This window comes from Lonchura striata, chromosome 27 (assembly GCF_050655825.1).
Source record: "Lonchura striata isolate lonStrDom1 chromosome 27, ASM5065582v1, whole genome shotgun sequence".
NCBI lineage: Eukaryota > Metazoa > Chordata > Aves > Passeriformes > Estrildidae > Lonchura > Lonchura striata.
In genome coordinates, this window is record NC_140729.1 from 9,860,455 (window position 1) to 10,139,217 (window position 278,763).

General features: G+C 51.5%; 7 protein-coding genes across 13 annotated transcripts; 4 read left to right on the forward strand and 3 right to left on the reverse strand.

Moving 5' to 3' along the window:
- Positions 1 to 31,159: 31,159 nt before the first annotated feature.
- WNT9B (Wnt family member 9B) lies at positions 31,160 to 54,605 on the reverse strand. The gene is made up of 4 exons (XM_085562055.1): positions 54,497 to 54,605; positions 43,960 to 44,216; positions 37,540 to 37,805; positions 31,160 to 36,590 (listed from the first exon to the last, which is right to left on the reverse strand). Exons 1-4 carry the CDS (start codon positions 54,583 to 54,585, stop codon positions 36,114 to 36,116), a joined length of 1,089 nt encoding a protein of 362 aa, XP_085418181.1. The 5' UTR covers positions 54,586 to 54,605; the 3' UTR covers positions 31,160 to 36,113.
- Positions 54,606 to 80,825: 26,220 nt separating this feature from the next.
- WNT3 (Wnt family member 3) lies at positions 80,826 to 132,988 on the forward strand. Its single transcript, XM_021539883.4, has 4 exons — positions 80,826 to 81,026; positions 121,251 to 121,492; positions 129,128 to 129,393; positions 132,366 to 132,988. The coding sequence occupies exons 1-4, from the start codon at positions 80,947 to 80,949 to the stop codon at positions 132,843 to 132,845; spliced, it is 1,068 nt and encodes a 355-aa protein (XP_021395558.3). The 5' UTR covers positions 80,826 to 80,946; the 3' UTR covers positions 132,846 to 132,988.
- A 3,313-nt stretch (positions 132,989 to 136,301) lies between these two features.
- Positions 136,302 to 214,040, reverse strand: NSF (N-ethylmaleimide sensitive factor, vesicle fusing ATPase). Of its 3 annotated transcripts, none has more exons than XM_021539884.3 (21): positions 213,998 to 214,040; positions 201,051 to 201,136; positions 193,982 to 194,081; positions 191,119 to 191,158; positions 186,228 to 186,394; positions 184,402 to 184,509; positions 183,727 to 183,802; positions 179,126 to 179,281; positions 166,932 to 167,131; positions 163,700 to 163,865; positions 162,770 to 162,844; positions 161,037 to 161,224; positions 158,003 to 158,098; positions 157,269 to 157,425; positions 156,031 to 156,164; positions 154,541 to 154,607; positions 154,272 to 154,351; positions 144,362 to 144,496; positions 143,439 to 143,552; positions 138,334 to 138,389; positions 136,302 to 137,742 (listed from the first exon to the last, which is right to left on the reverse strand). In XM_021539884.3, exons 1-21 carry the CDS (start codon positions 214,007 to 214,009, stop codon positions 137,724 to 137,726), a joined length of 2,232 nt encoding a protein of 743 aa, XP_021395559.1. In that variant the 5' UTR covers positions 214,010 to 214,040; the 3' UTR covers positions 136,302 to 137,723. The 3 variants fall into 3 exon arrangements, with proteins under 3 accessions (XP_021395559.1, XP_021395560.1, XP_085418183.1); XM_021539885.3 differs by having other exon boundaries at positions 136,302 to 137,942; XM_085562057.1 differs by lacking the exons at positions 193,982 to 194,081; positions 201,051 to 201,136; positions 213,998 to 214,040 and having other exon boundaries at positions 191,014 to 191,132.
- Positions 214,041 to 220,339: 6,299 nt separating this feature from the next.
- MEIOC (meiosis specific with coiled-coil domain) lies at positions 220,340 to 237,809 on the forward strand. Its single transcript, XM_085562058.1, has 8 exons — positions 220,340 to 220,425; positions 222,203 to 222,328; positions 226,884 to 227,041; positions 227,169 to 227,273; positions 228,628 to 230,467; positions 231,978 to 232,112; positions 234,175 to 234,355; positions 236,242 to 237,809. The coding sequence occupies exons 1-8, from the start codon at positions 220,420 to 220,422 to the stop codon at positions 236,532 to 236,534; spliced, it is 2,844 nt and encodes a 947-aa protein (XP_085418184.1). The 5' UTR covers positions 220,340 to 220,419; the 3' UTR covers positions 236,535 to 237,809.
- A 1,574-nt stretch (positions 237,810 to 239,383) lies between these two features.
- Positions 239,384 to 248,071, reverse strand: CCDC43 (coiled-coil domain containing 43). Its single transcript, XM_021539886.4, has 5 exons — positions 247,832 to 248,071; positions 245,091 to 245,178; positions 242,704 to 242,839; positions 242,101 to 242,156; positions 239,384 to 240,796 (listed from the first exon to the last, which is right to left on the reverse strand). Exons 1-5 carry the CDS (start codon positions 248,060 to 248,062, stop codon positions 240,609 to 240,611), a joined length of 699 nt encoding a protein of 232 aa, XP_021395561.1. The 5' UTR covers positions 248,063 to 248,071; the 3' UTR covers positions 239,384 to 240,608.
- Positions 248,072 to 248,289: 218 nt separating this feature from the next.
- On the forward strand, positions 248,290 to 261,497 carry DBF4B (DBF4B-CDC7 kinase regulatory subunit). 5 transcript variants are annotated; one of them, XM_085562065.1, is made up of 12 exons: positions 248,290 to 248,451; positions 249,175 to 249,351; positions 251,306 to 251,497; positions 252,822 to 252,872; positions 253,483 to 253,552; positions 254,396 to 254,466; positions 255,162 to 255,198; positions 257,069 to 257,111; positions 257,979 to 258,092; positions 258,256 to 258,382; positions 259,010 to 259,119; positions 259,617 to 261,497. In XM_085562065.1, exons 4-12 carry the CDS (start codon positions 252,861 to 252,863, stop codon positions 260,992 to 260,994), a joined length of 1,962 nt encoding a protein of 653 aa, XP_085418191.1. In that variant the 5' UTR covers positions 248,290 to 248,451; positions 249,175 to 249,351; positions 251,306 to 251,497; positions 252,822 to 252,860; the 3' UTR covers positions 260,995 to 261,497. The 5 variants fall into 5 exon arrangements, with proteins under 5 accessions (XP_085418191.1, XP_085418185.1, XP_085418187.1 ...); XM_085562059.1 differs by lacking the exon at positions 249,175 to 249,351; XM_085562061.1 differs by lacking the exons at positions 253,483 to 253,552; positions 254,396 to 254,466; positions 255,162 to 255,198.
- A 3,321-nt stretch (positions 261,498 to 264,818) lies between these two features.
- ADAM11 (ADAM metallopeptidase domain 11) lies at positions 264,819 to 275,789 on the forward strand. Its single transcript, XM_021539887.4, has 26 exons — positions 264,819 to 264,980; positions 266,235 to 266,425; positions 267,927 to 268,003; positions 268,353 to 268,419; positions 268,951 to 269,036; positions 269,113 to 269,179; positions 269,328 to 269,376; positions 269,458 to 269,525; positions 269,806 to 269,880; positions 269,969 to 270,040; positions 270,557 to 270,723; positions 270,799 to 270,883; positions 270,964 to 271,054; positions 271,398 to 271,449; positions 271,583 to 271,682; positions 272,327 to 272,398; positions 272,483 to 272,575; positions 272,680 to 272,760; positions 272,841 to 272,891; positions 273,451 to 273,514; positions 273,580 to 273,679; positions 273,751 to 273,870; positions 273,950 to 274,118; positions 274,188 to 274,302; positions 274,859 to 274,949; positions 275,395 to 275,789. Exons 1-26 carry the CDS (start codon positions 264,923 to 264,925, stop codon positions 275,438 to 275,440), a joined length of 2,307 nt encoding a protein of 768 aa, XP_021395562.1. The 5' UTR covers positions 264,819 to 264,922; the 3' UTR covers positions 275,441 to 275,789.
- Positions 275,790 to 278,763: the final 2,974 nt, after the last annotated feature.

The window sequence follows — 278,763 nt, forward strand, 5'->3', positions numbered from 1 at the left end:
GCACTATTAACCCTGAAGTGGATGTGCATAATGTAACACTTACATAGGAAAATCTTAAAATCTGTGAGCAATACCATGTACCATTATCCTGATTTTTCCAGGGGTCAGTTCCCTGACAGTCAAATCTCTCTGAAATGTGTCAGGTTAAGAATTCCATTGAAATTAGACAACATCATCAGCTGCTTTGAGAAATTTTAGGAGCAGATCTTTTATGTTCTCTTTCCCACTGAATAAGCAGCCATTTCCTGGGTCTAATTTTGGCAAACCAATCCGGATAACTGGAGTTTATTAGCTTAATAGGTTAATGCTGAACTGTTTCCCAAGTCAAATCTGGATGTCAATCTGCCTCATACTCACATTTTGTCAATATGGGGGATCTTAAAATGAAAACAAAAACCCAAAAACCCCAAATTGTTTTCATCTGCGCTTCATCCACGGGGTAATCCAGGCATGCGGAGCCGGCCCTGCCGGGTCCCTCTCCCCGTGTCTCCCCGCTGGCTGGGATGCTGCAGGGGCTGTGCTCTGTTTGTTGTTAAAGCAGCCTGACACAAAGAGGCCCCGGGAGCTGCATGCACCCACAGGATGGATGTCGGCTCCTGTCAATCCAGCCCAAGTCCCCCAAGAGGGAAAATGGGATTGTCTGCAGCAGTGGGGGAGAGAGCTTTCTCAAGCATGTCATAGAGGAATTTTCCTGAAACCTTCCCCAGTAATGTGAGCAAAACCTTCCCAAGGCTCTTGTGTTAATGGAGACCAGGAAAAAGTGTGGGGACAGAATGGAGGCATCAAAGATGGAATTCACTATTCAGTCCTGCCTGGCAGCTCTTGTGCTAGTCACAGAATCATGGAATCCCAGGATGGTTTGGGTGGGAGGGAACCTTAAAGCCCATCCAGTGCCACCCCCTGCCATGGGCATGGACACCTTCCACTGTCCCAGGTTGCTCCAAGCCCTGTCCAACTTGACTTTGGACACTTCTAGGGATGGGGCAGCCACAGCTTCTCCAGGTAGCTGCTGTAGGTCCATAGTTGCTCAGTGCAACCTGGTGTTGCTCAGTGTAACCACAGCAGGGTGGTGCTTTCCAGGCCATTTCCCAAGGCCCAGGTATGTCAGGTGCTCTGTGAGAGGGGTCCCAGGAGTTTCTGATGGCTCAGGAAGCTCTGGACTGTAGTGACACTCAGGAATGCAGAGCACAGTTGAAGATAGGGATCCCTTTGGAGTGGATCTCTTTACCAAGTTTGCACACAGTACCCAACACACCCCACTGAAGAGAAGATCCTGCTCTAGCGCTGACTCGCCTGATGCTCTTACAAACCTTTTCCTCAGGAATTTAATTTTACCATCTTCTCACAAGACAGTTTTGATACTGTGGGTAACATGAAACATATTTCCTTGGGGCTGGAAAACACCTGCCAAGGGATTTAGAGGCAGATTGTGTCTCAGGAGCTTTTATATTCCCTGAGATTGAGGCTCCCATCAGAGGCTGAGGTTTGCTGTGGTTTGGCTCAGCCTCCTTGGCAGCAGGGCTGCCCTAGGCACTGCTGCCACAGCTGGAGCTGCACATGTCCCCTGGGCCATGAGGTCACCCCTTGGTGCGGTGGCATTTCCCCACCTGCCAGGCCAGGACATCTGCAGGGACAGGGACGGTGCCACAGGGGGGGCTGGGAGTCTGCCTGTGTTGCAGATCTTATCTGCAGTGATTAGCTGGCCCCGCTGTACTGCTCCTGCTATCCTGAGCCATCTGTCAATTTGCTGCTTCTATTTCAAATTCAGAGAAGGGCTTGTTTTCCCTACAGCTTATCTGCTTTTTCTGACTAGACTAAATAGTCTAATCACAAAAAAATCTACCTCCAGCAGCCAGCCTTGCACCTCTTACCTCACATTTCAGACTCCTCCCAGGTCCAGTTGCATTTCCCACTCCAGTTACTGATTCCACTGGCAGCAGGGTTTTATCTGCCCCACTAAAAGGCAGATGGGTTTAACACCAAATGAAATCTTCAAAATGAAATCTACTACTCTTCCCTGTTTTAATGAAAAAAAATTTCATAGCTTCTTCAAGTTTGCTAACACTGTCCCACTACCCTAAGCATGATGGTGCAGCACTGGGGACATGACAGCTGGCACAAGAGCTCCACAATTTATTTCTCTCTCCAAGTATCTTGGATTATCCCACAATAATAGTCCCTGATAAACCAATGTGTCCTGAGCCTACTCAGGAGTGCTCGCCTCCCTTTTCACACTGCCCACAGCCAGGGCAGCTCCATTGACAACAAATGAAGAGCACTGACGTGCATCCTGAAGAGACTGATTTTTTTATAATTTTTAACATAGTTCTTATAGTTTTTTCTTCTTATTTTCGGAAGGTATCTGAAATTCAAGAACACTCTGTTGGCCACATCCACCACTGAATTGGCTGAATTGGCTATAGCTTACTATCCTTGTCGATCTGAATTTTGCAAGATAAAGTTTTAACCCCTGCTGGATGGTTTGATGAATTATAAAAAATATGCAATATTATAAATTGATATGCTATAATTGCATTACTGTACAATATTATAAATGTGTGTTGGTAACGAGCACTCACAGCTTATCCCTACCTGTCCAGTCACAGATTTTTCTGCATCACTTCCTTGCAGCCTCCAAACGAAGTAAGTTCTTTGTTCACAGCAAATGATGCAAAATCAGCCCATCTTCACTGATGGCAAAAGACTGGTGCATTTCCACCTGCTAATACCCTTTTCCCAGTGTCCATAGCATGAGCTGGTTGGGAGAACCACTCTTGTTTCCCCCAGTCACTTTACTTTTCTGCTACAGCCATTTTAAAACACTGAATTTTTGAGTGTTTCAGATGCCACAGCCTTCACTTGCATGACTATGAGCTAAAATCAGAACTATCACATGTATTTTTTGGGAATTTTTATACTCAAAATAAAAATATCCTTTGCATTGCAGGTTAGTTGCTCTTGCCTGTGTCAGGTGAGGTGATACCTCAAACCTGTGTGATAAATGCCATTATCTGAGTTGTCAGGCTGAACACAAGGATGCTCACAAAGTCCCCACTTTGAATCTCCAACCCTCTGTCTGAAGGGAGACAGAGGAACAACAGAAAGATGAGCCAGTCTTATGTAATTACCAAGCACATCACCCTCAGCAAGGAGAGCTGGGTTTGCCAAGACCATAATAATGATTGTGCTGGCCCCGGGTGCTCGAGCTCAGCCTTGTGTGGATTTGCAATGTAAATCCCTGACCCTGCTCCTGCCAGCACTGCCTCCCTGGGATCCACAGCAGCAGCAGCAGCAGCAGCAGCAGCAGCAGGGCCATTCCTGCATTCTGGCAGCTCTGCCTTCCCTGTGCCCCAGCTGACTCTGCTCCTGCCTGCACTGCAGAGCTCGGCACAGAGAGGCTTGGCAGGCAGAGCAAGCTCTGTCTGCCTGGGCTCTGCCATGGGCAGGCAGGACGTGGCTGGGGGTGATTCAGGGTGGGGTTCCCCGCTGCCCAGTGTGGAGTGGAGCTCACCTTGGGTTCCCCTGTGGGGGCAGAGCTCACCCTGGGGTCCCCCACTGCCCACAGACGAGGACCAGGGAGGGGCCCCACCACGGCAGCACAGCTGGCTTGGCATCAGGAGGTCACATCTGCCTGCAGAACCGTTCATGCCTCAAACTAGTCATGAGACTGGCCCGGAACAGAGCACCTTCCCATCTTGGGAAGTGGGGATGCCCATGTCACCACGCAGCCCCAGGGTGGGAGGTTGCTGGAGTGAAGGGCTGGAGGTGGAGCTGGTCAGCAGGGTCCTGACCTGGGTGACACAGTCACCTTCTCCCCAGTGTCATCCCTGGCAGTGCCTCAGCATGTAAGAGAGGGGGACAGAGCAAGCACAAGGGCAAGGGGAAGCCTTTGAGAGGGGAAGCAGGGACCATCAGCTCCATGAGCAACTGGAGACCAGTGGTGGGCTTGGGGCTGAGGGGTTTGTTGCAGATCTCCAGCTCTTCTTCAGCTGCTGACACCTCCTGAATGTTCCCAGGGAAAGGCAGAATCACAGAGTCATACAATCTCTGAATTATTTGGGTTGAAAGGGACCTTTAAGCTCATCTACTTCCAATCCCCTGCCATGGGGAGGGACACATTCCAGAAGAAAAAATCCAGATTGCTCCAAGCCCCATCCAACCTGACTTTGAACATATGCAGGTGGGCTTCCACAACTTCTCTGGGCTTAGTTTTGGTCTGCTGGTTAAGGCCTGCCTGCACTGGGTGGAAAGAACACAACAAAGCGAGGGACACGAGATTTCACAAGCATGTTCCCACTGCCTGTTCCTGCTGTGCTCCTGTTGGCAGTGTCCATGAATGGTCCTGAACAGCCACCCTCCCCTCATCTCATCATTACACTGCCCACAGCCATCCAAGTGCTCTCCCGCAGACAGCAAAGTTCTATCTGTTTCCTTGTTGGAAGTTTTGAGGCAGGAGGAGATCCCAGTTGCCCAATAGTATGTTTGAGGAAAGACTTGGGCACAACTCTCCTGGCCCTGCTGCTCTGACCACTGGTCCTCACTGGTGTCTCCTCCTTTCATCACTGAGGTGCTGAGGGTACCTGCAGCCCTGACTGGGATGTTTTGCCCAGTTGCAGACTGGGGAGAGCAGCACTGCAGCTCCTCCCAGGGAGCTCAAGGAGCGGCAGTGCCTCAGGGCACTCGGTAAATGAATAAAAAAACAGTCAGGACTGATTAGGGAGCTCAGGTTTTGGCTCAGACTCTCTAGAGCCTTCAAGGCATTGCAGAGGCGCAGAACCTCATTACTTCTATAAAGTGGATTCAGTAATTAGCTCAGGTCAAAAGTTTACAGCTTGGAGGCTGCTGCTAGGATATGGCTCCTCCTGGACATTAGAAGCCAAACTGCAGAAAGCAGGAATTGGCATTAAGGCAAAACACTTAATCAAGGGTCTTTGGGATAAGATTGTCTTGCTGTATAGGCTGACTGGACAGTGATGTGCCCTCAGAAGGAGAGATACTACACTAGAGAAGCAGACAGGACATGGCCACGAATCCTTGTGAAGCTGGGAGTCACCTCCATGGGTGCAACCTGGGTTAGTGGAGCCAAAATCCTGCCATGGCCAGAACAAGGTTTTTCAAGCAGGCTGAAGAAAGCTGCTGCAGGCTCAGTCCTGCCCTGTTCCCTCCACACAGCCCAGCTGAAGAGACCTAAAGCAAGAACTCATCCCAGTGGGACAGGGCTGGCATCAGTGTAAGTAGCCAATCATTGCTTAAATGTTTCTATGTTCCTGATTTCAAATATTGCCCAAAGCAGCAATTCCACATCCTTGATTCATCTGACATACAAAAGGCTTCCAGTGACTGACAATTTTTTATTTTCCAATTTCATGTAATGTCCCCCACTAATATGTTATGAGACAGGAAAGCCCAGCACCATTTGCTGTTCAATCATTTTGGTTCTGTTTTAAACGATTCACCTGACTCACAGACAATTCATTTTCCTTGTAACGATCAGACCTCTGGGTCTCATCCCAGTCTTAGTGGCTTCTGCACCTCTGCTACATCCCATGGGTGTAGCAAGTCCAAATTGCCAACAGCCAGAGCTGGGCTCTGGCATGGAACTGGGGGATTTTCCATCCCAGCCTTTCCCAGAGCTCCCACATCCTGTCCACCTGGAGACCAGGACACAGTGCCCAGCAAGACACCCTGCCTGCTCTCCCCTCTTCTGACTGTGCCAGAGAGAAAGTGGGACAGGGAGGAGGGAAGGGAGGGGCTGAAGGATTAAACAAGACAGACCAGAAAGCTTTGCATTTTTCCCCTAATACTCAGCTATTTAATGACTAGTTTGATGATAAGCATGAAATTAAATAGACAAAGAAAATTCTCTCATGTCTAAGAAGTCAGCAGATAATTAGGCTTTGATGGGGACATTCTGAGGCAGTTTCTACTTATTTTGTGAGGCTGATTTAATGCAGGGGCTTTCTCATTTGTCCCTGCAGTCAAGCTCTGCTGATCTCTTGTGGCCAGAGCTCTGAGAGATGCTCATGCTGGCTGATGCCTCCTTACCCAGCAGGTGCTGATTCCCTCGAAGAGCCTTCTTTAACAGGAAAAAGCTTTCTGACCCTTTCAGTTTCCATTTCCTATCTTCATCCTATTTTAAACTCCACAGAGCTCACTTCACCCAGAGCAATAGTAACAGAAAGCTGTACAAGGAATTGGAAATCAGATTTGTCTTCTCTCCTTGTGATGGTAAAAGCAGCAGCAGTATGAGGAACAGTCTTACAACAACTTTAAACCCAAATTCATTCATTCTGTACCTATTCACAGATGGAAGTCCTTCATTTCAAGTCCAAAAATTTTGAAATCCAGAAAATAATGAGCTCAAAGTTTCAGGCCCAAAACCATCAGCTCTGAGGGCCCGAGGACCTAAAGAAGAAAACCATTGCACATCAGATAGTGGGAATGCACAGCACCCTGGTTCCTCCAGAGGCAGCCAGAATCTGAGCACTCCTAAGTGTCAGGAAAAAAAAAAAATCCCTTTTCTCCCATGTAAGCACTCATAAGGATATATTATGCTTTAATTTCAGGAAAATGCTGTTTTGTTATGGCAACACTTCAAGCCCAAATCACAAATGCAAACTGTCTCCCAGGTAGGAGCCATGAAGTCAGAGGTGACCAGGGCTGCCAGGAAAGTGAGGTTCATCAGGCATCTGCCAGGAACATCTCTCAAACCTTGAGGTAGGACAGAGGTGGTTAGAGGAGGGAGAACTGGAAAATAGGGGAGAAAGGGAAATATGGAGAAAATGCAAGAAATCCCTTTTGTGAAGCAAAAGGGAGTAGGGTGTCTTTACACATGGGATTTAAAAAACAAAGCAAAGATGAGAGCATGAGAGAGTGAACCAGGGCTGCTGCTTCTGCACTGTAAACTTTGGGGTTGGAGAAAAGGAGGAGGAAGTCAGCACTGACAGCCAAGGGTCATCTGAGAGTGTATGGAACAAGCTGTGATAAAATCACTGTCCTCGGAGCAACATCTCCCCAGGATTTGAGAAAAAGTTCTTATCATTCCAGTTAAAATGCTGGAACTGGATCCAACTCAGTGTTAAATTCTTAATTCTGTCCACAAGGTTTCTTTGTTTTTACAGGTTAGAGATTAGCATGTATTTTAATTAAACCATGTTTCTATTTTGACTGAAATACAACAATAATCACAATAACATTAATAGCAACAAATTGTTGTTATTGTTTTTATTGCTATACTTCTCTTCAGGCCTAAAGTGAAGCCTCTATTTTATTGCCATATCCAATCCCATACAGTAAAAAGCTTTAATGGAGCCATAAGCCTAATCTTAAACGTTTAACTCTGATACTGAGTCAGATCTTGAGCTTCTTGTTCATTCTTGAGTGTGGCAAAGCTCTCCCTGAGCTCTCTGCAGCTTTGTCAGATCCTTTAGGATCTTTCTCATAAGCATTTTCCTTTTCTCTCCTTCTCACTGCGGATGTAAAGCACCATCCTGTGCTGTGCTTACATCCACCAAGTTAAATTTAAATGACAAATCTGATAGACCCCCCTGAAAAATCAAACTGACACTCCATGATATCTGCTTTGATCACAATATATGATGAGAAAAATTCCAAATCTTTGAAAACCTGCCCCACAAAGGAAAGAAAACCCATTAAAAACCATTTCCTTCTTAGCCCCGATCTCAAATACATTTTGCTGTTTATTTTTGGAGGGAGAAGACCAGCAAACTTGACAGTGCCCACAAGGAATGTCCAGCTGCCAGCAAAGCTGTTCACAGCTCTCAGGCTGCTGGAGGAGTGATGGGAGGCAGAGGGAGCATCCCCTCCTGGAATGCTGCTCCCCTGGGCTGGACAGGAGAGACCCCCTGGGAGGCAGCGAGCCCTGTGCATGGCCTGCAGCTATCCAGCCACTCAAAGCTCAAACATCTCATGGAAAGGTTAGCTTTTAATGGATGGTAAATGTTTGGGGAGACCTTTGACCAGCACTAATACTGCAGCTGACCGGGCAGGAGTGGGGAGTGAATGACCCGCATTAGGCTGGGCTGCTCACTTTAGTGAACAATATCTGTCAAACCTCCTGCTTAACCCTCCCTCCCCATCCCCTCCTGCCCTCAGGTGCTCCCTGGACAGATATGGACGGGCTGAGAGCTGGCTTTGGGTCACCCTTCTTCTGTACAGCCGTCAAACCAGCTCAGAGCACCATGCTGAGTTGGAGAAGGTCCAAGAATACTTTCAGATGCCTCCAAAATTTCCTTTTAACTGATTTTACAAGTGTCCAAATTTGTTTCAGTCCTGGATATTGTCATCTGCTCTGGCAAAGATAAGAAAGCAGTGAGTGTTGAGGACTTGGTTCCTGACTGGGTCTTTCTGAGGAAGGCCTCAATGGAGACATTTTGCTTCCTGTGTCTTAGCATACACCACTGGGCTCAAATTCCTCTGAGCATCTCACACTTTAGGGTGTTCAGCATTCCCTGAAAATATTCACAGTATTCTCTGCCAATATTCCCACAAGTATTTTTTTGTCAAACTGGAAACTCCTGGAGCCCCTACTTAAGACATCACTCACAGTAGCCCTCTTATGGTGCTCTCTTCACTACTTTTACACATCAGACATTTCAGGATTTTCCTCTTTAAAAATTTAAACTCTTTCAAGACTTTCAGCTTGGCAAAAATAATTCTGATTATCTGCAAAGCCATTGATGCAAAATGAGTGTCCTTGTCCCCACTGCTAAGCACTGCACAGGGCAAGGAGGGCTCCAGTTGTGATCCTGTGGCTCTGAGGACTGACAGGCCAGCAGCTTCCATGGCTTCCTGCCCAGTGTCTTCTATGAGGAATTTCAGGGGAAAATATTTCACAGAAAGGGAGTTGTGAATGGCTCATTAGGAATTAATAGGAAAGAAGGCACTGTATTACATGATGATGTATCATGGAGGAAATGTGATTAAAATGAATGTGAAATAGCAGAAACAAGGCTTCAGACCTTGGGCCAGTTCCTCAAGAGCCCCTTGAAGCAAATCCTGGATTTGTCCTCTCTCTGTGGTTACAGACCATTGTGTGGGTTCATGATCCTGTTGCCAGTTTTCCATGATCCTATTGCCTTGGGAATAGGAGAGAGACTCTGCAAGTCTTCTGAAGTGCCACTATGGGAGCAAAAAGAAGAGGCTGGACTAGGGTCAGGGAATTCCCAGCTCCTACACAAGGTGTTGTTGAGTGTCTCTGGTTTGAAAACAAGGAAGGAAAATCATCATGACTGATTTACAGAAACACCCTGATGAATGCTATCATAACCTGACATTTTGCATAGAGTGAACAGAAAAAGTAAACTTGTGATTCTGCTACATTTCTTATTGTCAGGTGGTATTTTCCCTTGCAAGCCCCTGGATCAACCCTGCAGGTTCTGCCAACTGAATCCTTGTGACTTTTAAAATCCCAGTCACAGAAATAATCTCAGTTCTCATGGGAATTGAAGTATTTACTGTCATGGCAGTGCTAGAACCAAAGTTATGCCCAGAAGTTCACTGGAGGGAAGAAAAGAGCCTGAAGGGTCAATCTGCAAGAGTCACTGCAATGAATGCACAGAGCTTTGTGTTGTCTGACTTTGTTTTCCGAGCCCAAGCCAGATCTGACAGTAGGAGGCACATGAGATACTGAGAAGAGAAAGGGTGATGTTCCTATGGAAATATCCCATATCAGGCTGTATCACAGTCAGAGGTCAATCTGAGTTGGATTCAAAGAGCTCTGAAATGCTTCAATTTTTCCAGAAGGGACATAGGTTCACTTTCCCATGGACTCATCATCACAGGTAGCTTCTTCCTTACTCCAGAGGTTCTCCACACAGACTGCATCCACTCTGGGACAGTGCATCCCAGCCACAGGTGTCACAGATCTTTAGCAAGAGAATGAAAGTGGTCACCAGAATCTTTACAGCTTGGGAGATGAATCTTTCCTCTAGGTAGTCAACGGGTCCCTCATCATGACCTTCTTTGCTCCATTTCCAGCTGGGGTGGTAGCAGGTCCTATTTGGATGTCCCTGAAATGAGTAAACCTTAGGTATGGGAACGTCTGAACCTGGCCTGGACCTTGGACCTGTGCTTGCAGGGTGAGTCCTGGGATGGATCCCTGGTGGGACACAGATGTCTCCACACACCCACGGCCCTGACACCTCTGCTGCTCAGGGAACTTCAGGGGCTGGATGCCATGGCCCTGGTCCAAACTAACTATGGCATGGTGAAGAGATGACCAGGATGAGAGTTATGTCCTGTCCCAGGAATCCTGTGGGCATTGCTTCCAGGCATTGCTGCTGGACATGACACTGCAGGTTCGGGTTTTTTCAGAGAAGGGAAGAATCCAGGGAGATCTTAGAGCCCCTTCCACTGCCTAAAAGGTCTCCAAGAGAGCTGGAGAGGGACACAGGACAGGGACAGGATAAAGGGGAATGATTTCCCACTGCCAGAGGGCAGGGCTGGCTGGCTGGGATATTAGGAAGGAATTCTACCCTGTGAGGGTGGGGAGGCCCTGGCACAGGGTGCCCAGAGCAGCTGTGGCTGCCTCTGGATCCCTGGGAGCATCCATGGCCAGGCTGGGCAGGGCTTGGAGCAGCCTGCGATGGTGGAAGGTGTCCCTGCCATGACAGGGGGTTGGAGTGAAATGGGATTTAAGGTTCCTTCCCACCCAAATCATCCTGGGCTGTGATATGTGCCTGTATGCATGTGAGTGGCTGCACATGTGCAGGTGTATGGTGTGCATGTGTGTAAATACGTGTGCAGGAACACACACGTGTGTGTGGGTGCGTGTGGGTGGGTGGGTGTGTGTGTGAGTGTGTGCACGGCCATGCCTGCATTGTGCACAGGCATCTAGGTGCACATTTTGGAAAAGAAAAGAGGAGCTTCTCTGGGTAAAGGATGACAAGTGAAGCTCTCAGCAGAGCTCTCAGTGCTCTCAGTCTGGAATTGCTCACTGTGGTGGGAGGCAGGGGGATGTGGTACACCCTGATCAAAGCTAGGACAGGAACAGAAGCCCTGTCCCCCAGCCTGGCACAGGCCCTGGGAGCAGCAAAGCACACAAAGATCTGGACAGTGCATGCAGAATGGTGAAACAGGGCAACACATCTGGCTGGGAACAACTGAAAGGCTTTTGCATCATCATTCCCCACAGCATCAGTGGCAGTCTGGGAAAATCTGTGCAGGAAAAGCAGAAAAAAGCAGAAAACTCAGCTGAACCTGGAGCAGACTGGCTGAGATGCAATCCTGCTGCCAAGGGCTGATGGTGATGGAGGATGCCAGCGTGAAAATGAGCTGGCAGTCGTTCTCTGCAAACAAGACAAGCTGCCTGCTGGAGTCTGTGTGGAGGAGAACAGCTGAAAGCAGGAGGAAGCTCTTGTCATTGCTCAGTACCCGTGGAACACAGTGTTCAGTCATGAGCTGCCAGGTCAGAAACAATGGGGAGAAACTGCAGAGGGACCAGGGCAGGCAGCTGAGATGGCCAAAGCCTGGGGCACATGGTCTGCCAGGAGAGGTAGAGGGAGAGGCTGGTGGGGCAGAGAGATGGAGGGAAGGCATCACCTCTTCTGCTGGGCAAAAGGAACTGAGAATGTCTTAGAACAGCCTGTGACCTTTTGAAGTGCCAATACACAAGGATGACAGAGCCAAACTCTTGTCACTGATGCCAGACAGTATAGGAGGGGTCAACAAACACAAAGTGGAGCTTGGGAGGTTCAGGTTAGGCATTAGGAAGCATTCACTGTCCAGGAGGGTGGTGCAGCCTTGGGCCCATTGCCAAGAGTCTTTATCCCCCAGTTTTTACAGGGTTCAGGTGTCAAGCCCTGGTTATCCTGATCTAGTCCTGGGCTCATCCTGCTCCAGGAAAGGCTGGCCTGGACACTTCCAAGGATCTCTTCCTACCAGCACTGTTTTAGTTCCTATAGCTCAGTTTCTTTGAGAGCTGCTTTCCCATGGATCTGCACTCTTCCCAGGTTGTCACTCTCTCATGGAGGTGAAGGAGTTTTTTTTTAACATTCTTGCAAGGCTTCCCACACACTCTCCATGCAAGATCTCCACCCTGTCACAAATTCCAACCAAGATCCTTGTGGCACAGGCAGTAATGAGTGGCCACCATTATCCTTGTCCTTTCTACAGGCTTTCCCATGGGTTTCTTCTTGATCCTACACTTCTCCAGTATGGCTCCACAGCAGCACCCACACGTGACACTCTGCCTGGATGCCACCAGGGAGCAGAATCCTGTCTGCAGGAGGTGGAAGAGGGATGTTTTTCCCACAGTGGCTGGGAGTGGGAATCTGGCTTGGGAAGGACATGGTTGGGAAGGTTGGTATGGTTGTGACAGTGGAGATGATGAGGGAGCACCAAGCCAGGCAAGGCCCACATGAAGGTCCATGACAAGGACAAGGAATATCCATGACAAGGACAAGGAAGGTCCATGACAAGATGTTGAATATGAAATGGAAAGAAACACAGAAGGTTGTGATCTGCATCTGGTGGAGGTGACGATGTGTGGAGGCAGCAACTTGAAGGTTCCATGGGTGGGAGGAGAGCACCAAAGGCTGATGGAAAGGCCCCCAGACAGGCTGAGCAAGGTCCAACAAAACTCTGCTTCTCTTTGCATGCTGATGGCACATCTGACATGAAACAGGCTGGCACACAGTTAACCAATCAGCCCTATTTGAGCAAACCTGAGCTGGCACAAGAAGTTTATTCCAGCTCAGCTCCCTGAGTCGGGAGTCTGGATCACTGTGAGCCCTCAAGTCAGATTTAGCTATCGCTGAACTGCAGTTGTAAATCACAACCTCCCATGTATGCCTTCCTTTCAGAAAAAACAAGCATCAAAGGATTCTCTTAAGAGCTTCTCCTCCTACTCCTTCTATCTCATTTTTCAATTTGAGGGAAATCATTGTATGGTAATTTCACCTCCCTCCTCTCAGTTTCTTCCATTAGGCTGATGCCTTTGGACACTGCTCCAGTGTCGGTGAATATGCAAATGCCACTTTGTTTGTCTTGCCTTGGGACAATGAAGGCTTTGAAATGTAGATGTGGGAGCTTCAATTTGTCTTGCTAAGAACCTACTTTCTCTTTAACTCTTATGTTTTTATACAATTCAATTGAAGGACTCTTTCACTCTCACTCTCAACTAAGCCATTCACCCTCATTTAGACACAGTGGAATATATTTCATCTGGTCACTGGTTTTGTTTGCTGAACTGCATCACAAATTAGATGTTTTTAAAAGCTGTTTCATTCAATCCTGGGCAGCATGACAGCTGTCTGTTTTTTCCCAGAATTACACAAAGTGTGTACATTACAGCTAAATATAGCTGAGAGATGCACAGGGTGTTCAGAGCCCTCCTGGTTTAGACATGAAGACGTAGGATTGTCAAATCTCAATCAAGCCCAAGATCCTTTTAGCCCAGTGCCATTTCCTGGGCTCTGCCCAGGTGAAATCCCTAAGGAAGGTGACAGGAACAAGTTGGTTAGAGAATGAAGACAGTCAAAGAAGCGCCAGGGCACTTATGTAGCAGGAGGTACTTATGTTGTGCTCTAATCCCATACAGAAAATAAACATCCCAGAGCCTCTCACTCACCCCACACACACACCCAGCAGGGAGGAGAATAGAAAAAAGTTAAAAACTCAGGGGTTGAGATAAGAACAGATTAATAATTGAAACAAAATTAATGTAATCAATAATAATGATAATAATAGTAATGAAAAGGGGACAAAGGAATAAAACCCAACAAAAGCCAGTGGTGCACATCACAATTACTTATCAGCCACTACCCACAGCAATCATCAGCTCCTGGGCAGCTCCCTCAGTTCATATCCTGGAAATGACAGTCAATGATGTGGAATATCCCCTTGGCCAGTTCAGGTCACGTGTCCCAGCTCTGCTCCTTCCCAGTTTCTTGAGCACCTGCTTGCTGGCAGAGCCTGGGAAAGATTGATTTGATTTGAGGTAAGCACTGGTCAGGAACAGCTAAAACATTGGTGTGTAATCAACATTACTGTCACACTAAATCCCAAACACAGCCACTAAGAGGAGAATAAATCCAGCCCAGCTGAAACCTGGTGGGCCTGTGAGTTTGGTGCCTCCATGAATGCAGTGAGTGTGTAACTGAGAAGGGGCCAGTGCAGAACAGAGCCCTGGGTGTCAGCAGAGACCTGTCCTGCTGGCAGGACCTCACCCCTCCAGAAACCCCCACCTAGAAGAGCTGCTAGTCCCCATGGTGAGAGCCATGCCCCACAGTGTCTGGTTGTGGGGTACACCCTGGTGCCCTCAGCACAGCCCTGTCACACCAGGGGAGTGGTGACAGTCCTGTTTGAATTAACAGTGAGAGCTGCATGGCTGCACTGAGACTGAAGTCCCTGTGCTCATGAGTTTCTCCCCATTTTCACGTGGTTGTTTCAATCCCTCTGCTCTGGGACACTTCTGGTGAGGTACCTCAGTGTGGTGGAGTTCAGGATGAGGAGCTGCTCTGCAGCTGCCACCTCAAGAAGGAAGTTTGTCACCCACCCTGTCATGACTGTCCTGATCCAAGCCTTCAGTGTCACCCACAGCCTGGTGACACGGCCCCAGTGGCCCAGGGCTGGCTTCCTGCCCTGCTTCTGCAAGCACAGAACAACTTGCTACAAACCATCTCCACTTTGCCCTTCTCCAGAGCCACTCTGACCACCACCAGTGAATAACTCAGTCCTTAACATCAATTTTCACCCAACCTGCCCATGTCTGATCACTGTGATCTACTTTTACTCTTCAATGACAAGGTTTCTGCTACTCTAGAAATGTTTTCCTCCTTGAGCCCCTCGACTGGAAGTTCTGGATACTGGAAGATCAACCTGTGGAAGTCTCCTACTGCTTGCCCTGCTCACATAGTCATCCCTGAGATCTGTAGGTGTCCTTTTAGTCCAAGGTAACTGTTAGGTTCTTATCTGCTTGGCTAACTCACAAAACATTCTGACAAGCACATGTGCAGGTTGTTTTTACTCTTTGGGAGAAAAATTTGTCTGTATGTCATCATCCCATGCAGAATATTGTCTTAGGTTAATTCGGTTAATTAAAGAATGCCACAGATTGAATTCTTAACTGAGTTCTAGATTAATTTCTTTTATAACTGCTTTCCTCTTTCCTCTATGTGGCAAACCAGGTTTTATTTGAAATCCAAATTTTACTTGTGTGTTCAAATGTTCTAAAGCAAGATTTTTTGCTTCTGCTTATGTGATGCAGTGTTTGAGGAGGCTGGGGAAACCCAGACATGGTCCAACAAGGACTGCAAAAAATACATAGATTGAGATGCACAGCATATATTATGGTTTGACTGCCAGAAATGAAGTTTGCCCCCAGAATCTCCAATAAGCTTTTCTCCGCCATGTTGATCCATCATAAAATCTTAGGTTGAAAAAGTCCCTCTTACCTTTGATTCCTCCATGAAGATGCACTAAATGCAATTGTTCAAAGCTCCATGGTAAGCTTTGGCCCACACAACTGACTCCCCCACCCAGACCTTTGAGTGATTGAGCCTTGGAGGAATATTTTTGATATTTTTGAACATAAAAAAAACCCGATTATACAAATGACAGTTGGTGATTGAGCAGGATGAGCCCAAAGTGGCCCCTGTGGAACAGCTGGGTGCAGATTTGATGAAGGAATCTCTTCAAAGGTGTTGCCCTTCCACATCTTCATTCTGAGCCCTGTCAGTGGGTCCCAGAAAAGCCAGAGGAGCTTCTGAGGGCTCAGAATTGTACTGAACACAACTCTGCCCTTTCTGCAACTCCTTCTCCTCCCTGGTTAATGGACACCCGCTGCAGGGGCATTTCTGCTGCCAATTCACAATGACCTGCTGGGAAATGCCAAGACAATTTGTGGTTTCAATCTTGGCTTTCAACCCCCTTCCCGATTCCTGTCCCAACTTGGCTCACGGTTTCAGTGCTGTCCCCATGTTCTGTGACCCCAGAGAGAGAATTCAGCCCACTTCTTTGCCCAACCATTGCCTGTTGCCTGATCCATCACCCCACGATGTCCTGCTTTGTTAGCAACTCCTCAAGAATGCTGGATTTGGGATTGTGAGTGACTGAAATCCCAAATCACACACTGCACAGTTGAGTCACCACTGCTTGAGACCCTCACAAATCTCACCAGAAGTTTACAAAAAGACCCCCAAGCAGATTTCCAGCACAAATCAGGACTAGGGGAAACAAAGACTACAACAGGAAGCAGAAACCAAAATCTGACAAGTAAAAATGGTTTTAAATTAACATACAATAGCAGATTCTTTTCAAAGATAATTTAGGGAAAGTTTTCATTAGCTTGTTATCTTTTAATTTCTTGATACATTTGTTCACTGTTGCTCCAAGTTCTCCAGGATTTAAGGATGCTTGGAACACACTCCTTAAAATAAAAGGAAATGCTCTGTATCTCACAGTGAAATTACAAAACCTCTTAAATATACTTTCAAGAATAGAAACAGCCTTGTTAAAAGAATGAACTGCCAGTGCACTGAAGGGTGAAATGCAATAGGAAACTGACTTGATAAAAGGATAATTCCAGTAAATGAATAACACTTCCCTTGTATCACACAAAATACATAATGCTCAGTTGATAAAAATAGCAACGGCAGCGCATGTTCTGAGCAGCTTTTCTGGCAAACTCGGGTGGGAGCCTGTTGAGAGGAAGCTTTACAATCAGTCCAGATGAGGAGTAAGAAGTGTTATGATCCAAAGCAATCCTAGACGATCAGCAGAGCTAAAAATTGTTTCAATTAATGTCATTTTTGTGGTTGAAAACATTCATTCATTAATGTTATTCTTGCCCCGTAGCACAGGGAGGGTGCAGGTGAGTGTCCAGGGCCTCATGTGTGTGGATGGGCTTCAGCTCCTGTCTGGGGCTGGGAAGGCAAGGATCAGCCAGTGACCCTGGGCTCTGCTCATGCTCAGAGAAGGGAAAAGGCTCAGGGCAACTCACATGGCCCTTCTTAGAGAGTGTTTGTCCTTCGTGGGCCTGGTTCTTCCACTGGCCAGAAAGGGAGCCCAGAGTTCAGGTGGGGTCATTGAATGAACTGAGGAAGCTCTGACAGAGAGCCCTGACCATGTCATGCAGCCACAGAACCACAGAATGTCCTGAGTTGGGCAGGACCCACAGGGATCATCCAGTCCCACCCCTGGCCCTGCCCAGACACCCCCAAAATCCCACCCTGGGCATCCCTGGCAGCGCTGTCCAAATGCTCCTGGAGCTCTGGCAGCCTCGGGGCTAGGACCATTCCCTGGGGAGCCTGGGCAGTGCCAGCATCTCTGGGGGAAGAGCCTTTTCCTGAGATCCAACATAAACCTTCCCTGGCACAGCTTCATGTCAGGACCCCTTAGGAAGGATCTCTGACTAAATGGCAAGTCTTGAAATGGATTATCCTTGAACTTCTCGCCAGAAGGAATGGGGAGTGCCACCTTCACTTCCTGGCTGTAACTCTGATCTAGCACTGTACTGTGGATGAATCTTGTCCTCTGCTGTTCCCTTTCTAATTGCCCAAAAATGGCTCTGAACCTGTGGCTCAATGGAAAGCTGTGGATCTGGACAAGTGAAGGGCAGTATGTGCAGCACGTCAGTCAGCCAGCACTGCTTCCTCAGCCCACACAGCTCCAGAGAGGGTCCAAAGTGGCAGACACACCTTTCCCTGCCACCCTCCTGTCACAAATTGTGGTGACAATTTGTGGGCACTCAAAGCCAGATATGAACATGATCCCACGGTCACAGGAGTCAGAGCAGACCCATTAACACTGGACATTAACACACAGATAGCCCTGCAGAAGAGGAAGGTGTAGGAGCTGCCTGCCTGAATCACCATCGAGACTGACTCCAATGTATTCAGAGCCATGGGATCAGCCCGTCCCACTAAGCATACCACAAATGGAAAGTGAATTCCAAACTAATTTGAAATGAAATTTGGAATTTCCTAATTCTATGAAAATATTTGTACTCCAGTGAGGAACAACATACTGATTTTAGAGGCTGGAGACATTAGGAATGAGCATGGCAAGCAAGGGGAACACTTAATCCTCCCATCTTGGAAGAGGTGTCCAAGTCCTACAGTAAATCTCCATGGCCTGGTGCTGGCAGGTGACAGGTACTCATGGGACAGTAGCCAATACTCTGCCACACTGTGTGAGCACGTAGGCTGAAGTGAGGAAGATGAAGGCTCTGTCCTGCCAGGCGCTCTGAAGAAATGGGTTTCTCTTTCAGCATGGCCAACCTCTGCAAAACTCTTCTTCGAGCTGCTCCGTTGGTGGCAGAAGCAGCTGGAGCCCTTCTGAGGTCAGATAGTGGAATTTTAGCTAGAGGCATTTTTTGTCTCAACAGAGATGCCGCCAGTTTGTTCGGCTGAAAGATCTAAAGTTGAGGCCGCTGCAGCAGAAATCCACTTGCTTGGGCCAACCGCTGCCCACCCACCCTGGAATGACTCCAACGCACTCCCTAGACCCCCCAGCTCTTGTTTAATCTTTAATGCACCTCCAGTCGCCCTGGGCTGGACAGCACAGCGAGATAGCAGTGATGATTAGCTGCTGACCCCTGGGCTGTGCTGGGCACTGGGAAATGCTGCTGACCCTCCGTCGATCCCACCGTGTCCTCCGGGCAGGAGGAATCATTAGTGCTGCCGATGGAGGGGCCTGCAGTGCCTCTCACTGCTGGGTGCAGGCACACGGAAAAGCCACAGGCACAGCAGACCCGTCCTACCTGTTCCTGCTGCCCTGGCTCTCAGCTGGGCTGTTCCGAGGTGTCTGGTGGAGTAAGGGATGGGGGAGGGATGCAGCAGAGTGCCCTGTGCGCAGCCCCTGCGGTGCTGCCCTGCATCCTGCTCGCCCTGTGCCACCCGTCCCGTGCCGAAGGGAACCGGCACAGCTGCCCTGCCACAGCAGCCCCTGGCAGACACAACACCTCAGAGATCCCTGCACTGCCCAACCCCTGCCATCTGCACTCAGCTTTGGTGCTGGGATGGAAACACACACAGGGAGGAAAAAGGATCAGGAGAGCAATGGGCCCACCAAAGATGAACTTCTCCAAAACAGGAGAAACCCAAGATGTAGGGTCAAGCATCATTATATATGACAAAAGGTGGGGTTGACAACGACAGTGTCAACTCAGATCAGACAAAGCAAGAAAAAATAGCAAAAGTAACAGATGTTATGGCCAACACATGAAAAATAGGAACTTCTCTCTTCCTAGTGAATAAAAGGAACATTTGGGACAACAATAGAAGGGGTTGAGAACCCAACTGTAGAAGAAAGGAAATGAAGAGATGAGAGAGCTTAAAGATAACTGGATAATTCCAATGCAATCATGTCCCATGGGCTCAACAGGGCAAATGCTTCCCCTTTTTAAAAATTCATCCTTAGATGAATTTCCCTAAGGGAAATGATTTCTCTAAGAGTAAGCAATGAGGAGAATATGTTTTGTGCAGGTTCTATACAGGATCCATCTGGGGGAACTGCTCTGGGTGGTGATCACACCTCAGTTGTGATATGAGAATTGACTAACATGACAGGAAGAAAATCCCCAACTGAAAATATCATTCCAAACACCAGTGCAGGAGCCTGGAGGAACAAGGCCTTTGTTGTGAGAGATTTACTGAAGTCGTGCGTGGCAGCACCTAGATCAGTGACACCTGAATCACTTAATTGGCTGCTGAAACAGAAATGAATACCTGGAAATGGTCCTGCCCACAGCAGCCTCAGGCAGACAGGCCTGGCATGGGCAGGGGGATGTTTCCAGCAGGTGCCAGACCCAGGAGAGGACACGTCCTCCGAGGTGAGTGCCCATCCCAGGGCAACGACTGAGCCCCTGAGGATATGCAGGGCACAGCCTCTGATTTACTCAATAATCTTGGGGTTCTCCACACTCAGTCCTTGTCAGATCAATGTCACACCTGCTCCTCTGCTCCTCCTCCATGTGAAAAGGGTGGTTGGTGATGGCTGGGCCCTTATTTGTTAACCAGCAATTTGTCAACCCAGAGCAATTGCCAAAGGTCAGCCATGATGCATTGAAAATATTTAGTAGCAGTATGTTCATAGCCTTGTACCAGAGAACACAAGAAATTACCCTCCTCAATCCTATCATATGGATGCCAAACTTAATAACGACAAGCCACCACCAGACTGAAGGGATCTGATGGTAATAAACCTTCTACGTTTGTGTGGTTTCTCTCTTCTTTCTCCTCCCCTGCTCTTTCCACCCTCTGAACATCTCCCTTCTGCATTTCATGGCTGCAGCATGATCTGCTCAGCAGCTGGGTGTACTCATAAGCTTTTTTTCTCTTCTGATGCTTTCCAGAGACAGACTCCAAACTGGCAGCAGAATGGGCTTTTAGGAGTTTGTAAATGTGCATCATCCCATCCTTTACTCCTCAATTAGAGCTCTCTGCTATTACACAGTGTCAGGGACATGGAGACCCCCAGGATGCCACTATTGCTTGTCTGGACAATGCCTCCCACCTTGGGGCTATTTACACATTATATAAAGAAACAGCTGACATGGATTTTTCAAGAAGAGATGCCACCAAAACTGCTCAGCTCTGGGGTGAGGGTTCTGTTCCCTCTCTTACCTGATGACTGTGAAGGAAGCAAGTGGATTTATAGATATTGTTCTCACTTGAGTAACTGAAGTAGGGTAGAAAAACTTAGGTCACTCTGATAAGGAATCACAAGGGAATGATTATGAAGCTTCATTATGAATCTTCATGCAACATCCCTCATATTCTGGTATTATGAGAATTTGTAAAAGTTAATCATTAGGATCCTTAAACAAAGAATTTCTTTCTGAACTTGTAAGTAATGGAAGTCAAAGGATCTTCTTCCTCCATGTTAGAAGACAAGAGGTTAAATTCATTTCAAATTAGTTTGGAAATCAGAGCTTTTAGGAAAACAGATGTTTTATCTAACACTTTGATTGGTCTGGCACAACTACCCTTCTACTAATCAGTTTTAGCCCACTCCCACTTCTTCACTGATATATTCCATCAAAATCCTTTGTTTAAATACTGATTCAAATATCCAAACCTACAGCCACTCACACCAGGTTTTTTCTCTGTTTTTATCCCAAGTACTGATCCTTCCAAGGCATGTGGCACACTGGTGTGATAAAACCACCCCGAGCCTGCGTGATGTAGGTCAGCCAGCACAGCTCCATAGTTCCCTCCAGGATGTGGATAATGCAGACACTGGAGTGAGGAAGAGCAAGGACAGGGACTCAGCCACAGCTGAGAGAAGATCGAAGGACTCATACCTTGATGTCCACATTGCCCACAGCCCCAGGCTGTTCCCCAACAGAGGAATTCTCTTTTTCTCCCCACCTACTTGTCCAGGTGATGCAACTTGACCATTATTTTATCCTCCTTTATCTGACCATCTCTTCCAACCATGCAGTTCACATAAGAATCTCTCAAATTTCTCTTCCATCTCTCGCTTGGTTTGACATTTGTCTGAGTCACCCTGGGCTTTAGCTCAAAAGGATTCCCTGCACTTTGGTTTATCTACTGGGAGGAAATTGTTTTCAATAAATGCACTCTGAGGATGGAACATCAAAAACCATTCTCACATCATCAAGTCTGATATTAGCTGTGGACCTTGATTTTATTGGCACAGTTTGCCCTTCTTCCCAGAAATGGGAATTCTATTCATGGCCACCTTCATTTCTCTATGGGTAGGTCCTGCTTTGGCAGGAGAGATTCAATCCATGCCAGCATTGCCAAGGAGAGTGATGGATACTTTTATGCCCCATTATTGTTTTTATCAGCCTCAAATCTACATTTCATATTTCATCCTCAGTAGGTGTAGCACTTCTAAATTTTTTTGAAACTTCTTTAAAGAATTACCAACTTGTCAAATTCCCAGTTAGAAATTAATCTCCAGTGCATAGAGACTGCAACAGAATTAATGTAGAGATGTCAACTTAAATCAGGAGAGGGTTTGCTCTGTAAAATACAGGTGTTCAGTCTACTCCAGTATCAAAATCTGAGGCTGGAAAGTGGAAAAAATATTGTCTCAGTTAGCAAAGCAAGCCTAAATGGAGTTACAGCAAATATCCCTCATTTACAAGGAACACAGATGCAGATGGAAAGACAAAACTTCACATGAAAATATGTCTGAGACACTGGGAAATAATATTTTAAAAAATCAGGAAATGAGGTTTCAAAAAAAGTAAATGCCACATCTATGTTGTCTCCCACAGGAAAGCCAGAAGGCATAAATCCCATGAGATAAATGTGGCATGGGTTCTTCTCCAGATATGTGATTTACAATTGCTTCTGCTCTGAGTTGAGGCAAGTTTGGGATCTTATACAATTCAGAAATTAGTTTCTGAGCTGCAGGAGTTGTAGTGGCAGCTGATATTGTGAAGTCAGGGCAGAAGCAAGTGTGTTGCTCCAGCAGAAATCACTCAGGATTTCTGTGCCCATGTCCAGTCACTCCATCACTGGAAATTTCTTCCTGTCACAAAGGCAGTAAAAGGCAAGGGACTTGCATTTCCATAAAGCAACTTTAGCAGGACATTCAGTTCTGTTTTAGGTGTTGGGTGGGGGTTCTTTTCTCTAACTGGAATGACAGAAATTGCCTAGATAACTGTAGAAACTTCACTGTTATCTCTGCTCAAACCACAGGCTTGTCTTATCTCTCCCACAATACCACACTATGAGCTCCCTGTTCCCCCTGTACTGTTCACTCCCTCCCTATATTTTTGCTTTTCAATATGTCCTGAGGAATCCAATAAAGGCTCCTTCAGGAATTTGCAGCAACACATTCCTTTTCCATCATCATCTGCACTTTGAGAAAAGCTCTTCTCTTATATATCTCTTCTGACAGAATATGAAACCACAAGTATTTTAAGCTGAGACAAAGAAGGCAGAGGGCTGTAATCCAACCTGACAGCAACGTTATTAATTGGGGAAGAAGAGGTTGAGCAGAGCAGATTGCTCAGAGATCTAAGAAATGGCATCTTGTTGGGAGGGGGCTCACAGGTAGTTCTGGGCACTGTGGATGGGCTGCAGAGCCTCTCACGCAGAGGACACACAGCAGTCCCCAAAGGCAATGGTGAGAGTGGAGATAGGAGACCACACAGGGCTGAAGTGCACCCAGTCCCAGCATCTGCTTTCCTTCAGAGCCCGCTTTGATCCGGGGGAAAAGGGGGGCAGGCACTCTTTTCAGGATGTCTTTGTGGGATTTTTGCCAGCACAGGGTCCTTTTCCTCACAGTGCTCAGTGCTCTGCTGGGTGCAGGTTGAGGATCTGGGTGCAGGTTGTGCCATCATTGACTGGGTCAGGATCCATGGGGGAGGTGGCTGAGCTGTGCTGACCCCACAGCTGGAAGGGGATGAGCCCTGCAGCCCTGCAGCTGGACAGGGACTCACCCTCCACACTCCACATGCCCAAGCACTCGGATAAAACCCACTCCTAAATACTTGTTACAGGTGATGGAGAAATAAGGGAGTTGCATTCAAGACTGGGAACCTGGTGAAGAAGATATTGAAGGGTCTGGAGGGTGCTGGCATGATGTGGATGGTCCTCAACCATGATATTTAAATAATTTGGTTGTGATGTAATCCTTCTTTAAAACTAGCTTCCAGTTTTTAATTGCACAAAATTATTTGGGTCTTCTGCAACTTTTGCTGATAATAATTTACACCAGTCCCAACACCAGTAGGAACAAGCCCTGCAAGGAATGTTCTTATTAGAGAATAATTCCCTTGCAATTCCTTTATCAGTCTCATTTATATTGATTCATATTGGGAAATCTTTATTTTGGATTTTTAAAACAGAATATATGCTGTCACTTCATCAAATGAATGACAGAAAATATCCTTCTTACCTAGAAAAAAGCAGCATATCCTTCTGAATTGATCAAAGAGGGAGATAAATGGCAGACCTGGAAGAAAGAGACTTCCAAGATCTGTTTATTCTAACAGGGAATGGACGATGTGAGGCAGCAGTTTGCAGCTGAGGCTACACAGATTTATATTCTATCTCCTGTCAGCTTTTCAATCATCTCCTGGGCATCAGTGAAATCAGCCCATGATTCCACAGGACCTTTTCCCCTCCTCCCCACTTCTCCAGTAACCCAAGGTTTGTTAAACATCATTGCTAATGACCCCAGGCTTCCCAGACATCTCCTTTTAACTTCACAGCAGCAAATTACTTGGCCCAGTCAGTAGAAAAACACAGGAGACCCTGTGTGGAACCCAAAGGGACAGGAAGGAGCTGGCTGCTGCAAGTGAAGGCAACTGCACCTTCACATCACTGGTCTGCAACTCTGGCCTCAGAGAAGGCTGTCAAGTTATTCTATTTTCATTTATTAGCAGAGAATTATTTCAATTGAGAAGTGAGTTAAACTCTACATTTGCCTCTCTTCTTGTCAAAGAAGCAGAAAGTGAAGTACAGGAGAATTAGGAACTGCTTCCAGTCACTACAAACTTCTTTGGTTTCATGCTTTAGAATCTCTGTTTTTCTTTTCTTACACCTGATTGCTTTTTAAATGACCAAATTCATCCCTTGGGAAGAGCAATACAGACAGAGTGGTAACCTGAGCAGTCTGTAGGTGGCTGTGTCACAGGCTGTACCTTCTCAGGACCATGAGGACTTCACATGGTGGATGCTGCAGCCAAGCCAGGCGAGCCAGGGTAAAACTTCCAGGGCAGATGAGGTTGGAAAGTTGTGCCTGTGTTGTTCACAGGCTGAGGTGCTGGCCCAAAGCACACTGCCAGCTGATGGAGGAGGCAGCGAGGGTGGTCCTCTTTTCCTTCAGAATCCCTTCAGCCACTGTGGAAGTTGAGCTATTTTGGAGGCTTACATGAATTCTTACTGAAATCATGGCAATGGTAGGCAGCCCAGGACCAAGTGCTCCCACAGTCTTCATTACTCTCCCCAAGCCTCAGGGTGCTTTTAGGCCAAACGGAATTCCACCCGCACACAGATGCAGACTGGGACAACATCACTCCTTCAGCTGGAATTCAGACTTATCCTCCAAAACCTCCACAGGAATGCACATGCCCTCACTTACTAGTGCTAGAGGCAATTGATGTCTGTGTTATGTGAGCCCTGGAGGCCTCTCATGAGCCTGGGCATCTTTGTACCATCCTGCCCAAAACAGAGCAGGGCCTGGAGGAGCTGCCCACAGTCCCAAACACTTCAGCAGCAGAGCTGAGGAGGTGATGTTGGAGTTTTGCCTCAGAGGACACGAGGGTGGCCCATCCTGCTCATGCCCAAACCTCTGCTCGGGGGGCGTTGGGTTATCTCTGTGAAAGCAGCCCAGTGGGACATGTCACTGTCTGTCTCACAGAAATCTCATCTGACCTTGGGCTACGAGCCCCAGACGAAACCTCCTGTTCAAACCTGACCCAGCTCCCTCCAGAGCCGAAACGTGAGCCCTGGCGCTGGCAGCTCTGGTTCCTGACGTGTCAGCCCCTCCAGCAGCCCCCCCATCCTTCCAGGGGCCGGGGTGGGAGCAGAGCCCTCCGTGCTCCCAACACCTGCACGGGCTGAGGCTCCGGAGCCCCTGGGCACTCGCGGGGAGCAGCGGCTCAGGGGCGGGAAATGCGCTTAAGGAGATTTAAAAAAAAAAAAAAAAGTAAAATGTGCTGGTTTCAGGTGACCTCAGGGTGTTTTTAGATAGCAGGGAGGGGATCCTTCTCCCCCTCTCCCAAGTCAGTAACACAAAAGGCACAGCCTGGATCAGTACAAGCTACTGATCTTTATTTCCATGTCTTCCATGCTGCTAGGCTTGTCCAGGGAAAGAGTCAAGGCTGTCCTGGCAAACGTGGTTGGGAAAGGGTTTCCCACCTCATCTGCACTTGTGTCCTGGCTCCTGGTCTCCCTGGGGATCTGTTGTCTCCTTAGTTGGGTGATGTTAGAGTTCCTTAGCCAAGAGGAACTTCTGCTCTTTTTCTTTTCCTCTGTTTCCTTCCCTCCACCTCTAGACCTGCAGAATTCAGGGAGTGGATTAAACACCAGGAGAACTTGTCCCAGAACTGAAAGAGAGGAAAACCAAAACAAGCTTAATTTTGGACAGCAGCTGAAGTTCTCAAAAGGGGACAAGTACCTGTTTCCACCTCCCAGCTCTGGCACCAGGTGACTCTGATGGGCACAGAAGTGACTGTGTGAGTACTGACACCGACCCTGCTGACAGCTGTGGCCACACCAGGAGCTGAGAGACCCCCAGCAGTTCTCTCTTTCCCCACAAGGCCTTTTTCCAGCTGCCTGTGTGTGAGATCTGGCTGCAGCCCTGCCTGCCCTGCTCACCCCAGCCATGCCCCCGTGCTCCCAAGGTATTTTCGTGCTGGAGTTTGCCTGGGGCAGTGCAATGCCATGAATAACTTCCCTGCTAAAAGCAAGAGGGGATGGAGAAATGGAAGAGGCAGGTGGGTTTTGGCAAGAGCAGCACAGAGGGAAAGATAAAGAATTTGGGTTGAGATGAGGGTGGGGGAGGAAATATAAACTGGATAAAAAACAAAGGGAGGTAAAGGACATTGGAGGAAAGCCAAATGAGACCAGGCTGCAGGCAAGGAAAAGGTGGAATTGAGGCAACACCAGGGCATGGATTTGTGGCTCTACAACAGGATCAGGCAGGATCAGATCCATGGCAGAGCCAGCAGGTGACTCAGAGTAACTGATTTAATGAGCAAGAGCTGAATCCAAGAGCTTATGGAGACATTTCAGCAGTGTAGGGTCTTGCCCAATTCTCCATCCTGCCCATCCATGGAGTTGTGTCTCCACACCTACCAGGGTCAGATGGAGACCAGAAAAACTGCAGAGGAAACACCTGGAGCAGCTGGGGGGATGTGGGGTGGGATGGGGGATGCAGCAGAGCTGTTCAGCAGTTTTCCACAGCCACATAACCACATTTCTCCACATAAGCACCGGTCTATCAAGGTGCAAAGCAGTGGAAATGTGAGAACTCTCATTCCCCATCACATGACACTGCACCTGGTGCTGCAGCAAATGTCTTCAGGCTCAGCACATGTTGGGCCTGGGATCCAACAGCCAAAATCCATTCCCAGCTGCTTCTAGAGCTGTAGGAAAACAGTTGGCAGCAGATAGAGCAAAGGTGACAAAATCTAAGGGCTGTGTTGTACATTCAGCTAAAATCATCCCTGTAGGTAGAATATCTGCAAGGGTTCTGCCAGGGCTCCAAAACAGGGCCAGCAGCTGAGCACTACTAATGTGCCATTGAGGACCTTTCACATGGAGTCTTGCGAGTTATTTCTGCATCCACAATGTTTCACCAATAGCTATTGACAAAATCATCAAGATCTGGTGGATCCAAGGCATCAGATTCTACAGACCTAATACCCACTAACCAAGAGAAAAAGGAGAAGAATCTCCAAAATCCTCTGGAAAACATTCGTAACCCTGGGTTAAAAAAATAGCAAAGAAATTTAATTTCATTGGGAAAATAACTAATTGGGAAATAAAGATTGTCAGTAAGAATAGAAAACTTGGGACATGGACAAAAGGTATACAAAGGTTTCAGCAATTTATTTCATTGGGTAGTTTCTGTCCCGTGTGGCTGCCAGGATTTCTTACCTATAGCCATTAATTATTTCAAATTGCTGTGTCACAGGGGATGCTGATAGGAATGCATGGTTTGGCAGAGGTGATCCCTCCAAACTCACATCCCAGGTTTCTATCCAAGGCTGGAGGCCAGAGCCAGGCCAGGCTGAGCAAAGCTGGCAGAAGGTTTCATGCATTTCAAAAATGAGGCCTGGCAGAAACTTTTACCCAAAGCCTTTTGGACAAGTGCAGAAGAAAGGCATTAGCAAACACAGAACAAGTTGCAGAGGCCATTGTCCCAGGCACGGCTGTGGGATTTAAAACTTGTATAAGCTGGGAAAATTAGAGTGGAGTTTATTTGTCTTAAACCTTTAATACACCATCTGCCTGGGAGGTGCCTCCTTCTTTTCCTGGACCCACTCAGACTTGCAGCTAGAGACACCCAAAGTTAGGCTGGAAGCCACAGAAATGGTCAGTTTTAGAAAAGTGGAGCCTGGAGCACAAACAGACACAGGGTCAGGGACACATCCTGGGGCCTGGCTTTGCCATGACACAAAGCAGGGCACAGAAAGGGGTTTTGCAGGAGCAGTACAGGGAGCAGAGGATGGGCACAGGGATCTCAGCCAGCCAACACCCCCACATGTCAGAGCAAACAGCTTCAGGTGGTGTTTCAGCAGCCAGGCTGAGAATGGGGACAGTGGTGGGGCCACGTGATGGACACACAGCTCACACTTTGCTGCTGGACTTACACAATAATGTAGATGCAGTTGTGGAGGAGAGGGAAAAATTGCTTGACTGGGAATTTCCAGAGCTCCCCAGTGATGAAATGAAACAGGATTGTGATTTGTGCTATTTATTAAATGTTTCCATTGAGCTTCTTGCCCCCAAAGCAGTGGTACTTTGCTCTTTCATGATGCTGCTTAAAGAAGGAACCTGACTGGGAAGACACTGATGTGTCAAGATAAGACATTTCCAGCATTCCCTATATTTAAGGTGTGAATTGCAAACGACCTTGTGTTTTCTCACAGAATCACAGAAATGTTTTGGTTGGAAGGGACCTTAAAAGCCTTTCTGTGTCCAGGGTTCTGCTGCTCTTCTGTGGCTTCAAAAAGCTCCCTGGCGTGCCCAGTGCCTGGGGAAGAGGTGGCAGGAATGGCTGGGAGCTGCCCCAGCACATCTCCCAGAACACACACCCAGCCCCACAGGTCCTGACTTCCTGCACCCAGCAAAGGCCGGGGATTTTCAGCGTGGATGAGCAGGGATCCCTCTGGCCTGCTTTGCCAGGAACTCTTTCCCATGACACTTTAATCCCACTGTGACAGCAACAAGCAGCACAAGGAGGTTTCACTGCACCCACCCAGTGCTCACACAACCTCTTCAACACCACAAAGAAAACAAATTCCTCACATCATCGTTCTCCCAGGAGCAGATGATCTCAGGAAAACCATCCCCCTGCTAAGGCTGGGCTGGCCCCTTGTGTGCCCAGGCTCTGTGCTGTGACACTGCTGAGGAAGGGTGGACCACCTCCCCATGTTCTACAACCCAGCTCCCCACCTTTCCCTCTAGGACCTTTCCCTCTCACAGCAAGACCTGACATTTCTGTTTAGTTTTCTGACCTAAAGCCCTGCTGCCTGTTGGTGCCCTGGAAGAGCTGAGAGGCAAAAGCAGCCTGGAAGGTTGTGCTGAAGGTGACACTGGGACAGTTGGGTCCCAGAAGAGAAGGAAAGCCTGTCTCCCCTCAGCTCCTCTTCCTGATCCCTCTAAAGCCCAGCTTGTGCTGTGCCCTGAGCACCCAGGAGAGCCTGGAGCCACTGCTGCTTCCCAGTGTGGGAAATGGATTTGTAGAAAATTCTCAAAACCTGACAGAATGCTCACATAGTGTGCATCTGTATGCAAACCTTGAATTAAGAAATGCTGACTTAAATATGCCATGGAATAGGACAGACATTGTTGAGAGAGAAATGGAAATAGAAACAAGTTTAAAGAATTTTCTACAAATCCACTTCCCACACCCAGGGCAGCATGGCCAGGCTGGGTGGGGATTCCTAATGCACCCTGGTTCTGTCTGTCCCAAAAAATCACTTGAGCCAGCACCCTTCAAACACCCAGGAGGTTCTGTAGGTGCCACATTGGGGCAGGAGAAGCATTAACTGGAGATAACTGAGGATACGAAACAAGCCTGATGCTCATCCATGAGGCAGCTGAAAAGGCTGATACCTGGGACCTGTGTGGCTTCCCTGAACCTCCAGGGAAATGGTGACCCCATTTCAGTAGTGCTGGTTTGGGGGAGAAGGGACATTCCTGGGGACCCCAGGCTGGCCCAAGCCTGAGCTGTGCTGGTGCCTGTGACAGACAGACAGACAGACACAGTGTGAGGTGTGAGGTCTGCTCCCCTTGGCCTCATCCAGTCCCCAAGACAATGCCACTGACCCAGTTTAGCCTGTCCAGAGAGTTCTGCTGCTGCTTTTGCCTTCCAGAGAAGCAGATTCTTCACAAACTGCACCACTCTGGGGGACAAGCTGGGCAGACCTTAGAAAACAACAAGGAAAGGTAAAGTAGAGCCTGAAGAGTGGGTGTGGGAAGAGGGCTGGGAGAGGAGCTGTGAATGCTTTGATATATTGATCATCTTCAGTGCACTGGGGCGCTTTACCCAGGAGAACCCAGCTCCTCTGGGGGTATTCCTGGCACACTTTCACTCAGTACAGGCCAAAGAGCTGGACAGCCACGTGCTGACATATAGAGCTGGCAACACCCTTCTGACAGACCATGAGGGAAATTCTGTGCAGAGGATTCAAGTGGTGGTGGGGAAAGAGGGACCAAGTAATAGGATCCCAAGCAGAAGGAAAACCACAGTGTGAAGTGGCTCTGGTGTGGCCACAGCTGGCAGCTCTGGGCCCGGGCATACACTGGATGTGCCCTTAACCACACCGAGCTTGGCCTGGGCATCAGACACAGCCACGGCCAAGGCCCTTCCTCTGGCCTCGTGGTGTTGTTGACACCACAATGGGAGGAAATGTCACCCTGCCATGGTGGCCTGGTGCCAAACCAAGGGCTGGAGGAGCTATTTGGGATCACCTGGTAAAGGCATTCTCAGCCACTGCCATCAGCAGCTCCTGTGTGCCCCAGATAAGGGCAAGGGGGCCCAGGGAGAGCCCCTGGTGTGGCACAAGGCCAGTCCATCCTCCCTCCCTGCACAGACTGAGCTGGGGTTCCACAGCTCCCCTGGGAGAGCCTGCAGAGCACAGGGCACCTTGCAGTCACGTCTTTGAGGCTCAGCAACACCTGCCCCATCAGCCCAGTTCCCAAGCTGCACAAGCTGTCACACCCAAACATGTGCCGCAGCCGAAGGACAGCAACCAGCAAAGGAGAATTGTTTGTTTTGCTGCTCCAGGAAAGCTGCCACTGACATGTCCTGGGTGAGGTTTGGCTCACCAGAGTTGCATTTCCTCAAGGCAAAAACACCTGAGCTCAGCCCACCTGGGCAGCCCTTACAGCTGGGTGGGCAGGAATGGGCATTCCCAGTTATCTCCTGCACAGGGTGTGTGAAAAGGAGAACTACAGGAATAACATCATTGTGACTGTGGAGGAATGGGGTTAATCAAAAATGCTTCTCAGAGGTGAGAGGCAGAAATGAACATCCTTAAAAACAAGTAGTATTTATTGGCTGACAAGAACACAGCAAAGCAGACACTTGTGCAACACTGGACAACACAAATATGCACATTATCATCAAAATGAATATATAAAAATTAACACAAGGTACAAACAGGACTGTAATGCAACTTAAACCCCATAGCACCACTTTCTTTCTAGAGGAAATACAAGAAATATAAATAACACCCTAACTTCTTGTCACACAAGTTGTACATCTTGAGGTAGACAAAAGTTTTGTTTCCCTTAAAGCACAGACTTTTTTTTCCCCCAAGTGATATCTTTATTATATTGCTGAAATGGGCCTCCAGGTCTGACACAAGGTGTAGAGGGACTCTTGAAGAAGTGGGGTTTGTTATTCCCCTCATTGGTGGGGTTTGGTTTACGTGGCCCTTTCTGGTGATCTAACAAAGCCCCCCGAGCACTGCCCTACCCTTCCATCAGGGCAATGGATCCCTGGATAAGCCTCCAGGAATTACTGGGGTATAACCATTAGATGGGGCAGCCTCCCGAGATGAGATTTCTTCCCAAGCAGGTTCAGCTCTTCACTTGGGGATGGTGGGACCCATAAACACCAGAAATGGTTCAGTAAAACATTTTATAGAATCCCAGAATGGTTTGGCTCAATCAACCATAACGCTCATCCCATTCCACCCCTGCCATGGGCAGGGACACCTTCCACTACCCCACGGTGCTCCAAGCCCCATCTAACCTGGCCTTGGGCACTCTCAGGGATGCAGCAGCCACAGCTTCTCTGTGCCAGAGCCTTCCCACCCTCACAAGAAGGAATTCCTTCCCACTATCCCACCTAAGCCTGCTCTGTGGCAGTGGGAAACCATTCCCCCTTTCCTTGTCACTCCAACCCTTGTAAAAAGGGATGGAGGGATGGATGGATGGATGGATGGATGGATGGATGGATGGATGGATGGATGGATGATGGATGGATGGATGGATGGATGGATGGATGGATGGATGGATGGATGGATGGCTGTTCCCAGGTTATTTGGATTTTAGTTGCAGAGGAAAAGATTCAGTCCAAACCAAAACACTCCCAGCAAAGCCAGTGCAGCTCAGACTTTTACCATCAGTAGTCAATGAGGTACATTTGCACTTGGAAAAGGGTTCTTTATAGGCAGGGTATGAGTTTCAGTGTTGCTGACAAGAAGATTTCTTTGTCAAGACTTAATGCAATCCCCTTGTCATTACAGTCATTTACACATATAACCAAATCCACAGGATTTGCAGTACATTGTAAGGTGTGTGCCACAATTAAAAAGCTCTCCCAGGTCCAAATGGACTTCCAGATCTTCACAGCCCAGATCTCCAGGAGGTGGCAGAAGAGCTTTGCTCAAAATGATGTTTGGTCTTTGTTCAGAGGAAAATACAATTCAAGCCTAAGAATACTGAAGGTCAAACAGACTCAGATTTTGCTCCCTGCTCCCACTGCTGTCAGTTGAATTAAATCACATTTCAGAATATCAACCCAACAAAACAGCCCTGGACAACTGAATGAAATAAAAACCTCAAAGCCACCACAATATCTGTCTCAAGCAAACTTTGTCCCTCCGCTATCCCACAGCACCATCTCTAAAAAACTTGGTGCTGAAGGACACCAAAAGGATTGACATCAGTGTTGCCTCAAACTAAAACTATGCTCAAGTCTTTTCCCAATCCTCAAATTGGGCATTTGAAATTATTTATTTCCCATCAGTGTTCATCATTTGGTGTCCAGCCCCTGAGGTTGTGCTGCCTGGCAGGGGTTGGACAGGAAGATTTGCAGCAGTGTCAGGAGGGGCTGAAGAGGACTCTGAGTTAACCAGAGCAAAGCTGGGGGACATCAGATGTCCTTGTCCAGACCTGGCTTCACAGTGAACAACCCAAATTCACTCCAGCCCAATGCCCAACCTCCACATCCCACTGAGCCCAAACCCACCCCAGGGTACCAGAGAACGAACCATCTCTTCCTCAGATCTTCTCAAGCAGCTCTAAGCCCCACAGGACCAAGAACTTCCAAAAGTCCCCTTTGGTACACGAAGAAACTTAATTTTCCCTGAAATTTGGTTTTGTCCAGTTCTTATTCAGCAATTCCTGTGCAGCTTTGATAAGAGCAAGAGGACAGAGTGGTGTCTCTTCCACTTGCTTCCCAAGGAATGGGATCCAGCTCTTTCCACTGAGCCACAGTCCCTGTTTAAATGGAATGATCCATGTAATGGCATGGGATCCCAAAGGACCCTCCTGAGATGGGGTATTCCCTTCCTGTCTGGTGCTGGACAAGGCTGCAGGTCAGTGGGGCAGAAGATTTGGGATCAATAGTTCAGCCAGAGCGAGTTTCCTGCTCACTTCATCCACTGTGCCAGTTTTAGCTTATTTGGAAGGTTTTTCATTGAGTGCTCAAAATTGAGACTCGTGGGAAGATTTCAACTCCAAAAGGATTAAAAGCAACATATAAATAATGGTCCACTCTTGGGTATTTAGGAGGTAAAAAAAAGTAAGGCTAATTAGGCCTATTTGCAGTAATACATCTGTCATAAACTCTTTAGTTCAGTTCAAGTCAACTTGAGCTAGAAAAGGGATAAAAAGGAATAAGCCCTTTAAAAGACCTGTAGCTGGTGAGAGGGAAGTGGCCTCCAAACAGCCAGTTTGCTTGATCTATTCTGAGACTGCTCTGTACCAGCACTGGGGGGAGCAGAAGTCAAAAACAGTTGTAAAAACCAAAAGGGAAACAAAGTCAAGGTAAAGGGAGTGTGAGCACATGCTCCTCACTGCGGGGAACTGCTCAGAGCAGCTGTAAAAGTGGCTGAGCTGTCCCACTCCAGCAGATCCACACTGCTGAGCTCAGCACCCAAGCAGATCCCACACCTCTGAGGGGAACTCCATCCTATTGGAACTCAGCCCAATTCTGCCTGTGGATAAGCCCACCTTGCTACCCAAACCAGCATCTTCACCCCTTACACTGCCAGGGAATTTGGATTTGAGCTTTAGGATTCCCATGTTCTTTGCAGCACCAGCCCATCTCCCCTCTGGGTGGTTTGTACCCATTGCCAAGAATGAGTAAATACAGCAGGTTTGTCACCTCAGGGACAATCCAGAGCTTCTGCAGGATTAACCAGGAAAACCCCGGAGCAGGAAAATGAACTGTGAGAGAGCTGAACACCCAGAGAGGCTGTGCTACACGACATTTCCCTGTGGTCAGGTCAGGGGGTGCCATTCCCAAAACTGCTCCCTAAATCACAGCGAAAGGAACTGAACAGGCTGTGTCTGGTGTGTTCAGCTAAAAATTAAAGGGAAAAACAAGGTTCAAAGTCAGGTGCTCATGACTCTGTAACAGCCTGTGCTCTTTTCCCTGGGTCACCTTCCCTCACCATGCAGGGGCTGGATAGACCCAACTTTTCAGTGCAGGGATTGTCACTCATGACTTGCACGTTTTTCAGATGCCCAGTTCCCATGGTTCCTGATTCCCTTTCAGAGGCTTTACCTGTCATTGGCACAGGGCAAGACTGTGGGATGGGACACACCTCAGGCACCAGGCAGAGTGTGCTGCACATAGGACAAAAAGGTGATTGATTGATTGATTGATTGATTGATTGATTGACTGGGAGGGAGGAGGAAGAGCGATGCATAACTGGCACCATCACCCTGGATCACCACCAATAAATACCCCTGTGAGGCCACATGCTGCAGAGGGGTGACTTCACAGCCCTCAGCTGAGTTCCCGTGGCTCAAACACTGTCACTGCAGCAGTTCCAGGTGACCTGGAACAGCAAAGTTAAAACATGGTTCAAATGCACTTTGAATCCAATACCCGAACTACAGACCTGGGGGGTGATGAACGTGAGCTCTCTTCATTTGTAAACTGGTATTCCTGAGGCACAACTCATGGGCAAAAATGAGATTATTCAGCAGTGTTTCGGTGAATTGACAGCAGAAAGGGTTCAGCCAGCTCCCAGGGCACAGCACTGGCAATCCCCACTGCCAGAGTCCTTCTGCCTCGTGCAGGAGCACGGCTGGCCCTGCCACACCTGGAGCCAGCCTCTGGTTGTGGCCTTCCCAGCCCCTTAATTCTTTTCTCTGCAGGATCCAGGGCACGAGCCCTCAGTGTCCCAGTGTCACCACCCCAATGCATCTCCAGGAGCGCACCTGAGGGGTGCAGAAGGAGGATATTCCCACATGGGTGAGTACAAGTTTGAACTTGAGGGACATTTGTGGCTGCATCAGGGTTTCTGCTGTCCCCCCCCCCCATCCCTCCTTCCTGACCCCATACCCAACAAAGGCTCTGGTTTTCCCTGCTCATGCAGGAGCTCTCCCTAGGCTGGAGCATCTCAACACCAAGGCTGGAGCATTTCAACGCTGAGGTTTGGAGCATCTCAACGCCGAGGTTTGGAGTGTCTCAACGCCAAGGTTTGGAGCGTCTCAATGCCGAGGTTTGGAGCATCTCAACACCAAGGCTGGAGCATCTCAACGCCAAGGTTGGAGCATCTCAACGCCAAGGTTGGAGCATCTCAACGCCAAGGTTGGAGCGTCTCAACACCAAGGCTGGAGCATTTCAACGCCGAGGTTGGAGCATCTCAACACTGAGGTTTGGAGCATCTCAACGCCGAGGTTTGGAGCATCTCAACGCCGAGGTTTGGAGCATCTCAATGCCGAGGTTTGGAGCGTCTCAACGCCGAGGTTTGGAGTGTCTCAACGCCGAGGTTTGGAGCGTCTCAACGCCAAGGCTGGAGCATCTCAACACCGAGGTTGGAGCATCTCAACACCGAGGTTGGAGCATCTCAACACTGAGGTTGGAGCGTCTCAACGCCGAGGTTTGGAGCATCTCAATGCTGAGGTTGGAAGAGCAATGCACACATTTGGTGCTCGCCTTGGCCCTCATCCCACCGCAGAGAGCCATGTCCCTGTCCCCCTGCTGCTCCCCTGGACTCGCCTCGCCCCTCAGGGCTGTCCCTACTGCTTGCAGCTGTAGACCACCTCCTCCTGCATGCACTGCTGGCACTCCACGTAGCAGCACCACTGCACCTGGCAGTGGCACGAGAAGGTGACCAGGCGGCTCTGGGTGTTGTAGCCCCGGCCGCAGCACATGCTGTCGCAGTTGCCCTCGCGGGAGCAGGTCCTGCCCGCGGTGCCCAGGGAGTATTTGCTGGGCCGGCAGAAGCTGGGCGAGTCCTCCACGTACACCAGGTCGGTGGGGCGGGGCAGGGCGGGCTGCTTGGCCGAGTGGCCGTGTCTGTGCGGCCCCGCCAGCTCCGAGTGTCCCACGGCGTCGTTGCTGGTGCTGAAGACCTTGACAGCATCGTCGTAGCGCAGCTTCAGGAGCCGCCCGATCTCGTGGAAAGGCGAGAGCTGCTTCCAGCACGTCCGCACCGCGCAGGAGCCGGACACGCCGTGGCACTTGCAGGTGGTTTTGAGGCCGTTCTTCACCGCCTGAGGAGGAAGAAGAGTGGTGGTTATTACCTGCCAGGACCTAGTTCTGGTAGAGGCAACACCTCAGATCATAGACAAGTGCTGCAAGTACTTCAGTTTTGTTGGCATTATTTCTATTCAATGGAAGAAAAAATATAATAATAATTTTTTAAAAACCCAAACAAACAAAAATAAAAACCAAAACAAAAACACACCAAAAAACCCCCAAAGAACCCTCCAAAAAAAAACCACCAAAGCAGAGGAATAGCTACAGAGTTGACAGATGAGCCAGAGAGTGGATAGCCTGAGGCCAATTAGCTGAACACCAAGTAAGTTCTTAAATAAGTTCTTATTAATTCTATTTGGCACAGTAAGAGTAGTAAATCATAAAACTGAGTATCTCCAACATGGTGGATTCCTTTTGGTATATTCAAATGAAGACAGTGCTCTAATTAAACAATTTGACTCAGTAAATGGAAGACAATGATGAGTCAGTAGTCTGTAACCTACAGATCAAAATGTTCAATCTGACGGTCTCTCTGACCCGAACCTGTGACAGGACTTGTTTCATAGCAAGTCACCAGCAGACTCATAATTGATCTCAAGAGTTTCAGCCTTTAATCTGCTTCACACATGCCACCAGCTCTAACCTGCAGCTGCTCTCAGAACCACCTGTGGCCCTGGCATAACCCCTGGAGTCATTCAGCTGTGGAGGTTCACAGCTGTCACTGTGCTGTGTCTCCCTGTCACCCACCCTGGGACCACTGGAGGACACAGGATGTTCCTCTGCCACTCAACTTGCATCTCCTCACACAAGAGCTCAGGAGACTTCCCAGGGACTCTCAGCACCACAAGGCCCAGGACACACAGGTTAACAGGTCTGGTTTGTGAGCAGGGCAGTGAACAGGATGGGTTGGAAGACTCGCACTGTGTCCAAACTTCATCCCAAGCCCGCCGGTGCAGCTCCTACCTTGATGCCCACATTGGTGTTGTGGATGTCCACCTTGGCCCGCAGGTCTTTGCCAATCCTCTTCTGCCCCAGGAACTTTTTCAGGAACTTGGTGCTGTACTTGAGGTTGTCCCCACAGACGCCCCACTGCCAGGCCTTGCGGTTCTCCAGGCCCGGGGAGTCGTCGCAGGTGCAGCGCTCCATGCGCCCCGCGCTGCACGCCCGCGCCAGCGAGTGCGTCAGGGCGGCCGAGGACACGGCGTACAGGAAGGCTGTTTCCTTAAAACCTGCACGGGAGAAGGATTGGGAGATGGGAGGATCAGCAAGGGCCTCTCCCGTCTAAAGCCAAGCACAATAATTACAAATACCAAGTGACCAAACTCCTGCGGCGCTCCCACACCGTCCCCAGCAGAGGAGCAGAGGTTGAAGGGAGTGGTCTAGTGACATCCCAGTCTCACCCATGACTGCTTCCATGTGGACAAGGCAAGGGTGGCAACAGACAAACAGTCCTGGGAAAACACCCAACTGCAAAAAGTGACAGCCACCAAGCTCTGTTTGTCCCCAGCACAGAGGTGATTGGTGCAATGACAGACCATCATTGAAATCACATTTTGTCACAAGGTCAGGAAATCTGTAATAGAGGCTGAGAAAGTGTCCCAAATTCAACCTGTTATTTAAAAATGTTTTTAACTGGGACTATAGTGGTATTTTCTATGAAAAGACCACATGTAGTTGGAATGGGAAGGGTTCCATGTTGAAGGACATCTTGGCAAGAAGGAAAATCACACACGTGTGCGTGTTTTCTGAATTCTCTGTAAATTATCTACTCCCAGTGACTGTGGGGGTGTGTTCTGAAGCTGTTCTCCTCCCCAAAGCAGGATTCCCAGCTTGGCTACAATCCCTGAGGTCATGGTGTGACTGTGACCTTTTAACCTGGAAACAAAGTACACTGACTGAATGAAAATTGAGTGTAGAGACATGAGATCAGACAGGAATAGGAATATTGATACCTATGAGCTTCACAGAAGTTTCACAAACTGATTGACACAAACCTGACTCAAGTGCTAAAATATTTTTATTTATTTATATTTACCTCCTCTGCTATTCAGTCCTGGGGAAAGTCTTAATATTTCCTCTAGAGTTCATTTTCAGGGAAAAAACTACTATTGCAAAATTGTTTAACAAGTCCAAAATTTAGGAATTAGTGCAAGAAAGAGAGAGAGAGGTGACTGATCAATAGCTCTGAGTACAGGAACGGATAAGATCAGTCAAAATAGAAAAAGTTTGGTTTATGGAAGACAAAGCACTTACACATTGCATGTAAGAAAACATAATGAAGTAGACAAATATTCCACATGGGAAAATTCCAAATTTCCTTCCACATCAAAAGGAAAATCTGGTTTTCCCAATAATGGAAGAGAGAGAGAGACAACCACAGAGACTTAACCTGGACTTGCACTGAGCCATGCCTGGAGCAAAGGTTGGAAGCCACTTCTAGAATTCACCAAGTCCAACCTCAAACCTCTCCATCATTCTGTTCCCTCAGAGAACTCACCCCGCTGTAATAGTGGATCAGAACACTGAGTGCTGAAATCTGAGTGATGTCCACCATAAACATGACCAAGAGAGTGGGACAAAGAGTTCTCCTGATGGTTGCCAGCAAGAAGAATGAAAAATGTGACTAATCATGAACATAATGAAGAGGCTTCATTAGCAACTTCAATAGACTTCATAGGAGCTCTTTGGAATTGAAGAATTTTAGGTAAAGATCTACCAACAACATGAACATGAGGAGAGAGCTGGAGAAATATGGAGAAGACAAGGAGATCAACCAACAATCTGCTTCCTGCCTCACCCTTTTGGTTACTGTAACCACTGGGGCAATAATTTGCAATTAATCTTTCTGGTCGATGATCCTCTACAAAATTTCTCAGGGTACTCTAAAGATAATGAAAGAATATCACAAAATCCACCAAAAGTTTTGTAAAATCTGGAATGGGACGTTGTCAATGCAGGCTGTGGACAGCAGCATGATGCTCACACATTTTCAAACAGTGTCTAACCCTCTCCAAAGAAGCTAAGAGACGATAACTGATACTTGAGATCCTAAATCTGCTAAACCATTCCAGTAGCCAATCCCTAAATGCTTACCAGATTCCCAACATCCCCTCTGACACACTGATCCCAGAGGTGAGGAGAGCATTCCAGAGGTCCTTTCCCATGCCATGAGGAGCCAGCAGGCCCCGTCGGCTCCACAGCCCCTGCTAAATCTGACTTTGTGGATCACCACACTGCTCCTGCTATTTCAGATGCTTTGTTTTCCCCATGTTTTCCTGGCCAGTTTTCAGCCCACTGGAAATCAGAGGCCATTGCTGTGGTCAGGCCACTGCAGACAGCAGCAACTGCAGATACCCAGCAGACTTTGAAATGTCTCCTTCTCCTTCAAACAAGGCTTCAACATCACCAGGTTGCCAAATCCTTGTCTGAAAAGTCTAAGATGATTCCCTCCACTCTGTCATGAGGAATCGATCACCATTTAATTGTTAATTCAAAAAACAAATGAGGGAAGCAAAATCTGTCCTTCAGCCCTTGTGGGAAGTGTGGCAGAGCAGCTGCTGGAGCTGGATTTTCAGGAGGACACACCACAAATGGCAGCGACCAGCTCCAAGGAGCACAGTTTGGGACCTGAACAGAGGCTGCCCCATGTGTCCTGCTATCTCTCCTCCCACGGTGACAACAGAGCTCCTGCCACCACAGGCAGTGGGGCCTGGAGCCAGTTCTGGGCTCTCAGGTTGGGAATGGGTCACTCCCCTGACCCCACTGAGTGTCTTGTCAGGGACAAAATGGACCTCAAAGCTCTCGGTGCAGGGGAACACCTGGGTGCAGATGTCTCTGCTGGGCAGTTTGGCTGCAAGCATGCCTCACAGAGATGAATTTCAGGAGGCAGCAACAAACCAGCTCCCTCTTGCAGGGCCTTCCATGTGTCCAAGCCTTGCCCTGAGCTCACCAGCAGGATTTCCTAGCTCAGCAGCCTATAAATACAGAAGGACTTCTGCTGCAATGCACTGGTGTGTGCTGTGGTGTGCTCCAGACCACAGCGAAAATTTTAACGGGAGGAGTTTCACTGTGGGGTGACTCTGCCAAAGGAAAGATGCTCAGGGTCAGAGTTTTCAATGCTGTAGTGAAGGAGTGAGAGCGTTTCCGAGCAGGTGGAGGAGGCATCTCCCTGAAAACAGCAGCAAAACCAACCAACCAAAAAAAAGCTACAGAAAGATTTAGGATGGAAGGAGTGTTGAGGTCTTCAGAACAACCTCTTGCTCAAAGCAGGGCTGGCTCCAATGCCAGCTGCTCAGGGTTTTTTTGCTCAGAATAATTTTTTCTCCAAATCTCCCGTCATGGAAATTCTGTGTCTGTGAGTCACCACTCCTCTGCTGTACCATTCCTGGATTCTTCATGACAACAGTGAAACCACTGCTGGAAGGTCAGAGTCCAACCAGCAGGAGGCAAAGGAGTGGATTAAGGGATGGAAGGATTGCAGAGCACTCATTTCTCAAGAAGGATTTTGTGAGTGGCTGGCTCTGACCTCTTTGCTAAAGGTATTCCTTTCCCAGATCACTGAGGTGTTTGAGATGAAATCCTGCTTTACCTGACTTCCAGCAGCCCTCAACAGCACACCCAGGACATGAAAAGGGCATCACTGCTTTACATGTTTTACATAAAGACACCAACTGCCCCTGTGTAACAAGGTGGCTTGAAATAATTTAAATTCTTTCCATGGATCTTTAAAGAAGTGAAGAATGCAGGAGGATTTTGCATGGATCACTGAGGAGTAATAGGTGTCATGAGTGCCACAGAAAGGCTGCAGGTAATGCAAAAGGAGTTTCCCAGCTGTACCCAGAAAACTATCAAGAGCAACAAATGGTGCAGACTGGTAAAGTAAATCTGGCGTTTCCAGAACCAGAAAACTTTTGGCTTATTTTTTGTTTGTTTGTTTGTTTTCTGGCATCTCTAGAAGCAGGAAAAGCACTGATGACCCAGATCAGTCACAGAAGTTTGTCAGTTGTGATTGCAAATTGAATGTGGCTTTTCACCTGTTACAAAAATGGCCCATCTCACTGGGAAGGACCTTTTTCACTCTCTTGCACTCTTAAGACCATTTAGGACTGCTAAAAATCTGTATTTTTCTTCATGGTTTCTCTAAGATCATGGAGCTATCAAATGATTTAAACATTTCTAAAATGCCTCGTCACAACCTGGGTGACAGGGGAGAGTTGCATGATCAACAATTTCCAAGAAAGTTCCAACAAATGTCACAAACAGATTAAAAGTGGCAGCTGAAAGCCATGTTCATGTTCTTTATGAAAGAAACAAACCCCTTTGCAAGCTAAAGGAAAATGAGAATTAATAATTGCTCCCAGCCAAGTGTCCTGTCACACAGGGGTGCACACAGCATACCTGGCTGTATTAAATCATCATTTGATCCTTAGGATTGTGTAATAAAAGTTTTCAAACACTTATCCCATCTGCCAAAACAGGTTTGAAATTACAGGTGATATTTTATTTTGTCAGTCAGGAGCCCATGGAAATGTTAAGGCATGCCACCGCCAGATAATTAAATGTTTTCCAGCTATTTGAAGATGAGGATTATTCAATTGTCATTTTCAAGTTCTTTGAGGTTGATGAAGGTGCAGATGTGAGAAAGACACTCAAAATGATCATGAAGAGTTCCTTCCACTGCCTGCTAAAAAATTCACAGTAGAGCCTTGGAATGAAGAAAATCTGATCTTGCATGTGCTGACTTAATTAAATATTAAGTTGATATTTCATGTAATAAAAACTGATAATTTTAAAAGGAAACATTAAAAAGTTTTTATCTCAATGTTAATTAAATTTAGCATTTATTTTCGTCAAAATTAATATTGTCTTCTTCAGGTCCTTTTTTAAAATCATTAAGTTGCAAAATATTATCAAAGCACTAAAACTCAATAAATCTGAAGACTGAAGCTTAGTAAGTGCTAATAGAAGTTATTGAAGTGTTGAAACTCTGTAACAGTCAGGCTTTGGTTGGATCAGGACAGGTCTGGCAAACCCTATTGCATTCTCTGGAAATTTTTATTAAGAAATAATTTGAGTGTCCATCTTCATTGTATTTTTCTCAAGCATTGGAAGGATTTGTCATGTTCCCTTCTACCTCAAATCCAGACCTTACAGGACATTTTCTTCATCTAAAGCATTTTGGGAAACAAAAACCCCATGGGTATTCTGTCCACTGTGCCCAAATTTCTCCAAATTTATGTGAAAGAGTCTTAGGAGAGATTTGTCAACATGCATTGAGATGTCTGCCTGCAGATAAATAGCTTTTCAAACAGTAAACAGGTTTAAATTTTGCATTTGAGAATCACAGAGGTTTACATACATGAATATCCAAGGCAGTAAAGATTTTTTCCTTTAACTGACCCTGTTTTCCCACAGCACCACCCCAGCTGAGGAGGGAGCTCAGTGTAAGGAGCCAAGGATGTGAACCTCCTCCCATTTTCCAGTCCCTGACAAACCATGCTGGGGAGATGAGCACAAGGATTATTTTGTGTCAGAGGAGCCCAAACTGCCCAGCTCCCATCGCTGGGTGAAACAGAGATCTCAGCACTCCCATCACTTTGCTTCATGTGAGGTTTCATCTGGGACATCCTGGGGGCTGCAGCCAGAGTTTCCCTGCACAACAACTGTGGAAGAGGTTTTACAGTGACTTCTGTGAGCCAGAGGGAAGTTTGAAAAGAGGATCCATGTTCACCCCTGAAAGAATTTCCTACCAAGGTCATCGACACAGAAACCAAGAAAGAAAGAAGGATAAATAAGAGAAACCTGCAACTGCCTATTCCAATCAGCACTTTGAGTAAGGAGAGTGAAGTGTAAAACTTAACAGTTTTGTAATAATGTATAAAAAGATGGAAGCAAGGCCTGTGCAGGGCACAGAGGTCCCCAGCTCTGCTCTGTCCCCAGCACTTCTGTCAAGCACAGTTTTCATCCTTCCAGAAACAGCAAAATTCAATCCCCTCCATTTGTCCCTGGAGAAAGGATGGTTGTGAGTGTTGCACTGCTGTGATAATCAGGATGGCTCCTCTGCTTTGTACCCCCACTGCCTGCAAAGGAGGTGGCAGAAATCCCCAGAGCATCCAGCCTATAAATCTCAATAATAAATATTGAGATTTAACAGCTGATATCAAAACCCTTTACTTTCCTCCCTCAGAGCTGTCATTTCAGCCCCTCGGGCAGGTGTCTCTGCACCTGTTATGCAGACTGTACTAAAAACAGTTTGAAGCCTTCTGGAAATGGAGCGTGTTGCTCTGTGCCGTCTCCATCTCTACCACAACATCGTGGGACATTTAATTTGGGACATCCCGGGGGCTGCAGCCAGAATTCCCCAGCACACCAACTACCTTGTACCTCTCTTGAGCAGGCTGGGCCGGCCCTCCAGGCTGCAGTTCCAGCGCTCGCTGCGGAACTGGAACTGGCACTCGAGGATGCCCAGGCGGATCGCGTCCCGCAGCGTCTCCGCCAGCCCCGGCTCCCTCCGGCACAGCCGCTTCTGCTTGCGGGACAGCTGGAGCAGCTCGCACTGCTTCACGTGGCCCTTGCCCGGGCCAGAGCCCCCCGCGGCGCCCAGCGACGGGAAGTGGGTCAGGGCTTCTTTCCCGGTCAGGCTGGAAGGAGAGAAGCAGGAGAAGAGGCGAGTTAGGGAGCACATCCCTGGGACTGATGCCTTGAGAAGCTGCCCTAGAACAGAGACTGGAGGAGATAAAGAATAAAGCAGGGATTTGTCAGGAGGCCTCAATGGATCCACCTTGGGCAGCACCAGAGCCCAGCCAGGGCTGCACCCCACGTGAACCAAAATGGTCACAAAATGCCCCACAGGTCATGGGGTCTCTCACTTTTATCAGTTCTGCTCCATTTGCACATTGGAGTTCATTGTCCAATTCCAGCTTTAGCCCAGACAGTTCCATCCTGCTTGTTTCTCTCTCTCCAGCCCACATTGTTTGTGCTCCTGGGCTCATCTGTCCTTGGTGCCCAGCTGGAGCAGGAATTGTTTTGTCTCCCTGCTCTGTGCAGAACTCACCATCCCCTCATATGAAGCCCAGACCCACCCACCAAAGCAGCACAGAACCTGAAAAATATAAAAGCAAAAACCTGAGGCATCAGGATCATCCAGGGTCACTCTGGGCAGGAGCTCTGAGCCACCCTGAGGTGCCCCTGCGCATGGCACAGGACTGGACTGGGTGCTCTTTAAAGGTCCAACCCACACCAGTTTGGGATTCAGTGCTGATTCTAAGGTTACCATCATGGGAAATGTGAAGAAGGGAAGGATATTCAGGAAGCTGCAGGCTGGGGCATTTTACCAGCTCAGAAGACTAATCAATACAGATTTATTAGATCTGGTGTCCCATTCCCACCACACAGCAGGGCAAAGTCCCAGACTGATGCCATGGGGAGGAGGAGGAAGCCATGAGTGTTGTCACCAGCAGCCCCATGGGAAGTTCTCTTGGCTCCATGGAGAGAACATGACAACTGCCACTCATGGGTCACAGGACACCAGTGTCACACAGACCACGGCTGCTGCTCGCTGTGTCACAGCTCTGCGTGCCTCCTAAAGGCAGGAGCCAGCTCCTTCCCAGGGTCTGTGTGTCCTGGCACCACACCCCACAGCATGGAAAGGCCATTTGGGAGGATGTTACCAGTGACCACTTTCCTCCTCAAGCATGAGTTTTGCTGGGAAAACATATCCTTGCTGAAAAAAATACAGGAAAGGTCAAATAAAAATGTCCTGCCAAATGCAACAGCAATGCATTTATGTGTTAATGCAATTCAGCTGAAAGACATCACAAACATTGGAGACAAATTGTTTCACTTTCCATGGCAAGACAATATTTTTCTTGCAAAACTCGTCTTGCCTGATATCTTCAGGATGCTTAAAATCACGGATAAATTATTTTACTTTGAAGCAGGATTTGGGGGCTGCAAACTGGGAGCAGCACTGACCAGGAGTGTCACCTGCTTCCCAAACCTAGGCTCACCCAGAGCCTCAAAAAATGCCCAAACCAGACAGATCAATGGAAATACTCTGGAACCTTTACTTTTGGGCACTTTCTCTTCATCATGGAGCGTGCAAGCCAAGCACTGCAGCTGTGATTTGAGTCCCCCCTGTACTTTGTAGATGTTTAAAGTGTGTTCCTGAGCTATTTTCTAGATCTCCCTGTAGTCAGCCCAGCCTGTGCAGGCACAGGAGCTGGAGCACAGCTCTGCTGACCCAATCCCACAGAACCCTGTGCCCATTCTCACAGGAGCCTCAGCACCCAGATGTGCTCACACATCTGTAATTAAGAACAAAGGTAATTACCTAACACACCCAGAGACCTGCAAACAACCCAAGAACCTTGGAACCCTTGTGGATCACACAAGGATTCAACCTTGGAACCGAGTGGGTCAGAAGAATCTCTCCCTCCCATTGTCACTGCTGAGCTGGGGGACAGAACCAGGAGATGTCCCAGTGAACCAAAAAATAAAGAGGCAATGCTGGAAACAGAGACAGAGCTTTGGGGCCAGGTCCAGCCCAAGAAACTCAAATTAACACAGCTTGATGAACCTCAGAGAGCAGCTCAGGCTGCTCAGCTCAGAGCCCTGCCTGGCCCCAAACTCTGCCCAGAGGCTGCTCAAGGCAGACCTGAGCTGGAGGAAATGCCCTGAGGGACACGAGATTGACCCAAGGCACTGAGACCAGCCCATGGTGAACCAACTTGAGGGCTTTGCTTGGCTCACCCTGGTGCTTGAAAGCCAGCACACACTGGTGAACCAACCTGTTCACAGGGCTGGGATGTCCCTGGGAGCACAAGCACAAGCTCTGAAGCTCAAGATGTGCCAGAATTCACATGGGCAGGCTCAGAGGTCAGCAAAAGTCTGATTTAGGGATGTTCAGACAGTACTCAAAGGGACAGTGGGACAGTGCTGGTGTTGCTGTTATGTCAGAATAACAACCCTCACCAGAATCTGGCTGCCGTGGGATTCCAGCACTGACATTCCAGAAAAGTGCCACAAGTGGAGTGGGAATGTGGCTCCTCTCCCTGTGCCATGCAGTGTTTGTGCCCCCTGGCACCAAAGTTTCCCAAGTTCATGGCACAGAGAGAGGAAATAAGGAAGGGGGAGGTGTCACTGAGCAGTTTAAGAGCCTGATATAACAACACAAATCACTCACTGCTTGAAAGCACAGCTGCACCATTCCCAAATTCCACGTACCAAACTCCTGACTGGCCACGTACCACCCATGCTAGGCATCCTACCCCCCCAAAATCCCCTCCAGAACAAAAAGATATCCCCTCTTGCCAGTCTCCATCCTCATTTTAGTGTCCTAAATACCAACTAAAACATCTTTAATCCCTTGCCAGGTGTTTCAGACAGCAGCAGTGGCTTCAGTCACTGTTCAGACCAATCCTCCCCCTCCTGGGGAAGGGGTGATCAGCCCTGAGCCCTCCCCAGGGCTTCGGAAGCAGCAGGAGCTCAGTGCAGAGGGTGGCTCTGACTCCAGAGGAGTCCCAGGGACAAAACAGAGAACTGCAAGATAACTGCTCACTGTTTGTTCTTGCCATTACACTTCCTTATCCCAAGGGCCCAGGAAACTGGCCAAAAATCCATGAATCCCTTCTCCTGGGGGACAGGGAGAGCAGGCAGTGCAAAGCCAGAGCCGTGGGCTGAATGTGAAGTCAGAAATTCAGCCCTTGAGCAGACACAGTTTCACTAAAGGCTGTGTGAACCTGGGTTGAGCTCCCCCAGGTTTGTTGGGGGGTTGATGGATTTCAAGTGCAGCTGTAAAGCCAAGACCATGAAGTTTTCTGTAGCCCAGGAGTGCCTGATTCACATCCAGGAGAACATGGTGCAAAGGTATTGCTGAAAGCTGTGTGAAAGGGAGGAAAGGTGGCAAAGGGATCTGCAAGATTTACAAGAGACCTGATGAATGACACAAACCAGGGAAGAGCTGTCCTGGACAAGCTCAGAGAAACTCTAAAACCAGAGTAGAATTGGTGGGCCAAGGTTAAATGCAGAACAGTGGTGAAGAGTCAACACAAGTTCTGTGGAAGGTGGTGATGCCTCTTACACCTGCAGGAGTCACTGCACACACAGACCAAGGGCAGAGGATACTGCCTGCCTGGACATGTACAGCTGACAGATTTCCAAAAAACCTGTGCAAGATGGGCTGGACACCTTCCACAATTCCCACCAGGAGAAGAAGGGATAGCAGAAGAACACAGGGCTGTGGAAGCAGGACTGTCCTCCAAGTGAGTAAAGATTATTCTGATCTCTAAAATAGAAGAATCAGGGGGAATTGTGGTAATTTGTTAATTTTTAGACTTAAAATAAATGAGGCTGTAGTTAAACTTGCAGCCCTTCTCAATGCAGGTCACAAGGAATGCTGAAGCATCCCTGTATTCATACAAACCATGGAAGACAAAGTCATAAAGGGACCAGAAAACACAAAAATACTTTGGCACAGGAAGTTCTGGATGTGCAGGCTGCCTGAAGCTGCAAAAGATTCTGAGGGAGCATCTCAGTCTGCCACCCTCCTTCTGTTCATGCTTTTGTTTTCAAATTTGCTGTTACCCAGGGCTGGTGAAGGTGGTGAAGCCACCTCAGACTTGGCCTGGTTTTACAGCCCTGGGCAGGGATTATCCCAAGGATGTCCTTTGGCCCGCCAGTGGCATCTGGGAGAAGGTGGCATTGCCATTCTCCAGGCTCTGAGGGATGCTGGGTGCTGATATTTGGAGAAGAAAGGCACCATAAAAACCTTTGAAGGATTTGATTCCATTTCCAGAGCAACCTCAATAGTCCACACCAAATACAGCCTGGGACCATACACAGAGACACCGAGTCTAATTCATCATTTTTACCAATCAAAGCAAAAGCTTCATGGGAAAAACACTTCCTAAAACTGGATCCAGCAACACTTTAAATTCTGAAAGAGGAAATGCAGCATCCTACACAATAGTTGGCTGCACAGGCAAACCTATATTATTAGTATTAGTATTAGTATTAGTATTTATTAGTATTAGTATTAGTATTAGTATTAGTATTAGTATTAGTATTAGTATTAGTATTACTGGTGGTGGTGATGGTGGTGCATATTTTATTATTATAATTGTTGTTGAATTTCTGAAGCAGGAACACATGGAGTAAAAACATTTTTTTTCCCTCTAAAAAAGGAGGTCAGAAATAACCAGATGGATAGAACACAGCTGATGAAACAAGCAGTAAATTGTTAAATCCAAGTGGCTAAAGCTACCCAGAACACACAGTCTCCCTTGTGCAAACTCTCACCCTTGTCACCTGAGATAGGACAAGTCAGCAGGAAATAATTTTAGCAATTATATCAATAATTCCAGCTCCCAAGATCAGGAGTCTCACAGTCAGAGCACAGACACAGCTCCCAAAACTCAAATTTCTCGCACTAATTGCTATTGAGACAAGCAGCAGAGGGATTCAAGGAGGTGCCCAAGGCCAGGCAGGTGGCACAGCTGGAGCAGAAGCCTCTCCCAGAGCCAGGACAGCCCCAGAGGTTGCCCTGGAGTGAAGCTTTGCAGGCTCCCACCACAACTGCATTTTATCAGGGCAGAGCCAGCACAGGATCTGATGGAGATCAGAGTGTGCAAACATTCGTACAAGATTAAATATAAAATATGCAGATATTTGCAGTCAGGCAAACTGCATCGTTTTGGGTGATTTAGAGTTTATTATCTACAGATCATACAGGAAAGAAAGTGAACTCTTTGAATTAATGCACACCTGCTTGCAATCTGAAAGAACAATAAGGATCTCCAACTTTATTTCTCTCTCCTTTTCTGTCTAAGCCCTTTGCTAAATTCATCTATTTCCTTTAATCTCCTTCCAGCCACATTCCAGCTTCTTAAGAGACTTTTAATGAGAGCCTGTTCCTGTGCAATGCCCAATGTCCTCTGAAAGGATCTGAAAGGTCTTAAAAACCAGTAAAAATATGCCTTTCCTACCTCTCCCAAGTAAGGAGAAAATCAAAGCAGCCCACAACAGGACTCCATATCTGATTTCAGGGGCCTTTCATGTTCCACAGGAATATCTACACCCCACAGAGAGCTGCAAGAAGCCTTCAGGAAGGGCTGAGAGAATGTGGGACAGGACAGATGGAAGCAAGGCCTGTGCAGGGCACAGAGGTCCCCAGCTCTGCTCTGTCCCCAGCACTTCTGTCAAGCAGTTTTCATCCTTCCAGAAACAGCACAATTCAATCCCCCCCATTTGTCCCTGGAGAAAGGATGGCCCGTGAGTGTTGCACTGCTGTGATAATCAGGATGGCTCCTCTGCTTTGTACCCCCACTGCCTGCAAAGGAGGTGGCAGAAATCCCCAGAGCATCCAGCCTATAAATCTCAATAATCAATATTGAGATTTAACAGCTGATATCAAAACCCTTTACTTTCCCTCCTCAGACCTGTCATTTCAGCCTCTCAGGCACATGTCTCTGTACCTGTTATCCTCCAGGTTTTCTATGAAGTTTCTGCTCCTCACAATGAGAAAAAGCTGGAATTAAAACCTCAGATGAGTTCACATGATGCTGTGAGTCAGAATCTTCTGAGATGGATTGTTTGCTGCAAGCCCTGTCTGGGAGCAGTAACAGATGATGTGTCCAGGTCCAGACTAATTTTTTAAAAATATTTATCTTGAAATTCCACAGAGAACAGGATATAAAATTCCTGCATCAGAAGAGCTCTCAGTTTAGGAGGAGAGCAGTACCCAGGTGAGGCTCCTGCTCTCCACCCTCACCTGCTCTGGGCTCCCACAGTCTGGGCATCCTTGGTTTGACTCCTTCCACCTCCCTGCCCAGCCACATGAAATATTTCCCTGTGGATCCTGATTCTAGGGCTGATCCCAGCCCGGGGCAGTGCTGGGCAGTCATTACAGGGAGAGCAGATTTTCACTCTAACTCTGAACTGGCCACATTCCCCAGAGCACTCCTGGCATGAAACACTCAGCACCCAGTGGGATGGGTTTTTAGAACCTGTGCTACACTGAGATAGTGACTAAAGAGAGTCTGGGGGCTGAAGAGAATCAAAAGCATCCATGAAAAGCCTTTCCCTCTGCAATGCATCTGCAGTCTGCTGTTTCACCACAGAGTCCATCCTCAGCCTTCCCAGATCTCAGCTGAAAGTTTCCCTCCCTCTCCATTTCTGCTCTTTCTCTCTCTTTTTTAAAACCCCAGTATTCTGTGTGACCGACAATGACAACAGCAATGCTGTAGCAAACCCTCCTGAAAAAGCATTTGTCCTTTGAGGAACAGGAATGCAGCTTGTAAATAACATCAGCATTTAATTATCAGCTCAACAGGAAGAGAAATATCCTCAGAAACCTTTCCAGGAGCACTCAGAACTGGACATCAGAGTGTCCAGTTATTTGAGGTGTGTTTGGTCCATCAGATTTATCAGGGAAATGCTGCAGTAAGAGATTTACCAAGGAAAAGAATGAAATGTGGGTAACTGAGTTAATGGGTGGAAACCAAGGCTTGCTGGACACCTTAAGGATACAGGAGATGTGAGGACAGCTTTTTTAGGGATGATCATATTTACTTTAAGGTATCATTTGACACATGATGCTGTTTCCAAAACTTTGCAAGGCCCTGCTTCAATAGTCTCCAAGAGCCCCAAAAATCCTTTCAGCAGGAAAGGAGCAAAAATTGTGCCTTTGATGGGTGGGGTCGAATCAAGAGGAGCTGTGAGCCCAGCCTGCACATCCTGTGAGATCCCAGGCACCTCTGCAGCCAGCACAGGAATTTCTGGGTGAGGTATAAAGAAATCTGCCCATGGAGCAAGGGCCAGCCTGGCCCATGGGTGAGACACGTCCCAGCCTGCTCACAGCGGCCTCCCCAAGAGAAAGCTTTGATCACGTTCCCACCAACCTCCTACCTGGGGTGGGTCTCTTCTGGGTTCTGCCCTGGGAGAAGCTCTTTGCCCTCCAGCACATCCTAAATGCCTTTTCACCTTGTGAAACGTGAACAAGGAGACAACAGGAGGCTTAGAGCTTTTAATGAGGTCTGGAGACATTCCCACCACCTGAGGAGCTGAACATCCTGAGAGGAAGAGCATAAAAAGGGAATGCTTTACAGGAGGCTGCAGGGCTGGGGAGGATTGAAGCAAAGGTGGAAGCAAAACCAGCTCAAAGGGAGTCAGGAGGTGAGGACACTGCACACTCCTGGATTCTTGCATCCAGAGAGCCAAGCCCAACACAACCCCAGCAACAGCCAGGCCACCTTTCACACAGAGCTTTTCTCTCCCTCTCCTAAAAGCAGAGTTTCATTTCCCCCCTGTGACCCAGCTCCAGGAGTTCAGGATCTGCTCAAGCACAGCCAGTGCACAGACCCCAGTGAGCCAAGAGCTCCAGGTCCTGGGAATGAGCTCAGAGCTCTGCCCACAGCTGCTGTCATGTATTCCCATTTGTCCTAAAACCATAATAGAAAGATTTCTTCCCACTGCCAGAGGGCAGGGCTGGATGGGATATTGGGAAGGAATTGTTCCCTGTGATGGTGGGGATGCCCTGGCACAGGGTGCCCAGAGAAGCTGTGGCTGTCCAAGCTGGGAGTGTCCAAGGGCAGGCTGGACACAGCTTGGAGCAACCTGGGACAGTGGAAGGTGGTACCTTTGCCATGTCCACAGCAGCAAGGGCTCAGGTCCTGTCTCTGCATGCTGCCACCCGAAAGCCTCCTTTACTCGTTCTTAATCTCTGCAGGTTTTCTCCATTAAGTGTTTGGGAAGCCAATATTTGGCTGATTTGCCTCAATCTCTCCCTTTTGGCTAAACTTAGAAGCAGACCACTGACCCAGGGTCCCCAGTCCCCTCCAGTTCAGTAATTATTTAGGTGTGAGATTGGTTTTCTCTCAAACCAAGCCACATCAAATATTCACTTCTAAAATACTCAAGTTCCTTTTGAGTCTATCAACTCAATTTTCTATCTGGGTTTCTTCTTTTGATTTTCAGATTAAGAGGTGACAATATGAAGGACACACCTGTGCCAGACCCCTCAAGGGAAAAAACCCACACTGAAAATTGAACCTACAGCCCCAGATCCTGAGCTGTGCATGGTCAAGAGGCAGCACACACAGATTTCACGTGCTTGTACCACACAAAAATTTTTAAAGCACATTTAAAACCAAATAAAGCACACAATTCCACGTGCTTGTACACACAAAAACCTGCTTGTACCAAAAAAATCATTGACACGGAGCAAAGGATCACTCAGGCTGCTTTAACAGAGTCACTGACAGCTCCGTGCTGTTATCTGGAGGGCAGCACAAATTCATTCACTTCCCTGGCACAGCCAGGGCACAGCCCTGTGGCTGCAAAGCCGAACTCCCCCTGAGCCCAGCCCCTTGGGGAGTGAGGGAGCGCTGCCACAGGCTCCGAGTGCCTGAGAAAGGAGAGCCCCCCAGCAGGGGCTGCGCTGCGAATTAGGCTGAACGATACAATTAATACATTTTAAATCCAGATGATTTTTAAGGAGCTTTGCAGCAGGAATGAAATGCCAGCCGTGTCCTGGGTGAGAAGTGGCAAGGCAGCAGACACTTTGAGCAGACACAGAAAGAAGTGCTGGCATGTGCTGGGAGGATCGGTGGAGAGGGAACAGGACCCTCCACGTGTGCAAGGCAGCACAGAGCAGTCCTGAGTGCTACAGTCACTGAAATGCAAATGCTCGTGTCCGTTCTACCCTCACCGATCCGTGCACCAACAGCTCTGTTTGCCATGAGACTCTGGAAATCCTGCCTGAGGAGCAGCTCACACAGAAAACAAGACAAAAACCCCAGAACACTCGGCATGGGAAATTCTGCATTGACCCAACCTGTTATAAACCCATCTTTGCCTTTATCCCAAGCAAACTAAAACATGAGAGGAAGACACAAACCCAGGGACAGCTGTGCCCAAGTGATTCTGATCCTAAAGCAGCAGCTCTGCCTCCGTCCCTGTGCTGCCTTTAAGCACCTTCACGTCCCCCGTCCCTGCCTGCTGAGCTCCGTGTGCCAGCCCCAACTTCCCACCTTCTCCCCAGGGGAGCAGGGAGGGATCACTGCCAGCCCCTCTCGGGGTTAATTCGCACCCTGAGCAGACCCGGAGCGCGCTTCAGGGCTGTCATCCGGTTTTTTTCTCAGCCAACAGAATTTCCCACCCGTTTCCACATCCCGCTCCTGCACGGTAAATCCTCCTCTGGTCACCTCTGTCCGGGCGCGCTGGTAGCTCGGGGAGATCCTGCGACCCCAGGACCCCGTGTCCCCTGTGTCCCCCGTGTCCCCTGTTTCCCCTGTGTCCCCCGTCCCCCTGTGTCCCGTGTCCCTGTGTCCCTGTGTCCCTGTGTCCCTGTGTCCCGTGTCCCGTGTCCCCGTCCCTCCCGCCCTGCCCGCACCGCCCGCCGGCCCGGTGCCAGCGCTGCCCGGGGCACTGCGGGGATGCTCCGGGCGCTGCAGGTGCGCGGCTCGCCCGGGACCCCTCGCAGCGACCGGGACGTGTCCGGGCACCGGGGCAGCCCCGCGGAGCCCCCGCTCGTCCTCCGCCGAGCATCCGCGGGGAACTGCGCTCCCGCGGCCCGGCGGGGTCCCGAAGGGCGCTCCGAGCTGTCCCGGACACCCCGAACTGCCCCGGGACACCCCGACCTGTCCCGGACACCCCGAATTGCCCTGAGACACCCCGAACAGCTCCGGGACACCCCGAGCTATCCCAGGACACCCCGAGCTATCCCAGGACACCCCGAGCTGACCCGGACAACCCGAGCTGCTCCCGGACACCCCGAGCTGCTCCGGGACACCCCGAGCTATCCCAGGACACCCCGACCTGCCCCCGGACACCCCGAGCTGCCCCGGACACTCCGTCCCCGCCCCGGGTCCCGGTGCCGCCGCTCGGACCCCGCGCTCCCCCCGGTCCCGCGGGCGGTGCTGACCCGAAGTAGGCGGCGGCGGGCGGCGGCGGCAGGAGGAGGAGGAGGAGGAGGAGGAGGAGGATGCGGCGGAGTGTGGCGGCGGAGCGCATGGTGCGGGCGGTGCCGGTCCCAGCTCGCTGCGGGCCGCCCGGCGCCGCGGCTCTTTAAGCGGGAGGCGGGGCGGCCCCGTCCCGTCCCGTCCCGTCCCGTCCCGTCCCGTCCCACCGCCGCCGGGAACCCCCGGGGCTCCCTGGGGACCCGCCGCCCCCCCAGCCCTCGGGGACGCCGCGCCGGGTCCCTCCATCCCCGCGCAGTTCCTCCATCCCGGAGGGATCCCTTCATCCTCGCTGGGATCCCTCCATCCCCCCGGGATCCCTCCATCCCCCAGGGATCCCTCCATCCACCGGGATCCCTCTATTCCCCAGGATCCCTCCATCTCCCCGGGATCCCTCTATTCCCCAGGGATCCCTCCATCTCCCCGGGATCCCTCTATTCCCCAGGATCCCTCCATCTCCCCGGGATCCCTCTATTCCCCAGGGATCCCTCCATCCCCCCGGGATCCCTCCATCCCCCCGGGATCCCTCTATTCCCCAGGGATCCCTCCATCCCCCGGGATCCCTCTATTCCCCAGGGATCCCTCCATCCCCCCGGGATCCCTCCATCCCCCAGGGATCCCTCCATCCCCCGGGATCCCTCTATTCCCCAGGAATCCCTCCATCCCCCGGATCCCTCCGTCCTCACGGGATCCATTTATTCCCCCAGGATCCCTCCATTCTCCCGGGATTCCTCCATCCCCAGGGATCCCTCCATCCCCCCGGGATCCCTCCATTCTCCCGGGATCCCTCCATTCTCCCGGGATCCCTCCATTCCCTCGGGATCCCTCCATCCCCCCGGGATCCCTCCATCCCCCGGGATCCCTCCATCCCCCCGGGATCCTTCCATTCCCCCGGGATCCCTCCATCCCCCGGGATCCCTCCATCCCCGCGGGACTCGGTGGGGCTCGGTGCCAGGCTCCGGGGTGCCCGCAGTGCCCCTTTCCAAGCCTCAGCATTGCCTTCGGGCACTTGTTAGGGCAGGGAAGCGCCAGGGAAGAGGGGAAGGTACCCGCTGTGCCCGGGCATCCCGCAGCCCCCAGCACACCCCTCGCTGTGCTCCAGCTCGCTGCTCTGCTGTGCGTGGAGGCAGATCCCGACACAGACACGTGGAGCTGCCTTGCACAGGTGACATCTCCTGGAAGAGCTGGGGGGAAGGAGAACCTTTGGAGGTCTCCAGACAAACCTCCCATCCCAAGACAGGCAGCTGTCAAATCTAGACAAGGATGGCTGTGGCTTTGTCCAGCCAAGTCCTGCAGACCCCCAAGGATCCCCACACCTCTCGGAGCACTCGTCCTACAGATGCAGAGCCCTCCAGGGAAGGGTTTAACACCCAGCCTGATCCCTCCATGGAAGGGGGTTTAACACCCAGCCTGATCCCTCCAGGGAAGGGCTCAACACCCAGCCTGAACCCTCCAGAGGAAGGGGGTTTAACACCCAGCCTGATCCTCCCAAGTGTAATGACACAAACCCTCACAGAAGAGCTCAGAAGCCAATTTCCAGCACTCAAGAGTGGCCATTGGGATAAAGGTGCAATGCCTACCCTTGAAAACACTCCCACAAAATGCCAGGAGTGTGGAGCTGCAGGTGTGGAAGGGTCTGGACAGGCACGTGAAACCAGCCCCCCCAGGCAATGGGTGAGTGTAGGAAATGGATTCGTAGGGAATGGCTTTGTATTGGAATTAAGAAATAGTTGGCTTTTGATTGTGATGGCGTGAATTACAACGTCTGCACTGTCTCACCTTCACGTGAGACTGAAAATGGACTAACAGTTTTTAAAATGCGTCTCAGTTGCCCCGTCTCTAGATCAGACAAAGGCATAGTCCAACAGAAGAGAAGGGCTCTGTGCCCAGCTGGAGGTGCCCTGCTGCCCATCCCTCTGTGTGAGAGGCTGGCAAACTCAGCACGTCCTGGAGCAAAGAACCCAGCAGGATCCCCGGGGGCCTCAGGATGTGGGGGGACAGGACCTGTTCTCTGCTGCTGTTCTCCAGTCTGCACCTGGGCTCGTCCTTTTTGCTCCCCTTCTGGCCCACCTTTGAAACAATAGTTCAAAAGTAATGTGTCCTTCACTGAAACACTGACAGTGATGTGCTGGGAGAGACTGAGCACATGTAAATTAAAGCCACATTGCAAGATTTGATCAGTCTTGTCCAGCATTTATGAGCATTCTTAAAAGATGAGATCTGAGCAGACATCACCTATCTGAATAAGTTTGTTTAAAGTCAAAGGTTGTTTATTAAATATTATTTATGCACCGTTAAACTTCAGAGGAAGAAATACTTAATGTGTCTGGGATTCACAAGCACCAAAATTGGCTGAGCATCCCTGAGCACTGTCCCTGCCTGGCTGGCAGAGAGGAGCTGTCAAGGACTGTTGATTCCAGGAGAGGGGCTGAGGTAAGCAGGGACAACATCACAGTCACCATCTCACACCAGTCCTGCTACGGGAGGAAGCCCTGCACTCCTGCCCTGCTCTGTCCTGAGCTGGGCTGTGCCCCTGGCCCTGGTGGCACAGGGGCTTGAGCTGGGCTGTGGTTTGGGAGGGGAAGCAGAGGAAGGTGCATGACTGACTCACAAAAGTCTGTGGCTTCATGAAGGGGGTGAGATGGGAGTAGCAGATACCATGAAAAATGGGGTGAAGAAGGGCGGTGTAACTGTTTCAGCCCTTTCAGAGTTCCCCAAGACCCAGGACTGACCCATGAACTGCTCAGCTGCAGCCTCATCTCAACCTTGTTGCCTAAATATTCAAGGAGCAGCAAAGCTCCATTTCTGTGCCCCTCTGAAAAGCTCTTCCCCTTCCCTGCCCTTGGCAGGACTCATCAGGTGAGACACAGAGATTTGCTGATTTTGTCACCCCTGTTCAGGGATGTTTGCATGAAAAACACTTTTGATGCTATTTTTCAAAGGATCACAGAATGGTTTGGGTTGGAAGGGACTTTAGACCCCACCTTGTTCACCCCCCACCATGGCAGGGACACCTTCCACTAGCCCAGGATGCTCCAAGCCCTCTCCAGCCTGGCCTTGGACTCTTCCAGGGATGAAACATCCACATTTTCCAGAAAATTGTATAGGAATGACTGGGAGGGGGTTGCTTTTGATAATTCTCTCATTTTTGACTCCTTGCTACCACAACATTACGCAGAGGATACAAGCCTGGTCATCAAGGAATTACAGACATCAGCATTTTCTGAGAGCACCTCAGGGAATGCATTTGTGCTTCTGAGAAGATTTTTCAGCCACAGTGCCAAGATGTCCCCAGCCAGCTCAGGAGGAGGCAGCCCCTGAGGTGGAACCAGGTGGAGAGCAGCACGCTGTGGTCCCAGTGCCACATCCAGACCTTGCTGCCTGTGGCCAGGGAGGTCAGAGCAGTTCTGCTGGGACTTGCTGTCCACATCTGTGTGCTCTGGAGCCACAGCCCCAGTCCTCTGCATTCCAGAGCAGCCCAGGGCCCTTTCCTCAGACTCTGGGAGAAGCTGGGACACCTTCCTGGGTGCTCAGTGTGTCAGGGACCTGCCTGGGGAAGGGAGCTCTGCTGGGCAGGGCAGAGTTCCCACAGCCCCTCTGCCAGGGCACCAGAGGGAATGGGAGCAGTGGTGGCCCCTGGGCAAAGCTGTGGCAGGTGAGGGGCTTCCAGTAGTGCTGGAAATTCTTGGCAGTCCAATACTGCTCTGCCCAATCCCCAGGAGAGCCATGAGGCCTCGTGGAGGAAGGAAAGAGTCCTGGACCCCACAGGGCTGTGCAGCTCCACCCAGACCTGCTGAGGAAGAGTGAAGGGGACCCAGGGGATGAAGTGCCCACAGGGGACAATCCTGGGCTGGCATTTGAGCCCTTCAGCCCCACACAGGGAGTTCCAAGGATGGAGCAGCTCACGGGGGGCTGCCAAGGGAGGCAGCTCAGCAGTGCTGGGCAGAGGGCCCAGACACCTCTGTGGTGCTCCCTGTGAGTGAGGTGCCTTCCCATACCGTTTGGAGGCCACATGTTCACACCTCCAGCAGTATCTGCTCATATTGGAAGAGTTATGCTTGGCAGGACACATTTTCCCTTCTGGCTGGGGTGAGGGAGGGAATTCTGAACGGTGTGGAAGTGTCTCAGAGCAGACGGAGCAGCAGCCCCACTCCCCGGTGCGGCAGCTGGGGCTGACTGTGCCCATCACAGCCCAGCTGAAGCAATGTCTGCACTCAAGAGCTGCCAGCAGAACAGGCTGAGCTGCTGGGGAAGCTGAACACACCCTGAGGCCATGGAGGGGGTCTGTGACCTGCCCTTCCAGCTCCTGGTTCCTTCTGCCAGCAAAGGGAGCCTGGCAGAGGGGCTGGGCTAAGGAATACAGCCCTGGCTGTGCCTCCTGCTCTTCTCATGGCAGGGCAGCTGGAGATGAGGCTTCAGCAGGAAATGACAGCGTGTGGGACAGTGTGAGTGCCCTTCTTGTCCCCAGACCTCTCTTCCTTCCTGGATTGTTGGGCAGCTGCTGTAGCAGGACCTGTCCCCATAATTCCTGCCTGGCCTGAGCTGAGGGAGAGCCCAGCATGGAGGGGAGGTGTCCCAGCAAGGAGAGAGGAGCACAGACCTGGAGCTGCTCCTGGGGAAAATCCAGTGAACCTCAGGGGTCTGCCTGGCCTGTGGAGGGCTGGGTCAGAAGGAGGATAAGGAGTGTTGGAACTCAAAACGTCCCTCAGACATTTTTGGAGGTTCCAGGCCCTGGTCAGAAGCATTTGAGACCCTGGCAGGCAGCTGAAAACAGCTGGGATTTTGGGTTTGAGCCATAGAATGATTTACCAACCTTGCAGGAAGAACAAGCAGTCACAAAAGTTTAGATATTATAGTAGAATTAGTTACAAAGGAGAGAGAAGAAGAAGACAGCAGACAGAGAGGGTGTCAGGGTGTGTGTGTGCCTCTGCCTGAGCAAACCACAGCAGCCAGAGAAGAAAATCTTTTAGATAACTTACAATAAACTGCTTTGAGACCGAACAAGAGGTTGCTGAGTTTTCTTTGGAAGCACAGGTTGGAGGAGAGACTTTGCCACCACACAAAACCCCTGAACCAGGCCGGGGTTCCAACAAAGGAGGAGATGAGTTGGTGTCTGAATAAAAGATGTCAGGAGAGACACCGGGCAGAGCTGGAGGAGGACAAGGTGCTCCAATGAAGCAGGTCCCAGAGCAGAATGTGAGTGGCTCTGCACTGCCAGGACTGTGTTCCAACAGCACCAGGGAAAAGGCTTCACCAGAGGCAGGGCTGGGGCTCAGCTGTGCTGAGGACTCTGGAGAACAAGGCTGTGACTCCTCAGGGCAGAGGAAAATCGGGGAGAATAGGAAGGCAGCAAGAATACCTGAGGACCTGAGAGGGTCCCCCAAGGCTGAGGCTGCTCTCACTGTCCCAGGGCTCAGGCTTTGCCATGGAGCTCCCAAGCCAGAAAAGCTGTTCTTTCTAAAGCTCTTACAAAAGAGCTGTTCTTTCTCCAGGCTGTCTCTGTGAGAGCCTCCTGTCCTGGCAAGTTCCTGTATCCCAATTCCTTGGGTCATGCTCCAGGGCTTGTCATTGTAGATGCTTCTCCAGCTCAGTTATTTTATTTCAGAGCTGATTTGACCTGTGCTGGTTTGACAGCAGGTTTAGGGGCATTTCCCAAGGCACAATGGTCATGTTTTTTGTAAAACAGATAATTTCTGAGACAGCTGCTTGTTGCTGTGCTCACTGTGCCGTGGCCATCTGGGCAGGTACCTGCATCATCAGTGATTGCACACCTACCTAGGGGTTTTATCTAGGGTGTTTCCAAGGGCATTTTAATCCAATTTCAGTTGCCACCTGGCTTCATTTGATTCTCCACAAAGAGCCAAATATTGTGAGATTTTGGAGAAAAGGCATTTTGAGGGATTCATGAAAATGCAAAAAAATATTCCCACTCAATGTTTCTTCTATGCTGGATTTGACTTAATGGGAATTTCTGATATTCAGATATTGATTAAATGTATACTCACATTTTGCCAGACAGGGCTTGGCAAAACCCACCCCTCTCCTCATCTGAGCTGCAAATTGGTCCATACAGCTCAGAGAGCCTGGCAGCAGGTCCCACACTCCAGAGAGGGTGTCCAGGACTCCGTGGAATCACCAGGGCTTGTACAGCCCACAAAACAAAAGCCCCTTCCCTTCTCAGGAGATGAAAGCTTTGGCATGGGCAGAGAAAGGGTTTCAAGCCCCTTTCTCAGAGACCCCAGAGAGGAGGAGGTGACAGGGAAGTGACACCACCATCCAGGCTCCCCTCTAATTCAGATGCAGTTTCCTTTTGGCTTCTGTGCAGCACAGAGTTGGCAGGTCCCATCCCTAAGAACTGAGCATATTCACATTTCTGTCATGCTCGTAGAAGTTTGTCCATCCCAAGTGACAGATCCTACTTTATGCAGAAATTCATAATCTCCTTCCCAGCATTGCAGCACTGCCTGGGCACAGCCTTTTACAGGCACCACACAACAATAAAAACCAAAATCCAGAGGCAAGGCCTGAGGGATTCCCTGATATCCCAACTCCCTCAGAGTCTGGGGTGCCCCATGGCACTGCCTGCTCCAAACGTGGTCCAACAGGGAAAAGAGCCCCCTGTCCTCCCCTGGAGTGTGAATCCCTCAGGCAACAACTTTGTTAGGGTGAGGAAAAACCTCCTCCCAGCATGCCTTTCTGTCACATGCAGATACAATGGATCCCATTGGTCCTTCCCCTTTGCTCCACCCCCATGCCCTCACCCCATTGGTCCTGGTGTTCTGCCCCACCCCTCAAGATCTCTATATAAACCCTGATTTCCTTGGTGTGTCTTTGTGCCTGGACTATTTTGAGGAAGAAGCTCAATAAAGGCTCCCCTTGCAAACCCCAAAGACCCCGGCTCCCAGAAGAGCTGAAATCACCCGGCGTGAGCCCAGCTGTGCACGTCCCCCCCAGGTGTCTTCTTCCAGAAGCTTCTTTGGGAAGGTCATGGTGCTCTGATGAGACACCCAAAGACTCCTCCTGAGGCACCTTTGGCCAGCACACGGTCCTCTTGCTTCTGCTGAGCTCAGTCCCTCTCCCAGCAGTGTGGGAGACACACCTGGAGTGCCCCAGACTGTGACTCCAGGCCATGGAGTGCCCTGAGTGTGCCTGGACTGCCCAGGCTGGGAGAGATCCTTCCCGTGGCTGCCAGGAATTACAACCAGCCCAAGTCAGAGTTGCATTCATCCTTTTGAGAGACCCCATCTGAGCAGCCCCAGCCCCTCCCATCACCCAGGACCTTTGGTTCCCTTCACCACAGCTCCCAGCACCTGCCCTGGCTCTCCTGAGTCTTCACTGGCAGTGAGGAGAACACAACGGCAGAGATTCTCTCTATTTTTTCCTGTTTGGTCTCCTCATGTCCTGTTCTCCTTGATGACCACCTAGGAGGTTTGAGATTGTCAGAATCTGAGGTATTGATGATTCTGAGATTGTAGAAAATCTCTGTCTGTCAGCCCCGCTGCCAAAGCAGAAGCCATCATTGGTCTGTGCTGGTTTCCAGGTTGTTTATTCTGTTGATCTCTCACATGTTCTGCTGCCCTGCCCAGCTCTGTCCTGCAGGGCAGCGTGTGGGGCTCTGCCCTCAGTGGGATGTGACAAACATTAAATACCAGAAACTCCCTGGGCTGGATTTACAATAACGTGTCAATATCTGTCACCTACGTTGGACAGTGTGTGCCCAGCCTGAACCAACAGAAAAATGCCAACACCACAGTGAGACATGGAGGGCATGAAGGGGGAGAAAAAGGACAAGGCACACCCAATTTCCTCCATCTTGTCCCCTTTGGACCCCTCATCTAGAATCCTAAAATTTTACTTTTGCACCCGTGCCACACTTAATTATTACTTATATCAAACACTCAGAGCTGGTAATTCATCCTGTAAGACTGAAAACTTTTTTCCATGGGCAGAGATCACAGACAGTGTCTCTGGGGCTCTGTCCAGGGGGGTTCCTGACCCCTGCCAGGGTCCCAGGGCAGCCAGGGCAGCCAGAGGGAAGCCCTGGATTCCCACGTGAGATGATATGTTTATAGAAGGTTGTGCTTAATTAAGCCCTTGTTGTATCCTGGAAACTCATTGTCCATAAGGAGGTGATGAATTCGCTCCCATGTCAATGTTCCCTTCACAGACGTGAGGCAGATCTCTCCTCCCTGCCTGCTGTGCTGCATTTTCCTGGGACAGTGGTGCTTGTTCCACCAGCTGGAGGCTGAGGAGGGAATCAACCCTCAGCTCACTGCAGGAATGTTCTGGAGCACTGCTGCTTCTCCACCCAAGCCTTGCTCTGCAGCTTCACCAACACTCAGTGACCCTGTGACCTGGGTGGTTTGGGGTGCTCCTCTGCTCATCCCAGGGGGAATGGCAAGGAGCAGCAGCTGTTGCCTATGAGCAGCCTGATTTCATGGTGCTTTAATGGAGATCCAGGCACAGATCAGGCTCCCTCCCAGCTCCCACCTCAGCCAGGGGTGCTGTGGAACAGGAACAGTGTGGAGTCACAGCAGCAGGATCAGAGATCTGGAGAAGGAGCTGCAGGGTTGGGATCCCTCAGTCTGGGTGAGAGACAACAGAGAGCTTGTCCAGACCTCTCTGATAGAGAGTGGACAGGAACTTACAACTGACATTGAGTTAAGCAATTAAATGGCATTTTAAATACCTTATTTAAACTAAAATAAGCACACCACACCCCCCCCCCGCCCGATGTTGTCCCTTACATAGCCACGATATTGTCACCGGGAGCTCTGGGACTGCAGGTGACACCAAGTCACAGAAGCCAAATGTTCACATGCAGTTTAAGGATAAACCATGTAGATTTATGGAAGGAAAAACCCCCCTGTTACTAAAGCCATCAACACTACCTTGGGCTGGGGAAGTCCCTAAGCTTCAAATTCTTGCTGTCTGGGAAATTTTTCAGGAGAAGTCTTGTTACGTGCACATTCTGTTCCTGTGATTTTCCCAAGGAATCTGCTTTTGCACAGTGTTGCTGCTGGGCAGGAGCCAAATTTCAAAATCTAAACAGAAAATTGGGGGAAATTGTGAAACAGATCAAAAGAAAAATCAAATTACAAAGGTGGCGAAAATGAAAGCGGGGGACATGTCATGGATCAGAAACATGCAACCCTGGGGAAGATGAAAGGCAGGAGGGAACATGATGAGACTCCTTGGGAAAAGCCCATGCTCCCCGACAGCTTGCAAGTACCTGGTGGGGATTTCCTGCTGTGGCTTTGTCTGGAGATGCAGCAGGTCAGCGTTGGAGCCGCAGTCCCGGTGGGGTGGGAAGTGCCCCATGCTCCTGTTTGTGCCATGGAGAGCAGCAGTCAGGGCAGGGGACACTGCTGCAGAGTCCTGGGGCCCTCAGGTGAGGTGGCCAGAGATGACAGGAGAAGCATCAGGAGTGTCCAGAGGAGCTGAAGTCCAAGAGTCAGAGTCCACTCGTGTTCCCCAGGGCGTGCCTCTCCCCAGCAGGAGCTGAGTGAGGGGTGCCATGAAGTGCACTGTGAACACACCCACACCACAGCACAGCAGGGTCCCACTGCACGCAGCCAGGACCCGACTGAAATCCTGCATTTCCAACTTCTTTTGGCACTGCAGAGTCCCAGGATATTCTGGTCTCAGGATATTTTGTAGTGAGCCATGGAGGTGTCACTTGGCCTGATGCAAAGGACAATGGCCTGTGTTGGGCCACCCAGGCGGGGTGGTGAGGCTGCAGCCTGACAGTGGGGCACGAGCAGGTCCCTGCCCACAGCGTGGGGCTGGAACTTGATGATCTGCAAGACAGAGAGGCAGAGGAGATGTGGGGAGCAGCTCCCTGCTGCTGCCAGTGCTGGGCTGGGAGCTGGGCTCCACCACCCCAGGAGCTTCCCCTGAGATGGTCCTGTCCCACACACGTCCTGGTGGCCAAGCCCTGAGCCAGAGCAGGGACTGGGCAGGAGCAGCCCTCAGCCTGAGCCCTGCACTGCCACCAGGCCCTCAGCTGGGCTGGGCTCACCCAGAGTGGCTCCAGCTGCACCCCAGGGTCTCCAGATGGGTCCTTTCCCCCGTGAGCCCAGCTGGGCCTGCAGCTCCAGGTGCTGCCCTGGGACCAGCTGGTGGCTTTGCAGGGAAGAACAAATTGTAATTCCCAAAGCACTGAACACACACCTCATAAATCAGGTGCATTTTGGCGGATGAGTCAGGCTGAGGAGAGCAAAATCCAGGGAGTGCAGCCAAGTGGGGCCTGCCTGCCCCTTACCCATCCTCAACCAGTGGGACCACATTCCAAGAGAGGGACCAAGTCCTGGATCGTTTCTGAACCCATGTCACTTCACAAATGCTTTTAGGAGCTGTGTTTTGAATCCTCTGGGTTTGCTGTCAACCACAGTTTCCTGGCCACAGCCTGTGGGCCAGTGGCTACGTGCTCTGGGCTTCCTTTGCAATGAGCTGCACCCTCCAGCCACTGCTCTGTGGAATGGAGGGGACAAACGGGAGCAGGGAAGTGATTAAGAGGAAACAAAGTGGATGTGGATGCCAGACTGGAGGGTTCTGAGAGAAGGAATGAACTACAAACAGCCTCAAATCGATCATCTGCTATTGCTTCAGCAAACAAATGCAACTGGGGTAGAGCCTGGGAGCCTCAGAGGCGACGCAGGGTGCTGAGAGGAATAGAAAAGGACAGAACAGGAATAAATTTGGGCAGAGAGGGAAGACAGGGAGTGCTGATGTAATGCACACCCAGTAAAGAAGAGGTTAAGGGTTGAAGAAATTTATATTTAAGCTACAGATTAGTAAGAAACTGAGGGAAAAATTACTATAAACCTTCCATACGAGTTTGACAAAGTGAGCTCTGTCTGGGGATTTTCTTCCCTTCCTACTGCAGACGGAAAAACATCAGAGCCTGAATTCGCCACTCCGAAATCTCCCCCTCGCAGGGACGCGTCGCACTTGAAGTCTAAATTTGCAACCGAAACGTGTTGGATAGAAGTGAATAGTCAGAAAACGCGAGCCCTGCCCCGGTCCGGGTAAAGCCGAGCTGCAGCGCTGCCAGCAGATGGTACTGCGGCCCCGGGGATGCGGCTGCTCCGCCGGCATCCTCCGGCGCCGGGCAAAGGGCTCGCTGCCCCTCCCGACCCTCCCGACCCAGCCCACCGCCCTGTTCCGAGCCCCCCAGGGGAGGGCTCTGCGCTCAGGGACCCCTCACTGCTCCCGTGCCAGGGGAGAGCCAGGGGAGAGCCAGGGGAGTGCCAGGACAGTGCCAGGGGAGTGCCAGGACAGTGCCAGGGGAGAGCCAGGGGAGAGCCAGGACAGTGCCAGGGGAGTGCCAGGGGAGAGCCAGGGGAGTGCCAGGGGAGTGCCAGGGGAGTGCCAGGGGAGTGCCAGGGGAGAGCCAGGGGAGAGCCAGGACAGTGCCAGGGGAGTGCCAGGGGAGAGCCAGGGGAGAGCCAGGACAGTGCCAGGACAGTGCCAGGGGAGTGCCAGGGGAGAGCCAGGGGAGAGCCGGGGCAGTGCCAAGGGAGAGCCAGGGGAGTGCCAGGGAGAGCCAGGACAGTGCCAGGGGAGAGCCAGGGGAGTGCCAGGGGAGTGCCAGGGGAGAGCCAGGGGAGAGCCAGGGGAGAGCCAGGGGAGTGCCAGGGGAGAGCCAGGGGAGAGCCAGGGGAGTGCCAGGGGAGTGCCAGGGCAGAGCCAGGGGAGTGCCAGGGGAGAGCCAGGGCAGAGCCAGGGGAGTGCCAGGGGAGAGCCAGAACAGTGCCAGGGGAGAGCCAGGGCAGAGCCAGGGGAGAGCCAGGGGAGAGCCAGGGGAGAGCCAGGGGAGAGCCAGGACAGTGCCAGGGGAGTGCCAGGGGAGAGCCAGGACAGTGCCAGGGGAGAGCCAGGGGAGAGCCAGGGGAGAGCCAGGGGAGAGCCAGGGCAGAGCCAGGGGAGAGCCAGAACAGTGCCAGGGGAGAGCCAGGGGAGTGCCAGGGGAGTGCCAGGGGAGTGCCAGGGGAGAGCCAGGGGAGTCGGGTCCTGCTGCCCCATCACCTGGGGCAGCCACACCCCGCAGAGCTGCGGGAGGTGGGGTACAGGGGGCTTGGGGCAGTGTAGGGACACACCACACACACACACACAATCATATACACACACACAATCATACACACACACAATCACACACAATCACACACACACACATACACACACACACAGACACACACACACATACACATTCACACACATACACAATCATACACACACACATACAATCACACACACACAATCACACACACACAATCATACACACACACACACAATCACACACACACACACACAATCATACACACACACACAATCACATACACACACCCCACACACACCCACACAATCACACACACAATCACACACACACTCATACACACACATACACAATCATACACGCACACATGCACATACACACAATCACTCACACACAATCACACACACACATACACTCACACACACAATTGCACACACTCACAGACACACACAATCATACACACTCACACACACTCACACCTGCACACCCCACACACACCCATACACACACACACACACACACTTGTGCAGTGACAACAACCACTTCCTTATTACAAGTTTTTCTCAAATTTTATACCTCTAACAAAGCATAAGTCATTAGTTACACCAAAACATTGGACAAAGCAATAGCTCATTGTATTTTATTGGTACCAAGCAATTAACATCAATAATTAGTTGGCAGGAGTTTACAAATATTAAGGCAGGCATGATGCTCACTAAGGTAAATATCCTAACTGCAAGTATCTCTTACGTGTCTATTTTGTTGGTTTCCATGCTGGCCTTGCTTTCTTCCTTGCTATGGATAAATTCATATTTTATCAATTTCTTCTGCAGCTAACTCAGTCGTTTGGCCTGCAGACCAGCTGCTGAGCCCATCCACAGGCTTGTCCTTCAGGTGTGGCTCTTCCAGGCTAATTGTCCTCCTGCACCCTCAGAGCTGGGACACCCCAGTGATGGGCACTGCCAGGAGCCCACAGCCTTGGGGAAGATGTTTTTGGAGACAAACCCTCTACTTGTGCTTTGCTGGACAGCCCAGGCTTGTCTGTGGTGGGGCCAGGGGAGAATCAGTGACCCAGGTCTCCTGCCACACCACAAATGGACACAGAGCAGCTGTGGCTGCCCCTGGATCCCCGGAATGTCCAAGGGCAGGCTGGACAGGGCCCCCTGGGATAACGGGAGGTGTCCCATGGCATGGGGAGCTCTGCAGGGTCCCTTCCCACCCTGTGACTCTGCGTGCCCGGGCAGCTATCACAGCCCACTGGGTGGCACTTGTGTCCCACTGTCCCCAGAAAAGTCCCCAGCAGCCAGGGTAGGAAGCTCAGGTGGGAGCATCTGCTCGGCAGGAGGGACTGCACCACCCTCGCTGCATTTTGGGAGAGCCTTCCTGTCAAATTAAGATGGTCTTGGAGAAACTCAAGTGATTTGGGGTCAGCCAGTGGTTGCAAAAGGGTGAGCAGGACACAAGATGCTGCCGGTGCCATTTCTGAATCCCAAACTCACACTGTGATCGCAGACAGGGAACCTGCTCCAATACACAGAAATTCTCCCTCCTGAACGCACTTTCCAGCAAAAATGTGATGATAATAAAACAAATGGAGCAGTAGATAAAAGTGATACTGAGGTAAATAGAGATTTCCCCCCAATAAAGGTTATTTTTACAGCTGTGATTCACACTTAGACTCACAAACAGGACACCAGGGTAGCTGAGGGGGTAACCCCAGGGTGGAGGACATGTGGATGTGGTGACACAGGGACAGAAAAGCCAGAGCAGTGACCAAGGAGAGCCTGAGGAGCCCTCACCTGAGAAACCCTCACCTGAGGAACCCTCACCTGAGGAACCCTCACCAGGGAAACCCTTACCTGAGGAACCCTCACTTGAGAAACCCTCACCTGAGGAGCCCCCACCTGAGGAGCCCCCACCACTCTCTCTGCATTGGGAAAACTGTGGGATGGACACAGAGAGGACCACACTGATGGGGAATGCTCCAGTTGGCTTTTTTGCCTTGTTATGGAGCAGAAGTGGATTTACAGGGATCAAAAGTGAAGCTCTGGTGTCTTTTTTAGCTCCATGAAGTTCCAGCTTCCCCTGCAGCAAGTCCTCCAAGGGCAGCACACGTGTCAAGCTCCATGATGGGAAGGTTGATGCTCAGACACTGAGGGGTGCAAGTTCCTTTGATTTTTCTCTGAAGACAGCAGGCAAAGCTCTGCAGAGCTGCCAAGCACAGATCCTGAAAATTATCAGCTGCTCTGCAAAGCAGGACCGTGGAAGGAGCTGGAGAGCAAGGGGCAGTTTGGGTGGCAGCAGGGTGGATGCAGGGTGGGATGCAGGGTGGTGTGTCCCAGGAGCACAGTGGGAACAAGAGATCCAGCTGCCCAGAACACAGAAATTTGTCAAAGGCAGCACAAACCTGTCTGCAAACATTTGTCCAGCTGAGTGTCAATTGATGCAGCTGCTCTTCATTTAAAGATATTAACCTGCCTTCATTAAAGGTCAGTTCTTCCTGAGCAGGAAGGTTCTCCACTGGGGGTAGGGTGCCTGAAGGGTGTCTAAGGTTGAAAGGTGTAGCTGGTGTGTATTCCACTGCAATCTGTCACAGGTGGGGCAGTTATCTGCTGTCTTCAGAGAAAAATCAAAGGAACTTGCACCCCTCAGTGTCTGAGCATCATCCTTCTGTCATGGAGCTTAACACGTGTGCTGCCCTTGGAGGACTTGCTGCAGGGGAAGCTGGAACTTCATGGAGCTAAAAAGACAGCAGAGCTTCATTTTTGACCCCTTCCACAACCAATCCTCCTGCCAGGAGAGATCTTCTGATCATGGGCCATTAATTATTAAATACCTGCTGTTCATGGCCAGTGAGTGTCCCTGCATGGCTGAGAAAATTCCATCATCCATGGGGAGATGCTCTGCCCAGGGGAGGAGCCAAGCATTCCTACCTGGACCCAATCTGACCTGGGAACAGCACAGCAGCCTTTGCCCCCTGCATTCCCAGAGGAGCAGCTTTCTGCCCACTGCATCCCCAGAGGAGCAGCTTCCTTCCCCCTGCATTCCCAGAGGAGCAGCTTCCTTCCCTCTGCATTCCCAGAGGAGCAGCTTCCTTCCCCCTGCATTCCCAGAGGAGCCCAGGCCCATCTCCCCCAGCCCTGGAGCTCCAGAGGAAAACTCCCCCCTTGTGCAGGATCCTGCTCCAGCAGAAGCACAGCTGGCACTGCAGGAGGGCTGAGCCACCCTGGGATGGGGCTGAGCCACCTCCCTGATCCACAGGGGACAGGGCTGCTCTGACTCTGGCACTGGTTTTGTTTGTTTGTTTGTTTGTTTGTTTGTTTGTTTGGGTTTTTTTGTACTATTGCAGTTGTATTTTTATTTTTCCTAATAAAGAACTATTATTCCTATTCCCATGTCTTTGTCTGAAGGCCCCTTAATTTCAAGAGTACATTAATTTGGAGAGAGGGGGTTTACATTTTCCACTTCAAGGGAGGCTCATGCATTCCTTAGCAGATACCTGGCTGTTCAAACCAAGAAAACTGGCATCATTCAGCTGCTGCTGAGCTGGCAGGGTCCGTGTCTGAATCCCTGCTGGGCTCCCAGTGCTGTGCCCACTCTCAGGACAGCTTTTCAGAGGGTGTAATTCTGCTTGCCTCATGCACAGAGTGCCACTGCCTTACCTTGCAGGAGGAGGGAGCAGGGTCCTGGCTTTGTAGCTGGGATGATTCCTGTGAAGGTGCTCTGAACTGTTTCAGTGTTTTGTGTTATTATCATACAGAAAAACTGGACTAAATCAATATTTACAAAGCAATACTTCTCATAGAGTTTCTGGTGGGAAGGAGCCTTTGGAGGTCTCTAATGCTGGAAGGTTCCCATGGTCTGCCCCGGTCTCCAGAACCTCCCAGGATGGAGATCCCACAGACTCTCTGGCTAATAAGATCCCTTCAAGCACCGCTCTGGATTTAAAAATAAACTCCACATTGCCATAGCCACTAAAACCCACGTGTTAGGCCTTCATTAGGGTTGGGTTTTGGGTTGTTGTTTTTTTTAACATCTCCTTGGGAAAAGAGAGGAAAGATCTAAAAATCTAACGGAGGTTGAAGGAATTGAAGTGGATGACAGTGAAAGAAAAGTGTTTTTATTGACAGTCTGAGCTGCTCCAGATCATGGGCACCCAGGCTCAGAGGTGAAGTGTCCTCAGAGGATTCCTGGCAGTGCTGGAGGAGCACTTCCACTTCACTCATTTCCTGTGATCCCCAGGCCACAGAGGATATTTGGGACTAGAAAGGAGAAGAACTGAACCCTGGGCAGCACCAATTCTCCTTTTTCTGCCCTTCACCTATGAACTCTGGGGCTCCAGTTCTGCTCCTCTGCTCAGAATTTATCAAGCCTGTGATTCACAGCTGTCCCAAGGTGTTCCAGCTCAGGGCTGCACAGAGGGGGAGGCAGCTCCTTCCTGGAGCATCTCATGGGATACACACAGAAAATGTAATTTCCCCAGATTTACAAGAAATCCAGGGGCAGATAAAGAACCTGGGACAGGAAAACCAGGTGAGGAACTCTTGGGAAAGTTGAGAACACACCATATAAACCTGTTTTTCCCTTGCGTGTGACACACCCTGGGCCCGAGCAGGACTTTGTGCAGCACATCCCCTGTGGGCTGGCAGTGCAAGCAAAGCTCAGCTCTAACCCCAAGGTGAGGAATGTGGGAAATGGATCTGTAGAAAATTTTTCAAGTTTGACAGAAGGCTCGCTTAGCATGTATTTGTATGTAAACTCTGAGACAAGAAATGTAGATTTAGAAATGTTATAGAATAAGATAGACATTGTTGAGGGAGAAATGGAATTAGAAATAAGTTTCAAAGGATGGTTCTGTAAATAAAGTTAGATACTTTAGAGAAATAGAACTGTGAAAGATGCATGCTTAATCAAGGAAGACCCAAGAGCACAATCTGACCTCTCCAACACGAGTTGAGTTGAGTTATGCAACTGTCACTGGAGAAATCGGGGGTGGCAGCGCAGAGCTGAATTTATCCCTTTCACTTCAATTCCTGGCACTTGGTCAGCCAGATCCCTCTCGAAGCCCAAGAGCTGCGACAAGCCAGGAAGCTCTGTCCAGCTCCCCTGGAAGAGGCTTTCAGTCTCCTTCCTGGTGGAGGCTGCTGGGCAGCCGGGGCTGCTGCGAGCACAGGCTGGGCTGTCATGAGCCCTGAGCACAGAAACACCACCGAGTGCACAGGCAGCAGGGGAGGAGGGCAGTGCTGCTGTGCTGGGGGAAGAATGGGCTGGAAGAGGCAGCAATCTGCCCTGTGGGGATGGGGCCCGAGGCAAAGGATGCACAACTTGTCCTAGATTTTTTTTCCCCCACACTTTTTCTTTTTTTTCTGAGATCTGAATGTATAATTGCAGGAGGGTTTTTTTTTACAATTACAAGAGAGAAAATGAGCTGAAGGCTCGTAACTGCAGAGGCCGGACCCTGTGAGCAAAGGGCCACATGTCCCCTTTTATCGCCAGCCATAATTCCCTCCTTGGCTCAAAGGCGGCTGTGAAAAGAGCAGGACTGGTTCAAACTTCCTTGGGGTCTCCGTGGCAACCAGCCCTGCAGGAGCCTTTTCTTCCTTTCCCCTCTTTCCTCTTTTGTTGTTGTTGTTGTTGTGTCATTAAAACTTCCCGGACTGAATCCCCACCAGGCTCTCGGCAGGCAGCGCTCCAGACCTCCTGTCTGCCTCCAGCCAGCTGCCCTCGCCTCTTCCCATCCCTGCACCAGCAAAGCCCAGCCCCAGCTCAGTAAAGCCCAGCAAAGCCCAGTCCAAACCTAGCCCCAGTTCATTAAAGCCCAGCCCAGTAAAGCCCAGCCCCAACTCAGCCCCAGCTCAGTAAAGCCCAGCAAAGCCCAGTCCAAACCTAGCCCCAGTTCATTAAAGCCCAGCCCAGTAAAGCCCAGCCCCAGCTCAGCCCCAGCTCAGTAAAGCCCAGTCCAAACCTAGCCCCAGTTCAGTAAAGCCCAGCCCAGCAAATCCCAGCCCCAGCTCAGCCCCAACTCAGTAAAGCCCAACCCAGCAAAGCCCAGTCCAGTAAAGCCTAGTCCAGTAAAGCCCAGTCCAGCAAAGCCCAGTCCAGTAAAGCCCAGTCCAGTAAAGCCCAGCCCAGCAAACCCCAGTCCAAACTCAGCCCCAGCTCAGTAAAGCCCAGTCTAGCAAAGCCCAGCCCAAACTCATCCCCAACTCAGTAAATCCCAGCCCAGCAAAGCCCAGACCAGTAAAGCCTAGTCCAGTAAAGCCCAGCCCAACAAAGCCCAGTCCAGTAAAGCCCAGTCCAGTAAAGCCCAGTCCAGCAAAGCCCAGCCCCAACTCAGCCCCAGCTCAGTAAAGCCCAGTCCAGCAAAGCCCAGTCCAAACTCAGCCCCAGCTCAGTAAAGCCCAGCCCAGCAAAGCCCAGCCCAAACTCAGCCCCAACTCAGTAAAGCCCAGCCCAGCAAAGCCCAGTCCAAACTCAGCCCCAGCCCAACTTCACATCAGGATATTTTTCCTGTCCCACTTCGTTCCTGCCTGGTATTTTGGCTTCCTGCAGTTGAGGCCATCCCCAGAGTGCTCAGACAGAAATGGGGACTCTGCTCCCCCCAGCCTGGGCTGTCTCGGGAGCGGCGTGGGGCAGCCCAGCCTGGCACGCCCGTCCTGGGGCAGCCCAGCCTGGCACGCCCGTTCTGCAGAGCCCCTCTTGCACCCCATGCTGGGGCTGAAGGGGCTGTTGGGGACCTGCAGGACCCCTGCCCTTCACAGCCAGTCCTGGCCCAGCACAGCACTGCCAGCTCCAGCACGCACTGGTGAGAGCTGCTCTGTGAGAGCAGGGGACAGCCCAGCACGCAGGATCTGTGAGCTGTGCCACCCATGCCTCCCTGGCAGCACCCATGGCACACGAGTGCCGTGACTTGGAGCCAGGGGAAAAAGCAAAGCCCATGGATTAGAGCTTCTCCTGTGCTGTGCTGGGCTCTGACACCTCCCCAGTGCACAGCCAGGGCTGGGGTGGGAGCAGATCTGGGCTCTGGGGAGCAAGGCTCCATCTCTGCTCCCTGTGACAGGGACAGGATCCAGGGAATGGCTGGAGCTGTGTCAGGGGATGGGGGATGGATCTCAGGAAAGGTTCCTCCCCCAGAGGTGCTGGCACTGCCCAGGGACTGGGCACAGCCCCGAGGCTGCCAGAGCTCCAGGAGGGTTTGGACAGCACTGCCAGGGATGCCCAGGGTGGGATTGTTGGGGTGTCTGTGCAGGGCCAGGGGTGGGACTGGATGATCCTCCCTTCCAGCTCAGGACATTGTTTGAGTCTCACCCTGTGGTTCCAGGTGGGAACAGCAGTTTTCTGTGGGCACAGCAGCTCAGCGAGGAGGAGCTCTCCAATCCTCTCAGTGCTCCAGGGCACTCACAGCCAGCCACAGCCCGGGGAAAGCACAGCACGGATGGAAATCCATGAATCTCCTTTTCCTCCACTCACCCACATCACAGGGCTCCACAATTTCCAGCTACAACATCGTGGAAAATCACAGCCTGCAGCAAAAAATAGCTGGTCTCATTCTTTTGCCAGTCTCCAGGATACTGCTGGGCTGGAGTCCTGGGCAAGGAGAGAGGGAAGGGGAGGAATGACTCTGCTCCTCTGCTCCCCATCCCTCCCCCATCCCTGGGATGCATTCCTGCAGATGTCAAGGTAGACAGAGCTGCCTCCAACAAGCCCAGGACCTGGGGCGTAGTTCCTTCATGTGCTCAGCTTGTCCAATTATTCAGATTTACTGCAGCCCTGAGAGGCAGCTCAGCCTCTCCCGTGGATCCAGGCTGCCCCAAACACGAGGTTAAAACTTCTCTTCACTTCCAGCTTCAGAGGGACACCAGGAACTGGCCTTACAGTGCTATTTGTGCAGTGGGATTGCTCCAGGAGACCCCTGAGGCTGCTCCCCCACCAGCCAGAGCTGTCACACCTCTGGCACATCCTCACCCCCCCACCCAGCCCTGCTCCCTCCCATTCACCCCCAGACCCCTCACACACACCTTGGCAGCTGGGGCTCTGCACAGACTCCCCCACCCTACTCATGCTTCCCCTGTATCCCCAGCTACTGCTTCAAACTGCTGCAAAAATCCCATTATTGTGCAAGAAACCTTCTGAGACCTTTCCTTAGACTGCCCTAAGTGGCTCAGGTGAAGACTGAACAGAGCCCTGGATGGCATCTGGAAATAATTTCCCACTAAGAGCTGATGGCTGATGGGGAAAGTGTCCTAAAGGACCAGACATGGATTTCCCTTTACTCCAGGAGAGAGTAGGGATGACTTGGAGCAGGACAGAAGAGCAGGAGGTGAACAGAGAACATTTTAAAGCTGCAACCCAGGCTCTGCCAGTGACCCCACATGATGCCAACACTATTTCAGGCAAATCTATGCCAGTCAAACATAATAAAGTCCTTGTGTTTGCTGAAGTTTGAGATGGGTTTCACTGCTCACTCTCCGTGCTCCACGTTGCCATAGCCACTAAAAGCCACGTGTTAGGCCTTCATTAGGGTTGGGTTTTGGGTTGTTTTTTTTTAACATCTCCTTGGGAAAAGAGAGGAAAGATCTGAAAAACTAACGGAGGTTGAAGGAATTGAAGTGGATGACAGTGAAAGAAAAGTGTTTTTATTGACAGTCTGAGCTGCTCCAGTTCATGGGCACCCAGGCTCGGAGGTGAAGTGTCCTCAGAGGATTCCTGGCAGTGCTGGAGGAGCACTTCCACTTCACTCATTTCCTGTGATCCCCAGGCCACAGAGGATATTTGGGACTAGAAAGGAGAAGAACTGAACCCTGGGCAGCACCAATTCTCCTTTTTCTGCCCTTCACCTATGAACTCTGGGGCTCCAGTTCTGCTCCTCTGCTCAGAATTTATCAAGCCTGTGATTCACAGCTGTCCCAAGGTGTTCCAGCTCAGGGCTGCACAGAGGGGGAGGCAGCTCCTTCCTGGAGCATCTCATGGGATACACACAGAAAATGTGATTTCCCCAGGTTTACAAGAAATCCAGGGGCAGATAAAGAACCTGGGACAGGAAAACCAGGTGAGGAACTCTTGGGAAAGTTGAGAACACAACACAGGTTTCTTGATTTGGATCTGAGAACAGGTACTACAGCAGGTTACACTGCTGATGTTTTAAAATGCAACCTTTTAGGTGCAATAAAAATATACCTTTGTTTAAAAAAATCAAAATTTTAACAAATATATATATGTTTGTATGTTTGTTTTCCTTTTTAAATAAAAACAAGAAAAACCAAATAAAAACAAACAAACAAACAAAAACCCTCAGTAAAACAAAACAACCAAAAACAAAAACAAAACAAAACAAAAAAAAAAAACAACCAGAAATCCCAGGGTCTTGGCCACAAAACTGGGATATTGCAGGAAATTGGCTCAAAAGAGTTTCTACCATCACTAGTAGACAAAAAATATCACTAGTGGAGGAATTCTACTTAGAATAGTTTATAAATAAATGGAGTGAGGTAAAGGATATTTGCAGGGGGTGAAAAAAAGCCATAAAGTTTTTGCTCAGGCAATAAAAGCAGTGGCAAAGGGTTTTGCTAATCTCAGAGCTGTTGTCACAGGATGGCTCTGCCCAGGTAGGACCAGCCCAGGGAACACCAACTCACAGCATCCCCAGCAGAGGTGAAGAGGAACAGCACAGGGGCAGAGCCTGAAGAGCCAGAGGGAACACGAGGATCCAGGAGAGAGGTTTGATCAAGAAAAAGGAGAGCAGGGAAGTTTAGAGGGAATGTTAATGTTACCTGTCACAGGTTAGCAGCAAACAGAGCCCTCAGGACTTCAGCAGTTTAAGATGGAAGGAGTCAGACAGTTCATCAGGCTTTGAGGAAGGATTTCCTCAGCTCTTTACAGATTTTCTATAATTATTTACCCTGGGGCTGATGAGCCATCAGAGTACTTATGTCCTATTTTAAGTCTAAACCTCCACTTTAGACTTTAACAACGAAATTTAGGTCTTCAAACCAGCAAATGCAGATTGTTTTAGGACTTGCTAACCTTGAAAGACCATTGTCCAAGAGATCCACCTCCAGCTCTGCTCCTGGCCATGCCCAGAACTGCAATTCAACCTCAGCACCCACCTGTGCCACCCTTCACCTGGGGTGGACCTGCAGGTCAAAGCCTCTGACCCCTGTCACTGCTCGGGGCTGTACCACAGGCCTTGTGCATCCCCTGCCATCCCCAAAACTCAGAGCCAGGGCTCTGAACCCCCTCTGAGAGCTCATCACAGTCATCCATCTTTCGCCCTTGGCTGTGAGGTGTGGGTTGTCCTCTTCACATCACCCTGAGCCTGGGGTGACTCCACCAGGAGGGGTCTGGGCTCCTGGAGCCTCCCACTCCTCAGGGGCTGCACACGTTGAAATCCACACTGAGCACAAATCCAGGAGACTCCATCACCTTCCCCAGGCACTCAGCCTCTTCCTGCTGGCACACTCAGATGGAGAAAGAGGAAAAGCTAAAAGAAGGCAAAGTTGCACAGTTAGAGCCCAAGGGGAAGCAGAGGCACATTTCCAATGGGATCACAATGCTCCTTTGCTGAGAGCTGCTGGAATAAACCAGAGGATCCCCTCCAGCAGCTGAGTTTGCAGTGCCACAATGTCCCACGACACACAAGGACCTCTGTACTGACATTGTAAAGGCAGCAGGACTTTTCTTGAGCAGCCAAACCTCTGACTTCCTCAATTCCTTTCATTTCTGGGCATATTGAAACTGGGCTATGAGAGTCAATATTGCCAAACGAGACAGAGTGATGTGATTGAAAAGCCCCTCAGTTAATAAAACTGTCACTCAGCAGCACAAGGAGGTATCTATGAGTGAAATTTTGAAATTGTACTCTTTTGGGTAACTGTCATTTGCTCTTAGAAATTACATTTAAAATTAATGTTTGCTGTAGAACTTATAAATATTTGTTCAGGCTAGCATGAAATATGCCCAGGATAATTTTAGCATGTACGCATCAGATTTTCATTTCACATCAGAGAAGACTCAAAGTGAGTCTGTTCCCTTCAGAGCCAATGGAGTCTTCATCCCTGGGAGACAGGTCCCCCTCCCTGGGGAGCCGTGCCTGCTGCCTCAAGGCTTTGGGGACCAAGGCTGACACAGCCAAAGACACAGCTGAGAACTGCCTTTGGTTTTCTGCTCCTTCTCCTGCTCATTTCACTGCGAGAATTGGGAGTCTCCTGTAGTTAGATCAGGGACAGGCAAGACCTTCTGTTCCCAGATCTCCAATCCAAAGCAATTACAGACACACCCCAAACACAGGGCAACACAAATTCCTTGTGATGCTGGGACAAGCAGATATTTAGAGAGCAGTGGAATGGACAAGTTAAAGGATTTGGGGAGATGAGCATCTCCAGAAACTTCCTCAGACACCTGTCAGAGCCATGGAGAGCATTCCCATGAATTCAGTGTGCCTGGGATCAGCCCTTCACTGTGCATCTTTGAGGACCTGCCCGTGGCCACATCAGTGTGTGGGATCTTTGTGTCCCTGCTCTTGCTGTAGCACAACCTGTCCCAAGGCACACTGAGAGCTCTGCCCCACCACAACAGCAAACAAACCTCTGAATTTGGATCTGGGGTCACTTTGCCTCCTAGTTCCTGCAGAGGAAGCACTTTGTAGCTCATTATTGGCTCGGTTTATAAATACCAGCACCCAGAAATGGATAAGGAGCATTTTGTGTTCCCCAGTGTCTGATGGACAGGAATGTCTCAGCCATCACAGAATCACTGAGGCTGGAAAAAACTTTAAAGGTCATTAAGTTCAACCATTAACCCAGCACTGCCAGGTCCACTCAGACCTTGATGATGCTGTCCAACAAACACCACCTCAATTCAGATTTCCCCAGCTGGATTTCTACAGTGTCTGAGGATTTTCTCCTCTCCCATGGGCTCAGCCACCTCCAGCATCACCTGAGACATCTCACTTCAGTCTCTCCATTTGCTGCCTCTAGCAGTGACACTTCAATGACAAAAATTCTGTCCCTTGGTACTTTTAATCCTTATTCTGTTTGTGCAGCTCCAAATATCCACCAATACAAACCTGGGCAGCACTTCCAGTTCTGCATTTGCCAGAGCAGCTCCCAGGCACTTCAGGGCATTTCACACAGCCCAGGGCTTTGTCTAGGCAGGAAGGGAAGACTGCCTGGGACCATTCCCTGGCCTGGGATGAGGCAGACAGGGACACCTTCATCCATCCTGAGAAACTCCCTTAAGCTCCAGAACAGGTGGGTCATATCTTAAGGGTCTATTTGGAATAGTTCCTGTCCCACACTAACCCCAAACTGTGACTAAAATCTGCTTAGGGCTGGGTAAGTTGGCTGGGCCAGCTCCACACCAGGGTCCATCTTCATGGTTAAAAACATGGGCAGCAAATGTCAAGATCTGGGGAATATTTCCAGCTAGTGTTAAATTTACTGGAGCAGCTTAAATCCATATGTCCTCAAATGTCTCTGACAATTGCTGCTTTCTTAGACCCAGTTCAATAAAACCCATCTGGGTTCCAGGGAGATTTTCCAGGACACCCAACATCCCCTTTGGGATTCAAAACCCCCAACAAGAACAAGAATATTTAATACCTATGGTGGGTCACAGTCAGCTGGAAAACTCCCTCCAGGAGTAAGCCTGGAGGAATTTGGCCTCACAGTCCCTGCAGCAGGTGCAGGAGAGATGGAGAAGGGAAGAGTGAGCAGCTGCTGTGTCCTCCCTTGGGTGTGCCATGGCCAGGACAGCAACCACCCCTTCTGAGAGCAGCACTGCCCCAACTCAGCACCCAAACACCAAAATCAGGCAGAACTGGCAAGCAACAATGGCAGAAGCAGGAGGCAGGTGCATCACAGGATCATGGAATGGTTTGGGTTGAAAGGAACCTTAAAAATAATCTCATTCCACCCTTGACATGGCAGGGACACCTTCCACTGTCCCAGGCTGCTCCAAGCCCTGTCCATCCTGGCCTTGGGCACTGCCAGGGATCCAGGGGCACCACAGCTTCCCTGTGCCAGTGTGTGATTGAACACAACAAGGAATTTATTTGTGCTCAAAGCCTTAAGATCCAGAGAAGGTCTAGAGCTTTCAAAACCATGAGATGCCTTGAGCTGCCCAAGACAGGACCTTGAATCTCCATTACTGCCATGGCTCTGAAATAAACTGATTTGTTGGCTGCTCCTGAAGCACCTGATCTCCAGGTGGTTCCACCCCGGGCAGCCCCAGGGCAGCAACAGAGCTGTGGTTGCTGAGATGCTTTAGGAGAAAAAGCAACTTGTTTGGCTTCTCCCATTTCTTTGTCCCATTCTGTCGAGTCATCTCCTCCGAGCACAATAGCTCCTGCTAAAACAGGCTCTCTACCCAGTAGCAAGGATTTTTAAGTAAAATCTTTGTTGAGTCTAATTGCAAATCATGAAACTGATTAGGGTTTGTTGGTTTTGTTTTTTTTTTTAGGGTTACATGTGTAGGGTTTTGATAATATTTTCATCTCCCTGCATCCAGAGATGCACTTCACAAGCAATCCATTTGTGGGACACGTCCCCATCTGCCTGCTCCCCTCTCACCATGACATGGCTTTTTTTTCCTCAATAGAAAGCCAGACTGCCCCTGCTCCCCCCTCCATCCATCCATCACCCCACACGCTGAAAACCTGGGCACTGCAGGTTTCATTTCAACTTTATCACCAGTTTTGCCCACACCACCACATGCAGAGGATTTTCTGCCCCTCTGTGCCCCCATCCCTATCCATCTGAAGAACAAGTTCTGTCTCACTCCCACTGTGAGATTAAGCCACCCCTCACCACAGCCACCCTTCATCCTTACCTTGACGAGTCCTGGCATCCAGGGGCAGCACATCCTGGGCTCCAAGTGAAATTGGGGGGGGAAAAAAAAAATTAAAAATTAAAAATGCAAAATCCTCGCCCCAAATGGCAGTGCCCCAGTGGAGTGTGGTGCACAGAGGGTTTGTCCGTGGTAGCGAGGGCTCGGAACAAAGTTGTGGGGTGGAGGGGGAGGAGAGGCTGATTGACAGCCCTGGGCTGAGCCTCATCCCTCACCTTGGGCCATGCGGTCTGATTGGCCGCCTGCTGACATCCCCGAGCCCTGCACTTTTTAATAGACGCTTTTGGATGATCTACGGGGGAAAGGCTTGGAGAGGTGTGTTTCTGACAAGCCAGAAAGTCATCCGAGCCACGAGGGACTTGGCTTCACTCTTTTTACCCCCCCCCCTTTTTTTTTTTTCCCTTTTTTTTTTTTTTTTTTTTTTTCCTGGGAGGAGGGGGAATTCTTCATTTTGGCACTTCATGTTTTTCTGAAAACTTCGCGGCGATTTTCCCCTTGCACCAGCCTGGACTAATGGATTACCACCTGCTTGGACTAATTCTGTCTTTTCTCTTCAATGGCACAAAGGTCTTAGCCGGTTACCCAATTTGGTGGTAAGATTCCTTCCTCCCCTCGCCCTTCCTCTCCCTATGATTGATTAATGAATTCATTAATTATTAGCCATGGGAGCTGCGTGTTCCTTCCTTTTCACCCCTTGCCCTGCGGAGCTGCCCACGGCTGCATGGTGGAGTTGAAGCGTAATTTCTTCAGATTTGACCAGTAATTAATGAAATCAGGGAAAAGTTTGGGGGTTATTTTGAAAGGGTTTCCCTTTGCGCAAATGGAGGCTTCCCTACCACTCTTAATTTCTCCATTTTCAGCACTATAAGCGATGGGCTCTTGGTTCAGATGTGAAAGGATGCGGTTTTATTTCCTTGTGCAATGGGAATTTTGTCTCTCGCATGATTCTGCCACAGGGATTTTCTTCCTTTCCATGAAACTGCAATTAATCCTTAAAAAAAAATTAATTCTATTTTCTGTTTGGTTGCTGCATTTTTTGGACTTCTTTCCCTTCTTTTGTTGTATTCTGTCATGTGAATTTAGTCCGGCAAATAACACAAATGGCACCTGAGAAAACATTCATTAGTAAAATTGCTCAAAGGTGGATTTTGTTATTTTTAATTATGGAAATGTCGCTAATTTCTTTGCACCAACGAGAAAAATAAATTTTAAAGGAATTGGTTGTATCTTGTAATGAGGCTGATAAGTAACCTGAGTTACTTATTTTAAAAATAAATCTAACTCTTTATAAAGGAATACAGTAACAAAATGCAATTGGAAGCCCTTTAGAACAAGAAATATAGAATTAAATATTCCAGGTCATTTAAATCCAGCAAACAGCAAGTTGCATAACAGAATATTTCCGTTTATTTCTGTCTTTATGTAGGATTTCTTGCTGGAATATCTCTTGTTAAGTTTCTGTATGTGCCAGGTAGGGGCTGTGAGCCTGACGATCCATAGGGAAAAGAGGGAGATGGTGGAATTTGGTGCTCAGATTCTTGGGTTATTTTCGCCTTTCCAGAAAAGTCTCTCTTCTTTATTACTGAATTCAATCCTTTCAGTGCCAACATGGAGATGGCAAGAAGTAGGTGGGAGTGAACTTGGGAATGGACTGCCATGTCTGGGAATATTTAGAATTCAGGAGGGAAAAGACAATTTTTTTTTTTTTAAATAATCCATTTATTGCTGTGGACTTCGGGAATGAGAATGTGCCATTCCAGAGGAGAAAGACTGAGAGCACAATGAGAAGTCCCCGCTCAGGAAGCGTTTCAAAGCTCCGCAGGTTCATGAAATGGCTAAATCACAGCAGGTTTTCCTGGAGAATTAAATTATTTCCTCGCCCTGAGCGTGGCTGCCGAACTTCAGGCCCTCAGCCCCGGGCAGGGGAGGCTCCTGAAATACAGAGAGCAGCACTTTGATTCCTTCCATCCCTTCTCTCCCCATCTGGGCACTGCTGTGTGGGCACGGGGACGCGCTGGAGCAGGTCAGGGTGCCAGGGCTGGGTCTGAAGGCAGGAGCTGCCTGGGCAGGGGCACCTCGCTGTGCCATCAGCTCATCCCACCAGCCCCCGAGCTGCCTCAGGCTTTGATATAAATCAGCATTTAATGCCCAAATCGAGGAGGGTTTCAACTCTCAGAGCGAGGAACCGAAACCTTCTCGATGAAAAGGTCTCGTTTTCCCCTTGAAGCAAAAATGTCCCTGTGAGCAAAATGTCTCCTGTGCCCGTTTTCAGGAGCAAACGCTGCAGACAGGTGTCTGCCCCATGCCCTTCTCCCAAACCCCTCTGAGTTCACCCCAAAGGAACAATACAGAGGATGTAGGGCACAGACACCAGGGCATGGCAAGCAGCATCCCTGGGAAAGGAGGGAGTCGAACACCCTCTCCACAGAATTTCATCCACAGATCCAGGTTTTGCATATTTTTGTAGATTCTGGCAACACTGATGTGCCAGAGTCTCTGCTGCTCTGGAGGGACGTGAGGAGGTGCCCCTTGTAGGGCTGAGGTTGCAAATGCTGTGGGGTTTTAGAGGGTTCTTGAAGGCTGAGGGAGCAGGAGGGCAGGAATACCCAGGCCAGGGCTCCCTGGTGCTCAGGCACGGAAAATGCTCCCAGAACACACAAATTCAAGGTCTCCTTTGGTCCCACTGAAGGCTTTCAATATCTGCTCTGTGGAAATTAGGTTTATGTGGTAGACTCTGGCACGGTGTTATCTATGCTCTTAAAAATACATCATTTTCCACTTGTCTTCCTGATGCTCTGATCTTTAGGCAGGCACGGAGGAGGCTTTGGGGGATGAGCCCCATTGCAGGGCTCAGCACACCCCAAAACAGGGCAAGGAGAGCAAAGGTGGGGCTCAGCAACAGCCTGGTCCCCTGTGCTGGTGTCCTGCAGCCCTCCAAGCCAGGCTGGACTGGGGCTCCCCAGTTAAACCCATCTCTGTAAACCCGAGACCTTCGGGGGCTGCTCGTGTGGCAGGGCCCCAGGGATGCTGACAGGCAGTGCCCTGTCCTGCTGGCACCACCTTCCTGGGGATTTTCCTGCTGGATAGGGAATGTTTTGGTAGCAACATCAAAACAGATCCTTTCTGCTGTGGGACAGAAACGAGAAAAAGGTTTATTCATGTGGTGGGGAGGAAGTGCCCGTGTGTGCCTTAGGAAGAGTGATGAGAATGGGGTCTGATGGCCTCGGAAATGGGTTTGGGGTGGCTGGAATAATCCTGCTGCTCCACGGTGCAGCCAGACAATGCCAGGAGCAGTGACACTGCAGGGGATAAAGGCAAAGGGATGGAGCAGCTGAGGGTCTGTGGGACGTGTTTGACTGAGGGCCAGGGAAGGACGTGGTCCTTCACCTTGTCCAGAGGGAGGAGAGCCCAAGGGCAGCCCTGGAGCCCTGCAGGGGGGTCCTGCCCCAGCTCTGGGCACAGGCTGCACAGCAAAGGGCAGGTCCCTGTGCTGCAAACCCAGAGCTTGGGGTCCAGACCCGCTGGTGGCAGCAGGATGGAGAAGCCAAGAGGGGGTTTCAGCCCAGCTGGGTTGTTGGAAAGTCCCTGACATCACCCTGTCCCCAGCCAGGCAGCTCTGAGTGAGCTCCAGGGGTGGCTCAGGCTGTGGGTGCAACCTCCAGTGAGGTATTTTGACACGGGTCCAACCCTTCTTTACATGCTGCCATCCCATTACAGCCGTGAGAGGGAACAAATGGGGCACAGATGGGAAAAGGTCAGCGAAATGCTGCCTGTGAGTGCTGACAGGAGGAGCTGAGGCCAACAAAGCTCCCTCACAGACGTGTCCAACACTTGGGCTGTCTGGTTAGTGCTGCTAAAAGAGAAGGAGGAGATGGGGAGCTGTGGTGGGGCCATGCAGACCAGGCTGCTGCTCCTCCTGACCCCCCAGGAGTGGTGTGGGTGGGGGCAGAGGGGGCAGTGGGGCTGTAGGCAGTGAGGGGCAAAGCTGGGCTGACCTGTGGCTGTCCATGAAAGCACCCTCAGCACCTGACTGGCCACAAGTGTTCGGGATCTTGTGGCTCTAAAGGGTTTTGTGGGCTTCAAGGTTTTCTTCAGCGTTTTTTTCCCAGCCAGGTTTAGCCAGTGGGAATCCCTGCCCCCACCCTGCCAAGTGGGATGGTCAATCCATGCCAGGAGAGCCAGAGCTTTTGGAGCTGGGATTCGGGGCCATCCTGACCAGCAGGACAGCCCCAAGCAGATCTCCAAGGATGCACAGGCTCCTGAGCCTCAGCACACCCAGCACTTGGCAGGACTTCCAGGTGGCATCTCCTGCTGGTTTTGTCCCTCCCCTGTGCGGAATCCCAGCGTGGTTTGGGTCGTTTTGTTCCACCCCTGCCCATGGAGTCCTGAGCTCAGCAGCAGCTTCAAAATGCTCCCAGAGCAGGGAGTACAGAGCAATGAGCACTGTGACATTGCTGACCCTCAGGAGGTCTCCTTCCCTCAGAAATTAAGTGTGCCCAGCCCCAGGACAGGGCCAGGGCAAGCCTGGAGCCACAGGAGCACAGAAGAAGGGCTCTGACTCATTCAAGAGCCTTTCTGCCCTTAAGACACAAACCTCTGTTACCATTCTGTAAGTGAAGTCAGGAGTAAATTTAAGTGGCCACAAAGAGCTCTGGAGAAGCTGCTTAATTGCAACCAGTTGTTCCTCATTTGGCTCCTTCACTAAGTTTGCCAAAGTGAAGCACTTGCTAAAGGCACCCCAGGGAAGAGCACCGGGAACTCAGGGGGGATTTTGGGCCACCCCACCCTCTCAGCTGGTGGTGCTGGGGTGGGGGAGCCACAAACCAGTGATTTCTGTGCCAGCTGTGCTCCTGCTGAGCCACTGCCCCAGCCCTTGCCCTGATGGGGTCAGGTAGGAGCTCACACCCTGTGACAGAGTCAGGGAGATGCCTTGAGAAGCTGCCCTAGAACAGAGACTGGAGGAGATAAAGAATAAAGTAGGGATTTACCAGGAGGCCTCAATGGATCCACCTTGGGCAGCACCAGAGCCCAGCCAGGGCTGCACCCCAGGTGACCCAAAATGGTCACAAAATGCCCCACAGGTCACGGGGTCTCTCACTTTTATCAGTTCTGCTCCATTTGCACATTGGAGTTCATTGTCCCATTCCAGCTTCAGCCCAGGCAGTCCCATCCTGCTTGTTTCTCTCTCTTCAGCCCACGTTGTTTGGGCTCCTGGGCTGAGATTTGGATCATTTGTCCTTGGTCCCCAGCTGAGATGAGTGAGAACAGGAGCTAAAATCCTGTCCTGACCCAGCTGGGGTGGCTGTGCCTGCTTGGAGGCTCTCCCGGCCAGCACCGGGCTGATCTCCCCTCTCCAGCGCTGAGCAATCCAACAAAGGGCATTTTCCAAATAAAGGCTCATTCCTGAGGGGACCCTCCTTGCTGCAGGGAGCTGTCCTGGGACATTTGTAGGACCAGACTGCACCACCCTGCACCTGGCTGGTCCCACTCTGTGCAGGGGCTTGGCCTGGAGGCCCCCAAGGATCCTCTCAGCTCCCCTCCATGGCTCTGGCACACTTTGCTGAGGCCAGTGCCACCAGAGGCTCCTCCTGACAGACAGCCCTGGGTCCCTCCATCCCCAGGACACATCTTCTGGGGGTTGTGCCTCACCTGGGCTCCCAGCAGCTCCAACCCAAGGCTCCAGTGCAGCCCCAGGACAAACCTGGAGGTCCCTCCTGTGTCACCATTGAGTCAGGGGTGACACAGACTCTCAATTAGGAGGCTAAAAGCAGCCAATTTATTGGAACCCCTTCTTTTATACCCTGGTCTGATAGAGGTGGACCTGGTTGGTCATTTAATCAACATTTTTTCACATGATTGGTTAATTAAGAAGACACCCTTTGCGGTAAACGAATGATGAGGTAACTTGTTATAAACACCACCAGCAGATAGTTCACAATTCTTTCTCTCTGCCTCCCTAAAAGTTCCCAGACCAATTAATGGGAAAGCTTATCTGGCTTTCTCTCTCTCTGGCCAGATTGTCGCATCCCCACTCCTGTCCCCTGCTCTCCACAACACCCCTGGGCCCAGGCACAGCCACCCCAGTGGGTCAGGACAGGATTTTAGCTCCTGTTCTCACTCATCTCAGGGGGTGTGGGAGCCTAGGGAGGAGTCTCCAGCCCTCCCTCCCTCCCTGAGGGCAGCCTGAGCCCAGGGACAGGGCTCTAAATCATCCTGACTTTTGAATTTCACCTTCATCCCCTAGCTGACACCCAGGGGCATTTGGTTTTTGCTGCTGTCCTGGAGGACAGATGGACATTCCCTGCATGGGTCCGGGGCTGTGAGCAGCAGTAGGAGGTTCTCTTCCCCCTGACACTGGTGATCTGAGTCTCAGTGATGCTCATCAGACCCTTCCATTGCCAGGTCAAACAGTTCAGCATGGCTGGATTTCATGTGGGAAGGCAGGAAAATGTCCAAGGAGCCAGTTTTAGAGAAAAAAAAAATATTACCAAGGAAGTAATAAAGAGTAAAAATGGAGCTATCTATTGAAACATGCAGGTGTGATGCACAGCATTTCCATTATCTCTGCTATGTTTTAACTCAGTGATGTTTTCCTCTGACCTGTGCTTCTCATCTCAGTGTCCAAGGCTCAGCATCAGCCCTCTGGTGTCGGAACTCAAAATGTCCCTCAGACATTTTTGGAGGTTTCAGGCCCAGGTCAGAAGCATTTGAGACCCTGGCAGGCAGCTGGAAACAGCTGGGATTTTGGGTTTGAGCCATGGAATGATTTACCAACCTTGCAGGAAGAACAAGAAGTCACAGAAGTTTAGATATTAGAGTAGAAGTAGTCACAAAGTAGAGGGGAGAATTTTTTTAGTGTTGTACAGGGGGGTTTTAGCACCTGTACAGGGGGGTTTTTACTTTGTACATGGGGGTCAGAGGTTATAAAATGGAGGAATGTAGGCCGGTCCTGTTCCTCCTCTTTCTTCTTCCTCACCTCCATGTTCTTGGTGATGTTGGCACTCACAGGTTGGTTTAGAGTAGAAAAGCACCATTTAATATAGGTAATAGGCATTGGGGAAAACTGTAACCATGTAACACGTAATGTACCATATAAAAGATAGAAAAGCACCATTTAATATAGGTAATAGGCATTGGGGAAAAACTGTAAACATGTAACACGTAATGTACCATATAAAAGATAGAAAATCACCATTTAATATAGGGAATAGGCATTGGGGAAAACTGTAAACATGTAACACGTAATGTCCCATATAAAAGATAGAAAATAATTTAATATACGTAATAGGCATTGGGAAAAACTGTAAACATGTAACACGTAATGTACCATATAAAAGACAGCAGCAGCCCTGGCGGGGAGAGAAGAAGCAGTCGGGGTCAGAGAGGATGTCAGGGTGTGTGTGTGCCTCTGCCTGAGCTGTGAGCAAACCACAGCAGCCTCAGAAGAAAATCTTCCAGATAACTTGCAATAAACTGCCTTGAGACCAAACAACAGAGACTGCTGAGTTTCCTTTGGAAGCTCAGGTTGGAGGACAGACTTTTCCAGCACACGGAGCCCCGGAACCAGCCCGGGGCTCGGCACTCTGGAATCCCCTGGGATGCTGCTCAGGCCTGGGCGCTGCTGGGACAGAGCCTTGGTGCAGCTCAGCACCCCCAGCACATCTGGCAGTGCTGCTGAGCTGGCCCAGGGCTGACCCTCCCTGCCCTGCCAGCCTTGCCGGGAGCCCAGGCTGTCTGTGGCAGCCTGGCTCAGCCTGAGCCTGCCCCTGATTCGTGCCAGGCCTGATGAAGCATCCTTGGCTTCTCCAGCAGGAGTTTTAAGCAGCTGTCTGAGCTGGCTGGTCTGTCTCACTGGTGTCTGGTGGTTCAAGGTGTGACACCCTATCAATACAGAACATTTTTGAGCATTAAGAGAGAAAGAATTCTGTGTTCAGAGTCCAACCATTCACCAGTGTGGACACATCAAAGTCCTTGATGAAAGTCAAGGCTCATTCCATAAACACTGAGTAGCCATTATCAATTTTACAACATTGTGAAGTTCGTACCAAAGGCCTCTTGAAGTTGGATTCATGATTTTCTTTGTGTCCACTTGGGTATAATCTTGTCCCAGTAGATAGACTGGAACCTGCAAACTGCAACCCAGTGCTCTGACACCGCTGCTGCTGTGTTCAAGGCCACTCTTCCTCTCAGTTTCCCAAAGGCAGCAGCTCTAAGTGGAGCTTGGATGGAATTGTGCTCAACCTGGCACAGCTCTGACAGCTCTGAGCTGCACCTCGAGATGCTGATCTGCAGCCAGGGGACTGTGGTGGGATGTCTGAGCCAGGGCTCTGCTCTGGGAGGTCACCAAGGCACCCTCTGCTGCCGCTGCCCTTCTGTGAGGTGCAGAAGTTCTGTCTCAGCCCTGATCCTGGGGGTTGGAGCCTCTCAGCTTTGGTGGTGGTGCAGCAGCCCAGTGGCTCCAGACTCGACACCTGCTTTTCACTGGCTTTTGTTGGGACGAGACAAATTTGATGTTGACCTGCTCCTGCTCATGCCCACAGCCTCATCCAGTTCCCAGCACCACTCAGAGGCTGGCAGGGATTTTCCCAGAGGACCCAAAATGGGCAGGACTTGTCAGGAGCTCAGCTATAAAATTTACACATCACATACACAGCTCGTGTTCCCTCACTTACCTGAAGCTGAATTTCAGCCTTCCGTTGGCATTGCAATCTTATTCTTACTGACCTGATCTTTCATTTTTGTGTCTGCAAATGGCAGTGGCTCAGTGATCCTCAGTGAAGTCACAGCGATGCTGGGTGTGGTGAGAGGTTTCCAGTACCAGGCTGTGCTATTTGAGGTTGTTTGGGTGAAGTTTTCAGGATAAAGGCAATGTCTGGATGGGACACAGGCTGAGATTTCTGTGTTTGTTGTGCTGATTAACACTTGGAACCCTTTAACACCACCTGTGCCCTGATTTATTGCAAATCAACATATATTAACACAAAAGGTACTAAAAATCTAAACAGCCTATACTTAAAATAAAAACAATTTTTCTGAAGGAAACATAAATGGGGTTTGATTTATGGATAATAATCTTTTTCTGGCTCTGATTATAATCTGAGCCATCCCAGGCTTTGTTGCTGTGTTTGGTGATGGTTCTGCAGGAACAGCAACATTGAGAGGTTTTTTCTCTGAGAGGCTCCACTCAGAGAGAGGTGCTGGTCTCAGCCTGCTGCAGTCCAGGAGAGCCCTTTGGGATTCAGCAGTCAGAAATCCCAGAGATGACACAGTTCCCCCTTAACAAATCAAAAAGCAAAGAAAATTCATCATTTACAAGTCTCAAAACAGGTCTAGTCAATCGTGCTCTATCACATTTTATAGGTTCTATTGAAGTATTAATTCCTGGGAATTAATATTATTTCAGCTTTTTAATATTAATTAAAAATATTATTATTTAATATTAATTCTTTGGAATTAATATTATTCCAGCATTTTTAATATTAATTCCATCTTTTCCTGGGATTAGCTTTCCCTTGGGACAGAGGGATCTTGAGAGCCCTCTCTTCCCTGGCTATTGACTGGGACCATACCCTGGACTCATCAGAAATCCCAGAGTAACCCCAAAACCAGGAGTTTCTTTGCAAACCACGGGGTCCTGTAGTGCTCATTGCCCTGGCTGGGATCCCCCTCCAGTCCCACACCCAGCAGACACCGAGGCTGCTGCTGAGGCACCAAAACCTCCGTGGCCAGGGGCTGGAGCCTCGGCTGGAAGGGCTTCCAGGCCTGGAAATGCCTGCTCCTCACCAGGGCTGCCAGTGCTGTTATTCGTTTTTAGGTTGGAAGTAAAAAAGCAAATTTTGGGGATTTTTTTGTTTTTAACATGTGTTTTTTATAGAGGTGCGTTTTGTTTTTTAGTGGTTGGCAGTTTTGTATTTTCTTTCCATATGTTTATTGTAAAATTATTATATTCTATTTTTTTGATTCTGCAAAATTTTTATTAAAATTCTATTTTATATCTCATTTTTATGTAGAATAGTAATATGCCATCCCTGGAACATGAAAGAATCACGCTCTGAAAAGTAAATTTGCGCTGATAAAGGAGCCAAAGTATCTAATTCTCTAATTCTCTAGTTCTCTAATTTCATTTCTGAAGATGAGTTTCCTGATTTGCTAATTTGCTCATTTGTCTTTTTCACAATTCACTGAACCTGTCTGCTTGTAATTAATCTTACAAATCTAATCAAGTCTAACTGGCACCTTTCCCAGTGCTCACACTTCTGAATGAGAAACATTTTCCCTGCTGCTCTCCAGCACTGCCCTGGCTCAGGCTCCAGATCTTCTGCCCCCTTTTCAACAAACAGACCCTCACTGGGGCAGGAGGGGTGATAAAACCTTGAGGGTTTTTTATCCTGATCCCATTTCTATGTCACAGAGTCACCCAAGTTTCCTGCAGTTACTTTCTAGAAATTGTGGAGATTCATAATTAAGAAGTTTCCTGCAGTTACTTTCTAGAAATGGTGAATATTTATAATTAAGAAATTTGCAGTGGTCCTTTTAAAATGTCCCAGGAGCTTTTCCCAGTCCTACCAAGGGGCACTCAGCTCTTTACTCCTCTCTCCTTCCTCCCCTGGGCTTTGGGAGTTTCTTGCTGCCAGGGGCACATTTGCAAGGCAGATTTTACCTGCAGAGGTCTCTTAGATGTTCTGGGGGGAGTTTCTTGTTGGGTTTTTTGTTGGTTTTTTTTTATATTGTTGCGAAATAGTTCAACTGTCTTTTAAAATTCTGGTTATTCTATGTTATCTGCTCTGGCCTGATGAGGTTTGGTGACAACCAACTCCCCTTTAATTAATGAAATTCACCTGTTGTCTGTCTGACAGGGAGTTTATGCAGAACACCGAGCCATGGCTGTCTCTGTATTTTTACTTTTCCTTTCCATTTGCTCATTTTTTTTCCCTTACAAATCCACAAATAAGATCTCCAGAAAGCAAGTCCTGGTTTGTGGGTTTGGTGGGGCATAGGCTGCTGCTTCTGTTGGTTAAGTGAGACCCTAAAAGGAGCTGGGAGTTGATAATAAAGAGACTCTTTGCCTCCAACAGTGGTGCACTGCTCAGGATCACAGTTTTGGAGGCAAAACCCCCAAAGGAGACCCTTCCATTTGTGTGCTGGGGCTGGGGCTGGGATTTTCCCGTGTGCTGGGGCTGGGATTTTCCCATGTGCTGGGGCTGGGATTTTGATTTTCCCATCCTTTGGGAAGCAGTGGCCCCTTTGTGACATCCCTCACCCCAACGCCAGGAGGGTTGGGAAGAGCCAGACAAGAGGGGGACAGCACCACCATGGCCATGCTCAGAGGCTCTGGAAGCCTCTGATTTTTTTGTTGAAAATCAGCCTTTTCAGAGGACACAGATGAGCCCACCCAGCTGTGACCCCGTGGAGTGCAGATGTTTCCTCCCAGCTCTGCAGGAGCTGCCTTTGCCCAGGAGTCCTGGCTCAAGGGGTTTGGTTTCAGTCCTAACACTGTCCATGCTCCTCATGGGAGCCTTGGTCTGTGCTGTGCCTGAGGTTTGGCTGTGCCTCCCCTTAGAGCCCTGAGCACCCCAACAGCTCCTGGGGCTGCTCCACGGAGCAGGAAACTCTTGGGTTCCACCTCAAGCCTCAAGACCTCAGCTCAAGGTGGGCCTTGGCTTCTCTGCTTGGGTGGAAACCGCACACAAAATGGAAAATCGGATTTCTGGTGGGGTTCTGGAGGCTGTGAATTCCAGGCTTGCTGGTGACACCTCAGCTGGGTGTAAAATCTCCCCTGAGTGCTGGAATGATACCTTAGGGAAGTGTTCAGTGGGAAAAGATGTAGAATGATCAAAGAACGTTTGCCTTGAGGTTGGGCTTTCAGTTTCTTGAGTCACATCAGGCTCCAGAAACTCCCCAGTTCCCTGGCCTTACACAAAATATCATCCCCATCCCATCACCCATCCCCCCAGCTTCAAACTCAGTTAAACTTTACTGTAGCTGGTTTTGGGCTGGAAAAAAAAGCGCATATTCCCAATGATTAAAAAGAAGAAATTTGTCAGTAATAATAAACCTGTAAGAAAAGATCTGATTTTTCAAATTGAGTCATCTCTGTTCCTGACCAGAAACTCTGGGAGTAAAGGATTTTTCTCATAACTCCAGATCAGATTGTTTTTTACAAAATAGAGAAAATGGGATTTTTTTACATTTTTTTACATCAGAGTTTTGCAAGGACACAGAGTGTCCAGCAGAGGAGGGTTGGGGTGGGGGAGCAGAGCTCAGAGTTGTGAACAAACCTGGGCTGGGGGAAGCTGTCCCTGCCCATGCTGGCGTTGGGATGGGATGAGCTTTGAGATCCCTTCAACCCAAACCATTCCAGGATTTTGTGGGGATTCTGTGATCAAGTTTGGTCATGGCCACACTGCTCAGGGTGGTAAAGCACAAAGGAAACCTCAGAAGACAGGAGTGGATGGCACTCAGTGAATTATCAAATTAATTGCAAATGGCCATGAAATAATGCAAATTGGGAAAAGGGTCCCAAATCTGCACAATATCAATACAGGTCAGATTTTCTGTTAGGGCCACTTTGACAGACATTAATTATTATGGGATGGTCTCTGCAGGTGATGCTTCAGTGCTCACTAACCAAGAAGTGAAGATGAGCAAAATCTACAAGAATTCACTTTTCTGTTCCTCCTTCTGCCCAAATATTTGGGGCCACATTGGCTGATAGGTGATAGGAAAGGTCTCTTAGGAGCTGTTGGATTTGCTCTCAGGACAGAAAATACCAGCATGACATTATTTCAGTCATTCTTTATCTTATTGTTGCACCCCCAGTGTGCAGATCTTTGCATTTCCTGTAAAATGAGGAAAACAGACCAAAAACCCAACAAGGGACTGGAGGGGCTGAATTTCTTCAGGTGATGAGACAATACTTAGACTTGCTGCTTGCACAACTCCAAGTGTTTACAAAACACATCCTGCAGGTCACAAATGATGGCAAGAGTGTGGTGAGGAACAGTTTGTTGCTCAGATTTAAGAACCTGTTGTGGGTTGGGTCAGGTGGGCAGCCAAGCCCCCCACTGCTGCTTTTCCCTGCATGGGGAAAAGAGTCAGAAAAGTAGAAGTGTTGGATTATGCCCTTTTTTGACCCAGAGATGGGGCAACTGAGAGGTGTTTTAAAAGCTTTTATTCCATTTTCAGTCTCGTGTGAAAGGTGAGACAATACAGATATTATAATTCACACCACCACAATCAGAAGCCAACTATTTCCTAATTACAATACACTGTAAGCATTTCTTGGTCTATCAGACCACACCATGCTGTAAATACCTTAAAGCAAATCATCTAAAATTACCCCTCGTGGGCCCTACTACAATGCATTTTTTTAATAGTTTTTAATAGGGTTTTTTTATCCATTTCCTGCATAAAAACTCATGGCTGGAACTAAAGGCAGTTTAATAGGGAAAGAAAAGCTGCTGCACACACAAGCAAAGCCAGGTGAGGAGTTCCTTCAGTCCTGCCCATCACAGCAGGGGTTCAGCCCCTGCAGGGCTCCATCACCTGGGAGGCAAATACCAGAACTCCAAACATCCCCCACCTCCTCCGTCTTCCCCAGATTTTTGGTTAGTTGGAAATTCATCATCCAGGGGCCTCTTCAGCACGAGTCCCCTCCCCTGGGGATGCTCCCAAATATTTTCCTTCCTCCCAACACCCAGCCCAGCACATCAGTTGAGGTGCCCGGAGGAGTTTGCTCCAGGACCAGCCCCAAACCCCAGGGATGCTGCTGGCATCCCTTTTCCTTCAGAGGGTGTAAAGCACATTGCTCACATCTTGTCTTGACTGGAGTGGCCCAAAAGCCACCATTTCATTTATTCAAAAGCTTATTGTTGCTGTCTGGTGAAAATATTGGACTTCTGGGATTAAAATTAACTGAGATAAATGTGTAATTAGATTGTGGGGCATGTTCCCAGGAAGTGCTGAGGGGGTGCACAAAGCATGGGCTGAGAAAACCCCTGAGCATCACCTCACTCAGTCCTTGAGCACAACAATCCAGAGCTAACCTTCAGCTCAGGGCACCCTGATACCTTGAGAAGGATGACCTAGAACAGAGACTGGAGGAGATAAAGAATAAAGCAGGGATTTGTCAGGAGGCCTCAATGGATCCACCTTGGGCAGCACCAGAGCCCAGCCAGGGCTGCACCCCAGGTGAACCAAAATGGTCACAAAATGCCCCACAGGTCACGGGGTCTCTCACTTTTATCAGTTCTGCTCCATTTGCACATTGGAGTTCATTGTCCAATTCCAGCTTTAGCCCAGGCAGTCCCATCCTGCTTGTTTCTCTCTCTCCAGCCCACATTGTTTGTGCTCCTGGGCTGAGATTTGGATCATTTGTTCTTGTACCCAGCTGGAGAAGGAATTGTTTTGTCTCCCTGCTCTGTGCAGAATTCACCATCCCCTCATATGAAGACCAGACCCACTCACAAAAGCAGCACAGAACCTGAAAAATACAAAAGCTAAAACCTGAGGCCTCATCCCCACATCCCATCCCTGCTGGGAGCTGAACTGGGCTGAGCCATCTTTCACCCTTGTCTTGTTTTTCGTGGTGCTTCCCAGCAGAGCTGGGGTTCCCTGGGAAGGAGGCAGCACCACCTACACTGAGCTTTGGAGGAGAGCCAGTGTGGCACATGCTCCAGTCTCTCCTGCAATAGTCATGGCAGTTTGTGTCTCACACCTTTCCAGAGCTCAGAACCTTCCACTCCAAGTGCTTGGCTCTCCATGGAAAGAGAATAACAGGACCCAGTAGTAAAGCAGCCTAATTTTTCACCACAGGAAACCACCAGGACTGGTTCTAGATCTGGTTTCCACAGGATTCAATTTTCTTTTTCACCACAAGAAACCACCTAATCTAGGAGTTATTCTAGATCTGGCTTCCACAAGATTCAATTTGGTTTTTCCATTCTGGATCTGACACGTTAAGATCCAGTTCCTCCAGCTGAGACAGAACTGGTGCCTCCTTCCTGGGGTAACCCCAGGCTGTCCATAGGAGCAGAACCAGCCTGGGGACTCCAGTGCTGGTTTTGGGTGCAGGGAAGGACCCTCCAAGGAGAGGAAGCCCAGGCACCCCCCTTAGATGCCTCCCCAGACTGTGGCACAGCTGAGTGGATGTGGCAATTCCCATCCACGGGGTGTTTTCCATGACGTGTGAGCGTTGGGGAGCTGCTTCCCAGTTGCCAAACTGTGATTCACCCTGGGTGATTTCAGGACAGTTGGCACCAACCACTTCTTGAGGCCACCCACCACCACCAAAGGGACTCCCCAAACTGGAGTTTGCCTCCCCAAAGGGACTCCCCAAACTGGAGGCATGGCTGGAGGGCTTGGCTGACCAGTGGGAGATGCCCAGTGGGAGATGGACAGAGGGAGATGGACAGAGGGAGATGCCCAGCACCCTCACTGGCCTGAGTGGAGAGCTCTTCCTTCCTTCCCATGTTTCTGATGCTCGTTCTGGCCCCAGTGTCCTGTCCCCTGTCCCTGGCAGGACACATTTCGCTCCCTGGTGCCAGTTTTGGGAGGGAGGCAGGAGGGGAAGGTGGGTGGTGCTGGGAATGGCCGACAGGCAGGGCTGGCAGTGGCAGTGAGGGCACAGCAGCCCTGGGAGGTGGCGTGGCCTCGCTCACAGCCCTGCCAAGACCCAAACAAACCCCAGCTCCTCTCTTTGGAGAAAAGGTTTTACAGCGCTGGAAATCTCGCTGTGTTTATTGTGGTCACAGCCTGGAAGCCTACATTTGCATATGCAAATAATATGCATTTATGTAAATTATGGGTTGAATAATTATCACAGTCCCCGCAGAACAGATCCTCTCCCATGGCAAATCAGTTGATTGTGTTTTCTGAGCCGAGAGTGGCACTGCTTTGAGCAGGCATTGCTGAACATAACATTTCTATCTGGTTCAGGGAACAATGCAGGAGCCGGTTCTGGGCACACCCAGTCCCTTGTCAGCAACTTCATTCAGGTTCCTGCCAAGGACAAGCAGCTCCAGCCCCATCCCCATCCCCATCCCCATCCCCATCCCCATCCCCATCCCCATCCCCATCCCCATCCCCATCCCCATCCCCATCCCCATCCCCATCCCCATCCCCATCCCCATCCCCATCCCCATTCCCATCCCCATCCCCATCCCCATTCCCATCCCCATCCCCAGTTCCAGCCCCATCCCCAACTCCAGTCCCAACTCCATCCCTATCCCCAGCTCCATCCCCATCCCCATCCCCAGCTCCAGCCCCATCCCCATCCCCAACTCCAGTCCCAACTCCATCCCTATCCCCAGCTCCATCCCCATCCCCAGCTCCAGCCCCATCCCCAACTCCAGTCCCAACTCCATCCCTATCCCCAGCTCCATCCCCATCCCCATCCCCATCCCCATCCCCATCCCCATCCCCATCCCCATCCCATCCCCATCCCCAGCCCCAGCCCCATTCCCATCCCATCCCCATCCCCATCCCCAGCTCCATCCCCAGCTCTGTCAAATCCCCATCCTGCTCGGTTTGTGGCAGAGTTTGGGGTCAGTCAGACCCGGCCCAAGTCCTGACAGGGAATCCCCTCTGTCCCCTCCTGGCACAGAAGGGCCAGAGGGGGCAGGGGGCAGTGGGGGCAGTGGGCAGCCCCAGCTCCATCCCCATCCCATCCCCATCCCATCTCCATCCCCATCCCATCCCCAGCCCCGCCTCCCCCTGTGCTGGCACGCCGCTCGGAGCCAGCCCGTGTTCGATGCCAGGACAAAGCGCTGGCAGCAGATGCCAAATCCCTTTGAAGGCCATGACAGGGCCCTGGGTCACCCGAGAGCCGCGGCTCGCCCGGAGCGGGCTCGTCTCACGGCAGCGCCGCTGCTGCAGCAACGCGGACCCGCAGCCGCGCGGAGGATGCTGCGAGGGATGCGGGATGCGGGGTGCGGGATGCGGGATGCGGGATGCGGGGTGCGGGATGGGCACGGCCCCGCTCGCACCCTGCGAGCCCTGCCACGGCCGCTCCCGTGGGGCAGAGGCATTCCCTGGCAGAGCTTGGGGTGGGTCCGACCTCGTTCCATTCGGTTTTTCCGTTCTGGATCTGACACAAAACGCTTTAAGATCCAGTTCCTGCAGCTGAGGCAGAACCGGTGCCTCAGGCTCAGCCACAGTGCCCAGGATGGGCAGCACAGCTGGGCACTGCCCACTGACCACTGCCCCCACTGCCCACACTGCCCACTGACCACTGCCCCCACTGCCCACACTGCCCACTGACCACTGTCCCCACTGCCCCCACTGCCCACTGCCCACTGACCACTGACCACTGACCACTGCCCCCACTGCCCCCACTGACCACTGACCACTGACCACTGCCCCCACTGCCCACACTGCCCACTGACCACTGCCCCCACTGCCCACACTGCCCACTGACCACTGTCCCCACTGCCCCCACTGCCCACTGCCCACTGCCCACTGACCACTGACCACTGCCCCCACTGCCCCCACTGCCCCCACTGACCACTGCCCACTGCCCACTGACCACTGACCACTGACCCCACTGCCCCCACTGACCACTGACCACTGCCCCCACTGACCACTGCCCCCACTGACCACTGCCCACTGCCCACTGCCCCCACTGCCCACTGACCACTGACCACTGCCCACTGCCCACTGACCCCACTGCCCCCACTGACCACTGCCCCCACTGCCCCCACTGACCACTGCCCCCACTGACCACTGACCACTGCCCCGACTTACCACTGACCACTGCCCCCACTGACCACTGACCACTGCCCCGACTTACCACTGACCACTGCCCCCACTGACCACTGCCCCCACTGACCACTGAACACTGCCCACTGCCCACTGCCCACTGACCACTGTCCCCACTGCCCCCACTGACCACTGCCCCCACTGACCACTGACCACTGCCCCGACTTACCACTGACCACTGCCCCCACTGACCACTGCCCCCACTGACCACTGAACACTGCCCACTGCCCACTGCCCACTGACCACTGTCCCCACTGCCCCCACTGACCACTGCCCACACTGCCCCCACTGCCCACACTGCCCCCACTGACCACTGCCCACACTGACCACTGCCCCCACTGCCCACACTGCCCCCACTGACCACTGCCCACACTGACCACTGCCCACACTGACCACTGACCACTGACCACACTGACCACTGCCCCCACTGCCCCCTCTGTGCCAGGGGAGGACAGAGGGGATTCCCTGTCAGGACTTGGGGTGGGTCTGACTGACCCCAAACTCTGTCACAAACCGAGCAGGATGGGGATTTGACAGAGCTCCTGTTGCTGTCTGAGCCAACTTCTGACTTCTCCACGAGGCCACTTGAGGCCTCAAAATCTCAGCTGGGCTGTTCTTCACACCCAGTGTGATCTGAGGAACGTTTTGGCCCCAGTTCCTCCCCTCTGTCACCCCCAGGCCCCAGTGCCATCAGCACTGCAGCAGTGACCCCTCTCTGTCCCCCTCCTGTCCTGCCCTGCTCCAGGGAATTACAGAATGTCCTGAGCTGGAAGGGACCCCCAAGGATCACCCAGTCCCACCCCTGGCCTGCCCAGACACCCCAAAATCCCACCCTGGGCATCCCTTGCAGTGCTGTCCAAACCCTCCTGGTGCTCTGGCAGCCTGGCCGGCAACAGAAAAGCAGAGAGGGTGGCACGAGGAGGGGAGGTTGAGATTGCAACACGAGCAAAGAGGGTTAAAATGAGCAACAGAACAAAGTGGAGCAGAAAAACCCAGGGGTTGGAGATTTAATGGAGAAAGAAATTTGTGACTGAGCAAAGGGACTGTGAATTGGTGACATTTTGGGGATGAAGACCTTCTCTCATCAGAAAGTTAATGGCTTTTAGGGTGGGATTTTTCACAAGTGATGTTGGGTGTTAGAACCCAATAAAAAAGCAGGAGATTGGGAAGTTTTGGCTCATTCCCATCTCAGTATTGACCAAGGAGGACACAGAAGGGAAAGGGCAGAAAGGAGAGGTGGGGGGGAGGAGGAGGAGCTGCCCAAGTGTGGGAAATGCATTTGCAAAGGATTTTTTTAACCTGATTGAAAGTGTCTATAGTATTGTATATTTGTATGTAAACACTGAGACAGGGTGTGCTGGCTCAGGATGGCCATGGAGTAGAGATGACATTATTGAGAGAGAGATTGAACTAGAAACAACTTTCAACAAGTTTCAAAAATGGCCTTACAAAAAGACCAGTTATTTTAGAGAATTAGAACTGTGAAAGATACTTTTAAAAAAGACCACATGAAGAAAAAATATAAGTGATTAGTGTTAAAAATAATAGCAGCATTGTGTAGCAAAAGCTAATAGGCTAAAAACATTTGTAAGGTATCATAACCAAGAAATATTTAGCTTCTAATAGACTAGTGTTGAATTTTACATCTCTTGTGTCTCACTCTTCATTGAGACTGATAATGATGTAAAATCTTTTTAAATGCCTTTCAGTTGGCCCATCTCTGTAAAAGCTAAGGGAACCAACACCTGAGCAGTGACACTGGCTCTGGACAGAGCCGTGGCAATTCCAGCTCCCATATATCCCAGAAAGCTCAGGCAGGCAAGTTGGGATGTTTTCAACAATCCTTGTCTTTGTGACAATGGCACTGATCTCACCTATCACATCCTTCTTCTCTTTCCACTCCTGCCCACCACCCTGCCACACCTCCCTGTCCTGCCCTCGTAATGTGGTGGATCCCAGAATGGTTTCAGGCAGATCTGTCCTAAAAGCCCCAGAGAAATGCTTTGGGTCCTTCAGCATCAAATCCATGGTGTGGATTGCCAAAGAAGTGAATTTTAACCACAGAATCAAGGGTTAGTCGGGGTTAGAAGTGACCTCTGGAGATCACAGAGCTCAGCCCTGCTCAAAGCAGGGTCAGACAGAGCAGGGTGCCCCAGGCTGTGTCCACCTGGGCTGTGTTCCCAAGGATGAAATCTCCTCAGGCCACCTGTTGTACCACCCTCACAGGAACCAGTTTTCCCATGCTCAGAGAGAATTCCATGGTTTTCAGTTTGTTCCCATTGGCCTGTCAGAGGAGTTTGGTTGCAGCTTCTCCACCCTTCCCTCAACCACGTATTTCCACACACTGACGAGGTCTCTGCTTGGGTTTTTCTCCTGGCTGCGCAGTCCCAGCTCTCCCAGCCTCTCGTACATCAGATGCTCCAACCCTAAAGCCCCTTTGCTGCTCCACCAGCTGTGCAGAGGTTTCCCAGCCCCACAGGCCATTGCAGAGAGCATTCCCATGCTCTTTAGGGCTCTTACCTCCCCACAACACCCAGGACTGCCAGGCAGGGCTGAGTGCTCCCCTGATGCTCTCCTCCAACTCCAATTTTCCCAGCCTCATCCTCTGAATCTGCTCCTATCCAGGCAGAAAAGCTTCCAGAAGGGCCAACCCCACCTCACTGACCTGCCCAGGTGTTTGAGGGTTCAGGGGGTACTGAGGGTGGTACCACCAACAGCGAGACCCAGCCCACCGCTGGGGACTCTTCCCTGAGCATCCTCATTTCTGTTGGGGCCACACCCCACCTGAGCACAGGCCAACAAAGGCTTCCAAAGCAGCTCCTCAGGAATGTTCTGGGAGTGCCAGGCTGGTTCCAGGCTCTCACAGGCACTGCTGTGGGTGATGAGGCCTCAGGTTTTAGTTTTTGCATTTTTCAGGTTCTGTGCTGCTTTGGTGGGTGGCTCTGGGCTTTGTATTTGTGAGTTCTGCACTGAGCAGGGAGACAAAACAATTCCTTCTCCAGCTGGGGACCAAGGACAAATGATCCAAATCTCAGCCCAAGAGCACAAACCCCATGGGCTGGAGAGAGAAAAACAAGCAGGATGGGAGTGCCTGGGTTAAAGCTGGAATGGGACAATGAACTCCAGTGTGCAAATGGAGCAGAACTGATAAAAGTGAGAGACCCCGTGACCTGTGGGGCATTTTGTGACCATTTTGGGTCACCTGGGGTGCAGCCCTGGCTGGGCTCTGGTGCTGCCCAAGGTGGATCCATTGAGGCCTCCTGACAAATCCCTATTTTATTCTTTCTCTCCTCCAGTCTCTGTTCTAGGGCAGCTTCTCAAGGCATCACTTAGGGCTGTGTTCCTGTACCAGCTCGTGGGGGAAACATCCCCATGGCTTTTCCAACAGCCTGGTGCCTTTCTGCTCATCTGTTCAAAAGGTTCCCTGTTTAAAAAGTGAAGCACCTGCATGGTTGGTGCTTGCAGCCTCATCCCACTCCAGTGGGGGTGGAAAGTCAGGAAGGGCCATTTGGGATAATCAAACTCCCAGTGCCCAGCCCAGGTGTCCAGAGTGCAGTGCAAGAACCTCCTCAGAGGGGAAGAGGTGACACAGGGCACTGGATCTTGGCCTAAATGTGTCAATGGTCTCAGTTTGGCACAAGGGGAGCCTGAGAGACGAGCCTGGAGGGAGGTGACCAGAACAAGGACACCCAAAGGGGTTCCCTGAGCCACCTCTCGGTGTCAGTGGATGATGAGGCACTGATGTGGGTGGGCCTCTCCAGGCTCAGGCACTTCCCGTGGAAAAATGGGAAGCGAGCTCCCAGGCGTGCCTGTTCTCTGCTGGCTGGAGGAGGACCCAGCACGAGCAGGGTTTGCAGTAAAACCCCATCTCTGAGCACTCAGGCACACTCTGGGCCACAGCTCACTGAGTCACGGTGCCACAGAACAATCATTTAGGTTCATCTGGTCTCCAGGGTCACCTGCTGGTCTCTCACCACGAGAGCCTGCCCAGAGCAGCCCCCTGAGCACCGTGCTGGTCTCCACTGCACTCCCACCTCTGTGTCCCTGTCCCCACCCCAGGGAGCCCCAGCCTGGCCATGGGAATCCACCTGTGGTCTCACAGGTGCTGAGTAGAGGGGGAAACCACATCCCTCGATTTTCCAGTCTTGCTAGTGCAGCCTCAGGATGCAGGTGACCTTTTTTACTGCATGGACACAACAGCTCATCCAGCTGTTCCAGCTGTTGCCCATCAGGATCCTCAAGTCCTTTTCTGCAATTGAGTCAGTCCCCAGCCTGTCCTGCTGCATGGGGCTGTCCCAACCCTGGCTCAAGGCCTTGCATTTGCTTTTCTTGAGCTTCATGAGGTTCATGGAGGTGTCTGAGGCCAGGCTGGACGGGGCTTGGAGCCTTGGTCCAGTGGAAGGTGTCCCTGCCCATGGCAGGGGTGGAACAGGATGATCTTGGGAGTCCTTTCCAACCCAAACCAGTCTGGGGCTCCATGCTCCTCATTCTGCCTCCAAAGCCAGCTGCTGGCAGGGAGGGGAGGGGATTATCTCCTAATTATGCTGTGATTGAAATTCCTGTGCTCAACTCATTTAACAACCAGTCAATATCTTCATCTTCCTTCTGTGCTCCACACAAGCCTCTGAATTTCATTATTTCTTTAACTGCCAGGACTTTGAGCCCCAACTCACCACCTCTTGTGCTTCTTGGTGCCAGGTCCCTGGCAAGAGCCAAGACATTTTTGGAGAACTGCTGTTGGCCACTGAGTCACACTGTGTGACCAAAGAGTTTTATTTGTGCAACAAGGAACATTCCTGAGGATCAGGCATTTATTTTCTTTTAGTTAAGACCCTCCTCACTCCAAAAAATAAAAACGCACAGGGATTTAGCACAGGTTGCCCCTGTTCTCTGCCAATTTTGCCACAGCCCTTTGTCAGTTGTTGTGCCCAAGGATCTCCATCTGCCTCTGAGAAATGAATGTGAGCTTCTTGGACAGGAAAAAAAATACAAAAATTCCATGGATCTTTCAGAGATCTGCAGCACAGCAGGGCTGTGCTGAGTTCCAGCACAGACAGAGCCTGGACAGCTCTCCCAGGAGCCAGGGCCCTGCTCAGGCAGCACTCCTGGCTCCACGTGGGCTCTGTGAAACAAGAGGAGACCACCGAGGTCCTGATCTGAGACCCTGAATGTCCTCAAAGGGCTTTGCCCAGCCAGGAAAAGTCTGAGAGCAGGAGGGCGAGCAGAGTGGGCAGCGCAGGCTGCAGCTGGCATGGAGTGGCAGGAATGGCTTGATTGGATATTGGGAAGGGATTCACAATTCACAGCATCACAGAATCACTGGGTTGGAAAAGACCTTCAAAACCATGGAGTCCAACCCAGCCCCAACCCACCTCAACCAAGCCCTGGCACCCAGTGCCACCTCCAGCCTTGTTAAACACACCCAGGGATGATGACCACCACCTCCCCGGGCAGCCATTCCAGAACTTTATCACCTTTCTGTAAAAACCTTTTCCTAATATCCAACCTCTATTTCCCTTGGTGCAGCTCGAGGCTGTGACCTCTGGCTCTGTCAGCTCCTGGAGAAGGAGCCCAACCCCAGCTGGCCACAGGCACCTTCCAGGAGCTGCAGACAGTGCTGAGGGCAGCCCTGAGTCTCCTTTTGCCCAGGCTGAGCACCCCCAGCTCCCTCAGGGGTTCCTCACAGGGTTTGTGTTCCCAGCCCCTCTCCAGCCTCGCTGCCCCCTCTGGATGCACTCGAGCATCCCAACATCCTTCCCAAAGAGAGGGGCCAGAGCTGGGCACCTTGAGGTGTGCCCTCAGCAGTGCCCAGCACAGGGGCAGGATGAGCTCCCTGCTCCTGCTGTGAGGGTGAGAGGCCCTGGCACAGGTGCCCAGGGCAGCTGTGGCTGCCCCTGGATCACTAGGAGTGTCCAAGGTTGGGTTGGACAGGGCTTGGAGCAGCCTGGGACAGTCATTCCCATGGCAGGGATGGAACGAGATGGGCTTCAGGGTCCCTCTCCACCCAAACCATTCTGGGATCCCATGGTTCTCTGGAGCAGCTCTGGAAATGCCAAACCAGGGTCGTGTCTGCAGAGCAAATTACCTCTGGTGGGGATGGGTGGGAGGCAAAGGGGGGGCAGGAAACCTGTGAGGGATCAATAAAATGACCCAGGTTTGGCCCAGGGACACTGAACTTGGAGTTGTGAGGAAGCCTGAGCTGCAGGAGGGCTCTGGAGCAGAATTTGTTTCTGCTCCTGAGCCATCAGGAGTCAAATCCCAGGAGAGACTGTAAGAGAGGTGCCAAGAGGATGGACACAGCAGGGCAGGAGGGGACCAGCCTCACCTGGGGGTTGGAGCAGCCCCCAGGATTCTGGGGTTTTCAGACTGTGGATGTGAGCTGCAGACAGAGCGCTTGGGAAAGGTTTAAAGCCAGTTTCTTTACAAAGCTTGTTTGGGTCACAAAGGAATAGAGCAGTGGGGGAAAAATCAGCAGGGGACAGAGGAATTTTCCTCAGTGCCTGAGGGTTCAAGGAAGCCTGCAGCACCGTGAGCCCTCGCACTGGAGGGGTCAGCACAGCCCATCTGGGGAGCCTCTGGCCTTCCCCCAGCCCTGCTCGAGGGATCCCTGTGTGCTCTGCAGTTAGCACAGAGTTATTTGAAATTACAGAGTCGCCTTGGACTCATGGTGTGCAGAGCTCCTGTGCCCTGCCCATGCCCTGCAGGCCTCAGGGTTTTACCAGAGGCTGCTGGAGGACTTCAGCTTTAGTTAGAGAATATTGATATATTCAGGAATGTTGATAATATTGATCCCCCCCCTACACAACAGCTCCTGTGCCATCCTCCTCTGCTAGCACAACACCCACTGAGTGGGCTCTGCCTCTCACGGGCACAGGGGCAGGAAAAAAATCTCCCTTGCAAAGCCAGGCAGGGCAGTGTGACCCCTGAGTGTGATCCCTGCACCCCGAGGCTGAGCAATTCACCTGTCCTGGCTCCAACAGCTCCTTTCAGAAAGGCACAGGCTGGATTTGAGGACACTCAGTGTAAGAGAATCTGCAACAAGTGTTGGGCATTGGTCTTTTGCTTTGAGATTTGTGCCTTTGCACTCCCCTGGCCTGAATTCCCACTCACCAGCTATTGTCCCACCCTTTTCTGCTGGACACAAAGTCTTAATCTTCCCCTCTTCCCACTGTAACTAAATAATCTCTCAGAAGTCTTTCCAATAGACTGATCAAACTGTCAGCATAAGCCACTGCCTCAGCTCGCTGCTGTTGCTCCTTTGTCCCCTGCCCGTGTTTAACATCCCATTTACAACAAGGAGGAGGCTCAAACCACTCCTGCAGCAGTGCCTGCAGCATCCTGAGCTGGGCGAGACAGCACAGCCCCAGCCAGGGCTCCACGGAGGAAACAGAAGGGCAGAACCACCCTGAACACAGCCAGGAGGGAAGCTGTAGGCTTCCCCAGAGCTGAGGAATCCAATTCCATAAACACCACCCCATCCTCCTGCCCTGGATGTCTCATTTACCTCTGCTGAATGTGAGGGGTGGCTGCATTCCCCTGGAGATGCCACTGCAGGGGCAGAGGCTCAGCCTGCAGCACCCCAGGGCTGTGGCACGTCCTGCCTGCTCCCAGATGTGGGACAGGGCTTCCCTCTGGCTGCCCTGGGACCCTGGCAGGGCTCAGGAACCCATGGACAGAGATCACAGACAGTGTCTCTGGGGGCTCTCAGAGACCCCAGAGACACTGTCTGTGATCTCTGTCCATGGAAAAGAGTTTTCAATCTTACAGGATGAATTACCAGCTCTGAGTGTTTGATATAAGTAATAATTAAGTGTGGCACGGGTGCAAAAGTAAAATTTTAGGATTCTAGATGAGGGGTCCAAAGGGGACAAGATGGAGGAAATTGGGTGTGCCTTGTCCTTTTTCTCCTTCTCCATGCCCTCCATGTCTCACTGTGGTGTTGGCATTTTTCTGTTGGTTCAGGCTGGGGACACACTGTCCAACGTAGGTGACAGATATTGGCACGTTCTTGTCAATCCAGCCCAGGGAGTTTCTGGTGTTTAATGTTTGTAACATCCCACTGAGGGCAGAGCCCCACACGCTGCCCTGCAGGACAGAGCTGGGCAGGGCAGCAGAACATGTGAGAGATAAACAGAATAAACAACCTGGAAACCAGCACAGACCAATTATGGCTTCTGCTTTGGCAGCGGGGCTGACACACAGAGACTTTCTATAACCTCGGAATCATCAATAGCTCAGATTCTGACACCAGAGAGGTGACATTCGTGCCCAGGCTGTGGCTCACACCCCCAGACACCTCACCAGGCTCCTCTGCCAGCATTCCCTGGGCTTTGCTCGGTAGCAGGGGCTCACAATGGCTTTTCCTGGCTGGCAGCTGAACTTGGAGCTGGTCACTCCTCCCTCAGCTCATCCTGCCCGGTACTGGGGGAGAAGAGAGGTCCCTGCTCCCACAGACCAGCAGGAGAACATTCCTGAAGGACCTGATCCTCTGGCATCCCCACTCCTCTTGCCCTTTCCACAGGAATTTCTGAGCTCCCCATGTCCCAGACACAATTCCAGCACAAGAGATCACCTGTACACCTGAGAGCTCTGCAGCTCAGGTGTCCCCTGGGAGCTCTGCATGTCTTCAGCCAAGCTCAGCTGATTTCCAGCCACAAGGGCTTGGATGCAGCAAGGTCAGGGTAACAATTCACCCTCTCAGAAGGGCTCAGACCTGCAGCTCCATCTTTGCTCCCTTTGCTCCTCCCTGGAAGCACTCCCCACCCATTCAGTGGAGGCAGGGTGCTCCATCCCTGGCAGTGTTCAGACAGGCTGAGGGGCCCTGGGGGACCAGGTCTAGTGGGTGACATCCTTTCCCATGGCAGGGGGTTGGAACAAGATCATCTTTAAGGTGCCTTCCAAGCCAAACCATCCTGTGGTTCTGTGACCCCTTGGATCAAACAAAAATCCCTTTGACTTCCCAAACCATCAAAACTCTGACTCAGCAACCCCAAGCCCAGGGGCAGTGGAACACCTAGGTCTTGTAAGAGCCTCTCCTATTTCCATGTATTGCAGCCCAGCTGCCACCTGCACCTCCATTATTTTGCAAAGCTCCCAAATCATGGCAGCAGAGATGTGGGTGATGGGCGCACATGCAGGAGAGCAGCTCTTGCCATGTCTACAGGGCAAAAGGAGGCAAGGGAAAAAATGGAATAAAACAAGATTTATTTCTGTTCATGGGGCACAAATCTCTCCACAAACCTTCTGGGGGTCAGTCCTTGGTCATCCTTTGCCCAGTTAAGGCCCATGTGCACTGCACTGTCCAGGACCCAGGGGCAGGCTCAGCTGAGCTCATCTCAGTCCTTCCCTAATTCTCTGTGGGGTCAGGGGAGCTTTTCTGGGGTGTGACAGCTCCTCTCTATGATAACTCTCCATGGACCAGAGCACCTGAGTCCCCTCAGTGCCTCCTTCTCTCCGCCAGCTCCTGGGAACTTTCTCTGGGTCACAGCCCCTGGAGTTTAAAGGGGATCAGTGAGCCCTGCCCAGTGACAGGGGGACAGGAGATCCCTTCAGCTCAGGGTCAGCTCAGGGGGAAAGCTACAGAAATCTCTGTTCTCTGAAACCCTGGTGCACCCCACAGCTCCTGGCACCCATCTCACCTCCCCAACAAACCTTCACCTCACTAAGACCCTTCTGCCCTTGGTCTGCACCTGTTTGCACCGCCAATATCTGCATTTCTCTAAAATCTTCCACATCAAAGAAGTTAAACTTCTGATCCCTCCCAGGGCCCGCAGCCCTCACTGTCCCAGCCAGGCAGAGCAGCACCCAGGGGTGTCACTGCAGCTCAGCACTCTCAGGGTACCTGAGCCATTTGGCCATTTCAGAGCTGGATGTGGATTTTCCGTGCTCCTGTCTGAAGGAAAGTGCTTCTCCCAGGTGACAGAGCCAACTGCAGCCCCTCAGAGCACACAGGATGTGAAACAGGCCAGGGTGAGAAAGCTCTGTGTCCCCTGAGCGTGGGGCTGTTTTCTCCCTGCTGAAATGCAGATTGCTCCTTTACCTTGTGGTTGAACAGCCAGGTGTCTGCTGAGGAAGGCAGGAGCCTCCCTTGAAATGGAAAATATAAACCCCCTCCCTCCAAATTAATGTAATCTTGAAATTAAGGGGCTCTCAGACAAAGATATGGGAATAGGAATAACAGTTCTTTACTAGGAAAGTTAAAAATACAAATGTAATAGTACAAAAAAAGAAAACAAGCCGCTGACAGAGTCAGAATACAACTGACCCCCTGTGGGTCAGGGAGGTGGCTCAGCCCCATCCCAGGGGGGCTCAGCCCTCCTGCAGTGCCAGCTGTGCTTCTGCTGGAGCAGGATCCTGCACAAGGGGGGAGTTTTCCTCTGGAGCTCCAGGGCTGGGGGAGATGGGCCTGGGCTCCTCTGGGAATGCAGGGGGAAGGAAGCTGCTCCTCTGGGAATGCAGGGGGAAGGAAGCTGCTCCTCTGGGAATGCAGGGGGAATAAAGCTGCTCCTCTGGGAATGCAGGGGGCAGAGGCTGCTGTGCTGTTCCCAGGTCAGATTGGATCCAGGTAGGAATGCTCGGCTCCTCCCCTGGGTGCAGCATCTCCCCATGGATGATGGAATTTTCTCAGCCATGCAGGGACACTCAGTGGCCATGGACAGCAGAGATCTCCTGGAGGGAGGATTGGTTGTGGGAGAGATAAAGAAAACTGCCCAAAGAACAGCAGGGACCTGCCCCAGCTCTGACAGATGGCCATGGATACACACCCACCTGCACAGGTCCAACCTCCCCGGGCAGAGACATCCCAGCACCATCCCAGGGCAGCGGGGGCTGTGTCCAACCCAAACCCCCACGGATGAGATCCCCCTCTCTGCTGGGCACCTGCAAAGGGAATTTTTCTTCATGCCCATCTTACATTTCCAGGTGCACTTCCAGTTCTTTCCCATCATCTGGGAAGAGTTTAGCTCTGCCACATCTGAAACCGCCCTGCAAGTGGTTGTGGGCTGTTGTTGGACCCCTTCAACCTCCTTTCCTGCCCACTGACCCTGCCTTCCTCTCCTGGGACCCCTCAGCCCCTCAACCCCGAGCACATGGTCACATCTCCTGGACAATGTCCCTTTCCTACATCCCTCTGGATGCAGCATTCCCAGCCTGGTGCCACCAGCACCAGTGAGGCCCCTGGATGTGCTGAGCCCCCACTGACCCATCACGAGAGGGCTCAAACTGCTTTGGGTTCAAACTGGGCACCTTCAGCCCATTCACTCACAGGAGCTGTGGGTGAAGATTGTGAGAGGAGACAAATGACCCCAGAAAATTCACATCATTTAATCAGAGGTTTGGAAGAGCTGTTAGTGGAGCAGGGGAGGTCTGGCTGGGCACTCGCTGGGGAAGCTGCAGTGGGAATTGCTCAGCACAGCCAGGCGGAGGGGGCACTTTTGGGCAGCACCCCAGTGGCATGGAGAGCTGGTGAGTTTGGATTTGTGTGGATCAGGAATGGCTGTGGGACCAGAAACAGCAAATGTGAGGGGGGTTAACCCTGGGAGGGAGGAATCGCTTTCACCGCGGTGATGAACACACCCCTTGCACCCACACCTTCACCTCCTTTTCTGCACTTGCTCTTCTCAGCCCCAAAACTGCCCAGGGCTTTGAGGGAGAGCTCAGCTCCCTCTGCTCAGGTGGGTTTTAGGCTCTGCCTGCTCCAGGAGGAGCAGAGGGGCATCCCAGGGTGCTGAGCTCCGGGAATTCCGGGGTCTCCCTTCCTTTCTCTTCCAGAGCTCAGGGATTCCCAGAGCAGCGTTTGCTCTGCCCAGGCCCCAGGAATGGCTCACCAAGTCCGGGAGCCCCACAGGCCAAGGGCCAGCCCAGATCTGGGGGATCTCACTGGAGATTTGGGAGTCTCAAATTCTGAAGGTCCTGAGTTCGGTCTTCACACAGAGCACCAATAAATGTTGAGTTTTAGGGTTTTTTCTGTTTGTTTATTTATTTCTTTATATTGGGGCTTTTTTGGTTTTTTTTTTTTTTTGTTGTTGTCGAAGATTTTGAGATGACATTTTGTGTTTAGGTTTCGATGTCTATTTTTTAAAAATCCATATTATAGTTTCATAGGTAGCAAGTATCATAGTATTTTATTAATAAGGTATAAAATGGTTAACTATTTTTTGTTATAACATTTTTTAAGGTTAAACTATCTAATTGAGAAATGACACTTAAATTATTTTTATTTTTAACATAATACCTAATTTCTCGAAGTCCGCAATGCGGATCTTTTTGTCTAATTATAAAATACTACTTAAATTCATTAAAAAGGAAGAAAAAGCTAAAGAAGAAGGAATAGTTTTTGTTTTAAAACTTCTATTTTGTGTCATATATATTACTATATTTTAAAACCTTAAACTCTAAGTTTTTTACTTTGTGATATTACAAATTATTATATTATGATAGATATTACAAATATCAAATATTATCAAATATGATATAATATTATATGATAATATGATATTACAAAATGTGATACTACACTTTTAAATTAACTACACTGTAATTTTACTGTTATCGATTAATTTTGGAAGCCTTTTCCACAGATTTAGGTTAAATGTAGTGTTTTCTTGGGAGTTAGAGTTTTTTAGCATAGAAAGTCTAAAATTTTTAGTATCTAGAACTCTAACAGGGCAGTAAGTTCTTCTTACAGAAGATGGGTCCTGAACCCAAGAGAGGGAACAAGAGGTGAGCAGGAGCCCTCAGCTCACAGGCAGGGCAGACCAACCTCCAGTGGAGAAAACCCCCAGTTCCCTGTGGGAATGCAGAGCTTCCCTCTGGCTGCCCTGGGACCCTGGCAGGGGTCAGGAACCCCCCTGGACAGAGCCCCAGAGACACTGCCTGTGATCTCTGTCCATGGAAAAGAGTTTTCAGTCTTACAGGATGAATTACCAGCTCTGAGTGTTTGATATAAGTAATAATTAAGTGTGGCACAGGTGCAAAAGTAAAATTTTAGGATTCTAGATGAGGGGCCCAAAGGGGACAAGATGGAGGAAATTGGGTGTGCCTTGTCCTTTTTCTCCTTCTCCATGCCCTCCATGTCTCACTGTGGTGTTGGCATTTTTCTGTTGGTTCAGGCTGGGGACACACTGTCCAACGTAGGTGACAGATATTGGCACGTTCTTGTCAATCCAGCCCAGGGAGTTTCTGGTATTTAATGTTTGTCACATCCCACTGAGGGCAGAGCCCCACACGCTGCCCTGCAGGACAGAGCTGGGCAGGGCAGCAGAACATGTGAGAGATAAACAGAATAAACAACCTGGAAACCAGCACAGACCAATTATGGCTTCTGCTTTGGCAGCGGGGCTGACAGACAGAGACTTTCTACAATCTCTGGATCATCAATAGCTCAGATTCCGACACCAGAGAGGTGACATTTGTGCCCAGGCTGTGGCTCACACCCCCAGACACCTCACCAGGCTCCTCTGCCAGCATTCCCTGGGCTTTGCTCGGTAGCAGGGGCTCACAATGGCTTTTCCTGGCTGGCAGCTCACCTTGGAGCTGGTCACTCCTCCCTCAGCTCATCCTGCCCGGTACTGGGGGAGAAGAGAGGTCCCTGCTCCCCACAGACCAGCAGGAGAACATTCCTGAAGGACCTGATCCTCTGGCATCCCCACTCCTCTTGCCCTTTCCACAGGAATTTCTGAGCTCCCCAGATTCCAACAGTTCCCAAACCCTCAGGAGACCCAGAACTCCTGAAACCCCAGGACATCTCCCTGGTGTCGTGTCCTTGGCACAGTGGGGTTCCTCCCTCTCTGCCCTGGGCTCATCCCCACCCTGGTGTGCTCTGGGCAGGAGGTCCTGGGGGTGCTCAACGTGTGAGACTCAGCCCAGCAGATGGATTTGGGGGTTTTGGAGCACCCTTCTGCCACATGAGCAGCACTGTCAGCAGCACTCAGGACTTGGAGAGGGCAAAAGTGGCACCAATTATTGGGTAGATCACTGGGAGATTGGAGAAAACACATTTGGGGTTTAGACAAAAATCTGCCCCTAGCAAGCACATGTGATTCCTGCTTTCAGTAAAGAAACAACCTGGTGAAATGAGCCCTGAACAAATGCTTGGGGTTTGAGTGATGTTCTCCCCTCTTTGCACCTAAATTTCATTAAATCTGAAGGATCTGGATACATTTTTAAAGGAAAACAGGGAAACCCCATCCCACAGTGACTTTTTTTAGAGTACAGGAAGAAGATAAAGCACAACCAGATGCTCCTCTTTGGGAGGATGATCTGTCATTACTGGGTGTTGTTTGGCAAATTTTTTATTAATGATTGAGAGAGCACAATGAGAAATGCATAAAATGCTGGTTATTATTCCCTGAGTGCAAGCACTCACACTGAGCAGGGCAGCCTCCTCCCAACACTGCCCTTGATGCTTCCCCCTGGATTTTCCCTGTTCTGATTTTCCCTTTCTGCTGCATCACTGCAGCCCTGAACCTCCTTCCCTTTCGGTCTCAGTGGGATTAGATACTCAGAGTGAAAATAAACCTTCCTCTGCCAGCCTGTCCACAGGGAGAGCCTCTCCCTGCCTCCCTGCCATCCATCCATCCATCCCTGCCATCCCTCCATCATCCATCCATCCATCCATCCATCCATCCATCCATCCATCCATCCATCCATCCATCATCCCTCCATCCATCCATCCCTCCCTGCCATCCCACCATCCCCAGGGTTGATCCCCCGGGGCACAGGAGGGGATCCCCACCCTGGGGACATTGCAGGGGTTGGTCTCTGCTCCCCAAGGGTGCCCTGGACATTCCTGGCCTCAGCCCCAGGGCTGGAGCTGTGGGCCAGGATCAGTGCCCAGCTCAGGGCTCTGGGGTGGCCTCACTCCTTGCTTTTCCCAGCAGATCTCAGCAGTTTGGTGGGAGCTTTGCAGAAAGCCCCACACCACCTCTGGCAGCTGCAGATGCCCAGCTGAGGGTGGCAGGGCAGCCTGGGCCCCTCTGTGAGCCCAGCATTCAGCCAGGCTCCCCAGGAGCTGATCCCACAGACCCCACACTGGTCCCACACCCCAGCTCCTGCTGCCCCGCCAGCCTCAGGTGACCCCGAGGGCATTTTTGTGATGCCAGCATTGCTCAGAAACCCCTTCCCCACCCACTGCACACAGCTTCCCTTCCCAGGTGTGCTGTCACGGAGAGGCACCACCGTGTGCGTGGACAATAAACAACAATCACCCAGGACCCAGAGGAATTTAAACTCCTCTGAGCTGAGGAGAGCTCTCAGAGTGATGATTAAATCCCTTCCAAGCAGCCACAGGTGTGGGAGTGACTTCTAGATGGATTTTTGCCTTTTAAAAGGATTATGGCCCTTAGTGACTACATTAAGGGGGAAGTTTAATGGGACAGAATCTGGCCTTGTGGGTGTCAAATGTTGTTCAGATCATACAATTCATACACACTCTTTAATGAGGTCATTTCCAAGCACACAAAAAGAGCTCTCTGCTTCAAGGGGGTCACCCTGGGCTGTAAAATCTGTGGACATTTTCCAGCTCAGTTAAAGATTCAAACCCATTCCTGCCCTGGCCCTCACCCTTGGCTGGGCCATCAACCTCCAGTGCTCAGGCAGCTGAACCTCCTTTTAAAAAATGAACTTTTTGTGTGTTTCACTGACCCCCAAGGACTGCAGAGCTGGGTGGGGACTCTGTGGTGACACAGGTGTCCCCTCTATGGAAAAGCTCCAAGCCCCAGACACGCTCAGAGGGTGATTCCTGAGTGAAAAGCTGCTATCCAGTCCCTCTGCTCATTGGAATTCTGTCAGGTTTTGTCTGTTCTCCACATTCAGTCAAGACCTGACATTTCCCCCCTCAGATGTGAACATCCATTGCATGCTTGGACTTGCAAAACTCTCCCTGCTGCTGCCCTTGATCTTCAGGCAAACCCAAGAATCTGTGTGCTCCCCTGCCCTCAAAGGGCTGCAGTCAGCACAGTAGCAGAATTCAAATAGGTGAATATTGCAGCAGGTGTGAGACAGAGAGGGAGCCGGGATGGAAACTGCTGCTCCCAAGGTGTGTCCCCAGGCCAGGATGCACCAGTGCCACTGCTCGGAGCAGAAACATTGACCAGACCTGGAAAACACCAAATACATCTCAAAGCTGTGCAACAAACCCCCCTCCAGGCAGAGACAGGTTTTCCCAAAACAAGGCCCCAGCTGTGAGCTGCTTTGCCCTGCTGGTTCCCCAGTGCTGTGGGAGAACCTCAGGGATCAATCTGAGGCTTTGGTTGGTGTCAGGGAACCAAGCAGGACCACGTTTGTAACTCTGTGTGCAGGGACCTGAGCTGCTGGGGGAGCAAACAGCTCCTGCCCAGAGCAGCTGTGGCTGCCCCTGGATCCCTGGAAGTGCCCAAGCCAGGCTGGACAGGGCTGGAGCAGCCTGGGACAGTGGGAGGTGTCCCTGCCATGGCAGAGGGTGGCACAGGGTGGACTTTAAGGTCCCTTTCAACCCAAACCATTCTGGGATTTTGCAATTGTGGTTTCAAAGAGCTTCATTGGAGTTCCTGGGAGCTCTCAAGGGCTGTGGAGGAGCTCAGGAAGAGCAGGAGCCACCACGACCAGCAGCATTCATGGAGCTCCTCATGCACCTCCAGGTGTGCTGGAGGCTCTAGTGAGGAAAATGTAAATCATTATAACAATTTTTTGGGCTAAATTGTTAGAAAGGTGGGTTTAGAGTGGGATTAGACACTCAGAGTGAAAATATTCCATCCTCTGCCAGTCTATCCACAGGGAGAGCCTCTCCCTGCCTCCCTCCATCCCTCCACGTGCCTTGTCAGGACAGGTGGCACAGAGGGGCCCAGGATCCCTGCAGCTTGTCCCCATGGATGTGGGAGATCCCTCAGGAGGGGAGAGGAAGAGCTGCAGTGCAGGGAGTGCTCCAGGGGGCAAGATGTGCCCTCAGTGACAGCCCAGAGCTCTCCTGCCATGGGGCTGGAGCTGTCCTGGTATGGGGAGGGCAAAAAAGAGTTCTCCAAATTCATCTGCTTCCAGCTGCCGGGTTCAGAGCCAGAAAACATTCCCAGAGCACTGCTGGAACCCTGGCTGCTGAGAATTTCAGACTTTCTGTGGGACAGGCACTGACCCCCAGGAGAACACTGCACTGACCTGAGACCGTGGAGAAGCTTCCAAAATGGAATGACAGAACTGGGATTGTGGGTGTGGACTTTGAATAGAAGTGTATGATATCACATGGTGGAAAACTTAGAGTTTAAGGGTTTAGAATACAGTAATAGATATAAAGCAAGATGGAGGTTTTAGAGTGGAGGCTGGTCCTTCTTCTTCTTCTTCTTCTTCTTCTTCTTCTTCTTCTTCTTCACCTTCTTCTTCTTCTTCTTCTTCTTCTTCTTCTTCACCTTCTTCTTCTTCACCTTCTTCTCCATGGTTTTGGGTGGTTTTGTGTAATTGGATAAAAAAGTCCCCATTGCAGACACAGGTGGTTGGTATTGGGTTAAAAATAAAAATAATTGAGGTATCATTTCTTAATTGGACATTTTATCCTTAAAAGGCCTTGCAGAGAGAAAGACAGGGCTCCATTTTTAGCTTGTTAGGGTGAAGTGCTGTAGAATTCAGGGTTTGTGAGACTGTGACAGAGATAAGAACTAATAAATATCTGAGTCTGAACAAGAAATACCACCTCATACATTTAATCCCTGGCAAAAAAAGAAGCAAAGATTCCTCCCAGAGCAGCACATCCCAGGGAGGTTCTCCCAGTGTTTCCAGTGAAAAGCTGCAGCACCAAGCTCAGGCAGCCACAGGGGCTGGAGCTCACAAATGCCAATATTACCCAGGGCTGGGCAGAGTCCTGTTCATCCCCAGGACCCCAAGAGCTCCCGGGATTCAGCACAGACAGCACCAGGTTATGGGATTGAGAAGAAAGAGAAAGGGGTGGCCCAGCAGATTGTTCCCCAGGGGTCCCCTCCTGGCCCTTTGCTTTTCTCTCACCAGGAGCCTGTAAAAGCACACCTGAGCACACCCCAAGGGCCAGCCCAGAGCCACCTGCTCACCCAGCACAGGACAGACAAAACCTTCCCAGGAGCTGCAGGCAGCACCCCCATGGAGCCCAGCTCATGGAGGGGTGTCGTGGTTGAGACAGAGACAGCACAAAGAACACGCTCCCTTTCCAGAAGTTCAAACTGTTTTTATTATAGCATGGATGCTTTTTATACATATATTATATTTTAGATAACATATGTAATATTTTCTATTTTATACATATTTTATATTTATACAAATATACATATTTTATATTCTTACAAAGCTCATTAGTTTACTCATTGGTCAGGAACGGCAAACAAAGTGATAATTGCAATAGGCAGTTGCAGTTGCTCTTATTTATCCTTCTTTCTTCCTTGGTTTCTTTGTCAATGACCTTGGTAGGAAATTCTTTCAGGGGTGAGCATGGATCCTCTTATCAAACTTCCCTCTGGCTCACAGAAGTCGCTGTCAAACCTCTCCCACATCTCCCAGGGTTGGTTCTGGCTGGTAAATCCCAGCTGCCCTGAGCAGCTCCTGGCACACAGTGGGTGCAGCCCTGAGTGCCCCCAGCACTGCTGCCTCCAGGGAGGAAGGAGGAAATGTCCCAGAACCTTTTGAACTCCCTGGCAGGAAACCTGCCCTAAATGCTGCTTTTCATGAGCCCAGGAGCAGTTCTGACCTGCTGTTCCCAAACACTGCTGGGTCTCATCTCTCGGGCTACCGGGGGCCCTTCCAGCCAAAGGGAAGATGAGTTTGTGGCAGCTCTGCAGGGAGGAGGAATTGGGTGTGGGCACGTGTGGTACTCACATATCCCCTGAGCAGAGAGAGCTCTCCCAGGACTTTCCTGGGAAGCTGTCAGAAGCTGTAAGAAAGCTCAGAGAAAAAAATTAGAAACAAATTTTTATCTTCACTTGCTGCACTTGTTGTTGTGCACGTGTGGAATGTGTTATAGAGATTTGTTTACCAAAGAGTGATTTCTTAATTGGCCAGTAGTGGTAGCATTTAGATTTCAATTAACCAATTGAAATCAATTGGTTAATTGATTTCAATTAACCAATTGATTTAATTGGTTAACCAATTTCAATTAATCTGGTCTGTCTGGATCAGACTGTCTGCAAGAGCAATAACGTTTCCTAATAGTGTAATATAGTATAGTACAATAAAGCAATTGATCAGCCTTCTAAAATCATAGAGGCAATGCTAATTATTTCCCAGCAGGGCCAATAGGCACAGCTCCTTCCAGGCTGGGGAGTGCAAGAGGCAGCTCTCCAAGGGTGGAGGGAGCCCAGGAGCAGCCACAGAAGGAGGAGCTGCACAGAAACTTTCACTGCCAGGGCTGGAAGGGCTCACCCAGAGCATGGGAGCACAGTCAGCTCCCCTCGGCTGGACCCAGAGCCCTGCTGTGCCTGGCACCACCGGGGGGACAAAAGGAGCCCTGGCCTGGGCAGGACCCTGAGGGGCTGGAGGGATTGAGCAGAGGAAGGGCAGAGGGGTTTGCTGTGTGCCTGTGCTTGCCTCAGCTCCTCGTGCCGTGCCCTGCTGCCCCACAAAGCCAGCCCCTCTGTGCCCTGCTGGCCCACAGACACAAAGCTCTCTGTGCACACCCACCCCTCACCATGGCAGCCACAGCAACGTGGCAGCCAGGAGGGACACAGGGCAGGAGAGGGAGATGGGGTCTGTCAGTCCTTCAGCTGCCAGCCTTGGGGTTGTGTTTGTGCCTTAAAAATTGTGGTTTTCCTCCATCTCTCAAATTCACCCTGTGTCACTTCCTCTCCTTATGTTCTTCCTTCGTCCCCATGAGCTCCTGTGATGAAGATTTAACTCCTCTGATTTAGATTTGACTCTGGTGATTGAGATTTTGGATTTAACATCTTGTGTAAGACATAAGATTTGCCCCTGGGATCCCAGATCTGGATTTCAAAGAGGTTTTATTTCATCTTCACATCTCAGCCACTCTGAGGAAACCATTGGCCCAGGGACCCCTCAGGCACAGCTCCTGACTTCTGTGTCTTCCCTGCACTCCTGGGGAGACCTGGATGATGGGGCAAGAGGAATGGAGATTTTATAACTAAGGGAATCACAGGTTCACTGCCACGAGAAGGAAAATGAGAATGAAAATGAGGTGATGGCTGGAGAGAGGCGCTGCCTGCTCACTGCACCACTGGGGCAGGGTCTGCTCCTCGGAGCTCAGCAGTCCCAGCAGGGCTGAGCCCCCTCCCAGGGGATGGGAGGGAGCTGGGAGCACAGAGAGCTCTGGGCCCAGCCCCGGGCACTGCCCATGCTGCTGCTGCCTCCCAGCCACATCTGGCTGCCCCCATGTGTCCCATCCAGGAGTGGGAGAAGATGTGGAGCCCAAAGGTTGCCTGAAGCCTCAGGCAGGTGGCCCAGGGGAAGAGGGGGGCAGGAGGAGCAGGAGCTGTGGCAGAGGCCAGCACTGGGCAGGGGTGGGAGTCAGGTCCCCCAGTCAGTGTCTCCAGCAGACACATTTCTGCTGAGCAGGATTCCCTTTACATGCTTAAAATCATTCATGTGTCATTAAATCAACTGATGCCAGCTCAGCCTCCAGGCTGGAAGAGCAGCTCTGGGTGAGGACAGTCCCCCCACGTGTCCCATGGCATCTGTGTCCTTGGAGGAGCTCAAACTGTGGAAGGACAAGGCCCTGAGAAACCAAATGTGACCCAGAAATGGCCCTGCCCCTGAGGGCTCTCCCAGCCTGGATCAACCAAGGACTACAAATGATTGTTTTATTCCACACAGTCTCCAGGAGCTTGAGGGAGAAACACAAATGCACTGGGGGAAGTGGTTGGAATGTGACAGGAATGGGATGAACTCCAACCAAGGGAGCTGGGAAAGAGCAGCCCCAGGCACCTGCAGAGGCTGGGGGCAACCAGCAAAGAGTGCAGAGCAAGAGCTGGGAGTGCTGCTGGACCAAAACCTGCAGGGACAGGCAGGAGATCCTGCCCTGCTGGGGCCTCACCCAGCTCTTGCCTCTCCCAGTCCAAGAGAAACAGAATCAAGGGCTCAGAGAATCTCCTGAGCTGGGAGAGACCCAACAAGGATCATCCAGGCCCTGCTGGCCCTGCTCAGGACACCCCAGCAATCCCCCCACGGGCTGGGAAGATGCTGAGTCAAAACTCCTTTGATTTGCCCACAGTGGTGGCTGCATAGTGAGGTCTGTGCTCTGCGTTTGGGGCGGTCACAGAGCTGCTGCTCACAGGCTTCTGAACCACCTTCTGCAGGGACACCAGGGTCCTGTGCCTCCTCAGGCCCTGTGTCTTCACCCTTTGTGGGAACCCAGGGCTTCCCTCTGGCTGCCCTGGCAGGTCTGGGACCCTGGCAGGGGTCAGGAACCCCCCTGGACAGAGCCCCAGAGACACTGGCTGTGATCTCTGTCCATGGAAAAGAGTTTTCAATCTTACAGGATGAATTACCAGCTCTGAGTGTTTGATATCAGTAATAATTAAGTGTGGCACGGGTGCAAAAGTAAAATTTTAGGATTCTAGATGAGGGGATCAAAGGGGACAAGATGGAGGAAATTGGGTGTGCCTTGTCCTTTTTCTCCTTCTTCATGCCCTCCATGTCTCACTGTGGTGTTGGCATTTTTCTGTTGATTCAGGCTGGGGACACACTGTCCAACGTAGGTGACAGATATTGGCACGTTCTTGTAAATCCAGCCCAGGGAGTTTCTGGTATTTAATGTTTGTCACATCCCACTGAGGGCAGAGCCCCACACGCTGCCCTGCAGGACAGAGCTGGGCAGGGCAGCAGAACATGTGAGAGATCAACAGAATAAACAACCTGGAAACCAGCACAGAACAATTATGGCTTCTGCTTTGGCAGCGGGGCTGACAGACAGAGACTTTCTACAATCTCAGAATCATCAATAGCACAGATTCTGACAACCCTTCAGTAGCAATTTCTGGCCAAATAAGCAGTTTGACCCACTATTGCCACAGTCTGATGCTGGGCCCCTGGCAGCTCCTTGGAGCAGTAGGAAGGATCCTCTCAAGCCTGTGGTGCTCCTTCCCCAGCTCAGCTGCTCCCTGAGCCTGGCGTCCCTGCAGGTGGGACTGTGGTGGCTCAGTCTGTGCCAGGGCCACCTGCCCGGGTGTCCAGCCAGCCTGGAACCGAGCACTGACACCTCGGACCCAGAGCAGCCCCGTGCAGGAATGCTGATCCCTCTGCTGCTGAACTTTCCCCTTGGCCACGGCTGAGAACTCTCATCTCAGTTCTCCTGGCAGCTGAGAGACCCCAGGGAATCCCCCGGGCTCCAGGTGTTGCTGCCCTGGCTCCAGCCCCTGGCAGGTCCTGTCAGACCCTCCAGCCCCTGGGCAGCTCCCAGGTGCTCTGGAGCCCCAGGATGGCTCCGTGCAGAGCTGGGTCCCTCTGGGGTGTCCCAGCTGGGAAAGCCCTTCCCACAGCAGGGTCACCAGCAGCACTTCTGTGCTCAGGAATCCCTGGCTTCCAGAGCTTTGTCCCCCTGAGCTCATCAAACTCCCCCTGTGTTGGATCAAGCCCTTTTCTGACCCAGAGATGGGGCAACTGAGAGATGCTTTAAGAACTTTTATCCCATTTTCAGTCTCATGTGAATGGTGAGACAATACAGATGTTACAATTTACGCTATTATAATTAGGATCCAACTATTTCCTAATTACAATACACTATAAGTGTTCCTTGGCCCATCAGTTTTGCCACCCCATGCTGTAAATGCCCTAAAGCAAATAATCTAAAATTACCTCTTGTGGGTCCTGCTGTAATGCATCTTTCCTAGTTGTGTTTCTCCAAAGTATCTGGTGTTATTTGCAAGGCCATCCTTTGAAACTTGTTTCTTGCTCCATTTCTCTCTCAGCAGTGTCTGTCCTGCTCCAGGGCATTTCTGAGCCAGCATTTCTTACCTCAGGGTCTGCACAGGGATGCTCACACTGTGTGAGCCTGCTGAGAATTCCCTACAAATCCATTTCCCAGCGCCTGGGGACGGCGGGGGCAGGGTTGGGGTGGCAGGGGCTGGCACGGGGATGCTCCCAGCCCTGACCTGCCCCTGTCCCTGTGCCCATCCCTGCAGGTCCCTGGCCCTGGGCCAGCAGTACAGCTCCCTGGGCTCCCAGCCCCTCCTCTGCGGCTCCATCCCCGGCCTGGTCCCCAAGCAGCTCCGCTTCTGCCGCAACTACATCGAGATCATGCCCAGCGTGGCCGAGGGGGTGAAGCTGGGCATCCAGGAGTGCCAGCACCAGTTCCGGGGCCGCCGCTGGAACTGCACCACCATCGACGACAGCCTGGCCATCTTCGGGCCCGTCCTGGACAAAGGTACCGGGGCAGCCGGGCTGGGCAGGGCTGGCACGGCCCCCGGGGCGCTGGGGCCACCAGGATTGTCCTGCTGCCCAGCGAGGGGCTCCGGCGTGCCAGCCCCCAACCCCGATGGCTCTCGTTTATTCATTTGTGTTTCTCGTTTTTCTCTCGTTTGTTTATATTTTTTTGTAGTTTTTGGCGTGTTCCATCACAAGGGGTGATGAGGGAAAGGTTCCCATCCGGGAGCTCAGAAGGGCCAAGGAGGATAGAGAGGAAGGGGAAGGTTTACCCCAAGCGTTCTCAGGTGTTCTGGAATCCTGGGCTCCACCTCCCTGTGCTGGGCATGCAGCATTTCCAAACAGGGCCCAGCACACCCGTGGGAAAGCCAAGGAGGGGGACGTGGTTGAGCTCCTTGGGATCAAGGCAGAGCCACTGAAGCACAAACTGCCCGCCCCAGGAGGTCCCTGGGCTCAGTTTTTCCCACCAGTGAGGAACCATGGTTGAAATCCACAATCCTGGTCAGGCTTAGTTCAATAAATCTTTTTTTCAATGGGATTTTAATGAATATTTTCACCAATGAGCCCAAAAAGCAGGAAACAAGGAGAGGTTATAAATTAATTTTGCCTCTCTTCTCTCCAAATTCCTTCATCCCCTGCTTCTGAAATGCCACCTTTCTAAACTGGCACGGATCAGGCACACTGGAGCATTGATGAGGCACCATAAAATTTGGATTCTCAGTGAGATCATGGGGCATTACACTGGAAAATACGAGAAAGGGCCCCAGAACAGGCTGGAAGGAGGGGCTGGAGGGGCAGATCCTAGAATCACAAAATTCTCTGAGTTTGAAGGGATACACAGGGATCATCCAGTGCAGCTCCTGCCCTGCCCAGACACCCCAACAATCCCACCCTGGGCATCCCTGGCAGCGCTGTCCAAACCCTCCTGGAGCTCTGGCAGCCTCGGGGCCGTGCCCAGTCCCTGGGCAGTGCCAGCACCTCTGGGGGAAGAACCTTTCCTGAGATCCAGCCTGACCCTCCCCAGCCCAGCTCCATAACCTGGCTCACATCTCAGCTGTCCCAGAGCCCAGATTAAAAGACATTCCCACAAAACTGAACCCAAGTGGTGAATTAAAAACTCCCAGTGGATAAAAATCTCCAGTTTCTCCGGTGGATTCTGTTCTCTCTGTGCCACATTCAGCACAGGGCACACCCACAGGTGATATCTTGGTTTCCCAGCTTCGTGAACAAAACCAAAACCATTTCCCCCTCGTCTTCCTGGGTGTTGACAGCACTGGGTCTCTGCAACCCCAAATCTCTTTATTGCACAGAAATTATTGTTTTCAGTGGTGCTTTGGAAATGGGGATTTTATGGTAAAAACTTCAAGGAACTGGATAAATTGGGGTGAGAGCAGCACTTTGGACTCTTTCCCAACAGTCCCCTGGAGAATGCAGGAGTTCTGGTGAACCTTTCTTACAAAGCCCCAATATTCTGCAAAGAAACAGCCCATGATATTCTTTTTTTTCAAGTTTCAGCCTCCCAGTAAGGGTAGGTATCGTTTCAGATCCCTGAAATGTCAGTAGAGTATTTCAGTGAAAATCATTTCTCTGTGTTAATGTGGGATTCTGTGCAGGAACCAGGATTGTCAAGCCTTATTAGAGCACCTATAGGCACCATGAGATTCATTTCCCCTCTGTTGTGCCAGGGTGTATTTTGGGGTAACTGTTGTATTTACTACCAAATAACTTGTCAGCAGGGCTCAACACACTCTTGATTTGCTGCCTCGTAAAAGCCTGTCCTAAATTTCAGCACTTAAAAGATCAGAAAGTTTTAATTTTCTTTAAAAACGGTCACTAAGAAACTGTCATAAAAATTCTAAACAAGTTAGGAAAGAAGTGTTGAAGCATTGAGACACTGAAAATCTCTCACCCCCATTTCTGTCAGCGGGAAAGCACTTAAAGATTAGATTTGAACCATCCTCCCTGTAATGAGCAAACTGAACTTTGAATTTATGGAGAATATTTTAAGATTCCTTCGGCTGCAGGGACTCGAGCAAAGCCTCATGTGTGGACTTGCCTCAGCATCTCCACGCACCCCCAGCTGACAAGGTAAAATATCACCCAGAGCTCTGAAACTCTTCTGACAGATGGAGAGAAATGAGTGAGCACGTTGGAGATTCAGCTTTCCCAATCCCACTGTGACACATCTCCAGACAGCCCTGCCAGGCTCCCAGGGCGTATTTATCCTGATGTCTCACTAACCTGTAAGTGGAGCAGTTAAAAATAAACAGCATCGTCTGCAAAGGAGGACACATCAAAGCCCAGCCCATCTGATCGTGGGGATTATTCACATTTTTGAACTGTGCTCGTGTCTTTTCCCTGCTGCCTTCAAAATTAATGAGTGGATCGAGGATGGGACTGGTGTCATTGTGTGGCACTGAGGAGCAGGGAGCCTTTGACGTTCCCAGTCTGCAGAGAAAAGCAGAACTGTCCCAGGCAGCTCCCCAGCTGAGGGGGAGAGGAGGGGATGTGGCTGAGCTCTCAGGGGTGGGGACAGAAGTGAGAGGTGCTGTCAGCTGGGGGGCAGCAGCCCTGCCTGTCCCTGCCAGGGACCTTTCAAAGAGCACCTGGTCCAGCTCAGCTTCTTCCTCCGATGCAGCAACAGGGTCACAGACTGGTTTGGGTTGGACAAAGCCCACCCAGTGCCACCCCTGCCATGGCAGGGACACCCCCCACCGTCCCAGGCTGCTCCAGCCCTGTCCAGCCTGGCCTTGGGCACTGCCAGGGCTCCAGGGGCACCACAGCTGCTCTGGGCACCCTGTGCCAGGGCCTGACCCCCTCACAGGGAACAATTCCCAATTCCCAATCTCCCACCCATCCCTGCCCTCTGGCAGTGGGAGCCATTCCCTGTGTCCTGTCCCTCCAGCCCTTGTCCCCAGTCCCTCTCCAGCTCTCCTGGAGCCCTTTAGGTGGTTCTCAAACCAAGAGTTTTGGGCCCAGAATGTGGATCCTGTGGCCACCCTTGCCATGCTCCCTTTTCCTGACTTCCAGCACACCCGGGGGTGCAGCCCCACAAACCAAAACCAAAACCCAAACCAAGGCAATCCCTGCCACAGTTCACATGCTGCATTTGGCCAACAAAGGGTCAGGGTTTCACCTCACAAACACCTGGGTGAAATCCCCTGTCAGTATTAGCTTGGATAATCTCACCTGCTGCTCCCTCAGGTAGATTGAGGCTATTTTGGAAAAGCTTCAAAGGTGCAGTTCTCACTACAACAGCATCAAAAATAATTTCTAACAGAGCCTGAAAAGAAACTGAGGATGATTTCATTTTAAAGGAGCTGCAGACATGTTAACCATGGTCACTTCCACTGGAGGAGGGCTCAGCCTGCAGAGCAGCAGGGTGGGAGGGCTCAGCTGAGCAGACCCTGGCCTGGCACAGTGTCCAGGTGTGTGTCCAGGCCTCCCGGGGCTCCTCCTGGGACATCCTCCGGGCTGTGAGCAGTGTGGGGGCACAGGGCTGCCCTCCCTGACACCCAAGGCATTCCTGCCTCCAGGTCCTCCCCTCCCATCCCCACCTCACTTCCCTCCCCAGTGCCACCCACAGCTCCAGCCTCTCCTCCTGCAACAAAGATCACCAGAGGCAGCTCAGGGAAACCCCAGGCTCTGAACCCCTTTGGGAGCTGCTGAGCAGCAGCCCTGGCGAGGCTCTGCCCTCGCCCTCCCGGGTTTCTCCACATTTCCCACCCCAGAATCAGACTCACAAGGGTTTGGCTGCTGCAGCTGCCCAGGCTTTGGTGTCCTAAGGCCACTGATGATCCTCCTGCAGGGACAGGCTGGCAGAGCTGGGGGTGCTCACCTGGAGAAGCTCCAGGGAGAGCTCAGAGCCCTTGCAGGGACCAAAGGGGCTCCAGGAGAGCTGGGAAGGGACTGGGGACAAGGGATGGAGGGACAGGACACAGGGAATGGCTCCCACTGCCAGAGGGCAGGGATGGGTGGGAGATTGGGAATTGGGAATTGTTCCCTGGCAGGGTGGGCAGGCCCTGGCACAGGTGCCCAGAGCAGCTGTGGTGCCCCTGGATCCCTGGCAGTGCCCAAGGCCAGGCTGGACAGGGCTGGAGCAGCCTGGGACAGTGGGAGGTGTCCCTGCCATGGCAGGGGTGGGATGGGATGGGCTTCAAGGTCCCTCCCAACCCAAACTGTTCTATAGTTCTGTGATTCTACCTTTTCTTTTTTCCATGTCTTACTTTCTAACCCAGGCAATATAAAAAAAAAAAAAAAAAAAAAAAAAAAAAAAAACCACAAAAAAAACACCAAAAAATAACCCCTGAATGTGGGATAAGATCATGTTTTTACAAGCAGATTCCCCAAGATGATTTATACTGCAGGTGTGCAGTCTGGGATAAGGAGGGAAGAAAAACCTGCTTTCCCCTTCCCTCCTTTCCCTTTTCTTTGTAAAATAAGGTCAGCTCTTATCTAAATCCAATGGCTCTTCCAGCCAAGTCCTGCCCAAACCAGGGCTGAGCCAGCAGCCACGCGTTGCTCCGGGCAGGGCGAGCAATCGCCGCTCTCTGGGCTGGTGATGGAATCGGTGATTTTGGTTACAGCTCCCAGGCGGGGCTGGCAGCGCCCGCGGGCAGCTGGGGAGCGATTCCTGCGCTGGGGAAGGGGAGCAGGGACGGGCAGGGCTGGAGCTCGGCAGAGCCTCGGCGGGATCACACCTTCCCCAGCCGCTGCCCCCGAGCCCGGGCTGCCCCGGCTGCTGTCCTGCCCGGGGCACACCGGGACACACCGGGGACACACCGGGACACACCGGGACTCTCCGGGACTCTCCGGGACTCTCCGGGACTCTCCGGGAGGATGCTCCGGGAGGATGCTCGGGCCGGGCGGCGCATCCCGCCGGGGCAGCTGCGGGGGCGGCGGCAGCTGGGCCCGGGCTGCCGTCGGGGGTCCCCGGAGCCCGGCTAAGCCCCTGACACGAGCTGTGAAAAGGCAGACCCGCACCACGATAACCCACGGCTTTTCTCAGCCATGACACCCGCAGTCATTTGCATCTAAACAGGGGTGTGTGGGATCAGGGGCCGGCTTGATATAAACTCAGCAGCTTAAAGGGAGGGGGAGGGAAAGGAGAGAGGGAGAGAGAAAAATAAGCTTATACCGATGAGAAAGAGCTAAGCTTCCTCCCCTACTGTGAGGCAGGCCGAGCGATACCATCGCAGCGCCGCAGTCGTTTCAAATCGCTGCCGCATTCACACGCCCTTTAGCCATTCCGGGGGGCTGGGGAGCGCCATCAATAGGGATTTCCCAGCCGGGCTGGCGGGATTGGAGGGTGACGGCAGGACAGGGGAACATTGCCCCGTTGCTACGAGGTGCTCCTGGGGAATGCCAGTGCTCTGTGCCGTGGGTACGCTGGCCGGCGGAAACATTCCGCATTATGCTGGTAATACAGTGTGACACCGCGGGAACAATGGCAAATTGAGTGTCCCAGCAGGTAACGGGCCCGGCTGGGACACAGTCGCAGTGGTGCACTGTCAAGGCGGCTCTAATCCTCCCTCGGCAGCCCCTCCCCTGGTTCTGGGAACGCTGCTCCCGCATTTCATCTCTGGGAAATTCTCCCAGCTCCTCGCCCAGACCCAGGCGAGAATTTCAAGGCGAAATTGCGGTTTGATCGCAGCTCGCTCCCCCCCGCGCCGGCTCCGTGCGGGGGGACACGGGGGACACGGGGGACAGGGGACGTGGGGGGCATGAGCTGTGTCCATGGTGGCCCTACCCTGTGGGCACTGCCAGCCCGGCTCGGTCCCAGCCCAGCCCCGGCTCGGTCCCAGCCCAGCTCGGTCCCGGCCCGGCTCGGTCCCAGCCCGGCTCGGTCCCAGCCCGGCTCGGTCCCAGCCCGGCCCGGCTCGGTCCCAGCCCGGCCCGGCTCGGTCCCAGCCCAGCCCCGGCTCGGTCCCAGCCCAGCCCGGCTCGGTCCCGGCCCGGCTCGGTCCCAGCCCGGCTCGCTCCCAGCCCGGCTCGGTCCCAGCCCGGCCCGGCTCGGTCCCAGCCCAGCCCCGGCTCGGTCCCAGCCCAGCCCGGCTCGGTCCCGGCCCGGCTCGGTCCCAGCCCAGCTCGCTCCCAGCCCAGCCCGGCTCGCTCCCAGCCCGGCTCGGTCCCAGCCCGGCCCGGCTCGGTCCCGGCCCGGCCCGGCTCGGTCCCGGCCCGGCCCGCAGGATCCTGCTCCCCGTGCCCGTTCACAGCTCCCAGGGCAAGCGGAGCCTCATCGGTCCCTAGAGCGGCTCGTGTCCTCCCCCTGTCCCCGGGCTGTCCTGGGCTGGGGCCAGGAGGGCTCCTCTGATCTGATCTGATCTGATCTGCGTTGCTCACGGGCCACCCGAGAGCCTTGTCAGGCTGAAACACCTCGCTGGGAGCAGGGACCTGCCACCGGTGCCCACAGCCCCCGGCGGAACCAGCACGAGCAGCTGGGGAAAGATCCCGAGGAAAACCTTGCTGGGCAGAGGCTGGACCCCCGCTGGCACATCGGGGATGGGAAGGGCAAGGAGGGCAGAGTTTGGACTGAAAGGAGATGAAAACCTCAGCGGGGTGCTGCCGACACAGCCAGGACGGAGCAGCCCCGCTTGGAGATCCCATCTGGGAGGTCCCCGGGCAGGGCTGCACATTCCCACAGCTGGCACCCACCCGCAGCCTCCTCCCCTCAGAGCTGCTCTGCTGGCAGCAGCCCAGCTTGGCAAACCTGGCTTTTGGGAGCCAGACCCACCTCTGCAGAGACTGAGGCTGGGAGAGGGGCTGCTGTCCCCGGGCACGAGGCAGGAGCAGGGCAGGGATGCAGGGCACAGCAGAGATGGCTCCTACATGGCTCCTGCTCTGGAAGGAGAGGACTGGCTCCAAGGTGTTTTTCTCAGCAGAAATTTCTGATTCATCCCACACCTGCTGACGACTGTCCCTGTGATCCCATCACAGCAGACCCACGAGGCAGTCAGAGCCCTCCAGCCCAGGCACCACAGCCCCTGAGCTCTGGCCTGCAGCCCCTCCCAGCCTCCTGCCACTGGCACAAGGTTGCATTGACTCCAACAGCTGCTCTGGGTTTAGAGACCTGAAGTCTCCATCCTCATAGATGGGCCGAAGCAGCCCAGTGTCACTGCCCAGGGAGCTGCACCTCTGCAGAGCTCCGAGCCAAAAGGTGTCCCCAGGGAGAAAACTGGTTCTGAGACCCTGACTGTGCTTGGGAGAGCCACGGAGGGTCAAACCCCTGTTCTCCCACAGTGTGTCCTGCATCACCCGAAACCTTTCCCCAGGTCAGTGAGCTCCTCCATCTCTAGCCCCTGGCATGCAGCCCCTCTCTGGGTTCCCAGGCCAGGAATTACTCCAGTAATTCTCTCCTGAGGCCCCTCAAGCTGCTACCGATGCCTTGTTCACCCCTGAGCACCCATGCTGGATCAAATCCTGGATCCTGTGTTTGGGAAACGCTGCCCCAGAGCTGGAGTCACACCCCTGCCCCACCTCCTCCTGCCCAAGGACAATGCTGGCAGCTCCCGGGAAACCTTCATTAACAAATTAACAAAATCACTTATTGCTGTTCAATGAGGTGTAGGTGCTGCTGGGGGAGGCTGGGAAGGAGAACAGCAGCGCTGCATGACCAGTGACCCGCGTGTCTCCGCAGCCACACGAGAATCTGCCTTCGTGCACGCCATCGCCTCGGCCGGGGTGGCCTTCGCCGTCACCCGCTCCTGCGCCGAGGGCACCTCCACCATCTGCGGCTGTGACTCCCACCACAAGGGACCCCCGGGGGACGGCTGGAAGTGGGGGGGGTGCAGCGAGGACGCCGACTTCGGGGTGCTGGTGTCCCGGGAGTTCGCGGACGCGCGGGAGAACCGGCCGGACGCACGCTCGGCCATGAACAGGCACAACAACGAGGCCGGCCGGACGGTGAGTGTGTAATGGGGCAGCTGAGTGTGCAATGGGACAGGCTGAGTGTGCAATGGGGACAGGCTGAGTGTGCCCTGGGACAGGCTGAGTGTGCAATGGGACAGGCTGAGTGTGCAATGGGGCAGCTGAGTGTGCAATGGGACAGGCTGGGTGTGCACTGGGACAGGCTGGGTGTGCACAGGGGACAGGTGAGTGTGCAATGGGACAGGCTGGGTATGCACAGGGGACAGGTGAGTGTGCAATGGGACAGCTGAGTGTGCACTGATACAGATGAGTGTGCAATGTGACAGGCTGAGTGTGCCCTGGGACAGGCTGAGTGTGCACTGGGACAGCTGAGTGTGCAATGTGACAGGCTGGGTGTGCAATGTGACAGGCTGGGTGTGCAATGTGACAGGCTGGGTGCCCAGTCCTCCATGGACAGCCCAGTGCGGCTCCTCCTGATGGAGTGGGACCATAGGAATTCCCAGGCAGCAATTTTCTAGGAGAATTTTCCGGGGCATGGCATTTCCTCTCCCTCCAAACACACACAGGGTTAAGAGCTAAGATATTCCTTGATTCCAGTGCAAACAGAATTCCAGATTGGTTTGGGTTGATGGGACCTTAAAGCCCATCTTGTTCCACATCTCTGCCATGGGCAGGGACACCTTCCAGGTTGCTCCAAGCCCCGTCCAACCTGGCCTTGGGCATTGCTGAGGTGGGGCAGCCACAGCTTCCCTGGGCATCCTCAGCACTTTCCAAGGTCATGCATAGAAACCCAACCCCAGGTGAGCAGTGGATGAAGCGGATGTTCCTCCCAGTGCCTCCTTCCTGCATGTTCCCTGTTATAACATTATCCCACCCAATTGATTCCTTGGAGTAGATGATAGTCACAGTCCCATCCAACTGGAATATTCCATTCCATTCCATTCCATTCCATTCCATTCCATTCCATTCCATTCCATTCCATTCCATTCCATTCCATTCCATTCCATTCCTGCAGTCAGTAGTACCTGGGCCTCTGCCTGCCCTGGATCATTTGCAAACCCAGTGGGACCTTTCCAGCAATGCTTTTGAAGCTAACACTGATATGGGTTTTCAATATCACAGCAGGTAGAAGTGGAAGGAAAGAAGCCTGACAGCTTCCAGTACAAAAATCCCCCACCAAACTCCAATAACTTTATTTAAAATCAGTGATTATTTTGCTCTGCACAAAGGAGATTTTGGTGAAGAGTCCTGTCTGTAGATTCCCAATTTCACACACTTTTTAGTACAAACTGCTGGATCTGGGACATAAAGGAAAGGTCATTAGCAAGGAGAGGACAGGGATCAGTCTCTATCCACAGGGCTCAGAAACATCTCCAGCCCTCAGCTTCTCTGGGCTCTGACTGTCCACACACATAGGACAGGAAGGATCTCACAAAAGGATCAGACATTGGGATTAGGTTAGACTGGATTAGAATAGATCGGATTGGATTGGATTGGATTGGATTGGATTGGATTGGATTGGATTGGATTGGATTGGATTGGATTGGATTGGATTGGATTGGATTGGTTGGGTTGGATTGAGTTGGGTTGAGTTGGGTTGGGTTGGGTTGGGTTGGTTGAGTTGGGTTGGTTGAGTTGGGTTGGGTTGGGTTGGGTTAGATGGGTTGGGTTGGGTTAGATGGGTTGGGTTGGGTTGGATTGGGTTGAGTTGGGTTGGGTTGGTTGAGTTGGGTTGGGTTGGTTGGGTTAGGTTGGGTTGGGTTGGGTTAGATGGATTGGATTGGATTGGATTGGGTTGAGTTGGGTTGGGCTGGGTTGGGTTGGGTTGCTTGAGTTGGTTTGGGTTGGATTGGATTGGGTTGGGTTGGTTGAGTTGGGTTGGGTTGGTTGGGTTAGGTTGGGTTGGGTTGGGTTAGATGGATTGGATTGGATTGGGTTGAGTTGGGTTGGGCTGGGTTGGGTTGGGTTGCTTGAGTTGGTTTGGGTTGGATTGGATTGGGTTGGGTTGGATTGGGTTGGGTTGGTTGAGTTGGGTTGGGTTGGGTTGGGTTGGGTTGAGTTGAGCTGAGTTGGGTTGGGTTGGGTTGGGTTGAATTGGGTTGGGTTGGGTTGGGTTGGATTGGGTTGGGTTGGGTTGGATTGGGTTGGGTTGGATTGGGTTGGGTTGGGTTGGTTGGATTGGGTTGGTTGGGTTGGGTTGGGTTGGGTTGGGTTGGGTTGGGTTGGGTTGGGTTGGGTTGGTTGGGTTGGGTTGCGTTGGGTTGGGTTGAGTTGGGTTGGGTTGGTTGAGTTGGGTTGGTTGGGTTGGGTTAGATGGGGTGGATGATCAGAGCAGCTGCCCACCTCAGCTGTGCTTTTTAGTGTGACACCTCTGGAGATCTGTAAAGCCCCCCAGCATCTCCAACCACCCCGTGCTTACAGAATCGTAGAACCAGAGAATATCCTGGGCTGGACAGGACCCACAGGATCATCCAGTGCAGCTCCTGCCCTGCACAGACACCCCAACAGTCCCACCCTGGGCATCCCTGGGAGCAGTGTTCAAACGCTCCTGGAGCTCTGGGACCGTTCCCTGGCCTCTGGGAGAAGAACCTTTCCCTGAGATCCAACCAAGCCTCCCCTGGCCCCTCTCCAGCCGTTGCCTTGGGTCCTGTCACTGGTCACAAGAGTGAAGAGATTGATACTGTCCCCTGCTCCTCCTGAGGGTGCTGAGGACCTCAGTGAGGTCCAACCTCAGTCTCCTCTCCACCAGCTGAACAAACCAAGTACCCTCTTAAGGCCCTTCCAGACCATTCCCCATTCTTGTGGCCTCCTTTGGGCACTGTCTAGTGGTTTAATGCCTTTTTAATGTTGTGGGGCCCAAAACTTTCCCCAAAACTTGCCCCAAAACTCAAGGCGGGGCTTCCCAGACCGAGCTTAGATCAGACATTTAACCCCAGGTGTCACGGGGGGTGGTGGAGAGCAAAGCCCGCGTTGCGCCCGCTGCTGCTGACTTTGCTTTCCCCGGGCAGACCATCCTGGACCACATGCACCTCAAGTGCAAGTGCCACGGGCTCTCGGGGAGCTGCGAGGTCAAGACCTGCTGGTGGGCCCAGCCCGATTTCCGCGCCATCGGGGACTACCTGAAGGATAAATACGACAGCGCCTCGGAGATGGTGGTGGAGAAGCACCGCGAGTCCCGGGGCTGGGTAGAAACTCTCAGGGCCAAGTACGCGCTGTTCAAGCCGCCGACGGAGCGGGACCTGGTGTACTACGAGAACTCCCCCAATTTCTGTGAGCCCAACCCGGAGACGGGCTCCTTCGGGACGAGGGACAGAACGTGCAACGTCACCTCCCACGGCATCGACGGCTGCGACCTCCTGTGCTGCGGGCGAGGCCACAACACCCGGACTGAGAAGCGCAAGGAGAAGTGTCACTGCATCTTCCACTGGTGCTGCTACGTCAGCTGCCAGGAGTGCACGCGGGTCTACGACGTCCACACCTGCAAGTAAGCACGGGTGGGTCTCCGCTGGTGGAGGCTGCTCCGGAGGGGCCGAGGGGTCCGGCAGCCCCGGCCAGCCCCACACGTGGCCTCGCGCCGCAGAGGATGGCACAAAACTCCTGCCAGGGCACACACCCGCAGCCAGGGCACGGAGAAGGCTCTGGGCACCTCACCCAGGCAAGGAGCGACTGCTGAGCCCCGGGCAGGACAGGACAGCCTGCAGAGAGCAGGGACAGTGAGTCCCAGCAGGGCACAGCCTCACGAGGCAGAGCTGCTGCCACAGCCACCCCTGAGCTCCCCGTCCTGCTCACAGGTCCAGCCCCTGCAGGCACCAGCACGGGGGCTCAGGTGGAAATGGATTTTTCACAGTGAAAGCTCCCCCAGCTGCTGCTCTCCTGGTCTCAGCAGATGCAGTGGGGAGAGGAAGGAGCCCCCAGCCCAGCCCAGCTCCCTCCTTCCTGCTCCGAGGTGATGCTGGAGAACCAAACCTGTCTGAGCACACCAACAGAGCCCACGGGTGGTCCCTCCTTCCCCCTCCCCTCTGCCCACTCTTTCCCCACAGCCCCACATCTCCCATGGAGGGCTTCAGGAAGGCAGAGCTGACCCTGGACACGAGCAGGGCACAGGGCACTGCTGCCACCTCCTACAGGGGACAGCATCGTCCCAGCCCCCTCCTCACCGTGCAGCTGCCCGGGAGAGGATTTTAAGGATCAGGGCAGTAACTATTAACTAAACATGACTTCACATCCCAGAGGGAGCTCAGGGATCTCTCTGGGGACAGGTTACCTGCCAGGTGAGCTGCTGCGCCAGCTCTGAACGTGGGAGACTCCAGGCAGAGAGGAAATCCCTGTCCCAGCCAGCTGTGGTCGCACAGCACGAAGCTGGGCAGAGCCTTCCCCTGCCGTGAGATTTACTGAGCTGTCAGCAGTCATCCGGCACGGAGGCTCTGCGCCATGAGCAGGGATTTGCCAACATCCCAGGGCCCTTCCCAGGCAGCAGAACCAGGGTTTGTCCCCCCGTGCTCCCCAGGCCATCCCAGACCCTGAGCACATCCGCTCTCCCTGGGTTTACCTCCCCCAGGAGTGCTGACCTGTGAAATTACAAAATAAATACTCCCTCTGTCCTGGTGGGCTCCAGGACCAAGAGGCACGCTCAAACACGGCCCAGGCAGTGAATTCCAGGGAATGGTGGCCACTGGGGCTGGGGCTGCTGCTCCTCTCTCTCTTTTCCTGGGAATGAGCAGCCCCTGGAGCTGCAGAGCAATAAAGGGGACAGACCCCTGGCAGGGAGCAGGGGTCTCAGGCAGAGCAGAACCCCGGGTCCCTCCCATGCAGAGCGTCAGGAAAAGCTCCTGACCCCCTTCAGAGGAGCCTTTGCTCCCAAAAATTCAAATCCCAGAGAGCTCCAGAAGCTCCCCCAGCCGAGCCACGCCGTCCTCTGATATGCATCTATTTAAAGTATATATTAAATCCCCTGTCTGGAAAGACTCCCAGTACCCGACTTTAAACAAAATCCCTTCTTTGTTTGTTTGGTTTTTAATCAAGAAAAGGTATTTAATATTAAATAGAACATTTATTGCCTTGTAATTATTTTACTGTAGCCAGGTATTCTAGCACTGAATGGAAGATCTTTTTCCATCAATCTGCTGTATCCAAAGTTTTGTATAAAGTTGTAGAGGTCGATTTTTTTTTATTTTATATTCAGAAAATTTCTCTTTTTATAAGCATTATTTATTATACAATGTATATACTTGAGTTAACTAAGATTATATATTATATAAATATATATATTTGGAGAAAAATATATTTCAACTTCCATTTTTTGTGGTACATCATTAAAGAAAAGGTAAAAATTCAAAAATATGCACTTGCCAGCTTGTGTGGTTTGGCTCTGAGGGCCCTGCTGAACAGCTACAGAGCAGTGGGTCATGACCCAGCTGCTCATGGACGGGGACAGCCACGGAATCACGGAATCCCAGAATGGTTTGGGTTGGAAGGAACCTTAAGGGTCACAGTTCCAACTGCCTGGCATGGGCAGGGGTATCTGTTATAGGAATCAAGACAATGATGGCAGAAAGAAGAGATTTTACAGCTGAGATTTTGATTCAGGGAGTGCCAGGGCACCGCGTGCACAACTGAGATTCAGCACAGAGCCATGGAACCCTTGGGGCTGGAGAAGACTTCAAGATCATTGAGTCCAACCATTCCCACCGCTGGCCCCTGTCCCCACGTGCCACACCCACACAATCCCTCCAGGCTGGGGACTCCATCCCTGCCCCTGCAGCTGTGCCAGGGCGGGACAATTTTCCATGAATAAATCTCCCCAATATCCCATCCAACCCCCCTGGCCCAGCCTGAGCTGTTCCCTCTGCTCCTGTCCCTGGCTGTCCCCTCCTGGCAGGAGCTGTGCAGAGCCAGAGATGAAATAAAGCAATGGATCAACCCAAATTCCAGACCTTGCACACCCCCCATGTGTACCACTCACAGGCTGCCTCTGAATCACCTTCCAATGCTTTGGACAGACAAGATCCACATTTTCTGATATAAAAAACCTATTCTCCTGTCCATGAATAATTCTGTGGGTGTTTCTGCATCATCCCCTCACATCAGCAATGCTTTTAAGTGCACTGGCCTCAAATGTACCTGTCTGAAGGGCAAAATAAATACAGAATCACTCATGTTCTTGCCCTGATCCCCAGATTACACCCAAAGCCATCCCATGGATCCACGTGCAGGATGTCAGGGTGCCTCTGCTGGTGCCACCACCACTGACATGTCCTTCCTCCCAGAGAACCTGGCCCATGGAGGGTTCTGGACTTCACAGCTCGGGGGGTGAAGCTCTCTCTGTCTGCCCACCTGCCCCAAACCTTCCTCCACCCCACACTGTGCCCCCAAACCCATCTCAGCACCTTCAAATCTGCCTCTGGTCAACAACTCCATTTCAGGGCCACATTTCTGGAAAGTTCAAGATGAAACAGGGTAAGCAAGGGGGTGAAGAATTCGGCCCTTACATTGAAAGCAATATTGTGCATTTATTTTACATTTAAAGCCTCTCTGCCAGGAGGAGCCATGGAGAACACACAGGTGGTGGGAAGGTGCTGCCCCTCCCTTGTGCCACCTGCAGGGAACATCTCAGATGGAGATCTTGGAATAGAGGTTGGAGTGGGTCAGGTGTCCCACCCAACAGCCCAGCCTGGTTCTCCAGCCTTCCCCAGGTGTGGGACACCCCCACCCCACACACACAGACACACAGCTCCTCAGCCCTGCAGAGCTCACACAGCTCCAGAATGGGCTGGACCACAGTGCTCTCACTACTTGTCACAGTAAGAGGGGCCAGCTACTCAGGCTGGGCTAAATTCAATCCATCCACACTCAGACACACTCTGAGCACCCCCTGGCAGCAGCAGCCCAGGAGCAGCTCTGCTCCTCACACACACCAGCACCAGACACAGATGGCACCCAGGTCATCACAAGGAGTTGTGCTTTTATTGAATCCATTGAATGTGCAATTAAACCAGATATTTATTCATCAATATAGTTCTGGACACAGACACGATAAGGTTTACATCATTTACTCTGAAATATAAGTTACTGTGTGCTGCTGTCACTCGGACTGGCAGAGGGAAGGGAGGAACAAATAAATTCACAAGATCATACACAAAATGAGAGGGAACCACCACTGGGACTCACAACAGCATCACAACACAACAGCACTGCCAGAGGAGCAGAGTGGAGTGCCTGAAACACCCCAACTGCTGTGAGCACACTGAGGACAACAGTACCTCCACCTGGGCCTGGAAGGACGTGGGGCACCCTCCTTCCCTGGGAACACCCCTCTGGACACCACTGCTAGCCCTTACAGTGGGCCTGCTCGAGTTTAGGAAGCTACACTGACTAACATCTGCTAAATGGCTTTGATTTGATGCCCCACCACACTGAGGTATGTTCCAGGAACCTTCTGGAAGGAGTGGAGCCCAGGGGAGCAGCCTCAGCATCTCCCTGAGGCCGCAGGAGCACGGGAAGGAGAGTGGAGCAAGGTTTGATACATTCCTTTATTCAGTGCAAAACATGGCAATACTCATCTGGTGCACCTGCAGAGCTTGGCTTCCTCTCCGTCTCTAAGGAGGAATTTCAACCTTTGGTAACAGGAAAAAGAGATAAAATGAGGCTGGAGGATACCAAAGCTGCCAACTACAGGAACTCAGGAAGAGCTGGAGGCTGGAACCAGCATCACTAAAACTGTTGTTGAATTAACAACAATGTTTGATGCCTTAAATACTGGATTTGGAAATTTCCTCTACTCTGATCAACACTTCCCTGCCCTCTTCCAGTCCCCAGTGCCACCAGCAGGGTCCATCAGGCCCCAAAATACCTGGATATAAATGAAGTGGGTGCAGCATCCAGGCACCCCTGGAGCTGCACCCCTGTGGGCTCTGTCCGTGGGCGTGGGTCTGGCTCAGAGAGCAGTGAGGGCTGGGTGGCACCACAAAAACCTTCACCTGGCCAAGATCAGGCAGAGCAGTGCTTCAGCATCCCTCCACCAGACTGGCAGGTTTATTGGAAGCCAGAATCTCTTTCCTACTGCAGGAATGCTGGACACAAGTGTGGGTCAGCCCCAAACCTCACAGGATATTCCCACTGCTCACCCCAAAATGCACAGAGACAGAAGCACAGTGTTGCAGGAGACACTCCCATATGACATCAGAATATGAAAGACAAAGAATAAAGGTACTGTATTGCACTACACATGCAGGTTCCACATGGGGCTCTGGGGATCAGGGGAGCATTTCACTTTGTCCAGTGTGTTGAGCACAGAAGAATAAAGATCCCAGTGTTTGTTCTCCAGGTTGGTCACTTTTCCAGCTGTTGATCTTGCACTTGGTCCACCTTCAGTCTAGGGTAGGGACTCTTGCAAAAGAAGCCAAATCCATCAGGAAAGCATCATGCACATGTATAAAGCATCAAGCACACACTGGAACCCACTCACATGTAGCCAGGATAGATAGTGGTGTGAGTTTCCCCAGCACAGGTACTGCCCTACATGTATTAGAAAGTCATTCTCTAGGAGATGCCACTGTCCCACTGGGCTCAACTACTCCCTGTGGCACCTATGGGGAAAGAGTAGGACATCCTTCTCTCAGACAGGAGACACAAGAAACCAAAATTCCAGATTTTAGATAAACAGCTGGATTTTAACTCAAGCAGAAGCTCTTTTGATTTACTTTAGTTAAAGAAAGGTAAACTTTGGCCCAGTATCTCATGGACACTTTAAAAGTCAAAGGTAAATTCAGAAAAGCAGAGAATTCAGGCATGCAGGTTCCCAAACCTTCAGGACCTCCCCCCTCCCAAATTGCTCTAAGAACTGATGTGATACAGCTCTGACAATACAGAGGGGCCAACAATGAGAGCAGATCCACCCCACTGCAGGCTCCTCTCAGAGCAGCTCATTTCTGAGCAGAAAGGAGAATTTAAACACTGCTTTAAAATAAAAGTACTTACGTTCCTTCTTCTCTCAGAAGAGCCAAGAACTTCTTCACCCGGTACTCAGGATCCATCTAAACACCAAACCAAACAGATCCCATTAGTGCCAGCCACAAAGGAAAGTACAGAATTATGGGATGTCCTGAGTTGGACAGGACCCACAAGGATCATGGAGTTCAGCCCCTGGCCCTGCACAGACACCCCAACAATCCCCCCTGGGAGCTCCTGGAGCTCTGGCAGCCTCAGGGCTGGGACCATGCCCTGGGGAGCCTGGGCAGTGCCAGCACCCCTGGGGGAAGAACCTTTCCTGAGATCCAACCTGACCTGGCCTGGCCCAGCTCCAGCCATGCCCTGGGTCCTGTCACTGTCACAGAGAGCAGACCTGGGGCCACAAAGGCTGCTGGAGCTGTGTTTGCTTTGCCTGGTCCTGGCCTGAGCAGGGACCAGCCTGGCTGTGCAGGAGTTCTGGAGCTGCCAGGGCAGGCTCAGCCCTGCACCCCGAGAAAAGGCTGTGGGTGTCACAGGGCAGGAGATGGGAGCACACACAGCCCCTGTTCCCATGGCACCTCACACCCACACCCTGCTGCCAATTCCAGCCAGGCCCACCCTAATCTGCTCACATCCAGCCCCTCCCAGAACTGGGGCAACAATTCCAACAGGGGGAAAGGGACTGAGGATGTTCTGAGGGCTCCTTTCCCCCACGAGCTGCAGCAGCACCAGGGCAGGGCAGGGGCAGCTCAAACCTGAGCCAGCACAAGGCTCCAGAAGGGGCAGCACCAGTGAGTGCTGTGCATCCATCAAGCAGGAACAGCCCCAGGGAGCAGCCCTGCCTCCCCCAGGACAGGGACAGGGACAACAGGAATGGGGATTTCCATCCCTGGGCTCCCATCCCTGCTTAACCAGGGAGGGTTCATGCTCAAACGTGGCCATCCTCCATCTCCTGGGATACCTGGCTCTCAGCTGTGCCACCCTCCCAGCAAAGAGATTCTTCCTACTGCTCACCCTAAACCTCCCGAGCACCAAGGTGTAGCCACTGACATCTTGTATCTCATGACTTTCCTTCTTTATCAAAAGCTATCAAGAATATTTGAATCACATTTCAAATCGTGACACAGCAGGGACAGCAGGGAAAGACTGCTCAGGAGACACCCAAGTGCTCAGGAGAAACCCAAGTGCTCAGGAGACACCCCAGCTGCTCAGGAGACACCCCAGCTGCTGCTGGAGGCCACCAGCTGTAGCTGGATCTGTCCCCTGTGCTGGTGCACAGGATTGCTGATCCTCTCATGGAATGACTCCAGGAAAATCTTCCTTAGATTTGCACCAAAATACAGTGAGTGAGGACTATAAACATTTAGAAATCAGAGGCTGCTGGTTCTCAGAATCCTGATGTTGTATTCCAAAAGTTCTTGTGTCCTATGAACTCCAACTTGTGTTCCCTCTGGAAATTCCATCACCAACTGTATCTTCACAACACAGGGGATTCACTCTGGGAACACCCAGCACATGGAGTTGTGAAGGCACCTGGTGTGAGATTCCCAGCTCCATCACCCATTGGCAATACACAGGCAAGCCTCTGCTTTAACCATAAAACTGGGACTCATCCTTGCAGTGGGGAAGCAGTGCCAGCCTGTGCCCTGGCCGCCCACCAGTGAGGCCACAGTGGGTCAGGAACTCCTCCATCACATCTCATCACATCCATTTTACACCCCTCAAGGAAAATTTCTTGCCATCCCAGATGTGAAGAAGCCATCTATTTAAAATTCTGACTGCTGCAATGGAGGGCAACAGAAATGCCTTCAAAAACAGCTCAGAAGAAAAGAAATCCTAAACCAACAACAGTGTCCCAGCAATGCAGGGGAGAAAGAGCCAGCAAGAATTTCTCCTTTGTGCTAAGAAAAGCCTAAAAATGTAAAATCTCCCATGGTTGTGAGATAGGAGAGCAAGGCCAGTTCCTCAGTACCAACTGCTGAGCTACTTTTAGATCAGAAAAATAAATTCACTGAAACAAGAAGATTTAGAGGAACTTACTGAGGCCCACTGAGCATTTCATCTGGGGTTTAACCAGCAAAGAGCACTGGCAATAATCAGGGTCCAGGAAGAGAAGAAAGGTGAACCCCCCCAGCAGAGTGTCTGGAATGTGAAATACCCAGGGACTGAGAGGAGCTCTGGGACCACCCAACAGGAGAGCAGAGAGAGGCTGTCTGTAGGGTCCCTCCAGCCTGAATCTTCTCCACAACCTCTCCCAGCTGGCTACAAGGAAAAGCTCACCTGTCACTGTGCCAGTCTCCCCTTCCTGTGGGGGATGTGGCACTTGGGGACACCGTCAGTGGTGCCCTTGGCAGTACTGAGGGAACACTTGGAGGGCTCTTCCCACCTCAGTGACTCTGTGGTTCTGTCAGAAAGGCTGAAGGCAGCTGGCACAGGAGCTGGCACATGAACCCTGAACTGATCACCTGCACATCCCCTGCCTCTGGGGCATCCACAGGTCAATCCACACGCCCAGACCCAGCACAGGACCCTCACCTGGCAAAGGGTCCTGAGTCTTCCCCACCCACAGGGTTCTGCTCTGACCCCATGGCTCTGTCACAGGCTCAGTCCCCAGGCTGCTGTTCCAGAGAATCTTCCCCCAAGTCTGGCAGCAGCATTTCCCGTGTCACAGAGCACCAGAGGTTATGTCCAGGAGTCCTGACCCTGCTGCCCCTGTGCTCCACTGGCTTCTGCTCCTTCCCAAGCAGATCAGCCTCTGGGGTTTGTGCCTGCATTTTTAATACAAAATTTGATCCAGTTGAGTTTTTGTGGCCTTTCAGCTGCTAGCTGTAGTCTTTTGGAAAGGAGCTGTGTGTGCAGGTAAATGCTGTGTCTCCCCAGGAGCCAGTGCAGGTTATGGACTCAGTGCCTTGGTGTCCAGGTGGAGAGGGGTGGGAGGCAGCATCTCCCATTTGGGGAACAGAACAATGGCCTTGGCAAGTTTGAATTCCAGCTGGTGGCTTTAGAACAGGTTTTCTAAGGGTGAAGAGATTTGTCTAACTGTGTCAGGTCCTGTTGGGTGTTTAACAGAACTCTGTGGCTGGACCTTTGTTATTTCCTGGTTGTGATTGTTGGGCTCTCTGTGGGTTCCAGTGCCCTGATCCCAGCTCTGCTCACTGAGAGCCTGCACTGCTCTCCTGTATTTATAGCACTTCAGCAGATGGAGTCATGGAAACACCTCAGACCTTTTGGAACAGAGCTGTTCATATTTAGCTGCCATATGCTGTTACCTCTGCTGTTACACAACCACCTGAAGCCAGTGCCAGAGCAGGAACCACCCTGCTGCCAACCCTCCACGGGCAGCAAAAGGACACCCTCAGTGGCTTTAGGGACAGTGGCAGCAGTTCATGCCTGATGTTCAGTGTGGGATAAAGGGCACAGTCCCAGCTCTGCCTGGCTGGTCCTGGGCTCACCTACACAACAATGGTCTGCTGAAAAATATTAATGCCCAAGAGCAGCTTGCCTGCAGAGCCTCAGGCAGAGTGAGAATTCTGTGTCACAGAATCATGGAACGTCCTCAGTGGGAAGGGACCCACAGGGATTATCCAGTCCAACCCCTGGCCCTGCCCAGACACCCCAACATCCCACCCTGGGCATCCCTGGCAGAGCTGTCCAAACATTCCTGGAGCTCTGGCAGCCTCAGGGCTGGGACCATTCCCTGGGGAGTCTGGGCAGTGCCAGCACCCTCTGGGGGAAGAATCTTTCCCCAATATCCAATCTAAACCCCCCTGGCACAGCTCCAGCCACTCCCTGGCTCCTGTCCCTGTCCCAGAGCAGAGATTGGAGCTTTCCCTCAGGAGGAGCTGCAGCCCCACTGAATTCTGCCCTCAGCCTCCTCTGCTCCAGCTGAACAAGTGACCTCAGCTGCTCCTCCCATGGCTTCACCTCCACACCCTTCACCATCTTCAGGTCCCTCCTGTGGACACTCTCTAATTCCTTTCCATCCCTACTGTGGTGCCCAGAACTGCCCCCCAGGAGCAGAACAGGCACAGGGGCCAGGCTGGGAACAGAGCTGGGGTCAGCATTCCCACCTCAGAACTCAGAACTGCCCATGACTTACAGAACCTCCACCTTCAGCTTTGGAAACAACCAAGAAAGCAGCACAGGAGCATGTCCTGTGCCACAAGAAGGGAGCCATTGTCAGGGCTCAGGAGCAGGAGCACGGCAGAGCCCGGCAGCCCCTGAAGGCAGCACCCCTGAAATACATTTAATACATGTGAGCAATGACTTACTGACTTGCCTCTAGGTATGGAATTAAAAGCCAAGGAAGAAGAGGAAAAAGTAATCTAGATAAATGACTTTATTCCCTGAGGTGACATGCAGTCAGAGCATATCCTTAGTGCTGAGCAAGTTTTAACAGAATTGTGAGGAGTGAACAGAGGGCTGCACGACTCGTCTGCTCTGAACTACAAGTCTCTTCACTTCTGCCCTGCCTCTGCGAGGAAGATCTGAGAACAGCTCACTCAGCTGCACTAAATCCATTTGATGGCAGCAGAGGGGGGGCTGGGGGAGCACTGGGATGTCAGGGGAGGATTAGGGCTGCACCCTCAGCCCGTGTCAGCATGAGCATGAGCTTGCTGGCTGGCTCCAGGCATGGGTGCTGCTGCGGGGGAGGGCTCAGAGCTGCATAGTTCTACCCTCTGCAATTATTTTCTTTAAAGTGCTGAAAGTGGTAAATAAAGAGAAGAGCAGCTGAACAGCCTGACAGATTTATCTTCTTCAGGGAAAGAGCACATACACCTGCACAGGCACCTTCGTCTTTAAAAAAAAAAAAAAACCTGAGGTGATTGCTATCTGCAATCTTAACATGCTGGGTGGAGAAAAGAAATTCCATGAAAGGTGAGTTAATCCAGCCCCTCCCATAGGTAGATGCTCTGAAGTGCAGCTCTGAAGAGCCCATGGGCACGAGGGGGGATTTAAAGATCTCTGTGGACCAAGATGCAGTGATTTCTTTGTTCTGAACATTTCCCCTCACTGCAACTCTTTTCCCAATTAAACCAGTGCAAAGGCTCCCACCAACACCAAGGCTCTGCAGAGAAGGGAACCTCCAGGACTGCTCTAGGGCTGCAGCCCTTCCTCCCCAGAACCATTCCTACCTGTAAGGACATTTCTATCAGCATCAGCAGCTTCTTGATCCCGATCCACACCGGCTTCCCTTTGACGTTCTGTGCAATCGTGCTGCGCTCCTTGTCTTTGAAGTTACCCAGGAGCTGGGGGGAAAATCATTTTAAAAAATCAACATCAGGAGACTGAGAGTAGGCATAATGGTACCTACCTTGGGAGAAAGGGAATGGGAAGCTAGAAGCTTTTACTAGCTGAGAAGGAAAATGTGTTGCAATGTATCTTAGACAAGTCAAAACACAAAAAAAATTTTCTTTGATTCCCTCATGTTTTTTTCCATAATATCCCTTATCCAACAGTTAGTGCTGTGCTTTTATGCTGCACTCCAGGTCTTCTCCAGACCAGAGTCTACAAGGAAACAATGGGTCACGCCACAGGGAGTTTCCACACCTGCTGCAGGAGTGTCTGTGTCTCTCAGGCTCCAGTGACACCACACTGGGACAAGTTTGCCAATGACACCAAAGATTTGCCTGTTCAGTTTATTTTAACAGCTTTCAGTACTCACCACAACTCCCACTAGGGCACAGAACAAGGGGACACTGAAGGCAGGAATTTATAAGGAATTTATAAATCCTCAGCACCAAACACCTTCAGCTGATGCTGTTCCAATTCAGAGCTCAGCACCTCCAGGCACATTCAGTTTAAGTGCCACAATTATACTCATTACCCACTTCCCTGCCCTTGGAATGTTTCAATCCAGACCACAAACCCTTCCCCAGACCTACTGTTCTCTAATTTTGCCTTAATTTAATTCATTAAAAAGCAAACTGAAAAGCCTCAGAACTGCTACGTTATGACACAATGACAAGCGGGATGGGTGTTACCAGACACAGCTACTGCAGAATCCCTCATTTCCAGCAAGTTTTGAGTCTTTTGTCATCCTTGAACTTTTCCTCACCTCTAAAGCCTCCATGAGCTGCTCCCCCGTGGCAATGTTGGGCACGTGGATGGTGGTGCTGAAGGCATTCAGCATCTCCATCTCCTGCAGGACATCCTTGCGGCTCGTGGTCCCGATGATCAGGAGCTTGCGGCCCTGCCCAGGCAAGGGAGCCAGAGTCAGGAAAGGAAAAACTGGAGAGAACCAGCCTGGGGAAGGTTCAGCTAACTCCAAATGATGAATGGGAAATGGCCATTTAAAAACCTACTTCAAACAAAATTAATGGGATTAAATCTGTCAGTAATTGAAGTCGCCAACAGCAGCCACAGGAGAGCAGGATCAGCTCTCGGAGCAATGCCACCAACAGGGTCCAAGAATTGTGGTGCACAAAGCCCCACCACACTCACAGCTCCTTCTGAACCCATCATTATAAATAGCTGGATCCTCATTAAATTTAAAAGCCTGAGCAAACTCCCACTCCCAAAAGCTGAATTACAAATGACTTCTCGGGGGAACGGCCTGTCTTTAGGAATCTGTGGGTACAGTGAATTCCCTGCTCCTGCACAGGCAGTTCCAGTGGATTTCCAGCTCAGGCTTTTGAGCAGAGGCTGTTGTGAGTCCCTGAGTCCCCCCTGCAGCTGCACAGGACAGTCCCACTCCAGCAGCCTCCAATTCCCAACCCAGAGTGCACAGAGCAAGCCTGAGTCAGCCCAGGCAGTAACAGGGTTTATGAATAATAGAGCAAGTTGTGGAAAACATCAGCTGCAAATGCAAATCCACTGCTGTTTGTTCACCTTGCAGAGCCCTTTCCACTGCTATTTGCATTTCCTGTGCAGGGTTTGGACACTGATCAATACTGGCTGATAGAAGGAGCTGCTGGGATTGTCAGGTGGGTCATCAGTCCCTTTTCTGTCCCAGTATACAGGGAGCTGGGAGGGGCCTGGCTGGCCAAGGACCCCCCTCTTTTGCTGTCCAAAGAGTTTGGCTGAGGCTCCAGCAGTGAAGGGAATGTCCAGTGCCCACTTAGAGGGTGCTGGACACTACCCAGGCTCCCCAGGAGATGGGCACAGCCCCAAGGCTGCCAGAGCTCCAGAAGCATTTGGACACCACTCCCAGGGATGCACAGGGTGGGATTTTGGGGTGTTTGTGCAGGGGCAGGAGCTGGATTTGATGATCCTTGGGGGTCCCTTCCCACTCAGGATATTCTGTGATTCTGTGCAAGTTCTATATTTCAACTTAATGACACAAAACTTATTCATTATAAAAACAAAACCAAACCCTAAAATCTATCTCCATAATGAATCCTGTGACTGCTTTGCATTCCCTTGACAGAGGATAAAAACCTATTTAAATACATCTTTGATGCACAGTGCATCTGCACAGGGTCTGTTCCCTGCACTCACTGAACAGATTCTGCTCCTGCTCCAGGTGTTGGACACTGAGCAAGGTCCTGAGCTGGGAGGAAGCTCCAGTGCTCACTCCAAGTTTGGTTTTAGTCCAAGAGAGCAAAGGGAAGGAACGTCAGGCAGGTGGAACCAGAGCATGTCCCAGGTCACCAGTGTCACACAGGGCTCTGCAGGGGACACTGTGCTGCCCCCCCTGTGTGAATCCCCTGTGCAGCTCAGAGGAATCACAGCACCACTCAGCCACTTCTTTGGAAAAGAGAAAATGGGGGGAAAAGCAGACAATTCCTGAACTGGAAATGCAGCTTTAGAACTGCAGTGGGATGTTTCAGGGCTGAGGGTCCAACACTGCCTGCAGGTCACCTGGGGAAGGGCACAGTGTCCTCAGGAAACAGTAACACAGCCACTCCATGGTATTTCTGCCCCATTCCACAGGTGCTGCTCCCATCACATCCTGCACAGCCACAGCTTTACAACTGCACAGGATTTGTTTCCTTTTTGATGGTCCAGCAAGGCCAGGAAAATATTACAGCATTTTACAAGTTTGAGCCAAATCAGGAGATCTGCCTGGCAAGATGAAATCCCAACACACACAGTGCAGGGAAAGTGAAAGGAGTTTGATCCTCACTCCCACAGGGATTCAGGAAGCCCCACTGGGGGCCCATCTTCAAGGAACCATGGAATCATGGAATGGTTTGGGTTGAAGGGACCCTAAGATCTTCTTGTCCCGTGCCTTGCCATTGACAGGGACACCCCCATGGGAGATTTCCAGCTAAAACACTGCATAGACCAAGAGAAGTAAGAGATGCTCAGCAGCAGAAAAGCTTCTTGCCTGCACAAAGACAAAATTCCAGCAGCTTTCCACTACAGAAAGGGTTGGTAAAACAGGGTGTAAACATTGGCCTGGAAGCTGTGTGAGATGAGCCCCCATAACACCTGAACCATGTCCTGCTTCTGAGCCCACAGGTGTGGCCCAAACAGAGATATCTGCTCCCAAGGACAGGGCTCAGAGGTGCCTCAGCCTGCTGAGATCCCCTGGCAGGGCAGCAGAACAGCTCCAGGAGCACCCAGGGATTAGCCAGAACTGACTGGGAACATTTGATCTCAGCTCTGCCTTTGCTTTCATTGCTCTCTATTTCCTCACCAGCCTCTCCTCAAGGAGCTCTTGCTCCTGCTGTGGTGCTGCTGTGGCTGATGTTGCAGATACTGAAACTCAACAAAGGAGAATTCCTGCTCCCTTAGCCAAGGAATCCTAATGTCCTAGGTTGCAAGATGTGGCTGGGTGTGTATCCATGGCCATCTGTCAGAGCTGGGGCAGGTCCCTGCTGTTCTTTGGGCAGTTTTCTTTATCTCTTCCACAACCAATCCTCCCTCCAGGAGATTTCTGCTGTCCATGGCCACTGAGTGTCCCTGCTTGGCTGAGAAAATTCCATCATCCATGGGGAGATGCTGCACCCAGGGGAGGAGCCAAACATTCCTACCTGGATCCAATCTGACCTGGGAACAGCACAGCAGCCTTTGCCCCCTGCATTCCCAGAGGAGCAGCTTCCTTCCCCTGCATTCCCAGAGGAGCAGCTTCCTTCCCCCTGCATTCCCAGAGGAGCAGCTTTCTTCCCCCTGCATTCCCAGAGGAGCAGCTTCCTTCCCCCTGCATTCCCAGAGGAGCAGCTTTCTCCCCCCTGCATTCCCAGAGGAGCCCAGGCCCATCTCCCCCAGCCCTGGAGCTCCAGAGGAAAACTCCCCCCTTGTGCAGGATCCTGCTCCAGCAGAAGCACAGCTGGCACTGCAGGAGGGCTGAGTCCCCCTGGGATGGGGCTGAGACACCTCCCTGACCCACAGGGGGTCAGGGCATGTTCTGACTCTGGCAGGGGTTTTTTGTTTGTATTATTTCATTTGTATTTTTAACTTTCCTAGTAAAGAACTGTTATTTCTATTCCCATATCTTTGCCTGAGAACCTCTTAATTTCAAAATTATAATAATTTGGAGGGAGGGGGTTTACATTTTCCACTTTAAGGGAGGCTTCTGCATTCCTTAGCAGACACCTGGCTGTTCAGACCAAGACACACAACCATCCATACACATGCCAGGCACCTCCCACAGCTTCACTGCTGCACAGCTGAGGTACCAGGGCACAGAGGAAGCCAAGGACAGGCTCCTGACCAGAACTGAGGCCTCCAAAACACAGAACAGCCCCTCCTGCAAGTGCTGGAACACCCAGACCCATCTGCTTCAGAAGTGGTTCTCCTAAAAACTTGTTTATTATGTATGGAACTCTCAAAATCCTGAACAGCTTGGGCAAGGGACTGTGTTAATAACAGTTTCCCATGAACTATGAGCATTTAAGAGGGAAAAAACTGCTCAGCTGCACCCAGGCAGTGTCTGTTCCCCAAATATAGCTCCCAGCATGTGTACAGTGCCTGGCACACGGATCCGGCATCAATCAAGAGGATAACTTCCTCAGAGTGGCTGCCTGAGGGATGCTGCCCTCATACATTAATGAAGTCTGTGCCTGATTACAATAAAAATGGAATTTAGCTTGGAGCTTCATCAGGAAAGGACACAAGCAGCACAGGAATGCCACAGTGAGGGGAGTTTTACCTGCTGGCACTTCAGGTGTCCATGACTGATCTCACCATCAGCCCTTCCTTCCCAGCTGCTGGAGCTCAGATGACACATTCCTCCTCCCAGGAAAGCTGTCCACGCTCTGGACTCATCCAGCAAACATTTCCTAAAGGACCAGTTCAGTGGTGGCCAGCCTGGCCAGTGCCACCCTGGGCCAGCTGCACACAAAGGCAGCGGGGCAGTGGGAGATGGCTGCACACACTGAAAGGGCTCTGAAGCCCTGTGACCACTGAGGGAACCACTGGCACTGGTCCCTGTGGGAATTCTGTGGGAGCACTAGCTCAGCCTCACTCTGTGTGCGACCCCTGGGACAGATTCAGAACAGGAAAAGAGCAAAACAGGGTCACCATTCTGCCATGTGAATCCAGGAGTTCCTTCTTGCTCCAAACACAACTTCAAATCCATCACTGCTGAGCTGGGATGTTCATCTGGAGAAGGGAAGGGCCTGGGGACACCTTAGAGAACCTTCCAGTGCCTAAAGGGGCTCCAGGAGAGCTGGGGAGGGACTGGGGACAAGGGGGAATGGCTTCCCCCTGCCAGAGGGCAGGGGTAGGTGGGATATTGGACAGGAATTGTTTCCTGTGAGGGTGGGCAGGCCCTGGCACAGGGTGCCCAGAGCAGCTGTGGTGCCCCTGGATCCCTGGAAGTGCCCAAGGCCAGGCTGGACAGGGCTTGGAGCACCCTGGGACAGTGGAAGTTGTCCCTGCCCACAGCAGGGGTGGCACTGGATGGGCTTTAAGGTCCCTTCCAGTCCAAACCATTTCATGTTTCTGTGATTCTGTTTAGTTGGAGAAGTCAAAGAAAGCACCAAGGGTGGTCAGAAATAGGGAACAACTTCCCTAAATAGATCCTTGGTAAAAACAGAGAGGTTTATAAAATCATCGGTGGTGTAGAGGAGATGAGGGAGAGACTGCTGCTTGTCATTTCAGAAACCAGGGAGCACAAGGAGGAATTCTCAAACATCAGATAAACTGAAATAAAGGGTGTTTGCTCTCACCAACAGCTCAGCTGGACTCAGGCACGCACAGTGCTAAGAATGGAAAGGCTTAACAAGGTTGAAAAGCACCAGGATGAGTTCCCAGAGGGCAGATCCATGAGAAATTTTTAGATATCTCTGTTAAAATCTATTCCCAGGGTCCCTGAACCACTGACGTAGTTGGGAGCTCCTCAGAACAGATGGCTACTCCTCAAAAGTACTTCAAATTTTTAACAGCTCCACTCAAAAGATCCTGATTTTTCCCTGCTCTCCTCAGAAGAAGCTATGCCTTCCACTCCCATCCTTTAAACCTGACCCCTGGAAAGCAGCCAGAGTGACCCCAGCACAGGCAGGGCAGGAGTCCCTCGAGCCCCTCAGACTTTCAGGCAATCCAAGGAGTCCCTTGAGCCCCTCAGACTTTTCAGGCAATCCAAAACAAACAAGTGAGAACCCCCAGGGCAGAACTGCTTGCCCCAGGAATTATGGAGGCAGCAGGAAAAGGCATCAAACTGAAAAAGATGCCCTGACCCAGCTCCTCTGCACTGATTTCCTGGGATTTATTGTTGATTTTCTTGTTCCAGGATCCCAGGATGGCTCAGGCTGGAAGGGGCCATGGTGCCACTCTCTGCTCCAGCAGGGTCACCCCAGAGCACATAGCACAGGCTTCCATGTATTGATAACGTGGTGCCATTTTCAGAAAAATTCACTTTTTTCATCCTTAATTTCTACAGCAGCCATGGTGAAGGCAATGTGCCATGTGTTCAGTCCACAGAAAATCAGGATTCAAGCCAAACTTATAAAAATCAGGCATAACATGAGAGTAAACTACCAAGGAAGGAGGAACAGCTTAAGATGATTTGGTGTCAGATTCACAAGCAGGGCTGTTCCAGCCCAGTTCTTCCATGACCAGAGATCAGACACAGGCACAGCCTTAGACATTAATGCATCCTGTCCATTTTTAGGCAAAGTGCCCCAGCTTGGAGCCAAAGATCCCTCTGTGCTGACAGGGGGTCAGAACAGAGGTGTGTGTCCTGCCCTTCTGCCTTCTAGCAAAGGGGTGAGCCCAGAGCTGACCCCTCTGCTGCAGGGATTTTACCTGCCTGAAGGATGTTCTCATGCACAGAACTGTGGGACTTGCAGAAGCCTCTTGAACCAATGAAATTTTCCCAGATGGATTCCTCTCCCACAGCAGGCAGCACACCTCTGCCCAGGGGGAACCAGAACATGACACAGTCACAGACTCTGCTGTGAGCAGCTGCAGCCCCAACACCCCCAGCTACAGAATTGCAGCAAATCCAGCCAGCCCCTGGCAAGGGGAGCCTGAGCTCTGTTGGAGTCAAGACAGGTGACACTGAGGTGCCTCTGTCACCCACCAGCTGCTCACTGTGCCCAGGACCCTTGTACACCTTTATCCTTGTCTTTGGGGTCTTGGGAATTCCTCACATGCAAAGGGAGAAACACAATTCCCCAGGTTTGTGCACATAAAAATAACAGCATTGGCAACTGGAATTGTTTTCAATTCACACCAAGTGATGTGGAATCAAGAATGGATCTGGGATTACATCAAACAAGGAGATTATTTCCCTGCAACTTTCATCAATTGGCAAAAGCCTCCAGTGTCCCAGTGAGAAAAGGGGCTGGGGAGCAGTGGAAGGGCAGCTCCTGGAGAGAGTCTCCATTCAAGAAGAAGGGCTGGGGGCTCTGGGAGTGATGGAGGGACATCCCCAGGCATGAATCTCACCTTGAAAGTGGGGCTGGGAGCTCTGGGGGCAGTGAAGGACATCCCCAGGAGTGGGGGTCCCTTGGAGGGAAGGGGCTGGGGGCTCTGGGAGCAGTGAAGGGCAGCCCAGGAGTGGGGGTCCCTTGGAGGGCACCTTGCCCAGGCAGACATTCCCTGAGCCTGCCCAGCCTGCTCTGGCTCACGGGGGATGCTGAGGGTCCCTCTGCCCAGGCCGATTGTTGGGAAGCAGCAGGGAGGCACATGTGAACCTCGGTGGGGCTGGGGAGAGCCTCCAGGCCCCGTGTGACTCTGCATGTAGATGAAGCAGCTTTGGGAGCTGCTGCTGCTCAGTTCTCAGGGAAGGCTTTTTCTCCTGCTCGGCTCCCTGCTGAGACAGCCCTTTTCAGCCTTTCCATCCCCCAGTCCCTGCTCCTGCACAACACAGGCAAACTTGATTGAATTAAAGACCCAAGAGAACATGGTTTATTTTCTTCTCTTCAAGGCATTTCAGAAAAGATTTTTAATTGGTTTAAAAAAAGATGTTGAACAAAATGGAATGGTTTTCAGTCCTCTTGAAGCAGCAGTAACAGATAGCACTATATAACACTGCTGAGTGGAACCACAAGCAGGAGCTGTGACTGGCAATTTAAAGCAAGCTCAGAGAGGTTTCTAGTTTATTTAGTGTTTACACTCAAAAGAAAACCAGAACCTTCAAGTGTTTGCCCTTCCCACACCATGTTCCAATAATCCAGCCTCCCTCAGAAGAGTGGAGCCTGGGAGGCAGCTTCAATTCAACAGAGACACGCACCTCGATGCATAATTAATAACATTTCATCCCAGAAACGCTTCTCTTCCACACAGAGCCTGCAGTGATTGCAGGGAGCTGCCTGCACATCAAGAATATCCCTGCAAGTGACGTGACACCCCAGTGAATTCATAATCTAGGCCACAGCAGTGGCAGCAGCTGTGGTGACAGGACAAGGGAGAACAGCTTCCCCCTGCCAGAGGGCAGGGATGGATGGATATTGGAAGCAAATTCTTCCCTGTCAGGGTGGGGAGGCCTGGAATGCAACTCCCAAAGCAGCCCTGGATCCCTGGAAGTGCAGGGGGTGGAATGAGATGGGCTGTAAGGTCCCTCCCAACCCAATGATTCTTTGAAATCAGCTCAGTATTGCAGGTGCCCCCCATGAGTGGAACACTGAAGCAAAGGGTAAACGGGTATTGTCTCCCCAGCATCCTGCCAAGAATTTCTCTCAGCACAGGGATGTCCCAGGACATCCCATTTTTATAAGGATTGATCCTAAACCATGATCCCAGTCCCACAGAAATCCACAGTGCTTTGTCCCCACACAGCTCAGTCCCACTGATGCTGCTCATGCACTTAGAGCTTGTTTTGCATCTCAAATTCCATCAACCCCCTGAGATCAGCCATTGCCTCCAAAGAAACTGCTCGTCAAGGCAACTTGTAATCTCAGAGGGGACTTGGGAGGTGTTGATTAACCTCAGGATTATTTCAATCATGGGCTCCTCACTGAGTTCAAAATCCCCAAAGAGTCTCTGTGCCCAAATCCAACCCTTTTAACAGTACATTGTCACAGCAGAAAAGGCCTTTCCTGCACAAGGCCTATTTCTTACACACAGCTTTGGGTTTTTAAATGCCCAGAATCCCTACATGCATGGCTATCCCAGGGAACTCACTACAAACACACCAAGAAGAGCCCTGTCCCCAGAACTGCCAAAGCAGGGCAGACCAAAGGGCCCAGCTCACCCCATGTCCTGATTCCCACAAAGACAACACTGGACACAAAAAAAAAAAAAAGAAAACACACGATCAATCAACCAGTGACATTTCCTCAGCAAACTCACTTTCTACCCTCCAACAATTTATGGCTTAAGTCACCATAATATTGGCTGTCAAGGCAGAGTCTCCCAGCCCCCAGGGCATTTCAAACCCTGCTGAGCACAAATCTCTACAACAAGTGCAAACTTGGCAAATATCTGTGAGCTGCAGCCCATGTCCTGTTCTTGGGAGCCCCAGGTGCCACCCAAAGTGCAGCCCAGCAGCAGCACACATCCAGGATGAATGGGCAAATGGACAATTGAATACTTTAAGTTCCTTTGAGAGCTGAACCAAATCAAGTTCTGTTTTCCCTGTTGATTTGGGGAGCAGCCATGTCCTGGCACTGTGGAACAGCCTGAAGCAGGTCAGTGATTGCAGGAGATGAGGTGACCAGGGCTGGCTGTGCTGCTGCACACAGGCAGCTGCTCTGCTCCAAGCATGTGATAAAACTTGGATGCTGTTGTGCTACAGACTTCACGTGGCCTAGAAAGCTCGCTGGGAAAATCTTTGTTCTCCCAGGCTGACAGTCACACGGGGAACTCAGGGCCTGTGGCATTACAATTTAGTTCAAAGTCCTGGATTTGAAAGGTCTTTTCACCAAACTCTCTAATGAAAACAACACTCAGGCACACCCTCCTGTGCCAGGATATTAAACATGACAAAAACTGACTTCACCCAGACTGTGCTTCTCTGCTTTTTCCTGACACCAACTTTCAAGGTGTTCCTGTTACGATGTTATTTATTCATGCAGATCTCTCACACACAGAGCAGAAAGGCAGTGAAGGACAGGAGAACGGCAAACAAGAAAGGAGTCTCAGCCTGCCTGTCTCACCCAGCACGAGCTGCAGAACCCTCAGCACTTGTGATGTTCTTAAATCTCATTGACACACAAAGTGCAAACAGACAGGATCAGCACGAGAGACAAGATCTTAAGCTTCCCTCAATCATTGTAATTAACACCTGATATTTCAAGTTAAGAACAAATTAAACCCCTGACAGCCACAATCACAGATTACACAGAAATTGATTTATAAATAGGGAGGGAGCACGTGGCTGAGCCAGGGGTGGATCTGGCCTGAACAGCTCCTCAGAGGGCAGGCAGCTGGCACAATTCAGCTTTACATGGTGAAGGTTAAACTGGTTTCCTTAGTCTGTATTTTTAGGACTAACTGCAGAAGATTCAGCCCCCCGTAATTAGATATTTCAAGCTGAATCCCTTGTGGTTATCCTAGAAAGGTCCACGTGAATGAAGAGCAGCAGGCTGGATTAAGGTGGCTGAGTCAGACAAAGCATGAACAGCACTGGCAGCTCTCAGCAGCCACAGAGCTCCTATGTCCCATTCCTGCAGGAACAGGGCACCCTGCCTTACCTGTGGGGGGGCTTTCTTCAGCAGCACCAGAAGGGCTTGCAAAACCAGATTGGAGAACCGAGGTCCAATTGGGACATAATCTGAAAGGAAAAACACATTTTAATGTCCATGGAGCAGATGCACATTTAAGCCGCTTCACTGTATCAAAACCAGTTCAATTCCCCTTAAGTAAATGGTTCCAGATAATTTCCAGTTTGTAATGTTTCAACATTGTAAATATATCAATATTTCTGCAGCAGCCAGCACAGCTCTCCCTCCTCCTGACTCACCTAAAAGTCGCTCAATGTCGTCCACAACAACACAGCTGAGCTGGGACTTGTAGGCATCATCAAAGATCTGAAAAACAGTGAAATATCTCAGTGTTAAACCTCAGCCACAGGACTGTGACAGCCACAGCTGGGCCTGCTGATGTGGGTTCAGCTGAACACAGCAGCACTGAGAGGAATAATCTGAGAATGAAACAGGTAGGTAACAAGAGATCAAGCTCCCTGCAGGCAATAAATCACTGCCATCTCCACAAATTTAGTTTATTTATTCATTTACTGCCTACCCTTGGCAACAAGCAGCTGCCCTGAGGTTCACTGTAAGCCAGGGAGAAACCAGCACCACTCCTCTGGTTTTGGAGCTGGGGTAACACTGATAATGTGACACACACAGAGAAAAGCTCCCCAGCTGTAACACAGCTGTGAAGCACTTCTCCTCAGGCTGGATATTGGGCACTGCCCAGAACAGCAGCGGGCAGAGGGAAGGGACTGGCTCAGGTGTGGATCTCAGCCCCAGTCACCCTGCCTGGAGCAGCAGTGTCCTGCACAGCTCTGGGTGTGAGCAGGAGGCAGCACTAAGGACAGCAGTGGTGTTGCAGCCCTGCCTCCAGCAAACCCTGATTCCAGTGAATCCAAAGGCTCCTTTTGGAATCCAAGTCACAAACTGGACCTCCACTGCTTCTCCTAAGAACCTTCCTTCCCTTACAAACTCTACAACCCTGCACCAATGTTATCAGAGTAGCATTCAGCTCACATGCTCCATTCATACCAATCATCTGAAGAGTAAGTGCTGGGCTGCTCCAGGAAATGAAAATATTCGACTCATTCACATTCCCTGGCTCCCCAGGCTGCTAAACCTCGTGTTTAACTGAAGACCCCACCTCAGAAAGGGTCCCAGTCCCACTCAGGCAGGATCTGTTCCCACAGGTGCAGCCCTAAGCCCTTCCTGCCTCCCCCTCCACAGGCAGAGCTCCAGACCTGCTCATCCCAAATCTGTTCTGCTGCAGTTTGCCAGGATCACACACCAGAACTGAGACTTGAAACCTTCCCTGAGACACTCAGTGCCACATAAACATTGTGACAGGAGTCTGGCGTGACAGGACAGGAGGGAATGGCTTCAAACTGCCAGAGGGCAGGGATGGATGGGATATTGGGAATTAGGAATTGTTCCCTAGCAGGGTAGGCAGACCCTGGCTCAGGTGCCCAGAGCAGCTGTGGCTGCCCCTGGATCCCTGGCAGTGCCCAAGGCCAAGCTGGACAGGGCTTGGAGCAGCCTGGGACAGTGGAAGGTGTCCCTGCCATGGCAAGGGTGGCACTGGGTGGGCTTTAAAGTCCCTCCCAACCCCATCCACTCTACAATTCTGTGATACATCCAACCTTATAAATAAATATATGCAGGATTTCCAGGCCTAGAGAGAGCAGAAACACCATCCCAAATGTAATTCACCTTTCCCTCTAGGAGAGAACCCAGAGCTGGGCTGTCATCACACACATACCTTCTTCATGGCCTGGCACTTGGCTGTTTCAGAAAACCCAATCATCTTATCAGGAGAACAGATCTTGATAAAGGGGAAGTTGGATTCTTCTGCTATTTTTGCTGCTAAAGCAGTCTTCCCACTGTGGGGGGGGCCTGAAGCAAAGGACAAACAAGGAATAAACAAGGGAGAAAACAGCTCTGACAATGGTCAGTGTGAATGATACCCAGGGTATGTTCAGAATTCCATCCAGAGGCATCCACAGTGTGAAATGAATTTTCTTCCTGCTTGCAGGAGGAACACACTAACTCCTGGTGCAACCCAGTCCTCCACATGAAGGTAATTAATTGGAACTACTTGAGCATATACAGAATGATTTGCCACTACACAAAAGAGGACACTGCACTTTCTGTAGGAGCAGTCATGGCACCAAAATGTGTGAGTTTGTGTTGAGGATAAATTTCTTGAGCTTATGTCCTGTCTCAGTATGATCTCTGCTGGCACCTTGGCAAACAAGTCAGCAGCAGGTACACCAGGGAAACACTGGCAAAGACAATTTGTTATTTGCCTGAATTCACACCAAGATAATTCAGAGACCAAAGACACACCTGAATCCTTGCAGCCAACATGAATCAGTTTGGAGGGACAGAAGAAATTGCTGGACACTAACACAAAGAATTATTCAGGGTTAATTCCAAAGCTACATACTACAAGCAACAGTGGTAAGACATCTTTTTGGACTTTGGGAAAGGAAAAAGGGAAGAGATAAGTAACAAATTCTACTCCAATATAACGAATTCTCATCCAAAACCTGTAACACAGATACTGGAACCAGTTTCCAATATCTGAAAACTCTACTTAAGCACTAACAGTCTGAATAGAAGGAATCCACCCTTAACTGACAGGGACACTCAAATGTGGCTGTTTGAATTCAGCACTGATGAGCTCTCCAGTGATTTCAAAGAGAATTTAGGCAACTGACTCAGCTAGAGACATCTCCACTGTAAACCAGCCAAATTCAGGTTCTTCACTGGGTACATTTTGGTTATTTAGTGGGTACATTCCCTTCTCCTTTGTTCCAAGCACAGGATTCCCTTTGGCTGAGCAGTTTTCTGCTGTTCCAAAGCAGTTCCACCCAGGCAAACACTAAGAGCCCAATTCCATGTCTCCCCCAAGGTGTTTCCTGCAGGGGCAGGATGTCAGAGGTGAGCAGGAGCAGTGTCCAGAGGGATTTTCCAGGTGTTTGCCCTCAGCTGTACCTTCCAGCAGGACGCTGACCAGGGGAGTGCGGTCACTGTTCTTGGTCTGCTGCACCAGCAGCTCCCCATCATCCAACACCCTCGTCACTGGGTCCCCCCACTTAATTATGCCATTCATGATGTAGCTGGCATAGTCTTCCTGGTTGGTTCCAAAGGCCTGTAGAAGAGAGGGAACACTTCTTCTACCAAAGAATTTTTCATCCCATCAGAAAAACCAATAAACAGTTAAACAAAAATGACCAGGAGCAAGGCTCTGGAAGATGCTGAAGTGAGACAGTCACAGCCCCTGGTGACTCACAGCATTCCAGCTCAGAGGGCTGAACACAGCTGGAGACCAGGCACGTTCAGAATCATCTTTTCATACGCCCTCACAAGCAGTTCTAGTCAGTGCAGGTTACCAGTGGGCTCTGACTCCGCACTGTGCAGAGACAATTCTCAGAAATGAGGCTTAAACCTCCTCCTACAGCCCAGGGTAAAGCTGTCACCCAGGAACTGAAGTGGCCTAAAAGGGAAAGCTGTGACCAGGAGAAACCCCCAGCTGTTCTTTACCTGTTCTAGTTCACTTTATGACTCTCTGGGCAGCAGGAGGCACAGAGAGCTCAGAGCTCCCCACTTTCACAACACAGGACATGCCAGCCCACGGGGCACCCCTGCTGTGTGACCCAAAGGAAGCATCCCTCCCACCACTGACTGCACTGGGTGCCTGCTCCTGCAGTCCCACAGTGCCCACTCACTGGTTTGATGTCGTTCTCCAAGGATGCAAAGAAGTCTCCTCTGGTCACTCGCAGGCTCTCTGCCTTCTCCATGTCCACCTCCACTTTGTTGCTGGCCTAGAAAGGCAATAAAGGACACTGAGGTCCAGCAGCAGCACCCAGCTCATCCCCAGCTTCTCTCCACAGCCCCAGCCTGTGGCTGCTCTGGGTCAGTAAGAAAAATGCTTCTGTGGGGGCATTTGCTGGGTAGCCTGGAGCCATCCCCACCTCCAAGAGCCACATCCCAGCCCCACAGAGGCACTCAGGGCAGCTGTCCCAGCCCGCTGGTGATGCTGAAGTGCAGATCATGTCTGTAACCCCATTTCAGAGACACCACCCCAGCTAAGAACAGGACTGGAGCTCTGGCTCATCCTTGCTGCTGCTGTGCTGCAAACCAGGAGTCAGTGAGGCTCACACTGCTGCCAGTGTGGAACTGACCTCACCCCGGTTCAAACTTCTAGAACTTACTGGGATTACATAGGTACCCTTTGGAGCTGGGAACTATTTATTTAGATAAATAAACTACATTTAACTCTCAGAGATGTGTCTCAGACATTCTCCTCCAAAAGGGACCTGCAAGAATAGAGTGCACCTGAGCATGAGAAGGAAAAATAACAATAGAAATAATGACATGGTGCTTGTCTTGAAGAGCAGCAAATGCAGCCCCTAACCAGCAACCACAGGACCAGCCTGGTCAGTCCTGCTGTGCCAGAGACACACGTGCAGCCAGAGAATGGCTGAAATGAGAATCCCTTCTCCCAAAAACACCCACCAAGCACAGACACAGATGCCAAATAAACAACTAAGGGGATCTTTAGTACAGGTGATCACTTTTCTGCTTTGCAGGTACCTGAAACACTCAATAAGTTCCTGAAGTTTTGAATACACTTAAAACCAGGGTGGCTGTTACTTCCCCAGCCTTTAATGAGTTCATGTTTTAATTTTTCACACACAGACTTTGAGAGATAATCACAAGAGTTTAAATGATTCAGAAGACAATGTCCCTTCATTTCCCATTTGTGCTCTTGCTTCTCACAGGTGCTTCTGAAAACTAGGTCAGGCCTGTGATGTATATTTTAAGTTTTCAGTATTTGTAGGAAATAATAAAGTATTTTACTGTATCATTTAGCTAAAAGCAACTTCATAATAAAGAATATTGCCCAAAATTACTATGTCAAAGTGTCTGAAAAGTAAAATAACACGTGGCTACTTCCCATGTGGAACACATCCGTAAATTACTGAGATGTGGATCACAAAGCACCCCAGAGGAGGGGACTGCTCTTTCACATTTGCACATTGCCATCTCCCATTTTCCCACATGATTTCTTGGCACAACAGGGAATAGATCAAAACACCAATGCTCCCCAAACTCACCCAAGACTCAAGCACTGAGAAAACATCAACTATAAGCAAAATTAATTATTTAAGGAAAATGTTTTATCTGCAAAGGGAAGAATCCAGAAGGGCTGATTTTTTTTTTTTTAATTTGAGACAGAGCACAAGAAAATGAGAAAGTGATGATGTTTGTGGTTTTCTGTTACATAAAACAATAACTTGTCAAGTATTATGGTTATACAAGACTAATTAGCAGGAAGAGTAATTTTTCCTTTAGAAAGAGCACTCCCAGGAGATACAAATGTCTAAGCAGCAAATGATTTCTCACTTAAATGAAAGTGTGACTTGCCCTCCTCACATTTGAGGCTGAGCAGATTTTTACAGTCCCTGTGCTGTGGGATCAATGTCCAGGGTTTCTCCCTGCAGGAGCTGCCCCCAGTCCTGGCCAGGGGAGCAGGGGCTGAGCTCAGGCTCCTTCCTCACCACCTCATCATCTCATATTTCAACACCTCTGAATACTGAGCTTTGCATCGGCCCTCACAGCCCTGACATTTCATGGCCCTGAACTCCCTCCTGCAGACACACCGACCCCCCCAGCCAGGGGGACTGGGAAGGCAGGGAAGTGTTCCCAGGGAACAGAGGGACTTGGGAAGGCTGCATGAGCTAAAGGAGGTGGGGTGATCACCATGTCAGCACTTCTCTGCAATGGAAGACTCTGTACAAAGCCTTCTGAATTCGGCCAAGACTTGGAGCAGAGGATTCTTCCATGGCTGGAACCCTTCTCCACACAAAGCACATCTCTGCTCTTCTGGTTCTTGCATGAGGAACCAGTGAACAGCCATCCCCATTCCCTGATCCCAGCACACTCTCCATAACCCTTCCCCCTGCTTTCTTCAAGCTGAGGAATCTGAGTTTAACCATTTCTCCAAAGAAAACCCTCCTGTACCTCAAACCCCCTGCTGCCATTCCACACCCTGGTTCTAGCACAATTCAAGTACACCAGGGATTTGATCCACGGTGTAATCACAGCCCCACTTTTGCTCTTTACCTCTCCTGGTAAATTCTAACCTTGCTATTTTGCTATTTTCACTGACAAGGACTGAGCTGGGATTTCCAGACCATTCCAGCTCCAAGAACTTGACCCCAGGCCCCATCCCTGCCTCCACCTGTCTGAATTCCCTCTCCCAGGGGACACCTAAAATTCACTGGCACCCTGTGCACTGACATCCTTTCAAATGCCCCCTGCAGATCTCCACTGGTGATCTTTGCCTTTATGCCCCAAACCAGCTCTGAGATGGTAACCTCCCCTCCTCACAGGACATTTATGAATACATTGAGCTGCTCAGGTGCCAGCAGAGCCTCCCTATAAATGGCTGTTCTAATTCCCACCTTGTCTCCTGGGTCCAATGCACAAACTGTGCTCAGGACTTTCAGGTTTTGGCAAAACATCCTCAAAAACCACCCCTTCCACCCCACCAAGCTGTGCAAGAGGCACCTGGAGGGCAGGAGGGGGAAGAGGGAATTCAGAATGAAAGAAAAGCACAGGGAAAAAGTGGTGCCCACATGACTTTCATCTACTAAGGTACACTGATAGGCCACTTTCCAATTGCAAGTAAACATTCAATATTCCAAATATAACTATTTCCCCTTTTTTGCCCCAGTAGGAGACTACAGGACTGACCTTAATGTGTCTGTTCATGGCAGTGGACTGAGCAGCTCGAACCAAACCTTCCAGCTCAGCACCACTGAAGTTTTTGGTCTCCACTGCCAGTTCTGCAATGTCCACATCCTCAGCCAGGAGCTGGTGCTCCCTCATCCTCACTGTGTGGATATGCAGGATCTGGAATCGGCCCTTCTCGTCTGGCAGGCCTGGGATGGGGAAGAGAACACACCCAACCCCCTGAGCACAGCACTGCAATTCCCCTGTCCCTCCCCTCCAAGGCCCCTTCCCACCAGGAGCAGCGTGCACTCGTATTTGATAATGCTTTTCACTGAGAGCATTCAGTTACAGTAACTGATAAACTGAACAGTGTCACCACCAAACCAGAGGGAACAGCACAAGGTTGAGTTTTTTTCCTCAGAGTTCCTCCAAGTTGGTTCCTCTCAGATTTCCACACCAGGAATGACAATCTGACCTTAAAGCCCACCCAGTGTCACCCCTGCTATGGCAGGGACACCTCCCATTGTCCCAGGCTGCTCCAGGCCCTCTCCAACCTGGCCTTGGGCACCTCCAGGGCTCCAGGGGCACCACAGCTGCTCTGGGCACCTGTGCCAGGGTGTCACCACGCTGTCCATAACAGATTTCTTCCTTATATCCCATCTGACCCTGTCCTCTGTCCATTAGAAGTCTCTGTTCCTTGCCCTGTCACTACAGGCCCTGGTAAAATCTGTTCTGCTCCTCTGCCCCTGAGTGCCCTTTCCTTAAGGGGTCACATCCACTAATTACTAAATCAACTGAAAGTTCACTCACCCAAAATCCAGACCCTTGACTTCCCTCTTCACTTATCATTCCTATAAAGTGTTGCTTTTCATCAGATGAGGTGATCATTTCCCAGTCTGCACCTTAGCAAGTCATTTCTGAAGCCCACAATGGCTTCAGAAGATACAGAAGATCCTTCTCTTACAAGTGTAACCTGTCAGTCTGGCACATCACCCTGAGCCCCACTGTGCTCAGCCCCTTCCAGCCTCTGGTATTTGTACTGATCAATTTGTTTGTGTTGAGGGGATGTGAAAAGGGGATTTTACAACATGCATAACTGTCACCTGATAATTAATTCCAGGATTACTGAGCTTTTCACCAGTCCTAGGCTGTCCTCTACTCCACCTTTCTTCAGGGAATTGTCACCTCAGCACTGAGGCCAGTCACCCTTTAGGCTCACCATAACCTTCACTGACAGAATTCTGATCTCAAATGCAAAGCCAGTGATTTGTACTCATGAATCTAAGATGACCTGGGCTTACTTTCTTAACAAAGCCTATATGATCAGATATTCCCTAATTTACCCTGCACTGGGTGTGCACAGTTACAAAGGTCCCTTTCTAGTTACTGACAGCTGCTTTTCCAGTTGCCGGATGAAATGGCAAACCAAGCTCTTGGCCCACTTTTAGTTCACCCAGTGCTCTTGCCTGGCCTTCCTGCAATTCCCACTCAGGAATGACCTGTACCATTGCCTCCTTTCCTTCACACAAATATTCAGTGTCCTGCCTGTCCATCCCTGCCCACTCTGCTGGGCAGAAACTGAGATCAGGTTTATCAGTAGGGAAGTGCAGAGTGGAACTTTATTGGTCTGATTTATGTTCTGGAGGGAGCTGCAGGAAGTTCAGCACCTGAGCCATGGCTCACATTTTGATCTGCATTTGCTTTGCTGCTGTAGGTTCATGGAGTAGAGGAACTGGGATCTGCAGTGTGCTTACCAATCTCCATCTTCACCTCCAGCCTCCCCGGCCTCAGCAGGGCCTCATCAATCAGGTCAGGTCTGTTGGTCATTCCTGAAGTCAAAGTTAAAACAAAACACTGTTATCTGAGCTTCCTGAGTGGGTTTCCAGCCCTGGCACAGCCCATAGAGCCAGGCAGACACTCAAAGAGTCCCAAGAAAACAGACAGAAGGCACTCATCTTCTGGAATGCTGGGAAATGCCCTGGGGGAGAGCCAACAGGGATCAAACCTGGCTTGTGGCTGTATCTGCCTGTCCTTAAGCAGTGCCTGCAGGGCTCCTGCAGCAGGACAAGCACAGCAGGAACAGCCCCACTCCCCCATGGGCTGATACATCAATTCTATCTTTGCAGGTTTCCCTAAACTATGAAACCCTCCTTATCAAAACATAATAAGGAAATTGCTGAAGGCAGCAATATCTGCCAACCACAGCAGCATCTCCCTTTCAACCTGCTGCTGATGCTGCTGCAACTGCAGCCATGGCACCTCAGCTGACCTGCAGTGAGGCAAACCCCAGCAGTGCCTGTCACTACTGGACACGAAATGAGTACACAGAAGCTTGGGAAGTTCAAAAGAGAAAAAGAGCCAGTTTTATTCCAACAGCTGGTATTTATAGAATTCCAAAGGTGACCGATTGGAGGATGGAATTATCACCTCTCCAACCACACTGGTCCAAAGATCAATCAATAATTTCTTTCCACTTACAGAGAAATATGTCAACTATTCTATTTATACATGAAATTGTGCGGGACCTCTGACTGTCAAATATGTAAACATTATCTGAAGGCTAAAGAAGTTTTATGAGAACTTTAAAACTTTCAAAAGTACTATTAAAAAAAACTTAACAGTTTTAAAAATCAGGGCAACAGTGCCCACCCAGCCCTCAGGACAGAGAAGGCAGCCCCACCTACCAATGACCAGGATGTTGTTGAGCTGCTCCACGCCATCGATTTTGGAGAGCAGCTGGTTCACCACGGTGTCGTGCACGCCAGTGCTGCCAGCCATGCTGCCCCTCTGCTTGCAGATGGCATCAATCTCATCAAAAATGATGATGTGCACCCCACTGTTGGCTCCAAGCTGTGGGAGGGAGGACGTGTCAGGAGTGTCACCAGTCTGATTGCTGAGAGCAATCCAAAATGAACACCAAGCTCAGCCACACAGACACAGCACTGATACCCGCTGTGTGCTCAGCATCACACGTGTGTGTGTGTGTGTGTGTGTGTGTGTGTGTGTGTGTTATCTCATCCCTCTCCAGGGGAACATCCTGCCCATCTCCAAATCATTTGGATCAGGGGACTTTGCCCAAACTCGGGACTTTGCAGCTACATAGGTTTTAAGGAAGAGTGCTGAAGATCACTCTAGGTTGTGGGGTGGCTTCGTGTGGTGGAAAAACTTTTTCTTTAATTTATGTTTTTAAAGAAAGGCTTAGTAGTTTCTTGTTGTTTGGTTTCATGGTTGTTTATTGTAAGTTATTTAAAAGATTGTCTTTTTGGGCTGCTGTGGTTTGTTTAGCAGCTTTAGGCAAAGGCATACACACTCTTGACATCTTCTCTGTTTGCCGTTTTCTTTTTCTTTCTTCTTGCCTAGGGTTGGTGTTATCTTTTATATGGTACATTATATGTTATATGTTTATAGGGTTTTTTTAATACTTATTACTTATATTAAATGGTGCTTTTTTACTCTAAACTAATTTGTGAATGTTAACATCGCTAAAAACATGGAGGTAAAGAAGAAGAAAGAGGGATGACAGGACAGGCCCAGATCCCTCACTTTTAAAACCTTTGACCCTTATGTATAAAACAGAAACCCCCCTGTACAGCACAAAAAAATTCTTTTCTCTACTTTGTAACTACTTCTACTATAATATCTAAACTTTTGTGACTTCTTGTTCTTCCTGCAAAGTTGGTAAATCATTCTATGGCTCAAACTCAAAATTACAGTTGTTTCCAGCTGCCTGCCAGGGTCTCAAATGCTTCTGACTGGATCCTGGAACCTCTAAAAATGTCTGAGGGACATTTTGAGTTCCCACAGAAGAGCACAAGGCTGAGCAAGCCAAGCAAAGGCCAAAGCTCAAAGGGTCCCAGCACTCAGCACCTGGGAAAGGGACAGGTACCAGGGACAGGGAACAAGGCTTGTCTGTGGAGGGAGGGATGCACCAGGGTGGGAACACCCCAGGCTGGACTGAGCTTGGTAAATACACAGCTTGCCAGAGCAGCTTTATTGATAATATTTTTAAGGAGCCCAGTCAGCCCCAGAACTGCCATTTCCAGGTTCACTCGGGGGTGAGGCAGTTGCAGCTGGTAAGAGAACAGGATGCTTTTTGTGACCACATTATGAAGCTTTTTCCCTTCATTTTCTACCTCTAAAACATCTTTTGTGGCCAGTGCAGACCACGTTATCACTGGGTGCATGTGCTGGCCCTGGCAATCTGCCCCAGACACAGGCAGCACAATGCCAACCTTTTGGAGACCTTTTTAATCTCCCAGCTGTCATCAGGCCCAGCCCCTGCAGCCAATATTGAGTGTATTTTAACAGGTGTGTTATTGCCAAGGGAAAGCAGCTCCCAGAGATACTGCAGCCACCAGGGAGCAGGAGATTGTTCACGTGGGTCTGTGTTACCACACAGAGCTGATTGACTAACAAACCTTCTGCTGAAGAAATGAAATTATTTCAAGCCACCACCAAAATCTGAGTCTTGCGAGCTGAATCAAATTAAGGGATCATTTCTAATGACTTCTAAAAAGACTTCCCTGTATTTAACTGTGACTAGCCTGACATTTGATTTTCTTTATCAGAAAAATCTATCAAGATCAAGTGATCCACAGCAGAGAAAAATTACCATAGCACACATGAAAGAAGTACTTACACCATGAAACTAAAGATTGGGGTTTTGAAAGCCAGCTAAAGCAATAGATAAAAAACATCACTGGAATAAACAGAATCTTTATCTTCACTTCTAGTTTCAAAAATCTTTAGTTTCAAGACGTTATTCTTATCCATTAGTTTTCTGCTGTGAAAAATTAACCATGTATTGATTATAACACTTCAAGTACTGTAACATACCAATATTCCTGCAACCTAAAAACCTGAAAGCTTATGTGCCAGCTAAATGTAGTAAGAAAAATCCAAACAGATTTAATTATGTCTCTCCACAAAAGAGAAAAAAAAAAAAAGAAAAAAAGGAAACTAAAAACAGAGGAAAATTGGAAAATTTGCACAATCTGAGTTTTAAGGACTTTTGGAGCTGGTGACAGCACATGACCCAAAGCAAGCAGGGTGGGCACTGTTGTATTACTCACAAATAACTGTGCATGGAGTCTCAGCACGCTGTCCCTGTCTGCAGGGCTGGCTGCAGCCCAGCTGCCTTTCCAGCTTCCATTCCAAGGCTGTTTTCACAGCTGACAGTGTGTGAGCCTGCACAACACCAATCCTCCACAACTCACCAGGAATAACCATAACCCCAAGCCAAGCAGTGACCGTGTGTTGAGTTGTATTTTCTTTTTGTTAGGGTTGGGATTAAATGTGTGAGATGATATTTCTTGTTTGGACTTATCTCTTATCTCTGTTACAGTCTCACAAACTGTGAGTCCTACAGCACTTCACGTTAACAAACTAAAAAATGGAGTCGTCTCTCTCTATAAGGTCTTTTAAGGATAAACTCTCTAATTAAGAAATTACACCGAAATTATTTTTACTTTTAACCCAATAACATTTTTTTACTTTTAACCCAACTATTTTTACTTTTAACCCATTGTCCACAATACAGACTTTTTTATCTAATTACACAATACTACCTAAACCTAGGAAGAATAAGGTGAAGAAGGACCAGCTTCCTCTCTAAAACCTCTATAATGTTATATATATATATATTACTACATTCTAAAACATTAAGCCCTTAAGTTTTCCACCATGTGATATCACACACTTCTAATCAACTCCACACCCACAATCCCAGTTTTATCATTCACTTTTGGAAGCTGCTCCACAGCCTCAGGTCAATGCAGAGCTCTCCTGGGGGTCAGTGCCTGTCAGCACAGGAAGTCTCAAATTCTCAGTAACCAGGGTTCCAGCAACTCTGCCTTTAATGCAAGAAGTAATTTGAGATTCCAAACCTCTCCTGGTCTCATTCCTGTGTGTCCTTACCCTCCTCTGCTCCTCCTCTGCATCAGCAAACAGTTTCCTGATGTTGGCCTCGGACTCCCCCACGTATTTGTTGAGGATTTCGGGCCCGTTGACCACCTTGGGCTCCCTGGCATTGAGCATCTTCCCGATCTGCCGCGCCATCAGCGTCTTCCCGCAGCCCGGGGGCCCGTACAGGAGGATCCCCTTCACGTGCTTGCAGCCTGCAGGGAGAGGGAAGTGAGGCCTTGAGAAGCTGCCCTAGAACAGAGACTGGAGGAGATAAAGAATAAAGCAGGGATTTGTCAGGAGGCCTCAATGGATCCACCTTGGGCAGCACCAGAGCCCAGCCAGGGCTGCACCCCAGGTGAACCAAAATGGTCACAAAATGCCCCACAGGTCACGGGGTCTCTCACTTTTATCAGTTCTGCTCCATTTGCACATTGGAGTTCATTGTCCAGGTTCAGCCCATGCACTCCCATCCTGCTTGTTTTTCTCTCTCCAGCCCACAGTGTTTGTGCTCTTGGGCTGAGATTTGGATCATTTGTCCTTGGTCCCCAGCTGGAGAGGGAATTGTTTTGTCTCCCTGCTCTGTGAACAGAATTCACCATCCCTTCATACGAAACCCAAACCCACCCACTAAAGCAGCACAGAACATGAAAAATATAAAAGCTAAAACCTGAGGCACCATGAGGGCTGAGAGAGGATGGGGACAGCCACGGAGCACTGAGGGAGCCACTTCTCCAGGGAGCTGGCAAATATGGGCCCGAGCTCTGCTCGGTGCTGCTGTCAGAGAAATTCAAACACCGGCTGGATCAGCATCATCCCTGTCATGTGCCAAGGAAAAACAACTTCTAGAACAACTCAAGTGCTCTTCATCCATCAGCCACACTGAGCTGTAACTCCTGGTCAGGAACACACAGTACCAGATATTCCCTGGGAAAGGTGGGAATAACAGAATTCTCACCAGGAGGATGTTCTAGGGATGTTGCTCATCCCCAGGTAGAGAGGGGCTGCAGACACTGGTTTTTACAGCCTGCACACCAAGCAAAGCAGACACAGGTGAAACACACTTATCTGATTCTTGACAGAGAAAATGAAGAATATTGTGTGACAACACCAAACTTTTTACCCTTGTACTGGGTTTTGATGAGTCCCATATCCCACATCCAGTTCTGGCTGCAAGTTCATAGAATAAATATTGAGAAAACTGAAAAAAACTTCCAAGAACCACTAGAACCATCAGCCCAAAATCCTTGACCTGTAATTAGAAAGACCTGAAATATTCTAATTTGTTCAAGAACAGGACTTTGGACACTGTGTATGAGAATTTAAATTCTCTCCTGTAGGGAGAGGATGCAAGTGCTGCAAGCTGAGGCTGCACACATCCCAGCCAGGGACAGGCACATATGTCCCAGGTGTGCTCACAGCTCCTGGGAGAGGCTGCAGGTGTGAACAAGAAGAGTTTCCCTGAAGGATTTGTGGAATTGTGGATATACAGCTTGTGAGCCCCACAAGTTTTATCATTATGCTGTCTCTGAATATCCTTATGCCCCAGCTCCCCATGCCCTGCCTCACACTGTGCCAAGAGAGGTTGTGGGACCAGCCCCTGTCCACAACCAGGCTTGTTTTGTTCCTTTAACTGCACAGACTAAACCTTTGGCTGAAAGCTGCTGCTGGAAAACCCTGCAGTAGGACATGGTGTATCAGCACCAGGTTCTAAACCCTCAGAGGAGAGAGGGGGCGTGGGTCAGTGGTGGCCTCAGGAGTACTGGGGAATGGTGGGACCCAGAAGGTTTTTTCCATTTTTTAATGAATATATGAAAATCTATATTTTACTCCATTCCTGTGGATTGACTTCTTTAAGAACACAACCCACCCAACAAGAGCCCTACAGTGCTAGGGATGCAGGTTAAAAGCAAAACCAACAAAAAGCAGCAAACTGATGGCCCCAAGCTCAGACTGAGGGGCCCTCAGCTCTGTTTCTGACAGGCTTAAGGAGCTTGAGCACATGGAGTTGTCTGTCACCCACAGGATGAGCTCCCTCCTGGTGTCTGGCTTGTCTAAGCTCCATGGTAACCTCACCCCATCCCACAGAGCTGCTCACACCTCAGGGCAATTCTGCCTGTAAAGGACAAAGACTTACCCCTTGTCACCTTCTCAACACTGCTGTGATTTCACTTACTCCTGAAGGTCATGGCAATAAAGAATTGATTTCATTCTGAACAACTGCTCAATATTACTTAATTCCTGTGACCCCACATGCTCTCTTCCCTCTCTCTCTGGCTGTTCACTCAGTGCAGTGAAGTTCCAGGAGGACACTGCCTGAGGAGGAGCTGATCCTCCCAAGAGAGCAGCAGTGCTGCACTGGGTTAGCCCAGCAATAAAGCTGAGAGAGCCTGCTGGGCTTCTCTGCAGATCAAAAATTCACTACAGAAATCCAGAGCTGTGGCTAAGAACTCATGAGTCAGCATTGAGGCATCTGTGAGTCAAAAGCATAAACAATATAAACTGGCAGTGAAGACAAATCTCACATGGGAGGGAGTGAGGCACCAATAAATTAAAAGCTCTTCCTGTCAAATCCCTGTCATGAGGGCATTGTTACCGTGGGGGAACATGATCTCCTCTGTAACCAAACTGCACCAGGCAGGGTGGTGCTGACAAGTGATCTCTGCAGGGAAATCCCAGCAATGCTCCAACAGCTCCTGGGCTCCAGCATGAGACCACCAAAGGTCTACTGAGGCTACCAAAGGTCTACTGAGGCCACCAAAGGGCTCTGGCAGGTCAGGGCTCTGTTCCCAGCCCAGCCAGGGCCACAACACAAATACCAACAGTCTGGGCCTGGTTGGTTCTTCTGGTTTTCTTCTATGTCCTGTGAGAAGTGTCTGAGGCAGCTGTGGGAGCTCAGCCTGGAGCAAAGGAGGCTCAGGGCCCTTGTGGCTCTGCACAGCTCCTGCCAGGAGGGGACAGCCGGGGGGTCGGGCTCTGCTCCAGGAACAGGGACAGGAGGAGAGGGAACGGCCCCAGGCTGGGCCAGGGCAGGCTCAGGGTGGGCTCCAGGAGGAATTTCCCCATGGAAAGGGGGGTCAGGGGCTGCCCAGGGAGGTTTGGAGTGCCCACCCCTGGAGATGCCCCAGGAACACCCTTGCCGAAGGAATGTGGCACTCTGTGCTCTGGGCTGGAGACAAGGCAGGGATCAGGCACAGGGTGGACTCCATGGTCTTGGGAGTCTTTTCCAATCTTAAGGATTCTGGGATTCCTGCAGCTCCCAATCTCTCTCCTAGAAGAAGTACAACTGAGTTATACCCCCCAGAAGCTTCTCTTCCACAGCCCAAAAAATGTGAATTTCCTGAAAAGCACAACCATTCCCCTCAGTGCACGAGCGGCCTCGGCCACAGCAGAGGGCTCAACCCCACACCCAGAATCTCATCTCCATGGGGAGACTGGAACACAAAACACAAACTGGCTGGGACAAATCTGCTTAGAAACCTCCTAGAATGTTCACCTTCTCCCTGTTCAAGGGAAAAGGAAAGGAATCCTGGAATACTCGGAGTGGGAAGGGACCCACAAGGAGGATCCAGTCCCAGCCCAGTAATCCCAGCCTGTGGATCTCTGGAGTGGTGTCCAAAGGCTCCTGGAGCTCTGGAAACCTTGGGGCTGTGCACATTCCCTGGGGAGCCTGGGCAGTGCTCAGCAATTCAAGATTAATTCAATAAAAGAAACATAGAAGCCACAATGAGCACCTTCGCTTGGGTTTTCCACCCCAAATCCCACACCAAGGAAGGTAAAAAGTCCACAGCACCACAGCAAAATCATCCCAAATCCAACCCCAAACCCTCTGGAAAACCCCAAATGAGATTGGAAATTGATAAAATCTCAACTTCCCACAGCTATTCAATATTAAGTCAATAAAAGAAACATAAAATCCACACTGAGCCCCTTCCCTTCTTCTCCCTAAGGGCAAAAAATCCATGACCCCACAGTGAAATTCCCAAATATCCAACCCCAAGCCCTCTGGAAAACCCCAAATGAGGTTGGAAATGGTTAAAAAATCAACTTTTTGCAGACCATTTGCAAGGGTTCAATATTAAATCAATAAAAGGAACATAAAATCCAGATCATCACCCTCCCCCTGTGGGTTGGAGCTTTGGGTTTTCCTCTCCCAAAGGCAAAAAATCCATGACTCCACAAGCAAAATCATCCCAAAAAATCCATGACTCCACAGCAAAATCATCCCAAATATCCCAAATCCTCTGGAAAGACCCAAATGAGGGCGGAAATGGTTAAAAATTCAACTTCTCTGGGGGAAAGCACTTATCCCTGATACCCAGCCTAACCCTCCCCTGGCACAGCTCCAGCTCTTCCTTGGGTCCTGGAGTCCTCCTCAGAGGACTACCCTGAGCCCAGCAGGGTCCCTGGGCAATCCCCCAGCCTCACCAGCTGAGCTCAGCCCCTGCTGGGCAATCCAAGCTCCCCTCCCTGAGCCCCGAGGACATCACTGACCCCCCTCTGCAAGGCTTGGCTGCCTCTGGATGGGCAACATTGAGAGCAGGGTCTGACTCAGGTGGCAGAACATTCCTGAACCCAAAGCAATTAGTTCCTCTTCAAATAAAACTGCCACCAGTGACTCCAGCAGACATTTCCCTTTACAGCCACGTTCACCTGGCTAAAATCAAAGTTTTAAGGACAAGCAGGACTTTATTAAAATAGACAGGTGATGACAAATCTCAAATGTTACCTCTCAAATCACAGTGGGATCCTCTGCACCACACAGGAATTTTGATTAAGTTTATCTCCCCTCTGCTGATTTCACCAATGTGGCCCAAATGTCAATACTATTATGAGAATCTTTCTAAACACAAATTACAGCTGTGCAGACATCACCAACCAGTTCAGCTCATCATTTGATGAGCTCCAAAAAAAGGTCATTGCTGTAACCTGATCCTTAAATTATGCCATTCAATGACAGTTAGAGGCTGAATAGGGACATCAGCAGGAACTCAAACATACAGATATGGGGAAAAAACATGAGGGAAAGTTCATAAAAACTGCTGAGAATGGGAGAGATACTGGTGTTACCAATGGAAGTCAAACTCTGTTTTGACACAGAATATCACCTGCCCAAAGACAAGATAAAGTTTATTTGTTCAATTCTCCCTCTTCAATTTATTGGAGAGATCAGAAGAACTGATTTAGTGTAACAGGGATTTTCTACTTGGGAGTGTAATTCCCCTTTTAATTAAAATCAAAGCATTCTGGTGTGATTGGATCACTCGGATGCACCACCAGGAACCTGCATGGATGGTAAGGCCCCAGCACAGCAGGGAGATGTTTATCTCTGCACATTCATCTTGGGGCAGGTTACAGGAAGTTCAGGGTTCCCAGACTTCACCTGCCACACAGGCAAAATTTCCCTAAAAGTAGAGCTGGGTGGAATTTCCCTCTCCTCTCATGCTGTAAGCCCAGAGTGTCTGCTTTGAATTCAAAGCTGGGGCAGGGAAAGGGCCACACCTGAACCAGAATTTTTATTTTCTCAATAGCCAGAGTTTTGATTTATCAAATATTTTGCCACTGGAAAGAGAAGATGAAGTGAAATTCTCCACAGACCTTTGGAAACTGATTCCTCACCACATCCCACTGGCTCTGAGGAGCACACATCTATCAGGAGGCAATAATGAGATTTATGACAAGAGCATTTATCCATTTCTGAGGGAATGTGCTAGAAATGAAAATAAATCAGCGTCTTAGAGAGACACTTCCAACAGAATGCCTCTGGCTACAAAAACAGCATCAGGACGCTCCAGAAAAGGGATTCTGGTAAGAGTATAAACAAACAAAACCAAGCACTAAGGGAAGTCAGCACAGTAGCAAAGAGCAAATGTCTCTTACCAGAGCTGCAGAAAGATCCCTAATTCCAGAGGAGGTTCTGTGGGAAGCTGGGCACAGCCAGGATGTTCCAGCCCCATCCCACCTGGATGCCAGTAACACAGATGCCACCAGCATTCCCTGCTTCCTGGAATAAAGCTGGATCACTCCCATCTGCTTAGAAAGCCAGCGTGCTGGGATGTGGGAATGCCTGCTGAACACTCCTGCCTTGTGAACACACAGACACCCCAGGGGCACAGGGACACCCCAGGGCTCCCAGCTGGGGACAAACTGGGGGTGCCAGACCATGGTGATGCCACCAACCAAACCCCCTGCAGCCACCTGGAGCAGGAGCGAAGCCCTCCCAAAACCAGATGCAGAAATTCCTTGCTGCAGGTTTGGTGTAAAGTCCCTTCCCCTCCCTCCAAACCATCTGCCACATTCCCATTTCCACATTCCTGTGTTAAAAGGGAATAATATTCCTTGGTGACTGTACAGAATTTGGAAGCCCCCTGTCTCATATCCCTCCAAGGAATGAAATCCTTCAAGTCAGTTCACTCTGTGTCCCCCCCACCCTCATGCCCTCCTCCAAAGTTTTTCCAGTTGTACTGCATCCCTTTTGACAAAAAGGCTGCATCCAGCAGCCCAACACATGAACAAATTGCACATCAGCTCCTTCACTTTCTTCTCCATCCCTGGGGGGATACCAAAGTCAATCTCTGCTTTTAAGAAGGGGAGGCAAGTGACAGATGTCAGGGACTTCTTCACTGTTCTCTCCAAAGGAAGAGTTCAGTGCCCAGACTCGGCCTGGCTGGCCCTGGATCCAGGAGCCTCAGGGCAAGCAGAGCACTTCAGATTAAATCCCACTGGAAGGAGAAGAGCAAGAAAGCACTGGTCCATTCTCAGCAAGGAAGAAGAGTTAACAACAGCAAATGCTGAGTTCAAGCTGTTAAATACTTATTTACACCAGTGAAGAGCTGACACATTGTGTGACAGCTGATATTAATAAAAGTGACAAACGGGTAGGAACAGGAAACAGAAGCAGAAAAAGAACAAGGGACACAAGAGCCCACAACTGTTGGATACTGGCAGATCACTTGGGCATGAACTCCACCCAGGGGAACTCAGTGTGGGTGAAATCATCTCAAAGTCAGTGAGAATCTGAACAGGGTGGGTGAGAAACCAGGGGGAAGATGGTGAATGCCATCCCTGGTGTTATAAAGGGGAAAAGGGAGAGAACTTTGGGGTTGGACTAAATTGAGAGGTCCCTTTCAAGCTCAGCTGTTTTTTGACTGTGTTGTACAGACCTAGCACTAGCCTGATGGCTGGAAAATTCTGAAATAATGTCTTTTTAAGTAGGTAAAAGAAAACAAGACTACAAGAAGTAGCCAGAACAACGTTATTAGGCCAATCTGAGACAACTTCTCTCCAGGAAAACACAGGGGTCCCCACACAGAGGGTTTGAGGAAACAAAGCAAGAGAGGCACATTTAGACTTCCCTAAAGGTATAAATATATGTTGGACATCCTCCTAGACATGCAGGAAAAGCACAAGCTGAATGAAGTTAGAGCTGGATGAAAAGTAAATTAAACCCCACAAACTTTAAAGCACAGCAAGAAATGATCCATCCTGAATTTAGTGGCATGTGGTGCCTGGGAGATGGAACAGAACAGAATGCTCCAATTAAATCAGCGCACTGCAAAGCCAAGAGCTACAAACACACAGGCAGGATTAAATTCATCTGAAACCCATGTAACCTGACGCATGAGTTTCTAATTGGGGAGGAATAATGAACTGTATGTTGCAAAATAAAAAACAAAAAAATCATCCCTGTGAGGATTCTGGCCAGGCCCAGACAGCAAGGCACAGCCAGGACCTGCTGACCCAGAATGGATCCATGGTTTGGGTTGGGCAGCACAGTCCTGAGCAGGGAAGGGAGGAGGAATAATGATGGGTGATGTAGAGGTTATAGAAATGGCCCCAGAATCCCAGAGCTGCCCTGGAGAATGCTGGAGAGACAGGACCAGAGTGGATGGATGCAAAGGCTGAGAGCAGCACCCAGCACTGGGATACGCTGCCCAGCAGGGCCTGGCATTCCCACACCCCAGCTGAGGTTAGACATGCCTGACACTGATTTTTCATTAAAATTACCCTATTTTCAGAATAGCTGGGTGAGAACCTTTCCATCATTATTCTTCTCCTACAGTATCTGAGTACTTTGAGAACATTAATGCATTAATTTTTAAGGCAGCTTAACAGACAAGCCTCCACTTCAGACAGAATCTGCTCATTTCAATGTTCCCCTTGTGTTCTGTTGATACTTCACTTCTCCATCATGAGCTGGACTTCAAAATTACAGAGCTCTGAGACCAACTGATCCCGAGAGGGCAGGTCAAAAGCACAGGTTAAGATGATTCCCAGGAAACAGAAACCACCTTCAAAAAAATCTGATTTGGTTTATTTATGGTAGCAGGAGAGGATGGGGAATTTGGGTTCCATTTCAGTCTCTTAGAAGGAACATGACCTGTAACACCAAACATTTCTCTAGCTGTTATTAAACCATAACAACATGTCCAGGCAGAATTTGCTCTTTGAGGCCTCTACAACAATTAATGTGCCACAGGAACCAGAGAAATCCCTTCCCTGATGCAAGTCAAGACTGTTTCAAAGCTTGGGGACACCAGAGTGTTCTTAAACAAGGAAAGAGGGTCAGCACAAGTGTTTTGTTCCCAGGTCTGAGAAGGGATTTTACAGGTTTGTTGCAAGTTACAGCTCCAGGCACCAAATACCAAAAATGTTCTTCCAGGTGGCTAAATATCTGTTGGAGTCAGGGGGAAAGAAAAAACAACAAGAAGAGAGAAGACTGTTCTAGGCAAGAGCAGAAGCTGCTGAATGAGCTGGGTTTAAAGTCTCAGCAGAAAACCAATATCTACCATGGATGGGAAGAAAACACAACATTTGTCAAATGAACAGAGGAGCTTTAACTGGAGCAAGAGGATGCTCTGAGCTGCAGCAGAGAGTAACCAAAGCCAGACTCCCTTCACTACAGAGTGACACAGCTTCACTACAGAGTGAGGCATCCTGAAAGGGCTTGGAAAGGAGGAGGATTCCCTGGAAACATGGCTGGAAAGGGCTGTCCCTCAGGGAGAACTGACTGGTACCTCCCTCCACCAGTGCCATGACGTGTGAAGTTCCTTCCTCAGAAGTGTCATTCCTACGAGTGAGGCACTAAAATGTTTCCAGACACCTTCCTCAAACCTCATCCAGGTAAGGATTTAATTCCATTTGGCAGCCACAGGATTATCAGGAGTCAAGCATCAATCTTCCCTGTGAGGGTGGGAGTGCCCTGGCACAGGTGCCCAGAGCAGCTGTGGTGCCCCTGGATCCCTGGCAGTGCCCAAGGCTGGGCTGGACAGGACTTGGAGCAGCCTGGGACAGTGGAAGATGTCCCTGCCATGGCAGGGGTGGCACTGGGTGAGCCTTAAGGTCCCTCCCAACCCAAATCATTCTGGGATCCTGTCACATCACACCAACCAGGGAGCTGATCTAGCTGAACACTGACCCTATAAACTGTCTTTATTAATAGTACCTTTTGCTGCCAACTGTATTAGCTCCCTACAGAGCCATGCAAGCCCAAAGCCACGAGAGCAAGGCTGGGACATGCACAGATGGGAAAAGCAAACTGTCCCTTCCAGGCAAGGAGGGAGCCTGGGCAGGGTGAGTGCCCAGCTGGGGCTGATCTAACATTTCTGCTCTTGGATGAACCAAGGCTTGTACCAGCACACCAGTATTTCCCTCCTTGGATGATATGGTTAACTAACATTGATTTATGTGCTCCAAACCCAGAGCATTCCATGGAAGTTAGATAAACCACACACAAATTGCAAGTAATGCTGGAAGGATCTATAGAGCCTCTGTGTAGTTATGGACAGAAATATTTATTGCATTTGGCGTGGAAGCTGCAGTCTGGGAGCACTGGGCAAAAAACACAACTGGGTGAGCACTGCAGCACCAGGGAGCAAGCAAATTCCATCTTTTCCTTTCCCAATAAATTATTCACAAAGGTGAACAGCTGTCACACTGACATTTCAGATCTGAAATATAGTTAAGAGCAAGTTAAAACTAAGGCAAAGAAAATGAATGTCAGAAAGTTTTTGTTTTTTCAAATTTCAGATAAGCTCTTTAGCCCTGGGGTTAATCAGAGCTCAGGAGCTCTGCTCCCAGTCCAACTTCTTCCCTGAAAAATGTCTCTTTGTGCAGCCTGGGTGTAAACATGCACAGTAAGAGCATTTGTATTTAATGTAATTTAATGGGGCACACCTTTAATTCATTGCCCAGGGTAATCCAAATACCAGTGGTCCTTCACAGAATCTTTGTCTTCCTTTATTAAACACCAGTTATCTTCTACCATATGTGGTCCCAGCCAAGGGCTCTGTACTGCAGCCACAGAATCAGAGAATCATGGAATGGTTTGGATTGGAAGGAATCTTAAAGCCCATCCAGTTTCATCCCCTGCCATGGCAGGGACACCTCCCACTGTCCCAGGCTGCTTCAAGCCCCATCCAACCTGGCCTTGGACACTGCCAGGGATCCAGGGGCAGCCACAGCTGCTCTGGGTACCCTGTGCCAGGGCCTGCCCACCCTCACAGGGAAGAATTCCTTCCCAATATCTAACCCAAATCTCTCCTCTGTTAGTTTAAAACCACTCCCATTCTTGTCCAATCATTACCTGTCTATGTAAAAAAATCACTCTCCTCTGTTTTATAAGCCCCAATTAGGCACTGGAATGGGCTCTAAGATCTTCCTGGAGTCTTCTCTTCTCCAGGCTGAGCAGCCCCAGCTCTCTCAGCCTAGCTCCACGGGAAGACTTCATGAATGCACACAATAGCTACTTCAAAAGGTAAAAATATTTCAAGTACAGGAGGCTGGCAGTCAGCAACAGTGCTTTGCTGGACACCAGTGCCTCTGGGTAAAAGCTGTTCTTTCCACAGGCAGCACCATTTCTCTTATTTCTTCTCTCTGCAGAGCAGTTAAATATTTAACAAATCTAAGCATTTTATGTTCTCAAGCAGAAGCAGAGAAGTTGCATTTTGCCCAGAGCCACAAAACCCACAAGACCCAAGAGGATCCCCCAAAGGCCTCAGCTCTCAGATCAACAGGAATTAAAAGGCAGGAGAGAGAGAATCAGGCACTGGCTGGCCCAGCCCTGGGGTTTCTCCATAGTTCCTCCTACGTGTCCAAACCCCCAAGACAAGACTGAAGGCACATCCCAGGGAAGTTTACTTTGCATCAATTCCACAGGCACTGGAAGCAGACACACTCCACACACCCCCGCACAAACAGGATGTATCTTCTGATGGAAATCTGTTTTGTAATCAAAATCTTGATTGCTTCATTTGTGGGGAGAGGGAAGGTGGATCAGAAACATAAACATACACAGAAATTATACATCTATGGATTCCAAGTTCAAATAAGAGCCCACACATATTATATTCCAAGAACAAGGAGCAGCCAGAACATCCCCAGCCACGTTCTGTGACAGAATCAGACACCTGCAGCTGCACACTGCTTACTAAAAATTAAACCCTGCACCATTTATCTGCCTGCCAGCAGATGTTTACCAAGTACTGGGACTGCCTTTCCTTCCCTTGCCCCAAAAAGAGAAGTTATATTTAGAATCTGTGCTTTTATTTCACAGACTCCAGGACGTGCCCTGGCCTGCATCCTGCCAGCACTTCAAACCTGACCAGCAGAACTCATACCCCAGGCTGGGTTTACTGGGCTCAGGCTGGGGGGCACAGGGCTCATGGTGCAGCTGCCAGGAGAACTGGGATGTAAAAGAGATTATGGCAGGAACATTAAGACAAAATTTCCTCTGAGCTGCATGAACAGATCATGGCCAGGCAGTCAGGAACAGGAGCAGTGTCACTGCTATGGATAAGTGAAGCATTCAAGCAGGGAGGGTTTCACAGAACCGTGGGCTGATTTGGGATGGAAGAGACCTTAAAGCCCATCTCATGGGCAGGGACACCTTCCACCAGACCACGCTGCTCAGAGCCCCAGTTCCAGTTCCACCAGAAGAGAATCCAGTTAAATCATGTGTCTGATTCCTTCAGACATTCCATGTGCAGGGCTGAGTGTTTGTGTTGGGTTTGTCTCCCTTCCCCAGCCAAGCAACTAGAGTCCAAAATACATCTGGGAGCACCAGGGGAAGAAGAGGCTCTGGTGGTCAGTTGGATCACTCAGAAACTGCTGTGTTACACAGCACAAGGGTGTCAGCTGTGTCCAGCCCTCACACACCAGGACAGGCCTGCAGCCTGTGCCCCAGCCACACTTTTCCAGATTATACTCACCCATTTGCTCCACAATTTCAGGTGGGAAAACTCGTGAAGCAAAAGCTCTTCGGAAGATATCTGAGAATTCTTTATCCAGGCCTCCAATGCCCATTTTCTCAAAATTCCAGTCGGGGTTGATGATTGACTGCCTGTTCTCCTTGGTCTTTGATTTACCTACAAAAGCCAAGAAATGGTTTCAAACACACAGCCCAGCAGAACTGCAGCACACACAGCTACAGACCCCAGAAGAGCTCTGCAGGTCAGACCCCATCCCACAAACTCTGTGCTCAATTTCAAACGCTGGACAGAAGGACACACTGTGACAAGGACACAAGGACAGGACACCAGAGACCCAGCTCGGTAAATGATTCCCAGCCTTCCAACTGCTCACTTCAGGGGTTTCTCCAGCCAGGTGTTGTTCCTATGCATTGAAGAATCCACAGGAGATTTCTCTGCCACAGATCCACCCAGGTGCCCCTGGACCCACGTAACCTCAGCACCCAGCTCACGTGGCTGCTGCCAGAACCAGTATCCATCCTGTTCCAGGCCACGTGGGATGACAACAGGTTTGTCCTTCATCCTCCTCAGTCCTGCATCCTCCCAGTCTCCAGCTATTCTTCCCTGTGCAGCAGCAGCTCCACACTGGAACCCCTGTTCCTCTCTTCCTCCCATACCCTCTCTCAGGCTAAAGGACCTGCAGGTGCTGCAGTTTGGTTGTACCTTCAATACAGGTACAGAATGATGGATGCCCTGCTTTGTTCACATCCCTCTAGAACATTATGTGATCATTCTTAGTAGCCACATTTAACAGCTCCTGACAATAGGGCTCACACTGAACTAGATGGATGCAGCAGTCCCTTAATCCTGTCTGGGATGTGGGCCCTCTACAGCCATCAGTTTTACCCAGGTCAGGAGAGCTCTTCCTCCCACACATCATTTACAGTTTGTTGTAATGAATCTCCTCTGCCATTTCCTGCCTCAGTCACTGAGCTCAGTCAGAGCCAGCCTGGGCACCTCATTGCTCCAGCCTTTTCCCAGCTTATTCAATAATTACAATGAACAGCAAAGGCCCAGCAGAGATTCCCACTGAACTCCACTGACATCAGCTATTTCCTCCTTCCTTTTCATCACTCACTGACTCATGCAAGGACCTTCTCTCACACAGATCTCTGTTCTGATTCTTTCTTAAGAAACTTTGACAAAGAACTTTGCTGGAGGAGCTGTGACTATCAGCCCATGTCAGTGCCTGTAATGAACTCCAGTAGGATCATGAGGCAGGACTGCCCTTAGACAAGACAGGCTGGCCCTTCCTAGTGTATCACCCTTTTCCTCTATTTAATGCTTCGTTACAGTTTCTGTTGATTTTTTTTTTTTCTGTACAGATCTCAGGTTCTAAGATCTACACCACTCCAAACCTTCTTCCAAGAATCCCTTGGAAAAGAGCAGCACACTCACCACTCAGTCCCCAGATACTGGAGCAATTTGTAGCAAAGTTACACAGAACAATTCCTTTACAACTCAGAAGAACAAAGGCCAGTCCTGGCAAACCATCACAGTTCATTGTCTGGTCCACAACCTCTTCCAGAGGCACTCCAGACCCCTGAGCACAGGTCTGCAGCCCTTTAACCACCTCCTTTCCCTGCTGCTGATGAGCCTCTGGCACCACAGCCTCACAGAGCTCCCCACTCCCTCTGCAGAGGAGCTTGGGAGTCCTTAGAGTGTTCAGGAAGCAGAAAACAGGCACAAATGCTCCTGGAAGGATGCTGGCAAATCCATGTAGTCCCACCTCAGGTTTACTCAAGGGAGTCTATAAACAAGCACTGACACTTTTATCAGTCAGATCAACCTTCCACATGGCTTTCAGCATCCTCAGCCTCCAGGGAAACACACAGAAATCTGACAACCCAGAGAAAAAGCAAAGACACTGCTAATTATCCTTAACCACTGCAGAAATGGGATGTTTCCTTAGACTTGCACAGTGGTTTAAGGGTTGGCTCTTAATGGTTTTCCTAATGGAGGCCATTCCCACCCTAGAACACGACAGAGTCACAGGTGGCTTTGGGTGGGAAGGGACTTTAAAATCCACTCAGTGCCACCCCTGCCATGGGCAGGGACACCTCCCACTATCCCAGGTGGCCCCAAGCCCTGTCCAGCCTGACCTTGGGCACTGCCAGGGATCCAGGGGCAGCCACAGCTGCTCTGGGCATCTGTGCCAGGGCCTGCCCACCCTCACAGGGAACAATTCCTGCCCAATCCTAGCAAACAACAAGGCTGCATTTTGCTGCTCTGTTCCACAGGCTCCTCTAAGAGGTATTTCAAGTTCAGCCAGATAATGAATGAGCACCAAGAGTCCAGGAAGTACAGCAAACAGCATCTCTGTGTGAGCCCAACCAGACTCTTTAATCCTGGTCTAAACACATCTGGAATCAATATTTCAATTCCAAGGGCAGCAAAACAAACAAACAGGAACGTGCCTCTGGGTAAGATGCCAGGGACAGCCCAGCAGCACTGGGGACACAGAGCACCTACAGCCCTGCAGGAGCACCAATCCACAATTCCCCTGTGTTTATTATCCCAGGGCTGCACTCCAGCTTTTAGGTCAGACCCCTCAGCCAGGGCTGTTCCTGCTCCCACAGAGCTTGGCCTACACTCCCCCCTTCTGGCTGCACCTCAGCACAGTAACATTCTTGCAGATTGGATTAAAACCTCTTCCAATGGTTTCATAACACAATTTTATGCTAAACAGAACAAACAGAATTGGCTTTTTAAAAAATTATTACAATTCTTCTCTATTGAAATAATGCAGGCCCTTTACTGAAGGCAGAGCTCAGTGACACTCACTTCACTTTCATCTCCTCTCTCACAATTTAATTATTCAGAACTTTACAATTCCCCAGAGACCAACAAAGCACATTAAGCAGCTCTGCCTCAGATCAATGAGGAGATTAAATGAAGTACCAATTTGACAGAAGTAAATTGAGGCACAAGAAGCTCTTTTGTCTTGTCTGAAGACAGTGAAACAGAATCCTGGGGAAGGGTCCCTATTCCCAATGCAGCAGCTCTCCCACAGGACCACACGTGCCAAGAGGGATCCCAGGTCATTATATGGCTCTGAATATTAACCAGGCACAATCCCCTGCTGGCTGTGACCCAGTGAACAGGGTTATTTCACACTGCCCCCAGCTGTCCTGGCAGCAGAGTGAAACCTGAATGGGTGGAATCCCACAGTCACAGGTGGGAACTCACTGCCCTGCCCCTGCAAGCTCCATTTGGTGCTATCAACAGCTGTACCCTCGTTTGGATGCTTAATTACAGCCATCTCCAGTCTAGCCCACAGAGCTGTGTCAGGGTTTCAGCACAGGATGAGTGCTCAGACCAAAACTCTGGTGAGGTGCAAGGTGTGGTCACACAACAGCCTCACACCCTCCCACTGCCTGCAGCAACTGGGACACGGGAAGCAGCCACAGGACACAAAGTCCCAGCCCCAAATGTGGCTCTTCAGGGCAGCATCAAACCTCAGCCCCTGCCACAAGCTCCTGCAGTGCTGGATGAGCTGAATTCTCCTTTCCTAAGTGGCTGCTCCCCTCAGATGGTTTATTCCTGTAGCAAGTACTCACAGCACTGAGCACTTCCAGCCAAGCAGAGCTGTGCTTTGAAGCCTATTGCAAAAATAAACCTCATGTCTCCCTGATCTCCCTCCCAGCAGCCTGCACCTGCCACTCCTGATCTGGGGAACAGCAGCAGCAAAAGGAGGAGTGTCCTTAGCTCATGGATTCTGGGAGGAATGAACAAAACAGGGAAGAAAAACAAGAAAAAATTAAAATAGAAGTGTCTGTTCAGCCTTGAATCACAGCCAGAGCCACAGCAGCAGCAAGGGAGGGATCTGCAGCTGAAGCTTGGAAAGAGTCACCCGCCTCATTCCACTGGTAAGAAAGGAACAGCCAAAGGAATAGCAGGTGTTCCTGTTCCCCAGGAAGCCCCCACAGCCCCAGGGCACACAGGGCCACTGCAGGGAAGGGCCTCACTGCCCACTCCAGGGCCCAGATCCCACCACTCCAACTGGTGCCTCTAAGGAGCATTCCAGATCCAGCCCAACCCCTACAGCAGTTTCTTTCTAAAGCAATGTGTGGGGGACACACCAATTATTTCCTAATTTCTTTGATGGCCAAGTGTGATATTGCACACAGGAATTTGTTTTATTGAGGTTTTAGAAACTGTCTCTTTAAATCGCAGGTCCCAGCTGTGTGAATAAACTCCTGGAGGCAGCTACACACAACCCCCAGTGCTGTTCTGCAGCTCCCTTGGACTTCCAAAGAGCAGGACTTTGACATTTTGACTACACACATTAAAAAACTCTCAATTTCCTAATCTCTTCTCTTTTAATTAAATTTAATGAGAGAGCTGTTGGCTTGTTACTGTCCCTGAAAACATTATTCTCTGATGTTTGAAGAGTTAAAATATTTCAAACAGCTGCTGTCTGCTGGATCCACTCGTCCATTTGGCCTTGCTAATCTAAGCCTGGGAGTGAAGACAAACAACAACCTGGAGGCAATGAAGTCTCCTAGGCCTGAAAAGCAGAAGATCTCAAGCATTATTTCTCTGTGGGTGCAGGAACTCACCAATCAGATTGAGAGAGGAGTTCTCAGCTTTCTCAAAGGCAACTTGGCTGTTTCCAAGAACCAAACCAACCTCGATCTGCCAAGGGAAGGGACAGAAATAATTACATTAATTACCATTAGACCTAGCTTCAGACTGCTCCTTTGTTATCTCCAAGCACACCTCAGAAGGCAGGAAAAAGCAGCAAAAGCTCCACTTCAAAAGTCCTTGGGAAGAATGAAAAATACCAACCCCTCCTCTAAAACAAATACCACTGAATGGAGAAGCTCACCAGGTACAACAACCTGTCTGTTAAAGTTACTGGTTCAGTTCAAACCCAACTATTTTATTTCAGTAAGATCTAGCAAGCAAAGGAGAAAATAAAATCATGTACTTTCTACAGAAGGAAAAATCAAAATTGGACATATCTGGAAGACAAAAAAAAATTCAAGAGAGGCTGTTTCCATTACTTGGTAGTTAAAGACCAAAAGGCTATTCCTGTGTCCTCCCCAGCTTTGCAGTGTAGTGGAGGCTGCACTGAACTGCAAACAATGCTTTGTCTCCTCTGACACAGCAGATGAGCCAGATGTGTGACTTCCCCAAAGGCAGGTCACCTAAACTGCTCGTGCTAGCATGACCTGGTAGGACTTGCAGCTCTGCAGTCCCCAAGGAATGGACAGGAGTTCCTGGGAGCTCACCTTCTGCTTTTTGCTTGTTCCAGACTCCCCTTTGAGAATGCTGGGGTCCATGGCTTCCATGTCCTTCACCAACAGCCCAAAAAGCTTGTCATTAAAGCTGAACACCAGCTGTGGAAAGGGAAAACAAATCTCATTAAAGAAAGCTAAAAAGGATTCTGACAAGACTACTAAGATTTGAAGGGAGAGGCCTGAACACTAAGTTAACCACCCAGCAGCTCCCCTGGAGGCTTTTTCTTGGAAAGCTCTGGAATGCTGACCATGTTCTTTCCCTGCCCCAATATCAGAGTAACAGACCTAAAGTTACAGAACATGAAGTCAGCTGGAGAAACTCAAAGAAAAATTCTCCTTCCAAGAAAATCATCTATTCCCCTCCCTTCTCCCCAGCTCAGTGTTCTGTATCATCTGATGACATTTTTCTCTCACTTCAATAATTGGTGCTAGTCACGGAGAACAATTTAGCTCAAAACTTTCAGATCTTTTGCATTTCAGCTTGACAAGGACACTTCAGGAATAGTGCTAATGAGAGACAGAATTAATCTAATGGGAGGTAGGGTCCATCCCACAGAAAACCAGGCTGGGTCTGCAGCCTTGCCTTCCTTTCCTTGAGTTTGTATTTCCAACTGGCTTTAAGATTTACACCCTGCAAGGTGTAAATTCTATGAGTGACCAACCTTGACCTGTTTTGAGAACAAGGCAAAGCAGAGGCTATCACACAGGGCTTTGCAGGGGCTGAAGCCCATCTGCTGCAGACTTCTACAGGCTCAATTACAGGGACATCAGCTTTCCAAGGTCCCCAAGGAAAATACTTCATCCCTGTTTTGCTGCTTAAGTCCATAGAGCAGCAAAAAAATAATGGAATTCCAGAAACGTTTGGGCTGGAAAGGATCCTCAAGCTCATCCAGTGCCACCCCTGCCATGGCAGGGACACCTTCCGCCACACCAGGCTGCTCCAAATGCTGTCCAACCTGGCCTTGGACACTTCCAGAATAATAAAACACACTGCACTTCAGAGGTGCCACTGAGAATGAATAAACCTGGTGTTTGTCTTGATCTTATTGAGAAGGAGACAAAAGTGACTTCCCAAAAGATTCCAGGAGTTGCCATGCTCACATCCAACCAGGCCACAAAGCAGAGAGACCCAAACTCTCCCAAGCTCTGGGATTTTCCTCACAGATTTAGGATAGGGCAGATTCTAAACCCCTCTGCCCATGCTCTCAGTGAAAGTCACAATGGTTTTACTTTTCATAAAGACATCCTTCTGATGCCTTGTGAAGGCTGACCTAGAACAGAGACTGGAGGAGATAAAAGTAGGGATTTATCAGGAGGCCTCAATGGATCCACCTTGGGCAGCCCACAAAAGCCAGGGCTGCACCCCAGGTGAACCCAAAATGGTCACAAAATGCCCCACAGGTCACGGGGTCTCTCACTTTTATCAGTTCTGCTCCATTTGCACATTGGAGTTCATTGTCCAGGTTCAGCCCATGCACTCCCATCCTGCTTGTTTTTCTCTCTCCAGCCCACAGTGTTTGTGGTCTTGGGCCTGAGATTTGGATCATTTGTCCTTGGTCCCCAGCTGGAGAAGGAATTGTTTTGTCTCCCTGCTCTGTGCAGAGAGCTCACAATCCCCTAATACGAAGCCCAGACCACCCACTAAAGCAGCACAGAAGAATATAAAAGCTGAAACCTGAGGCATCACTTCACACAAAGAACAATTCCTGCCCCTCGCCCAGCCTTTGCAGAGCTCTTGGCACCCTGAGGTGGTCCCTCACAAGCCTGCATGAGGTGTTTTAGCCCAGTGTAGCCTCAAACCCCAGAGCACAGCCCACCTGCTGGCCCACGGAGAAGGCCTGGCTGTTGAACTGCTGGATGAACTCTGCAGCCATCTTGTCTGTGTCGTAGGGGTTGGAGTCGATGTTCTTCTTCTGCAGGAAGTCGATCTCGATGGTCATGGTGCCAATGCACTGCTTGGTCTTGTCAAAAGTGTATAAGGAAACTGTAAAAAAAACCAAGAAACAGCACATTTAAGAACAGCAAGGTCCCCCCAGTGTATTAATCATGTTTGGCAAGACACACATTTCCCTTGAGAATTTCACTTGGTAAAACTGAATATATTATTTCTGTCAGAGACCCTTATTTCTCTTAACCCATGTTCAACTACAAGGCCAAAAATACAGTAAAATTGTCACTGAGAGGTCCCATTTTTCACTGAAAATGCCTGCATTGCTCTAAAAACTCTTAATAAACCTTTAAACAGCTCATACACCACAAAGACTTTGGGGGATGAGGACAATGAAAGCAAATCCAGACATGCTATGGTCTCACATGGCTGTATCTCCACCTAATGGTTTGTATACATCTCCAGGAAGCCCAAAAGCAGCTTTTAGGGTAGCCTTGGCCAAAAGCAGTGACAAGAGGCCATCACTGGTTTTCTGTGGCAACAGGTTGCCAAGCTGTTCTCCAGATGAGGCAGCAGAAAATGAATTACTGCACATTCAAATGCAGCAATGCAATCTGTCAGCCCAAACACAGCACATCATCAACTGTCCTTCACCCCTGACACTGAGGACACAGCCCCTACCCCAGAGGTGTCCTTGGGCCCATGCTGACATTTCCAAGTTCCCTTCAGTGATGCAGAATCCCCTGAACAGAAATCCAAGGGGCAGGGAAGGCACTGCACAGGCACTGCCCCCCTGATCCCACAGGAACAGCACGTGGGAAACAAGAGACCACTCAGGCTGGAAAGAGGGAGAGATGATGGAAAGGAAAGAGCAGCACAACCCACAGCTCCAGGGACACCGCCCAGCATGGGTGGCCCAAGGGCAGGACCTCACAAACTGGCAGGCCCAGCAGCCCAGAAAGCAGGCTGCAGCAGAAGCCAAAGATTCTCCAGAAGACTGAGGAACATTAAAGCTTTGCTTTGAATCTGCAGAACAAAGCCTCCTGTGCTACAGCAGTAAGGATGAAGCAGAAGGGGAATGTGGGAAAGGTGCTTCACTCCATCTGTGATTTCCTGGCCAGCCCTGGGCAGCAGAATGGCTCCAGAACAAACCTGCAGATGCTGAGGTGTGATGGCAAAACAAGCCCCCAGCATGGGCTGCTCCAGGACTTGTGACATGAAGGGAACAAGGAGAGGCTGTCTCCTGCTGAAGGTGTGACCAGAACACACAGCCACAGCTTGTGACACAGGTGTGACAGCACACACACCAAACATCTGGCATGGGCCACCCTGGGAGGAGCTGCCAAAGACAGATCTTCCAGGAAACAGGGATAAAGATGAAAACACTACTCCTGATCTACTGCACTGAGCTCTTTCAAAAGGGATACAGCAGCAGGGTTATCCTTTTGATCCTGCAAGCAAACACCAGGAGCTCCTCTCACCTTACACGTCACCTCTGAGCAGTTTCCTTTTCCTTGCTGAACCTCATGGCTTTGTCAAATAAAAGCTTCTGGAATATCAGTCCCTGGATTTGGCTTGAGGTGTCAGCAGCCCTTACATCCAGGACTGAGTGCTGAGGGGAACCCCCAGCATGGGGCTGCAGCCCACTCAGCAGAGTACAGCACCAGCTCCAAGAGGCTGGAATTTCCCAGAGAGAGGCTGGGAATGCAGCAGGAACCCCCTGGCTCTGGGAAGGCAGCAGGAATCTCCCTGGGGTGGGAAGGCACCTGAGGCAGCCTGCCTGGCTCCAGCTGGGCATCTCTGCTGGGAACACAGGAGCTGGTGCAGCTGGAGTGCACAGAAGGCAGGGCAGACACATCCATCAGGGCACTCTGCCTTCCCACCAGGAAAACCACTTACCTGGAAAACCTTTACTGTATCATCAGGGGCTCAGCAGGGCTCATCACTGCTCCACAGAGCTGTGGGCTGCATTTACCCTGACATTTAAAACACAGCTTCCACATTATCAGGGGACCAGGACAAAGCACAAGCCCTGGGAAATCACGGGGTTTGTGAACACTTCTCCCTACCTGCAGAATGCTTTTACAAATCCCTTCCACCCAGCACAGAGTCAGATGACATTTAGTCACTGCACAGAATCACTGCATTATTTTTGTTAACACAGGCTCCCACGTAGCTGGAAGGTTTGCAGCAAAGCCCAAGGCAAGGACAGTCACAAACTGCTCTAAGAGCTGATCACACAGAATATCAGTGCTTCTTTCCCCAAAAGACCCGAGTACTGAAAAGCATTGACCTGTGAGTTGGCACATGATCAGCAGCCAAACAAGGGTGAGAAACAAATTAATTTATGACTCTTCCCCTGTCACAGGTCCTTCTTCAGTTAGAACAAGACCAGCTAGCAAAAAATCACAGATTAATAGAATCATCAAGGTTGGAAAAGGCCTCCAGGATCACCAAGTCAAACCATCAACCCAGCACCAGCACTGTCATCACCACTACATCATGTCCTCAAGTGCCACATCCACCAGTTCTTCAAACATTTCCAGGAATGGTGATTCCACCACTGTCCTGGGCAGCCTGTTCCAAGTCTTTACAACCCATCCTATGAATAAATTTTCCCAAATATCCAACCTACACCTCCTCTGGCACAACTTGAGCTGTTTCCTTTCATCCTGACCCTTTTCTCCGGGGAGAAGAGACCAAGCTCCTTCCAGGTCACTGTATGTAGCAGAAAGGTCTCCCCCAGCTTTCCTCTCCAGGTTAAAATCCTGGTCTGTGAGACATCCAGAGAGGCAGAGACACCAACTCCAGCCTGTGCCTACAAACACATCAGACTTCACATCCTGATCCTGCTCAGGGACCTGCTGAGACCACAGGAGCTGGGAAAACAAACATCCAGGAGGGAGTTTTCCCAGGAGCACCTCACACCCAACAGGGTCTGAGGCTGGAAATGAGGGTGTGTATCCATTGCCATCTGTCAGAGCTGGGGCAGGTCCCTGCTCTTCTTTGGGCAGTTTTCTTTATCTCTCCCTCAGCCAATCCTCCCTCCAGGAGATCTCTGCTGTCCATGGTCACTGAGTGTCCCTGCCTGGCTGAGAAAATTCCATCATCCATGGGGAGATGCTCTGCCCAGGGGAGGAGCCAAGCATTCCTACCTGGATCCAATCTGACCTGGGAACAGCACAGCAGCCTTTGCCCCCTGCATTCCCAGAGGAGCAGCTTCCTTCCCCCTGCATTCCCAGAGGAGCAGCTTTCTTCCCCCTGCATTCCCAGAGGAGCAGCTTCCTTCCCCCTGCATTCCCAGAGGAGCAGCTTCCTTCCCCCTGCATTCCCAGAGGAGCAGCTTTCTTCCCCCTGCATTCCCAGAGGAGCAGCTTTCTTCCCCCTGCATTCCCAGAGGAGCAGCTTTCTTCCCCCTGCATTCCCAGAGGAGCAGCTTTCTTCCCCCTGCATTCCCAGGGGAGCCCAGGCCCATCTCCCCCAGCCCTGGAGTTCCAGAGGAAAACTCCCCCCTTGTGCAGGATCCTGCTCCAGCAGAAGCACAGCTGGCACTGCAGGAGGGCTGAGCCCCCCTGGGATGGGGCTGAGCCACCTCCTTGACCCACAGCCTGCCAGGGCACGTTCTGACTCTGGCAGTGTTTTTGTTTGTTTGTTTGTTGGGTTTTTTTGTACTATTGCAGTTGTATTTTTATTTTTCCTAATAAAAACTGTTATTTCTATTCCCATATCTTTGCCTGAGAGCCCCTTAATTTCAAAATTATAATAATTTGGAGGGAGAGGGTTTACATTTTCCATTTTAAGGGAGGCTCCTGCATTCCTCAGCAGACACCTGGCTTTCCAAATCAAGACACACAGCCACACCACTCCCCAGGCTCAGCTCTCCTCATCCTGACACAGGATGCAGCAATCAGCTCTGCCCAAAGAGGGAATCCCTGGAACCACTGCAGGCTACTCCAGAGGCAAAGCAGTGGCCTCTTGAACAGTGTGCTGCAGTGCAGAGAGCAGGATCCCAGCAAGGCAGAGGAGGAGCTGCCCTCTCCAGAAGCACAGAGGTGACTCCTGATGGTCCAAAGAACAAATGTGATCCATTACCTGGACCTGCTGTAGCAAAGAACATGGAGACCCTCCTGTAACAAGCTGCTGCCAGGAGTCTGGTCAGCATTCCAGCAGCTACAGACAGGTTCAACAGCTGACAGTGATCCAAAGCAGAGGGAATAGTGACACACAGCACAAAGTGACAAAAGAGCCAACTGCTCTCCTCCAAACATTCACCAAGGCTTGGAAGGCTCGAGGAAGACTTGAAATAGGGAAAGAAATTCACCTCAGCCCCTCACAGCATTTGCTTCAGAATATTCTGGTCAGTTACTGGTGCAAACATCAGTGCTGCTCCCAAATCTCAGCACTGCAGGGCACACTGCTGCTCCTGGAACTAGAACATCCCCATTCATTCCAGTGCTGGTGCCAAGAAATTCCCCAAGGACAAGAGGTGTCCTCTGTTAGTGGCGGTGTTCCCCAGAGACCCAGAACAGGCTATCCAGGACATTTCCATGTTCATATCTGCATGTGGACACTAACATCCCACGCAGAGCTAGGCTGAGATACCAGCAGGTATCTGGAGAAACTGCCAAAACAGTCTGCCAGGTCTGGAAAACATTAAAAGCAGAAAAGCTGCAGAGAGGAGAGCAGCTCCTTCACTAACAAGGGCCTCACATCACCTGGAGAAGGACTGGAGATCTGTGAGTTCCCAATTCAGTTTCCCTTCAGGATGGAAACATGAATTCAGCTTTATGAACACGTCCCAATCGCTCTGACTGACTCACCATCGATCTCCTGCCCGATGGAAAGGCCAGCCCATTTTCTCTGAAAAATAAGACAAAAAGGTCAGAACACCTGCCCTGCAGGACAAACACCTGTCCCTCAGAACAAACAGCTGCCCCCTCAAAGGCAGCCCCCTCACCCAGAGGAGCAGGATCCCCCAGAGAACCTTCAGCAGCAGAAAAAAGGGGCAGAATGGAATATCCCAAAGACCCCCAAATTAACAGGAAACAAGGCAAAATCATTGAATAATCTCTCCAAATAATTCTTGTGACCTCAGAAGGTTGTCCTGTCCAGCCTCCTTCAGCTTACTGATCTCCTCACCATGCTGGAGGCAGAAGTTGTGGTGCTGGACAGGGCTTATTGTCCTTCTGCTCATTTCCTACCAAAGCCCAAGTTCTGAGCACTCCAGAGGTACCAGAATTGCTGTTACACATCCCATGAGCAGTTTAAAAGCTTGTTCTAATGTGCTCCAAGGTGCAGTATTACCTGAACCAAAGAGAACCAGTAAGAATGAAACTGTTCACATCTTTTAGGTCCCTTGGAAATTCCTTTAGAGAGGTTTGTGCTGCATGGAACTGCAGAAGTGGGAAATCGTTCACAAATTATGTGACACAAAAGAAATCTATAACCTTTACAATTCCAACAGTTCTGGCTTGATGACTGTAAAAATGTGGTTTTCCCAGTGGCTGCTGCTGTGTTACAGAGAGACTGCAGTGTCTTCACAGCCCTCATCACAGGCTATGCCATGTTCACAACCCCTCAGGTATCAAATAAAGGCACCAGTCACATGTAGGTGTCATTACAGTCTGGGGAGATCACATACGAAAAGCTATAGTTTATGGTCATTTGTATTTGCCTTTTTGTCTGGGAGAAGGAACACAGTAACTTTGCTTACAAAGTGAACATTTCTCCCTTTACACCCTCTCCAACATCCACAGAATATCCTGAGTTAGAAGGGTCCCCAAGGATCATCCAGTGCAGCTCCTGGCCCTGCTCAGACCCCCAACAATGCCAGCCTATGCACCCCTGGGAGTAGTGTCCAAAGGCTCCTGGAGCTCTGGCAGCCTCGGGGCTGTGCCCATTCCCTGGGGAGCCTGGGCAGTGCCAGCACCTCTGGGGGAAGATTTGTCAGGATCTTCTCTGTGGCAAGAGATCATCTCAACCCCCATGCTCATTTGGCTGGTTTCTGCTAAAGGTTTGTCATCACTGTGCAGCAATTCATGTTTTAGGCTCTCAGGATACAAAATCTGTCAAAGCTTTCAGTGTTAAGAGTCAAGACTACCACAGAATAAAGGTGGTCCAGAACTCCATGTGAATACTGAGTGTACAACAAACAGATATTCTGGAGGCCTCAGAGCACAGACATCCCTGAACAGGAGCAGTAAACACACAGAGGGTGTGAGACTGACTGCAACTATCTGAGGCTCTGGGAAACACTGGGAATCTTAAAATTAAAACCCAGAATCAGGAATACCCCAGTGCTCAGAGGACTGAAACAGCTCTGCTGTGGAGACAGGCTGAGGGAATGGGGCTTGTTCAACCTGGAGGAGGCTCTGGGGGATCTCATTGTGGCCCTTCAATACTTAAAGTGGGCTTAAATATTTTTAAGGGGACAGACTTTTTAGTAGGGACTATAGCAAAAGAAAAAGGGGAAGTGGCTTTAAACTAAAAGAGGGTGAATTCAGACAGGGTGAAAATGGTAAAAACCTTACCCAGAGACATTCCAGGGAACATTCAAGGTCATATTGGACAAGGGCTGTAGACAAACTGGTCTAGTGGGAAATGTCCCTGTTCAGACAGCCTTTAAAGGCCCCTTCCAACCCAAACAGCTCTGCAGTCCTGTACATCAAGCATCCAGCTCCCAGAAGCTGCAACACTCCCTGCACAGCCCCTTCTCCAAGGGGAGCACCAGGGCTCACCCCTTGGCAGATGGGCTCTCCTGGCTCCACAACAACCACTGCAACATACAAAAACCGACCCTAGACCTGAGTGCACTGACTTGAACAGCACAAACATCTCCTGCTGGGCACTGCTGGGCACTTTGGGCATCACAAACCACAGCCAGACACTGGTGAACATAACATCCCCCACCCACTCACGGGACAGACCCAGTTCCAGCAGCACATCAAAAGGCAAAATGTCATTTGGGGGCTTCTACCAAGATGTGCTGAGAAAAAAAAAATCTCCTGTGTTTGCAGCACAGAGACTCACTACTCTGAAGCAGTGAGTGGCAGGGAGATATGAAAGCACTGACTCAGAGACAATTGCTGCAGGTTCATGGGATGAGACGGCGTGAGCAGTAGAAAGCGACAAACTTCATTTTTCAATTTAATAGTTAATTACATTCATTATTTATTCTAACCATCATTTAACATCTGATGATGACTTAATTAATAAAGAGGAGACAAAGGGGTTTGGGGTTTTTTTAATGCATTTCATTGCACTTTTCATCTAAAAATACTAACAATGACTGAATGTAGTCAATAAAATTTCCAGCAGGTCTTAAAAATAAAAAACACAGCAAAGAAACCCTTTAAAGTCAAGGGAAAATGGGGAACAATAAAGATTCACAAGGAAGGGCAGATATTGCTTAGGCTTTTCTTTTTCAAATAGTTTCTTTCTGGTGGATTTTTAAAAGGTTAAATTGCACATTTTCCAGTATCTTTATCCCACCATGCACTAAAAATATATCAAAGCAATATAAGCACAATCACTTTGACTGCAGTGAGTGTCCTTGAACTTTTGCTGGCAGAAATCAAATTTGCAGTATACATTTATTCCAATTAGAGAATTTATCTTCAATCCTAAGCCTAAAAGAAATTTTGCTTATTCTGTAGCAGAGTAGGAAGTCCAACCACCCCATACCTGGGGCAAGCTGAAGGCGATGCTGCCAGGGACAACCGAGGGGTGGGTTCTCAGCGTGAAGATGTACTTGTGGTTGGGAGAGGTCTTCACCATAACATGCCTGGAAAAGAGATCAGTATTTTACTTTGATGTGTACCAGGAGAGTTCTGCATTACTCACAGTGCTGTGAGAGCTCACAAGAAACAGCCAGTTTATCTCTAGGGCTACACAGGAAAACCAAAAGCATTGGAGCCACAGCCCAACAGAGACACGCAGCAGGGTGACAGAACCCACCACCCTCACTGGTGCAATGTGATCTCAAACCCAACTGCAAGACTGTACCAAAAATTAATATTTGCATCCCCCCAGTAGCCCTTTACTTCAGGAATGCACTGTACAAATGAGAGAGAACCAAACCACAACCACAAGCACCAAGGCTGCCACAGCTAAAAATCAACACAGTTTCACATCTCAAGCATTTAACACCAAAGCATTAATATTTTACCCCCACACAAGCACCATCCCCAGCAGTGATGCCAACAAGAAGTAGATACAAAGCCTGTACAGGGATCTGAGTGCATTGTTTAGAAATTTGATAGTAGAAAAAAATAGGAGGAATTTCTGTACAAAAAGTAAAATCAGAGGCCCTGGGGCCGCTCCTCCTGGCACAAGTGACCAGCTGATCTTGAACTCAAGACAGCATCAGTGTTGGAAAGTGGCCCTATGGGAAAGGGCCTGGGGGTGCTGATGGACAGCAGCTGAACAGGAGCTGATGTGTGCCCAGGTGGGCAAAAAGGCCCGGGGCACCTGGCCTGTGTCAGAACCAGAACAGGCCCAGGGCAGGGACTGTCCCCTGTGCCAGGCACTAGTGTATCAGAATAAACCAACAGACTGCATTTTCTTCATGGTGAAAAAACCTCCCTCTTTATTCACGTAACTGGTTTTTATACAGTTTTACAGACCTCGTGGGTGACTCCAACTGGTCAGTATCTTTCTTGCTAATTAGTTTACTGGTTAGTAACAAGCTGTTACCCTGTGCTGATTGGTCGCTCAAACCCCCAGGGTGTATGTGCAGGACAAATTGTTTATAAAAGACAGTTCTCATTTTTCTAACAGTATAAAAACAGTTTGTACAGGTGCTAGCTGTTTTTCACCCAGGAACAGATTGTTATGCTAATGAACTGCTCACACCAGGATTCCTTTCACTGCTCACATCAGGATTCCTTTCACATGGGAACTTGCTAAGTGCTAGCTTGACAAGGCCAGCCACTGATTTTAGAAGAGCAGGCTTGATTTTATGAGGTCTTTCTTTATCATTTTTCTACCTTACTGCAACACTGGTGAGGCCACACCTCGAGGACCCAGGTCAGTTCTGGCTCCTCCCTGCCAGGAAGACACTGAGGGGCTGGAAAATGTCCAAGGAATGGAGATGGGGAAGGGTCTTGGGAGGCTCAGCCTCGGGAGATGGGGGCTCAGCCTGGACATTCTCTCTCTCCACAAGTCCCTGACAGGAGGGGGCAGCCAGGATGGGAGGGGGGTTGGCCTCTGCTCCCAGGGAACAGAGACAGGATGAGAGGAAATGGCCTGAAGATGTGCCAGGGGAGGTTTGGATTGAACATCATGGAAGGGGCTACTCAGGGAGGTTTGGAGTTCCCATCCCTGGAGGTGTCCAAGGAACACCTGGATGTGGCACTCAGTGCCCTGTCTTGGGGACAAGGTGGGGACATTTGGCACAGGTTGGAGTCAGTGATCTGGGAGACCTTTTCCTCAATGATGCTGTGATTCCATCATAGAGCAGTTATAAAACCAGAGCAATACATGCAGTCAGGAGCAGACACAGCAGCAGCCATGGCATGTGTCTGTCTGTCACACTCAGAATTGAAGCTGTCAGCAACAAAGATACTCAAAAGCTGCTTCTAGCTCTCCTCAGACTATGCCTGATAGCTCTTATCATGTGACAGGCAGACAGCTTGCTGCTGTGAGAAAACAAAACCAAAGGAGGCTGGGATTTGTGTGCTCTGGCAGCAGGGTGATGGTGGAATCAGGGCTCACCTCATCTTCCTCTCACAGCTGCTGGCATTGTGAGCACCCTTGGGTACACAAGGCAGCAGTTCCATGGGATTTTACCCCTCACCAACCCCAGGGTCAGGAAGGGCAGGATGAGCTGTGCTGGCAGCCCAGGTGCACGCTCCTGGCCTCCTCCCTCACTGCAGCCCATGTTTTCCATGCACATATGCTCCCTATACTTCCATTTGCACAGGCCCAGCCAATCCAGCACCATGCAAGTGAGGATCTGCACTGGCTCCATCCTGTGTGCAGAACAGCTCCAGCCACACCACAGGAAGGAGCATATGGCCCTTGGAGACAAGAGGAAATGTAGCCCAAACCAGGAGCCAGGGCCAGCTGTCACCTGCAAACCCCACCCAGGCACTGCTGGCACTCGGTGGCCTGGCAGTGTCAAGAACATTTTCAACACACCGAAGTGACAACAGAGCTCCCAGCTCAGGCAGACTCTGAGCTGAGTCCTCACTGGTTCTGACCCAAAATCACCCATCAGCTGCCAGAACACCCTTCCCTTGCCTCCTCCTCCTCCTGCCCCAGGCATAAATCCAGGAACCTGGTGTAGGTGGTGAAGTTCCATACAAATGTTACAGGGGAGAACGAGGCATTAATTGGTGCTGCACAGCAGCCAGGGAAGATTTATGAAGATTGGAAGACAGCAGATGTCACTCCTGCCTTCACGTAGGAGGATCCAAGGAATTACAGGCTGGTCAGCTCACCTTACTCCCTAGGGAAGTGATGAAGCAACTAATTCAGGAAGCCAAACAGATTAAAGCACAAGAAAGTGACTGGGAGTCACTCTGAGCATGGATTTAGGAATGGTCAGCATGGATTTGCAAAAGAAAATCCATCCTGACCAGCACAACAGCCTTCTCCAATGAAATGGTGAGCTCTGGGGCTGAAGGGGGAGCTGGATTTATCCCAACACTGGCAAACTTTCCACACTGCCTGGCACAACCACCCTTAGACCCTGCTGTGATATAGACTGGGCAGGGAGACAGGCTGGAGAATGAACTGCTGCCAACAGCATCAAATCCACTGCAGGCCACTGGGATCAGCAAATCCAGCTGCAGGAGGTCACCCCAGGAATCCACATCAGGCCATAATTATTTAACCCCTTCCTTCTGAGCAGCTGAAGGGACAGAGCTCCTCAGCCAGCCCACAGGGGACACACCTGGGTGTGCTGCTGCTCAGAGGGACCTCGACAGATCCCAGTCAAGCTCAATAAGGGAAAATGCAAAGTCCTCCACCTGGGGGGGACAATCCCACGCACCAGTGCAGGTTGGGGGCCAACAGGGGCCAAGAAGCACTGGGAACCAGGTGGACAATGAGCTCAATGGGAGCCAGCAACACATCCCTGCAGCACATGTGGGTAAGATCCCCTCGGGGTGCATTAGCTAGGAGCAGGCTGTACAGGGTGCCCAGGGGATCCCTGGAAGTGTCCAAAGCCAGGCTGGACAGGCCTTGGAGCACTCTGGGATACTGGAATGTGTCCCTGCCCATGGCAGGGGCTGGAAGTGGATGATCTTCAAGGTCTCCTTGCAGCTCATTGGGTTATTCCAGGATTACGAGGAGCACCAGCAGCAGGAACAGGCAGTGATCCTCCCTGGATGGAACGGTTCTCCAAGGAGAGCTCATTTCAAACTGAGCAGTGGGCAAAGCAGAGAACTATCCAGGAGGCCAGCACTGAAAGCAGGAGTTTTCCAGCACAGTATCACCCTGAGTAATCCCACTTAGTATCAGCACACAACCAACTGGAAAGGAAGGTGAGACACTGCAGAGTATGTGAGAAGCACACCCAGAGGCAACAAACAAGTTCCAGCTACAATTCAGAATACCACAAAATGCACCTGATGACAACGAACACCTGATTGGAAGCAGCTCATGACACAGGAAAAAACCCAAAATTAAAGCTTTTTAAAGCCCCAAATGGGTCCTGAGCAGTGCATGCACCAGTGACTTCAACACGTAGAGATTCAGCATCTCTGCAGGAAGAAGCAAACTCCATCACTGCTGGGCTTCACTTCAAAAACCCAAAATGCAAGAAAATTACAATACCTGGTAAAAATATTGGGGAGGAGTATCCACAAAGATTTGATACCAATTACTAAGCCGGGACATTTCATTCACCGGAAACATCTCCAGCAAAGCAGAAAGACAGCAGAGCTTGGCAACAGACAAATAGATGTCAGGAAGAAAAAACAAAGAGAAAAAATGGGGAAAAAATCAGCTTTCTGAAAGAAGATACTGGGAAAGGTCAAATCCTGACAGGTTCTGTGAGAAAAATCTGCATAAGGCACAGGAACAACCACGTTTCTTCTCAAAGACAGCAGGAACAGGCAGCTTCCAAAAAGCTGTAAGCAACCTAAGTACTACAAATGCTCAAAATAAGGCAACAGCAGAAAAACTAAATGCATTTTCCTACACTGATGCTCACCAGGAAGGAGCTCAGAGAGCTCATGGAGACACGGGAGAAATCTCAAAGTCATTAAAAGCTTCTGGTTATACACAAACAAAAGGAACAACAAATCACCAGGGCCAGACAGCTCCCAGAGCTCTCCCAGGAGGAACTGCTGCTCTATCCGTGTGTAAATCTTCGCCTGCAACTGTCAGATCCAACCCATGTGCTGCCAGCTCTTAGGAAGGGCTCCAGGAAACTGGGCCCAGGAAACTGCTGGGAAATTTGCTGGCCAGGCTGAGCAAACCAAGAGAAACTCCAGCAGATGTGAATTAACCTGTGAGTGCATCAGATTTTCTGTTGCTGAAGCATGAGAAGGGCTCCTGTGAGGGAAGGGATGACTCAGGTATCCATGTGGAGGTGCCAGCAGGGATCTCATCCCATGCAGTGCATGTTTGGAAACCCAGAGCAATCATCAGCAAGGGCTTCTCAGAAAACTAAACTGGCCTAGGAAGGATGGGCTTCCCATGTGAAAGGGAACAAGCAGTTCTTAACATGAACAAAAACCTGCCATTGAGACAGCCTGCCTTGACTGCTGTCCCCTCACAGCCTGGCTGGGTTCAGAAGTGGTTTCTGTCTCCAAACTGCACCAAGAGTCCTCAAGGCAGAAGCAGGACACAGGATGAAGATGGTGCCACTCCCCAAACCATTACACACCACACACCATACAGTGTATGGCCTGGTGTGAACTCTGAGCACTGACTCATCCCTGCCCAGCTCACAGGGTGCAGGAAGCAAAGCATGAGAAGATGATCAGCAGCACCCTGAGGTTAAACCATCTCCTTGATGCAAGGACAAACTCCATCTCTACACCCCCAGAAGCAAACACAGCAGAGCCCTTGTGGAGGTATCACCAAAAACCCTCCTGAGCAGGCAGCATGGTGAGGGACCTGAGCCAGGGGTGCTGCTGGTGGAGCTGCAGCAGGGCTGGCCCCAGGGAGCTGCAGCAGGACTGGCTCCAGGGATCTGCACCCAGGGCTGGACCCAGGGAGCTGCAGCCAAGCCTGGCTCCAGGGATCTGCACCCAGGGCTGGTCCCAGGGAGCTGCAATGCAGCAGCAGCTGCAGCCCCAGCACTGCCAACACCAGGAGTTGCCCGTGCTCCCTCTGACACTGCGCAGCCATCTGCAGCATCTGCTCCCAACCAAACACACTGCTGGTGTGTGAGCACCCTGCTAGAAATAAACAGCTCCCAGGGGCACAGGAACAGCCAGGAAACCACATTCAGCCTGCTGAGCCAGCACATCCCGGGGCACTGCCTCCTGCATGCTGCCCCAAATGCCAGGAGAGAGGGTTCTGGAAGCCAAAGGAACACAGCCGGCTGCAGGGCTGGCAGCTGGGTCCCTGCAGGACATCCACACTGGAGGAAATTAAAGTTTTTATAATGCATGAGGTAAAATGCTCGGTTCAGGTATTTTTGTAACTCAATTACATTGAAAAAAAAAAATCAACCTGGGGAAAACCATACTTTGAAAAGACCAGGACACTTTTCTGCCCAAACAGACACTTTTGCCTGCTTCTGATTCAAAAAGTTCTGCTGGTTTAGGGGGTGGTTTTGTTTGGGTTTGGCATTTTGCATTCCAGTTGGGCTCATGAAATCACAGTTCAGTTCATGACTCCAGAGCCATGACAGGTGCCAGGGCAGCAGAGCTGGCTGACAGCACGGACATGCTGAACACATCCCTGCATTCCTGCAGCTCAGCACTGCTGTGTTCTCCACCCTTAGCAGAGCTCACCTGGGGCAGGTATTTTATATAAAGGTGGGCATATCATTCAGTATCTGCTTTAACATTTTTCCCATTTTTCAAACCCAAGTCCTTCTGCCTTGTGCTGCACGTGATATTCCCTTTCAGCTGAAATTAATGACTTCTGTCTACAACCTACATACTAAAATCTGTCACAGCTTCCCTAAAGCTGCAGCAAAGCAAAGAATCTGACTATGTGAATTGGCTTCTTGTAACACAAAACCTTTCTGTGTGGGCTGAGCTGAACAATGAAGGTGTTTTCCACCTAATAGAAGTAAACCCCAGAGCTGGGCTCCATCAGCCACCCCAAAACTGCAATTAAAGAATCCAGCTTGTTGTGCCCACACTCTGGCTGCTTCTCCCATTTGCTCTTGTGCATGAAAACCGTGAGAACAAGAGCTCTCCTGGCTCTGCTCAGCACTCCCAAATGATGTGAAAGTGAGAAGATGCCCCAAGTAAGACAATAAAATGATAAAAACGTTTTTGAAATAGTTCAAATATTCTCACTATGTAGCAGGAGCAACAGCAAAACCAAAACAAACAAAAAATACCACAAGAAGTAGTTCATTAAAATAATTATTCTATTAGTTAAGCAGATGCAGTTCCCAGGAAAGAAATTATTTAGAGAAACAGTCACCCTTCTTCCAGCATCTCCCATTTCCAGAAAGAGCCACATTGAAAGTTCTGCTCTCTAAGGACACACAAGTTTTGTTAATCAAACTGCTGTGTTCACCTTTCCAAACATGAAATGTCATTCCCCCTCCACACAAATTTTGAAATCAATTCCTTTTTGGTCAAAAGCTGAAAGAGCAACAGTGCACACTTACTGCCCAGACTGGAAGTCCTTCTCATTCACCACAGCACAGTTGGTTAAGGACAGCTCATCAGTGGGACACCTCGCTGCTTGCATAGGCTACAAGAGAGGGATGGAAAAAATGTCAAATAAAATTCTGTTTTTCCTTTACCAAGCCTCAAGATTTCTGCAAAACCACAAAGCACAAAACAGGTCTCCTGAGTCCTGGCACACTCTCAGAGCCCACTGGTATCAATAAGCTCCTCTTTCAAGTTCCTCCAAACATTTCCACATGTCACAGGTATTTGTATCCCAAAACTCTGCATTTTGGGACTACTATGTACTTTATATTTTCTATCCTATCTACACAAATACTTTGAAATTACCTGGGAGAAAGCCTGCAAGGCAAACACTGTTAACTTGCAAGTGAACCCTGACACTTGTGAAGCTTCCCCCAGTGCTGGCACAAGGCAGAAGGTAATCGGCATTCCCTGGAAGGTATTTCTTGCACAGTGTCAGAGCACTGGGATCTTCTGGAAACTGCTAAGGAAAAGCAGCCTGGAGCCAGAGCAGTTCCCCTACAACCCTGTCTCACAGTGCTGGGCTGGGTCACAGAGCCCATGTGGGGAGGAAGAGAGGGATAAAGATGTGACCTTCCCTCTTCCCTGAACATAACTCAGAAAATTGGAATTTCAGCATCCATTCTCCATAAATCCCTTCACCCAGTGCAGTACAGGGCAGCATTGAGAGTCCACAGGAAGGTTTAACCTGAGCCAGCTGCTATCCAACCCCACAATCCCTTTGTATCACTTCTCAAAAGAAATATCACATGTGAATATTTCCCACTCTATAGGAAACATCCCAGATCCGCAATACACTGAAGAAAATCAGGTAAAATAGTTAATCCCAGCCTATCAATATGAAAAAAATTACTGCAACCAATTTTCTGGGGGAGTCCTCCCCTTCTTTTTATTCTCTAATGTCAGATGACCAATCCTTTTTCTGCTTATTTTTGTCCTTTCCACTGTTACTCATCAATCAGAAATTTAAAATCGAAATAGCAGCACTACCAGCTCAAGCTCCCCATCCCCATCATGAGGCAGGATGGAGCATGGGGGGACAGCAGAGGGACCTCAGCCCCATCCTACACCCTCACCCCTGCAGAATTATACCACAAAACAATGGCTGAACAATGAAAATTGTGATCAAAACGCCTTCAAAAGTGGAGAAAAGGATGGAAAAGGCAAGATGTTTCTATCATAGCTATGGACTGAAGAAATTTCATTTGGGGAAAAGCTAAACTTGCCCCCCAGGGTGTCATTTTTGAAAATCAAAGCACAGCTACCTCTGTCAGATACAAATTTGCAGGCAGCACAACAGAAACTATTTGACAGCTCAACCTATTGCTAAAAGTAATTCAGGGGGGATTTTCTCTTAAAATACCCTCAAATCCCAGCAGCAAGCACAGGAATCACACTGATCCCAACACACACATCCAAATCATTCCCCAGGAGTTACTGCCCTGCTCAGCCTTCCTCCCCAGCCCCTCTGGGACAAGAATCAGAGAAATTCCCGCCCCAGTGTGGCCCGCAGCCAGCCTGCTCTAAAGTTCAGATCAACTTTCATGGCACAACGTGATTTATTTCAAGTACTTGCTATTTAGAAAAGGATCAACTCGTTACTTTTACTAAATAATGCTCAATTGCCTTTGACATATGTGACAATCAAAAAATATTCCACTTTTGTTCAAGACCTGAAGCAGATTTATCTATCTGAATGCTGAGTGTAATAAAAGACTCAAATGTTCTCGTAATAAAATATATGACATCAGTGGATTTATGAGATACACAGCCTGTCTGCTGAGGCCCCTTGGCTTGGGGCATTTCACAGCAAACATTCACCATTTTATCACTTCTGCTCCCATCTGCAGGGCACAGTTTTGTGAAGGACATGCCCTGATAAAACGCATTACAGGGGATATTTCTGGAGAAAAGTGGATACGGAGCTCCTGGATTAAACCTTTTTACAGCACTAGTCCTCAAGTGCATTTTTAATCCTCGGTGACAAACTGCTTCCTACACGCGGCAAGCGCCGGCCAAGCTGCACTGGGAGCACAGAGCTTCAGGAAATGCAGGAATAGCAAGGAGTGCATTCCAAACCCAGCAACAACTGCAAGCTCTGCAGCACAGCAGAGAGGATGGCAGAACACCCTTGGGTGTCTGACACACGAAATAACGTGGCTGCAGCAGCAGCAGAGGCCATGCCAAGCAGCCAGAGCCTGGCTCATCCTCCTGCCGGGGTGAGGCAGGAGCCCATTTCTCCCTGGCTATGACCAACACCTCAGGCAGCACCTCTGCTCCCAGCCCTCCCCTACACACCCTCCCCAAGTTCTGAGATTTTGCAGATCTTCAGAAGGTTATCTATATTCTAAAAAGGTTTTAACATCACACAGCTGCAAGACGGGAGTCTCGCTCCCAGGCATGGAGTTCCACAAGGGTGCAAGGGACAGCTTGAGGAAATCTGGCCATGAAGAGGTGACAAACTGGAAATCACCCAGGCAGGAAGGAGGACCACGCTGTTGTGGGGAGCTGCAGGGGCTCCCTCTTACCTGGCCTCCCCACAGAGCTCATATCCCAGAGCTGCTGCTCCCAGGGATGGATCCTCGTCTCTGTGAAGCAGCTGAGCTGTCACAGCCAGGACCCAGGCACAGGCTGCTCCTGAGGAAGCTTTCCTGGCATAAACGCAGCAGTCCAGGGCTGGAACACATGGCTGGCATATGCTGGTGCTGCTGTCAGGAACACTTTAAGCTCTTGCACTTTGGGTTCCAGCTTCCCAAGACAGCAGCACAAGGACTCCCAGAACCTGCCCCTCTCTGCCATCCCACACCCACTGCCAGCACCAACACATCAAATCAGGGTACAGGGGCAGGAAAATCCTTGTGAGCATTCCTAGAGATCTCAAAGTAGATTTACACAAACTAATTTTAAGCAAACTGGCAGGTTACTGCTGGCAAGGAGGCAAGACAGCTCAAACAAACCAGAGAGCAAGCTCCTGCAGGTGACAGCAGATGCCACCTGCTGCAGTCACCCCCTGGCACTGCCAGGCTGGAGGTGACCCACACACCCTCACAGGCTGCTGTTACACCCATGTCCACAACATAGATAGATTTGGCTTAAAGAAGGCAAATTAGGGTTAAATTAGGCAAAAGAATCTTCCCAATACCTCCAGGCATTGTTCTGGTTTCTGCAAAGAGGAGACTGCAAGGACAGCACAGTCCTAAGGAGGTGACTGCACACTGCTAAAGCATTCCCAGCATCCATCATCCAGCCTCAGCCAGGCAGCACCTGCTATTAAACCCAGGCCTGTGCAGAGACCTGTTCCAGCATTCCTTCTGTTTGCCAAGAGGAAAACAAGACTATGTGATGCACTGATAAATCTCACTCTGAGAGACAAACGTGAAGGACAAACCTCTGGGTTTGTGACAAAGCAGTAAGGAGGCTTAATGACACTGGCATATTTCATTTTTACAAAGAAAAGTTGCCCTGAAGAACAAACAGCTACATAATAGAAACAATCACCATAACATCTGATCTTTCAGAGATTCATTTTTCCCAAAGTTGCAAGGACTCATTTTCCTCCACAGAAAATACAAAACTCACATGTTCACAAAACCACAGAATAGCTGGGGTTGGAAGGGCCCTCTGGAAATCATCCAGTACAAACCCCTGCCAAAGCCCAGAAAGTGGTGCTGCTATTTGGATATTTTCATACATACATAAACCACACCTTTTGTGTTTTGTCAATTCACCTCTTGATAATCATTAAGGTCGATGGCAGAGGAAGCCAAGGAAAAACATGTTTCTCCCCACAGAGATAAGGTGGTGGTAATGACTGAAGAGCTCTGCTGACAGCTGGTACTGAGAAGAGCTGAAACATTAAGTGCTAAGGCAAAGATGTTCCTCATCCAAGACAACTGAACTCATTTCATTTCCTAACGCTGAGCAAGAGATTATGAAACAGCCTCTAAAGCTGAGGCAGGCTTGGTTCTGTGCCCTGTTCTCACATGGTTTGTACAAGACAAACATTGTTCAAGTACTGTATGTTCAAAAATCTCCATGGTGTAAAACAGACATAGATACACATCCCATGTATATGCAGGTGCACAGAGATGGAATTCCTGGCACAGAGGTGCTGGCAGAGGAGTGTTAGGAAATGTGACAGCTCTGGGTACCAGACATTTCCATTTCCCCAGCAGAACCCACTGCCAGCTGCATTGAGATGGGGATCCCTGCTCCAAAAAGCACACAAGCTTTCCTGTAGCAGCTGCTGGGCACCAAAGTCTCTCTGAACCCAGAGGCTCACCACCCAAAGAGGGCAGAGAGCTGTAATACACCTGCAGAGGTGTAATTCCTGAGTAGCAGTGCAGTCCACACTCTCTAGAGCCCCAGCAGAGGTGCCTCTGTGGGCTGCGTGGAACTGTGGCTGACTCCAAATCAAACACTCACTCACCACGGGTCTGCCAATAAAATGAAGTTTGAATGCTGACAGGAAGAATTATGATGTCAAAGGAGCTCTGAAGATAAACAGGGAACTGACATGATGAATCACAGATCCTGCACATTATCCAGGAGTATGCTCCTGACAGGAAGCACACGCACAAAGCTCTGCCTGCATCTCTAGATCCCAGGGACACCAGGAGCCAAGGTGGACATCACACCTGGGGACACAGGGCACAAGCAGCAGCTGCAGCAGGAGGATGAGCTGCACAGCTGGCTCAGCACCAGCCAAGCTCCCAGCACAGGGAAGCCCAAGGACTGTGCCTGCTCTCTACACCCACAAGAAATGGCCATAAAACAGCAACACCAGCAGAGCTCCTGGCTGCCAGGTAAGAGTGGGTTCCTGACCTGGAGGGGAAGTTGGCTCTGGGACAGGGGGAAACAGCAAAGCCAAAACCAAGGCTCCTCTAAAGAACAATTCTGTAATATTCATAAAAGGAATGACAACATGCTGTCACCATCAGGGACCAGGCTCAGGAACACAAGTTGTCCTAAATGCTGTGGTTCTAAATAATTTTTTTTAATTAACTAAGGAAGTTTATTAGCTTGCAGATAGTTTTTCTGGACATGTTAAAAAATACTGAATAAAGCTTCCATGTTTCTGCAGCCACAAGAGGAGTTCAATCTACAAGGAACTTTTTAGACCAGCAGCCTGGCCAGACAGGCCCTTCCAGACCTGCAGTGGTTGTGCTGGCAGGATAAGCTGCTGTCCCTGGAACACACAGCCCTGACTCCCTGCACAGGGCTGGCCATTCCACCTGATCCCCATGACCTCTATGTGTTTGCTGGAAGCTTTTATTCTCTTCAGGAAGGAGCTGCATTCTCTCTTGACAACAAACTCAGAAATACCAATTTTCTTCTCTGAATGAAGAGGAATGCATTGGGAAGCTAAAATCTCAGAAGTAATATTCAAATTTTTGACAAAGGCAGGGAACACTGAGTGAGCTGCCACCAAGGCAGCCTCAGCACAGCGTCCAGAGACGCCTGCATGAGATGGATCCCTCCTTCCCACACGCCCCGAGCCACTCCCACGCCGTGAATCACCTCCCGTGATCGTGCTGCACCGCAGAAACCCAAACAGCTCCGAGGAGGAGAGAGGGAAGAGCTCCCATCAGCACCTCCTGCATCAGCCAGGGCTGCAAATGGGACAGGGAATGCTCCCCCTGCATTGTCTGCCCGTGGCAGTGGTAACCTCCCTGCCTGCCAAGAGCTCTCCCCCAGCACAGACAGGCAGCAGGACACAGGGAAGTTTTAGCTTTCTTGCTTTTCAGGTTCTGTACTGCATTAGTATATAATTCTGAACTTATATAAAGTGTTAGCAAGTTCACCGTTTAGTTAGACAAAACAATCTTTTTCCAGCCCAAGAAGGCCCAAAAAGTACAAACATCAGCGAATTGAGGAGAGCAAACTGGGAGGATGGGCCTTCATAACCTGAAGCTGTAACTGGACAATTAACAACAATACGTAAATTGACCAAAACTCAGGAAAGTGTGAAAACTCCTGACCTCGTGTCCATCTTGGGTGGAGCCAGGGCCGACTCTTGCACTGCCCAAGGTGGATCCTTTGAAGGCCTTCTTTATTCCTTTAACACAGCCTAGCCTCTGTTCCAGGGAGCTTCTCAAGGCAACAACCAGACACTCTTCACTGGCCACTCTTCCAAACACTCAACACAGTTTCCAGTTTCTCTCTCTGACAGCAGCCCTGTGCTCTCTGGGCCTGAATCTGGAAATTACTGCCTGTCCTGCACCCCAGAGCCACTTTATAAGGGCAGCAGGGCCTCTTCCACAATTTAAGAATACTGGGTTTTCCTGCTGCTTCCCTTTGTTTGCAAAGTTCAAGTGAACTCAGGTCTGCAGCTCTGTCACTCCAACGTTGTTTACCTGCAGTTACAAAGTGCTCACAGCTTTGGGAATCTGGCTCTGCTATTGCCAGCTTTTGTCAACATCATGAGAAAGACAATTTATAGTCCCAAGAACAGAGTTCCAAGGGTTTGCCTGATCCAACAGAGCAGAAAAAACCCTAAAGGAGAGCTTCTCCAAGCAGAACATCTACAGTCGAATCACACAGGTTGCTGTACCCAGAGATGTCCTTCTCCAGATCAGCTCTTCACAGTATAATCAATGATTTCAGGAAATACACCTGTACCTGAGCTGCTGTGCCACAGAACCAGGGAGCTGCTCTGACAGCTCAGCAGGACAGCAGCTCCACCTTCCTATTAAGCAATAATGACTCAGGATATGTGCATTTTAATTAACACATCCATTTTTTGATGGATGTTGCTTCACATTCCTTTCTCAAGCCAGGATGATCAACAATTTAATTACAGGGAATTGTTACTTGTTGCACTGCATCTAAACATCTTTTAAAAATGCCAAGGGAATGAACCAGCACCCCACCAGAGTAAGCTGAGGGCCTAGGATGCAGGTCACAGGATTTTGCCACATGAGCAGTGAGGACACCTCACAGATGCAAATTTCATTCCATTTATTTTAAAAAGTTACCCAATAGCAACAGGGACAATGTGAATATATGTTAATGTTAAAAATATCCCCCTTGGAATTTGCCCTGAGAAAGGCCAGGATGCTGCTGTCCCAGCACTGGCACAGGGCAACACCTGGCACTGAACTCCCCACGACCCTGAGGTACCAAACACCACACAGCCACCAGCAGCTCAGGATGCAGCAGCTTGCAATATTGCTCTATTTTTTACAGAAAGAGCACATGACACAACTCCAGGGCATCAATTACTCCAGATTTTTTGACAGAAGGTCATTGCTTTAGTGTGTCCCAGGAGACAGGTGAAACGTGTTAAATCTTTTCATACTTCAAACCTTTGACCTCCCTGAGGGCAGGATCTGCCTGCAGAGGAAGGAGCAGAGCAGCAGGGCAGCAGTGCCTGAGGAACTGCACACCCAGCCTTGCTTTATGAGCAGCAGCACAATCAGCTGGCTCAGACACAGCTCCAGGGCACTGCAAATGCTCTTCCATTAATTTTAGCAACTGCATTTCTTGTTTGGCTTTTTCTGTTCACAGACCTTCTCCAACAGAGCTCTCCAATTCCTGGGGGTCTGAAAACCTTCTTGAGATGGTCAACACAGGTGTTTCATCACAAAACTCTGGTCTCTGACAGATGCCAGAAAACCCCCCTGATGTGAGACAACATCCTGAACACATCATGCAGAGCCCCCAGGCTGAACCTCATGCTTCCAAAAGCCACTACAGTTCCCAAGATCTCTGTCCCACTGCTCAGGGGTGTCACTGCACCAGCTCACCCTAAAGCCCGTCCTCTCCTGCACTTGTGAGGGCACCTGAACGTGTCCAAGATCACTCCATGACATGGGGACCAACATTTTATTTGTTTTCATGTAAAAAACCCAAAAAGCATCAATGGTAATTTCACTGCACTGAAACTACATCCTGCCTGCTGGGTAATTCAGCAAAACAGAAGTGCCACTACTGTCTAGCAACTGCTTTTCTGTGGACTCAAGCAGATGTGCTTTTATGCCAGAACTTCTTCCAAATTCAGTCAGGGTTTATCCTGAACCCCAGGTCTTCTTCTGAATGACCTCTATGGTCTGAGGCACAGAACCCAGAACAGGAGAGGAAAAGAGAAGCTCTTGCTGTGCTCTGGGAAAAAAAATAAATAAATGTAATACTTACAAAGTTCACACTTTAAATGATTCTCAAAAAGATTTTCTCTTTTTTAAAAGACTTTGTCCTGCTAAAAAATTGTGACCTAAGTTTAATTATTCTGGCAGGTCCACATAATAGAAGAGGTGTGACACACCAGCACCCCAAAAACTGGAGATGGAGAGGCAGCAGTGACATCTCCCTTTGGCAGTGACTCTTTAAACACAAGCTCAGGACACACTGCTTCTGCAACACTGAACCAAGCAACAAATTAATCGAAGATGACCGGGCCAGATATGCCCACAAACATTCACACGGTCTTCAGAATTTCATTCTAAATAATTGTAGAGTTTTTAACAAATTATGTGACTTTATTTTAAATAATTCAGCAAGGTGAAATCCTGAAAGCAGGCCACAGGTTGATTTGTCATTATTTCATAAGAGAGTTATGAAGTTGCAAGTGATCACAGAAACAGAGATTCAGAGTTTTCTCCCATTTCCCTGAAACATTGCTAAAAACCCATTTCTTCATATTATACACCAGGAAATACTAAAAAAATACTAAGTGACGATAGCAGGAACAGTACCAGGCTGCAAGAAGGAGCTAAGTTGATTCATAAACCTTTCTTTAGTTGCCTGACATCCCCTGCATCTCTGAAGGCTGGTTCCATATGTTACCAGAAATCACCTTACAGCTTTAACCCATAAACATAAAGCTCAGCCTCCATTATTTCAAAGTCCCACCAAACCATCCAACCTAAAACCACATTGTCTACATTTTACCTATTTTTAAATAGTTCAGGAAAATAATAAGCCAAATATTATTAATTGTCTAGTGCTGTTTCAGGTATATTATATGCATTAAATGTTAGGAGGGAACTCTTCCCTGGGAGGGTGGGCAGGCCCTGGCACAGGGTGCCCAGAGCAGCTGTGGCTGCCCCTGGATCCCTGGAAGTGCCCAAGGCCAGGCTGGACAGGGCTTGGAGCAGCCTGGAACAGTGGAAGGTGTCCCTGCCATGGCAGGGGGTGGCACTGGGTGGGTTTAAGGTCCCTCCCAACCCAAATAATTCTGGGATTCTGTGCTGGTTGCAGGAGGCAGAAGAGAGCAGGGTTAGGCCAGCCCTGCCTTTGGCAGCACAGAGCACCAAGGGCCTCAGCCTGTCCTTCACCACCTTCCCAGTCCTGCTGCACCTCTGGGCTGGACACCTGGTGTCACCAGATGCCAGCAGGACCCAGTGCTCAGGCTCTCGAGAGGAGTGACAGCACCACTCTGCAGGGCCAGACACCATCCAGTACCTGAGTGAACCCAAAACCATTTCCAACCCACCACAAAGGGAATCTCTTCTTGAGGAGCCAACAGTGCAGAGTCTGCTCTCACTGGGCTAAGGGCAGCACTGCCCCAAAGGAGCCCCAAACAGCAGAGGAACAAAAATGAGTGTGCTACACCAGAGACACCCCCTAAAACAGCCATTATTTCTAACCACAAACTGCTGCACAAGCTCAGCTAGTACAAATCTCATATTCCTTAAAGAAAAACCACACCAGTGCCTGCTGAGGGATCCTCACCACATGAGTTCCCTGCACACACAGGGTGTCAGAGGAGCCAGCAGCACTGACCCACCTGCCCCACCCCAGTCCCATGGAGCTCTCCAGCCTGTGCAGACACAGGCAGAAATGCAGCTTGTGCTGCATCCAGAGCTTGACACTCACTGGAACAAGGCACAGAAATCATCTGGTCTCTCTAGATCCCTTGGGGAACTAATTCCTGATGTAGTTCAAATCAATTAGTTACAGACAGCATCAGTGAACTTCCAGGGCTCCACTCGGTACAAGAGGTCCACAACCAGCTACAGACACAGCAGCTTCCCACCATTCCCTCTCCTGCAGGTGCCTCACTGCTCTGCCTAATGATCCCCATGCAGAGCTGCAGAATAAATTATTACAGAAACAGCCATTATTTCTAATCATCATAAACTGTTTTTCCTGTAAACTTCAATCACTACTAATCACCATCTCTTCCTTGCTGTGGAGAGACCCAGTGCAATTAGGGGAGCAGAGTAACACACCTGAAACAGCATCACACAACCAGATTTAGCTTATCATTCACCTGAATTATTCAAAATGTTACTAGAAGTTTAAATATTTTGTCTCTCTCATACATCAGGACAGCCATTCATTTCTCCCTGTGAGAATGTACTGCACAAATCAAATCACACCAGTCCAGTAAAAGAGAATAAGCTCTAAATGGCATTGCAGAACAGATTTGCAGGGCAGGAGGAGTCACTGAAGCTCCTCTTCCCATCTTGCAGGTTGAAGCACCTGTTAAAAATGCTGACAACAGAACAGCACCTGTGTTCCAGCATCAGCCTCACCTGTTGTGCCTGGAGATATCACACACCTCCATCCTCCCACCGAGTGTTCCGTGTTTACCTGACACAGCTCTGGGGTGCTGCTCCTGCCCCCCCTGCTGCCCACCCTCCCCAGCACTCTGCTGGCCCACGGGCCAGCTGGAAGGAGCAGGCAGCTCCCTTGGTAGCTCACGTGGAAAGCATTCGAAGCATCAGAGCTAGCTTGGAGAGTGAGATGGAACACTCAGCTAGGGGATTCTCTCTGCAGCATTAAACAACCTGATAATTCTGCAACAACTGCATTTGTAGGCAAATCATGACAACACTGAATACTAAGAAGCTTCTTGATAACCCAAGGAGAGCATCACTCATCCAATTGCCAGACTAGGAGGCAGCTAAGCAGCAATCTTTCTTTTAGATTCACATAAATCCCCCTTTCCTTCACCAGGCTCCCAGGCTGGTCAAAAAAAGGCACATTTGAGCTTTTCTGCTACTAAAAAATGTGAGACAATGCTGAAGAATAAAGTAGAGGTTGATCCCTCTCCTTCCTCCCCACATCCCCAGTCCCAACTCCCAGCACTCAGCATGCACCAGGGTGTTCCCTGAGCACACAGCTGGGAGGGCTCAGGGGCACTGCAGCCAGGTTGGGTTAGGCCCAGGGAGCCTCAGAACCACGTCCAGTGTGGGTGAAAGGTTCTCACCACTGACCAGAGACTGGGCTCCTGTTCTGGGCAACAGGATGCTGAAAAAAGCCAGTCAAGGCTCACAGATTTCCCTGGCTAAGTGCAAAGGTGAGATGAAAAGAAGGTGCAAGGAAGAAGGTGAGACCAGGAATCTGGAGCAGGGACAGAGGAAACACTCTTAATGAGAGACAGACCACAAAATGGGTCTGTCTGGGGTTTTTCTCAATTACTCAGCACATTTCAGGGGTGGCAGTGGAGCACCTGTGATGCATGGCACGTCACCAGGCCAGATTTCTCACCTCTGCTCTGCACCACAGCACTGCACCAGCTGCCCTCCATCCACAGCCCAGCACAGTGCAAAAAGCACTTGGAAAACCAATTCCCCAGCATTTCAACCACCAAATGACTTGGCCTAGAGACAAGATTCCAGCCAGAGGCAAGCATGAATGAAAAATGTGATTTTCCCAGGCTGATACCCAGCAAAGCATGACTGAGTTCCTGGCAAAGAGCAGAGCAATCCAAACACATCCTGCAGCACCTGGACACCTGCAAAGGAGGGGATGTGCAGGCACCACAAGAAGGGATTTCACAGTCAAGGCTGTTCCTTCACCTTTTAAAGCCTTTCTGGCCACTAGCTGATGTGATCTATCACTAATAAGGGATTTTTTTATTTTTTTAAATTAATACAGAACAAAAACACTGTACAACCCTTTAAGATGTTTCTACACAACAAAAGATGGACTCACATTATAAAACAGCAACTGGCTGGTTCTCAAATGAGAAAATCTCCCTGTATCCCACCAAGGGGTCACCATAACCTCACAGCACCTTTAGGGGACCCTAAAATCTTGCTGCACACCCCATGGAGACAGGGGCACTCCGGACCCACAGGGAATCCCACAATTCTGCCCCACATCCCAGAGCACCAAGGGATCACCCCTGTCACAGCATCCCTAAAGGTCCCTGCCCACAGCCCACAGGGAGAGGGGTCTCAGAGCTTCACAGCACCCCGGGCACCCCAAATCTGACAGCAGCACCGAGACACCCGGGGCTTCACTGCACCCCCAGGGCACCCCACAGTCCTGCCCCTCACCACAGGGACAGGCGGCACCCCAACTCCTGAGGGAGCCCCGGATGCTCATCCCACAGCACAAGGGGTCACCACAGCCTCTGAGCACCTCCAGGAAACCCCAAAATTCAGCTCTGCACCCCACAAGGCCACTACAACCTCACGGCACCCTGAGGGAACCCTAAATGCTGCCTCACACCCACATGGAGAGGGGTCACCCTGCTCCTGAGGGAAGCCCCAGTCCTGTCCCACACCCCACGCTGCCAAGGGGCCACCCGGGTCCCACAGCACCCCTGGGGGACCCTAAAATCCTGCCCCACAAGGAGACGGGTCACCCTTGCCCGGCTCCTGAAGGAACCCAGTCCTGTCCCACATGCCACATCACCAAGAGGCCACCTCAGCCTCCCGAAAGCCCCGGGGCACACCGGGAGAGGGCACACCGGGAGAGGGGTCACCGCCAGCCCCCCACACACCGGGGGCGTCTCCACAGCCCCACAGGCCCGTCAGGACCCCCCACACCGCCGGGGGCGAGGGGGTCACCACAGCCTCACAGCGCTGCCGGGGGACCCCCGGGGCTGAAAGGCCTCCCGGCAGCGGGAACGCGAGAAGCTCGCAAAGCCGCGGGGCAGGGAGGAGCGGAGCGGAGGAGGGGGCAGGGGATGGCGATAGCGGCCGGCCGGGTCCCCCCCACTTACCCGCCCCGCCATGTTGCCGCAGCGCCGACCGACGGCCCTCCCCGCGGCCGCCAGGGGGCGGTGCAGCGCAGGCGCCGCGCCGCGCCGGGGCGGGGCCTCGAGGGCGGGGAGGCCACGCCCCCTGCGCGAATACGCATTCCCATTGGTCAGTCCGCCCGCCGCTCAAAGCACTGAGGGTTGCGTCACGGAACGCCCCGCCCATCGGCCTGGCGGTGAGGGGCAGGACGCTGTGCTGTCAGTCATCGGGAGCGCTGCGGGGATTGGTCGGGAGGGCGGGGTGGGCGGGGCCGGGGTTCCGGGGATGGCGGGGCCGGGGATGGACACGGGAGCGCCCGGCCGGGAATGCGATGGCGGCCCGGAGCGGGCCCGGCTGCTCCCGGCTCCTCCCGGCTCCTCCCGGCCCCTCCCGGCCCCTCCCGGCTCCTCCCGGCCCCTCCCGGCCCGTCCCGGCCCCGTGGTGTGAGGGTGAGCGGGGCCGGGCCGCCGGCAACCCCTGCTGAATTATTTATTTATTTATATTTTTATGTGGTTTTGATTAATTAATAATATTTATAATAATTGTTCATAATTTTGTAGTAATATTTATATCTTAATGATAATTACATTATCTATTGTATAGCATATTGTATAATATTAATTATAGGATGTTGTCTTTTTCTATATAATAAAACAATACGAATTTAAATTTTTTTTGCACATAATTTTTAAAAATTTAATTCTGTTTTAATTTCATTTTTAATCTGGCTTTGGTTCTGCTCCTGTTCCAAAGAGGCCACACAGCATCGCTTGTAAACCAGGCATCGCATCGTGGTCTCCTTGGATGACATGTAATGGCTTAACTGTTCCCCCGACGGGACTTCCCGTTTGGCTGACACTAATGGTTGTGTGGGAGCTCAGAGCTGCCCAAACCCCTTGCAGGTGTCACAGCCAGCCGTGGCTCATTCCTGGGTATCCTAGTTTAGGGCAAATTTGGGGAAAACCCTCTGGAAGGAGCCCCCAGAAAACAGACCCCCACTGCCCCTCCCCACCCACCTGATTTGGGAAAACAAATTTCTCTGAGAGAAGTGGAAAAGAACCTGTTTATTTAACAAACAAAGCACTCCCCAGCACCAAAGAAAATAACAACACCAGATGACAACAAAACTCACCACTCTGAAGAGATGAACAAATCCAGAAAGTCTTTCCTGGGAGTGGTCTCCCAGGTCTGGATGCTGGGGATTGCTCTCCTTCACTGGGGATGGCTGCTGCAGATCACAAAATGCAGGCTCTGGGTGCTCCTCAGTGTTTCCAGGTCCCAGTCCGGAGCAGGTTGGATGGTATTCAGGAAAAGGAAAGGAAAGGAAACAGTCCAGGGAAAGAATTGGACTGCTTAGCTAAACTAACTAGGAAGCAAAGGCAAAAGCAGAAGCAAGCAAAGCAAGCAAGCAAGCAAGCCAGCACCAGCCTTTTCTAGACAGCAGACCATGGAGGGAGGTGAACTGGCTGACAACAAGGCAAAACAAACCTTCACTTTCAGAGTCAGTTCTGAAAGCACAGAACATAATATCAGACATAAACAGAACACAGGATTGGAGATACAAACACCATAAGGTCACCCTAGGACACTGGGGGACGGGGCTCGGGGCTCCTCCAGCCCATGGCCACCACACATGATCTGCTCCTGCACAGCCGGGTCCTGCCCGAGCGCCCAGATCTTCCAGCCAGGCTCCGGGATGGGGATCCATGTGGGATTTGCTTGGAATTGTGCTTTGCTCTGGAGAAGCAGATGACGCTGGAGGAGTGGTGCTGAGAGGTGACAATGGCTCCTTCACAGAGCTCATCCCCCTGTGTGGTGCTCAGCCAGAGATGAAATCCCAGCTGTGTTTGTGTTCTGAGGGAGGGGATGCCAAACACTCCGACCCCAAAGCTCAGTAGTGTCTGTAAAACCAACCCAAACATCCTGGGAGCTTTAACACATTAGCAGCCTGTCCCAGCAGCTTCCTGCGTGGGCTTTGACAGCACCGTAAAATATTAATACTGATTGTAACTGCTGGTTACTGCCTTGAACAGGTACCAGAGTCAGCTGGGATTGCCAGGTCCATGGAAAAGTGGCACCAAGGAGACTTCATCACACTGGCCAAAGTGGTCGGTGCCCCAGACTGTGGATGTGCCTCAGTGCACAGCACAGGCCTGAGGAGAAGAAGAAATGGGGTCAGTGCCTAAATCTGCCATGGGCTGATACCAGCAGGGCAAGGATCCATTTCCTGCAGTGAAACCCTGTTGTCCCTGCCTGCAGCTGAGCACTTTTACTGTCCCTGACAGAAATCTCAGCACTGGGAAGTGGTTGTTAAATATTGCAAACAAGCCCTGTGCTTCGGGGTGCAGCAGCCAGACCCCGACAGGTGACAAGGCTGACACCGTTGTCCTGCACAGCTGGAAAGGCGCCCAGATAGGAGGCTCAGCCCAGCAGTGAGCTCTGGCTCAATGATGAGTTTTGAAGGGGATCCTCACTGCTCTCAGCTTCCTAGATCTCTGCTCTGTGGCCTTAAGGGAGTCTCTTGCAGAAGAAATACAGAAAATACAATGTATTAATTAGTAGGGAGTAGCTGAGTGGGACAGTGAGGCAGTGGCCGTGCTTCCCCCCTTTTCACCATTTCAAAAGGGGGAGAAAAACAAAGCAAAGCTCCCCCAAACCAAGCACAAAGATCACACCGACTCCTCTGCAGGGACTGCAGCCCACACCTGGCTGCTCCAGAGCCAGCTCCAAATCCCTGCCCCACAGCTCTGCCCCACAGCCCTTCCGTGGGGCAGGGAGCAGCAGATGGAACTGGGGTCTGGGACATGCTCTGGAACCAAGACTTTCACTGACTGTTTGAACTCAAAATGTCCCTCAGACATTTTTGGAGGTTCCAGGCCTTGGTCAGAAGCATTTTAGACCCTGGTGGGCAGCTGGAAACAGCTGTAATTTTGAGTTTGAGCCATGGAATGAGTTACCAACTTTGAAGGTGGAACAAGCAGTCACAAAGGGTTAGATAGTATAGTAAAAGTAGTTACAAAACAGAGGGGAATTTTTTTTTGTATTGTACAGGGGGGTTTTAGCACATGTACAGGGGGGTTTTACTTTGTACATGGCAGTCAGAAGTTCTAAGATGGAGGAAAGTGGGCTGATCCTTTTCTTCCTCCTTCTTCTTCCTTGCCTCCATGTTCTTGGTGATGTTGGCACTCACAGATTGGTTTCAAGTATAAAAGCACCATTTAATATCAGTAGTAGGTATTGGGGGAAAACTGTACACATATTATACATAATATATCATATAAAAGCTAGCAGCAGCCCTGGGCAGGGAGAAGAAGAAGAAGACAGCAGACAGAGAGGGTGTCAGGGTGTGTGTCTCTGCCTGGGTCGCTGACCAAACAGCCACAGCCCACAAAAACAATCTTTTAGATTTCTTACAATAAACTGCCTTGAGACCGAACAATAAGAGGAGTCTTTCTTTGGAAGCACGGGTTGGAGGAAAGACTTTACCACCACATGAGACCCCAGACCAAGCCCGGGGTTCTCACAACTGACAACCCCCTCATCTCCTGGAGTGAATCCTCTGGCTTCCAGCAGACAGAACCTCTGTGTCTGCAGTCCCTGGGTGGGTTTAGGAAGGGGCTGGGCAGACCTGGCTGCCCAGGCTCTCCCTGCTGCCCTCCTGTGAAAAATGCATATTATATGGCTCTAAGCAGATAGTTACTATATGTATTATGTTATATTGGTTAGTCGTGCTGTTGTAGTTAAAATGAAGACTTTTGTAGTTAAAAAAAAATTATATATATAGAGACTCTGTATATGGGGGGGAAGGTCTTTTTCTTTTTTTAGGATGATATACTCACTTCAAGGAACACCTAAATCTTCCAAAGGAGAGGAATTTATGGCTTCTTATCAGAAGAAACTAATTTCTTTAGGCCTTGCTCAGAATCGAAGACGCCAGGAGATTAAAGAAAACAGTTGACATACAACAGAGTTTCTTGTTTAGAATAGAATGTATGCATAACCATGAAGGTGTATGAATATGCAACAAGTGTATTGTTTTAAGGGTGATTGTTTTGTTCACAAGTCATGCTTTTCGTGACTTAGTGTTTGAGAGCATCCGGATGTCCATAATTCTTTGCCTTTTATTGTCTTGTAATTTTCTTAACTCTAAACTTCATTACTCTAATTGTATGATTATTTTTATAGCCATTTTATTATTATTAAACTTTTAAAATTTTAAAAAACAAGTGATTGGCGTTTTTCATACCTCCCCATGATCCTGCGGGCTGGCAGCACACACTGAGGAAGTGAGAGATGTATGGCAGCACAAAAGACCACAATTCATAAAATAACGTCTGGCTCTGTGGGTTCTTACTGCCCTGAGTGGCCCAGATAAGGGTGGCAGCAAAAATGGTGTCTCCAAGTGCCTTAAAAACAGCTTGAGGAGTGCAACACAAAGTATCTTTAGAAGTTAAAACAAGTTGGGTGTGGTTTCAGAGTTTGTGGGTTTTTCTTAGTCCCTTCCAGTGAGAACAATGATATCCATGCGCTGGCAGAGTATCTAAACCAGCAGCAACAATGAAAAGTATAAATAAACACAGGCTGTGACCCCTGCTTGTCCCAGCTCCGCCTGCCGCCAGCTCCCCTGCGGCTTCTCCTCCAGCCGAGCAGCTCCGGGAGTGCCCAGCAGGGCACAGACCCTGCCGCAGGCACCTGGGGACAGCTGTGTCACTGGTGACGGGTGACAGAGGGTTCCTCTTGCTCCTGTAAGAGATGAGGAGGGCTGAGGAGATGGCTGGCACCTGGTCAGGGCCGCTGTGGAAGGGCTGTCCGACCATCCAGGAGCCACCCTGGCTGTCACTGTCACCACCTGAGCTTGGCACCAAAGCCCCTTTGCAGCTACAGCCCCACACTGACAGTCAGACCCGGCTTCCCACAGCAGTCAATCATCTCAATCCAGATTATCTAATCTTGGTGCAATAATTAAATAGCAAATTAACAGCTCAAACTGGTGCCTCTGAGGAGGGACCCCAAACAAAGGAAATCCTTGGCTTGTACACCCTTACATCGTGTGTGTAGAGTCTGGGTCACCAGCTCCTGCTGTCCTGGGTGGCCAGTCCCCTGGCTGGCCACAGGTCCCCGCTGCCCTTTGCTGTGCAAAGGCTTGGAGAGCCTTAGGCTGTTCAGAGCCCATCCTGCAGCTCCAACCCGGCCCTGAATGGATTCGTCATGGGGCTGGGAGGGGGCAGCCCCTGAGGGCGGCCTTGGCACGGGGTCGGGGGCATCGGGGCCAGGGGGGTGACAGGGTGTGGAGGAGGAAAGGTCTGGAGGGGTGACTGGGCCGGGGCAGTGATGGAATGTGGGCAATGACAAAGTGCAGAGGGGTGACAGGACCCGGGGATGACAGGGTCTGGGGGGTGACAGGGTTGGGGGGTGGAAGGGTCTGGGGGTGATAGAGTCCAGGAGGGTGAAGGGGTCAGGGGTCTGAGAGGGCCCAGGGGGGTGGCAGGGCCCTGAGGTGACAGGGTTGGGGAGGTGACTGGGCCCGGGGGTGACAGGTGACAGGGTCGGGAGGTGACAGGGTTGGGGAGGTGACTGGGCCCGGGGGTGACAGGTGACAGGGTCGGGAGGTGACAGGTGGCAGGGCCCGGCGGTGACAGTGCCCAGCAGGGCTGGCAGGGCTCGGGAGGTGACAGAGCCCGGGGGTGGCAGAGCTCGGCGGGGTGACAGGACCAGAGGTGACAGGGCCCGAGGCTGGCAGGTGACAGAGCCCGGAGCTGGCAGAGCCCGAGACTGGCAGGTGACAGAGCCAGGCAGGGGTGACAGGGTCGGGGAGGTGGCAGGTGACAGGGCCCAGCGGGGATTGCAGAGCCCGGAGGTGGCAGGGCCCGGAGCTGACATGTGGCAGAGCCCGGAGGTGGCAGGGCCCGGAGCTGCCATGTGGCAAGGCCCGGAGGTGGCAGGGCCCGGAGCTGACATGTGGCAGAGCCCGGAGGTGGCAGGGCCCGGAGGTGGCAGGGCCCGGAGCTGGCAAGGCCCGGAGGTGACACGGCCTGGGGCCGCTCGGGGCGCTCTCTCGGGGCGCTGTCTCCGGGCGCTGTCTCCGGGCGAGCGGCGCCTCTGCGGCCGCTCATTGGCGGGAGGCACGAGCGATCTGTTTTCCCATTGGCTGCGCGCCGGCGGGCGGGGCCAATCGCGGCGCAGCGCTTTGCCGGCCGGGCGGCTGTCACATGGCCGACAGAGCCGCTCACGTTGCGCGGGGAGGTGCGAGGCGGCCGCGCGGGCGCTGATTGGCCGAGCGCCTCGGGCGCTGGCCAATGGGCGGGGGCGCGCGGGGTGCGGCGGCCGTTGGGTCGGCGCGAGGACAACGGGCGGAACTCGCCTCAGGCCGCCCCGCGGCGGCCCGCGCCGAGAGCGGCCCGGAGCCATGGAGGTGAGGGACGGGAGCGGGACGGGACGGCACCGGAATGGAGCCGGGATGGCACCGGGGTGAGCGGTGCGCCTCCGCCCCCACACACCCGGCGGGCCGCCGCGCCTCTCTTGGCCTTGACCCCCTCGGCGCTGAGGAGGCGCCGAGGCCCGACCCCGGCGGGTGTCCGAGCCCTGCTACCCCTTCCGGGATCCGGCGCCCTCCTGTGTGGGAGCAGGTGTGAGACACGGAGCTCAGGCCTGTGGGGAAAATACGCCTCAGCATCCTGAAAAGCACCTGCTTGCGGATAAAGGAACGAAGTATGGGTTTGGGGGTGTCTTTAGGGCTGCTTCTGGCCCTACAAGTTTGCCCATGTTCTGTGGGATTGCAGATTTTGCGAGTTAGGTGTCCCTGTGAATGGCAATCTCTGAGGAGAAAACATGGTACAGTAAGCTCAGGATGTAGAGCCGAGCTCCACAATAACTCAGTGCATTCATTTATTTGGAAAATGTGCCGGAAAAACACAGAAAAATGCCAGGGCATAACTGCCGTGTGAGCTGCAATGAAGCTCGTTTGGTACCTCCTCAGGGAGCTGCAGAAGGATATGTTTCTAGAGAGCAGAGCTTATTCAGAACCCTGGTCCTGGGGAACTTTGGCTTTTCTGAATTTATTCATCATTTCAAATGAGCTGGTATGGTAATATGCCTGTAACTTCACTTTTTTATTTGTTGGCTAAAGGGGGTTTTAGCTAGCCAGTTTAGCTTTTCCTTTTGTGCCTCAGCCTTAGGAGAAGAGCTCTCAGTTTTTGTTTGTTCTTATTCCTTGCTCCTGCTGGCCTGTGGTTTCTGGCACTTGGAGGGATGTCACTCTAACTGGGGTTGTTTCTCCCATAGTTACAGGACAGAGCAGAGTGTGTGTTGTGGGAAACTTCCAGCTCTTGACATCTGGAAATGCACATCCATGCCATCACGTAACTTAAACAGTGTTTGGGAGCAGTGATGGAAGGGCAAGAGGTGTCCAGGAATGTGTGAAGGCTGAATAACTCCTCTACTGCTGTTGGAGGAAGGGTTTCCTGCCCATGACAGGGGTTGGAACTGGATGACCTTTAAGGTCTCTTCCAAACCACAGAAGAATGCTCACACCATGATTGTGTGAGCATTCTTCTGTGCTTGATGTTGCCCTGTGGAGGCACTGATGTTGGGAAGTCCAGCAGGTGGAAACAGGGAGAGTGCAAATTTCTTCTTGAGCTGCACCCCCCTCGTCTCTGAACACCTTTGGAGTTTCTCGTGCTTTGGTGGGTTCAACTTTTCCTTCAGGGTAAATAGGAAAGTGTTTTACATCCATATATAGAACCACATACTTGAAAACCCAGATGGGACAGAATCCAGCAGTAAATTAGAAGTGTTAAAAGAAGTTAACATTGGTATAAAATCCACAGCTGTCAGCTATGTTTATAATTGTATCTCTGTGTGTAATTATGACTGTTCTGATGTCCCTCTCCTGCAGCCCCTCATGCTGTTCTGTTCTGATGTCCCTGTCCTTTTCCCTGTCCCCACAGCCCCTCATGCCATTTTGTTTGTTCTGATGTCCCTGTCCCCACAGCCCCTCACACCGTTCTGTGTGTTCTGATGTCCCTGTCCTGCAGCCCCTCCTGCCATTCTGTTTGTTCTGATGTCCCTGTCCCCACCGCCCCTCATGCCATGCTGTTTGTTCTGGTGTCCCTGTCCTTTTCCCTGTCCCCACAGCCCCTCACGCCGTTCTGTGTGTTCTGACGTCCCTGTCCTTTTCCCTGTCCCCGCAGCCCAACGTGGCGTTCCGAGGCGGCGGCCGCTGCTGGGGCAGTGCGGAAGGAGGCGGGAGGCCCACGGATGTGTTCAGCACCGCCCTGCCGGGCTCTGCCTCGCTCTACGGCTGCTACAAATCACAGGTTCAGTTGGTTATTGATTATTTTTATAGCTCTGTAAGAGTTTGTAGTGCTTGTGAACAAAATGGTCAGAAGATGTTTAGACTAAAGTGGTTGCTTATACTGCTGAACGTAAATCACAGTGTTTGATATAACTGTAGTAAATCTTCACTGTTGTAACTTTCATCGGGGGGACAATGGCTTTTCTAATGCAGTCACTGATGAAGCTGTAGAGGATGTTTGTTAAAATGGTATTTCACCATTGCTCTAGTGAAATGTTCATGGTAATTGTTCTTCTGTTGGCATAAACAATTGGAGGCAGAGTGAGGAGCAAACACTTTCCTCTTTTAGGAAAACTGGAAAGTGAGTAAGAAGGAGAACCTTAGCTACTGCCTCAGATATTTCTTTAGTCCAAGTGTTTGTATGAATCAGTTCTTAGTCTGATCAGCAGAAAATGCCGGGGCAGGAGCTAAATATGTCAGCTCTCTCTTGGAATTTTTGCCTTTCATAGCCATAAACTTTCACTGAGGTAAAAGACTCAAATGAATTTTTTTTCCCAGTACATTCAAGACCAAACTTGCTGCTTCTTCCATCCAGGACTTGTTATTTTGTCAGACTACTCTCCTCCACAAAGGAGTGTATTGTGAGTCTTTGACATTTAACCCTGCAAAAACACCATTTATTGTTTCACTTACTGAGAGCTAGAAAGGCCTATTGCGTCTAAACCAAACAGATAAGATAAAAGTAAAGATGTCCCTTTTCATGTAATCAGGGTATAATGCCTTTCCTTAAGAAAATAAATGGCTGTAAGGTTTTTTTTCAGTACCTTAACACTCTGTAATGATGAGGAGAAAGGGGATCTAATTCCTAACTCACGGCAGGGGTCAACCAGTAGAAACTAGAGCAGATGTTTTAGGCTAATATTGTTGCTAGTTTTAAGAACTTCCTTAAGTGTAGGTGAAGAATTGGGTTGAGAAAAGAGACATTGTTTATTCTGTGCATGGTGCCCGGGGAAGTTTCCCACAAGCCAAGCACAGCAAGGAATGAAAAGAGAGAATTTAGACACTAAAGTTTGCATAAACCTGCCTGTCTAATCCACAGTTCCTGCTTGCCTAATGCAGTCACTGAGCTTGTGCAGCCTTAAAATATCCCTCCTGTGGTGATCTCCATCTTTCTTTGCTCATTCCATTACCTCATGGATTTCTTTAGTGCCATGATGGATAGTAAGATAGAGTTTCTGCTATTGTTTTTAGCTGCTTTTAACTGCCTCTGCAAATTTTTACATTGTAGCAATTTCTATACCAGCATAAGGCTCATACCCATAGGGCTAGGTTGTATAGTTGAAATTAAGATATAGGGATTTTCTTATTCATTGAAATGAAGCTACTGGAAGTTGACTAGTTAGAATCTCTGAGCGGGGTAAGTTTACAAACACAAAAATTAGAATGTGATTTAATCGATTAGCTGTTTCTATATCTGCACAACAAGTACTTACAGCATACTCACCTTTTACTCATGTATCTGAGTATCATTTTTATATTAATCAGTGGTGGAATTTCAAAATTACAGATGTCCTGTTCCATATCTAGGCAGAAATCTTGGATTTCAATTGTATTTCCTTCAGCTGTTGTCCATGTGCTGTGGTTTGTCATCTGTTTCTTTCTTAGTGGGTCCATGCTCTGTGTCCTGTTGGATGCCTTGTGGTTCCATTATTGATCAGGTCTAGAGCAATAATAGCATTAATATTATATACTATAGTTTTAAGTATAGTCAATTTTAATAGTGTTTTTTGTTTACCTCCTTCCTTAATTGCATACAGGCTGATTTCCCAGTTTTGAGGTGCTTTGGGAGGCATTAATGGTCAGGGATTTCCTTTTACCTTTACTTGTATCCAATGGCCTTCTGCTACTACTTTAGCTCCTGTAGCTCAGCAATAATATTTACCTTCATCCTCCTTATGCATCAAAGGAAATTTTAGAGAGTGTATGTTGTCAGGTTCCATCTAGTTGTATCATTAAAAATTTATATTCTCTTCCATCCTCCTTAAACAATTGTACAATTGGTTTCTTGTTACTGTCTTTGACCGGACAAGAAAGAGCAAAAGGATTACATATACAAGTTTCGTATTCAGAAAGGCAAGGCAATTCGGGAAAACATGTTGCAATAAGAATCCTCACCAGTGTAAAATTTTACCACCATTATAGCAAGTTTGACATCTGGCACTGTGTTGGCAATCCTGGTCTGTACAGTTGTGTTTGTCTAAAATAATTACTGCAGTTGGAATTGCTACTACCCCTTGAGGATATTCAAGTTCTGTGTGAGACAGGCCTTCTCCCTGGGCACAGTTCATGGAGTTACTTTTTAACGTTTTTAGTCCTGGAGGTCCAGAGGAGGTGATTTCTCACTTACCTCATCCTATTTTTTTTTCAGTCCTGAATGATGCTTCCACGGCTCTAGTCCTTGAAGTTTCACAGCTGTGTGTGTATGTGTTGAAATGAACCTGGTATGGTCCATTCCCGTGTTCCTTTGGTGCCTCACTGTTCCATGGTCTTGGACCCAATTTCCCACCTGGATGTCATGAACAGGAAAGTCCAGATCAATTAGATTTCTGCAATGAAAGTACTTGTTGATAAAGGACAAAATTCTTCTTGGAGAGATAACATAATTACACAAGTGTTCTTGGCCCAGATATTCACAGAATGTGGTTTGTAAGAGACTATCTGATAAGGTCTCCTGTATAGATTTCAAAAGGACTGAGTTTCTCTCTGGATTGAGGTGTTATTCTGACTCTCAGTGTTGCTGGTTGCAACATCTCAGGCCTCCTTGTTTTGTCTTTTGTTCCTTCTGTGATACATTAAGATTTTGATTGGGCAGGGCCAGCTGGATGAGTGTAGCCTCAGGTGTTCACTGGCCAGGTGGCCTTCCCTAAATGTAGATCCCAATCTTTGAAGGTCCCACCACCCACTGTTTCCAGTATGGTTTTTAACAGTGTGGTTTTTACTGCTCAACTTCCCCAGAGCCTAATGCTCCATGCCCAGTACAACAAATGCTTGGATCAGATTTGTTTCCAGCCTGCTCTGGGCAGATCTGTTGTTAACCCAACCCTTTGTGTCTCATGTTTGTTGGGTGCCAGTTAAGGCTGTCTTGGTTTGGGAATGGCACTTCCCAGTTCAGTTCTCCCACTGAGACTCTCCAAACCACACAGTGATCTCCCCTGCTCTCCCCTTCCCCTCCCTGCTGTGGCACTGTGGAGAGGAGAATTGGAGGCACAAAAGGGAAAGAACACAGGCTGAGGTAAGAATAATTTACTTGGAGCAGTGATGAGAGAAGAAAAGGGAAGGTAACAGCAACAGCACTCATGGTAGAGGGTACAGGGAAGGATTCACATGGAAAAGTTTCCAGTTATACTGGATGGCTCCCTCCAGCACATTTTCTTGACTGGAAGGATCTCCTTCTCTTTGGGAAAGAGCCCCTTTCCCCCACCCCAGGCAATGAGGTTGGGAGGTACAGAATAACTTCTGGATCCTGGCCATGCCTCTTCCCAGCTACTGCAAAAAATTAACCCTGTCCTCTCCAGAACCAGGACAGTTTGCTGACATACCTGTCGGTATCATGTGCCTAGGAATGATCTCTTTCAGTAGTACCTCACCAAACTCCTCAGCCTGGTTGGCTTGGCAGGGGAAAGCTTCAGGCCCCCAGGAAATCCATCAGCTATTACCAGTAAGTATTGATACCCATTCTGCTATGGCAATGAGAGAAGTCTATTTGCCAATAGTTTCCTGATGTGTTCCTTTTTTGGCTTGTTCTGGGGGAGCCTGAGGCTGGGTCTGTGGATGCACACTGTGGTTCATATTTCTTCGCTATACTTTTTCTGATGTCTCCCATTCCAGTCCCAAGGGTGCACAGTTTTATATTGTTTTCCAAAAACCTTGGGCTGTTCTTAAATCCCTGTGGTAAGGTCCACCATAATTGAGTCTTTGGCCCCATTTGTGGATTCTCCCATTCAAAGCATACAGCTCCTGGCTTTGGTGTCTGGTGGCATAGAAGAAAGCATCTTACAAGTCCAGTACCCACACTGTTATATGCCTGCCTAGGACTTTTGTGGGGGGTCTCTGGGTGGTTGGGGAGGTGTCCCCTACTCAGTTGCCAGCAAAGGTCAGCTCAGGACACACAGAACACAAGGCTGAGTGACAAAGAAGTTTGATGTGCAGCTCCAGCACCTTCTTCTTAAACAATTGCCAGGCAGGATGTAAAATACGAAAGATTTCCAGAAGCTTTAAGCAACATTAGTTTAGCACACCTGAGAGCATCTGTTTGAACAGAGGGGTGAAAGGTGGGAATGATACCATCAGCTTCCATCTGAAACAGATGGCAAGGGAAGGGACAGAGACACATTAATGTCTTCTGCTTAAAGACATTTACGTGGCCTGCAATAGTTGTATTCCAAATGTGTGGTTTGCTTACTTCTCATCTGCTGGTTCCTCCAAGGGTGAGCTCAGTTACAAGCATATACAATGACAAAATGGCGGTTTGATGTGTTTCATATTAAACAAATGCTTTTATTGTACATTAAATGCAGAATGAAGAAAATGTGCAGTTACCTCAGGCCTACAGTTCTTCCCTTTCAACATCAGAGTACTCTGCACCCATGGATCCTTCCCTTTTGTACCCCCCTTGGTCTACATGTACAGATGACACCAAGCAGCCTGCTGCTCCTCAGATTAACCTGAAGTCCAGGTAGTCATCCTTGTCAGAGAGTGCATGTGTGTGTTGGAGTAGATGGATTATATTTTTCTGTTTAATTTAACATAGGAGGTACTTTGAATGAAGGAATTCTATTTATTAACACACAGTTGGTTTTCAGGATTCAGCCTGAAAGGAATGATTATGGCAGTGAAACTGATTTGTATGGACTCGTGTCAGACATCTTGGAAGAACAAGACAAACCACAGCCGTGCTTTGCTGAGGGGTGAGTGAAGTGCAGATGACAGAAACTCCCCTCTCTGGTCTCACTGTGCTCCTGAGTCAGCTCCATCTGCTGCTGACCAGGCCCCATGTTCTGTGAGCTTCCTCTCCCTTCCCCTCATCTTCCAATGTTTCACTTGGGATACTTGGAAGCTTTTCTTAAGGCACTTATATGGCATGGCAGCTTCTGGCTCTCTGGCATTTACAGAACTTGTTAATTGGCATTTTTGAAATAAGATCTTAACAAGTGTTGTGGACATGCTGTATTCACATGAATCCCCTGGATGTATGCCTTGGTCTGTTTTTTAATTTTAATCAAGACTGAATTCAGATTTTAGGTTTCTTTCTTAATTTCAATTCACAGAAAAAATACACAGACTCCTTCACATTTGCCTGAACTGGCAGGAGAAAATTCCATACAAAATTAATGTTTCTTCCTGTTAGTGCTATGTAAGCAATATTTGTGTTTCTAAATGTCAGGTTTATTTTGCCTCTCTTCCTGCACCAGAAGAGACAATTCCATAGTTGTAACAACATGACACAAAAGGGTGCAGATCCAGCATCCTGAAGATACTTACAGAGCTCTCGTGTCTTTTCTTTTTCCAGGTCCAAGAGACAGGGGAGCCCAGTTCTCAGTTTCCCAAGCCAGGCACTGCTGTTCCTTTCTGTCTTCCCAAACAGTTCCAGTGATTTCTCTATGGGTGCTGAGTTATGTGGCTGAAATCAGGGAAAACTACAGAGTCAGTCTTGATATCATGAGACAACTCTGTAATCCCTTTGCTATGGACAGGCAGGGCTGGTTCAGTATTCCCAGATTTGGCCTGCAGTGGCTTCCAGGAATAATTTCCCCTTTACTTAGTCTGATTAAAGTTCTCCTTGGCAGTCAGGGATTGATGGTCCTGTGTGAATTCATTCTGGTTAGTAGAAAGAAATGAGGTGTGCTGGGATGCTGACTCTGGCTTTACCTGCAGGAAGCAGTGCACAAGTGAGGTGAGAGAGAAGGATTTTCTCTGGAGTGCTGGGAAATGGCTTGGGAAGAGTGAGGGCTGTACTTGGTGCTGATCCAGGAGTAGTTTGGTGAGGATGAACAGGACTGACAGACCAGGGTTTGATGTGTACAGATCCCTTGCAGCTTGAGGGTCTGTCCATAGCTCCTGAGCTGTGGGAGAATCAGTTTTCTCAGCTAGATATTGGAAACTAAGGATGACAGGACTGGGTAGAAGTTGAAGTCAGACATCTTGGAATCATTTGAGAGAAATTATTTAGGAATAACTCATTTCTTAAACTTTATTTTGTGTTTGGGAATGATGAGCAGCAGCACAGATCGGTGTCTAACCATGTGTTTCTTGTTTTTCAAGGAGTTGCCCTCCCACCCTGAAGTCTGTGTGGCCAGTGAACACAACCAGAATGGAGCACCATGACCTGTTGCCAGAAGCCAGGAGGGCAGTTGTTGGAGCAGTGCCCCAGCAGGGTTTCTATGGCAGTGAGTCCCTCCCTGCTGCTGACAAGCAGTTCCTGCAGAGTCCCACTCTGGTGGCACAGCAGAAAGCAGACGATTGTTACCGCAGCTTTGCCGGAGTGGATCTGGAAGAGCAGAGCTTGTACTCTGCCAGGAGTGATCGTGCCAATGGCTGCAACTTGCAGACTAATGAGAGTATGAAGACAACACCTGTATATCAGAACTATCCCTACATGAAGAACACTTTTGCAGCCCAGGCTGGGTACTCAGAAGCAATCAAAGACTCAGGAGTTGATGCTTATTCTTATGGAAGGGAGAAGGTGTGTCCCAAAGGAGCAGATGCACAGGCGCACCCAAAGCGGGCAGAAGCATTCCTTCCACAGTGTCACAGATACAATGAGATCACAGATTATACCAGATACACTGAATATTCTCATGCTGGTAAAGCGAAGCCCAACAAGGGCACCAGTTGTAGCCTCCAAGAAAATAGAAAGCTGGTAAATGGAACCCCTGAGGCACCATCTCTGGATGCAGAGCCCTATGCTAAATTATTTCAAGTTAAATCAGGAACTCAGAAAAAATTTGAAGATACAATTTCAGATCAGCACGACTTTACATTTCCCAAGTCTGTAGGACTTGTATCAGAAAAACAGTTTGCAAACGAATCTTCCTTTGGCACTGATTTTGGGCAAAAATTTGAATATGGACTAAAATCTTTTGCAGCTTGTCCAGGGAATAATGGTGTGGAAAAGCAGCAGCTTTCCAAGGCCGATCTTCAGAATCCTGAATTCTATAAATCACTCCCACTGTTGCCCAGTGCAACAGTCCCCTCAGCAGGCTCTAGTGCTAGGCCAGGATGGATGAACATCCAAACCAAACCCACGGCTTCTGGCCCCTTCCAGAATCCAAGTCCTTCGTTGAAACTGAATAATCAGTCACCTGCATTTCCAAAAAGTTCTCGTCATTCTAATGATGGTTTTCAGTTGCCATCTTCAAATTTGCCTTTAAATAGTAATTTACTTCACAAGTACTGTCAAGACAACACATTACTCTCCAGCCTTGACTTCAACTACAGCACTGCAGAGCGAGCTCGGGCAGCTGCGTGCATGGAAGCCCTGGTTAGGGGTGGGGAAGAGAACTTCATTGAGTACCTCAGTGAGAAGAAGTTGAAGCAGCCAAATGGATTCTGTGACAGTTACTTGGCTCAGCAGCTGGGGATCATTGACAATCTGAACAAACAGCGTTTCCAGCTGAAGCCGCAGAGTGAGCACTGTGATCTGGAAGGGCAGAACCAGGCGGATGAGGTGTTTCAGGACATGCACCAGGAGTTACTGGAGTCTCAGGGGCAGCTGCATCTTGGGGCAGGGAACGGGGACACCAGTGCCATTGGTGCTGGGAGCTGCCTGCAGTCTCCAGGCATTCCCAACTACGTGGTAGGTGACTTCAGGCGGAACCGGCGGCTGGGCCCCAGCACCTTCCCCATGAGATCTGCTCACCTCTTGGACCGGTCCGTGGTGCCTCTGATGGAGCCTCACACCTTGTTCTCCCAGAACGATCTCAAACGCCTCTACCCCTGCTTTACGGAGAAGATGTATGGTGACAATGCCCTTTCTGGTTTCGTGTCAGCATTTGGATTTCAAAAGCAAGTTAAAAGTCGCAGTGGGCCTGCCAGCGAGCTGCATGTGAGACTGGAAGAGTGTTATGAGCAGTGGAGAGCTTTGGAGAAAGAAAGAAAGAAGGTAAGAAAACCAAACTACAATAATATCACAGATTTGATGTAGATCTCATCCTGCTCAGTGGAGTCACAAACCATGGGTAGTTCTGCTGTTAAGAGTTTAAATGCTTGATGGGACTTCAACGTTACAAGTTTGTTTCTCTGTTTGTTTTGAGATAGAAAGTGAAAGGTGTGGAGATTTGTAGCCTAGCTGGAAGCACAGCTAATGTTGTATGGAACATTGCACTAAAAGCAGGAATTCAGGGGCTTTTCCAGTCCCAGGGCTGGGGAAGGTGTGTTCATGAGGAGCAAAGATGTGCTATACCATTTTTATTAATACAATAAATACAGTGCCTCTGAGACTTTGAAAGCAAATCCAGTAAATATGTTGCCAGTAGTTGCTTTGTATAGAGGGGCTGAGGAGTAGTGAGCCCAGTTTAAGGATGAGAGGTGGTGTCTGGGGGGTGCATGGAAAGTGCAAGAGAGTAAAAACTGGCATGTGTGTGGCCAGGGGCCATGGTGGGAGAAATTCAGTTTTATCACAGAATCGCAGAATGGTTTGGGTCAGGAGGGACCTTAAAGCTCCCTCAGTCCCACCCCCTGCCATGGGCAGGGACACCTTCCACTATCCCAGGCTGCTCCAAACTCCATCCAACCTGGCCCTGGACACTTCCAGGGATGGGGCAGCCACAGCTTCTCTGGAAAACTTGTGCAAGGGCCTCTCCACCCTCACAGGGTACAGTTTATTTCTAATATCTAGTTTAAAGCTGTTCTCTCTGTGTGAAGCCCTTCCCCCTTGTCTTGGCACTCCATGCTCTTGTTGATAGTGGACCACTTATGAAACCATCCAAGAATTGCTGTTTTAAAGCAGTTTTAGCTAATTCTGTGTTGTTATGTGTGTTTTAGAGTGACATAACAAGGGGATGGAAGAGGTGGAAACTGGGAATCTTGCAAACAGTTTTCAAAATAGTTTTCTGGTGACTAAATAAGCTATAGAATCCTGGAGTGGTTTGGTTTAGAAGGGACCTTAAAGACCATCCTGCTCCACCCTCCTGCCATAGGCAGGAACACCTTCCACTAGACCAGGGTGCTTAGGAAAAAATCTTTCTGTAGTTTAATCTTTACAAAAATTAGATTAATTGCTGGCTGAAGCAATTTTATTTTTATTTTATGTGTGAGAGCCACATCTGTTTGGTCATTTTTTTCTCCCTGTAATTCTGACTTGCCTCCATTTTATTTCCAGGCAAAACCAGTACAGGCTGTAGTCAGAGTGAGCAGACATAGCACTGCTGGAACACGGTGTGTTGGCACGATTGCTTTAGTTGAACTGCTTTGAGTAAAGCAGTTGTTCACTTAAAGCAGGTGATTGTCTCACCAGAGAGTTAAATCCCAAATGCCTGAATCCTCATTGTCTCCTTTAAAAATCTCCAAAATCCTGATGGGAAGAAATTGAACCTGGTATTTTTCCTTGTTTCTGTAATGAAGCACACTCTGCATGTACATTCTGAGGGAGTTGTTCTTTTGTTTTCCTGCAGACTGAATCAGCTCTTGCTAAGAATTTCCAAGGGAAGAAGGTTTCCAGTACTAACAGCATTCCAATTCCAAGGCTGACATCAAATCCATCAAGGGTTGATCGCTTAATTGTGGATCAGCTACGGGAACAAGCCAGAGTGAGTTTTAGGACTAAAAGAAATCTATTGAACTTACCCCACAGAACTTAGAGTACAGTGTGAGATAGGTAAGATGATCAGAGCAGCTTTTCCCAAAATAGCTTTGTTCTTTATTGCTGTGCAGGGAATAGCATTTCAGCGGTCCCTGTTAGCACTTCTGCAGCTCCAGGGTGCTGTTTCCAGGGAAGCACAGAGGGGCTGAGGCTCACAGTTACATGTGCCAGGAGGATGTGGTTCCTGGTGCAGGAGCATGCACGTGGTGCAGCATCCAGTCCTGGAGCCTGTGCACAGCTCTCAGGGGTGCTGCATTCAGAGCAGCTCGGCAGAGAAATGTTCACTCTGGATTTGGAGACACTGTGATGGAGGAGGTATTTGTGGGGAAAAAACAGGTTTAGTTAATGTTTGGAAGATACTGACATACATATTTGCTTGAGAGTCTGATATATTTTATATTTTAATCATCAAATGATTATTTGATGAACCTTCAGCCTGAGTTTCTGTTACCAATTAGCTCTTTAACCCAGTAGGGCAAGGGAGACTGGCATCTGCTGAGCTCTGTGGGCAAACCACAGTGCTGCTGACAGCCCCAGGGTCCTTGGGAAGGTGGCAGCTGGGGGAGGAGGGAACACAGACTGCCATCAGAATGGTGAGCGGCTGCTGTGGCCCTCCTGAGGCCCAGAGACCAGAGCCATGGTGCTGGTGCTGTAGGCAAGGACAAGCAGAAGCCAAACTGTACCCCCCTGCCAGGGGCTGTGGGGTGAAATGGTTCTGGGAAATGTTGGGTTTGGAGACAGCAGCAGTGCTGGGCCAGCCACTGGGCAGCAGGGGAGAGCAGCAGCCTGTCCTACCTGCCTCACACAGGAGAAATAATCCCTGGAGCTGTGTCTGCTCACTGCCTGCAGAACCTGCCTGGTGCTGCTCATCCAGCTGAGGGATGGACTGAAAGACATGGATGAGCTTAGTGTACTAAAACTCCTGCTCTACGAATCCCAAAAGAACAGCCTTAATTTCCATGTTTAGAAGGCTTGCCTGCCCTTATCCTCATAATTTAAAACAGCCTCCAAAACATGGCTAAAGCCTTCTCTAGCCATTTGAGGAACCAAACTTCAGCGTACAGCACCTCAAACCCTTGTTAGGTAGTTTTAAGAATGCTCCACAGCAGAGTGGGGCTGTTAAACCTGGACTCTAACATCAGAAATCTTGGTGATGGCCAGAGAGTAACCCTGGTACAAAGGTTTGAGTGGAAGCTGAGTTGGCTAAATCTGCAATTAACTCTTCAAAGTTTGAGCATTCATTTAAATCTTCTTGACAGTCACATGTATTCCTTTAAGGCATTAAGTGCAGCCATGGTCTGAGGAACATCCCAATTTGGGGTTTTTTAGTTTCTCTTTTTCTGCAGACCAATAACCAGGTTCTCAACATTATGTGACTGTGACTGAGGAGTCACTCACCATGTGGAAACCCACAAGTGATGTGACTGATGTAAGATAAGACAACAGAGATGCACATTTTCAGTGGACTAAAGAAACCTGAATTATTTCTGAATGTTTGTTTTCAGCTCCCTTAGTGCTGAGTGTTCATCCCAAAGTCAGCCCACACATGGTTCCACAGCAGCTTTCCCTTTCCCAGTGCAGCTGTGACTGCTGCTGGCCCAGGCTGGTCAAGTGGACCATCTGGGTTTTCACCCAGACATTGCAGCAGTGCTGTGAAAAGGGAGGAGACCCCAGTGCTGTGAATTCAGGGAAATGCCCATTGTTCTGAAACCACTTTTTGTTCATGGATGTCTCAAAGCTGTACAGATCTGGTATTAACCAGTGACCTGGGGGTCCTTACTGGGGGGTTGTAGCTTTGCTGTTGCGCTTTGCACACCCAGCCGTACCACAGCTTTGGGTTTAGAGATAACAAATCCCAAGTAAGAACTTAGAACTGCTTCAGCTGTAGCTTCATGAACTGTTCTCAAAATAAAGTAATAATTATCATTAATCTGTTCTCCCTAGTTAATTTTCCTGTAAGTGTGGATGAGTACAGTGTGAACCCCTGTAAAATGTGAATTGTTCATTAGGTTGTGACTTTACTGGGGAAGATGGAGCGCCTGCGCAGTTCTCCGCTCCACCCCAACATCTACACTGCTCTGGATAAACTCCTGGAGTCGATCCACGTGGTGCAGGCTCAGAGGAAGGATGAAATCGTCAGTGCTTCCAGTCGGCAGCGGCACGGCCCTCCCAGGTGCCAGGATGAGAGAGGTATAGCTGTGTTTATGTACATTGATAAGGTAGCTGGGAAGTTGAACATCTTGCAAAAATAAGTGAGGGGGTTATAATTCAAGTTTTAACTTACTTTTCAATGTTAGAACTTTGTCAAAGGCAGACTAGGTGGGGTTTGGATGAGGGTTTGAGGAGACACTAAACCTGGGTTTTAGAGATAAATAGGTTAAATCAATTTGGAGGTGGTCATTTCATTAATAAACTACCTAGGAATAAAAGTTAGTGGGGGTTTTGGTAACACATTCAGGGCTTGGAGGTGCTATTAAGCTATTGCCTCTTGCTTCTTCCTGTTCCTCATATTCCTCTTCTTAGGAGCCTCCAGCTCTGTCTTTATCTAGAACTTCCTTGGTATCTCTATGCTGAATCTGCCCCAAGTGACCAAGATGGTCTTAGTTTACAAATGGACTTCCTCTTCAAGTATCTTCTGTCTTAGACTGGCATAATTACAAGTCATATTTTGGATGGATGCACAAAAATACAATGGCAGAATGTTTTCATTCTTAATGGTATCCCAAATAAGCCAAATACTCAGCTTAACCTTTCACCAGTGCACAGGCAGAGTGGTAGGTTCCCTTGTCTCTGAGATGGGAATCAGGGTAAATTCCGGTTCCCTGTTACACTCTGACCTCCTACCTTGTGTCAGAAGCTGTCTTATGTTTTGGAATCTTCTGATCCTTTCTGCTGTTCTTTCTCCATCTGAATTACAGGGATTATTTTACTTCTTTGAGGTGTCCCATCATGCAGTTCTGTAATTCTCAAGTTTACCTCAGAAGATACACTGCAGCATTCTTTCTTTTCACCTGTTCTCCATTATTCTTATTTCTCTTTACCTTGACTGAAGATTATGGGACTTGTTAAAGTGAAGGGGGTTTTTGAGTGTTGTAGCCCTTGAAAATAATTGTCTTTGGAACAGAGTAGTCTGGGAAGAAATTGTCAGACCTGGAAATCCAGCTTCTTAGTGCAGCTGCTGGGAGAGGAGAGGAGGCAAGGCTCTGCACAGTGGGATCTGGTTACTTGCCTGGAGGGGTGGTGCTTGGTCCTCTGCCTCCTATCACTGTCTTGGGGTGTTGAACCTGGAGCAGCAGTAGGGGAGGATTTTTTTGAACAGTAAATTATTGGATGCAGTAACTGTATATGCTCTGTCAGACAAAACCTTGAGGAAATGGCCTGAAGCTGTTCTGGTTGTTCAGGAGCAGGTCTTGCTGGGCCCTGTTTCCACAACACCTCTCTGTTCCATCTGATCTGATATTAAGCATTTATCACAGAATCACAGGATGGCTTGGGTGGGAAGGGTCCTTAAAGATCATCCAGTTCCACCTCTGCCATGGGCAGGGACACCTTCCACTATCCCAGCTTGCTCCAAGCCCTGTCCATCCTGGCCTTGGACACTTCCAGGGGTGGGCATCCACAGCTTCTCTGGGCAGCCTGTGCCAGAATAACAGGACCTCAGCTCAGGTGACCTTTTACAGCTCCGTGGTTCAACACCTATTCACAGAACATGACCTGTGAGCTTTATCCAATGCCCCAAACAAGCTGTTCCTTCACCCATGGTCAGGATTTCTTGGCAGGACAGGTGAAGGACCCTGCTGTGACCCAGAAGGGGAGGGTCCAGGTGCCATTAGTGTGTGTGTGTACATGGAGCACCCCAGCGCTGGGGTGCATCTGCAGCAGGAAGGTTCTGTAATAAACTTAGAACCTAAAAACCACACACTTGCCTCACTGTGTGAAGGCAGAGAAATTCAGATCCAGCTTTTATTAACCTGTGAAGGGACAGACAAGGTCAGACACGAAAGGGACCGAAGGTGTGGGGTGAGGGCAGCCCCGGCAGTGCTCCAGGACTAAAGGGCGGTTTCTTCCCTCCACAGTGGTGCTGGCTCTGGCCACTGCGCTGCAAGCCCTGTGCCTGGTCACGCGCAAGGTGCGCACCGTGCTGTGGTGCGCCTTCCAGATGACCCTGCCCAAACCCTCTGCTGGCAGACGAGCTCGGGACAGACTTCCCCAGGAGGGGACAGCACCCGAAGAGAAGCGAGCCGAGACCCCCCTGGCCGCGGCCGCGGCCCCGCGAGGGCCCAGGGAAGGGGGTGCAGAGGGAGCCCCGGGGCCGGGCACGGACCTGCTCCGCAGTGTGTATGAGAGAGGAGACGTGAATTCCTCGTAATTTTTGGTTCTTTTAAGTTACTTCAAAGTTTCAACTGCTAAAGTTCATATTTAAAGCTGTATCTTGATGAGAAGTGACATTTGCCTTAAGGGCTCTCAGGTTAAGCTGTTAATGTGATGGGCAGGTTCAGAATGTTGTAAAGCCAAACTGGTGAATGTTAACTTAAAAAAATAATCAGACTAATTCATTAACAGCCAAGATATTATCTAACTCCTGCAGGTGAAGCCTGGTGTCCAACTCTCCACATAACTCCTTTTAGTTTTGCTTTAGGAAATAGCTTTTTAAATAATGATTCTTAAAGACTGTGGTGTGATGGGGTGTGAGGTTGGTGTCAGATCAGATTGTGATGTAAAATGGTTTCCTTATTGAACTAAAACCTGGAAACAGATAGAAAAAAGGCTGGAAATATCCACTATTCATGTAAAACTAGATATTTAAAATACAAATATTTATGAATTTGATTTTAAAGTCTATGTTTGGGAAAGGCAATATGCACCAGGTGCCACTAAATTACCAATAGAGCAGAATTGCTGTGTGAAACCATGAATTTAGTGAATGTGTTCAGATATTTGGAATGCTCTTGGGAACAAATTAACTACTGTTATAAAGTATTTAAGCATAATCAAAACTACGACAGGCAGACAGGATTGTCCTGCAGAGCTGTGAAGGAGCTTCAATAATGAGTGTTGTTTTTAATTTAACTTCAGAAAAGGTCGTGCCAAGTTCTGAAATTTGGATTTTCTTAAAGTTACTAGTTCGGTTTGAAATTTAATTGTCAACTTCTAGACTTCTTAGTTCCCTTCTGCATTTGGGCAGCTCCCAGCACTGGTGTTTGCTTGCAGCTCTCAGTCTTTCGGAGCAGGAGTAATGGACTCGCCAGCACCCAACGATGGTGCTCTGGACAGAGTGGCCTTGGGAAACACACTTTAACCAGTGGGTTAAAGTTACTGAGCTGACCATGCCTGCACAGCCTGGTACTGACGTGGCTTTGTTCTTCCTGCTGCTGGGAATGCTGATATGCAGAAGGGTGATGGCATCAGATAAATTGTCATTAGATGATGTGCAGAAACGACTGAGAAAGGCTTAGAAGAAGGTGGGGTGTGATCACGGCAACGACAGAAGTGCTGCCGGGTGAGTGGGGCAGAACAAGCACAGCTTCCTAACAGCCACTGCACTGGGGGTTGCTCAGTTTGGCCAGGCTGTGCTGATGTTAAAGCAAAACTGACTGTGCTGACTGGAGTTGTCTATAAGCAATAAATTCATTTTTGTTGAAGAGCTTCTGTTCTGCAAGTGTGTTTCCAGCTGGGCTCCTTGAGCCTGAACCGGTACCAGGGGGAAGCATTCAGTCTGTTATGGAACTGTGTTCAGGATAAAGCAGTGGGAATGCTGAAATGCCTCTCTGGAGACAGCTATGACCACAACATCCCTGGACATGCCAGGGGAGCCAGAGTAGGGAATGTTTCTTCCCTGCAAGTGTCTCAGCTCCAAGCTCTGCACTGCCAGGGAAGGCTGATGCAGCATTTCAGCTTAGGGGTGAGTCCAGAGTATTCCTGCTCTATAAATAACTCTGTGCCGTCAGTGCCAGCTGTGCACTGCTGACTGTCCTGAATGGAGCAGCAGTGGTTGGAGCTCCAGAAGCTGAGTTGCTGCCTGCCTGGGCACCTGATCCATGGCACAAACTGTTGGCATGGGAAGGGGTGGGCCCACAGTTCTAGGGGGCAGGGACAGGACCATGGGGTGGGCAGCGGGGGCACCCCTGCAGCCTCATGGGCTGGGAAGCATCAGCTCACTTTGAGTTTCCAACACCACTGGCTGCTGCTATGCTACTGCAGTTCCACTCTGCCCCAGGACAGCTGCTTGATCCCTGTCCCTGACAGGGCCTTTTACAACAGCAGAGTGAGGTTTAGCCAGACAGACAAAACAGTCTGGCCCAGCCCTGTGCCTGGCTGAGTGCAGGGACAGTGGTGCCTGCAGAGGGATCTGCAGGGCTGTGGGAGCCAGTTCCCACTGTGTGTGTGACTGTGCCCTTCTTGCATCCATGCAGACTCCTGTGGATGTGCACACACAATGTAGCCTGTTGTTCCTGTACAGGCTCTGGAGCACAGCAGTTGCAGAACTGGCTCAGGCCTTCCTCTCCTGAAGAGGTGAACACTGCCCTTCCCTTGACCCTCACAACAAAAGGTCTCAGGAGGCTGTGACAGGCTCAGGTGGGCTGTGCCTGTGCAGGTAGGCAGCTCCAGCCCTCAGCTTGCATTTTCCTTGGAAGCCAAGGGCTGGCCAGTTCAGTGCCAGGTCACAGAGCTCCAGGAAAAGCCACTTTGGCTGACAGAGATTGGCAGCAGCTGCTCCCAGAGAAAGTGGGATGCCAGCAGGAGGTGCGATGGCCCCTGCTGCCCGCCTCCTGAGCCCTGCAGGGGGCCAGGGCTGCCTCGGGCCCAGGCAGAGCCAGTGCCTCGCCCAGCCTCAGCCCAGGGCTGGTGTATGGGGCTCCAGGGCACCAGGAAGTGAGAGCTGGCGCTGAGTGACTCCCTCCCTCAAGAACTGCCCCTGCCCTGTTCCACTGCAGTCCCACACCCTGGCAGCTGCCTGAGCCACCTGAAATACCAACCAGGAACCGCCACAGCAGACCAATCCAGACTGGGGAGAGAGCCCTGGGGAGCAGCACAGCTGGGTCAGCTCCCAGGAAAGAGAGCACCACAGCCCTGAGAAACAAGGCCTGAATGAAGCTGAATCTGCACCAAGGCAGCAACAGGGGACCCTTCAGAAATGCCGCTGCTGGGCAAGGGGCCAGCAAGGACACATCACTGGCACTGCCAATATGAATGGCAACATCACTCAGAGGACCCCACTTCTTGGCCAATCAAGATTTATTATTCAAGTCCAAAGACAAAGCAGTTGGAAACTCACACACACACAGAGCAGCAGCTTGAGGGGGAGGCCTAGCCCTGGAGTCAGCGCGGTGCTGAAAATGGCACTGGGTTGGGCATCCTGGGACTGCAGGAGCACAGGAGCTCAGCACAGGTCACCTCACAGCAAGCAGGCACCCAGAGCATGCTGCAGCACAGAGCCCAGGCACACCCGTTCCTCCCACAGCCCCTCCTTGCCCCTCAGTTCACAGGACTAGTGTTCTCCTTCCTCAAGTGGGCAACACCATCACAAAAAGGCTGGAGTAGCAGGGATGAGCCCTTTGGAGGGAGAAGGAGCATTCAGGAGGAGCACTGCAGTTCCTGACAGCAGCTGTGCCCAATGGGCAGTGATCCCCAGTGCATTTCCTGCTCACCCTGCTTGTGCCAAACCAGCTTCAGAGCTTCACCCTGGCAACAGCCATGGAAGTAACAATCCACGTTCACCCCACAGAACATTGGGGAGCACCATTTTCCAGCTCTCTGGAGTCTTAAAACTGCGTTAGGAGTGTGGTTTGCTGCTGCTGAGGCCAATGCTCCTGCCTGGGCGGTGTTTCCCTCACTCACAGTCCACAGGTAATGGAGTCACATCACTGCAGCTCACCTCCATTTCACACATCTCACTCCTCTGCTGCAGCCCCGCTCTGTGCTGATCTCAGCTCCAGTCCTGCTCCCCCGGCCCAGCCCGAGCAGGGCCAGAGCGTTGGCCTCAGCAGTGCAAACACAGGGATTTGCAAAGATATTTTTTCAAGGCTTGTGTCAATGAATTCATGTGTGCCTTGGGGCAGCGTGTCCTGGCTCGTGGCAGGACAAGCTCAGCTCAAGCCTTGGCCAGTGCAGGGGCAGTTCCTACACCATGCTCTGCTCCCAGGTGGTCAGAAGTAAAAATGGATCAATTTAACAATATGACATAATCACTTCACCTTTCTTTGGTACAGACACTGGCCACAAGCACTGACTGGGACACTGATACCACAAGCACAGGGCACACTGAGTCCAGGAGCTGCTCAGAGATTCTGTTCTGCTATGTAACAAAACAAAACAAGAAAAAAAAGGCACCGCTTCCCAAGAACTGCTCCTGGCCACGTGCCTGGAATTCTTGCTGCTTTTTAAACACACACCATATTCAGAATTAATTTTATCCTTTGAGAGTCCAACTGGAAATCACCAGCTACCGCTTCCGCTCGCCTTTCTGTGTTCGTTTCTTCTCCTTCTCCTTCCGTTCCTGCTTGGCCAGCTTGTCCTTCTCCCGCTGCAGTTTATCCTGCTCTTTCTTCTTCTGGAACTCATCCCGCAGCAGCTCCCGCTCCAGCTTCCTGGCGTTCAGGACATCCTCCACATTGGTGTTTCGGAACAGCGCTGGGGCGGGCTAAGGCCGACAACGCTCTGGCTGAGGTCACGGGAGAAGGTGCCTTGGCACATGGGAAGTTTGTTCTACCTCCCCCCTCACCTTCTGACTCCCTATTTCCTCACCAGGCAGGTAAGGAATTGGGAAATGGGGAATGCAGAAAGGAGAAGCAATCTCTCTTGCTTTTTCAGAAAGAAAAGTCAGGTTGGAAAAACACCCACTCCTAGAGAAGGAAGTGTCTGGAGCACAAGTCCGATAAGGAGTGGGAAAAGGAGCTGGGGGGGGCTCAGCCTGGAGAAGAGGAGGCTCGGGGGGGACCTTCTCACTCTCCAAAACTCTCTGACAGGAGGGGACAGCCAGGTGGGGACCAGGCTCTGCTCCCAGGGAACAGGGACAGGACAAGAGGTAACAGCCTCAAGTTATGCCAGGAGAGGCTTAGGTTGGATATTGGAAAAACTACTTCACAGAAAGGGTGGTCAGGCATTGGCACCTGGGGACAGGAGTTAGTGGTGGCCTTGGCAGTGATGGGGGAGTGGTTGGACTCAATCCCAGAGGGTTCTTCCAACCTTAGTGATTCTATGTTTTTTCCTAGAAAAATGAGGTTGCCTACTGGTTCTTAAGACTGATGTGTAAAAATACATGTCAAACCCCTACAAACCTGAAAGGAAGCAAACACACAGGGCACAGCCTCGAGTGGGTTCACTGCAGCTCTGTGTGACACGTCTGAATACATACATATGTGTACATACATGCGTGTATGTGCAGACAGACACGTACACACTTGTCCCTAACATAGGAACAAGAATAACTTAGGTTTCATATTTAATTATGTGATAAAACCTGCTTCCTTCTTAAATTTGCCAGTTGGGAGCTCAAGGATGGCCCCAATTCTGAGACAGACACAGGCCCCTTGGTCCTGCCCACCCTGAGTGTTCAGCTGCACCATGGCCTGCCAAGCTTCATTCCTAACACGATTTCCCTCTCTGAACACCAGTTAACATTAACCTGATGTTCTGGGAGCACTGTCCTTATCAATAAGCATGTTCTATGAAGTTACAAAAAGGTGGAAGAGGGAAAGAGGGGAGGAGAAGGAAATGAATGGCAGGGTTTGTGTGAGTGCTGCACACAGAGCACACGGACTGTCACTTTGAGCAAGGTCAGGGTACACAGAGAGGAAAAACAACCCCCAAGCTTAAAAGGTGGCCCTACAGAAACAGGGAGACTAGCACAGGGAGAGAAGGATGGGAAACTCACCATGAAGGCTGCCTGCACTCACCAGGCAAGCAGCCTGGGTCACCAGGAATTCAAAGGATACATTTTTCTGATCCAATATTTACAGCTGTCGTCAATCCATCCTGTTCATCCCCACCAGTGAGAGAATTAAGGAAACAAAGACATTAGTAATGATCTTGTGCCTCTCTACAGCCACACTTCACTCAAATAACAGCCTTATAAAGCCAGGAAGAAGCAGCTGGACTCTCACAGACCAGGTATGCACAGCTCCCACCCTCAGCTCCTGCTGCTCCAGGGCCAGATGCAGTTGCCTACGATTCACTCTGCTGGGCAGGGAAGAACTCACTCTTCAGCACCACGAAGAGTTAACTTCTAACCCTCCCACTCCACACACTCTCTGTAAAGGATTATTTCAGCAGATTTCTCCTGGGAAATCAAGAGAGAAACTCAGCACCAGCTGCTGAGGGATGGGGGCATTCACTGCTCTCCTGCCACACACCTGGGCTGGGCAAAGTGCCACAGCTACGTGCTGGTGGGAACAAACACCCTCCCAGGAGCATCTGCTCGCAGCACTCCACAAACAAGGAGCTTCCATGCTTTGTCCATGGCAGTTATTTTATCCAAGGAAGACTGCAAGGCTTCCCCAGCTCTCCTCAGGGCCCTGAGCAGTGCAGGAAAAGGATATTCCTCCTCGTCGGTCACATTGGCATACTGGGCCAGGAGAGCAGCCTTCCTCTGCTTCTCCTCCTGGGACACCTCCTTGGGCTTCACCACTATCCTGGCCTGCTTCTCCATCATGCTGGCGATGGCCTGGACCTCATCTGGCAGGAGAGGAGTGACAGTGTCAGCCCAGGCCACAGACACGGCCACCGAGCCCCTGGTGTCACTGCCTCCTCCCACCCAGCCCGTGTCCTGCAGGGACATTGTCCTGGGGAAATGCACCCACCCAAAGGGAGACATCCAAAAACACCCCCGAGCTTCTCCCAAGGGCACTAGCGGTGCTGGCAAAGCCAGCTGCTTTGGGGAATTCCAGCTGGCATCTGGGAGAGATGGAGCTGCTGAGGAGCCACCACGGGGCTGGCTAGGGCCAGCATGGGGCTGACACCCTGAGGTGATGGGGCTTCTCTCTTGGAGGGGGAATTCCCTGTGCTGCACCCAGCCACCACAGACACTGTTATTCCTGGAGTAAGGGAAGTTTCACAATGAAACTGGAATCAGTCAGGCTCTGGCTAATGAAAATCCATTTGACTCCAAATCACATTCTCTTCCACTTCAAAGCAGCTTAATAAGTTTACTTAAATATGTACTTAATCCCCATCAAAGAGAAATTCTGAAAACCTGGAGTGAGGGATCAGTTCCATGCTCTCCCTTTCTTTCCAACCAAGAGAGACCAACAGCTGATTTATGTTTTAACACTGAAATTCCACTGCCACTTCCTAAAATGACATCTGGGTTTTGATGCCAGTTTTTTTTAGTCTGTTAATCATTTATCCTCAGGACTCTGGTATTCTGAGTGGATACACAGTTCAGTGGGGATTTATCCTTGTATGGAACCCCACTGATAAAATTTCACCCTGGAATTCCACGAACCTAGACACACTGTGCTGCCTTTTGATAATAAGAAAAATCCCTGTGGGTGAGCACTGGCAGGAGCAGGAGGAGCCCAGCAGCAGCTCCAGCAACCCCAGTCACTTGTCCTAAATAGGAATTTATTTTACTTAATGTATGGAACAGCACTAACTTCTCCCTATCCCCAGCCAAAGGCAAGGTCAGACCAAGAGCAGACTTCCAGGATTTCTGGGAAAGCCACTGAGCTGCTGAGTGGTGGAGCTGCTGTGTCCATGCAGGGGGTGAAGCAGAGGGGGATGCTGGGGCTGGTGCAGTGACCAGGGACGTGCTGCCAGAGCCATTCCTGGGTGACACCGGGCACTGACAATGTGCTGTTCACAACCAGAGGCAACAAGAAAATGCCAAGCAAACAAAACGGAGGATTTACACCAAAGGGACGTTCCATTGTCACAACCTCCTGTCAGGCCTGTGCCACTGCAATGTCACTGATCCGTGCTTGAACCACAAATCCTCCCAGCACAGCTCCACTGCATCCAGAGCCCTGCACAGGGACCAGGACAAACCCCACACACGGACAAGGCCAGGTCTTGGCTCCCAGCTGAGGACAAGGGATGGGTTCAGGAAGGGGACACAGGCACAGTGGGGCTGGGGAAGGAGCAGTGACAGTTTATCCACAGCCTCACAGAGCTTCCTCCAGCAAGCATTCATGGAAAAAAAAAAAGAGTTGTAAGGGAAAATGCTGGAAGAGGAAATACAGACATGTGAGTGGGGTCAGCAGCAGGGACAGCCCAGCTCTCCACAGGGGCACTGCAGTTGTACAAACCAGCTCCTTTCCAGACTGCCACCGACAGAAGCAGCACAGGTTTCTAGACCATAATAGCTGCAGTGTCAGCACTGAGCAGAGACAGCCCTGGATGTGCTGGGAAAGGAGGTTTCTGAAAAAACCACAGAATGCTTTGGGCTGAAGCTTAATGACCATTTAATCAGAAAAGAAAAATCCTACAGAAGAAGAAAAACACACACAAAAAAACCTGCACCAAAACCACACACACGGCGGTGGGGGGAGGAGAACACAAACAAAACAAAAATTAACAAAAAAACCAAACTAAAACAAACAATCAAAAAAAATAACTACCACAAAAAAACCTGATGCTAAACCAAAAAAACAACAGAAGGCCAAAACCCCATAAACAAGAAAAAAAAAAACAAAAAAAAACAAAAAAAAAACCAACCAACCAAAAAGACCCAAAACACTTCCCCTGCAGGATGATGAACCCAAAGAGCAGCAAATGCTGGGGCAGCCCAAAGTGAAGCTGCTCATTCCCATGCCAGATGAAAGAGTAAATGAGCAGCAATGGAGTGAGAGGCAGGTCAGACCTGCAGCCATGGGGCAGCACTGGTTTAACTCCTACCAGGACAAACACAAAATTCCCTTTGAGCTGAGCCCTGCAGGTCACCCCACACTGAGACCAGGGCACAGCACCCCAAGGCACAGCACTCTACCTTCTTTTTCCTCTTTGGAATCAACGACCTGGGAGTCAGACCACCTCTCCACAACCTCCCTGCACACATCGTTCAAGAGATCTTCTTCCTAGAAAGGGAAAAGAGACTCCTCAGACTTGAAACAGCACCAGTCAGACAAGAAAAGCAGCAGCTACAAAGGATCTGCACACCCAACAGTCAGCTCAGAAACAGCTTTTCACCTCAAGCCTGCCTGTTACACACAGGACTCTGGTTTCCCTGGGATGACACAACCACACCGTGCCTGGTCACTGTGCACACGGACAGCTCTGACACAAGGATGGCTGTGCAGGTGCCACGGCCCTGCCCACACCCAGGAGGCCATTGGGGGTCTTGGCTCCCAAAGCCTCCAGTCCTGCATCCTCTCTCTTCCTGAGCAAGGCCACAGGGAAGTGACTCAGTGCTACCTCCATGCCAAGCTCACTAAAGGGAGTAAATTACATGGGATATAAGTCAGGGCCAGTGCAGGGCTGGAACCCCTGTGCTGGTGCTGACAGACCATCACCTCCCACCTGCAGGGACATCCTGGTCCCCCTTGACCTGTCTGGAACATTAAACACAGAAGTGGCAGTGGGACACATCCCCCTGCTCCAGCAGGGGCTCCTCCAGGGGCTGCAGGGGAATCTCTGCTCCAGCAGATCTCCAGGGGCTGCAGGGGCACTGCTGCCTCGCCATGGTCTCACCACAGAACCTCAGGGGAATCCCAGCCATGGTGCCTGGAGCAGCTCCTGGCCCTGCAGAGCTGCTCCTCTCTCCAGCTGTACTCCTGAAGGTGGCTTTTTCCCCTGCTAAAATTTGTTACCTAAAGGTGCTGGATGTCTTCGAGCTGACTGGCATTTGCTCCATGGAACAAAGGAGAGCCAAACACCACAAATGGGGGTCACAGAGCTCAGGGGCCACCACCAAGTATTTTCAAAAAACAAGAAATTATCTTGGTTTGGCATGCAGTAAATACAGAGAAAAATCAACCATAGAAAATACAAGTGAGGTGGATTCTGTATGGTTTAAAGAGAAGAACTGGACAGAAAGATAACTCATTTTTAAGTTTCTTGATTAGGAATGGTAGAAAATCACTAGTGCAAGACATGATCAGGACTGAGGAACCATAGACATGAGAGCAGATGTCACCTGAGATGTCAGCTTATTTTAATAAGGTTTGTGAAACACAAACAAGTGAACAAAAAAATCCCCTGTAATTTGTGTATGGAACTATGAGAAGGGACTTGGCAAGAAACCCCCCAAATTCACCAAATAAAACACTGTTTCAAAAGTCAGTACAGAAATAAGCACAGAGTCTAAAAATAAAGAAACAAAAAAGATATTAAAAAAGAACAGACTACAAAGAGTAATTACAAAGTCTGAGGGTTCAAGAGACAAATATGTTTTACAGGAAAGGCAGAAAAATCAAAGTGAGCCAGAAACTGCAAACGAGGCTCAACTCAGCTGTGGCTGTGGCGTGACTGGGGCAGGCCTGGACTGGAGGGACATGGGAACCCCAGAGCTGCTCAGTCCTGGCAGCAGCACCACAGAAAGGAGCTCAGCACTGAGCAGGAAGGAGAAACTGCAGAAAAAAAACAGAATATCAGGAAAGGGGAACATCAGTGGCAAGGCCAGGCAGCACTGCTCAGCCAGGACACACTTCCCAGGCCTGGAGTGGGCCAGGCACAGTGACAGGGATGGAATGAAGTCTGGTAATTACAGGGAGCTTAATTAACCTTGACTACTGCAGAGCAGCACTTTGCAAAGACATCTGGCTCCATCCCTCAGGATGCAACCTTTGGTTTTCCAGCTCTTTCACGCTCAAAGCTGCACTGCCACAGCTGAAGGAGCTCACTGCTGTGCCCCAGGGTGGGTGGGGACAGGGCCGGCAGGGGAGGGTGCTCTGACTTTTAAGAAACCCTAAAAGTGGAATGGCACAGTCAGTGCACAGAAGGAACGGTGTCATACCTGTCATAACAAAAAGCTGATTGTACCCGCCCAGTCCCTCTGGGTTTTGTGCTCCCACACTGATATTTTGGGAGGAAATCAGCGACAGCCGCTGAGCAGACAGTTCCCAACATCAGCACTACTCATGACTTAACATTTTACATTATGAAGCATCCATTTATAAAAAATCCCGGGACACAGCCACTGCAAAAATCATACAAGGAGGATTACCGAAGAGAAATTCCTCCCTGCTCTCTCCCGGCTCCCGGGAATCTGGCAAGAGCAGAAGCAAGCCCTGCCCACCCACGGCTGTTCCTGTCCGTCCCAGCCCAGCGGGATCCGATTCCTGACGGACAAGGCGTGTGTGAGGCAGGAGAGCACCGCCCCAACCTCCTGCCAGAGGATTTACCATTCAAAGTCACCTCTGGACGCCCACCTGGCGCTGCCAGGCCGCCCAGCTCGCGGTGAACGCTGCACCCAAACTGAGGGATCCCTGTGCTCCCCACGAACAGCCCCTTCCTCAGAGCTTCCATCAGCCCGAGCCTGCCGCAAAACCCCTCCCCACACAACACCGAAAACCCCGCAAGGCTGGCGGGTGGGGGCATTAGGAGCCCTGGGAGTGGGTGCGCTCCCAGTTCGGGGGTACCGCGCTCCGGGAAGCGGCTGACGCGGCAGGGCTGCGGGGAGCCGCCCGCGGAGGCCGCAGCGCCCCGGCGGGAGCGCGGCGCGTCCACCGGGGCGGGGCGGACGGCGAGACCCCGCCGGCCCGGGGCCGCGGAGCGACCCCCGCCCCTCACCAGGCAGGCGGCCAGCACGGCCCGCAGCGCCTCCAGCCGCTCCTCGTCGCTCTCCTCCTCCCGCAGCAGCCCCTCGATGTAGGCGCCGTACACGGCGCGGTCCAGCCCCAGCGCGTCCAGCCGCGCCGCGAGCCAGGCCGGGAAGGGCGGCGGCTCCGGGAGCAGGATGGGGGCCGGCATCGGGATCGCGACCGGGAGCGGCGCCGCGCCCGCCCCGCCGGGCGCCGCCATCTTGGGCCTGCAGAGGGAGGGGACGGCGGCCGCGGCGGGACAAGCTTGTGGCGCCGGCGGAGCGGAGGGAGCGGGAGCGGGGCCGGTGCGGCCGTGCCCGGACGGGAGCGGCGGGGCCGGGCGGGCGGCCCGGTGTGCTCCGTGTGCGCCCTTGGCACAGCCGCTCCTTCCCCCGGAGAGCGGCTTCGCGGCGAGCGGCGCGTCCCTGCGCGGCCGCCGTGAGGGGCGGGGCGGCGGCGGAATTTAAACGCGGAGGAGCGGCGGGCCCGGGCAGGGCCATGGCCGGCGCGGCCTCCCCGCGGCCCCTCCGCGGACAGTCCTTCTACCTGGACCTGCCGAGCGGCCGCAGCGCCCGGCAGCTGGCGGAGGCCATCGGGCGGCTCGGGGGGGTGAGCGCGGGCCGGGGTGACCCGGGGCCGTGAGGGGTCCCTGGCAGTGGGGGCGGTCTATGGGGGTGTCTTGGGGCGGCCTCGCCCCTTCTCTGACTCTGCTCATTTTTCAGTGTTCCCTGATTTCCTTGTTTTCCCGGTGGCCGGTTCCTCCCCCCGCGGCCGGAGCCCCGGGGGGCTGCTGGGGGTCGCCCCCATCCCCTTCCCTCCCACCATCCCGGGGGTTCCCGGTGCCTGCTCCGGCGGGGCTGGGGGGACTGCTGTGTTTATGTTTCACCTCTGGTTCCCTCCTGCCCTATTGTCTGTGGAGCTGCTTGCCCAGTTCTTCCCTTTCTCCTTTATTTTTCTAAAACTGTTTATGTTCTCCTGGGGACAGCGCCTCTTTCCCTCCCACCATCCCGGGTGTTCTTGGCTGCCTGCTCGGGCCGGGGCTGGTGACCACCGTGAGAGCCGCTCCCTGGCCATGGAGGCGCTTCCAGTGATGGTCACTCGGTCCTGGAGCGCTTCCCGGGGGCTGGGCGCTGACTGCGGCTCCAGGGTGGTAACTGGATGTGGGGTGATGGGTGCCCCTGGTGCGTGCTTCCCCCTCATCGCTGACAACAGCCTGTGGCACTTGAATCTTTTAGGGAGATTGTGGGACTTCCGAATGGAATTCAACATAGGGTAAAGTAGGGAAATGCTAACCAAGGTTCTTATGGTGTGCTTTTATCACTGCTTGCCCAGAAAAGCCATCTGGACCCTTTTCCCTGGGAAGCTGTTATTTGGGTCAAGCCCTGTGGCATCCTTCATGGCCTCCAGGCTTCTTTGCTGCTGATATTCCTCATCAATTCCTTATCTCCTGTCCCAAAGCCCTTCAAAAAGTAGCATCATCTCAGTCCCTCAAGCTGGAGCTGAGCATGGGTTTGTACCTGTTGTTCATCTTTCAGCCTCCTTATTGCTCTTGTGCGCAGCTTGGTTCTAGCAGTTGCTACTGTTTATTTTCAAGCCCTTTAATTTCTCTGAGGTGATCATCTCATGTAACCTCAAAACTTAAATCCTACAATGTACACCCTTACTATTGTTACTGTTAGTAATAAAGGAATGGGGTTATTTTTGGGTTAAGAATGATTTATTATATAGATAAATATTAGTTTTAGAGGTCGTGAGATTTTAAGGGAGTAATTTGTTGGTTATAATTCAAGAGTAGTTATAAGTTTTTTGTTACAAGATAATGTATTATTTTTTTTAACTAATAGATGTTACAAGGTTTATTTTTGCCTTTTTAACTTATCTTAATTTTGTTGTACTGTGGATACTTTTGTCTAGTGGGCTTCTATTTTACATGTACACATATTCTTTTATTATAACTTCTAAACTCTTAGTTTATTCTATACGACTATACCTCTATGTTATAAACTTCACTATCTTATTAATATAGTTTCTTACTTACTTAAGGCATATCTTTCTTACAACTATAGCAATGTAAGTTTATTATTTTTCTGCTTAATGTGTGTGTATTGTATTTTTATATAAATCTAAGCTTCTTCTAAGGCTATAGATCAAATCCTTCAGTGTTTGTGGAAGTTTTTGTTTTTCTGATTCCCACGCACACAGTGTAAAATCTTAATTCTTGCTGATGCTGTATCCCTTCAGCCCTGAGCAGATGCTGGCTGCATACACACGTGGGGAAGGTGTTTTCCCTTTCATGGATTGCACCTTTGTCCTGAACTTGCTGGTTTCTCTCTGCCCTCCCCCAGATGTGCCACCCACTCTTGGAACATCTCTTTCCCAGCTGGGCATCCTCAAGTCTGAGAACCCCATGCTCCCAGCAGACAGTTACTCCTCTATGCAGCTGCTGTGTTACTTGGAAATAATCTTAGACTTTGACCATCCCACACACCATCCTGACCCTCCCTCTCTGAAATTAGGTCCTCTGGCAGTGGAGCTCTCATTCCTCTGCTTTCTGTGGAGATACTGACCTACATCACAGCCACTGTCCGTGGAGCAGCTCCTTGGCAGCAATATCTGAGCCCAAGTTCTGTGTGTAATTCAGGACCCAGGACATCCTGTGGCCTTGGGCTTGCATGTGGCACCTGGAACTTGGCATGGGGCTGGTGGCACTCTGGAGTGTCATTTGGATGGGGAGGTTGTGATTGCCTCTCTTCTGTGCCTGCAGCACAGCCTGCAGTAACCCTTGTGGCACTTCACACCCACTTTATGGTTTGGGAATCTCCACCTACAGGGATTCTGCAATGGAGCAGAACCAGCTTGTTCAGCAGCTGTTATTTTGGGCTGCCCAGATCTTTATCTTCCTGAGGGCTTCACACCTGGGCCCTGTGACTCTCTGCCCCCTGCACAGATTCTGAGAAGCCAAGTCATTATTGGCTTACGATATCATTAGTGTCCAAACTTTTGGGTTTCCACCTCTTTCCTGTGCAAAGGTGTGTGTATGTTGCATCTCTCTGGTTCCCTCCTGCCCTGTTGTCTGTGGAGCTGCTTGCTCAGTTATTCACTTTCTCCTTTATTTTTCTAAAACTGGTTATGTTCTCCTGAGGACAGAGCTCCTCCAGGCTGATCTATGATGTCCAGACCCTTTTCCTCAGATGTTGGGTTTTTTTTTGAAAGCACTGTGTGAGGAGTAGGTGGTGGTGACAGTCAGGGATGTCTGGATCTGAATTTCTGGTGACTATTTGCAGTAAATCTCTAGGGCATCACAGGATCTCCTGGTCAGTATGGAAGGAAAGAAGGAATGTGATTGCTGCCAGCAGCCCCTGGCTGTGTGGGGGTTGAGCCAGGGCCAGCAGCTTTGTTTAGCAGGGCTCTGTCAGCTCGGGCTCAGACACTTGCAGAGCTGCTCTGTTCTCTCTCGCTGCAGGTGACCGAAAGCTTCCTCAGCAAAGAAGTCACCTGCGTGGTGTCCAGCAACAGAGAGGCCAAGCGGGGCCAGGCCAGGGCTCGGGAGGAGAAGCAGAACAGCCCAGCTGCAGAAGGCACAAAATCCACGAGCTCAGTGCCTGCTGCCCCCAAAGGGACCCCAGCCAGACCTCGCCAGAAGCCACCGTCCACTGTAAGAGCTATAAGTTTGTCCAAGGGGTCTGTAAGGTAGAATCTGCAGCCAGCTTTGGAAGGTGGAGTTGTTCCTGCTCTGAGCAAATATTCTGTGTGGATTATTCCCTGCTCTGTTCCCGTTTCCCTGGCTGCCCCTATTCATACTCTTGTTGGTTGTGTCTGTCATCTCTGTCTCCTCAAATGTCCATGTCACAGCTTTGGGCTATAATGAAGGAAATCTGCTAGTATGGCAGGGGATGTGGAGGCTGGCTTCATGAGGGAACAGGCAGAAGTGTGGTGAGAAAAAACAGAGAAATATAGACAGGGAAAACCATTGCAGACTCTTGGTACTCACAGTCACAGGGCAAGGCCCCTGTACCCTGGGAGGAGATCCATGAGGGCCTCCTGCAGGAAGGGGCTTTTCCTGGCCCCATTTGCCTGTTGGGGCTGGGCTTTCTGCTCAGAAATGCCTGTGGCCAAACTCCAACATCCCACCTTGAATGTGGTGTCTGCTGGAAGCTGTGGCTGGGAAAGGCAGCTGCCGCAGTCCAGGCCTGAGGAATCTGCCAGCTGGAGCTGAACCACCTGCAGTGGGAAACCTGAGCTGCAGAGGTTTCTCCCCATTTTGGTCCCCTGTCCTGGCTCCCAGCACTGTCCCTTGTCTTACAAAGAGCTGAACCAATCTGCTGAGACTGTTGGTTCAGTGTTCCTAACCCTGGCCTGCATGTTGAGATGCCTGGAGAACAGGAGGCTCAAGTGGACCTGATCTGCCTACAGCTCCTTGATGGGAGGTTGTAGCCAGATGGGGCTTGGTCTTCTTCCAGGTAACAAGTGACAGGGCAAGGGAAAACAGCCTCAAGTTGTGCTGGGCAGGTTTAGATTGGATGTTAGTGAAAACTCCTTCATGGAAAGGCTTCTCCAACCCTGGCACAGCTGCCCAGGGCAGTGGTGGAGTCCCCATCCCTGGAGGAATTGAAAAACTCTGTGGGTGTCGCACTTGGGGACGTGGGTCAGTGGTGACCTTGGCCGTGCTGGGGAGGGGCTGGACTTGATGACCTCACAGGGCTTTTCCAGCCTGAACAATTCCATGATGCAGCAGACAGTTTGCAAGCTAAATTGCTGCTTCCTCTTGGCTCACTCTGGAGCCTTCATTTCCCTGCTGGTCAATAATTCCAAGCCTTGGCTGGTGCTGGTGGTGCAGCTGAGTGGTCCTCTCTGCAGTTTGCCTTCTCTGAAAGGCACTTTCCCCTGGCAGAGATGAGCCCAGCAGAGTGAGGGCATCCCCAGGGAGCATTGCTCTCCAGCTCTTTGCCGTGACCTGTTAGTGTCTCTTCTCTCCACAGGCGCTGCTGAGCCGGGGGAAGGAGCTGCTGAACAAGGCCATGAAGAACCAGGTGAGCAGCTTTGGATGGGCTCTGCTGGGGCTGGGTGTGCTCAGAGCTCTGCTGAGAGAGCAGAACCAATGCCAGCCTTCCTGCAGAGCCCCCGCCTTGCTGACAGAGCAGATCCTGGGGCAAGGAAAGGCACAAAACAGTTGCTTGTGGCCTGCAGAATGTTGTGTAGTGCTCCTGGTCACTGCTGTTTCTGGAGCCATGTCATCCAGTGTTGTACCTCTGAGGCCTGTCCCAGTCATCTGGGTGCTCAACACAAGAGAATTATTAACACAAGGCCTGTTGTTAGATGAATTTTTAGCCTAAGAAGAACTAAAGCAATGTAGCTGGGGCAAAAGGCTCCCCTGTAGTCCTTTCCCTGAGGCCACAAGTGGCCAGATAAATCTCAGTGCCCACTTAGAAGCCGTTGTAGCAGGGATGAAACATTCGCCCAAGATGCTGCTATTAATTTGGGATGGATAAAGCATGAGCTCGATCCTTTACTGCTGTGCCCTGATTTTAATAACAGCCACGCTCTGCTCTGTCAGTTGGGCAGCAGGAAGGGCTCTGAGCTCAGTTTAGAGCTGCACGTGGCTGTGCTTTGAGCTGTGCTTTGCCAAACCTCTCTGTGCAGGACTCCTGCAGTGGCAGCAGCATCCTCGCCAACGCTCGCCTGTGGGGAGTCCAGATCCTGCATGTGGATGGTATCCTTCACTGTGGGGTGCAAGGAGGCTGCTGGTAATGAGGGATTTTGGAGACAGGTGGAGCAGAGGTGATGTAAGAGTAGCAGAACAGAAGGAAGAAATTGCAAACAAATATCCTGGAGTGATGCCATCCTGGCCGGGCCGGGTCTGCCCTCAAACACCAGATTTGTGTGTACAGAATGTGCCGCTGTCACATTTGCAACTGCAAACACAGGCTACATAGTCATGTACTGAGGGTGGAACATTAGGAAATGTCAATATCTTGGTCAGTATCTCAATTTTTTCCAAAAAGACCATTTTTACTAATTAACCTGGAAGTACAATCATGATACAGGCAGGATTTGGTTGGGTTTAATTAGGAAGTGCTGGTGTCTGAGGACCTGTTCTGGAAGGCACCTCCTGTCCCTGTGATGGATGGGGAGGGGGTGATGGGAAAGGCAGATGGTGGAACTCTGCTACTAATAATAGGTGTGGAGTAAAAGGCTCCTGAGTGTCTGATGACAGTGACATACAGCTGTGGCTGAGCCTGTCTGGATCCTGTCCCTGGGCTCTGCTCAGCCTCTGGGGCTGCCAGACCTTGGGCTCTGCTCTGTGTGCTGCACAGCCCCTGCCAGGGTCTCCTTCCCACAGAGCCCCAGCAGCCTCCAGCTCTGCTGGAGAGCAAATGAGGGGCTGTCCCTCAAAGTTCTCTTGGCTTCATCTTGGACCATTCCCTGGGGGAGAAGTTGTGCCAGGGGCTGCAGGCTCCAGCTTTTCCCAGTGCCATGGGGAGTGCTCTGCAGTCTGAGGGGAACAGCTCCCTTCCCTGGCTGAGCTTTGGCTCTTTGACATCCCACGTGCCAGAAATGTTGTCTTATGCCCAGCAGCTGCTGCGAGCCATCTCAGGAGCAAGAAAACAGTGCCAGAAGACAGAGGTAACCACTTACCTGCAGCCAATTTCAGGAGTTCAGGGTTCCTGGGCAGCTTTGAACAGTTCTTGTAGCAGCTTCAGTGCCAGTGGGTCAGTCAGGGGGATGCTGAATCCAATCTGGTGCTTGTGTTAGTGATGAAGATGAAAAGATTCAAAGAATTTTTATTTTTATAAAGTTGTGGGTAAATCCAGATGAGAATGAGGCAGCTGTTGCTAAGTATCAGCATTCATAGCACAGCTAATATTGACTTTGACCCTAAGGGTCATGGTTTAACCCCAGATGGCAACTCAGACTCACACAGCCACCCTCTGGGATCCTCCTGGGATGGGGAGAGAACTGGGAGAGACAAAGTGAAAAAGTTTATGAATTGAGATAAAGATGATTTAGTAGGGAAAGCAAAAACCACACACATGAGCAAAGTGAAGTAAGATGATGATGATGTGGCTGGTACACTGGCTCACCAAAGGATTGGTTAATGCATTGGAGAGATCAGAGGGGAGGTGGGTTGTAAGGACAGGGCACGGCAGCCTTTATGTTGTATTTCAACTAACCCTGGGTAACTTGAGAGACAGAATGAGGGGAGGTGCTCTAGGTGGTACAGGAGCTCTGAAGTGGTGAGTGAGGCTGCTGCTCTGGGATCAGCAACTGCAGCTCTGCTTGTGCTGCTCCCATGCTGAATATGTCCCTTTTTTCTCTAGGTGAAATGCCCTGCCTCCAAATCCAAAATTCACAAAGGTAGGCCTGGAAGTTGTGCTGCTGTTTATGCTCAGACGTGGAGCTGCTTGGAGAAGCCTCATTTAGAATTTGAAATACATCAAAACCTTTGACAATCCCAAAATCTGCCAACTCTTTAAGTAGTTCCCCTTGAATGGGTTCTGTTACTCCTTGTTGGAGTCTGGCTGCAGCCTCCCAGGACAGCTGGGGACCTTTGATTTCACACTGTGTTTGAAAATCCTAAAAAAGCCTTTCCTGCCAGTTCCCAGAATCCCAAGGTACCTGAGACAGCACTGCTGCACATTGAATCCAGCAGCTTAAAGGAGGTTTTGAGGAATAATGCATCCTGCAGAGGAGAGCGTGTTCCTCCCAGCCCACTCACTTCTGCTGGGCTGAGATGTGCTGCTGAGACACTGAGCTGGGGATGGCTCTGCCAGGGAGGAGGGAGCAGGAACAGCCAGGTTCTCATCTGCAATTAGACAGGAGCCAATTGTGCTGCTGAAATTGGCACTGGTGACATTTGACTGCGTGCGTCGGTTTGGAGCAGGCTCCAACCTGGACGGTGTGTGAGACACTTGGGGGCTATTTCCCAGTTTGGGGTGAAAGGAAGGTGCTGAAGAAAGGCTCAAGAAGCTGTTGGATGTGGCAAATTGTGCCTGCGAGCTCTGAGACCTGTGCTGGGCACACTCTGAGCCTGGCCTGGGGTCTTGTAGTGCCATCAGAGCCGTTTGTCACTGCTGGGATCACTCAGGACCCATGCACCCATCTGAGCTGGATCTGGGGCCTGCACGTGGCCTCTCTCTCAGAAGTGCTGAGCATTTGGCAGTGTTTGCATGGAAAAAACTTGATCCTGTACTGAAATAGCAGCTTCAGTGACGTAGCAGCACATTTGAGGCAAGCAGAGGGTGAGGCTGGTAAGGACAGGTGGGTTCAGCCTTTCTGGGGAAGGAGGGTGAAATATCTCTGGAAAAAATAGCATTGAGTGCTAGGATCACAAGAAAACAAAACTCCTCGCCTTTTAGAGGCTGTGAGGGAGGCGGGATAGGCTTGGTTTCAGGGTCAGGCAGATGCCTTGTGGGAACACCTTGGTGTTTTTTGTTTCTTAGCCAGATCAGGACTCGGGTTTCCAAGGTGAGCGTAATGTGAGTGGAACATACCTGCAGGACAGGAGGGACCTTGGAGCCTCCCCTCCCAGCCTGGCTCTGAAAACATTTTCCCTCAATGCACTGCTGAGACTCTTTTGCTCTTTTCATGCTCTCCAAAGGAAGCAAAGCTGCTGTGTGCCCTCCTTTAGAACTGATACTGCTCTCAAGTAGTGTCCTGGTGCCAGGCTTGGCTGGCAGCACCTTGGTTTGTCTCCAGCATGTCTTGCTGCTTTGACAGCACCATCCTGGCCTGAGCCAGGGTGGTGAGCCAGGTTCTGCACTTGAGGCAGGGTGAATGGAGGAAAAGGTGCTGGAAGTTGTTGCAGAGCTCTGAGCCAGTGCAGCAGCAGCTGCTGCAGTTCCTGAGTTCCCTTCTCATACTCAGTGGCATGTTGTGGAGGGGGTTGTGTGACAATTCTTGTGATTGGAGTCAGAAGGCTCGGGGTTAGGCCAGTGGCTCTATGGCTGAGGAGGCAGTAAAGATGTGAGGGGATGGCTGAATACCGTTTCAAAGGTGAAGTGTCCCATGGTTGGGCTGCCTAGGGTTTGGTCACCCCACTGCACACTTGGGGCCAGGGGTGTTGAGGATCACCTGAAGAGCTGTTTTGTCTGTGCTTGGCCACCACTTGGCATTCACCAGTGCCAGAAGTTCTGATGCACTCAGATCTGGAGCCCAGTTCTCTTGGGGAATGAGTGACTAAGTAGGGAATTTGGCCAGGAAAACTAACCAGGTTTCTCTCTGGCAGGAAAATTGAAGCCCCCTTTTCTGAAAGTTGAAGACCAGAGCAGGTAAACTAGACCTTCCTAAATATCCTACCCTAAAACCTGGGGGTCTCTCCTTCACTAGTTTCATTCCCAGGGACTGTTCTGCCTATGAGGCAAAGCCTTGCTTCTCTGCAGACCCTGTTCCACCCTGGGAAGTTGACTCTCTCCTAGAGGGATGCAGGTGGAGTTTAGAGAAACAATCCAGGTGTCTTGTGTGTCAGGGAGAAAAAAGGTGTTAAACGAGACTTGACAGCAGTTTCCTTCCATGTGTGATCCTTAGCAGGTTACTTAATCCCCCCAAGCCCTCGGCAGTGAGGAGTGAGATTGAAGCCCAGGAGGTCAGGGCCTGTAACTTGAGGACAGCCTTGGGCACAGGGGACCTGATCCCTATGGTGTTTCTGAGGAGTCTGTAACTCTACCAGCATCCACAGGGCCAATTAATTATTCCAAAGGCAACATTTAAGGCATCTCAATTAAGAGTCAAATACTGGGGTTTACATGCTGCATGCAATGAAATGTGAGGGGAGAGATTGTGGCCTGGGAATCAAAACCCTCTGTGCAGTGGGGTAGCTGGAAGTACTGCACTGCTCTGCCCTGGGGAAAAAGGTGGAATTTGGGCTGAGCAGGCAAACTTGCCTTCTGTCCAAAACATGCTCCATTGGGGCTGTTACTGGGAACTGGGTTTAACACTTTAACTGTGTTAAATTAAATGAGAATTTCATTCTCATATGAAGTCAGAAATGGGAACTCTGGCACAGCCACAGGAGAGCACTGGGCAGCATCTCATTGTAAATGAGGTGTCACCTTGAGCCCCTCCAGGCTAGAGGAGGGACAGCTCTGAAGCCTTGCTAGCACTGCCATGAGTCTGATATTCTGATCTGCTGCTTCCAGGCAATTCCGGCCCTTCCATCACCAGTTCCAAAGCTTTCCTGACCTCAACTTCCTGGCACCCAAAAGCTCCAGCCCATTTGAGCCTCTGAAAAACTTCAATTCCTGCCAAGCCAGGTAGGCTGCAGGTCCTTCTGTGCAAGTGTTTAACCCCACTCTCACTGCTTGTTCCTGGGCTCTGGGAACCACCTGTCTGTGGGCACAAGGAGCCCTGTGCTGGTCCCTGCTGGGGTGCAGGCAGCTCAGGCAGGGTGAGGTGACCCTGTGCTGTTCCTTGCAGGGTTGCTGAAGGCTGTGCCCTGCACAGTGCCGGGGGGAAAAGCCCCCACTCCACACACGTCACCGTGCCCAGGAAAAGGAGGGGGTTTTGTGAGTGCTGCCAAGAGACCTTTGAAGAGCTGCAGAAGGTAAAGGTTCCCCTGGGACCTGGTTCCTTGCAAGAGTTATGGGGGGAGCTCAGAGGTTTTGTTAATCACGTCATACCTGTTAGCACTATGAGCTCCTCCGGGAGGAATTGCTGCATCCAGCAGGATCTGCCCCTGAGATGGGAACGTGGTATATCTGTTTGCCCAGACCAGCAGGTCAGAGCACAGGGGGTTTGAGGGATGGAGCACAACATGCTCCTCTCTTGGGGTGCAAGAGCCTCAAGGATCATCCTATTGCATGGTCCATAACGTGAAGAGGCTGTTCCATGGCAGCCATGGGGCACAGGCAGATTGAAAAGGTGGGAGGAGGTTTTTTATTTCCTGGAAGGTGCCAAGTAAGGGGCTTTCAGAGCCCAGCTGTTAGTGCCAGACAGTGGTGGTGGAGTCTATTTCCTGCTGCTGGGGAGGCTGTGGGCTGCCCTTGGATCCAGACACAGCCTCCTCATCAGCAGGAACAGGGAACAGGACACTGTGTGTTTCCAAACCTGGCAGATATTGGCTCTGTCCCTTTGCCCTCTGGTCTGTTAGGCTGTAGGAAGTGCCTGTTACTGCAAATTCCCCTCCTGGCAAAGCTTTGAGTGTTGTTAAAGGGCCTCTGCCACCTTCCAGCATCTCCAGAGTCCCCAGCACCAGAGGTTTGCCCAGGACAGCTCCCAGTACATCCCTGTGGACCGTGTCATCTCCCAGCTCACCAACAGCTTTGTGGAGTGGTCAGCCAAGTGAGTCTGGGGACCTGGGAACTCCTGGAGCCCAAGGGCAGCAGGGTGCTGCATGGCACATCCATGGAATGGGGTCCCTGTGCCTGGGAGTCAGAGGCTGAAGCAGGACGAACTTGGCACCTGCTGGGCAAAGCTTAGACAAACCATGGGAGATGTTCCTGCATTTCCATGGGATTTCTCCTTCAGGGAGCTCCTCATAGACTCCTAGTGCCTCCTAAACTAGAAGGGCAGCTGAGCCTACTCTTCTGTCCCTGAGTCTGACTCAAACCCTGCTGCTCTGTATCCCCCCTGTACCTGGGCACTGGGATGAAGAGGCTGAGATCCCTTGTGCTGCCCATCTCTGCCAGCAGCAGAGTCATTCTGAGCCTCACCATGCTAAAAGTGCTTTCCTGCTCCTGAGCAAGGGCTGCAAACACCCTGCCCTGCAGGAGAGGCCCTGTCTCCCTGGGGGGAGTGCTGCTGGGGCTGGGCGAGCATTAACTGATGGTTTCTCTTAGGGTGCCCTGGTCCTGCCTGGCAGATGAACGTGTAGTGCCTCAAGCACACAGCACTGGAGAAATGCACCTGCTGCCAGCAGAGCTGGGAAAGGAAGGGGAGCAGCCTGAGCAGGGTGCTGTGGAACTAGTAATGGATACAGAACTGGATCATGGCCTGAAGAGCCAGAGACATTCCCCCTGCCTGCCCAGGGACAGGATCAGAGATCCCAGAGGAGGAGGGGGCTTGTCAAAGCACAGCTCCCTGCAGCTGCCAAGAGGAGCAGGGCTCAGCAGAGGGGTCTGTGCTGCCCGTGCTACCATGGGGGAGGCTGGGCCGGGGGCTTCAGGTTTCGGCTTGGCTCCTGAGCTGGGCTGGGGGCCTCATGCAGCACCCACTCCTGTCAGAGAGGCAATGGCTTCTTCATCTGAACCTCATACACAGCCTGGGGCTGTCAGCCACCCTCCCCAAGCACAGCCTGCCTCCAGGAAGCGCCAGCTGTGCTCCAGACAGAGCTCCCAGGTGGGAAAGAGGCCCAGGCTGGAGCTGGGGTTTGGCCTCTCCCCTCTGGGTGAGCAGATGGAGCGGGTGGGTGGTGGGATGGGGGCACAGGGTGCAGGGCAGGTGTCTGAGCCAGCCCTGCCCCCAGTGCTGGGGGCTGGCAGCCTGCCCCTGGGCACAGAGCTCTCCAGCAGACCTTACAGCTCCCTTGCTGTGGATCTGCGCCTGTGTGAGAGCCCTGGGGACCCTGTATCCCAGCCAGGAGCCCCGGGAGCTGCAGCTGCAGGTTTGGAACCTGGGGAGGCAGCTGTGGCCAGCACTGTCAGCGAGTGTGGCTGGAGCAGGGAGAGACCCCAAGGGAGGCAGTGCCGAGGGGACAGTGACAACACACCCAGGAACGGGAGCAGGCCTGGCCTGGAGAGCACAGCGAGCAGGACCAGCTGCCCTGCTGGCTGCCTGCCCTCTCCCACACTGCCTGTGGCTGCAGCCAGATGTTGCTGCTCACTCCGTGTCAGGGCAGCAGAAGCAGCCCCAGGAGCTCCCCACGTGCCCAGGCAGGGCACGGAGCGGGCACAGAGCCCCGGCCTCCTCCCGCCTGCTCCCCAGAGCCCAGGGGCTGCTCACACCTCCAGCAGGAGCTCCTCAGGCTCAGGCTGGGATGTGCAGCTGCTCCCCAGCCTCTCAGGTGTCCATGGCTGCAGGATCCCAGCTGTGGACAGGGTCTTGCTCCAGCAGAGACATGTCAGTGTGAGGGACAGCGGGTGCAAGTCCCAGCTCTGCTCCATGCTGAAGGAGTCAGAGCTGGCCTGGGCAGGCCGAGAGGACAAGAACTGCAGGAACTTCTGCACAGAGACCAGAGGAGCCTCTTTCCCTATACCTGGGACGCTGTTTGGCAGCTAAAGCCACCTCCAGGTTGCTCTCTAGAGCCTCGGTGTGAGCTGAGAAGGGGCTGGGGCAGGATTTACCAAGACATCTTCTGTGCCAGGACCAGGAGGCACATCCCAGAGTGAGGGCAGCACTGGCAGCCTGGGCAGCTCTCCTGGTGGGAACTGATGGGGATGCAGTGGCTTCCCTGTCCTTGACTCTGATCTTCCCTCTCTGCTGGCACGTTTGGAGCCAGCAGCTTCCTCAAAGTCCTCACAGACACTGACACAGTGGTGCCTCTGGAAGCCTCTCTTCAGAGCCAATGTGCTCTTTGCCCTTCAGAGGGAGAGCAGAGCCTGTTCCTCCTCTCATAGTCCCCAGAGCTGCAGAGACTTGGGACAAGAGGGTCACGGGGGTGAGATTTGTGCTCCTCATGTGGTCTGGGCATTGTCTTTGCATATTTGCATGTGGTTTTAACTTGTTTGAGGTTTTTTTTACAAACTTTTGAACTTTGAAATAAAATGGAGGGATAAGATTCTGCTCTGCCTTACTGTGGGTAGAATGTGTCTGGGAGCAGGAGCAGAGCAGTAGGGGTTGAGGGAGGAAGCTTTGTTGAAAGGGGTCTGTGGGCAATGGGCACCATGCTGAAGGGGGCACAGGGGTTTGTCCAGCCCCAGAACACCACCCCAAATGTGGTTTGCCAGAGGAGTGTGGCCAGCAGGTGCTGGGAAGCTGTTGTACCCAGTGCAGGGGTGCTGCCCAGCAAGGAGGGGTGTGGAGAAACTGGAGAGCCTGTTCACCTCTCCTGGGTGTGGGGCCAAGGGATGGACATCAGGGCTGGGCTGGCTGAGAGGATGTTCTGGAGTGTCTAAAAGCAACCTGTGGCTTCTTGAAGGGTAGTTCCAAGCAGAGTGGAGCCAGTCCTTCTGTGGCACCAAGCTGCTTCCAGGTGCAGGTTGGAAAAAAGAAAGGTTCAGGGCCCAGCAGGGTGGGACAACCCTGGACCAGGCACCCAGAGGAGTGGGGTCTGTCTGTCCTTGGAGATGTTCAGTCCTTGAGTGAAGGACAACACTCCCTCCTTACTCCAGGCTCAAAGGGAAGGCTTGAAGTGGGATTGTGTAGTGCAAGCAGGGACTTGGGACACACAAGGCTTCAGAGGTTCCTCCTGAGCTAAATCCTTCTCCAGTGCAACAGCCACACTCCCGTTCTTTACCTGCTGCAGCCCCTCTAATGGTGGGCTGATCACAACTGTGGCAAGAGCTGAACCCCACTGGGCTCCACTGCCATGGAGATGTCCCTGCAACCACAGGCAGGAAGGTGATCCCTGGGAAAGGGGCTTGGAGCACCAACCAGCCACTGGCCTGGAGTGCTCAGCCTCCTGGAGGGAGTGCCCAGCTCTGTGCCCCTGACAGCAGAGAGTGCCCTGGGGACAGGAATGCCCTCCCCCCCAGGCCCACCAGAGCTCCAAGTGACCCCTGTGGAGACTGGGATACCTCACGGTATTGAGCTGACCGGGGAGATCAGCAGTTTCCTTTCACCAAGCCTGGCCCTTCCAGGGAGGGGAGAGGGACCCCCAAGTGCCATCTGCCCCCTCCTCATGCTGACCAGTGACTTACACCATGGAGTCCCTGCCCTGGGGGAGTGAAGCAGTTGCTTCATAGCCCCTTGGAGACCCTCTAGGCCCTGGATCAGGTGTTCAGGCTGGAGATACAGAATCTTGAAATGGTTTGGGTTGGAGGGGACTTAAAAATCATCCAGGGACAGGGACACCTTCCACTAGAACAGCTATTCCCTGGTACTGGGTGTAGCTCCAGCCTCCTGAGCACCTCTTTGTCCCTGTGGTGCTGAGGAGCACCAGAAGGGCCCTGGAGGGACTGTCCCCCTCAGGTGGCAGTCTCAGAGCTCCTAAGGAGCCAAGCAGGTGCTGGATCATCTCTGCTGCACCTGATGCTGCAGTTCCTCCCCTTGCTGCACGGAGGAAGAGGAAGGTCCAAGTGGAGCAGGTCCCAGTTTGGAAGCCCTGCCTGCCCCATGCTGATCTGTCTGTAAAGGACCATTTGGCAGCCAGGAACCCTGAGTGTGGCTGAGGAGGTGCTTCCTGGAGCCTGTTCCTGTGGAGCCCCCAGAGCCCCCGTGGGAGACGTCCCTGTGTGTGAGTGCCAGCCCCCACCTCATGGCCTGGGTGGGCTCAAGGCCCCCAGTCTGAGCATGGCCCTCAACTCTTCCCCTGCTCAAACCAGGCTGAGATGCTGCTGCCTCTCAGCTTTCAGCTCCTCTGCCAGCACTGGGGCCGAGCTGCAGAGGGGCTTGCTGGAGCTTTAACACAAAATGGGCCAAAAAGGTCCAAAAAATTGTCCCGGAGGAGGGTGAGGGATGTGAACTGGGAGTTGAGAGCCCCTAGCTTGCTAGTCTGGGGGAGCTCCAGGGCTTTCCCAGGGCAGCTAAGCCCCTGTGCCCTGGTCAGACACAGGCAGAGGTTGCCCATTGCCTCCACAGGGAGCCTGAGCACCTGCCCAAGGATGGCCCTGGGCACCCCCAGAGGAAGAGCTGGGGCTGGTGGTCTTCAGGTCTGTCTCACCCTCACTCCCCTGCTCTGTGATGGTTGGTGTATCCATCCCCTAAGGCTGGAGCCTCTGTGCCCTCCAGGACAGCCCCTCCTGGGGGTGCCTGTGGCTGTGCTGCCTCCCCCCCATGAGCTGTGTCACCCTCCATGCTGCTGTCCCCTGCTCCCACTGCAACAAACAGGAATTTACTGGGGCTTCTCTCCCTAGAATTGTTCCATTGCCACCAGGAGGGAACACAGCCTTCCCCCAAAATCAGAGCAGAGAGAGACTCTGGTTTCTGGTGTTTCCTGAGGGTGGGGACCCCACAGAACCCTTGGGTGACATCACCCAGCCACAGGGGACAGTCCATAGCTGCCCCGTGTTCCCAGTGCTGTGGGCACCAGCACGCCCTGGTTCCAGCACCATCCCCTTGGCACAGCCGGGCTGCCACAGCAGCACCAGCCCTGGCACCAGTCAGGGGCTCAGCTCCAGCTGGGAGGGTGGTGCTGGTTGGGAGCTTCAGTGCCAGCTGGGGGGCTCTGATGATGGTGTGGGTCCTGGCGCTGGCTGGAAGTACCAGGACAATCTGCAGGGGCTCTGGGAATGGCTGGGAACCAGCTGGGGACTGCTCAGGGACTTGGTACCAGCTGAGGGGAACATGGGGCAGGCTGGGGGCCTCCCATCCCAGCTGGAGGCCCTGCACTGGCTGGGGAGCCTGGTGCTGGTGTTGGGAGGGTTTGGGACTGGCTGGAGGGGCTGGTGCTGGTGTTGGGAGGGTTTGGGACTGGCTGGAGGGGCTGGTGCTGGTGCGGGGGTCCTGCACTGCCCGGGGGGCAGCAGTGGCTGAGGGGGTTTGATTCTGTCCCGAGCCTCCAGACCTCGGGAGGTCCAGTGTTGCCTGGGGAGTTCTCGTGTCCTGGTGTCCCTGTCGCGGGTGGCTGTGGGGGGACACGGTCTGGTCTAGCTAGGAGGGGTCTGGCACTGGCGGCTCCCTCCGGTTCCTGCTGGTACGGGGTGCCCAGCCCCGGCCCGGGACTCCGGTACCGTTCCGGGGGTGACGGGACCGGGAGCTCCGGTACCGGCCGGGGGTGCTGCCGGTCCGGGGTGATGCCAGCGGGGCTCCGGTGCTGCAGTGCCGCGGGTGCCAGCGGCGCTGCGGCAGCGGGGCGGGGAGGGTGGAAGGGGCCGGTACCGGGGGCGGCGGGGCCGGGCGGGGCGGGGCGGGCCCGGGGCGGCGCTGCCGGTGCCGCTGCCGGCGCTGCCGGTGCCGGTGCCGGTCCGGTCCGGCGGGCCCGGGGCCGCGTGCGGGCGGGGCGGGGGCGGCGCTGCCGGCCCGGCCCGGGGCGGGGGGGCCGGACGGGACGGTGACGGTCCCCGGCGCGGCGGGCCCGGCGCGGCCGCTGGCGGAGCATGAGGGAGCCATGAGCCCGCTGCGGGGGTGGCTGCTGGCCGCGCTGCTCTCGCTCGCCCCGCGGGCAGGTAGGTCCGCACCCGCTCCCGCTCCGGCATCGCCCCGGTACCGGCCCCGGTACCGGCCGCGCATCGCGCCCGCCGCGCTCCCGGCCCCGCTCCCGGCCCCGCATCGCCCCGCTCCGCTCCCGGCCCCGCCGCCGCCGCTGCGGCTTTTTCGCTGCATCGACACATTTTTCCGCAGCGCCGCCCCGCAGAGCCCCGGGAGGGGCCGGGCCCGCGATCCCCCCGCACCTGCCCGGCCCCGGCCCCGCAGCCCCGGCCCCGCACCGGCCCCTCAGCCCCGCGTCCCCCCCCGGCCCCGGCCCCGCACCTGCCCCGGCCCCGCGCCCTCCTCCCGCTGTCCCCGCAGCGGCCCCCGCCGTGCTCCCTCTCCGCAGGTGGCCGCATAGCAGCCCCCCATGTCCCCTTCAGGATGTGTCCCCATCTCGGATCCCCCGTTCCCTGCATGCCCCATAGATGTCCTCATAGCAGCCCTCCACGTCCCCTTGGGATGTGTCCCCATAGCGGCCACCCACCGCGTCCCCTGGCTGTCACCTCCAAAGGTGTCCCTGCACCATTCCTGCTGTCCCCTCGTTGTCCCCTCTAGGGGGATGTCCCCACACCAGTCTTCCATCTCCCACTCGGTGGGCCCATCCCAGCCCTCTCTGTCCCCTGGGTGTCCCCTCTGAGATGTGTCCCCATTCCAGCTCATTCTTTTCCCTGCATGGCCCCTCCAGGATATGCTGACCCCCCACCCCAACCTTTCCTCCAGGTGTGATGGCATTTCTAAGCCCCTTCTCCCCTGCATGCCCCCTTCTGGGATGCATCACTTTATCAGCCGCCCATGTCCCCTGTGTGTCCCCTCCAGGACATGCCACTGTATCTGAGACCTGAGCTCCTCCACCCAGCTGCGTTCCCCTCCTGGGCACCCCTCCCAACCCGTGCTTGCTGGCTGTCCCCTCCTGGGCATACCTGGATGTTCCCCAGCTCTGTACCCTGGGACAATCCCTGTATCCACCTTTCATGTTCCCTGGGCATCCCATCCAGGACGTGAGTGTCCCCTTCTGGGACAGTGCCGTGCTTGGACCACCCCCTGAGCATGTTCACCAACTCTGTCCCCTTGTGTTCCCACCCCTGTGTGTTCCCATCTCCCTGTCCCTCCACGTCCCCAGCCCTCCACGTCCCTTGTCGCCAGGCCCCTGTGTCTCTGTCCATTCTCCTCCCTGGGTCCCGTCCCCCCAGCCCTCTCAGGGGGCTGTGACCCTGTCCCCTCTCCCGCAGGTCCTGCCACGCAGGCCGGAGCGCTGCCGCGGCGGCTCCCACGGGCCGCATGGCAGGAAGGGCGGGTGCTCTCCCAAATCACCCACCCCAGCAGGCTGGTGGGGCAGAGCTCGGGCGGGGAAGTCCCAAAGCATCAGTTGGACACCAGGGTCAGGCATGAGCCCAGAGAAGGAGGAGGAGGAGGAGGACCCGTAAGTGAACGACAGCCCCCAGCCCTCTCCCTTCCCGGGGTTCCTGGCAGGCGGCAGGTCCAGGTCCCCAGGCAGCCGCCGTCGCTGGCCGAGCCACACCCCAGCGTGTGCGCGGGTACCGGCATCCCGAACCGGAGCCCTCGTCCCGCCGGGGACCACCCCGCTGCCATGCTCCCCGGAGGAACACGACTTGTGCCGCAAAATCCCATTAAATCTGGGAACCGGGGCCGCGCGGGTGTTGGGAGAGATGAAACGGGAGCGGGCAGGTGGCGAGCAGGGCTCCACAGGAACAGACCCGAGGGTCCGGCAAGGACGGACTCAGCCCGAGTGAGAGCGGCCCCGCGGTCCCAGCCGGTGCTGCTCCCCAGCCCAGCCCGGCTCGGGCACCGGGCAGTGACCCCAGCCCGGCTGGGGCACCGGGCAGTGACCCCAGCCCGGCTCGGGCACCGGGCAGTGACCCCAGCCCGGCTGGGGCACCGGGCAGTGACCCCAGCCCGGCTCGGGCACCGGGCAGTGACCCCAGCCCGGCTCGGGCACCGGGCAGTGACCCCAGCCCGGCTGGGGCACCGGGCAGTGACCCCAGCCCAGGCTGGCTGTCCCGGCGTTCCGGGAGCAGCACACTCGCCCCATCCGCCTCGGAGGAGTTGCGGTGCTGGCAGCCGCGGAGGCCGGCGCCTATCGATCCCCGTGCGCGCCGGATAAAGGCGAGATGAGGAGCTGCTCTCGCCGCAGAGGTGATTTACACCCGGCGTCGAGTGAAGCCGCCGGACGCCGGGAAGCGGCGGCCGCCGCCGTGCTGGCGGGGGCCCAGGGAGGTGTAAAGCCGGGGAGTCGCGGCGGAGATCCGGGGCAGTTCGGGGCTGGCTCCCGGCGGCACAGCCCTCTCCGGCAGTGCTGCCGGACCCCAGGGATGCGGCCGGGGCCCGGGACATCCCTTCCCTGTGGTGACAGACGGCTCCTCATCCCCGTGTCCTCATCCCGAGCAGCGCCGGGCTCCCAGCAAGGGGACAGGGCACGCCAGGCTGGGTTTGGCTTTTCTGCCGTTTCCCGTGTGAAGCACCGGGGGGAGCCGCAGCCGGTGCCGGGCTCTCACCGGTGCGCCGCGTTTGCCGGGGCTGAGGCCGCGCCGCAGCGCTCGGCTCCCGCTGCCGGCGGCAGGAATTAGGTCAGGAGCGGCGGCGCCGCAGGGCGGGAGGAGCGGCGGCTCGGCTGCCGCGGCCGGGCCGGGCCAGCGCCGGGGCACCCGCGGCACCCCCACCCCAGCACGGCAGCCGCGGAGGAGCGATGGGATGCAGGTGCCATCCCAGCGCTCCAGGGGAGATGGGTTTAAGAGAAAGAAAAAAAAAAAAAAAAAAAAAAAAAAAGGTTTTTCTTCATGCTGAATTTTTCGGTTAAAAAAAAAAAGAGTGTATCTTCACAGGCTGCGTATTTGGATTGGGGTTTTAATGATGTTTTAGTTATGATTTTTCTGGGGGGAATGACTGCTTTGGCTGTCCTGCAGGGGCTGCACCTGGCACAGGTGAGCTTCATGGTGCGTGCCTTCGGCTCAGCCTTCACCCTCGATCTCCGGCTGAACCAGTGAGTGACCCGGCGGTCCCGGCAGGGCAGCAGCACGGGGCTGCTGCTGCCCCCCGGGCGGAGGGGAGGAGCTGGGGGTGCCCGGGGATGGGGGAGCTCTGCAGAGCCGTCCCAGCCGTGCGGGCTCAGCCGGGGGGGAGCAGAGAGGAGAGGGACCCATGGGATGCCAGCGCCCTCCCAAAATGGGGGGGTCCCGTGCTGGCGTGATGCCTTATATATGGATGGTGGGTGGTCTCCCACACCGGGGTGGTGCCCTGCACGTGGGTCGTTGCTGTCGTCTCCCTTTTCCTCCTCTTCCTCTTCTTCCTCCTCACCCCACGGCCTCTTACCCCCCGCCTGCTCCCGGCAGCCACCTCCTCGCCTCCCACTACGTGGAGCGGCACGTCGGCGCGGGCAGCAACGGCAGCCACAGCACGGTAAGATGTGTGCCACGCTGTGCCAAACCGTGCTGTGCCACGCTGTGCCAAACTGTGCCACGCTGTGCCAAACCGTGCCATGCTGTGCCAAACCGTGCTGTGCCACGCTGTGCCAAACTGTGCCACACTGTGCCAAACCGTGCTGTGCCATACTGTGCCAAACTGTGCCATACTGTGTAAAACAGTGCTGTGCCATACTGTGCCAAGCTGCCATGCTCTGTCAAACCATGTTGTGCCATACTGTGCCATGCTGTGCCAGGGGTTGTGGTGACCAGTTCATAAATCCCACAGAAGCCCAGGAATGGTCCCCAGCAGTTCATTGTCCCCCCACCGCCCCTGGGTGCCCCTGGGTGTCCATCCCCTGCCTGGCTGCCATGGTGCTGGGGGACGCTCCTCGGGCGGGAGATCCTGGGTGCTGTGGGCACACCCTGAGCGTGCCCGGCAGCCAAGCGCAGAGCCCTGAGCCCGGTGCGGCCCCGGGGGTGCGGGGCAGGGCGGGACCCGAGGCTCAGCGCCCGTCCCGCTCCGCAGGGCGCGGGGGAGCACTGCTACTACCAGGGCCGGATCCGGGGGCAGCCCCGCTCCTTCGCCGCTCTCTCCAGCTGCCAGGGCCTGCGGTGAGTATCCCCCTCAGGCAGGGGGGCCGGGGGGCTGCACCCCTCTGCACCCCGCCACGCTCACCTCTGTTTGCAGCGGGGTCTTCTCGGACGGCCGAGCCACGTACCTGATCGAGCCCCAGGCGGGCGCCGAGCGCGGGCAGGTGAGCGCTGGCGCTGCCGTGTCCCCGCCTCAGCTCCCCGGGGCGGTGCCACGGGTCTGGCTGTGGCTTGGGGACAGCCACGGGGACACGGGGACGTGGCAGTCCTCCCCTCCCGCGCGTGGCCGTGACACACCTCTCCCCGTGGCAGGGTCTTCGACCACACATCGTGCAGCGCATCCCCAGCTGCCCCCGACTGGGTGAGCCTTCTCACAAAGCTGTCCCTGCGGATTTGTGGCCCTGTGTCCTGGTGTCCCACCACCTCTGTCCCTTCCCTTCAGGCTGCCTCTTCCCTGCGCTGAGCCAGCGTGTCCCGGGTGGGATTCCAAAGCTGCGGCGGCGGCGGCAGGTCAGTGGGGACAACGGGGTACAGGGCAGGGGACAGAGGACACGGGCAGGGGACAAAGGTGCTTGACCCTGATTGATTTCTGCCTGTTGGCTGCTCCTCCATGGGTGTTTGCAGAGTGCTCTTCCTGCCTGGGCTCAGGGGTGTCCAGGGAATAGTGGTGGGGCTGCATCCCAACCGCATCCAGTGGCTCTGCCCGCTCCCTGCATCCCAAACATCCCTGGAGAGCTCGGGAGCCCCACCCGGGCGCCGGTGCCAGCTCAGCCGCGGGTTCCCCCTGCAGGTCCGCCGAGCCCAGCACACGGTGCACAGCGAGACCAAGTACATCGAGCTGGCCGTGGTGAACGACCACCAGCTGGTGAGCGGGGGGGTTCCCGGGGCTGGCGGGGGCGGTGAGGGGTCGGTCTGGCCGCCCCCAATCCCACCTGGCCCTGGTGTGCCCCCAGTTCCTGCAGCTCCGCAAGTCCGTAGTTCTCACCAGCAACTTCGCCAAGTCCGTGGTCAACCTGGCTGACATGGTGAGAGAGGGACCCTGGAAGGAATTTATCCCTGCGGGGTTGTCCCTGGGAGGATAATCCCCGGCATCTGAAGGGTTTGTCCCTTGGGGCCTTCATTACCCTTCATTCCCAAGGAATTTATCCCCAGTGGGCTTATCCTGGGGAGAGGGTTTATCCCATCCTGGCGGGGTTGTCCCTGGGGTGGGGTGGTTTCCTTGAGGGGACTGTTCCCAGCCAGCTGGTGGATTTGTTTCCAGGGAGTTTGTCCCTAATTCCTGGTTTATCGCAGGGTTTGGTCCTCAGCACCTGCTGGGTTGGTCCCTTGAGAGTTTGGCCCCAGGGAGTTTGTCCCACTCTTGTTTTTCTCTTTGGCACCTGGGGGTTTGTCCCACTGGTCCTTTGTCCCTGAGGAATTGTCCCTGGTGACGGATGTGTGTGCCCAGCTCCAGAAGTTGTCCACAGGGGTTTATCCCAGGAGCTGGTGGATTTGTCCCTGGGAGGGGTCGCGTCCCCAGCACCGTCCCTTTGTCCTCACAGATCTACAAGGAGCAGCTCAACACCCGCATCGTGCTGGTGGCCATGGAGACGTGGGCGGCCGAGGACCGGATCCGGATGGGGCAAGACTCCCTGGAGATCCTGAACGAGTTTGTGAAGTACCGGCGCGAGGGGCTGGCAGAGCACAGTGACACCGTCCACCTCTTCTCGTGAGCGCTGTGGCCACGCGTCCCCCCCGGGGCCGGGGACAGCGTCCCCCGTCCCCACCATCCTCTTCCTCGCAGGGGTCGGACGTTTCAGAGCAGCCGCAGCGGCACCGCCTTCGTCGGGGGCATCTGCTCCCCTGCCCGCGCCGGCGGCGTCAACGAGGTGGGTGCGGGGAGACCCCCGCGAGGGGGCTGGGGACAGGGACGGGGTCCCTGCGGTGACACCGCATCGCTCCCGATCAGTACGGCAACGTGGCGGCCATGGCGGTGACACTGGCACAGACACTGGGCCAGAACGTGGGCATGATGTGGAACAAGCACCGCACGGCCGCAGGTACCCACCCACCTCCCGCGGGGCCGTGGCGAGCGTGGGGACACGCCGCGGTGCCACCAGGCTGGCGGCGGGACAGTCTGCAGCCAGAGCCCTCTCCTCTCCTCTCCTCTCCTCTCCTCTCCTCTCCTCTCCTCTCCTCTCCTCTCCTCTCCTCTCCTCTCCTCTCCTCTCCTCTCCTCTCCTCTCCTCTCCTCTCCTCTCCTCTCCTCTCCTCTCCTCTCCTCTCCTCTCCTCTCCTCTCCTCTCCTCTCCTCTCCTCTCCTCTCCTCTCCTCTCCTCTCCTCTCCTCTCCTCTCCTCTCCTCTCCTCTCCTCTCCTCTCCTCTCCTCTCCTCTCCTCCCAGGGGACTGCCGCTGTCCGGACGTGTGGCTGGGCTGCATCATGGAGGACACAGGGTGGGTGCCCGCTCGGGGTGGCACTGCCACCATCCCCTGCCACCCCTCGTGTCCCCGCGGTCCTGCCGGGTTCGCGTGTCTGGCAGCACCCCGAGCAGGGTGTGGCGGTGTGACAGAGACCCCCGTGCCACAGGTACTACCTCCCGCGGAAGTTCTCCCGCTGCAGCATCGATGAGTACAACCAGTTCCTGCAGGACGGCGGCGGCAGCTGCCTCTTCAACAAACCCCTGAAGGTAGCGACCCCCCGGCCCCTCTGGGGGTCACAGCGGTGCTCTGGGGGCGGCCCCTGGGGTCCCTGCGGTGTCCCCAGCCCCCGCCACAGCCCAGGTGCTGCTGCTGAGCTGCCAGAGGGGAGGAACCTCGTGCCTGGCAGCACTTTGGGGGTGCTGCCATTCCCCGGGATGCGATGCCCTTTCCGGGGGGTCATGGCAGCAGCTGGCCCGGGGTCCCCAGCAGCTCCCCTGTGTGTCACACCTCTGTGTGTGTGTGTGTCACACCTCTGTGTGTGTGTGTCACACCTCTGTGTGTGTGTCACACTTCTGTGTGTGTGACACACCTCTGTGTGTGTGTGTGACACACCTCTGTGTGTGTGTCACACCTCTGTGTGTGTGACACACCTCTGTGTGTGTGTCACACCTCTGTGTGTGTGTGTCACACCTCTGTGTGTGTGTCACACCTCTGTGTGTGTGACACACCTCTGTGTGTGTGTGTCACACCTCTGTGTGTGTGTCACACTTCTGTGTGTGTGTCACACTCTCTGTGTGTGTGTGTCACACCTCTGTGTATGTGTCACACCTGTGTGTGTGTGTGTGTCACACCTCTGTGTGTGTGTGTCACACCTCTGTGTGTGTGTCCTGTCCCCCCTCGCTCCCGGCAGCTCCTGGACCCTCCCGAGTGCGGCAATGGCTTCGTGGAGGCGGGCGAGGAGTGCGACTGCGGCTCGCTGGCGGTGAGCGGGCTCAGGGGCTGCTCCTCCCCCCGTTCTGGGGCCTGCAGGGCTGCCAGGGGCTGATTCCTGCTGCTGTCCTGGCAGGAGTGTGCGAGGAGCGGGGGAAACTGCTGCAAGAAATGCACCCTGACCCACGACGCCATGTGCAGCGACGGGCTCTGCTGCAAGGGCTGCAAGGTGCGGGGCGGGGAGCATCCGGCGGGCTCGGGGGGGCAGGGTCCGGGTGTGGATCCAGTGGGGTCCTGTCCCGTTCCTGCTGAGTTGGGTTTGTGCCCGGGCAGTACGAGCCACGTGGAGTGTCCTGCCGGGAGGCTGTGAACGAGTGTGACATCCCTGAGACCTGCACCGGGGACTCCAGCCAGGTGAGTGGGGCCAGGGAACACGGGGGGACACGTCGTGGGGCCTTGTGGCATCACCCAACCTCTCGTGCATGTCCCCACAGTGTCCCCCCAACCTCCACAAGCTGGATGGATACTTCTGTGAGAACGAGCAGGTGAGTTCAGCCCAGCCTGGGCACATCTCCACAGGCTCCAGCATCAGGGCTTGTGCATGTTGGAAGTGCATTTGGGACTGTCCAAGACCCCGCTGGACAGGGCTTGGGCTTGCCAGCCTGCATGGGATTGGCACCTTCCCTGGTGGAAAGTGTCCCTGCCCATGGCAGGGGATGGAATTGGATGAGCTTTAAGGTCCCTTCCAACCCAAACCAGTTTGTGACTTTTTGTCAGCAATCCCAGCCACAGCTGAGCTACACACACACACACCTGGGTGTGGGTTTGGGGTGCCCTGAGCCTCCACTGCTGTCGCCTGGCTGGGCACACGTGTGGCTTCTGATCCCTGCAGTGCTCCTGGGACCCGGCATGGGGGGATGTGGGGGGGGGGCTCATTGTCCCTGCAGCACCTCCCCAGGGCACATGTGTGAGCCCCTCTCCAGCCTCGTCACCCCTGCCCAGTCCCCTGACCCCTCTGCAGCCCCTGAGGCTCCTCCAGGACCCCCGAGTGCGCTCCTGTCCCCTGAGGCTCCCCCAGCCCTGTCCCCTGTCCCCTCCCCGCAGGGTCGGTGCTACGGCGGGCGCTGCAAGACTCGGGACCGTCAGTGCAACGCGCTGTGGGGCCGCAGTGAGTGCTGGCCGGGGCCGGGGGGCCGCAGGGGTGACACGCAGGTGACACTCGCTCTCTGCCAGGCTCGGCCGAGCGCTTCTGCTACGAGAAGCTGAACGTGGAGGGGACGGAGCGGGGGAACTGCGGGCGCGAGGGGCTGGGCTGGCTGCAGTGCAACAAGCAGTGAGTGACCCCTGTCCCCGCGGCCCCCCGGTGCCACCTGCCGCCCTGGTGACACCGCCGCTGCCTTCAAGGGACGTCCTCTGCGGCTTCCTCCTCTGCGCCAACATCTCGGGGTCGCCGCGGCTGGGGGAGCTCAGCGGGGAGATCGCCACCACCACCTTCTACCACCAGAACCGCTACGTGGACTGCAGGTAGGTGCCACCCCGGGCCCGGGCACGGCTCCGGCTCCCCGGGGTGCCGGTGCCACCCGCTGTGGCTGTCCCGGCGCAGGGGCGGCCACGTGCAGCTGGTGGACGGCTCGGACCTGAGCTACGTGGAGGACGGGACGCCCTGCGGGCCCGGAATGCTCTGTCTCGACCGCAAATGCCTTCCAGCCACCGCCTTTAACTTCAGCTCCTGCCCCGGCAGCTGGGACGGGAAGATCTGCTTCGACCACGGGGTGAGGCCCGGGGCCGGGGGGACACCCGGGGAGTGTCACGGTCGCGGGGGTGACACTGTGCTCCCGCAGGTTTGCAGCAACGAGGGGAAGTGCATCTGCCGGGCGGAGTGGACGGGGAAGGACTGCAGCGTCTACGACCCCATCCCTGAGCCGAAGCCGACGGGGGAGACGGAGCGATACAAGGGTCCGTGTGCCCGCGGGGACACGGGCTCCCTGCTGTCCCCGGGCCACACGGGCTGGGCTGTCCCGCCTTGTCCCCAGCCACACCGGGCTCAAGAGCGTCCCGCCGCCCTGGTGCCGCAGCTCAGCTGGGCATGGCTGGGTTTGCCCCTTTCCCAGGTCCCCACAGCGCTGGGTCACGCCTGGCATCCCCAGGGCACACGTGTGAGCCCCTCTCCAGCCTTGTCACCCCTGCCCAGCCCCCTGACCCCTCTGCAGCCCCTGAGCCTCCGCCAGGACCCCTGACTGCACTCCTGTCCCCGCATCCCATCCCCGCTGAGGTGGGTCCCTGTGGCTGGGCTTGCTCCCTCCCGGGTCCCCACAGCGCTGGGACTGCCCTGGGGCTGTGTCCTGGTGTCCCTCCGTGCCCTCCCCACTGACATGTTCCCCGCGGCTGGGTTTGTCCCTTTCCCGACTCCCCATGGCACCGGGGCATTTCCGGGGCTGTGTCCCCATGTCCCCGTGTCCCCTTCCCACTGACGTGTGACCCTGTCCCCTCCCTCCTGTCCCGTCTGTCACAGGTCCCAGTGGCACCAATATCATTATCGGCTCCATCGCGGGGGCCGTGCTGGTGGCTGCCATCGTCCTAGGGGGGACAGGCTGGGGATTTAAGTAAGCAGCCACCGCATGGCTCGTCCCCCTGCTGCTGTCACCGGCCACGTCCCCCCTGCGCACCGTCACCGCGCCAGGGCCAGGCCGTGCCCTGCTGGGGCACTGCCAGTCCCCCCGGCTGGGCATCCCCCTTGGTGTGGCCTCTGGTCCCCTGAGCCTGCCTGGTCTCCTGGCCCTGCCTGGTCTCCTGGCCCTGCCTGGTCCCTTGTCCCAGCCCCTGCCTGCCCCCGGCCCTGCCTGCCCTGCCTGCATGTGCCATTGGGGTGTCGCCGTCACCCGGACCCCGTGGCCGTGTCTGTCCCCAAGCATGGGGTGCTGGGGCGGGGCCCCCGCGTGTGCTCCTGCCTGGCACCGGGACACCGGGGTGGGGGCACGCACCGGGGGGACGGCGGGGACACGGGGGTGGCACTAATGCTCCTCTCTCTCCCCCTGCCACCCCCCCAAGGAACATCCGCCGAGGAAGGTACGACCCGGCGCAGCAGGGAGTGTAACCGTGTCCCCCCCATCGTCTCGTCCGTCCCTGTCACCGTCACCGTCCGGCAGCCTGACGGCGTGGGAGCCCGCGGGGCCGTCTGTCCGTGTGCTGTGTGTCCGGCCGTGCTGTCTCCATCTCTGTGCCCCCACGGCTGAAGGGGAGCAGGGCTGGGGGGGCCTGGCAGCAGCCCCCCCCCGGTGCTGGCTCATTTCAGCTCAGTGTCCCCCCGTGTGTCACCCCCGTGTCACAGCCCCCCACTAAACGCACCCCACTTCTGTGTTGCAGGTCCGGGGGGGCCTGAGCGGGGCCGCTCTGCCCCACCCCCCCAGCGCCTCATTAACAGCAATTAAATGGGGCGGCGCTGCCGAGGGTCCGGCCAGGAGGACAGCGGGGGGGGGGCACCCTGGACCGCCCCCCGGGCCCCCGCACCGCCACGAATGTACGGGGGGACCCCCGGCCCCCGCAGGCGGCACTCGGCACTGGATGGATGGATGGATGGATGGATGGATGGATGGATGAATGAATGAATGAATGAATGAATGAATGAATGAATGAATGAATGAATGTACCTGCGGGGCCAGCGGGAGCCCCAGCCCACAGCCCCCCACCCTCCAGCAGCATCTTCCAGCCGGGGCCCTGGCACCCCAAAAGGCAGGCCCGTGTACCCCAGGACAAGGCCAGTGTCCCCAGGACAAGGCCAGTATTCCCCAGTGCCAGGCCAGTATTCCCCAGTGCCAGGCCAGTATACCCAGTGCCAGGCCAGTGCCCTTTCCCAGTTCAGGGCCTGGAGTCGTGTCCCCCTCCCCCGGTGCCTGGGCAGGGTCCCACGGGGGCCGAGTCCTGCACCCCCAGATGTGCCTCCCCGCCCCCCAAAGCACTCAGCAGCCCCGTGTGGGGTTTGTCCCCTCCAATTCTCCCCCGATCCCCCATGTCACGGCTGCACCCCCAAGCCATGGGACCCTGCAGTCCCCAGTGGTGGGACAGGCACCCACGGGTGACAGCTCTCCCTCGAGACCTCCCCACCTTCCCCAGCTCAGGCAGGCGAACCCCAAACTGGTGGCACTGGGGTTGGGGGGGACAGAAGGGCCCCCCGGGGGACCAGGGCACAGGGTGAACTCTGGGCTGGGGACACAGGGCAGCTGGCCGGGTGGCACTTGTCACCCCAGCCCCAGGGCAGGCTTGTGGTGCCCATTCCCCCCAGAGTGGCTGTCCCCCACCCCCATGGCAGGTCGGGGGGTGGCATCCCCCTCTCCCTGTGGCACATGGCAATGTCACCCTGCATGGGGTGGCTCTATAGAGCCACCCAAACCACAGCACCACGGAGCACTGGGGGCCACACTGGTCCCTTTAACCACTGGTGACACTCAGCATGGAGGGGGGACATCTCTGGTGACACTTGGTGACACAACCCGGTGTGTGTGTATGTGTGGGGACACTCCTGGGGACGATACCCATTGTCCACGGCAGTGTGGGGCTGTCCCCTCTGTGTCCCTGTCCCTGCCCACCAACGGGTCCCTTTGCCATGGAGACAGAGAGTGACCAAGGGTGTCCCCAAGCCCAGCCACGGCCAAAGTGTGTGGTGGCACCCAGCCTGCTGTGACAGCCCCACCGGACACCCACAGGTGCCGTGGCTGTGGTGGCAGCCCAGGGGACAGGTTGGGAGGTGACAGCAGGGGGGGGTGGCCGGACATCCCCTGACTGGGATCTGGTGGTGGCTTCTTGTGTGACATACCAGCTCTGGGCTGGGGCGCGTGGGGACCTGGGACCCCCGTGGGCATCAGGTCTGAGATCAACCCCCCACCTCTACCACTGTCACCACAGTGTCCCCAAGCTGCCACAGCCACCGTGCCGGGGTGCTCCCTGCGGCGAGGGGACACCCCCGCTTCAGAGCAAGAAGCCACCGTTGTCACTGGGTTTGGGGACATTAATAGATATATATAGATATATATATATATAAATACTGGGATTTTTTTCTTAATGATTTTAACGCTGTCAGGGCGGGAGGGCCAGCGGCGGGGTTGGGGGGCACCCGGTGCTTCCAGAGCCAAGAGAGCAAAGCCCCCCAGCCCCGCTGCGCCCAGGGGTCCGTCCCGTCCCGGGGACGAGCACAGCGGGGCGGGGTCCCGGCCCCGCCGCCCCGCCGCCCGCACCGCCCGCTCCGCTCCCGCCGGGCCCCGGCCCGAGCTCCGCTTTGCACGCGCTGGAGCCGCCGCTCCGGGCTCGGCTCCGGCCTCGGCCGCCTCCTGCAGTGTCGCAGAATTTATTTACAATAAAGATTTGGAAAAGGATGGGGCTCCGCTTCTCACCCGCGTGGGGAGGTTGGGGACGGGGCGGGAGGGTCCCCAGATTTCATCTGTGAGGATGCTCCGGTCCTTGGAGCCCTCCAGCTCATCCCGCTGATCCCAAAGCCCGGCCTGGCCTGTCCCTCACGGTTGCCGTGCTGAGTCAGGAAACACACCCGGCGTGGCTCCCGGTATGGAGGTGATGACACATGGTGAGTGTCACCAAGCTCCCTCTCAGCTTTTGCCTGGCTGGGGACCCTGTCCCACTGTGGGGACACCTGGCTGCACAGGGATGGTGAGTCCCTGTGCAAGGACACGGCTCCATCCCTGTCCCAGCACGGGGACACGGCTCCATCCCTGTCCTAGCACGGGGACACCACTCTATCCTTGTCCCAGCACGGGGACACCATTCTATCCTTGTCCCAGCACGGGGACACGGCTCCATCCCTGTCCCAGCACGGGGACACGGGGACAAGGCTCCATCCCTGTCCCAGCACGGGGACACCGCTCTATCCTTGTCCCAGCACGGGGACACGGCTCCATCGCTGTCCTAGCACGGGGACACGGCTCCATCCCGGGACAGCACCCTCAGCTGAGCGAGCACCCTGGGGTCCCGGCAGCCCGGGACTGTCCCCAGCTCCCGGAGGGACCCACGAGGCTGGAGCAGGGCCCGGTGCCGAGCTGGGCGCTGCGGGCACAGCCGCCCTCCTCGCACACCGACCAGGAGAGGGCTCTCCCGGCACGGCCACGGCCGCGCAGGAGCTGCTCCGACATCCCCAGGACGCTGCCGGGCCACGCGTGTCCCCGCGGGGCCAGCCCCGGCCGGGGTGCGGCTCATCCCTGCCCGGGGTCCTGCGCCGCTCTGGGGTCACCCCCCACCCCCGGGGGAGCCCCTCTGAGCCCGCCGGGGACAAGGAGCGGTATTCGGTATCCCTGCCACCCCGTCCTGGGTGTGTTCAGGACAATTCCTGCCGCGCCCACCGCCCCGGTGCCCCTCTCCCCGCTCCGGTGTCCCCGGCTCCCCGCGGGGATGGGGCTGAGCTGCATTCCGGGCTGC

What these genes read in the sequence shown, in the direction of transcription:
- WNT9B (XM_085562055.1), bottom strand. Translation starts at nt 54,585, where the DNA reads ATGCGCTCCGCCGCCACACTCCGCCGCATCCTCCTCCTCCTCCTCCTC. An exon ending in CCCGCCGCCGCCTACTTCGG is followed by an intron (nt 44,217 to 54,496) that starts GTCAGCACCGCC and finishes CTCTCCTTCCAG; the next exon opens with CCTGACCGGGAAAGAAGCCC. An exon ending in GCCCAGCCTGCTCAAGAGAG is followed by an intron (nt 37,806 to 43,959) that starts GTACAAGGTAGT and finishes TCTCCCGTGCAG; the next exon opens with GTTTTAAGGAAACAGCCTTC.
- WNT3 (XM_021539883.4), top strand. Translation starts at nt 80,947, where the DNA reads ATGGATTACCACCTGCTTGGACTAATTCTGTCTTTTCTCTTCAATGGC. An exon ending in CGGGCCCGTCCTGGACAAAG is followed by an intron (nt 121,493 to 129,127) that starts GTACCGGGGCAG and finishes GTGTCTCCGCAG; the next exon opens with CCACACGAGAATCTGCCTTC. An exon ending in ACAACGAGGCCGGCCGGACG is followed by an intron (nt 129,394 to 132,365) that starts GTGAGTGTGTAA and finishes TTCCCCGGGCAG; the next exon opens with ACCATCCTGGACCACATGCA.
- NSF (XM_021539884.3), bottom strand. An exon ending in AGTGCCAGGCCATGAAGAAG is followed by an intron (nt 154,608 to 156,030) that starts GTATGTGTGTGA and finishes ACTGTTTTTCAG; the next exon opens with ATCTTTGATGATGCCTACAA. An exon ending in CGACATTGAGCGACTTTTAG is followed by an intron (nt 154,352 to 154,540) that starts GTGAGTCAGGAG and finishes TTTTCCTTTCAG; the next exon opens with ATTATGTCCCAATTGGACCT.
- MEIOC (XM_085562058.1), top strand. An exon ending in CAGCCGTGCTTTGCTGAGGG is followed by an intron (nt 227,274 to 228,627) that starts GTGAGTGAAGTG and finishes TTGTTTTTCAAG; the next exon opens with GAGTTGCCCTCCCACCCTGA. An exon ending in AGCTACGGGAACAAGCCAGA is followed by an intron (nt 232,113 to 234,174) that starts GTGAGTTTTAGG and finishes ATTGTTCATTAG; the next exon opens with GTTGTGACTTTACTGGGGAA.
- CCDC43 (XM_021539886.4), bottom strand. Translation starts at nt 248,062, where the DNA reads ATGGCGGCGCCCGGCGGGGCGGGCGCGGCGCCGCTCCCGGTCGCGATC. An exon ending in TTCCAAAGAGGAAAAAGAAG is followed by an intron (nt 242,840 to 245,090) that starts GTAGAGTGCTGT and finishes CTCTCCTGCCAG; the next exon opens with ATGAGGTCCAGGCCATCGCC. An exon ending in AAATATTGGATCAGAAAAAT is followed by an intron (nt 240,797 to 242,100) that starts GTATCCTTTGAA and finishes AGCCCGCCCCAG; the next exon opens with CGCTGTTCCGAAACACCAAT.
- DBF4B (XM_085562059.1), top strand. Translation starts at nt 248,341, where the DNA reads ATGGCCGGCGCGGCCTCCCCGCGGCCCCTCCGCGGACAGTCCTTCTAC. An exon ending in CCATCGGGCGGCTCGGGGGG is followed by an intron (nt 248,452 to 251,305) that starts GTGAGCGCGGGC and finishes CTCTCGCTGCAG; the next exon opens with GTGACCGAAAGCTTCCTCAG. An exon ending in TTCAATTCCTGCCAAGCCAG is followed by an intron (nt 258,093 to 258,255) that starts GTAGGCTGCAGG and finishes TGTTCCTTGCAG; the next exon opens with GGTTGCTGAAGGCTGTGCCC.
- ADAM11 (XM_021539887.4), top strand. Translation starts at nt 264,923, where the DNA reads ATGAGCCCGCTGCGGGGGTGGCTGCTGGCCGCGCTGCTCTCGCTCGCC. An exon ending in GCAACGGCAGCCACAGCACG is followed by an intron (nt 268,420 to 268,950) that starts GTAAGATGTGTG and finishes CCCGCTCCGCAG; the next exon opens with GGCGCGGGGGAGCACTGCTA. An exon ending in GCGCCGGCGGCGTCAACGAG is followed by an intron (nt 270,884 to 270,963) that starts GTGGGTGCGGGG and finishes GCTCCCGATCAG; the next exon opens with TACGGCAACGTGGCGGCCAT.